We start from the raw sequence: 273615 nt of genomic DNA, 5'->3' as shown, positions 1-273615 counted from the left end.
CACCTACCTCATTATAATTTTATTTATTGCACATTTGCAGTCATGGTTTACATGTCTGCATTGTTTACATTCGAACTGTTTACTGGTTTACTTGTACATTGTCTACTGTTTGTTTGTATATTGTCTTGATGCACTGTCTGCACTTAGTGTTATACATTTTTTTAACAACTGAGAGACTTTCTGTAAGTAAGAATTTCATTGTACTAGTACATGTACCGGTTACATATTGCAATAATGTTCAAATTCAAGTGCGCTAGGGACCAGGCAGAGCAGTAGGCCCACTGGATGCTGGAACCGGTGTAGAGTACCTTGTGAGGAGAGGGGGATGCTCCTGGGTCTGGAGCTGAGCTGTAATCCAGAGTGCAGGTCAGGGCGGATTGGTCTGCACCTGGAGCATGACTGGACAGGACGCACATCGTCAGGGTGGCCAACTGGAAGTGCGTCGAGAGCTGGGCTGAGAGGAGCTTGCACCCTTCATTGGGGGGGTCTCCTCCCAAGACCGGGCCAAGACCACACTCAGGACAGGCTATAAAAGGCGTGCCCTGGACCAGGCCGAGCAATGCGCCCGCTGAGGCCCGGAGCCAGCACAGAGTCCCCAGCCACACTGCCACACTAGCAGGCTGCCTCAATCCTGGAAAACACAGCAACAGAGGGGGGTATCCAAGGCAGAATCCTGGCGTGTCGTGGAAGCAGGGACAGGCAGGAGCCGGCTGGGCAGTCCCAGGTAGTTTGGGATTGGAATAATGTTGGATCGCTGAGGAGAAACTGATAGGGGTTTAAATATCCTAGAGCACCTGATGCAGTGTGACCTCTCACTCTAGCCAGGTGATCTGCATATCCTGTCTGCTCAGCAGTCAGTGCAGGACAAGGGCATTGCCTGTGGCCAGTACAGCTGCACACACACACCGCAGCATCACAGCAGGGCTGATGTAACAATAAACATTCGCAAAACATCAGATTCTTGGATGTCATTATTCATTGTGAAATAATGTTGTACAAACAATTACAAAATACTGACCAATTTGTTCTGTGATTATAGAACATATGTTAAGTGTGTGGAGGCATAGTTCTTCCATGCCATGTCTCAGATACAAATTGGTCTCTTCTTTTTTTTCATGGGCCAAAGAGATGGCTCACATCTTTTTTGCTGGTACAGCTCTCATCGGGCACAAGACAGCATACAAATAAATATGCAAAGCCAAGACACCTGTGGCTTTTCTTTCTGTGTAAGCCCACAGTACCTGTAACAAAGCTAAGGCATCAGGGAAAGGCACATGCAGCTCCCTTCTATAAACACTGCACAATTGGGATAAGTGGCAGAGATCAAACACATGAACAATACTGTGTCCACTACTATGTTTCATCAGGTTGTCCTGTACTCCTGAGTCTTTGGGCTTTCTACCTTATGGCATGGAATGTCCTAAATGGCCTCTGAGTCCATTTGTTTTCATTTCAGTTTTCAAGTATTTTCCCATGGTCAGACTTGCATCAAGACCAAATGTCCCTTTAAGACTGTCCCAGAGCAGCTGTATAATAACTGTAATAATATTGTGTAAGTCACCAGTAATAACTGATAATTGATCTACTTACTTGTTTGCACTTTAAGTTCACTTATATCTTCACTCCCTCCCAAGTTACAGAACCACCCCTCTTCAAGAGTTTTCAACAACTTCAGCATATATAACTTTAACCATCCTCTACGTAACTTGCTGAATCTTATTTATAACTTGATTTCTTTATGATGCCCATTTTTGCCAATTGTTGTACAGTATGCAACACTTTCACAGTGAGCTTCTCTTTCCTTCTGCAGAGGTCTGGTTGTTTACATTTCAGGGTACACACATTAGCAAGGGTAGCTCTCAAACTCAGACATTAGTACAGAGTTGTTATTCCCATTTGACAGTTTAAGACCAGGAAGTACATTTAAATCAATGTCCCGCAGGAAAATTAAGCCAATTAGCCTGTAACTAAGAACTCAGCTGGAGCAGAAGACAAAGTATTCCTCCAGGACCAGAGCTGGAAAACAATGTGTTAAGATATCACTAATGCTCCTCTGTATTTCAATGCCAGTTAACTTCACACTTCACTTTGCTGTTTTAAGCTTACTTTTCAAAAATTTTTAAGTTCAGTGAAAAGAACCTGCGTTTTACTTCTTTCACATAATAATAGAAGGCCACAATAAAACTGGGCCTTTAATGCACTAAAGGTTTCTCAAGTCCTATAAGTGGAATTTGACTTTAAGTGATACAGTACTTGAAAGGTACAGTATGTTTTGCTCTATTTTCAACATGAAATTCATCATTCACATTTCTTTTTTAGTTTGTTCCTACTCAAAATGAAAGAAAACAACATCGGGTCAACATCAGACCTATGTCCTTTTTGATACACCAGTCTGTGATTATTGTCACTGTTTAATTTTTTGCTAATCGTTTTGTGCTTTATACTGTATTTCAAGTATTTCTATTTTTGATGGTGATGAAAATCAAAAAGAAACAGTGACTAAGCCGAGTCAAAAAAGCCCTATACCTCTAGGAGCATTTTTATTTTTATAATATTTCTAGAAGTTTAATTCACTTCAGCTCAAATATTCTTATGCTTTATAAAAGAAAGTAACTGAGCTGAAATCCATTAAGCACACATTGATTTTATCAGCATTCCATTTACCACACTGCTGCCCTGCGACTCACAGTGACATTTGGTCTTGGTGTAAATTTGGTACCCTGACCATGGGAATATACTTTGAAAATAACACAACAGGCTCTTATTTCAGAAACTTAGAAAAAAAAAATGAAATCCTTCTTTTCTATTTCTACGCCACTGCCTTCTCACGCTTCAGTCCCACTGTGAACCTCTCTTTTCCTTTTCTTTCATCTTCCTGATTTCTTGTCAATGCTGATTCCTTAAAAAATAAGCCCTAAAGCAAATTCCATGAAGACAGAAAAGCTAATGTCCCGAACAGAAAATCCAGAATGTTAATGAAGGGGGATCCCATTTCAAGACAGCCACAATGACCGATCCTTGTCGAGAGCAAGACTGTCCTGAGGGGGAATAGCACAATAGAGGGTGATCGGGAATTTTAATGATAAGGACCTTTAACTTTAGAGCAGACTGAAATCGCACTTATATGACCTTCTGCCCCAGTGAATTCACACGGGGAGAGCATCATTTGGTTTAAATGCAGAATTAATAAATAACTTCAAGATTATTATTTATTTCAAACTAAACTTCTGTTTCCAGGCAATGGTCAGGATAATTATGTGGGAACAGGATGCTGTTTAAATGAATTCTCTCTGGGACTGTGATTCTTACAATTGGGATCTTCATTTGTTCCCTACTATTTTAGAAATACAGTAGCACCTTCAGTTGGAAATGGTCAAATCTAGATATCCTGTGAAAATGAGTATACTTGAATAATCAGCTTTGTATTGCTTTAAAATTTACTACGTACAGTATGTGTATGTTTAATAACATGAAGAAACAGCTAAAATAATACTGTACATCAGCACTCTTCATCTTAATGTATTAAGTGAGAACTGGCTCATTGTACAAAACAATATACAGAATGATGAGTATGTTATCTTAAGTATTTTACTAGGTGGCCAAGACTAAAAAATGTTTCTAATGTTTCTATGAGATATAAGGCAAAAACCACGGCACTCTGAACCTACACCTGTTATTAGCTGAGTCATTCTGGAGCACTAGGAATGACACCTTCTTAATCAAATGTACTGTACAGTATACAATATATTGCAAACAGGTGACAAGGTAAAAAATTGAAGACATACATAGACATGTAAAATGGTTTCAAGTATTAAAACACTAAACATGAAGACTGACAATGATTGTAAATGTGAATATACTTTAAAATGTTAAAGTCTAACTGGTATGAATTATTATAAGATTGGTAACTTAAAAATCCGTAGTCCAGTTGATCAGTAACTTCAAAGTCCGTAGAATTGTTAAATTTTGTGCTATAATACTAATCTGATTACACTTTCTTTCATGAAATATGCAGCTCTAACACACGCTGTACTACTGTATATGTGTTGTATATCCATATAAATGGACGACGAATTGTTCAGCAATTTTCTGGATGAGGCGCTTGCTTATTAAAAAAATCTGGATAAAGCGCATTTTATAACTTCATTAATCTATGCAGTCATGTTTTTTTCCTTCATTGAGAATTTAGTGAAGAATTCTAAAAAACAGTTTAACTCTGATTTTCTATATCAATATATCATACGAATATAATTCTTACTTAGGCAGTGCAGTGGCACAGTGGTTAGCATTGCTGCCTCACAGTGCTGGGGCCCTGGGTGTAATTCCGGATCTGGGTGCTATCTGCGTGGAGTTTGTATGATCCCATGTTCGAGTGGGTTTTTTCAGGTGCTCTCTGTGCCTCCTGTCCAGGGTGTATCCTGCCTTGTGCCCATTGCTTGCTAGGATAGGCTCTATTGGATAAATCAGTTATAAATCAGAAACTGGACAGATGACTTGAATACTTGCAGGCACAGAACTAAAACTAGTTGTAGGTCTGAACTTTTTTACTATCTTCTCAGTCTCCCGGAGTTTTTTTTTTAGATATCTAATACATATACCATATTTTCAGCTACAGTTATATAGAGGATTTCCATTCCTTCTCTCGGAGGAGAAATTTAATACATCTGAGAGACTAAAAATAAAATCCTGATACGTTTTCCCAATATAACTCAAAGTAGAAGATATGATTGGTTTTCCTGCACTTCCTGGTTTTATTGCTGAAACCCTCTCCAGTGTCCTACACAGAGGAAATGCAGGTCATGGAAGGAATACAATGCACAGTCTTGAAAGGGCCCTAAATTTTATTGATCCCAGACACATTACAGAGATTTATCTTACATTTGTGAATCCAAGAGGGCTATTACATTTCTCCACATACCTAGTATGTCCTTGTGAGCCACCAATTTCATCTGAGTTTTCAATGAAGGATTAAGGTACAGAAATCTCCTTACACTATTCCTTTTTCATAAAAGCTGAGGTAAAATTGATACATAAACCCTTCATTTTCGCATAAAATGAAGGGTGTAGGTGTGATATGGAATTAGAGGTAGCTTTGAGTATAGCCATCCAATAATTTCCTAACTCCTTCTTTCCACTCAGGGTTGCCTGGGAAGACAAGCAATGAGCACAAAGCAGGACACATACTAGAGGGGATGTCAGTCCATCACAGGGCAGACAGATACAAACACAGTCACATCAGGGCCAGTTTACCTACCAGTATGTTTGTTAGACTGTTGGAGGAACCCAGAGCACTGAGGTAACCCACGCACACATGGGGAGAACATACGAACTCCACACAGACAGCACCCCAGGTCTGGAATTGTACCCAAGCCCCCAGTGCTGTGAGGCAGCAATGCTAACTATTGCGCCACCACACTGCCCGTTTTGAATATATTCACTTTCTAAAGCAACATTACTGTCACGGTCGTCATCCCTCCCCTAGAGGGCGCTCCTACCTTTTTTGTATTATGTTTAGTTTAAGTACCTTCACCTGCGTATTGTCCCCCTTTGTGTTATTTAAGCCCAGCGTCTCCGCAGTTCCGGGCTCAGCTTTGGAAGACGAGCAGCCCGAGAGTAAGGCCTTATCCCCAGACATCCTAACCTCTGAGTCAGGGGCTCGGAGTGTCCAGTTCTGTTATGTTTTTATCTACTGTGCTCCTGTTTTTAACTGTCTTTGTCTCGGAAGGACCTCCCAGCATTGGACATTGGACTGCGCCCGAACTACCCCGTTGGACCTCCATTGGATTTGTTACCTGCTCCCTTTCCCCGTGCACCAGATCACCACTGTCACTGCCCCCTGTCTGTCGACCTTCCCTGATGTGCTTCTCCAGACGCACAGGGTCTTTTACAACCCACTTCATGGGAGTCAGAACCGGCTCCCGTGACAATAGCTAGAGGTTTGAATAAAAATATTTTATAAATGTTTAATTCTGTTGCTTGCTTGACTACACTGTAATGATCAAATAGCTGATCAAGTTATTCATATAAGCTTTGGGGCTATTATTGGTCATAAGATCACATTATTGGTCTATATAAGCATATGCATCTGAGTATATTATCCTAATCCAATACTTAACACTATCCCAACCCCCAAAACTGTCATTAGAGATTTGCCTCAAATATACCTGGGCGCATACCCGTTGCTCCAGGGTTAAAAATGCTATAGTAGCTTTCTTCTGCCTTATTACACAGGGAGTATGTATCACTCCATTGCCTATGCTATTAACAAGAGTTACTCCTCACACTGTGTGTTGTGACCCAGTTGACCCTAGGAGTGCACACAAGTGCAACAGAATTCGTGGATTGCGCATGAAGCAAACTGCCTGAGCTTGATTATCCGAACAAAAAGCAGTTGATTTAAAATGGAGACAAAATTTCAGATCCTAATTCATAGAATGTATAAAGCACTCTCCTCCCATGTGTGTGTGGTGCCAATGTCACAAACTGTGTCATCAGCTCTCCATATACTATATACTGCATATATAAATGATACTATATATATATTGTGAGGCCAAAGATGGCACAGTGGTGCAGTGGGTAGAACTGCTGCCTCGCAGAGCTGGGGCCCATTGTCCAATTCCAGACCTGAGGTGCTGTCTGCATGGAGTTTGTATGTTCTCCCCGTGTTCACACTGGTTTCCTCCCATAGTCCATAGGTTAATTGGATTCTGGGAAAACTGTCCCTGGTGTGTATTTTTGTCTTTGTGTGCACTGTGATGGACTGGCATCCCCTCCAGAGTGTGGATGTTCTGTCTTGTGGCCATTGTTTGCTGGGATAGTCACTGGTTTCTCTTCAATCCTGTATTGGATAAACCTAGACAATAGATGGATGGATACTGTGGCCTTTCATGGGGCCCTCTGTTTCTCAGTAACTTGACTCTTTGTTGTTCTGTGCCAATTCTTTCTCTGCGTGGGTCATTTTGTGGTCATGGGAAAGGAAAGAAGCGATTTCATGGCTGCATCTCATCAAACAAACAACAATAAACTCTACCTGATATTCAAACAATGGATGTATAAGTCCACAGTAGTTCTTTTGAACCCACTCGATATGTCAGGTCTGCACTCTTGTGTAAGTTGTAATTGTATCAATGTGTTGCAGAAGCTAGAATTATCCTTTACTGTGAACACGACAGTATTTTGACAATGACAATAAGACAATGAAATAGAAAGTCTGTGATTTGTAAACAAATAAAAAGTAAAATGTCTCAAAATGCTGACTTGATTCATGAACTTCTGGACTCTGGACTTAAAGATGTACTTTTAGATTAACTGATAAATTTTAAGCTATTGTCTATGTGTATTGCCTAGGGATTGGAAAGGGCTATAGAAAAAAAAAGGTAAAAGAGTAAATACTGTTAATAATGTTAATAAAAATGTAATATATAAATTAAGAAAAGGTTCTAAAAATAATGGTAATTGTATGGATGTATTATATAGTATAAAAATGTATTATACTGTATCTCAGTCCCATGAAATGTCTCAAAAACCCTTAATATTTTGTTTTTGATGCACTGTTATCACAATACTGTACATTTACTGGCAATGAGTTCACGAAGGCTCCATGGCATTTGGAAGCCAAAGAGCATCCATAGTTGCTTGCCTTATTTATTTAGGAAGTGTTTAATGTTTGGATCTGTTCACTATTCTAGAAGAAAAATGATTCAAGGAATGGGAAAACAAAAGAAAACTTTTTGTTTTTATAAACATCTTGATTTTAAGCTGAGAAAAATGAATGCTTACTTTGTGTCAGAAGATATTATAGTGTGAAACAACCATAGTTAAGAAAAAGAAAATGAAGACAAAAAGTGCCCAGCCTGCGTCTTTTTTACTGTTATCATTTGTTGTCTCAAACTTCTGTTAAGGACATGATTAATTCAGGTGCACACAAGGACTGCCCTGTTTAAAATTGAACCCACCTTGTGCAGAAAGAGCGCTGGTGTCAACAAGCATGTGTGTGTGCAGATGTCTATAAAGGTAAAGATTCCATAGTGTGAAACATTGTTCACACAAACAGATACATTTGTTGTGCTTTATTATAATCTATCTTTGAAAAAACCTCAGGTGTCTGTTGGTGGTCATTCGGTTTCCCTGCTCAATATTCAGTGCGCCTTCTGTTATGCTAGCAGGCTGACGGTACACATTCTATAAATAACCTCACTCCTGAAGCCATCAGATTCTCTTCAGTGTACTAGCCCTGGTGAGTTTAAAGCCAATTTATTTGAGGTGCACTGGAGAATATGATTATCAGCACAATAACCATTAATGACTGTGCTGTACATGAGCTGAGCTGAAGTATGCTTCCCTGATGTTGAGGATTACAAGACGTTAAACAAAGAGAAATTCATCCGACAGTGAAAGGCTTTCAGGTTCACAGTGCCTTTATGTTATAGCCCATTCAGTGTACTATACGGACACTGTTAGCTGACCAAGCTATTACAATGCTTTACACATTTTCAGCCTTTAAGAACTAAAATATAAAGAGGAAGTCGTAGCTACTGAACTGTTATACACATAATATGCAGCTATCAGGTTAGCAAACAGTTACATGTAAGGAATCATAGTTTTGCTAATTGCAGTGCATTTGAAATATTTTTGCCTGATCAAAGGATAAAAGCTTTTCAGCAATGATATAATCATTCTGGAGGAGTTCATGATTTGTGTTTTTTACAAAAGGCAGCTCTCTCCCCCAATGGAGACACAGAAACAGCGTCGGTTCTGCAAATGAGGAGAATGCGAAGCACTGCAGTGAGTTGTTTTAATCACAGGAAGGTGAGGAAGATGCCAGGCTGCTTCAGCCTTATTTCAAACATGGTTTGTATCCTGTTCACCACTTAAGGAAAATGCAATACAAAAAGGCTTAGGCAGAAGTACATTTGCATCTTTAGCAATGCTTTCAGCTTTTTTTCAGCCAGTGAAAGTTTTAAGTTCAAAAGTACCCTGACAGCCATTGGGTCTCAGTCCTGTGAGTTCAATTAGGAAATTCCATGCTCTAAACCTTATAGCAATGGAAACAATGTGCCTTTTCAACCACAGTACAAATGTATCCTGAACCTCAGCTTAGTACCTGAAGAGCCTGTCATACAATTCAACTGAATTCAGTAGAATTCAGAAGAGCCTGTCATACAATTCCTGACTTAACACAAAGCATCATTCTTCACCGTCATATTATTGGAATAAAATGCCCTGTACTGCCTGTGCGTCAAACTGTAGGCTGATAACACGTCTGTACCTCAGATGAGGACAAGTCTTATACAAAGTGATGTACGAGAAAATCCCCAGCTCAGTATAATTACAGTATATATATGCTGTACTTTTGCGGTCAAGAATCTACAAGTGGTTTTAATCAGTTTCAGAAATCCAACTTTGATCACAAAAACTGTTTTTCCTGGTAAGACTCACAGAAATCCAGAATTTATCCTGGAATCACAGAGCACATGATGGGACATGGAATTCTGTCACTCTCATGTCCCCAAACTTCATAAGTAGTAACAAGAAGAAGATGAATTGATTAAAATTGATTAACATTGTGTCACGGCCTCCACTCATCAGACACAGGCCCCTGCTTCTTCCCACAGACGCCGACGCACATCCTAATTATCCAACCACGTCCCCAGTCCTGCATCACACCTCCCCACCGCCCACTACTTAAGGGCTCTTCACCTGCACCTCTTTGCTCAGTATTAAGTTCGTACTTATAGAGCTCCCCTTCGTTAAAACCTCTTTGTCTAAGAAAACCACCGTCTTGAGAAAACCCGGCTTCTAGACCTACACATCCTCCTGACCATGACTTTTGGCAATGCGACTCGGCTAAGTAAACCGGGCTTCCGCTCTCCACTAAATTTCCCTGTCTATCATCTTTAGCTAAGCACCGCATAGGGTCCAATCTCCTTGCTTTATCCTCTGGCACCTTACACATTGTTACTCATCCTCCAGCAGTGGTATTTAGTCATTTAATGTTTTTTATATTAAAACTATTCTTAACCATAATATCTACTCCAATTTTATTGACCATGCATTCCTCCTAACAAGCAGGAGTCAATATTAACTCATGCAAGAATTACTGCATAAGAAAATACTTACTGCATCTCCATAGGCTTAGATCATTTATCATTTACAATTTAGATAATTTATTAGCAACATATTGTGGTTTGGGCTGCCTTGCAGTGCTGGGGCCCAGGCCCTACTCCTGGGGTGCTACCTGTGTGGGGTTTGTATGTTCTCCCCATATTTGTGTGAGTTTCCTCCAGGTGCTCTGGTTTCATCCCACGGTCCAAAAACATACTGGTGGGTTAATTGGCTTCTAAAAAAGTTGGTCTTGGTGTGAATATGTGAGCCTTACAATGCACTGGTATCATTCTAAATTATGCCTGTTGCTTGCCAAGATAGGCTCAGGCTCCTCCGTGACCCTGTATTGAATAAAGCAGTTAGAAGATGGATGGATATTGCATTTCCCAATGATTACCTCATGAGAAAAGATGAATGTGGATGATGCTGCTGACTGGGATACTTTTAAAAGTGGTGAAAGTATTACAACTATATAACAATAAATTGTTCAAAAAACGTTTTAAATGAAAGCTATAATGCTTTAATCATCTGAGTATTTTAGTTAAAGTAGGAGCATATGACTAATTTAAACAGATCCCCATTTAAGATCTTCTTAAGCTCATTTTAAGACTTTTACATGTAACTGGATGAGTACGGTCTACTGCTAAATATGTTCACGAGGAATGACAACGCCCCAAAATCGAAGCGAGGGCCGACCTCCTGGCCATAGGACGAGGAGGCCAGGACCCCCCCACAATGTAACCAAGGGGCAGCTGTAGAGGTGGAGTTGGGGTGGAGGTGGGATGCAAAAGTCGCACACGAGGGAGAGAGAGATATCGCATTTGGTATTTATAGTGTTCGGTGGAGGAAGGATGAAGGTAGTGATTGCTAATCACTGATGGCTGGGAATGATTGAGCGTGGTTGTTGTCATCCCTCCCGAACTTTAGTTAAATAAACTCCATTAATCTTAATTTGGGTTCTGATTTCTAATCCACACATTTCTTAACAATCTGAATGTGAGACTTCTTTTTACAGTTTCTCTGTCACTAGGCATTTTAATAGCAGTAGAATGTACCATCATCACTACTGTTTTAATTATATACTGTAATGTGCAAAATAACCTGCCACTGTTTATTCCATGTTGCTTTTTCCAACATTCCAACAGTTGCTTTTTGGTATCTAACTGGTTTGAGTTTGACTTCTACATTGATTTTCTGTTTTATGGTTTGATATGTTTGCAGTAATTGTGATTGTATCTTTTTTCAGTGTTTTGGGATGTTTGTTTTAACAACTTGTTTAATTTAAATGTATCATTATTATTTTTTTGGTGCACATTTTGTCTGTTTAGGAATAAATAACAGAAAAGACGCATGTCAGATCTGTGAAGAATAAAGATCTGTGCCCATCTGAAATTAACAGCACAGTCCCATCCTCACATTAATGCTAAATCAAATTCCTTAAAAAAAATGCATTTTCGAAAAGACAAAAAACACACTTTTAGGAGTAGGTGCAGGCTTTTAAATCCAGTTTGAGTGAAATTGTTATGAATATAGGGCAGCATGGCAGCACAGGGGTTAGCATTTCTGTCTCACTGGGGCTTTGGATTCAGTTGTGTGTCACGGATGTCGGAAGGGACGAACCGTGGAGAGGCAGGAGAGCGGAAAAAGACCCATATGCGTAGCGGCGGAACGGGGGATTAGCCTGGGCTCAGCAGTTCAGGAGTCGTATAGAAGCCAATGCCCTCAGGCAGCGGACGTGGGGCGACCTGGATGCTAGGCGAGTCTCAGGACATCCAAAAGTCAATGCTGAGCGAAGGTGAATGAGAGACCCGGAAATACATAGCCCCAGAGGGAGAGACACCGGAAGGACAGCAAAGCATAGGAAACTAGGGACAGGAAAGAGTAGGAGCACCCTCTTCACATTGTGAAGCTTTGGTGCTACAGTATCTGTATGGAGTTTGTATGTTCTCCCCATGTTTGCATGGGTTTCCTCCCACAGTCCAAAGGCATACTGGTAGGCTAATTTGCCTCGAGGGAAAATTGGCCCTGGTGTGAATACATGCTTGCTTGTGTCTGTGCGTGTCCTGCAGTGGACAAACATTTCTGCATTGCACCTACTGCTTGCTGAGAAAGGCTCTTGTTCTCCCCACAACCCTGTATCAGCTATTTCTGGTTAGAAAATTGCTTAATTTCGATGTATACTGCACAGTATATAGTCATTTTTTCAATGTATTGAAAAACATTTAGAACTATATCCAAACAATAAAAATTATGAAGCAATATCAGCCATTTAACAATGGTTTTAGAAAATAAATGTAGATATGGAAACTTTGTACGCCTTGTAAGCGTGTAGTGCTTAAACAGGTTATTGGCGTTATAAGGCAAAAAATATTTGGTTTTTCAATTCTTGATTTTGTTAGATGTGAGAAGCTAAGTTTGGTAGCAACGGGATGTGAGACATATTGGGAAAATTAAGTTGTTGAGGGAAGTGGTGTGTTGGGCCAGTCGGAGTCACTCATCCAGTGCTGAAAAGGGTGATATCATCCAGATAATATGATTAAACTCCAGGATTTAAACTCTGCAAGCTACAGACATGAAAGGTCTTAGTGTACTTTTCTCAAATGCTGGGGTATAAATCTCAGTGTCGTAGCTAAAATTCAAATACTAGTGTTTTGTTAATGTTGCAAAACACTGATGTTTTAATTACAGAGACAACTAGGTTAAAAACAAAACAGGACTCAAGTCCCTCAAGACTTTGCACTGTAGAGCATTTTTCATAGGAAAATAATACATGCATACAACAAAAATGTTGTTCTGCAGATTGTGGATGTTTTCAGATATCATTAAAAATTGGTTATCATGATTTATCATACAAACAATACTATTCTTTTTTCTTCTACCAGAAAAGCTACAAAGTAATAAACTGTCTGCAGTAGTGTGCCTTTTTTCTTTTATTTGCAATATATATATCAAGTATAATAATGTACAGGACATGTAAGTAACTAGTCATGCTGTCGAATCACCCCCTGTATTCCTTCATCAAATGGCTAACACCATGATTGAAAATCAGGCATATTAGCCAGACCTTATGTTTGTAAAATTGAAAAGCATTTATTTTTCGATTATTGTGTAAAAGTGAGACTTCATAGAAATGATGTGCACAATACTTTTGAGGCAGGAAGTCTAATCTCTGTCCAAAAGGAGGCAACTATCAGTCCTTACTACTCTAATACTGTACAGCTGCACACTTGTCTGTTTAAAAGCATGCTCCGTCTTCACAGGTGTGGGAGGTAGCCACAGACAGGCAGGATATGCTGCACAGCAGAGCTCTGAGGCTGTGGCCCAGGCTGAAGATAGAGAAGGAACAAACCAATGGTCTGAGACAGCCGAGGGGCTGAGATCGAGAGACCAGAGTTAACAACGAGACCCAGAGCCGCTAAGAGACAGCCCTGGAAGCTGATAAGTGGTTAATATATTTCATTAAACACTCTGAACAATTTTTAGATCTGATCTTTCCATCCATTTTCTAATCACTTTATCTAGCCTAGGGTCAAGGGGGAGCCGGAGTCTATCCAGTCAAGCAATGGGTGCAAACCGGGATACAGCCTGGATGGTACGCCAATCCATTGCAGGTTTTGAACTGATTTACTTTATTAATAGAATAAAGGGTCTTAAAACTATGACAATCCCCGTCTCATGGTCCGTTCATTGTCCAGCCTGCAACAGCTGTCTTCCAGACTTCCTCTTGTGTTCATTCACTAGATATTTATCTCTTTAACCAGTTTTTCAGTTCCCAGATCTTGGGGTGCATAGTTGGTAGAGCCCTATCCCAACAGACTCACAGCTGGAATTCCTGTCAAAACAAGTCACTTGGTAGAACCAGAGTATTAATTCACATCTGTGAAGATTTATCCAACTCTGACATTTCATTTTCTTCCATTAAAAGTGTAGAGTATGAGGTGTAGGTAAAAGAAAAACGTTACTCATTTAAGTGCATGAATCTCAGGCACTGATACAACAAAGTGTACACAAAGTTCAAGGGGGTGTACGCTTTCTGTAGACACTTTATTTCCTCTTTTTCCATACTTTAAGAAAAGATTTGGGAATTCTGTGGGACACTGGAAGTATTTTTACATGAGCCTTTTTATGCACCTTTTAAGCCATTGAAACCTAGTTCCCTTGTTACAAGGTCTAATATTTCAGTAGGTGTGGTCTCCTTATTTGTGTGAATGCTAAAATTAGGGAATTAGTTGTAGGGAATACCACTTTAGCACTTCTTAGAAAAGACAATCTCAAATGAACCTCATTATAGAAAAACATCTTGTTGAAAAATTTCTACAGAGAAAAAAAATCCATCAAGTCCTTCAAAAATGTTTGGTTTGAGACATTCTCTGTTGTTCCCTTTCACACTCAATTGAGCCATGTCTTGTCAAAGTAATCAAACATTTCACTTAAACATAGACACACACATTCACTATAGCAGTGGAACTATTAACACAAACCCATACTCTTTGAGATTCAATGCATTTCTCCTGGTGTTTTTTTTCCCCATCAGTCATTTGATCATATTCTTGTTCTCTTCTCAGGAGTCTCTGGTTCCTTTGGTGATTTCTGTTGTACACACATGGTATCACACACTTGAGTGTGAAACCACCATTTCTTCTTCTCCTGAAATAAAGATTAACATTCACAAAACTCAGAAGCACTCATCTTGAAAAGGCATATTATAAGAAAGCAGATTCAATTAAATCTTCTCAATGTGGAATGGCTGTTGATTCATATGCCTTTAAGTCTTTTTTAACACACATGTGTGAAACCTGGGATGGTAACCTGTATTGTAGCCAGTGTAGGGAAAAGTATTTTGAAAGAGTTATGCACAGTATTAGTGGCTTCTACTGTACGTCAGTAATCGATGCAATCTGTATTTTTTTAATAGTGTTAGTAATGTTATTCTCATAATAGTATACAGGTATGAGTAAAACAATATATTGCCTGTTGTAAAAGAATTTCCCCAACATTCTCATTCATTTAAAAAATGTCATCTCTACTGAGTACTCGATTAAAACAATACAAAACACTGATCATTGACATTCTGCTGACATTATGATTTATCTACAGGCTAAGTATAATATAGGAGCAGAGAAATCTGCAGTGGCAGTTTAACTGTGCTCAACATGACCTACAGTATGAAGAGCTGAAAAAGTGGTGCTCTGATATTTCTTTCTGTATTTGTGGAAGATCTTTTCTAATGACTCTTTTAAAACGCTTCATGATGTGCACAACTCCTTCATGTTTTGTTTGCTTGTCTTTGACAGACGAACACAACAATGCAAGAATAACCATGCTCTCTGTTCTTTACTCAGTTCTACAGTACCTACCTGTTTGACCACTTTGTCTCCTTCAGTCAGGACAGGGTCCTGGGGCTCACTCTAAGCAATCTGAGAAGAGCTCTCTGTGATCTTCTCTCCTACATTGGCTACATTGTACTCTGTTTGAAATCCAGGGAGCACCTCCAGTGAGTTCCTCGGTCCTTTTTGCGACTTGAATGGGTCCCAGAATTGAATATGTTTCACTTTTGAAAGTAAAATATCATGAAATGCTTATTTGGGTCTTTGCATCAGGGTCCATGTGATATACTTTGAAGGCATTCTTTGACACTTTTAAGCACTTTCATTAATTATTATTATCATTATTATTATTATTATTATTATTATTATAATTCAATTCGTTTTTACAAGTCCAGCATTCTCTACATTGAGTCATTCCACATATTCGGAATGTGGGAAAACAGTTTTTTTAAGGAAAGAATCGATGAAGGAAATGCCATTGAATATAGCTGCAGTCTACAAAGATGAATTTGCTAATTATTCCGTCAGTGACACAACTTATACTACAGTAGTCTTAGATCATTTAATGATGATTATTATATACTGTACTTCTAACTGGAAGAAGGCCCCATATCATGTTCATTGCCCCTTTATCAGTCATGTGGATTGATTTATACCGGTCAGGGAACTGGCAGGTAGTTCTCCGGGGATCCTGTGCGTAACCGTGAATTCTGCGGAATGCAGAGGCAAACAATCCAAAATCGTAATCCAGAAGCAAGGTCGGTAGGAGAAGCTAGAGATCAGTTAACCAGAACGAGCCGAGACCAACTGAGAAGACAATCCAAAAGGCGAAATCCAAGAGACAAGATCGAAAAGGGAAAAGTTAAATCAGAAAATCCAGGAAATCCAACAAGACAAAAACACAAACTAGAGAACTCTAAGGGAGGCTTCTCAATAGTGAGCATGGTTTGGTGCGTGAGGGAACTTTGAATACTGAAGGGAGAGGGACATGGTTGGATAATTGGTCCAGGAGTGAGAATCTGGTGCCTGTGAGAATGTGATGGGTTCAGTTAGGAATGAGATTGTGAAACAGTGGGTTTGGGAATGTAATGGCGTTTGCGAAGGAGAGTGCGGGGCGTGACAATACCTGAAGTAGCTAATTCTCACCTTGACATATCACAGAAACTCTTAACCTCTACCAAGGGTGAACGTGTCCTTCGTCTTAATGTCTAAAAAAAAAGGTTAAAAATTATTTAAGCAAAATGCAGCAACCCAAATGCTGAGGAGGTCTTTTCCACAGTTATTTTATATGACAGTGCTTGGAGTGAAACTACATGACCATGGTGAAGAAGTAAAAACACATTACCTTGTTCCTCCTGACTGATGTCCGTGTGCTTGTTTTGCACAGTTGCGCGTCTTGTGTCTTCTCATCTGTGTACACAACAGCCCTCTTCCCTGGGATAGAACTAAATGATATACAGACACATGTTAATTTTACTTCTCCATTGCTCACATTGACATGGATACGTAGTGCTGTTATTATTGCACTTTAATGTTTGTTACACTTTTGCTTAGGAAAAAGATTGTAGTAGAGGTGGCTTCTTTTACCTCTAAACAATTGGACTACCTTCAGAATACACTGACAATGACCTGTGTAACACTTCCAAGGAAAATTATGTTATTTCCCTGAATAATGCGCAGTTGAACTCTCAGCTGCTATGCATTTCATTTAAACATCTCTTTTCTATCTGTAATTGCAAAAGGTTTGTCTGCTGAGAACAACATTTCTAGTACTATACGTTCTTATACACACCTAAACTATTTGCTGAGAAAATTCTCACATTTACTTTACTTAACTGGTTCTTTTCTTTATCCCTTTGCTCCTACTGTATTTAGTACCACCATCTACAGTACTGTCTCCTATAACTGTGTATTGTCACCATGCATATGTTGTGTATTATTTATTGTTGTTGTCATTCTGTAAAGTTCAGCTGGGTAGCTGCGTCAGCATGCGTAGGCTGCAACGGAACAATAGGTTTATTCCATGCTGAAAACAGAAGAAAGAAAACACAACGTTTCAGCCGTGGAGCCTTCTTCAGGTGTTCTTCACCTTTAAAGGCGCTATATAAAATAAAGTTTATTATTATTATTTACATTTTTAAGTTGTCTTTCTCAACAAACAGTGACAATGTCCTTAAAAGGTTCTGCAAAACTTTAGCTGTGTCTTTAAAGCCATCCTCATCTTTATCAGGCACAAAGTAAATAAGGTAGGCTGGGTTCTGTTTGAAATGTTCTATACTACATACAGTAGCTGAAATTGAAGCAGTGAAGCTGCAATAATATTTTCAAACTAATACAATATCACTTCATCGTTAAATCTGGCGAAGATTCTTAAGGGAACATCAAAGAACACATTGCTCTTACCTTGCCATTCCAAGAAATGCCCTCAACTCGGATTGCAGAGATTCACCTGTCTCAGATTCTGAGAAACAAAGACACTATTGAATAATTACCATTTATTAAGATTCACATGACATCGGCAGTCAACATTTGCCACTTTGCATCAATAGAAACCATCAGCTACAATGAAATTTCCAATTTTTCTTTCAAGGTAAATTACCAACCTTGCCAGAAAAGTTATACTGTGGTAGATAAATATTACAGATGTCAGACACACACTGAGGTGTTTGGATTGCTATGAGCAGATTGGCAAAATATATTTTTGTTCATTCTATTTCTGGGAATGACAGAGCTAAACACAAAAACGCTAACTTTAATCTCTGCAGACAGGATCGCAAGGGATTCCATTATACTGGGTTCCTATATAAAAGATGATGCATTATTTGGCAGCATGATTGTTTATAAATACATTTAGCTTTAATTTTCTAAACCCCAAGTTGAAATATTTTGTGCCTTTCTCTTAACTTTTTTGCATTTCAATTCAGTTTTCTGTAAGCTCATTTTAAGGCTGCTAGATTCATTAAGTTCCTGAACTGTGTCGTGTTTATTTTGGGTTTGGTGCGAATCGTATTTTAATGGTTAGGGAAAAAAGAGTAAGCAGTAATAATGAGGTATAACATAAATAATATATTCACATAATGGAGTTTATAACAAATGTTCGGGAGGGATGACAATAACCAACTTCAATCAAACTCAGCTGTCAGTAATTAGCAATCGCTCCTGACATCCATTCCTCTCCCAAAATGTTATAAATAACTACGAGATCGTTCTCTCTCTCTCTTGCGTGCGCCCTTGTTGTATAGACACTACTACGACTGCAACTATGCCCAGTTGATCTCAGCCAGGACCCGCGAATTTCCTCGTTTTCCGCGTATCAGCTACCCATCGATCTGACTCTTCGTCGCTTATCAACATCTGCCAGCTTCATCTGCAGGTCATGCCTTTCCCAAGACCGAGACCCGCCGTTGTCAACCCGTCCTTTCGAAACACCTAGCGTTCGACTTTTTGTTTTTTTTTAATGGACTGCTCTCGGGGAAACGCACATTCGCCGTCACGTTCGCAAATCTCCCATTCGAAACCTTTCCTCCCGTTATCACCTGGACAGCAGCACAACGTCACTAAACAACATTTAAACAGCTTTTGCTCAGGACATACATCCAGGAATATTACTTCTTTTCCTATCAAAGATATACTTAACTTGTCCTGCGCTCCTAGTGAACTTCCGCATCTCCCGACGACGTCATCAGCAACGTTACACTCCTGTCCGGTGCAAACGTTGAGCTGCTTGACCCTACCCTCGCGTCCATCGATCTGGATTGAAAAAAAATACTGCTTATTTCGCATTCGCCACCCGCACTAGTGACGTTAGTCGCATTCATTCTCTCTGCATTGACCACGCTTCCAGCCATGAGCAGCGAAGAGAAAAGTGCAACAAACATGCATTTCCCCCAGCTTCCCACAAACCTGTTTAAACAAAACAAAAAAAAAAGCTTTGAACTTCGGAGAGCTTCAGCAGGCTTCTGCAATCTCCCTGCGTTTCTTCATTCAGCGGTCTGTATTTGTTTTCCTTATCGCGTCTGAACTCACCCCTCTGAATCTCAAGCTCTATCTGTTCTTCCTCCATGTCCTTTTTATCTCACTTTTCTCCTGCGCATTTAAGTGCACCTTTTGTCCTTTACCACGGCGTTCAATTCAGTCCTGGGTTCATTCCTCCTGTCTCCGCTGCTACTGAGGCCGTCTCTTTTCTGGCGTCCTACTGTACCTCCGGCCCAGACAGCAGTTGTCCTGTGTCTCATGTCCCTGTCTCATTCGCGTTTCTGTCCAATTCAGCCCTTATGTCTCGTGGCCTCGTCTTGTTGTGTCTTGTTCCCTGGTGTCCAGTTTGGCCTCAGGTCCATCCCTCTTGTTCTCTGCTGCTACCAAAGCTTGATATTTGTACAGGTAAGTCCTACTTGTGTCCCTGACTCATTCGTGTCTCTATCCCCAGCGTCCAATTTGGCCCTGGGTTTTCACTTTATCCAGCCTAGGGTCAAGGGGGAGCTGGAGTCTATCCAGGCAAGCAATGGGTACAAGCCTGGATACAGCCTGGATGGTACACGAATCCATTGCAGTTCTTGAACTGATTTACTTTAGTAGAATAAAGGGTGTTAAAACTATGACAACCCCTGTCTCATGGTCCATTCATTGTCCAGGCTGCAACAGCTGTCTTCCAGACTTCCTCTTGTATTCCTTCATTAGGTATCTCTTTAACCAGTTTTTCAGTTCCCAGATCTTGGGGTGCATAGTTGGTAGAGCCCTATCCCAACAGACTCACAGGTGGAATTGCTGTCAAAACTGGTTTTACCAAGTCACCTGAGTATTAACCCACGTGTGTGAAGATTTATCCAACTCTGATATTTCATTTTTTCCCCCCCATTAAACGTGTAGAGTATGAGGTGAACCAAAGAAATGCCTTCAGCTCTGATTGCAGAGATTCACCTCTCTGTCTCAAATTCTGAGAAACAAAGACACTATTGGGGAAAAAATACCACTTATTAAGGTTCACATAACATCAACATTCAACACTTTACATCAATAAAAAACCATTGGCTACAATGACATTTCCAATCATTTTTCTTTCAAGGTACAATACCAATCACCTTGCAAGAAAAGTTATACTGCGGAAGATAAATATTACAATAATAGACCAGGTTGATAACCTGTATTGTAGCCAGTGTAGGGGAAAGTATGTTGAAATAATTATTTATTAGTGTCTTCTTCGTCAGCAATCTTTGTACTTTTAACTGTCAGTATTATTATTCTCATAATATTATTCTTGTATTCTTGTAATAGTATACACTGTATGACTTTCATTGCTATTATTTCTTTCCTGAGTAGAAAATCTGTGTGCTTACTTTGTTACTTCTCTGATCAATAACGTTTGAAAAACAAAATTGTAATTCAAACCCTATGCTTATTACATCCATTATAGTATTGTATTGAGCTGGAAGCTGGAAGGGGATGAATAGAGATAGCAATGTACTGAGTGATGCGCATTATCATTGAACTGCCCTGCCTCTGTGTGGAGGTCATCACAAAGTGGGAAGGAGCATCTTCTCCTGGACAACAAGTGCTGCTGTGCTTACAACACATCCATCAGGGAGAAAAAGGCTCATTTGTTTTGGTGAGGGAGGCTGAGTAATGAATAGAATCCACCACCACGAAGCCTCTCGTACCCCTTCACATATCACCGAGAGTGGTGACAAATACCTTTGTCTGTGGCGTGACATGTCTCATGTCTCTGCCAATACCCAGTCCTGACACAATGCAGTACTTTGAGAATGAGTAAAATCCTCTACCCTGGATACAGCATGATTAAGGGGTTCACCCTTTTTCTACATTCACACCTCTGCACTCCAGATTGAGGAATCTGCCTTGGGTCATGTTTGAGAAGAGTTCTGTGGTCTCATCATTAGCAGTTTGTGTCCAGTATATAGGAAAGCCATGGATAAAAGCAGAATACTATTCAGTATGTTTATTCATTCCAATGTAGTTCATCTGGGCTTAGCATGAAATGACAAGAGAGGGAGATAACAGACTATACAGTATACATGACATACAAGGAACACATAGCTTTTGTCATGTGGACTTGAAAGGTATTTTAAGACTAGAGGGTTAGGTTTAAGGGTTATCCACCTTCCAAAGGCACTTGGAATACTTAAACCGTGATCTTCCAGTTACTTCCATCTTCCGGTTACTGTAACAAACTTTCTTGATCTTTTATTTTCCCACTGCCTGGATGGATCCTGGTGCTCAGATCTGATGCTGGGCATCCATGTCCTCATGGCCTGTGACATCAGAATCTGGAGAGCCAGGCCCAGCATTCAATATAGCTGGAAAACTGAGGAAAGCTTGACTTATTACAACTTATAACAACCTATTTCCCTTGGATAACCATAATAACAGACCCATCAAGATTATCAGCCCTGATTTTTGCAGACAATGCTTATGATCCGTTATAATTGACATAACTCAAACCTTGGGGAGGGCCAACTGTTGGGTCTAGAACCCCAAAGTTTTCTCCCACTGGGAGATTTTTTTCCCTTTCCTTCGTGCCCAGTGGTCAGCTGTTCTTACATTGTTAACTGCTATAGAAATCTATGAAGTGCTCGCCGACAAGTGTTGTGAAGGGCGCTAGAGCAAATAAATGATTGATTGATTACAATACAGATGGCTCATAAAGAGTCTATACTCAAAGGCTAACACCTGTCTAAACTGATCAGAGCCAGGCTCACATACAGTATAAAGAGCCTTGACAATGTCATGTAAATAAGTATATATGAATTACATGGTTCAGTCATTAAAAGAGAGAGATACGTAGAAGAGGCAGAAGTGTCAATATTACAACTCAGTATATCGCTATCCACTGAGCGGAATGGATACAGTTCTGTCAGTCTGAGGTTTAAAGATTAGAAAAAAAAGATAAAAAATAAGGTTGATGCAAAAAAATGAATTGCAAAAAAGAAAGAAAACAAGTTCAGCTGCAGAACCGTGTTCAGATGTGTTTTTCAATAGGTTCTGAGCCTACACAAAAAGACTGTCTGAAAATGGAATTCTCTTCACTGACCAAAGGCAGAAGGTATAGAACTGTTCTATTTGCAGTGTATTGGATATTTTTCATTAGGTGCTGTAAAGAATGGCATGATTTCACGAAAAAATTAGTGAAGAAAATATGCACCAGAGTTATTTATTACTAATTCTTGGCTATCTGTATGTTGAGTGTAAAATATTTGGAATTGTTCTGACTTACAATGTGACTTACAGTATTTGAAATCCTACTAAGGAGGGAAAATAACAGAAACCTTTAAATTAAGGTGGGTAGCTGCGTCAGCATGCGTAGGCTGCAAAGGAACAAGTAATAGGTTTATTCCATGCTGAAAAAAAGAAGAAAGAGAACACAACGTTTCAGCCGTGGAGCCTTCTTCAGGTGTGAGAGAGACAGGGCAGTAGGCAAAGGTAAAGTAGCGGGAGAACAAAGGTTGGGAGGGAGGAGGAGTGAGAGGCGGGAGAAGGGGACAGACAGAGAGGCCAATCAAGAGGTGTGAAGTCAGAATGGGTGCAGAGAGGTGTGAAATGAAACTTCCAATGAATGGAGAAAATTTAAAAGAACAGTAGTCTGTCGTTAAGGGAAGGGAGAAGGTGTGATCCTAGCTGCAGAATTATTTTAGTTTAGTAGACTGTCCACTTCAGTTTATTACAAACCCACGGATTCACACAGCTACCTCCTGTACAGCTCATTTCACCCCAACCACACTAAAAACTCTCTTCCTTTTTCACAGTTCCTTAGGTTACGACGATTATGCAGCGACGACATCGACTTCGAGAACCAAGCCCTCGAAATGTACTCATTTTTCATCAACAGAGGATACCCCAGCAGTGTGATTGACAGGGCCCTTGCCCGAGCCAAAAACACCCCCCGGACCATCAACCCGATCAGGAACTCCCGCCGTAACAACCGCATTCCTTTGGTGCTTCCTTACCACCCTAACACACTTCCTATCCCCAGGACCATTAACCACAACTTTTCCATCCTACAGGATGATCCCTCTATTGGGGCCCTCTTTTCTGATCGCCCTATCATCTCATATCGCCGACCACCTAATCTGCGTAACCAGCTTGTTCACAGCTCCCTTGACCGCCCTCAACAACCATCCACACCAGGCACTTTCCCTTGCAACAGAGCTCGCTGTATCACCTGCAAATACACAGCCACCACCACACTCATTCAAGGCCCCTCAGGACAATTCCGGATCACCCAGACAGCATCTTGTACCTCCAGCAACCTTATTTACTGTATCTCTTGCAGTAAATGCCCAGCCATCTACATTGGAGAAACAGGAAGGAGATTCGGAGACCGTTTCAGAGAACACGTCAGGGCTGTAAAGATTAAAGATCTCTCCAAGCCCATTGTTTCTCATTTCACCTCTGACGGCCACGACCACTCTAATCTCTCCGTCTGTGTTCTCAAAGACGGTTTTCCGAACTCATACATCAGAAAGACCACCGTAACTAAAATAATTCTGCAGCTAGGATCACACCTTCTCCCTTCCCTTAACGACAGACTACTGTTCTTTTAAATTTTCTCCATTCATTGGAAGTTTCATTTCACACCTCTCTGCACCCATTCTGACTTCACACCTCTTGATTGGCCTCTCTGTCTGTCCCCTTCTCCCGCCTCTCACTCCTCCTCCCTCCCAACCTTTGTTCTCCCGCTACTTTACCTTTGCCTACTGCCCTGTCTCTCTCACATCTGAAGAAGGCTCCATGGCCGAAACGTTGTGTTCTCTTTCTTCTTTTTTTCAGCATGGAATAAACCTATTACTTGTTCCTTTAAATTAAGGCTCTGCTTGGCTTTGCACCTCAGTACCTGTCTGACTTACTACCATCCTACTCCCACCTCGTAACCTTCATTTGTCTAATTCTGGTCTCCTGTGTGTCCCCCAGACCTGTTTACATACTGTACTGTGGGTGACAGGGCCTTCTCCTGCTTTGTCCCAGAGCTCCTGAATTTCTATCCCTAAGGATATCAGTTAGTCACCTATGGTACCTTGAGCACTTTCAAATCAAGACTCAAAATCTTCTTCCTTAGAAGGGCTTTTATTTAACTGCTTCTGTGTTTGCCCCTTTGCTTTCCTCCTATTCTACAAACCCTTAACATAACTGTGTAATTCGCCGTCTCCTCTCATTGTGTGCTTTTTTTCACTGTAAAGCGCTTTGAAAAGCCACTTTTAAATGTGCTATATATAATAAAGTTTATGTATTATTTATATTTATGCAATAAACATTTATAAAAAAGCTGTTCAACTAGGCAATCGGCTGCTGGATCTTTTAAAAAGAAAGCCTGGAAGAGTACAGAGTGAGGGAGTGATAAGGGGAGTAAGATCAAGCGTTTACATAATGACCTGTAACAGGAGGATTAAAATGTCAGAGTTTTGTAACATGAAGTGCTGCCATCACTTACTGTACAGAAAAAATGGTAACTATATACAGAAAGCTTGTTGAGGAAGAATTCCTAATTGCACTTAATTACTCAGAAGCCATGGTATTAAAAAAAAAACTGAATCCCCTTTGTGCTCTACCAAACCTCTACACGTGTTTTGCATGAATTCCTGGGCTGCACTTGTGCAGTGCATTCTTCCGTTTTCAATTACCGATGATGCACATGAAACACATGATGAGGGCGTTGGAGCTAATGGTGGTGCCTCGCTTGCGTCAGCTGGGATCTCCGGAGAATACGAGGCTTTGACCCTGATCTAAACTCCCAGAGAAAGTTAACAATGTAGAATAATTGGGCATCTGGGTCAGGCCAACACATAGGAGAGTTTTTCACACCTAATGCTGTTTATCCTTTAACAGTAATCCAATCTGGAGATAAACACTTGCAGTAAAGAGGGTTATTTTGACTCCAACGGCAAAGACAGATCCACCCTTGTAATCCCAACAGTACGCTCTAAAATGTGTTCTGCTGAATTTAGACAAATTCTCGACGCACACTTCCCATATTAAAAAAAACAAACATTCTCTTTTAATTGCTTTCACAATTCAGAGTCAGTTTTGTTGACATCGTACTATGCCCTAGCATATGGGAATGCCGCATTGCAGTTCCTTGCTATATAATAAATCTAAACATATAAGAATGAAAAAGTTGAATATCATCTGAAACTTGTCAAAAGAACCCTTTTATGGTGTATCATGATAAAAGCATGGTAAAGGGTAGAGAGGAATAGTGAAGCATGATAAGCACAGGAAATTATGGTGAAAGGAAAGTGAAACCCTGGTATAAACACTGAGGAGGAAAATGAATATGCCTTCCAAATCTACCATAGGAAGCTTTCATAAGGAGATATTAAGCATTAGTGCTAGAAAGCACATTTTAATACAAAGGCTTGCTATAGAAATGGTAGGTAGGAATGACCAGCCCATACTGACAGCTGATAGATCTTTAAAAACCTCGCATGACACCAGATATTATTGATAGGTTATTATTTATTATTGATTTAAAAATGGAGTTTTCTGTGCTAAAAACACAGAAGCTTTTAGCATCCTGTTATGCTTCTTACTCCATTTTGAAATCCAGTTTAGTACCTGTCCAATTAAGGTTTTCTAGGAATAATTTAACAAGCATATTTTTAGTGCTTCCAATTTCATACGCAAGTGTAGCAAATGTTGGATGTTTAATGTGTACAGTTTGGTTATTACACAGCTCGTGTACTATATACTGTATATTCTTTAAACTATCTTCTGTTTTGAAATTTCACTTCTATTTTCTGTTTTGAAAGGTCCAAAACAGTATAATAAAAAATGTTGGATGCAACCTTTTGGATTAGTGTTGTATCTCAGACTATATTGTAGGGCAAAGTCCCCATTGTACATAAAGCTATGAATAGATTTTGCTGCCGGGCTCTAGGCATTAAGTGTGCAGTGTTTTTTTTTTAAACAAAGCTACAGTATTTTACAGATTTCAAGGATTAACAGGATTAAGGATTAAGCAAAGTAAGAACATGCTAATTTAATTAGAAGCCAAGATGAATTACTGCATTTATGAGGTGTTTTATCAGATAAGGATCAAAAACAGAACTCAACTCCTAAATTTGTAATGACTTTTGGATTCAATGCCCTGATAAATATTTTAGTTTGACAGTACATAAATTCCAGATACTCTAAATAATCTAAATCTATAAATAATAAGCTTAGTCATCAAGTGGGACATAATGCATTACATTCTGTTTTACCTGTATAGTATAGTATCCATTAGGAAGCATTAAAACAGTCCTTCCGCCAAAAAGCAATTATACTTTTAAACGGAAGTGAAAAGTTAGCAATTTCTTTAAAGAAGAAGATAAGTGCAAAGGAACAAGTAATAGGTTTATTCCATGCTGAAAAAAAGAAGAAAGAAAACACAATGTTTCGGCCGTGGAGCCTTTTTCAGGTGTGGTGGTATCAGAGTCAAAAGAAAAGGTATTAAATTTCAGGCTAAATCCTTTAGGGATGATATTATGTTGACAACATCTGTAAAGGAAAGCCTGGTCTTGGAACAGATAGCTGTGAAGAGACGGAATGCTGGTTTGGTGAGATAAACGGGCAAGTGGCCCAGAGAGGAAGAAAAGGTATGACGAAGAGATCTAGAAAAAGATTTGGAGGAAGGCATAGTGGGTCGCAGCAGGTGTAGGCTGTACTTTTTGTTCAGGTGGGTAGATGCGCCAGCATGCGTAGGCTGCAAAGGAACAAGTAATAGGTTTATTCCATGCTGAAAAAAAGAAGAAAGAAAACACGTTTCGGCTGTGGAGCCTTCTTCAGTATATGTGCTGCAAGGAAAAAAAAAAGATTCAATCCAACACTGCATGTTCACATCAAATCCAATGCAAGATCTAATCAATTCTTGAAGAAACCCAAATTATTAGATTCAAGCAGCTGTTCTTGTATCAGCCCAGATACTCTAAATTTTGATTATGGCACTGCTTTAAGTTGAATGATCTTAAATAATCCCTTTGGGCAAACACTGTGTGTTCCTTGTAAAATACTGAAGACTACAATTCTGTCAGCTGAGGTTTAAAAGGTTGAGATTGTTCAATACTCTTACACAGACCTTCCAAAAGGCATGTACAGTATAAGCTATCTGATGGTGTACACTTCAAGAGATGCAGCACTACAAATGAAGCAATTATAACAATGGATTACCCTGCTAACGTCTCCCTCCCTGAATCAAACAGCCATCACAAAATAGGCCAATTCACAGGTGATTAAAGGCTTTCCTTACAGTTTGTTATCCAAAAAAATGACTAAAAGCTGACAATTAAAGCACAGGGGTTGAAGTGTATGTTGGCAAAAGCTCAGAATTGCTCTTTTTTTCGTTTGCTTCATTTTTACAAACTGGTGATGTGATGAAGGAAGATTAACAGCGTCCTGCTCCATCAATGTCAGAAATGCAGCCCTTTTTATCATTCTCCTCCTCTGGTGCTCTCAGAGTGCTACAAGTGCTTTCTTCTCATGGCTACCCAGCTTCAAATTCTATTCCCATTTGGTTCTTCTACTAATTAAGCCCCCTGACAAATTAAATGATTAAGGATTTTCCTAGAAAAAGGCTTTGAGAAGGTAAAGTTCCAAGAAAAACAGGATTAACTGTAGGTCTTCCAGGAACCACTTTGGGAAACCTTTTACAAAGCAACTGCATGTGTTTGAGCAAAAAAAGCATTTTGATAACCTATTATTTTTCATCACAAAATACAAAATGAAGAATCCCCATGATTATGGGCTTTCAGGTTTCAGATTCTCTGTCTTTTTCCTTGGAAACCTGTATATGTTTTTTCAATTTTAGCATATTCCTGAAAAGTCCTGATCAAGTTCATTAAAAGCTTGTACGAGTTCAGCAAAGTGCATTGCACTATAATTACACGTGGTCAAAGGTAACACGCCTGTAGCTACTGTACTTTTTGCTGTTTTCTTCTGTTTTTATTGTTACAAGTCTACTGAGCAACAATACAAATAATTCTTTAAAGATGTTTTCAGTGCTCCTTGCAATGTTCTGCTTTTAACATTGAGTCATCCTTTAGGCACTACCACAAAATGAACACTGAGGACATTTCAACATGCTCAAGTGTGGTCTTGCCAAGATGATGGTTTATGAAAGAAGGTATGCAAATACTATCGTGACTGATGCTTATTAGTGTGTTTCTCATTGAAATCTGGCATTATCCCACAATGCTTTTTTTTACTGGAGCTGGATAAAAAAATGCCTATAGCCTAGTCTGCAATTCGTTGATAATTCAGAAGTAGAAACTTTACAGTCTGAAACATGGGGCACTAGCACCATCTAGCGACCAATCAGAAAGTTAATCTTACTCTGACATCATAAAGTAAAAAAAAAAAGATATGAGTAGCTGAATACCATATTGATGCACTAATCCTAAGGCAATTTGTTAAATATACTGGGTATAAAAAAGACAAGAACATATAAAAGGATGGAAGTGTGTGGAGCCCATCTAACACATTTGAAAGGTTGCTAACAGGTTATTGAGCGTTCCCAGTTTATTCTTGAAAAAGCCAGGATATTGCATTCGACAAGATGGCCACATGCAGGTGTTCCAGACACCCACGAGCCAGTGTGTAATAATACCTTGCATTTTACATTTTAAATGCTCTTGCCCCTTGTTTTTCACTTGTGTCATCTGGTTGGCGTTTCAATGTTCTTAAGTTAGTTGGGTTGATTTTGTGAATTGTGGATTTTTAATACTTGAATCATGTTCCCTTGTAGTTTTGTCTGCTCAAGAGAAAGCAAAAGAATTAAAGGGAACTACAACACTAGTTTTACATTTTGGGGTTGGAAAGAATCAGTATTTGTGAGTGCATTTCAAAGTCCATCGCAGGGCACACCGGACCAATTTTCCCAGCAGCCAATTAACTTATCAGTCTTTGAACTGTCAAAGGACACCCATGCAAACATGGAGAGAACATATGAACTGCACACAGGTATCACGGCAGGTTGGACCCAGTCAGCACCCCAAATCTGAAAATGAACCCAGGGATACAGCACTGCAAGGCAGCAATGCTAACCACTGTGCTACTGTGTTGCCCCAGTTTTACCAAAATTAAGTTCCCTGCTATGTGAATTCTGCACTTTTAACTACAGATCCTAATATTCTGTTTTCTAAAAACTGTACACAGCAAATCTAGAGCTACAGTGACAGTTCATTTTGCAATGATTCCAGTAGAGAAAAAAAAGCCAGCAATGAATATTAAAAAGTAGTATTTATAAATAGAACTTGATTTCATCATTTTAATTCAGGTGCAAGGATCAACTCTGGTAAAAAGGAGAAGAAAGACTTGGAGAATGATTTTCAAACTGCTTATACTCTGCCATCTGGGTGGAGATGTTGACAAAGCAATTTTATCTGGTGGTGAAACTAAGATCCTGTTGTCTTCCTCAGAAGCAGATGTTGATGTAGTTTAGACTGGTTCGGGTAAAAGCACCAGGTAAATGATAAAAGACAAGGTACTGTACTATTTAATGTCTGACCCTTCAACAGCTGAGTGTCCAGTGTCACTTGACCCACATCATAGGGTACAAAGGAAGACCGCTCCACATAAAAAGCCAAGTTTAGCATCAGAATTTGTTGGCCCCTATTTCACTCCGTTAAGAATTAAAACACAAAACCCAATGAGTATTGTAACATTTTTATCTATTTAAAAAAAAACTATACACAAAGCTGAAAGATACAAATAAAGCATACAACTGAAATGACATTTCATTATATACAGCCATATATAAATCTGCAAATATAAAATTAAGTGAAAGTTGTATGTAAGGCCTCTCCAAGCCTGCTACAAGTCGATGTCTTCTAACAAACGATACCGAGAAGAGGGTGGGCACACGATGGCACAATAGTGAGGTGTAATTGATAAGAGCAGAAAGTTTCAACCACTTTTGCAGATGTTGCTCCTTGTGAAAACAAGGGATTCATGTTATAGCACTAACACATGAGAACCATGTGCAAATAAATAGAAATGCTAAAGGAACAAAAAAATTCTCTACTCTGGTTTGCACTCTGTTCCTTCCTTATTTATTATTGCTTGAACTGGAATGCAGGAAAAACAAAGTCCTTCACTTTTACAGAAATCGGAGCACACACACATGCAATGGTCTTCATTTTTACATCACACAGGCACTCAAGGTGACCCTCCTCTTTGACAGCAAATAAAAAATAAAACAGGACATTTTCTTCAAATTCATACACATAACTTGTATCCCTGTTATTCTATGGCAAGTAGCTCCAAATAGGAAAATACTTGCCTACCAACAAAGTGTCATGAAAACAGCTTACACTGAACAGTGGTGATTTAACAAACCAGCATGACCTAACTGTTCTGTTGCACCAAAATCAGCAGGGAAAGCCATACAAAGACAACCTTAGAAGCTGGTGGTATAAAAAAAACAACAACACTCAAGCACAAGCAAGCAAAGAAACAATTATCAAAGGCACTCAAAGGTAACCCTGACACCATGAAAAAAGCAAACATTCTCAGATACAAAGCAAAGCATACCAAAGAACACCCATCTATCATCAGAAAATTGCTCATCCTTGCGAGTTTTATAGAACACTTCAGGCATTTTTCATGCTGTGTAAAGAAATTATCTAAAACACTGGGGAAAAAATGATAACACTAAAAAGCTGAAAAAATAATGTGCCAATTGGCAAGGATTACATAAGAAACTGTAATGAAGGTCTGTCCGAGCACACGTTTCCAACCTGTAGTGCACAAAACTACTACTGGGAGTATGCGGAAAAGTTAAATGTGGTGTGGAGTTGGATTTAAGGCCAAAACTTTACTCCATTACTCCAATCCAACATCCCACCTTTGAATACGGTGAAAAAGCACCAACCTTCTCATTTAGTTACTCAATACATGTTTAAAAACATATTTGTGAAGCAGAACATATTTGATGTAATTGTACAGTACAGTATATCCTGAATATTTATGGACTGTAAATCTCCATAGAGATCTATCTCTGTAGAATTGTTTTTATTACATCAAATTTCCATAGTTATTGGAGTGTAAAAAACAGCCAATAACATGTGGTGGTTGAAAACAGGTGTGGGAATTGAAAAGGAATTCAGCACTTGGAAAGGCTGGAAACCAACGTGTTAAAAAGAATAACAAGAACACCAAAAATTCCCAAACCATGAAGTTTCTTCTGGGAATTCCTTTTCTGTTGAATGGCAAAGGAAATCTCTATTGCAACATTACATATAAATGAAATAATGAACCATTAATTCCAACTCTTACACTTGTTTCTCTACAAGAAGCATTTTAAGGATTTTGTTTTACCCAAAGTTTATGAACAGAATTTACTGGCATTACAAAATAAAGTTTTAAGAGCCAAAGGATGCTCACAATTTGATTATTCACCCCAAAACAAATGCACACATAAAATAAGATGCATACCAACCCGTCTTCAGGATTGTAAAGCTTATTGCTCTCTCTTTCCATCTATTATTCAAATGATACATTGATTAAAATACTCCAATTCATTATTTCCATTGGGAAACACAGTAGGACACTCAAATGTCTTGATTTACTTTTTTTAAAAAGTATCATAGTTTGTTCATGTAATCCAAAATGTGTCTTTGCTTTCTGCTTTGTGTAACTCAATTTCCTTTTCAGATTTTCAGCTATACAAACAAGAACTACTTCAAAACTCCTCAGAAAGCATGTCTGCAGAAACAAAATACTGCCTACTGCAAAATAAAGGCTCCAAGGTGTGTCAGTACTGCCTATGTTAGACACGTTGGTATGAACTAAGTGATAACACAACATTAACATCTGATCTGATGTTTATTTTGCAATTGTGTCTTTTCCAAACACTGAACAGATCATTCATATGGCAGGTACAATAATGTTCATAAAAACAAAATCAAATCTAGACCAATTGCTACTGCAGTGTCATAAAAGAAGAACCCCGAACCTTTGTACTTAGTAAGGTTGATTTGAAAATGATGTAACATTAATACCTAATACATTAATATTAATACATCTGCAGACATGCTGAGAGACTTTTGGAGTGAGTTTAATTCGCACAGCTGTAAAATTCCATTTAGATCTAAATCTGACAGCTTGGATTGCAGATGCATGTAAGAGTGTAATAGATTATGTAAACAAACTATGAAAATATTATGTATGCAGTGACTGCTATCTATCCCTGGTCATCTGACCTTTGAAAATGTATAAGGTATGATGAAAGATATAAGTGGCTTATATTTATAAAGTTAATATTTAGAGCACCCCAGTAAATCTATTCTGAATTAATTCTCAAGTATGGAGGTTATTATACAACTATTTATACAGCTAACGATTCATTCTTTCAAGGCTGGTAGCAGAAATGCTTCGAGGTTACACAGACACTAACACCACCTTTTTAGCTACATGGTCAAAAATCGGGACCATGTTGTAGTCCCATTAAAAGAAAAAAAATGTCACAGTCATAATTTGGAATAGCAGCCATGTATTAAAACCTTTGAAACTTCACAGTGGTTTTTGGTAAATTCTGGAGTCTTATGCAAGACTGTATAAGTAAAAAACCCATAGAGGGAAAGATGATGAAACACAGAGTTTGTAAGATGGTTTAACCTAAGGCAGCTCACACTCTGAAATTAAGACCCTGTAATCAGAAGTGAATGGAACACAGCAGTTATTCTATATTTCCTTTTTGTACCAAATGTAGTCATGTAGATGCCAGCGTGATTCTTTACAATTTTAAATGACAAATTCTTAAGATTTTCCTTTCGTTTCAGCCATGATCAATAACACCAATTGGTATCAGCTTGCAGATGGTTATTTTGACTCCAAACACCGAGAATGAAAAACATTAGCTGGCTTTTTTACATCTGCTTAAAAGATAGAAAAGTTTCATAGCTGCGTTCTTGAATTCTTTCTGAAACCAAAATGCTACTTAAGAATGATGTTATAAAAAATCATGAGGAAAAATATCCCTTAACATAATTAATGCATGTGAGCTTAGGTTTAAAATTATGTTAGTTTTTTTTCTGGTGACGTTGAATTAATTAGGGTTTAAATAAAGAAATAGAAAGGGAACTCTAACATGAAAACAAGAAGTATTTGCAAACAGCACGGGTTTGGGATAATTACATTTCCCTTTTATATGTTGTAATGCAGCTACTGTAAACACAGCATCTAATTTTTCACTGAGGGAAGGTAAACATTAAAAATAACCCCTTAGGTTGAGGAAATAAAAGAACTGAAGAATCAATTTCTTGAGACAAGTAAGTCACATCAGTCATTTTTAACAATGACTTAACCATACAGTCGAAAGGAAAATTACTGGCATGTCCTTAATTTGAAAGTCTTATTTCATATTTCTTTTATCTTAATATATTTTGTTACACAATGCATATTTATCCTTGATATACTTACAGATATTACTTAATATCTGTACAAAGTTTAATCATTCATTCTAGCAGTAAATCTTGAGTCAATTTAAGTTCAGACAGGATTTCAAAAACTTAACACCAGCAACTTCATATGTGTTTATAACACTGTTATTAAATTTAAAAAATAACACTATCAAATGAAGAGTGCCAATAACTACATCTGCAACTGCAAATGACCAGAAATGGGCAAACAACCAGCACGTTTAGCTCAACAAATTACATTTAGCTGAACTGTCAGACAAACATAAAATCAATTTTTTATCAAAACATTTTTATAAAGAAAGACATTAATTCACAGTGCAATCAAACACATGGGCCTTTAAGAATTCACAGCCACTGTATGCTCAGACACAAAAATGGATACTTGCGGAACCTCTCATTGTGATCAGATGAAAAAGCAGGGTCACCAGCATTAAAGGCACCACAAAAATCTTAAGTCTTGAATCTCAGAATTCCACAATTTAAAGAGAGCAAAATGGAAAAAGTGAAATGGCCTTTGTATTTCCTGGCCCATTTGTCATGCTGTACCGTTCACATACATCTCCAATGATGATATACAGTTTTATGACCCTAAATTCAGCTCCCTGTGGCAATGCATGTACTCAGCACCAAAAATACTGAAAACAGTTTATAAAGAAGCAATTTGTAAGAAAACAAAAAATAATTTCCTTTTTAAAAGCTACAGATCACAGATGGTAAAAAAATACACTTCTTCAGCAGATACTGAAGATAAAATCATTTGTATCATCTGCTTTCCTTTTTGAAAATCAATGCCTTCTCATTGTATCTTAACACATAACTGCAACTCTCCACAACTTAAGGGACATAAATAAGACTTGCTTTGTGTAATAGGTAGATATATTAGGTTGTACAACCCACAGATTGCTTACAAGCTTCACTGAATTAGTAAAGCGAATTGTTTTTTTGAAATTCTAAATATGCCAATGGAAATGTATTCAAAATAAGGTAGCATGCTCAAAACATCAAGATGCTGGGTGTTTTCTTATTATATGAGACTCCATAGCTTGTAAGTCTTGAGGGAAATTCAACTGTTAAGCAATGGGAGCCCTATTTTCATCCTATTAAATGCAGTTTGTTAAAATCAAAACTTTTCATGATGCGTAAATTTCCACTGACAAGAACAGATCAGCATGGAGTACATTAAATCAGGTTTGTTTTTAAATCACTTTAAATAGTATCACTTTTGTTCGAGTGCCAAGTTACTTTCTCTTTGCCATGAAAAAGTTGGAAAGGCAAAAACTGAAGCAGAGCTAAAATTGAACAAAAAAAGCAAGAAGTGAGAAATGGTTTCATTCTTGGCAAGCAAATCCAAACTTCCTACCACCAAAACAAATGTTATTCATTACCCCTGAGACAAGCTGTTTAACATGGTTAGGCACCCTGTTATGGTAAAAACAATTAGATAAAAATAATTATCTGACTAGTTTTGCAGATGCAAAGAATCCTGCTTCATACTGTATTTTTCCCCAATGTTCTGAAACACCGTTGAGCAATGGGAAAACAATGGTCAAGGCAGTTTAAAAAGTTAACACATGAATGCGCTATATTCATTCACTCTTTAATCATATTTAAAATTATTCAAATATTGCATGTTCTAGTTCAAAGAAGAGTGTTTTAGAAAAAGCAAAACTATCTTAAAATGGTTCTGTCTGTGTGCACAGACTGCTGGGTAAAGGTGGTTTGATAAAACTTATTTTACACTCATAATTTTTCCAGTCATTTAAGACTTGGAAATGCTGAATAAGCTTAATATCATAATAACAATGTTATTTTATCAACCACTGATTGGTCTTGTGTAAAGTGTATTTTTCTTTTAAAACTATGGACAGGAGCCTTCTTTAAATGACATGCACCAACTAATGCTAATTCATGAAGAATGTTTTTAAAGATTAAATGTTAGGGTGGTGTCCTAGGTAGTGAAGAAAAAGGGTTGCTTTTATTAACTCTGAGATATCAAAGCAGTGAAAAAGTACTATTTGAAGTGTATTAAAAAAATACTGTGCAGGGTAATGTCGTAACTTGTCTCTGTTTTACAATGGATACCAGAATTTAGGTATAAGATACAGCGTTAAGTGTGATGACTTTAATGCTAACAATAACAGAAGACTAGAAATGTTAAGAAACTACACTACAGATTAACTGAATAAAGTATGATTAACATGATTAAAAAGTATGAGGGGTTCAGGCATGTCAAAAACCATAAGAGGAAAATATGACTTCAGTCTACATATAACACAAGAAGATAGAAATCTACAGTTTTGCTGCTACTTTTGTTTTCTACTACTACTATACATGGGCTCAGTCAGGGACATCTAGGTCATGATTTACTACATTTTTTGGAAGCTGTGTATACAGCTCATAGTGGAAAGCTTGCTCATCCATATAAAACTGTGGAAGCAGAAGCCACCTATCTGACCATTACAGGAGTAAACTGCAACAAGGAGTTACAGAAAAGAAGGCAGTGCAAAATGGTGGTACAATGAAGACCAAATGGTGTCCATACACAACATCCATATCCATCCATACCCATGACCCTCACCGCCCCCCACCCCAGCTCCCTTCCTCAGGAGGAGTCTTGGTCCATGCTGCAGCCCAGTGCCTCAATGTCATTGCTGATGTCTGATATCATGCGGTCCCACTCATCGCCTTCAGAGGGCACTAAATGGTCATCGGAGCCACCAGCTGCACCATTGCCATTGGTAGTGGAGTTGGAGGCTGTGCTCATTGTCCGTCGGTACCTCCCAAAACTGTCAGTGATGATGCCCCTGCCATCCTTCACCCCAATTGTCTCCAAGAAATTTTCAAAATGTTGGCTGTCCTTCTCTGGGATAAATGGCCTGAGTCCTGGGAATGGAATGTAAGGGAGAAAGCTTAGTAAAGAATTGCTTCAGGAAACCTTGTAAGTAGATCGCTAAAGAAACAACCATGATAAAACAATGTCAGTACTGTATTGCATATTGATTTAAATAGCCTAAACATTTTTTTAAATATGCATTTTGTAAAAAAAATTCAGACACTACTAAGTTATACAACAGATTATTACAGTGTATACGTTTACAAATGGAAATAAAGGAAGAAAAAAGAAGCCCGAAATTATGTCCCCCGCATAGTCCTACTCCCAGCATAGTCACCTAACAAGAGGAACTTCCTGCTGTCTCCATAAAGCTGGCGTAGGTTGATACAGAACTCATGGATGGAGGAGCCATTCCTGTACTCATGGAGCAGCATGGCAAACTGTTGGATCTCTTGGGATGACAGCTTTGTCCGCAGCTACAGGTGCCAGAAGGATAGCATTATACCACTTGACAAACATTTTTTTAATTTAAATCTTCAAAATGTGGAGTTCTTGTGTTCTGACAAATGAAAGTGTTCATTTGAAAAAGATAAAAATCATCTTTCTTAATATTCACAAAATCTACATGTATGTCCAGTTAACCATAGTTTCATTCCTATATTTTCTAAAGTGAGCTAAAGCAGTAAAACTCATTCACATGTAACACAAAACATAAAAATCAAAAAGAATGTAGAACAGGCCAGGTTATCAAGAAAGAAGAGAATGAATGAAATGCTTTAACAGTAAAGCATTTTTCTCCATTTAAACATTCAAGTCAATTTCTGTTGTAGGGCATGATAAAAAAATAAAATTCTTCTTTAGCTTGATGGCATTGGTGGGCTTTCCTACCCGTTTTCTGGAAGGTGAATGACTTAACAAAAAAGCAACTTGAGCTGAAAATGTCTCAGAGAAATGAACCGTCACTTGCTGAAAAAGTAAATGAAGCTCTGCAGAACCCCACATCACCCCTCTTATCTCATATTTCTAAAAGCCAGACAAAGAGAATTGGGAAAAACCAGGATGCTGCTCTATAAATCCCAAACTGACAAAGAAATACACAAAGAAGAGGGTAGTCTAAGAGGATACATCTTTCTATTGATTTTATGTGAACATTATGAACAATCTGTTCAAAGTAGAAAGAGATTGAGAGATAATGACTGTTCACTCCACTAGGGTGTCTTAAGTGGTTTCTATTGTACCTATATGAAAATGGCAAGCATTCCCTGTGCATCATTCATGCAATAATTTATGCTCCCTAACTGAGCAGGCCCAAGCCCCTCTTACCGTCATCATGTAGTCCTGCAGCAGCTCGGCGGCGGTGGTGCTCAGCTCACTCTCGCTAACTGTCTTTGGTTGGGGGGAGGCTGGGGTGGATGAGGATGAGGGTGAATTCCCCCCTGTATCTAGGGAGCCCTGGAAGGAGCTAAAGAAAGCAGGTTCAAACAATTTCATCTGCAAACCTTACTGCCCAGTATAGATTGTATACAAATTAATATCTTCAGAAGGCTGAGCTCATGGTTTAAAAGCTGACTGGCCACAACTAAATATTCAGGAGTGGACATACTTTACAGCAAATTCATAACTCAGAACAAATCAGCTGTAATAGAATAGCCAACTTACTGCTTTTTGTTTGACTTTATTGCACAAGATTACACAAGTCAAGGAGGATTAAAATGTAATTTTTTTCTGAAGTTACAACAAAGCATATATATATAAAGGATACTTGACAATTTATAAATGGCTAAAACACCTCCTGAAAGGAAAAAAGAAACCCTTATTTATGTCAGAAAAAAATGTTTATGTATCTAGCTGCACCTCACAAATCTGAAATTGAATAAAAGTGAGATGGAAAGGAAATCTACATCCATCCCAGGGTCACTTTGGATGAATAATTTGGTACAATTACAACGGAGGTTTCTAAAGGATATTCTGATAAGGCGATAAAAATACTTACAATGTACTTGCTTCTGTTTCAAAGGCCTCTTTAACATCGACTTTACTAGAGGAATCATCTACAAAATTCAAAGTAAAAAACCATCAACCATTGTAATTTGACAAACAAAATGAAAGGAACACTGCTCAGCATTACAAAAGGCTTATTAATTCACAGTAAACCCATAGATTGAAAAGCTGTTTTCTTTGTGGTAGTATGGAAACCATGTTTGAAGTTCAACTCAAGGTCTTATTACCAAAACTGAAATGAGCTGATACATTTGTTCAAAAACAAAGACTTTCTTTCCCACACTAGACCCCAAAATGCAGCTGTAACAGATATTCACTAGAACAGCAACATGCAAGACATAGTTAAATGGAAATGTGGTTTCACTGAAAGAGGCCACATTCAACACTGTTAAGAAGCAGCACGTACTCACCACTGTACAAAGAGAGATGTCTTGTAGGCGTAGAAGCCCCGTCGAATATTGCTCTGTCTAAAAAGTCTATAGTTGATTCTGTGTAAACAATCTGGAAGACTTGGCTGAGAAGTAAACAGAGTTCCTCAGCTGCTGCCTAGAATAAATGTAATTGGAATCAGTTGTAATCACTATACTGTGCATAAGACATCAGCATACTCACCAAGGACATATCCCAGTCCCAGGAACAAGGGGACATTTACCTTATTCTCTGCAGCCAGGACAAGCAGACAGCAGACTTCAACCAGCACAGCACCACTCTCTGACAAGGATCCCAGCGTTTGAGATTTGGAAACCTCAGGACATGTACTGGAACAGGGTGAGCTTCCGGGTTCCTGAGCTAGTCAAAACAGAGTATAGGCCTTCAGACAGGGAATGGACTACAAAAATAACACAGAGCAATGCATTAAGGCTTCATTAGCTTGACCACCATTATTAATCATTAAGTTTGATGCACAAGATAAACCAGTACTATTTCAAACACACTGAACGATCTAATCTGAACGTGTGCTACGTAAAGTAGCACTATACCTATAACAGATATTAATATAGTTTTAGTAATGGCAGCAATATCTTGCAGTTAACAAACTAAGCCTAATAAATAGGAACTATTTAAGTTCAATATTATACTGCTTTTTCTTCCAAATTGACCTTTTGCTGTCCCTTAAATTCCACAGTTTAATGCATTTTTCTCATATCCTTGGGTTATAATATATAGGCTATAACCTGCATTAAAAATTAAATCAATCTGGAAAAAATATTATCAAGAGAAACAGTACATTTTCCATTTATGTTTGATTCTACAATTATTACTTTTAAAATATTTACAGTACTTCGTTATGCATTTGCCTGGAGCTTGTATAGCAAAAATTCTTCTGATAAGTGTTCTCACAACACCACAAAAACACACTTTCCATGTCTTTTGCAGTATTTTTCATTGTTAGCATACAAGCATATTAACTTGTGGTAATGCTCTGAATAGCGGTGTCATAACCAGCTAGTAGAATTACCTGTCTTTAGCACTACCAGATGCAGGGAGTCGTCTCTGATATAGGACACAGCAGCGATGTCGTGGATGGGAACCCTGAGTATGATATCTTCGCCATCCCGCCATACCAGTTTAACATTGTATGCAGACAGGCTGACCACAGCGTCCTGCTCTGCTGTGAGCTGGCCAGGGAGCTGGTGAGCTTTCTAAACAAAACATACTGTTTCAGCTTCCTTTTCAGACGGAAAACCCATGCAGCCACTAAGCTTAGCTATCCAGGGGAAAAATAAGAGTTGTGCCCAAAATCAAATAATTATCCCAACAGAAAGGTCGTTATACAATGTGGAAACTCTGGTAAAATGTACATCACACAAGTCAAGAAAAATGTATTTTATGAACAAGTCAGTAATATATGCATTTACTTGAAATGTAAATGCTCTATTGCTTCATGTTTAATTGCTAATTTCTTTCAGTTTGTTCTAAAAGTACCAGTAATATTTTACACATTCATCTGGTAAGCGCAAGTAAGACTGCTAATGTAATAAAAAACAGTGAACATGAATATTCCACATACTATGATGTACAAGAGTTTGCTAAAGTAATCAACAGAGGGAAGAGACATTTTGGTTTCTCTTGTTAGAAAGATGATAAACATAAAAAAAAGTGTTAAACAATGAGAAGAGAGACAGATAAAGACAGTAGAATAACAAAAAAATGTGCCTGTATTAACTCATTTTGCTTGCCTGTATACAACTACTCTTCATTTTAACATGGTTTAAGTTTTGTATAACAAATCTTTGCCTGACAAAGCTGAGAGATATTAATCCAGTTTCTCACCCTTGCATTATCAATTAAATGCAATACTTCAGTCCGACTGGATGGATTCAGGTATCCTGGTACTGATGTGAGCTGCCCCAAATACTGTAAAAAAGGGGTAAATTATCATAACTCAATCATCTCTGTAATCGGTGATCCTGCTGAATCATGATGTGTTTTTTGGGGGAAAAAAGGACAGGATTCATATCCTTCGTGATCACATATCACAACAGGCAGGCACAATCTACCGATGCTGGACAGTATGCCCCTGTGTGTCAACTACCAAATGATTTTAATTTAAATTAAGATTTGTGTTACTTAAATGGTGCCATTAATTGTACTGAATTATAAAAACAACTGAATTACATAAAAAGATTTCACTATGGTGAGCTGTTCCAAGTATATAAAATTCTCAAAGGTACTCACAGTCAAGCAAAAGACAACTTGATGGAATCTTTGGATCAGTTAGCTACTAACTACCATATGGGCTAGAGATGGGCTGAAAGTCCTCGTTTATAACTGTTCTTATGTTTTTATACAGTACTTTACTCCAACATTCCAATATTTGTCAAAGCTTAACTGTTATCTGGGCCAGTAAATACTTCAGAGTCAGTGTAGAAAGTATTTTTCGTATGTTCAGCAAAAATAATACAGTATATTTGCATAAAACTTGTAACCCTTGGGTGCAATATGAAGTTTAGAGACAGATTTCTCAGTTCTGTATTAGTTTTAACATCAGAGAGCAGACTGTACTGTGGAAGGTTTGTTTCTAGAAATTAGCATTATCTTGCTGCTAATTTGCAGTAAAGTTTGGTCAAATTTGATAAGTAGTTCAGCCTGGACTCGGGAAACCACAAATTATTTTGTTGTGTGCTCGATTGTAATCGTCTTCAATACTTACTTAAGTAAAGAAACATGAACTTTTTAGCTTTTAAATTTTTGCCTTCATGTTACACTACCATCTCATAATTCCATAGAAACATGTGACACATTTGCTCAGTTTTCATTCATGACTCTAATGGCTTTATCGTATATTTTAATCTGGTACAAGATTTAATTTAACACCCTCCATAACGCACAAATATTATCCAACATAAAGCTGACATTTCCTGTTTTTGCTCTCGGTTTCATATTTAAAAGAAGTTGTAGAGTTTTGCGGTTTTTGACAGGGTAGTAAAGTTAGCACTAATGCCTACACCTAGGTTGTGCAATCGATTCCAGCTTTCGAATTTATGCAGTTTGCAAGCTGTCCTGAATTTTTCCCCCAGAATTCCAGTTTCTGAAGGAGACATGCTACCTAGATTTGATTGGGTATTGAAAATTGTTCACTTCTTCATGGCCTTGCGAATGGTCACTGCGTCTTGCTCACGATGACAGCTGCCATGTGGTTTCAGTTCTGCCCTGCTACCCGTGTCTAGGGAACTGACACTTTCTTTGCCACAGCCTTCACCAGGATAAGCTGCTTACTGATAGTGAATGGATGGAAGGGTTTTAGACATGTCTAAAGCGTCTGGCACTCCCTCTTTATTTCTGAGTGATAACATGAAAGTTTCTAAGGAATTAGAAATACTTTTTTACTGTAAAGCTTTGTTTTCTAATTTAGTATTTAGAGATGCAATTTGTTGTGTATATTTATAAAAAATAATAAAAAGCTGGTATATATATACACTATAAATAAATACTATAAAAACTATAAATAAAACTTCAATAAAATATAATTAGCCCTGAATGTTTTCTCTTTTCTTTTAACACTTATATCCCTCTACAACATGAAAACAAAAAAGAGAACAATTTGAAGTCGGCTTCAACAAAATGGCTGTGTAGCCATACACCGATAATTTTTTGGGTAAAGAAGTGTTGACTGTTCTTGGTTTTAAAACAACTTTCACATAGTCTCCACTTGTGTCATCTGGTTTGTGTTTCACTCTTTATTTATTCCTCTGGAATAACATTGTCTATGCCTTTGAGGATTTAAAATACTTATACCAAGTCCCATAGCAGTCTTCTTTGTTCAGGACTAAAAAGGTCCAGTTCTTTTAGTCTGTCAGTATAGGACATTCCTTTAAAGTCCTGGAATAGATCTGATTACTATTCCCAACAATGTTCTTAAAACAGCAATATTTTTGGGATATTATGACCAAAAGTGTGCACAACACTCTAAATAAGGACTTACTAAAGCACTGTGGAATTTTAACATCTCTTGATTTGAATTCTACACGTAACTACATAGACTGACAGTTTATCTGTAAGTGTAAGTGGCGACAATTTAACATCCAAGACTTTGTTACAAGTAGCCTCTTGTAGCTCGGTGTTTCTCATTTTATATTTATGGTTTACTACCTGGATGTTACACCCTAACTTGTCTGTTAAATACCATCAGCCAAGTGTCTGCCCAGTATTGAGATTTAACGAAATCTTTTTGGAATTTATTTTTTCCTTCTATAGTATTACCTAAAACTCCTCATTTGATAGCTTATGCAAATCTGACTAGTATACTAACTGTACCAGAATCTAGATCTTTGATTTACATTAGGGTGGAACAGTGGTCCCAGTACATATACCTGTGACAGTCCACTATTTACATAAAGCCGTACAAGAATACTGTTTATTTAAACATGAAGTAAAAACCTGCTGTGGTATTTTAAAATGTAGGTGTACAGTACCTCTAGTAGTGGAGAAGAAACACTTTAGTGGAGCTAAATGCAACATTTTAAATCAGAAAAGTCTGATACAATAAAATGAGAAAATTAAACTAAATAAGAGGAGGCTAAGGCAACAAACAACTCTCTTTCTCTTGCGTAACGGTAAAAGAATGCGGACCTTGACCTCCTTCTCAATGTAGTCGTTGAGCAGTATGTCGGGGTCGACGCGGTGGTCTGGGAGGGACAGCGGGACGGTGTGCAGGGCCCTGCGCTCTGTCACTTTCTCCTGGGCCTTCTTGTCCCTCCCCTTTTCTCCCTTCAGGAAGACGCGCTTGAACGGCGACACGATACCAGGCTGCAGGAGAAAGCAGTAAGCAGGAGTGTTATGCACACACACAAAAAAAACAACGCTCAGTGAATAACAAGCAAAGGAAGCAAGTGTGGTAATAGTCTGCAAAAAAAAGGAGACAATGCTACATAAATAACTTCAATCTGCTCCTCTTCTAAACATCTTATTTCAATTCAAGTCTAGTCATTTGGTCTTACATTATATCAAATTCAAAAATTACTCTGCAAATTGATTATGAGGAAGGCACCATTCCAATTTTTTCCTTGTTTAAACTTTCAAGAGCAGCAAATATAAATCACATTTTTAAAAAAAGTAAATGAAATGTTTAGTACATAATTTTCTGTTGTTGGGTTAATAACAAAGAAGGTTTTCTTATAATTAAATTGGTACTAGACCAAAAAAAGTTTGTACAGCACTTTCAATGGCTGGTGAGATTCTGTAAAGACCATTTAAAACATTTTATTTAAATAACACGAGGGACCAATATTTCATTATACTGCCGTCATTTACAGATTATGGGTTAAAGTGCAGCAAAAAGAACTTCATTAAATAGATACCATCAAAAAACTAATCATGTATGCAGTTTCTCCTAAAGAAGAACACAAATGTTGAATTATTAACAATTTAACTCACAAATGCAAAGTGAAACAACAAAGCAAACATTAAAAATACAAAAGGCTGGATACTAAACCGTTATGGAGATATAAAAGATGAGACAAACAAGCACTTTATTGACTTTTTTTACCTTTAGATACTTTGTTACTGCGGCAAGCTCAGAGCATTTTCAAGTCAAGCCATCTGGCAATAAATCCGACATTTCTGGGATAGAATAAATAAGTTTTTCCTTCGTCTTTACCATACAGGCAAATTCTGTGCCCGAGAATGCACAAAGTACAGTAAACCTTCCTTAACAGAATCAATAACCATTCCACATGAATACTCTGTTTATGTTATAGCCAAGAAATAACTTTTTTGCTTCCCCCAGCAACTGTACCAAATGTACTGGTGTAGCACATCCTACCTCATTCTCCATGAAACTTCATATGTCGCTGGACACGTTCAGGAGACAACAGATCTACCACACCTGCATCTTATCACCATACCACTGTACGGTAAGTAGCATTCCCCCAAACTGAAGAAAATCAGGGCTTCTTCCCCCCCCACATTAGGAAAGCACCTGATAGTTGTTGATCAGCCCCATGGCAGATAAGCCGGAAACAAGAGCAACCGCCACTTCCTGCAATGACATTCGTGGTTCACTTCCGCCCGCCATCCTACTGCAAAGGAACTTATTATGTAAACCCCTTCAAAACACATCTGAAAACCCAGTAACGGGATTCACGGAACAATAACAGAAACGTGCTCCACCTTAATGGTATCATACATCGAGCAGACATCACAAATTAGTCATGCAAATAACTACCCAACCATAATGCATTACAATTGCTTTGTCCAGAAAAGGTACTTCTGTCCTCCAAAACCCATTCATTAAATATAATGCAAGAAGGCAAAAGTTTTTAAAAAAATATCAGGCATTTCAAAAAAAGAAAGCAGAGGGTGAAGTGAGCTAGCAGAGCATCAGATGCCTTACTGTTATAGCACACTGGGCTTTGAATCACTATAAAAGTATGCATTTGCTTGTGCTCTAATGACAAAATCTCAAACTCTTATGTCGCAAAACTCCTGACAATCTGAATCATACTGGTTACCTGGGATTTCAGGGACCATCTGTTTCCATGAAAGCAGTAATTCTACTTTGAAGTGCAGAGTCTCAGAGCTCCCAAGTCTGCTCAATGACACACAGTTCTCTTAATTACACAAGCACAATACAGCACAATAGCACCACCATGTGGCTCTATAACATAAGAAAAGCTGTGCAATCAGTTTTGGATATCAGGCACTGCAGGATGTGAGGAGCTAAATCCAGGTGCTGGAAATGTCAAATATATTATTTGGAGTTAATCTGTATATTAGTCATGAAATCAAAATACTACTGTAAAACTCTTCTGAAAATATATACATTTCCACTATATATAAGATAATTAATTGCAATATGTACACATATAATCCTTCAGTAATTTCTTGTACAATCTAAACTAATCAGTGGTCATATTAATGGCCACTATACTATTTCCGTCTAAAATATTAATTTTCTATACTACAAAAATGTTACTTGAGCCTACTAACATAACTGTGTTGTGTATCCTATTCAGAAAAAAAAACCTTTAAAGGACACAGCCATGGCAAAAACAATGTAATTGTCTCTCAGTCAAAACATGGCATAATTTTGCATAATGAAGGCTCAAATGGTCAACTTGAGAAAGCAGGTGTATGTAGCCCTATCACACAAAATGTCAGATGTAGGCAAGACTAGTCATGTAGCATCTCAAATATCTTCTTCTGCTGGTAAGCTACTGAGCTGAATTGTCTCAGTTTACCTCAGATAAGTTAAAACAGAACCATTCTTGAAGTTCTGCTTAGAAAAAGGCTTTCAATGTCACTCATCTATTCTCACACAATTCAGTAAAACATTTTAAATTATTCAAGATATAAGCACTTTAAAATGCTAAACTGAATCGAAATAAATCTGTTCTCATTACTATATAACCTACTAGCTAACAGCTAATAACTAGTTACAGCTGTGCAGATCAAATTATAAGACTAAATTGTCATATAATCTGTTTATAGTCATACCACGCCAAAAACTTTATCAGTCCAGGTCTCAGCTTTTTAGATCAATCATTACACTACTGTAGGCCAGCAAGAGTGAAACAATCAAATTAGTAGTATCATGTTTACAAATGAAATCAAAGCAGTACAAAACCACAGACATAAATATTCTGAATGGGAGCAGTTTTTGTGACTAGTTCTTTAATGCCAAATTAAACTAGCCAAGTCCTTTTTTTTAAACTATAAAATCAAATCTGTAATATCACTTCATTTTCACTCTGAACAGTTTTGAAGGAAGAGCTTTGTGCTTAAAACATGTTGCCATTTGCTTTTTTCTGTATGCATTAAGCCATCGTGTTCTTTTTCCTACAGAGGCACTGTTTATTATTTTGCGCTCATTGAGGTAATAAGCCTTTTCCCACTTTGAAAATTAAGTGGCAAGCTACAAGTATTTGTCTGTGACCCATTGATTCAGCTGTGAGGAAATCCAGCGGGGTTTTTATCTACGTCAATTACTAACATATCTCTCAAAGGTCCAACACCCTAATGTGTGAAATTTTCTATTCAAAACTGCAAGTGCCTACCAGCCAGCAGCTATATCACCCTGCAACTCACCACCCACTAAAGCTAAGCAGGTGTGAGCCCGGTCAGTACCTGGACGGGAGACATCGTGGGAAAACTAAGGTTGCTGCTGCAAGAGGTATTAGTGGGATCAGTAAGGAGCGCTCACCCTGCGGTTTGCGTGTGTCCTAATGGCAGTATGGGACACTATACTGTAGAAAAATGGTACCGTTCTTCAGATGAGACGTAATACCTGCAGGGCCTGTATACAACTACAGAACCATGCCTACAATGTCCCACAATACTACACCCTCACCTAGTTTTTCGTTTGGGAAATTTGCTGTTTCAGTATTGTAGGACTATCTACCCAAAAGGCACATGAAAATATAAAATTAGGCAACAGAAATATTTTAATAAGCTAATGCACATTTAATCATCAAGATTTCTACAGAAATATCTTAGAAAAGGCCTTATTAACATTGCATTATGTAAATGTAAATCATTATTTTTATTTATTCTAAAGTAGCTAATTGAACGCCACTAGCTGATTGTGCCATTTGCATTAGATTGTGGCATTTCCAGAATCTGGTGCATCATATAACTATATACTCTAACATTCAATTTGCCATTTTTTTGCATCTTGACTGTCTAGAACAGGGGTTTCTGGCCTTTTTTGGCAGCTGAACCCCTTTAACCTAGATTATTTGCCTCAAGTACCCCCTTGACATTTTAACTAAATCAAACCTTTCAATAAATGTAAGGCTAATTCTATCAGCCAATTCTGTCGTTGGTTTTTGCATATAAAGTCACGGTAAAGTGTTACATTTGATTGTTTTAATGTAATATATATTACTTTCAAAATATATATATATTTTTTTAAATTGAATTTAATTTGACAGACATTTCCATCAATCACAAACCCCTAGGGGTTCATGAACCCCCAGTTGGGAACACCTGCTCTAAAAGATGAAAGTGTCAACAACTAAGTCTTTGCTTAGTTTCTTTGAGCTCAGTGTCTCTCCTTGTATTCATAGATGATGTTTTTGCTACCAGAATGTAACACACTGCACTTGTCTGCATTTGTTGCATAACCCTCAATTCAAAAAGTATTCAAATTCATGATCTTAATGCTATGTTAACATTCTGCCCCCTAAAATATTTATTTGACAGATAAACCTGCTTCTTTACCAAAGCTGAAAGATTTTGGTAAAACTTGTGCCTTCATTTTCATCTTCTACCCAATATGAAAAAAGCAACAACCGTGTTAACAATTGACGATTAAGAACTGTGATGAAACTAAACAAAATATGATAAAGCACTGTCAAGCAAATCTGCTGGGCTCCACTACACAGTCTTAACAACATATAGGGGCGAAAGTATAATGCGTTGACATGTTAGAAAGTCTCAGTTCCCGAATACAAACTGCCCTGAAATATAATTTCATGAAATGTACAAGAAATCCAAGGACAGAAAATATAAAAAAATAAGTGCTGCCTGTTCCTTCTGCAGCTTGTATGCTGATGCAGCTTTACACTCTAGTGTCTTATTATACTATATAACGTAATAAGTAATTGAAAATCGTTACGTAACATTACAAAAAACAAACCACAAAAAGACAAATTGTTTTAGAAAACTAACAAATACTAAGACAAGTTGTGAGCTTACATTATTTAAAATATTTATTCCAATACTGTTCAATGTAAAATGTATTTTGACAAGGAACCATCTGAGCCTTAAGTATCTTGTATAATGTATAAAATGCTTTTGGATTTCTGAGTATAAATGCAGAACAATTATAGTATAGTCTGGAGACCACAAAATAGCACTAATACAGTTTTTCTATAGTATACTGTAGTCTTACTATGTTGAATGAACAAGCATACATTTCATTGTGAGAGATAATTTCTCTAGCTGGAAACCTTTGGGACTGACTGATCAAACATTGCTGCTCAGATTTAATTCTCATCTGAAAATGTAGGTAAGGGTAAATTGCCTTGCACATCAAATTTGCTCTGTGAGACGGGTGAACTGCCTGAGCCCTCGTTCACTTCTTGCATTTGCCTTATTTCACACTGTTTAGTTGGGCCGCTGGCAAAGTGACGCACCTTCACTTTGGCTGTCTGCAGCAGGCCTCCTACTGGAGAGTTTTGCTCGTCTGTTTATTACAAAACTGCTGGGCTGCATCGGATCCCTGTTTTTTTGTTTGAAATTGTTTATTTTCTGCTTGCCCTGAACTCGTTTTTGGTTTTCCTCTCTATCTGCTGCAATGCACTCTTGCTTTGATAGCTGTTCGCTAACAAACCTGCTCTCAAGAACTACTGTTGCTGCTTTGTGCTTCTGTTGTGGATGGTGTTGATGGCCTTTCAGTCTGACCATGTCTGTGATCCAAGCTGCCAGTTTGGGAGCTGTGGATATGGCATGTTCTCCAGACTTGCTGTGAATGTTAAGATTATTGGTGGTGTATTACAGACTTCAGCTGTAATTTGTTTTGTCTTACTCGGTATCAAGGTCACTGAGCTTTCAAAACCTCAAGTCTTTTGTTTCTGGGAATTTTGCACACATGCCCATATAAACAGGATAGCTCCGGTTTCATAATGGACCTAAAATAACTTTAATTACAACATTAGTGTTATTTGGTCACATTGGCATTACTATTCACCACAGGGCAGTGGCATTGATTATGACTGAGCAATCTTCTCAAAATTTCAGCATGTACCATTTCTAAATATAAACTTCCTTTAGTAATTATCTAAGATTTGAACTCTTAAACACCCAATCATTAACTTAGTAATAAGGCTGCAATTCTCAAGAGTTTATAATTGATCAAAAGGTAGATTTTTTTCAATGAAATACCTACCTACATAATGATTTTTTGCTAAAAAGACTACTCTCTTTGCTAGAGAAGCTACTCTCCATGGATACAACTATGCTAAAGAAAACTGTGGTCAGGGTTGTGGTATAGCAAGACATTCATTATATATCTATATATATCTGGTTCTTGTGCTAAATGTTACATCTTTTGAATATATACAGTTTTTAATATGAATTTACCTTGACTTCTGTTACTAGTTCAAGTTTACCATAGCCTTAAACCTAATACAATGTTTCTACACTATTAACACTGACATGTCCAATCTCAATCAATTTTAAATGGTTTTAATTCAAATCGATTTCAATGTATAGTACATTTGGATTTTATTTGACTGTGCATCTACTGCCAATTTCTTAGCTACTTCATATTCTTTCAGTTCTATTCTGAATGTCAACTGTAGTCACAGCCATGCATTAGTTAATTTTCGTGTAGTGGACATTTCAAAATTGCCACTTGAAATGGACACTTCTGTCCAAAGTCTGATACTAGAAATGCTGGTATCTCCAGCTAGTCTGATATATAGATCCACCGTTTAGCTCAATCTGCTTTTCTTGAGGATTCTGTTGCTTTTTAGAATGAGACTAACAAACTACTTATTGTCTAGCTCCTACTAAATCTCATTTCCTTAGCTTGGTCTTCATCCTGGTACATAAATGACCTGTGTAGAGGAAGATCAATCAATCAATCACAGTTTATTGATCAAATAAAAGATATGAGTGACTGTTTATATACGGGCTTAGGAAGAGCTTTTACGTTTGCCAGATTGTACTTCTATTTGAACCTTATTGAGAAGGGTCCAACAGTAATCCTACAGTGTTATTTGTTCCTCATAATAAAATGCTTGAACCAGTTAATAAGTCTAACCTCACCACCACCCCTCTATTGAACAGAGTAATACATTCATACTGTTCTTTTAATAATGAAATGTACATTATTAATGATCAGCTGCTGCTGGTTTGAGTTTATTTCATTTTATTGTTCAGGATTAAATCCTGTACACGCTGGGATTTACTGCTCAGGATCCTGTCCTGGACAAAACTTGTAGTTGTTCCATGGTCTTAAATTCACCCCTGAATCCTGTTACTAACAGTAGGAAGAAACACACTGAACAACTAGTTTTCAAATGCAACATTTAAAGGCTGAGATGCAACAATATTAGAATGCATTTCAGGTACAGAAAAAAATCCTGAGTCCCACACATACTGTAGCAAATGTTAAAAAAATATTTTTGCTAAACTAGATTCAAATATAGCAACAGACCATCTATATTCCAGACTACATCTGGAAAGAAAATCACACCTTACTGAGATGTAGAACTCACTCATGTTGAACAGAAAGCCCTTCGAACCCTTCAAATACACAGATAGCAGCACAAAGTCATAACTGTAACATTTCAGTCTCAAAACGGTAGAACAGAAGTCAGAGCTGTTTCCTTTGAGTTGAAACATATCTGTCACACCTGGTAACAGCAATGTTTCCTGTAAACACTGACAACAAGGAGAAAATATTTGGAGGCCACAATAAAATACCCGGAGAAAACTGAAACCAAGAACTCCGCATTAGAAAAAGAATAACTCTATAAATCATTGCTGTAGTAAAACATCCCTGCATATTTTGCATATACTGGTACAATAAAATTGTACTTGCCATTACATCAGGTCAACAAATTGCAGAAAAGCTGGAATTAGAAACCACCTACAAAACAATCTTAATACAGAATGTACTGTAGGTATAAGCTCCCCACTTACAGTATTGGGAGGGAGACTATAAACAGAATACAATTAAACAGAGCGACGAGACAGATTGCTACTGTGGCAATACCCTTGCTCATTTTCTCCAATGGAAGAGTTCACCATATGAAACTAACAAAGAATCTGCACTGAAAGTCATGTAGGCTAAAATAGAAGGGTGTTGCATCCTGCTCAACATTTGTTTGCCCCGCCCTGCATTCTTCAGTTTTGATTAAGCTGGAAAAAACATTTAAGAGCAAGAAAAGGTCTCCTCTGAGATAAAAGCGATAAAAAGACTAAACAAATTAAATTGAAAATGTTTGAGATGTGATATTTTAAATCTTAAATCTTGACACAATCCGATAGTAGAATATTATTTCCAAATTAGGTCATACATAATATTAAGAGAACTGCTGATAAATTTCTAAATATAACCTACAAACATGCATACATATATGCTGTATTTTATTTTTAATCACAGGACCATGGATGTACAGTATGCCAAAAAATGAATTACATTTATACAGTACACCGTAGTTGGTGATTTTACCACTAATCCATAGTAAGGACAGTTATATGCTAGGGTCCAGAAATTTTTAACACAGCCATAAAGGCAACCATTTTATTGTGGAAGTTGTTTCCATATACAAGATACAATAATAGTTTTTCAGGAATAAACCTGTACTTGCAATCAGACAACTTGATTATTTTATACAGCACAGTAGCATCCCAAACGGCTCTACAGATCCACATCACTGTGGCGCAATGGTCAGCATTGGGACCCATATTTACATGGGTTTCCTCTGGGTGCTCCGGTTTCCTGCCACAGTCCAAAGACATGCGGGGAAGTTAATTGGCTTCTGTAAGAATAGGCCCTGGTATGAGTGTGTGCATGTCTGTGTCTGTGTGTGCCCTGTGCTTCCAGGGCCACAGTGACACTGAATTTGATAAGCCCTGATTAGAAGTGATGTCATTACAATGCAGGTTAGCGAAAAAATACAAAAATATATTTTTCTCAAAAATGTGTAGGGTAATGAAAGCACACTAGACTACAAAACCATAAACACCCCAAAACAATAAGAGAATAAGTCAGGTAGAAAATCAGATATATATTTACAAGCAAGGTAGCAGAAAGGAAAAGTAATTGAGAAGTGATAGCTTTTAATATTGGAACAAGGAACTTTTATCATTAATACAGAGTTCCAGAGGTTTGGTGCAATATATTTTAAATGCAATTCAAAGTACAGCATATGTTCAGGCCTAAACCAAATAATTCATAAATATTTAAATAACTTCTACAGGAGCCATGAAGTAGCCAACAGATCACACCCTCCATGTGTGGTTATGGAGAAGCTGCCACAAAGGATTTTTATGGTCACAAACAGGAATGAGGGGGTCAGAAGGTCAGAGTTTTAACAAGGCAGAAAGGATGGAATACCAAGTGACAGCGCCACATGTTTTCCAGGCATGACTTTACTAGCTTTCTTAAAAGACAAAGCTTTTCCTCTTTGAGAGATAATTAAACTGAACTGTCACCACAGAAATCTGAGTGAAGTGTAAGTAGTAAAGTGTAGAGATTGTAGGAAAAAGCTGGAAAAAAACTATTTTAATAGAAGACAAGTTGCTTTAAAAACAACCTAACAAGAATGCTCTTTATAATTTACAAAATTCCCTGTAAAATTCCCAAAAAGATGTCACAATGAGCAACTAAAAGAAGATAAGCCCATGGTGGTGCAAAGTTTTATTTTTTAAATCCGTTCTGGTAATAATCCAAAAGGCCTCACTGTGTGTACATAATCTTGTAAACTGAAGGCTTATTCAAAAACATCTGACTTCCATGTATAAGATTTTGGCTATACTTTGTTTCATAAAACAGCTCTTAGAAATCAATAAAATATTTGGGAATTTTTTTTAATTATTACAATCACCCAACTTAAAAGCTGCATTACATCAAAATTAAGCTAAGACCCAAGTTATTCAAACATGTAAAACCTGGTTTGCTCTACTGCTCCAATTTAGCTTTGCCTGTCGTTTATCCTGTTTCTTGATGTAGTGGCAACTATAACATTGCCTATTTACTGCATGTCTGTCTTCAACCAAGCTCATCACTTCCTGTATATGACCTTTACTTTACCTTCTGTTATTACAGGCAATGTTTGTTTGCAGGTCTGAAAAGTTATCAAATGTATTTGACAGCGTTCACAAATCACGCACATACTATAAGCCACAAGAATATGGTTTTCACACAGAAAAATGTTTTTTAGAAAATAAATGGCATATATTTTGGATTATGTATTTTATACTGAATGTTGAATTAAGGCAAAATGTCATCCTTTCCGGTAACCTTGCTATATAACCACTAAGCCCTAATTGAACATACAGTAATTGATCAGGTGATATAACCCATTGTGACCTGCTGAAAATTCAAAAAGCAGCAAACATGGCAGTGCTTACCAGGAGAAAATACTTGCAGAAGGGGTTAGGGCTTTCTAAGCTTTCTAAGATTTGATGAAGACTGCTCCGATGGAGGCATGGAGCAGACATTACGTGAGAATCCTTGTGTACGACAGATCAATCTGGGAATCTGGAGGTCCGAGCGTGACGGTCCACGCTTAGTCGCTTCAGAACTGCACTTGAAGTGATGGCAACCTGACTAGACAGCACTACACTGCTCATGTTGTCAGATCTTAGCTTTATGTGATTGCATTACAGCAGGACCTATGCAAATATTAGGGATGCCATATACTACAGATTTCAGCCTTTTGAACAGCTGTGGGATGAGCCAAGAAAATGTGGCATCTAGGGCTGTATGAAAGGAATCCTGCCGATCACCCATGTTGATGAAGTTAATAAGTACAAATCTGTCAAGTCTGTTAAACGAAACACCTGTGTACTTGCCAGAAGGAGATTGTATCATCTTCCTGCAGTTGGAGGCAACATCCTTCTTTTTATGTTCTGCAAATATCGCCGATAAATCACTATATAAAAATGTCACACACAAGGGTATTCCATGCATAACACTTCCTCCAAGTAGTGACTAGGTGCTCTGGCACAAATGCTACTGTTACAAGACGTCTTGAGAGATGTCTTGTATCGTGCCTTATGTGTCGTATACAGCAGTGCAGATCGTGTATTGGTCTTAATCCATCACCTTCACATGATTCACGGGAGGCAATCATCCCTGACCTTAAGAAACAGAGTTGCTTACTTTTTGTACTTCAGTCTCACATTAAGACACGCATTCATGTACTGCCTCCCTTCCCGATGTTACAGTGTGGAGCGGGAGGCGCCGTGGCGGGCACTGGTAAAACGTCAAGGCCCCAGTTCTGGGGGCGGTAGCACCAGTGGGAGGTTAGCAGGGATCAAAAATAATCTAAAAAGAGTGAAAAATAAAACAAAAAGCCAAAAGAAAGTGTACCACTTTTCTATTGATTTTTCTGAGACAGATATGTTATCTTCAGTGTTAGTGTTACAATCTGTTCTGAAGCACTTACTTGCAACTCTACTGTAAACAAATCCTCTTTAGTTGTTGCAAGTCTTCCTTTTAGTAATTTTGTTTTTTTACATTTATCAGATGTCACATTTTTGGGCTTACAATATAAAAAACCTTTTCTTGTCATGCGCTGATAGAAACCATTCTTGTTTTCTTTACCCTTTATGTGCATCTTCTTCTCCTGGAAGGAAAAGGCATATATCACTTGTAACCACAACTACATGAAATACCTGCTCAATCATATCTGAACAGAACATGCCTATAAACATAAATCCAGGCATTTTATCATTTGAAGTTTGTCAGTTACTCAGAGGCTTTCTACTAAACTGGTCATGGAAAGTAGAACCGAACCCCCCCAGCGTAGAGTAAACAATAGTGAATTGGAGTATCCTGACCTGTAGCTGTCATTATCAATGAAACATCCTTCATTAGAGTAACAAACAGAAAACCTGATCTCCTCAGGACGCTCCTAGCATCCTAAAGCAAAGCTTAGACTTAGATCACAGTTCCTAAAAATCACTAAACCAGTCCTCTAAACAAGCTTTGAGTTAAATCCAGTATTACTTAAAAAATAAGAACACAAACTTTGAAAGTCTCTTGCTATCACAAATTAATATCCTGAGCTTTTAAAGTAACTCACCAGTAAATGCATCATTGTATGTTTATAAATAGCCTCAGGTGGGGGTGGTGTATAAATGTTGATGGGAGGAAGTAATGGGAAGTCTTTATTACCCATTATTACTCTTCAAATGTATTTTTCCCTCTAAGGAAGATGAGCATTGTGCATGCAACAGCCTCTTATTGTTTGCTAATAATATCCAAAAATATTGACATTTTCAATGAATACTAAAAAGGAATCGTGACTTACATTTCAGAACTGTGGTTTATACAATCAGCATAATTCAAGTTATTCATTCTGCTTGCTGATACTGCCCCCCACTGGTGGTAGTGGATAGTACAGACAGAATACAGTATACGTTCAAATGGTACTTAGCATTCATCTTTCTGTGTTGTCTACTGGAATGATCTGGAGGATATATTTTCGTTATATATCTAAGCAGCATGCAAGGTTGGATCACGAACAGCAGCAATGTGCCTTCCAGATATATACTGCTTAATCACGTCTGCTGTATTACAGACTGACACCAGTAGGATGTTTAACAATCAACAGAACATCTTAAGCTCCCAGTGCATAGCAGGACTCTGTGATGATGAAACAGAGACAGACTCAGATTTTGCAAGAACTAATTTTCAAAACAATGAAGATATAGCCCCATGTGGCGATCCATTTAATTAACATGGTTCACACAAAGTTTTATTTTAATGTATTTCTGGGGATTCTTAGCTGAAACAGTACTTCCTAAGCGTGTACAAAACCGATGTGTGTTCAACATATTTGTACCTATTAAAACAAGGAGAGAATAATCACTCTTGTTTTTTCCACATGTCCTTTGAATCCTCATCAGTAGGTCCATCAAATGGCAGTTTGTTAACTATTGTCCCAGAAACGGTTTCAGACATTTGAAGATTATGAAGATTGAAGATTATTATTTTCAAAATCTTCATCCTAAAGTCTTTTTATGGGGTAACTAAATCAGATGTAGCAGAGCAGCATATAGAAAGTCAGATAAATTATGAGCTCACCTGCACACCAGAAATTTGAGTGTTTTCTCTTACTTCACAAAGCACAAAAAACCTTATATATCCATGTAACTAGTTACTTTTTTCCTAGTTATTTCATCAACTGAAAAGAAAATTAAATTAAATTAGTAGGCTAGTGATTATTTTTATTATTACTGGAAGAAATTATTCCTTTTGATATATCCCTAATAATAACTGCACAATTGGGATTAAAAGAGCTCTTAGGATCCTTACAGAATATTGCAAAAGTTAACATTTGGTGTATTTATTTGGAAAAAGCCTGAAGACTAATTAGCCAATTTCAGTAATTAATAAGTGAAAATGTTCTATTTTAAGGCTCCCAGCTACATAAAATATAAAGTGGTCATATCTTGCATTCATTCTAGAGATCTACCTGGCTATCTGTACAGAAGCATTCAAAGAATAGTAATATATAATTTTATATAATAGTTATATATAATTTTAAATAATCAAAACCACTCCAAAATGAGTCATTGTTAAGTCTGCCCCCCTTCTTAACGCCCTTGTTAATACTTGACATCTATCTTCCACCAAACTGTACTTGAAAATGCTACAAATATTTTGTTGAAAAGAAGCTCTCACACAGGATGTTCTGTACTTGGCATTGCAACCAAGACAACATACAATTAATGCATCAACACATGCTGGTCTGGGAAGGTGAACTGGTGCTTAAAAAGCAAAAGAGCATCAAATGCTGAAAAGTACGGTGTACATGAGCATTTAGAAATGATGAGAATAAGCAGGTTAAAAAAGCAGTAAATGTAATATAGGTTCCAAGGTTACTGTTTGAGTCTCTCCAGTCAATTAACATACTACAGGGAGGCATTTGAAAAATGAAATTGAATTCCTAGTATTATAATACAGTGAATTTCACATTACATAAAGCTACAGCTCTTGGATCTGTTCAGTCACAGGGTGGTCTGGAATTAAATTTTACATTTTGGAGACAAACTACAAAATGAAAGGCTTTATCTTGAGTTCTCAAACAGCTTTCTAAAGACAGTATAATTATCATTCCTGTGTCCTACCTCTTACAAAACAATATAAGTGTTCCCTTTGTGGCTATTTACCCTTCCTCCATTTTTTAGAGGAGTTATCTCCATACTGCTTAACACCAAAACAAAGGAATTTCCATACGGAATTGCATGCAACCTTTTGTCTGGGAATGCAACAAGATGTCTGGGAATGCAGATTTTTCCCCAGTGAGAACAGTCACTAGCACAATTTAAGAGCAAACTGACTATAGTACAGGGCACATATCATATTAAAACTAGCTCCACAGAATAAGATGGAATTTGTGAGCATTACTGTGATTTCACAGGATCTTGATTGCCAAAAGGATGTTTTGCATGCTGTTCCAACAATTTACAAAGGAAGTAAATTCTTTAAAGGGAATTTCCCTGATTAATCAAAAAATCTGATGGAATTAATAAATCATTTTAAAATAAATTTACACAGTTGTAGTTCACGACATCACAAGATATTTTTCCCCGATTCATACAGATTACATTTTTTAGGAATTTGGGGGGGGGGGGAGTGTTTAAACTTATAAAACCTATCTGAATGTTCCCTTTAGTAAGATAGAATTTCTAAGTCTAAGTCCACGTCAATACAAATTCACAGAGCAAAATAAAATGTGTTTATTGAGCCAAATAAAATTTTGATGTGGAGAAATACATTACTAATAGAGAAAGCTGTGATTAAACTTGAGTTTGAAAAACAGAACACTACAAAATAATGTTTTTCGCATAGTCTAAATGATAGTTTAATGATTTTTTTCATACTTTAGAACCTCTAGGAATAAACATTCATAACAACAGCCACAGAATTTTCAAAAAACCACAAAGTGTTTTCAGCAAAGGGAACATTTTCTTAACAGCTGTAACCAGGCCTTTGTCTGAAAAATCCTGTAGCAAATGACTTTCTAATCATGGGTGCTTCACACAATCTTACTTTTGCTATCTCTCCCTTTCTATATAAGGGCTTCTCTAAGGATGTCCATCCCAGTCCCACATGAATGTTTCTAAGCCTGCTCTGCCTCACACAAATAGGACTTTGACATTCATCCAGAAATAAATCTTTGATTGTCTCAACTAAGGACTTTGTACAGTACAGGATGGTGTGGGAGTCATGGTTTCAAAATGCTGTGGTTCAAAGACACTGATCCCAAAAACGTGTATAAGCTGCCACTCAAAATATTTCTAGCCCGTACAGTTTATAAACTCTGAAGGTACAAAAAATGTGTGTATTTAGCATTGTTCAAACTGTGCAAAAAAAAAACTACCAGACTTCAGCCAAGATTATTGCTTCATGCTCATCTCCTATTAGTTGCAATTACAAAATAGCATTGCAAAATACAAAATATAGTGAAGATTATATGACTATAAACCTCTACAGGCAGAAAATGTGATCAAATACACATTGAGCATAGTTTTTTTTTCTCTTGTTATACAATAGAGGTATATCAAACACACATTGCCAAGACATCAGAAGTTAGAGAAGGTATTTTAATTCTGGCTAGTGTTCTGACTGAATGCAAAGCTTATTACATTTTCTTCTAATGGTAATAATCATAACCAATAATTCAATACTAAAAATCAACAAAAGATTAAGTACAATCCCCAACAACAGCACAGAGCTGCACTGTGTGAAAGAAAAACACCTTCCTACAGGAGAAATATACATGATCCGAGTGTGGCACAGAAGGTTCTGAAAAATGAAACATCAGACTTAACAGAACATATTAACAGAGGGCTACACTTTTTTCCAGTTTGGTTTAAAGGGATATCTCACACATATTTGTGCCTTTAAAGCACAATCTGGGTAATAATATAAAGGAGACAGAACCATCTCACAGATTCTAATTTCTCCTTTATATGTTAATAAAGTCTAGGTTAACAGTCACAAATGGACTTTCACAAACTTTAACTTCATACAGTATATGCATTAAGCTATGCAGAATTATATGTAGTAAAAAACATAAGGGTAATAAACATTCATATCTATTCATACCTTTTATTCCTTGCAATAGGAATGGGTGACACCCATTTTCACCTACTTCAGCAAAAATGTTCAATGAAATTGTGTTTTTCTACTTCTATACGTAATATTTTTAGCATTTAGGCAGACTATTTTGGGGGTTATGTGGGCGACTACACATAACAATCTTTGGTGAGTAACAAAGCAAGTTAGCAGCTACACAGGGTGAATAAAAGCCAAACATGCATATAAAGATTTGATAAAAAAAAGTTGAAAACAATACACTATTTAAATTTCTTAAGTACAAAATTATAGAACACGTTTGAAAACAGGCTAAAACAAGACTGGCGTGGCTAGAAGTGTCCAGTATTTAGCCATAATGTCTAAGGAACATATTTGGCTAAAGGAAGTACAATATTAACTTGAACTGGACAGAATCGAGCATAGAGAATAGAGCACAAATCTTAAACGGGTCAATTTCTTTAACCAGATGCTGTTCCTTCTAAATTGTTGTACAAAATGCTTTCTTTCCTCTTATATTTTCCTAATAAGTTTATTAAACCATTAGAACCACTGCTCTGCTCCCTTTAATTCACTCCTGGGATGAATATATTCTACATATCTTGCCTAACTGCTGCCATCTATTTTCTCCAATTCTATCTTATTCCATTGTACTGCCGTCTCATTTGCTCATTGTATGCCTTCCTGAAATTATAGACCTTTGTTCTGGACTCTGCCTATTATTATATTACACATTAAGTTACAACGTCTCATAAAAATAAATGGATCTTCAAACTGGAACTAATTAGTCAATGGACAATCTTAACAGACATATGGCAATGCGAGGGGGCAATAGAAGTACATACAATCCATGAAAGAAAAGGCATATAACCTATTAATACTTCCAAAAGTAGTTACATAGTTTCCCCCATGTTCATGCGGGCTTCATCCCACAGTCCTAAACCATACAGGTAGCTTAACTGGCTTTTAGGCCAGTTCAAACACAAAAGTCAGTTTTAAGCAGGAAATTTAAGTACTAGCAACTGCTCTGAGATACCAGAGATATTGTCCATGTGGAAACATATCCTCGCAAGTCTGAATCCTTCCTAAAGATCACCTTACAATCATAAGATCCATCAAATCTGTAACATTTTTTAACTTAACTTTGCAAGCTTTGAACTCAAACGAGTTAAAACCCTTCAAGACACACCTGCGTCCTTGGAAGGATCAAATGCTAAAGAGAAACATTGCACCCCAGTGGATAAAAACCTAAGGTTTTGATATCGCCTGAATTTACAAAGCATTTGTATTAAGAACTCTACAAATTGTGGGCATAAAACTGGGTTTACGAGAGCTAAATCATTTAATTTCTTACTGAAATGAATAACTGACTGAGCACAAATTACCTAGACTCCAAAAAATAAAATGTTTTGGGTGCCATTATTTTTCTCAGGTGGCACAGCTGGAGCCCTGGGTATAGTTCCTGGGGTGCCATCTGTGTGGAGCTTGCATGTTCTCGCCATGTTCACACAGGTTTCCTCAAGCTGCCCGAAAACACGGTGGTAACGTAACTGGTCTTCTATAAAAAATGGAGCCGATGTGACACTGTGCGCGTCTGAGTGTGCCCTGCGATGGACTGGCGTCCAATGCTTACCGGGATAAACCTCCGGATCACCTTGACCCTGAACTGGATAAGCGCTTAACGGAACTGATGCTATGCTTGATTCAATTATATTCGCTAAAATCCTGAAACACAAAATACAGAAGTGATTACTTACGGCCCAGGCTTATCTATACTTAACTACGAAACCTTTACTGTCGAAACTTTAGTGACATGTATTTATATGAACAGAGGTCATTTTGCAACAGCGAGCTATGCGACCACCTTGTGCTGTTTCTTTGGAGCACAACGGTAAGGTTCATCGACCAAAATCCACTTGGGGGAGTAACACGGCTCACCAACAGCAGTTACACCGACCCAACGATCCGCAGGCACGCAAAGGAAATAGAGAAGACCTTTAATGCAAGTTTACAATAACGTTCGCCAAAGATAAAACTAGATAAAATAAAAATAGCCAGTTACTTTGCAGAGACTATCCTTCTAATTAGAAAGTCAAACAAGCGGATGGGAACCTGGAGATTCTAGTTACTGTCACAGCCCAGTTTAAACTGCTAGAGCGTGATGTAAACACTGAAGAATTCCTCAAATAGTGGTCTATGTGACCAATATTTCAAAATAACGCACACATATAAATTTATAAATGGCGCACTAAACGCAGACCCTGCAGGAAGAATATTAGCATTTTTTCTAAGACAGAAAAGCGATATCAGTGCATTACCGGCTGCGTTCAAATCGCGTATCAAAAGTCTTGTGAACTTGTGTGCTGTTTAGAACAAAGTTACCTTTTTTGCTTTCTTTCCATCTTCCTCCATTTCTATCTGCAGATCATTGTATTCATTATTGCCGTAGTGGAAGAGTTCTTGGAGACCCTAATGACATCACTGCTGCCACAACAACATTTACCATCCAGCAGCGGCACTTTTCCCCCAATGCACAAAAACACTTAGAAACAGGACCCCCCTGGTCGCAAGCAGGGCGCTACTTAACAGGCATCTGTCATCGTCTCCCGTTGTCTCATCCTCCTTTCCCGAGAGTACTTCCCTTCAACAACCAGTGCGGTCCCTAACGGAGGTCAGAAAACCAACATATCCAGAAATACAGTGCTTGAAAACCAGAGCAAAAACACCGTCAACTTTTCAATCCTGCCGCCATCTTGGGCGTAGAAAGGATTCCCAGCATGCCCCTCGATGCAGGCTTATCGGCGGCTCCTCCAGCATTAGGCAGCCAAAAATTCACAGTTGACAGTGGACGGGCAGTTGGTTTAATTCCTGTTCTCCGGTTGCAAGGCTTTAAAACTTGGGAAATGGGTGTGTTGGCATGTTAACACGTCCACATGAAGAGTTTTGAAAGTCAAGACAGTTCGCTTTTAAAAGCCAATTGTATGCTAATGTTTTTGATAAAGAAATAAATGGGACAGAGCTGAGTTAGAACTGATTAAGTAAACGAATCGTTTCCTCCAACGTTAAGGAATCGACATTTAGAAGTCACAAAAAAAACAAAGTTTTACCTTCTCTCTCCCTAAATAATTTCTGTTTATTATGAAAATATAGAACTACCGTTACAGTATAATCCTTTCCCCGTGTTCATACTTTTTAATAACAGTTCCTTAGTTTGCTGAGAAACAAGATTAAAGTGTCCGGGAGTACACTTAATCTTCCATGTCGACAGGATATATCTTCGATACATTTTCCCGTCATGTTGTAGTTATTTCAGGAAATTAATGGTATGTTTTCACCTTACAGAAGATGTCATTTGAAAGTAGTCTTCTTTTTGATAACGTTTGAGTAGTTTGTAAACTTAGCTGTAACCTAAAGTATAAAACAATGGTAAAATGTTTTCGGTTGTTGTCAACAGAAATGAACTTCTCAATACTTTTAAAATAGTCCAAAGACATTATAGATATTAAACACATTTCCACAAAACAGTGTCCTCAGGAACAGGCAAGAGTCAGGAATCTTATAAACAAGGAAGGGTTCAATGTAAATAAATAAGTAAATTTTTTGTTTAATATCATAATAATCATAACATTTTCTAATAGCTGTAATCATAATGTATCAATTAATGTTTCTAAATAAATTATTTTTTCCAAAAATATCGTACTGAATATATTGTGTCACAAAGAAGCTTTTTTTTGCTTAGAGCAACTGTGGGTGTTGGGGTATTTTTCTTGCTTGTTTTTGTCCAGGAAGAAAACGGCACAAGACGACAGGACTACACCCTGGACAGGACACCAGGCAATTTCAGAGCACACAGGGATGATTAAGACACACAACTAAAATAGCCACTATATTTTGGAATGTAGCTGAAAACCACACTATGCTGAGAACACAGCAAAACCCCACGCAACCTTGGAGAAAAAAATGCAAACTGTGGACACAACCCAAGCACGATGAGGAGGAAAAACAAACTACCTAGACTTCAGTAAAATAAAACATTTTGTCTGACATGATTTTTCTAGTGCACAATGGTGGCGCAGTGGATTAGCATTTCTGTCTTGCAGTGAAGGGGCTCTGGGTTCAAGTTTTGGGGTGCTATCTGTGTGTAGTTGGCATGTTCTCCCTGTGTTCATTTGTGTTTCTTTCAGGTGCTCCCGTTTCCTCCCACTGTCCAAAGTCATGCTGGTAGGGTAATTGGTTTCTGTAAAAATTGGCCATGGTGTGAGTGTATCTGTGTGTGGGCCACCTTGTGCCCAATGCTTCCCAGCACAGGTTCTGGGCCACTGTGACCCTGATTTGGATAAAGCAGTTATTGAAAGTGATGTGATGTGTTAATTATTTTTCTACTCTTAAAACCTTTTACAGTAACTTTTTATGTTTGAAAAAAGATCATTGTTGTCAAAAATAACAAAATAAATCCCAAACTACAAAATGTATGAATGTTGTATGAGTATTCACCCCCATGAGTCAACACTTGTTGGCGGCAAGCTGCGTGTCTTTTCGGTTACATCTGTACCAACCCTGCACACCAGAATGGTGTAAGTTTTGCTCATTCATCTATGAAAACTTTATCAAGATCTGTCAGGGTGGTTGGGTGGGGTTTGTTGATGGACAGCAATTTTTGAGTCCTGCCACAAATTTCAGTGCTGTGATGTGTGTTTTTGTTTCCTCTACATACAGTACAGGCAGGTTTTGTGGAAGGACTTTTGGACACTTTCTCCTTTCTCAGCCATTGAACTCTGTGACTCTTTCAAAGTCACCATTGGCCTCACAGTGCCATCCCTAACCAATTCGCTCCTTGTTTCACAGTTTGGATTGATAGCCAGATCTGGGTGATACAGTACAGCTTCCACCTCTTAATGGTCAACTTTCCTGTGCTCATAGTGATAATCATCCATCATCCATCATCCAAGGACCCAAAGATCCAGTGTATCTATATCTTTCCTTCCAACTAACCATTGAAGATTCCCCCCCCCCCACCCCAAAAAGAAGAAATTGCTTGGCCTCCTGAGTGGCTCAACCTGTAAAGGCACTTACCCAAGTGCTGACAATGACTGTGTTTTTCCAAGTAGTGGATCACAGTGTCTGCTGATAGGCAGGGTGAGATAAGTAGGCCAGAGCTCTCTTGGCTTTCATTGAAACAGTGACCTTTGACCTGCCATGTACTTGCATGCATGAAGTGTCTTGAGGAATATGCCTCTTGTCCAGACAATGCTGGACCTCTGGTATGGGACTGTATTGCCTGTGATGTATTAAAAGGCAAGTGGCTCAGAGGTACCAGTTCCCCGATTCACTTAGGTTGAGGAAGTTTGCTCCTTCTCATTCTCCTCTCTTGCAGAGATTATGACTGAGAGGCAAAATGTGAAAAAAGAAACCAAAACAAACAGTTGGCATTGTGAATTAGGTGTATAAAAGAAAATAACTGGAGGTTGTAAATTTGCATTACAAATACATTTTTAGATTGATTGCTAGGAGGTTTGCAGAGTAAATATCTATAAAGAAAAATGCTTATGCTTTATGGGCCTTAGTTCAAGTTCAAACATTATCAGTTTTAAGCTGCATTGTACTTCCTTAAGAAAGCTACAGTATATGAGATTGACATATCCATCCATTTTGTATCCGGTTTGTCCAGTACAGGGCTGCAGGGGGCAGGCTGGAGCCCATCCCAGCAACAACAGGCTGAAAGCAGTATGGAACACAGTGAGCTTGGTATATGTCTCTACAAAAGGGCGTGATTCATTAATAGGTTCAGTGGTCATATTGTTGGAAAAAAAAGAAAATGTTCTTATGCAGTGGAGCCCAATCCTGGTCTTGGACGGCTGCCATGTATGCAAGTCTCTAGGTCTCTATAAATGACCACTACCTGAACAGCTGGAAGAGATTGTTAAATTGGCAAAGGAAAGACTTTTCAACAAAAGCAAAGGAAAAGGCAAACTTGTCAGACACGGAAATTATTTACTAGGACAACATTTATCATCATTTTGATATATATATATATTTATATTTTTAATTTCTTTCTTACCCATATTCCCCTTAGTACGTATCATTACTACCCTGATTCTTAAAAGGACATAGTCTTTGTATCCTAAGTCATTTCTCATTCACTGTTTACAGCTTTATTGTTCACAAGAAAGCAGATTTTTATGTCCATTAAAAACAAATCAATATTTCCCTACATAAAGGAAAGTAGATGCTTGATCATGTCTGTTTCTGTGTGTGCCAGGAGATGAACTAGTGTCCTGTCCAGCGTGTATCACTTTGTGCCTGTTGCTTGCTGGGATAGGCTCCGGCTCCCCAGCAACCCTGACTTGGTTGAAATGGTTAGAAAATGGATAAGTGGATGGATAGATGGATTGACCATATTACATGAGTCAATATTTCCCTAGGACCGCAGTCACAAGAATTGTGAATGTGTTCAAGAATTGTGAAAAAACATATATATATTGTAGGTTGGTATATTGCAGACATAATTTAATAAATAGATTTTAAACATTTACAGTAAATCACAGTATAAGAGTTTTGTGTGTATGGAATGCTATTCATTATCTGATATCAAGTATCCTCTCCAAAGGGTATTCCCTCCAAAGCGATAGGCTCCTGTCTTCTAAGGCCCAGCTACAGGAACCATTTCAGATGATGATGTTCGCACTGTAGAATGTAAAGCCAGGATTAATTAAATAAAGACACCACACAGACTTCTTATAATAAAATGAACTGTTTATATATATTTTTTTTCATTTCAGTCACAACATTATAATGTATTAAAATGGAAAGATACAAAATTGAAATAAATACTTTCTGGTTCATGTATAAATCGTATCTCTTTTATCCAGATGATCTGAGTCTGTACATGTTTTTATTATTTTCATATATTTTTGTATAATAAAACCTCTGACATGGCAATATAATCATCATTTAAAATGGATCTTGCAGAAATAAAGATTAGATAACAAAAATAAAATAAAAGTACTACCAATAATAATGAAACAGTTTTGGCATGATAATCTTGTCAAGTTCCCCCCAAACCATATGACCTGGCAACTATAAAATATAAATTCTGTACTTAAACTTCTCTATATTTGTAAATAAAGAAAAAAATCACAAAAGGTACAGTTTAATAGTTTTATATTCCAATCAGCCATTCCATTTGTTATCTTGTGCATTAGTTACATTCATAATTGTCCCAAGGGAAGACAGCCTCAGATGGTTGTAGATACTGGTAGAAACTCTCTGAAGGAATAGTCTGGAGTAAACAGAAGCAGTGTGTGGCTGACAACAAGTTCGACAGGCAAACAGAATTAAAAAGAACAGAGAATAGAATATTGGAGTTAGGGGGAGAGTGAGAGGGGGGGTCTTCAGATGACTTTAAGAAATTCTTAGTCATTTTGTTGTCTTTTCCATAAGCCCAGAAGTGAAACATGTCTGTGTTTTAAAGCCTAAGCAAAAAAGCACGGCCTGGAAACATGAATTGAAATACTACAATTGAACTCTAACATATTTTGGGTCTTACTTAAGTCTTGCCTTGTGGAATTATTGTTTTTTAAAATCTTGCTTGGGATCACTTTTGTGGCCATGCTCGAGAAAAGAGGTGTTAAATGTTTAGAAATATTGACAAGAATTTTACACACATTATTCCAAGCATTATTTTTAAGTACTGTATATTTATTTCCTGTCACAGATTTCCCCAAGCAGTTTCAAGACTCTTAAATATTTTTTGTGACGCAGGTAACCCTATGTATAAAAGAAGACAGACAATTTTGGGGGTTTTAGGTTTGGGTCATTATTGGCCAAAACTTGTTATTACAAAGACGTGTATGATGTCCTACAAGAAGTGATATTCAGCTCACTGGAATTACATATCTTTTCATAAGATATCAAGATATCACTGCACTTTCAATGGAAATGTTGCCTTGGAATTTTTAAAAATCAATGGCATCACTGTTTAAGGGAATTTCAAGGCTGTGTATTGAAACTGAAACTGCCATTTATAAAATTGAAAAGTTAAGCACTTTTATTTATAATTGTCATTTTAAAAAATCTATTTATAAAATTGCTTTTGGGGAGGAATGTAATTCCATTTTCATTAAATGGATCAACTTAGGTCTTTAGAGTTCTTTAATTATTATGAATGTCGGTAATCTTGAATGAAGGTGACCAAAACCCAATCATGAATAAATAATTCTATGTTATAAAAAATAATATTACATAATCGAATAATGGGTTGATATGGGATGTTGCCATTTCACAAGTTGGGTGGAGGGCATTTTGCTATGCCTTGTTTTCACATCCCATAATGCCCGTATCATGTACGGGTGCTGTGTTTTTGAATTGAATCACTACAGAAAAGTCAAGTCCTTTACTTCAGCCTATTCTGCTACAGAATGTAGAGCTGGGCTTCTGGATAGCTCTAATCCAGAAGGTTTTATAGACTGCCACTACATCACACATTTTTGAAGACTTGAAATATTTTAATTGTGATCAATGAAGCAGGTGATTCGTTAAATTCAGAAATATTGAAATAACTTCAGGCCATAATCTCAGCACCCTTCTGTCCTCAAGGGTTCTCTTAATTGAACTCTATTACTTGCTTAAGTGATCAGTAATTTACAAGGTGATCCTGACCTTTAGAAACAGGTTCTTCACTAAGAATAACTGGGCTCTCTGGAACCAGAGTTGGATACCTGTATACTGTAGATAAAAAACATTGTCCCAAGGCAAAATGAGGTATCATCAGTTCTCCCTTGCTCTCGTGTGGTTGAAAACAGTAGGACTAAGTCCCAATTCAGCCTTCCCTATTGGTACTGAAAGAACATTGCTTCCACACTAGAGGATGGCACTGCAGAACATAATAAAAGCTGTGGTCTGAGTCATTATTCATATACCTCCACAGTACTTTCAAATCAAATTTTTATTCTCATTGTTATAAAAATATAAGTATTAAGATTTTAATCACCAGCGTAGGTGCAATCCAAGTTTGCATAACCAGGCCTTGGGTGATATTTAGTTCTCTGTGTCCACCTACAGTACTGTAAAACCAATTATAAAATCCTAAACTCTCATATTCTTTATTCTCTTCACCTATTTGTGTTTTGCAGATTAATGTTTCCTCTTTTCTACACGTCAGTTTCAAAATCTTTATAAATGTGTAAGAATAGATGTCTAGTTTGATAATGGTTAACCTATCAAACATTTTTTTTTTCTCAAAGGATCACTTTGCTGGGGCAAACAGTAGGCTAACTACTGTAAACCAGGAGCTGGAATTTAGCCAGGACAGATGTCTTATCCCTAGTCTTTTAAAAAGCACCATGGGATATTAAGTGACCACAGGAAGTACACAGATGGAACCTTTGACAACAATGTTTTCTCTGTCTCAATATTTGGTTTCACTAAACAGTGTGTCCAGTCCATACTAATGTATTAAACTCTGGCACACTTCCAAACACAGTGTATGGACTGTATTATGTGAATAAGAATATGAATTAGCTCTTACTATTTCACAATGCTGAAATTCTAAACCATCTAAACAGCTAATTCTGCATTGCACACAGTATATAAAGTCAAATTTACCAGAAGGTTCTAGTTTTCAGTAATGAAGATGTTGGTTGAAAGACACATGTTGTATGTATTGATGGAATAGTTATATACTGTAGTGTGGTAAACTAAAATCTAGGCAGAAGCAGCAAATGAAGTTGGCTTTAAAATGAATGGAGATGAGCTAGAAAAAACTAAAGATAAAATGGCATTTAAATAATGTTTTTTTCAATCTTTTAGCCAATGACTACACTTAACAAATCATTAAAATTTCCAATGGCATTTCAAAGTCACAGCTGTCTTCAGTCAAATGAAGCCAATATTTATGTATATTACGTGCCTTTACACCTTAACAGAAAAGTCTCAAATGACAATAGAAAACATTAGTCAGATATATTTCATTTTTTAAAGACTGAGAGAAGTTTAATACATTTGTGTTTGTTTTCTGCCTTAATTCTGAATTTCATAAAACATTAGTCCAGTTGAATGTAAATTAATGTGCCAGGTTTGAAGAGAAATTCACTTGTTTTTCAAATGTTTGTTTCTGCATAAAACTGAGTTTGGCAAAGTGCTTATCATAAATAATGTTTATTAAAATAAACCCACTACCACATACTATCACAGATGTAACCTACCTCTTGACATCTTCTCTTTAGATCTTAGATTTAAACTATAGCCAGTAAATACTGTACATACACGGGCACAACATTAAAGTAGATAATTCTTATATTTGCAACAAGATAAAGTGTTTTTACCCTGAATTATTAACTTTGTTCAGGTTTTGTCATAGCTTTGGGCAATGTTTATCTATTTTAGAATCATATTTATGGGAATGATTTGTATTAATTCAGCATACAGATGTAGGCAAACGAAAAGCTAATTAGTTTATGTAATAATAATAGTGATTGGAGTTTCTTATTCTTATTTGCTGTATTTTATGACTATCATTGGTCCCTTAGGGCTTTCTAATTAGGAATAATTTAAGGGAGCAATTTACCTGTTGTGCTTCAAAACAGTAATGCAAAATTATGTATTGTACATACTGTACTTTGTATTGTTAGATATTGCCTCATATACTGTATGTGACTGTATGTGAATGTATGTGTACTGTATGTGACTGTCAAAAAAGCTAAAATGGCAGAAAATTAAGTTTGTTACAGCAGTATAAGACTGATCATCTCACATCCCTCTTAAGAAAGGTTAGTGATATTATTATTAAGTTTATTAATTAAATTACCCAATCTAGTTAAAAACAATGTCTTCTTTTTGCTCCTTTTTACATGCTGTCTTTGATGTCTCCTAAACCAGCCTAATTGGTCACTGAGGAATTTGATCTAATTAAGTGGGTTTTTTTTTCATGTTAGTCCCTTAAGTTTCACAACAGAATCACGGTTCAGACAGAGTGGGAACATGAGGGAATGCCATTTCCCTTGCTGAAAGAAACACTAAGCATTTCCTTGTTCCAAGATGCGGTCTAGATTATAGATGGACGTCTGTATTACCTTCTTAAAATGTGTGCTAAGATTTTTTTATCTTTAGGGTAGACAATGATAATCTTCTGTCACTAGACAAAGAATAACTTCAATGCCTACACCCTCTCCATACTCTCATTGAACCAGATTACATTTGCCTTTTTGTGGCAACTCCTAACAGAACAATTTAGTCATTACTGTGGAGATATAGTTGATTATCACACACCGCCACCTTAGAAGCTAGGTATCTCAAGCCAGATATATCCAAGATTTGTTAAATATACTTGTAAGATAAACATTTAAATTGAATAATTCATCCTCTGATTTTATGATCTTTAGATCTTTAGATATTACACCTGTAGGGACATTTATTTGAAAATTGTTGCCCAATATTTGCTCATAGCACAAAAAGGACCCTCCAAGAAAAACATGAAATGAAAAAAGGATTTACATTGCTTGTTATTAAAATTATTTTTCCCTTATGGAATTATATTAACAATAGCTTGTTAATGTTATTACTATTAGTAGTAGTAGTAAGCATTACTACAGTATAGTACTAAGCATTTTTTGTCATGACAAACTAATGGTTTCTGATATATAATTTTTTAAGAGATATATATATATAAATGTTGTACAAATTATAGTTTTCCACACATTTAGAATACAGAGATGTTCCATTTCTGGGCTTTTAACTTAGCAAAGGGTATTGATGACACTGATGTATCAATGAATATTGATAAATATAGCACTGGGTGTGGTAGTGACGTCTCAAACTTTTCTTTTGATTTTGTGAGATATTAAGGAACAACGTTCCCCACATAATATGAAGCAAAATATCCATTAGCAAATAACAAAATTGAAAAGAATGATGGTTTGAATGTCAGGTAACCTACTAAAAAGGGGGACATATTGTGGTCAACATAACTGACCTGTTTAATTTAAGGAAGGAAGAAAAGAACAAAATGAAACATCCCTTTCACTGAAGACCTCAACAACATTTCTCAATGCACTAAGTACATCTTTACCATGCAAGATTACACAAACATCTTAACTAGAATTTTTTTTAGTTTTTTAAAAGATTTTTTAACTTTTAAAACACTGACATTATGCATTTTTGTTACTTACTGTATATCAGATAAAGACACAGCCATCTTTTGACTGTCAGATATCAGATACATCATATACATTTCTTTTGTTTTATACAGGATCTGGACAACACAACATTACACAATCCTAGAAAACAGTTTATTGTTATTTTTTCATTTTTCTTCATTTTGCATTTGAAATACTAAATCAATAAAAGTAAAATAAAAAATAAAATAATATTACTACGACCCAAAACTCAAAATTTACAACAAAAGATTTCCAATCACAGTACTCATCATTTATAAAATGGCCCCAACTTAGCTTCACATTTAAACTCTAGTATTTTTTTTTAAAGCTGGAGAACATCAAGACAACAAACACAGTAGGGTATAAATGTATTATAAAAACACCAACAAAAACTCTGTTACATCATAATTTCTACTTTCTCTTGTGTATTCTGATGGTTAATAATATTAGTTTAGGGAACATTTTAATAACTTGAATGACATGATGCTTTGCTTCCTGACTAAATATTGCCTGAGAGAAAGCGAACAAGAATACAAAGTTTTGCTCAAATGTAAAGAGGACATTTGAATTTCTTTTTAGAACTTAAAGTAAAAATCTTTACAGCTACATTACTCCTCACTGTAAAAATTGTTAGCTTTGCTTACTGTTGTCTTTGTCTGTTTCACCATTTCATGAAAAGCATTACTGATTTAATTTTCGCAAGTTTTCATAAAGAACATGGTGCCTTTTTTAATTGTGCAGAGAAAAAAAACTTGATATACCCTCTGGAAAATAAGGAAACTTTACTTAAACAGTATTTTAAAACTGTGGAGGGGTGTGGGGGGGGGGGGGGTATTTGGCCTGAGTGATATTTTGCTTTAGAAGCTTTATCAGTGAAATCAAGTTTATAATTCTGAGCAAAACTCCCATTGCAGCCTTTTAGTATTCATTAAATAAAACTCCTAAAACTCCTTCACTGAGCACAAATTGGTATTTATATAACATAAATACATTGAAAATAATAGTATCTCTCAACTTCAAAACCTGTAATTATTTACAGCAATTTACAGCAATTACTTAAGTATAGCAGGTCTTGTTTACTAATTTCAAAATAAAATGGTTTGTTGTGAGTACTGAGCACAAAGCACGATGAATAAAGGGCTGCAATTTTTTTTAGTTCGATAATATAATTTAAGGAATTAACTCTAGCCTGTATCACTTTCAAAAACTGGACACTTCAAGGCAAACCAGTTTACGTTAAGCACAATGTATTCACAAATGCAAAAAACTCTCACATGCAATACATTTTGGGGAAATACAAACAACATGGTGTTTAATAAACAATGATGATCACAAAAACAGTGTAAAAGATTCAGACATTACAATCATTGTGCTGGATTTCACGTTAACAGTAAATGATAGTGAACTGAGGTCCATGACTGTGAAGTGCTACACCAGATTAGAATGACAAATCCAGCAAAAAGGGGGGATAAAGTTGATTATCAATATGATTTTGGTGTGGTTTGGTATTATTTTGTGTCAAAGCAGAGACAGATATTAAAATTGAGACAAAGTTTCTAACAAAGCTTGAATGCAGAACTAGACCTAAATGCAGTTTTTGCAATTTGGGATTATTACTTTGTTGTGCCTCTGAATCTGTGTTTTAACTAGCAAAGAGTATACCTGTCAAACCAGACATAACTAATAAAAGTTAACCTTGAAGATAATTAATGTGTTACAGTTCCAGCATCCCACCACCAGAGGGCATCTCAACCTCTGGTGCCTACCTCTTCCATTTAGAACAGGCGTAGATCCAACAGACATCATTAGCCAGTGCCAGTTTGCCTAGTGTCATTACATCACCACACTCCCCAAGCCTACTTAAACCCTGCTCTGGCTCCAAACCTTGCTCAGTATTGTTCTCAACATTTCGAGCTCTTCACTTCATCCTTCGCTGTACTTACCCTGGGCTTCTTGCTGGATTTCTGGATTTCTGCGGAAATTTCGTTATTGTCTGCGGGGTCCATGAAGATGGCTCAGTATTCCGTTAGGCTGGTCACCAGGCTAGTAAGCATGAAATGGACCCTATGTGGGAATCAAGATAAAAAAAAAATCCCAAACCAGTAAAATTAGGGAAATCCAGTCTTTTAGGCAAGCGAAAGTCCAAGAATCCAGGAGATAGATAAAGCATCAAAAACACAATCCAAAAATCAAGGTCAAGAGACAGGCCAATATCCAGAAATCCAGCAAGACGTTTAGGGCGAGTACAGCGAAGAATAAAGTGAAGAGCTCGAGATGTTGAGAACAAAACTGAGCAAGGTTTGGAGCCAGAGCAGGGTTTAAGTAGGCTTGGGAAGTGTGGTGATGTAATGACACTAGGCAAACTGGCACTGGCTAATGATGTCTGTTGGATCTATGCCTGTTCTAAATGGAAGAGGTAGGCACCAGAGGTTGAGATGCCCTCTGGTGGTGGGATGCTGGAACTGTCACATAATGAATATGTTTACCCGTATCTTCTCTTATTAATATTTATAATCTTTTATCATATCTTTTGAAATGAATTCCAATTTATTCAGGGACATTGGTAGTTAGTACACAAATCCGTATCTTAATTACAATGCTAATGAAGACCTAGAAAGCTTTAAAACTGTAGTATATTGGTACAGCATGTATAACCCACACTGTAGCATTCCTGGATCGTAGTCTTTATTACATTTGTACAATTGCTTGGTAACGTTGCTACACATGATGTTTTATCCTTGAGTAAGTCTCTTAATAATTGACTTTTACTACACTTTCAAGAAGAGAGAGACAATACACCAACACATTTTAGAAAGCTTATTTTTACCCATAGTGATAAATCAAACAGCCAATTGTTGCTGATAAACCTATTTGAGCATGAAATGTTATTAGAGGCTGAGATACACTTTCTTGAAATTTGAGAGTTCATTCTCTTTTCACACTCCTCATTACCTATCCAGCGCCACCTGACAAAAGTGTGAAAATCCATGTAGTAATGCCACAGCTTGGTAAAAGAGCATAGATATTCTATGGTAAGACTACTGGCAGGACCACTGTTATTTTAAAATTGCTTGTGCACTCCTCTTCATACACAATTACTCATGAACTGCATTGCATGAAACAACAGGATCATTAGATTCAGCTGAGAAATTGTTTCTGCACAGTGACAAACTTGTGTCCTAGGAGAAACAGCCATCCATTTTCAGAAAGGGTCTTATCCTGCAGAGGGCCATGGCTAGGCAGGGTCTATTCTGGAAGCACAGTGTGAAAGTTAAGAGTGAAAGAAACCACTCCTGTCCTCCTGGGCGATATACAGTACTAATCCATAGCAGGGCCGCAGAGAAAACCACAATTTAGAAGACAAACACAGTCTGCATGTCTTGGGTTGATGGGAGGAAACTTTACATATTAAGTCCTATGTTAACTGGGGAAGCACACGAAAACTCCACATACAGTAGACAAAATGGTCTCCTTAGAATCCCCATCTATGAATTGGCTTCATCACTCTGTTCTCCTCCCCACTGATAGCTGGTGTGTGGTGAGCATACTGGCACACTATGGCTGCCATCGCATCATCCAGGTGGGTAAGGAATTATTATTATTATTAAAATATCTGAAGTTTGGATCAATTTGTGCAGACCAATGGAGGAAATTAGAAAAAAGTGGCCTTCTTTTATCTTACAATTTGTCTTACAAATCTTACAATTTATTCCTTTTTGTTTAAAGGAACAACATGATTTTTGGTAGTGAAGGAGTAGCATAATGGTGTAGGGGTCCATTATTTCTAACTTAAGAAGTAGTTTCATTTTTTGGTGTTAAGCGTACTGCGTAGCATTAAGTTGCACACATTAAGAAGAATTACTCCACCTTTTGTTACAACAATCCCAATGAAATTTCATCATCTTCAATGGATAATTGTTTAGCTCTACAGTATATGGAAATGGTCACTCAAAACCTTTTACTGTATATTAATCTGGGATCTACTCCATGTATTGACCCTCTTCATTTTTTATTTTTTAACCTATTTCAGGATTTGGAAATCAACATCAATCAGTTGCTGATTAGGTATTTGTTTTAAAGATTACATTGAGGTATATCACTGTCCACATCATATCACTAGCAGTGCATACAGTGATGTTTGCACTGTTTTCTTCCAAGCTAATCCTTGACATTGTGTACATATAGTAGGTGTACTTGAATTGAATCCAACCTATATCACACATGACTACCAAAAGTTCTTGACAAAAGGTTTTTAACATATGGAATAATATTACAACCAAAACCAACAAATGAACCCTAACCTGATACTTGCTAATATGAATCTTGAAATATACAAATTTTTCATTTAAATTTTATTTAATCGGATATAATGCATCATTAATAAATGTATAAAGGTTGAAATGCTGAGATCACATTTCCATGGTTATTTTAACATATACAGTATCTTGCAATAAGGAAAACATGGCCAGAGTATGCAGTAGCATTTGTTTTACTTAACTTTCCGAAATCTGTGCAAAATTAAAGCATAGATTTAGCTGTAGCTGGGTGAAAATGTGAAAATGAATGTAACTCTTCAGAATTCAATTCTGGAAATGTAAATGTAATTTTTATATAAATTACAATGATCTTTCTCAATTGAATTCTCAAACTCATCACTTTAACTACTGTACCTTTTTATTCCTGATGGTCTTTTCCTTTAGTCTTATGGAAGAAAAGTGAAGGGAGAGAGGAATGATGAGGGAACAGAGAGACGAAGTGTCTATGCAGACCTCTGGACAGGAAGTGCCTTTTTCTGACCACTATTATGTAGTGGTATTTCAATGATTTATTCAATGTTAATTAAATTATTTAGCTACATTATTTAAACCCGTCAAAGAAATTAAAAGAATTGCGAATCCCAGGGAACAAGATATAAAATTGCAGGGAACAGTTATGGTAGGTAGCACATTTTGACATTTTAAAATTGTTTAGGGTCTTCAATAGCCTGTTGAGAGCTCATTAAAAAGCTGCTGAAATTGATAGATTTAAAAATATTATATTTATAATTTAAAATTTCTTAAAATGTTCCAGTTATTCTATTGAATTACCCATTGCCATGGCCATATTTACCATCTCTATGTGAAATTCAGTAATAGAAGCACAAGCTTAAATTTCCAGCTAATTCCACCAGTTGTCAACAAGCAACCACCTCACTCCTTCTTGACTTCAAAACTCACTCTAAGGAACCCATGACGAAGAGACAGCCCTTTCCACTGTCTCTCATTTAGTGAAGAGACACTGAATGGAGGGAGGCAGACATTCTGAGCCTGAGGACACTTCCTGACAGAGTGGGTGTATTATTAATTAATCTCCATAGCAAGCTATGGCTTCATTTGGTAAGATTTATCACAACCTTTATTGAGTTATCAATACTATACAGTATGTGCCAATGGATCAAATGTCCTTCTCCTCATTCTGCCTTCGTATTCATATCCTTCATATCCCCTTCCTGCCTTCAATTAAATTCATATGGTGTTATGAATTTAATAATCTTCCAACAGCTAGCGACATAGAAATATATGGAATCTCATTTAAACATGATTCACATGTATGGTCATGTGAGAGGGTTACACATCTTTTCTAAAATTTCTTTTATTATTTAATTTAAAAATATTTGATAAAATATGTTATATGCTGTATATCATACATACTGTACATAAATATACACGCAGCTAGCTAACTACAGAGAATAACTACAGAGAATTATAGAGTGAATTGCTATTTTCTCCTTTTATCTGCTGTAGTACTTGAAGTAATGCATTCCTTATAGATATTATACAGTACTTAAAAAATACAAATGAGAGAAGACCATTTGGATCATTGAAACTGGAATATTACTAAGCAATTTAGTTGGGATGCACAATAGTTTTATTCCTGAGCAGGATATTTTTATCTGGTGAGTGGAAAAACAAAGGAAAGGACTCAGTGCACAACAAAGTGGCATGTATAGCTACCATTTGAAATGAAATAAAAGAAATAGCACCACTTGAACCCCCATCATTAGCTGGATGTCTTTTCAATCAGTCTGGTGTCTGCTCAGCTCAATGTGCCATTAAAAGTACATCGTTCTGAGCTCAGTAAAATATATTGACCAAATCCACTGAAAAGCACAAGATATGAAGGTCACATAGAAAGAGCATGGGAACACTTATGAAACCACAAAAAATAACTTAATTACATTACCTGGGATCATGTTAAATGACCTAGCAATCACTAATACTTTCACAAAAAATGTATTATTGTTTAAACTCCAGTCTTAATACTATACAATTGAAATATGACACCATTAGCACTTTCACTACTGCAACTAGCAATTTATTTTTGTTTAGGGACTGCGTGATTGCAGTGTAAAAATGGGTTTCAAATTCTACTCTGTACAACAAAAAAACAGCAATGGATTTTACAAGCAAATTTTAAAAAACCTGAATTATTTTCTGTGATAGTAGGATCATCTGAGAATTGTGTAGGAGAAGGAAGGAGGTTCAGAAATAGCATCAGATGATTTCTTTATCTCAGATTATATATTAATAGAATCATATTAAATTTGTTTTCTTAATAGTTGGACTTTCCTGATAGGGTCTTAATTGTAAGGACTGTTTACAGATTCCAATGACATCTTCTCAGATTTTAGTAGACCAGTAAATTATGTAAAAAGTCTGTCATTCCTCCAAGGGTTAGACATGAAAACATAAGACTAATTATGACCTTGAGAGTGACAGGACTAGGGTTCAAATATTAAAGTATGGACCATTTTCTAGTTTCCTCTTCATTATCTGGAGACTTACACAATACACGACTGTAAAAACATCGTATTGGTACTGGAATAGGTTTAGAATTTTCAGATCGGTGCTGTGCTATGCGATTTATTCAGGAAAATTTTATGTGCTTTTCAGGGCCAATGAAACATCCATGCTGTGATAGATGTAACAGGGACATACTGTAAGCATGGCAAGAGTATATAGAGGACAGTACAAAGGCAGTACCTAGGGTATAATAGTAGATAAAATCATGAATATTATTGTTGTCAGAGGATCTCTTCCCATTATGATGGAGGTAATATGCTCAATTATTGTGCCGAGAACTACTGTAGGTACTACTTAAGGACTGCTACCTGGCCTGGTAATTCCTGGATATTTTGAGACTAAACAGATTATTAAATTCAACTCCAAATTAAAATATAATATCTAAAGCAAGCATTGAATCTACAAAATGCATAATGTTCCTTAATTATTGAGAGGCAGGTCTTCTGTGCAATTTTAAAAAATAATCATGATGATTATATTGCATATTACTGATCTATAAAGCTGTAAATCTTTGAATCTTTTATAGATTATAAATCTATAAGCACCGGGGCTTAATGGAATCTCCTACATAAAAATACTTAAATCACTTAACTAACAAAAACCAAATGGGCTGAAAGCCCCCTGCTTGTTAGCTGAGTTTTAACAAAACAAATATCATATTTAAATGTGTGTAACATATAGACATTATAGAACTGATTATAAAACAATTAACCTTTTCAGTGTCCTCACGCATAAACTAACATTCAGAACATTCAGCGGCTTCAAACTGTTTTTTAATGACAGAATTGACAATTCTGTTAATTCTGTCTTCAGAATGCTTTTCCATATTTCACAGTCTCCTAATTACACTCATCCTTTTGCATCTTTTTTATGTTCTCATGTTCTTAGAAGTGATGCCTTTCCCTGAACCGAGTTCAGTATTGTCCAGTTACATCTCATTCATCAAAGTTTAGCTCCAGAGGACTTAATGATTTAACGTGTTTTGTCTTTCAGTCAAGTAACACCATGTTGAAATACATGGTTTGGCACTGCTTTTGTCTCATGTGAAACACAAGGAAAGCGTCCAAACCTACCATTCTAAAAAATGAAAGCACTATTACAGAATAACTGGAAATAAATGGCTTAATGCAGTGTAAACTTTCAATTTATACAGTATTAAAACCAGTTTTGCCTGTGCTTAGTGATTGCTGGCAAAAGAAAATGCTGAATGAACTTCATGGGCAAGATTATCAAGGATCTCGTACCTCAATATTTTAAACTGATTTTTCTTGAAGCATAATCCAGTTGTCTCTGAGTGGTATGCAATATCTGTTCAATATCAATAGCATTCAAATACTGTACTGCAATGAGGGCTTTGCATTAACATTGTAGTTCATAACCTTAAGAGTAAACTCTCAAAGTATCCTTTTCAATTAACAATGCATATCCTTAAGGAACATTCTTTTGGAATAAACATGTTCTAGACAGGATTTTAAAATGTCATATTGAAGGACAATTGTAATACAACATCTCTCTCAGAGTACTCTGTAGTCATTTAGGAATAGTAGACATTTCTTTGATGTTAAGACCTTGATAATCTATCCTTGTGCATTTCAGTTACAGTTCACCTATTAATATAAACACGCTTTATACTTTATATCACATCAATGTTGAAAACAAGATAAAGAACAAACCTAGTGGCTATTTGTGTCAGACTAACTCACTTTTCATTTAGCAAGCAGTTGACACTAACATTACATTCTTCATAAGGGTCATAGCTATGAATCTGTAGGGCATTCAAAGGTACTTGGATAATTCAGCAAACACAAAAAATATAAAAAATAGCCCATTTCACATGTAACAGCATAAAACAGCATTTACAAGTAATCTTAGATATTACATATTTGAACACAAAACTTTAATAGGACAAGAAGACCATATGGAAGTGGGATGAGGTAGGACCACATTGACTGGGGCAGGAGAAGGTAAAGCCCATTGGCTGACCTAACCCAAGCATGGCTTCCCATCTAGGGAAAGTATTCAGGTATTAGAGCAAAAGCAAATTTTCTGAAAGGAGTCACAAAAGTTTTGAAAATTAGAACTTAATGGAAACAAAACAGCAATTTATATTGTGTTCATCACTGTGCAATGCCATTACCTGTTTTTTTCTCAGGAGAAAATTTGCATTTGCCCTTCCTTACACGATAAATAGAAAAGTCCATCCATCTCTTGTTGGAGACATCTGCTTACACTCGACTGGAAGGAAACTGCTGACTTTGCAAAGGAATGTGTCAAATGTACATGCATAAGAGTTGGTCAAGAAGTCTTCGTTGCTGTACTGTACATGTATTTCCCAATATTGCAAACTTTTAGAATACCTTCACAAAAACGTTCAAATCTATCATGCAATTTATCCTTTATTAAGTCTGATTAAACTAAAAGTTAAAGAATAAACAGGATTAGGGTAGGTGTCATGATCTCCATGGCAACTGTGGAAGCAGACAGCAAAGGCCTTGAATCCTTGAATTCTAAGCAAACCTCAATGTCCTCAGTATGACTTCTTCTGATGGAGCAATGGTAGATTTGAGCAGAGAAGTGACCTTGTAATGACAGCCATGGACTGTTGTACACTTCCTAAGGTATCCTTTCATTTTCAGACACATTGTGCTACCTTATATGTCGTATATTCTGAGTTCTTTTTCAAATGAGGAAACGCATTTGGCTTTCTTCTTTCATCGATAAGCCTTCAATCTCCTTTAGTGAAGGTATTGTGAAAAGGAAAATGTTTTACTCTTTTGTTATGAAGATTCTTAAAGACCAAAATGATGAGCTAGAGGGAGCCCTGTTAGCAGTTCTTTTCTGTGATGATGGCGGTGGTAGAGTACAGTCATTTTTGTTGGAGGTTTGATCACTTCGGGAGAAGAGCAAGGTAAGAAAGAGCTGATGAGGAAGCATTAAAAAGTTAATGTCAAGAAGGATCAGAGGAAATCATTTGAACAGTTCTAAAGTTCTGGAGTTGTGCACTGGTTGGATTGGTCGGCCAACAAAAGTCACAAATGCTTCCTCATGAACTGCAGTAGGTTTTCAGACCAGACTTCATTTCATTCCTCTCAGTTGGGTATTATATCAAAAGTATGAAGTTTCCCACTCCATGTATTGGAAACTGCTGTACTACAGGATAACTTTACAAACAACAGATTAAACCAGGAGTTACATTACAGGGACTCCTCTTACATCATACAATGAGTGTCCTTTTGGGAAAATTTTTCTTTCATCAAAAGTCAACCATGAACGATCAGTACAGCTGAAAGTTGTCAACACTAGGGAACCCAGAGCTGTTTCCAGTATTAGGCTTAACCAGTTTGGGATGGGATTTTTTATTCCTGTATTTCCATCGCCTCAGCAGCTATGATGCATATAATAGTAATAATGGGAATTACAATTGACAAGATAGACAGGATAACAATAAAAATAATGTTTTACTTCTGATGGCAATACACATAAAGGGCTTTTTCTTGTCAATTTATACCACAGATTTCGACCTGTTTAGAGATATGAAGCTGTTTTGAAAAAAAAGTCTTTGTACCATTAATAGAAAAGAGAAGTTCTGAAAGACCAATTTTTCAGATGAAAGCAATCATGAAACTATTTATGACTGAAAAGCAATTAGGACATTCTCTGACTCTGTCTTGAAGGCAGACAGTAATCATTTCACATGCAAAGTCAGGAACTCTAAACAGATGACAGGCAGCCTCAAGGATATAAAGATATTTAGATGGTTGGTCCCCAAAGACTGACCTCCGCCATTTTAATTTATCTTCTAAAAATGTTTATATGTGTTCGCAGACATATACTGACTTTTGCTTTGGGAAGGCATATTTTACAAGGCTGAATATCACAGTGCAATTTTATTCTCAAGGACAATACAAGGCTGTCATTAGCATCTATTATATGAACTGTAAAATTCTACCATACATTACTAGAATTTCATTTAAACTGTGATTGTTGTTCATATGGTGGAAGTAATATTTGGCAAAGCAAAGCTGCCTATTTGGTGAATCATCTGTCTTTAACATTCCTGCACCAGTAATATCTTAATAAACTGGATGTCTGCTTTGTTAAAATGTGATCATTTGTTTTACAAAGACCTTTTTTTCAAAGTTTTTCCCCCCATTAAGATTTGAAAGAAGTTTAAACAAAATATCAATATATTACTTTCCAACAAGGAAAAAGAATACTCACTAAAGCACACATGTAAAGGACATTGTATCTTTAACAAAGATTGACAGAAAAATAACAATAAAAAACACATTAAGTTGCCACTTTGAAATTAAATATATTTGTGTATAGTAAAAGTTCAAGGAAAGTCTTCTGTTACCATTTTATTGTTTGTTTTTGTCTTTTTGTACTTATCATTTTGTTTGAGCTGTTTAAGCACTCTCACCTTGAACCAGATATCTGAAACAAGTTAACTTATAAAATCTTTTTTCTTTTTTGGAATATGGAAAAAAGTTCTCAAATCTGGTGATCTGAGAACAACAGATAGACTGGAAGATTGCATAGCTTTGAGTTGTGGCTTTGCATCAAGGTGAAAAAGTGCAATTTGCTTCCTTTTAAAATGATCTATTTTGATGCTTAAAATTTATTTTCAATGTTAGTTTCAGTTGTCAGCTGTAAAACCTTAAAGAAGGTAGCTATATATACAGTACACACGCACATGCTAACATTAAACTCCCCATTTTAACAGCCATTTTAACTGAGAATCCAACCATAGGTTTCATGCACTTTTATAACAACATTTTTCCCCATTTTATTTCAGATTTATTTGTGTTTCTCTATTTCCTCCAGAAGACAAATGGGGTGAAAGCACCTAGCAGTAACTGACTCTTAGACCAGCTACTGCTATACAATAATTTGTATGTTTTCAAAATTAACATATTTCCATTTGTTTATTTTTTTTCTCAGAGTGTTCGGCTATTTTTTGAGGTAAGAGAAGTTTACTAATATGCCCCAAAAAGGCAGCAAGAATTAAAAATAGTTAAAAGTCAAGCTTAAAATCACAAGCAATATACAGCCTGCAATAGCTGTCAAAAGTTTTCTCCTTATTGTTGTTGTTTCCAAGATAAAGCAAAAAAAAAAACTAATTTCTAATTGTTGTTTTTTTTTTGTTTCAAACCAATAGATAGTTCCAGTATAAAAGACTTACTTGACAGAAAGTCTTTTACAACTGCTGGGTCTGCTGAAAAATAAATGCTATTGCAAGCATCAGTGTTAACAAATAACTTGTTAATTAGGGAATATCACCAATTACAATGATGTATGTACTGTATACACATACTGTACACACACTCACACACGCATATATATATATAAGTTATATATATCATATACATATAACATATATATATAGCTGTAACTGAAAGTAGTTTTTTAATTCAATTAAGGTCTCATTAATCTTATACTTGGGATTTAAACTTTCTGGTTTAAAAAAAAAAACTACTCTGAGTTAGACCAATTCTTATAAGAAGAACCTACAACCTCACGAATTACATTAGTATGTATGTTTGTATATAATATATACGCATACAGTATTTTTCATTTTTGCTGTCTCCCATAGGCAAAAAACAGACATACTATTGAATGTATACATTAATATAGGAAACTGTCATTATTTTCACACACTATGTACATTTTCTCTGTGATTTTTTTCTATCTTGTTTTTTTGGGATGAACAGTCTGATATATCAATCTGCAGTAAGGCTTCACAGGAAGTTCTCTGTGTAATATTTCTGTTTAAATCTAAAAACCAAAGTATATAAAATGAGGTTCGACTTAGCACCTTGTGTTATTAATATTGTTCCCAGAAATAAGAGGGGAGGGCAATACTGGACATCTTTATATACAATAAAGGAGGAGTATTAACTGTGACATTTTATATGAATTTTTTAACAATACAATAGAACAATCACTTAATCTCATTTAAATGAATCTATTGTAATACTCTAGAGTGCAGACAAAATGGTCACTCTGCATTTTGCAGTTTAAATCATAGAAACACTAGGTTCAGCATTTAGAAAGGATTATCAATAAGTGATTTTACAGTTTTTCAAATTTTCATGTAATAAAATAACAAATCCAGCTCAATAAAATGAGATTAATCAATTCACAGAAGACATATCTGTAACTTAAAAATGAACTTGCAGGATTAAAAAAGGTCTTGCTTTTTTCCAAAAAAGATCATCAGCTGCAACGAAGACAACTGTAACGATTACCAATAGCAATAATTATTTAAAACAGATTCTGAAAAGCCTTTTTAGATAAACTTCCTTTCCATTGATAACTGAAATCAAATAAGAGGACCAAGCAGTGTACAGTAAACATACAACAAAAGGAAAAATAACCAGGTAAATAACATTATCATGACTATCATCAATACAGCAGTATTTAATGATCTAAAATAAAGTTATTTTTTAAATTAAAAGAGATTAAAATCCAAAAAATGAACAGATATACACACCCATGTGATTATCTCTGTAGAACCACAGGCACAAAGAGGTGCACTGCTGTAAACGTAGTTGGAAAAGATATACAGTTTGAGGTGCATGTTCTTCAGGGGCTTAACAATTCTGCAGGTTCCTGTGGCAGGCCCTTCTGAGATGGTATGTCAAAATGTGAACAGTCACAATGAGCTCATGCTGTTCACATTGTTGTAGCACCTTCGAGTGTGTAGGTCAGCACCAAAGATCAGAAAAGTAAAACACACATTCTCGAGGAATATGGTTTAAATTTAAAATGGGACAACATGAGATGGTACAGTATGCCTCACTGTCTCTTTAAACAAGACAATTTGACATTCCTAAATGCATTTGAAAAACACAGGACATCAAAAAGGGGAGGCCTATTGAAAAACAAAAATCTGAAACCTGAAATCTCATGCTGAAGATTAACTAGATGTTGCTCTCTAGTATCATTCTAAATGACAACAGGCAGCAGGATGACCTGCTTGTTGTGACAAAACAAAAACAAGTTTGAGAACTGCATGCCTTAGGTGTCTTTCCTAATTAAAGCAGGAGAAAGAAATTCCTGAAATTCTTTTTCCTACATGCAAGCCAGAGGTTTCATCCCAGGTTCTTGAGAGCCACAGCCCTGTAGATTTTATTGGGAGCTCAAGCTCTGCCTAAAGTAGAATGAGTAGAAGCAGAAAGCTCAAGTAGAATGAAACCCAGACGTTCCATGACTAGCTGTAAGGAACACTGTTACAGGCTGCTGTTGGATCCTTTCTGTTTTGTACCTCATTTCTAAATTTACTTAAAGTGTTATTTATTTTGTACATTTAGCCAAGATTACTGTCTATTATTAAAACAAATCAAACCTCTGTGAAGCTGTTATTTTCGGCAATTTTGTAATATTAGCACTAAACATTAAATATTTTTTCAAGACTGAAGAAGCATTAATGTTCCAATCAGTAGGTCGGATTAAACCTTATTATTTCACGGAACCTAGTTATTACCCTGCAGCAGTTTTCTTTCAATGGAAAGTCTAAAAACAGCATTATCTTCCATGCTGATTGTTTTTTTAAAAATTTGCAAGCGCTTGAATTTACCACAATGTGGCATTTCTATTTTTATAAAAACCCTTTTAACATCAGGTGTATATAACTCTTGAAACATGACCATCAATCAGCTACGTGTTTCTCCCAAACCTAAGGGAGGAAACACAAGCACTCAGTAGCATTGTGCATTTCACCTTTGTTGTGCACAAACCTTCTTGAAAAGGATCATCAGGAAAGACAGAAACCAAAATTGTCCCACAGATGTCCAGTATTGCCTTGATTTTACAAAAGAGCTGTCTGTCACATTGAGAACAGTACTGTATGTAGGGTCCTGCAGAGGAACGGTCTATTCCCTGTGCAGTTACATCAGAACCTCACATCTATTAGAATATTATAACTATAATAAGAACAACATTAGAATATATATAATATATATGTACATTAAACTCTGTTACTGCACTGGCACATAATACAGAAAAAAGATACTGGCATTGTTGTTTGCTGATAGTGGCTGCCTTGACAGGGTTTGTAAGCACCAAAGTAAAGGCACCACAAGGTGTGAGAAGCAGAAATTTGTTTTATTGTTTTTGCTGCGTTTGTCTAGGAAGGAAATGGTCAAATAAGAAACCTGAATACACTTAGTGACTTTCAGTGTTAAAGATGTTATTCCCCAAAGAAAGCTTTTCTATCCATATCATGACAGTGGCTTGAGTATGAAACAAGCCAAACAGAAAATTAGAACAAACCAAACAAATACTTTTCTGGATTTTCATTCTATTATTCTGAAAAGATTTTACAATTTAATGGTCGGTAAGATCATACCCATGTAACCATATTATAAATATTGCCTAAAGCTCTGAGATGTGACATTTGTATGGAAAGTTCTGATCCTTTAACTAAACTTTAACTCGTCATATAATACTCGTCAGTAATTTGAAAGCATTTTATTTTCTTAAGGAAGGCCTTTTTTAATATTAGTCTACACCCAATTTTAAAAACATGAAACACACTCTCTAGAGAATCTAATCATTGTTAAGTAAATTTGAGTCAGTACCCCTTTGTACAGAAATTTAGGACTGACTGTGTGCCTGTTATGATTTTTTGACATATTAATGTGATGGTGTGCAAAAAGAAAGATGTCAAAATCGATTGTTTGCTGTTTATATAAATATCAAAATCAACACTAATGTCTGTGTGCCTGAGGAAACCATGTTTCTGACTGGTACCTTGAAGGTTTCAGTGCTCTTTTATTTGTGCATATTTGGATATCCAATTTGATTGAGGACACATCTTAATTATACCACCACCTTCTTGTTTCCTGTTTTTATTATTGTGGCTCTCCGGAAAAGAAGAGAAATCCAGAATTTACTTTGCAGTTACACTAAAGTTATTCTTTTGATGACCAGTTTCCTAGTTTATTTTTATTTTTCACAATTTAAGAGAGCCTTGTTGATTTAAAAATCCTCTAAAACTGGGGTGTAAATCTTGATTATTTAAACGATTGTTTACACCTCGTGTAAGACATTTGTGCAGATGAGTGAAAGTGACAGGGATTTAACTTATTCTCCAACACTGAAAGTCCTTGGTTGTAAAAGGATATTAAATTAATTGAGAAGGATGCCACTGTGGAGGTCCTTTATGGCCACAGCATTTTGATTGCTGCAGCTTACAGTAATATTTCATGTATTGTTTTGTCATTGTGCATTGATAAAGCTAATGAAAATATGCCTTGGTGGCGTGTACAGTGAAGATTAAATAAAAACTCTAGTCAATGGAAATCTCATTTTTGAACGGTTCACTTAATTTAGCAGTAAAGGTTTTTGTCTTAAAAAATAATGTGCTTATCATATAATGCCTTTTTTTCGAAGATTCAAAGGCTTGGAAAAGCTGAGAAATTCCCAGGCTGCAAATTGCCAAAATAAGCGCATGTTTAACTTGTTAAGTTCAGATAATGATACCTTTCAACAAAATGCACCAGTAATGTCCACCTCCTTCTTAAGAATCACAAGTATGAAAATAAAATGAAAAAAGGAGCAGTCTATCAATTAATTTGAAATGATCTAGATGCACTGGATGCACTTTAAGAACTCAAAGAGGTGGGTAAGGTTAAAGGAAAGATTTTCTATATTAAGAACGTACTATATTTGTAACAAAAGTGTGGAATTTGTAAACAACCATTTCCTAGGCTAAAAAGGCATAATATAATAACCAATCAGCCACAAGACAAAAGACCCTCTGGTTACTAAGACTATAGTATCTGCATATTAGGCAAGTGCACTGAGAACAGTTATTGTGGTAACATATGGAGTGAGCAACCTCACTTATTACAAAGCACACTTGATGCGGTGAAGGAAAATAATCACAGTGTTTTAGCACCCAGAGGAATCCTCTCTCTCCCTCTCTTTGAATATACATTATATATGAATGAAGATGCACCATGTAGATTTGTCTGCACAAGATAGTCCAGGAACTTATAAGCGCAAACACTTCTTTGTTCAAATAAATAGAATGATGTCGTCTCAAATGCAAACACTAAAGATTGAAGATTCCCCAGCAAACAACAGTGTACCAGAAAGTCTAAAGTAAAACAGAAATCCCTGAAGAATGCAGACAAGCACTTCAACATGCCCATTTGAGACTGCCTGCTTCTGTCTTTCAGAAATCAGCTGGTGGACGACTGGGGACATCCAGAAATGTATAGTCACACATATGAACCTGCTTTAAAATGTCCTACAATTATTTTGCCATCGTTTCACTTCAGAATGCGTTGCATGTAATTCAGAGAGGGGCTTCTTGGAGAGTTGATTCTAACTCCAAAGCAGACCCCGCATTTCACATAATTACTTTTCCCCCTCCATCAATAACAACGTGACAAAAGAATGAAATGCTTACAAAGCTTAGGAACGGTCAAAGTAGTTTTTAAGCAGACTTTGAAAGGGAGAAACTTGCGGGAAATTCACAAGTGTACACTGACACCAGAACAAGAAGGGCACCGGGTGCAGTAATTGATATCCAGGGCCTTTCAATGTAGAGCGATGCAACGGGTCTCCAAGATGCCTTTCCCCTGAGCTAAGAAGTGCTTGTTCAACGTTCCTATGAAGGATTTCCAGTAGTTCCACTTTAAATCCCTAAAGTGGGAATCTCTGCACCAGAATACACCTGATCCCCACACTGATTGGGGAAAGAGGGAAAAGCAGCAACCAAGGATGGAGCTGAACCAGGCCTACAGGCACCACCCAGTGAAAGGCATGACCTACTGATGCCATCTTACAGGACACCCAGGAAAGAAAGAAAACACAGAACATACAGGCATGTCTGGGTAATGGCTGTGCTAGAGGCAAATAAACGAATAGCTGCACTGACTGACTATCCAAATGATTCCACTGTAGAATGGAGCTGATTAGGACAAAATGTTAATACTGGAGAAAAATGTCTTGTATTTCTGTTTTTCCCTTTTGTGGGAAATAGTAAACCAACCCTAATCACCATGTCATTACCAGGCTTTTTCAATGCCAAACCAATTTTCAATACTTTTTACAATGTTTCTATTATTCATATATTAATTTACATGTGTCCATCTCATAGGAAAGCAAATATACTGTACCTCCTGATCACATTAATGCTCATGTTCATATATTGGTAATAGTTTTTACCGCATACTGTACTTAATTGAAATGAAATTTATACCTTTTCCCTTTCATTGAACAAGAACAGAAACACGTGTGCACTTCAGAAAACGCAAGACAAAACTGAAGCACTGTCTCTGTAGCTGAAAGGCCATATTCCCCTAAATCAAAGCCATTCTGAGCCTTGTCAGAAAGTACCGATCTAATGCATCTTATACTGTGAAAAGGAGAGGCAAACACAAAGCAAAATAGAAGTTTACATCAGTGTAACATTATGATGGCATCAGGGGTGCCTAACATCTGAACTTCTCACATTATTAATAGGTTCTCATCCATCCCTGGCAAGACCCCTTTACCCCATGATCTCACCCACACAACAGCTGCTTGCAAAGATCTAAGCAGGCACAAAAGGGTTATAGAAAGCAGTGTCTTCCTTTTCATGGTGCACCTATGCAGCTCCTTAAGCAGTTTTGGACTGTAATGTTTGCATGTGTACATGTACATACAGGTCATTTCGCTATGTTCATCTACAATTCTCATCTAAAACAGGCATTCACACAGTTATAGGTAACCTGGAAACTCCTTTCAATAATATTGTGCGGGAAATTGTTCCGTTTCATGAAAACAGTCTCTTACAAGTTCAAAATGGAGTTTTATTTAAAGGCTCTGGGGCTGTTTAAATACCTTTTAATCTGAAACCATAAGCAGTTCTTTTACGGTGAAGAAATCAGGTGCAAGCAGAGAGTAATAATCTTATTAAAACCCGACATACATTTCTACTAATGTTTTGTGTCCTTTATCGTTCTTACCTGTCAAATAAGGTTGGGGTAATTATATGGATTTCAGAAAAAATACAAGTGTAGCATAAGATCCTGTTTAGAAGCAGCTAAAATAGAGAACCAAAACAGTTCTCGTTTATAAGTCTTAATTTTTAAAGAGACAATTTCAAATGACTCAAGGCGATCTACTTTTGAAGATGGACATATTTCTATTTCAGTGAAAAACTCAGGGGGCAGAAGTAACTTCTTTGCAAAGCTCACAATTTTTTTATTTCAAAGAATTCAATGCTTTCCCACCATAATTCTTATATTATAGATTATTAAGTTCTTATCTGAACTGATTTTTATGTGCTTGAACCAAATATTGAGATTAATTTAAGGAGCTTTAATTAGACTTCCAATTGAAGATACCTATTAAAGCTTATTTATTAAGGTTCTGCAGGGCCAGCATTAGGAAAACAGCCTAATAAGGTTTTAATGTAGCTGAAATAGCTCACTACCCACATTAACGTACACTACACATTATCCATTTCTGCTTTGTTGTTTTGTGATTACCAAATTATACAATTTAGTGACATTTGATATAGAGGTGTATTAAATAATCCATCTCTGCAAGGAGTGACCAGGGTGAGATGGATATAAAAAAGCTTGCTTCTGTTAAGCTAGTCATTAGTTCTCCTGGTGTTTCCATGCTTTGGTGATCCAAAAAATGATAAGCAAGGCTTTTCTGTTAAATGTGATAAGTTATCAATAGCTCTTATTAAAATAATTTAATAACTAAATTTCCAGTCAGTGACTGCCTTAGCCTTAACTCAGATTTTTCTTTTTCATTATACTGGCACACTGCATGCCATGAACCTTTGATTCATTCTCACACCGCAGTTTGTGTTTCCTATGTGCAGGAAACATTACTTTAGTGCACTGATGATGATTACATCATAATTTTAAACTCTATTCTCTGTCACCAAATGATCCTAATTCATTGCTCAATAAAAAGTAATGGTGGTGATTTCAAAACTATACAATTCCTGATTAAAAGGTTAATAAACACAAATAAAATTAAGCTCTCGTGCTTTTAAATCTGCTGATTTATCATCTCAGGAAGCTGTGTTGTTCTTTCTGCTCTCCTGAATCCTACTGTGTTAGGTTTTCACTTGTGGTCTTCACTGAACAGTAGGATACAACTCTCTAAAAGTTACCTTCCTGGGAGAGTTACCTTTCCTCAGAATGCTAATTCACAACTGAGTTACTATGCTAAACTAAAACGAAGCACACATATGGCTGCTACACTTAGAAATTAACTTATATGCCTTTTGAACACAAAGACCAGAAACCTCAGTAAGGTCTCACGTGAAATTAGAAAGCAAAGTCGAGGAGTGGTTTAGTCTTTGGACTCAAAAGTGGAAAGGTTCAAATCCTGTGTAGGTGAGTATTGTTGGAAGTTGGAGAATGGTGCTTCACTTTACTTTCTTTTTTTTGGGTATCAGTGTCAGAAAAATCATTTTCTACAGTGTTCACTAAGGTCACATGTATTACAATGTACCTTACAGTACTGCTATTGTACAGTACTGTACGTAGTTGAAGTTGCAAAGTGTTTCAAAGAAAACGGCTTCATCCCGTTTTTTCCCGGGAAATGTATGTAGAATGTAGAAGGCTATGAATTCCAGCAGTAAGAAAGTCTTTATTTGCATACTAATTAAAAGTCATAAAACTGTAATCATTGCTCTAGATTTCTAGAAAATTCTATTACTACTTTAAATAAGATACCCAATTAATCACTATCTGCACATACACATATGCAATATATGCATATAAAATGCATATGTGATAAAACGCTTTTATTCAGAAGTTGGAATTTAATATCACTTTGGTGTTTGCATTTATTTCTTAGGAATGGATGGTGCTTGAAGTGAAACAATTTAATGCAGGGAAGTAGTTATATATGTTGTACTGTATATAACCAGTTATAAATAAATCAAATCTGGCATTCTGTTCATAAATATAATCATACAGTATCTATGTATTGTAAATATGTTACATATTAGTAATAGGATGAAATAATAAATAGAAATAGAAATACTAATGAGATGACGAATCCCTGGTTTGTCTGCAAAAGCCCAGAGTATGTTATTTTCTTTTTTATAATTTAAAGGGGATATGGTATAAATATACACGACAGCTTGTTTAAAACTTGCTTAACTAGATTCTATTTAACTTGATCCTGTTCGGTGTAGCTTTTAGACCCTGTCACACAGACAAACACAACCTTCTAGGTACATGCAAACATGGCTTTCCACACACAGTCAACTTAACTGCAGGAGTCTAGGTGCACCTGAACCAGGGACAGAATTACAGTAAAAGGTGAGATTTGGCTTTAATTATCACTGTATGGCAGAAGCCACTAGCAGTAAGCCCTGTTTGCCGAGGGAGAGGAGCCTCTTATTAACATTTTTATGTGTATAAAAGTATTCTGTGGTAACACTGCAACGTGTTGTTAAATTGTGTAAAAATTCAGGTATATTCAGGCAAAGATAACATCTAGTTTCATCACCTTTAAAATCTAATATTTTTTTTCTTGTTGTATCTAAGAAGTTAAAAAATAAAATAACAAAAAATGAAAAGATTAAGAATACAAATAAAAATAGATATGCATGTAGTAATTCGTTCTGGAATCACCCACATGCACTTGCACCCTCTAAGTTTATTACTTGAATATAATTTGTTTAAAAAAACAGACGCAGAAGAAGACAGACAAAAGACAGTGAAGAAAGAAGGAGAAGAAGAATGAAAAGAAGAGGAAGAGGAACTAGCACAAAGAATGAAAACCACTTTTTGCCAAGCAGGGAATGATGAAGGTTGAAAAGAGCCTCCAGACTCTGCCTTAGTTTAATGTATATTTTGCTTTGGGATTACAGACATTTCACTTTTTCCCGTTTTTTTTTTGTTTTGTTTTCAGATCTGTGAAGTTGTTGCCTCAGGGCTGTGACTGTGCAGAGATCTTCTGGGAATATTGTAATTATTAGGCAAGTGAACAATCTAACTCATCTCAACTGACTCCTTCTTGGTTTGTGCCTTTGTGTTGCGAATACCTGTCATGTTACAAAACGTTGTGCTCTCATCTGAACCCACGTAAATCTTTACAAAAATACATTTTTCTAGTAAAAGTAAGGAATGCATATACAGTATCTTGATATTATTTTCAGTAAAACTGTTTCCTTTTAGATTTTTAAGCCCACGTCTGCTGTACAATCATGGTTTGGACTTTCAGCCCTCATGTGATCAGTCAGCAATTAACAAGCAATATTTCACATTTAAATCTGGGTGGCTTATTAAGTGTTACAGTACATTAAACAGTCACAACTAAGACATATTGGTTTGCTCTTGTATTGGTAATGTGTTGATCCCTGTATCTTCCATCCTATAAACTGGGCATTTATTTCACAAGTAAAAAGTAAGACAAATCAAAAAGGAAAGAAAACATTTTAAAGGGCTAGTCATACCCATGTTCATTCACTGTGATGTGTATGAATTCAGAGCGGAATGGCAAATGCTGTTGAACCCATACACTGAAAGTAAATTCACTAGTATGTAGAATGAATTTGTCAACTAGGACAGAATCACAGCACCATTGTGTCTAATTTAAGTTTTTGGTTTCTAATCAAACTTTTGTGTTATAGTAACTACATTACAACCCAAAGAAAAAAAAATAATCCTGCTCTGAGTTAAAAAACCTGACATATTAAGTTACGGTGGAGAACAAGAGAAGCTTATAGCAGCCTCATAATTCTTATTTAGGACAATACCCATATGCAGATTTTGTCCTCTCCATGGGCTCCTGCTCTTTTGAGGGTATTAATGGTGTTTTTTATTAAAAAAAAACAAGCCGGTTTAGATGTTACTGTGAATCCCCCCACTTTAACAGACATGGTAAAGTACATCCCTGTGTTTTCTGTGGGCTACGAAACATCATGAATAAATGTGATAGCCCTTTCAGGAGCATTTTAGCTTTCATAACCTCTAGATTATATTCAATATTTCAATCTGTATTATTAGCATTTGCAACTGAAGCAGTCATTCGATTTTAATAAACAAAACTGTTGGAACGTTTCAGAAATATAAAAACTGAAATGGCCCTGCGACTCAGCCAGCTATACCTCTACAGGTCTCTTCAGGGATTCTTTTTTTTTTAATCAGCAGGTTTGGTAAGTTTTAAAAGTAAGCTTTGCCTTTTCATTTCATATACAGTACTTACTGTTTTAAAAAAAACTATTTTACTACTTCTATTCATAATAAACAATCCTCATTATTCCTGTACAAAAGTGTCCACTCAGGCACAATGGAGATTACTGAAAGGCGCCTGAGGCCAACCAGCTTGATGTGTTTGCCGAAGCCTCCATATTGGTAAAGGAAAGAGCACCAGTGATATGTATTGCTTTCATTGCCATGCTGAAACAATACAAAATTTGATTTTCTTTTTCTTCTGTATAAGTGCAGTAAATAGCCGGTGAGCAAAGGCAAATTTCTGTTTCTCAAAAGACTATCAAATTGTGCTGTACTCACAAGTTTGTATCTCTAGAGATGCGAGTAGCTTATTTATTTTTTCCATGAGGCTTAAATATTTATTTGTTGACTTAATTTCATGTTAACTGCATAACATGAAATAAAAATTAATATATGTATGTTTTATAAAATATATTTTATTTTATACAGTGTTTTTTATTCAATATACTGTATATTATTTATAAAATGTCATTTGGCATCTGTAGACTAATGTTTGAGTGACTACTTCATGTATTTTATTTATATTTTTGAACATACAGTACTGTTGCAGTACAGTTGTACAGCATCTTATGTTCGACATATTGTGGTACTGTTGTAAAGGTCATATATAAATATGAATAAATAAACATAAAAGCATTTTTATGTTCTGGGTAACACAAGATTCGGGGCTATTTTCTATATAACAGCTTGTTCAAAAGCTGACTGCAGTAGGTGTTTATAATCAAATGGCATATAGCAAAATATATAGCAAAATTACCACTGAATGACACTACTCACGACAGAAAGTGTAAATGAAAAATACAATTTAACATCGTGTCGGGAAAGAGTTCTTACCTTTAAAAACAAATATTTCTGTAAGCATTGCCTTTATATGTTTTAGTTGTAACATTTCTGTGTAGCTTGTGCGATAAATGATGTACAGGCATGTGTTAATCCCTTGAATTAATCACTGCAAATATCATAATATTAATATCACTGCAAATTTAATTTTCCTTGAATTGCAAATGACTTTGAAAAAATCTTTTAAGTGTTCTTAATGGATTTATTTATATTACCAACCAAACAACCAACCAATCAATCATGCAATCACTCATTCAATCTTAGATTTAGAAAACATTTTCATAGAAATCAATGAAAAGAGCACTTCCAATTCTAAAGACTCTTTCAGAACAATGTGAACTAGAAGGGATGGTTTTTAGTGATTTTTATGGCAACCCTTGAAATGTCAAGGTACTACTGAACCCAATTGTGACAGTTTGTTAATGGCAAGAGACTTTATTTAAGGCAATAAGAAACATGTTTGACATTTAATGCCATTATAATGCTGTTAGCACCAATCTTGTTAGCTTTGGTGATTCTTTCGATGAATTACTACCTACTGTGACATCAGTAGGAAATCTAGGTAATCAAAAGTGAAGCTAAAATTTCAGACAGGAGAAAGAGAAAGAGCAGTGGGTTTCCTCTACATGAAGGACTGCAGAAAAATGGGCTTAATAAATATCGTCAGGTTAAGGCTTCAGACAAATATTTCATGTGCAGGACTTTTCTCTTGTTCCCTTTTGGAACTTGGAACAAGAGTTTGTAACCACCTGCTATGACAGAATATAAACAATGCGCCATATAAAAAACTAAAGTGTAAACCTGTGCTTCCTTAACGCTCAGAGTGGATCAGCTTGCCAACAAATCTGCTTCACTGTCAGTTTTGGCAGGATTTTGTAAATCCTGTTTTTTAAAACAGGTAAAACAATGTGTAATGTGCATTTTAAAAAAATAAGAGGGGGAGGGGGTAAAAACTGCCTGTTACTGAGGTGTAGAACAAGGCTGCTGTTTTTCAGTCTTCATCATTCCCAAGATGCTTTGTGGCTGCTACGTTAGTAGATAAAATATCAGGGTGTGCAGAAACCGCTCTGCAACATATGGTGATGCTTTAAAATACCTCCTGTATAGAAATGTATTTTTTTTCCTGTACATACAAAATATCTATAGAGTAGCCAGAAAAAAGAAAGCTTGTCTGCAATTTTTTTAAAATTGGTTGGGATGTTTTCACAGTTACGTTTTTGTATGCTTTTTGTAGTGCATCATTTTTGTATTCCCGGTTGCCATGTGAGACTTTTGAGGAACTCTTTCTTCTGTATTAAGAACTAGGGGGAAAACAAACAACTATGCAAAACAAACAAACAAAAAATCCCATAGAAATTACAAACCCAAGAGATAGACGATGAGAGACGGAAAGAGAGAATAGGACAGAAATAAAGAGAGAGAAGAAGAGAGCCTTCAAAGGGAAGACTCATACTGTAGAAGCTCATAGAGCAAGGGCCCGTCCCTGTACCTGATCCCTACTGCTGTGGGGGTAATGTACTGCAGGATGTTGATAGTCCTCCTCAGTCGGCGGTCCACAAAGTGGGCATCCCAGGCTGGATAGCGCTTCCTTGGCATATCGATCTTGATGAGAGGACCTTCGGGGTGATAAGGTCTTCCCATGGGGGTGGTTGGCACTGTCGGTCTCACCTGGAAAACGGGCAGGCAAGTGTCGGCAGTCAGGTCCTCTTGCTCCTGCTGTTGGTCTCCAGTGGAGCCCCGGGTAGGGGTGGCCTGAGATCCTCTGGGCCCTGGGGTGGGGGCCATGGGCTCAGCTTCAGGAGGCAGAGGCAGCCCCCACAGCAGCTCAGCGCAGCAGGAGCTCGCTAGGATCCGGACCCGGGGACCCATGGGGTGCAGCACACCGTAGTAGAGGAAGATACACACCACCCCTGAGGCGAAGCTGAGGAACACTCCGCAGAGAGCGGGGACGGCATAGGAGTCAGTGGTGGCGGGGTCCCTGTAGAAATACCACAGGATCGTCAAGAGGGCGTTCTCGGTAAGCACCACCGCGTAGTAAGCCACCATGCGGTATCGGGTCCTGCCTTCCTTGACGTTGAACCAGCAGAAGATGTAGACAATGCCCACCACCATGTTGAAAAGCACCTCTTCCCACTTGGACATGCAGAAGTCGGTTCCCCCGTGGATGATCCAAAAGGCCATGGCACACCAGTGGACCACCACGAAGATACCGAAGTAGAGCTGGAAGATGGAGGCAAAAAGGGCAAAGGAGAGCACCCGGGAAGAGATGGTGAAGAGCCGCCAGAAAATGTGAATCAGCGCACCCCGGTAGCTCATGCTTTTCTTGTCGTCTCTTGAGTCTCTCAAGAGTTTGTGGTAAGACGCCAGCACCCAGGCCAGGGAAAGAAGAGAGGCCACAGACGAGACACCTGGAGCAGAAGAGGAAAACACACAGAGAGAGACACCTAATTTACATGCAGAAGGATGAAACAAACTGGATACATCAAGAATGCCAACACATTAGACTGGGCTGTAAAGGCATGCAAAACATTTCCTATAATGTATTCTGAAATACACATTTGAAATTGTAATAGAAAGAACAAAAAAAGAAGATTCATGTATCAAAAGGAAAAAGAAAAGACTGATTGTTTTACCATCAAGGCTTATCTTACTACTAGATGTAACTACACAAAGAAGATAGGATATTGAAAATGACTAAAATGTGAAAATATATTCTACCAATGTTGTTACGGACTTCAAGTTTTGCAATAACCAGTATGGGCAATGGACACGGTAGACATCTAACAAAGTGCTCCTTCAGAATTACTCTTCTGTTCTTTCAGAATTCATACTCTAGAATTTCTACTAAAAATCAAGACTGCCATGTCATCCACAACATTAGTCAAAATTAATTCTGTAATCTGAGTTGTGTTCATGAATGGTAACTCAGATCCTCTGAATGGGGTTTTGTCTATAACCCCAGTTGCTAAACAACCTCATTCTTAACTTATTTTATTGTCTCTTGACAAAACATTCCTACTAATTTCTGACAGCTATGTTAATTAACCATTTGCACCACCTGTACCAGAACCTCAGCACGTCTGTCATGCCTTCTCCTATACGCCTATACATTGCCGTCACCTAATGTTATACAACACAAAACTGTAATTGGAAAAAAAAAGAACACATTACTCAACACATGTTTTGTCACTGTTTTTGCCTTTTCATAAATGTGAGGTAACAAAGAGCCACACAAAACACTTGAACTTTACTTTTTTCCTGAGCAGATTACAATTTCTCATAGTGTTGTATTCAATTCTGCTAATATGTTACAATATTTTTGCTGAGTGATAATTACTGGTAGTTGTGATAATGCACATTGTGTTTCAAAATTATTTATGGTAATGGGTATGAGAAAGGCTACTATTATTAAGATTGCTAGTAGAATGCATTAGTCTTCAGTTTACACTCACTCAAGGGAGAGGGAACTGTTCCATAGAGAAAATGGAAATTTTCTGCAGGATCTGATGCTAAGTCAGTTTAGTTGCCAGGAAAAGAAAGAATATATACTGATAAACAATACAACACTGAGGCATGTGATTTTTTGGCATTTCAGTTGGATTTTTTTTTACCACTACATGAGAGACCGTGTTGATTCCTGTCCAATGATTGCTGCTTAAACAGGAATCACATAAGTATAAGGGTTAAAAATGTATTTTGTGGTGAATAGTGAAGCATAAGAATAATTTATGGTGTTTAATTAATTAATGTTTTGCTAATGTTAAACTATTCTAAAAGCTATTCACTTTTTTCAGGGGCACCATCTTCTTCCTCACCCTTCATCCTCCATCCTCAGTCTAGTTCCACCTGTTGTTCTCTCCTCTTTCATGTCTTTCTCCAACTCAAACCTCTTCTCCCTGATCCAACGACATAAAACTACCTCTTGTGCTCAGGGCCATCTCCCTACTCAACTCTTCCAGGCATTTCCAAGCTTCCACATCACCTCTTGCACCTCTCTTAAAAACCACCCTTTGTTCCTTCATCCCTTCAAAGGTTTCATCTTGTCATCCTTCTTCCTACTGTACATTAAAACCCTTAAACGCGCAGTACAAGGCCTGCTCTCCACTCTCTTTCCTGCAGTACTATCTGTGTGACCTTCTCTGGCCTGGCTTTTGTTCAGCACACTCAAGTGCTCCGAACTGAAACTGAACCTGTTACTAATTCTCTTCTCAGCTTGTGCGGCCACACTTTTCTCTGCCTTAATTCTTCTCGATTCCTCTGCTGCCTTTGGCAATGTGGATCGCTCCATTCCGTTGTCGGCAGTCACTGACAAGGGAGTTTCTTGAGCACCGTGAAGTTGGCCCCCATACAAACAGCACAAACAATGAATTCATGGAGCTGATTTCTCTTTCCACTGCTCATTCATGGATTTTCTCCAAACTTCCTGATCACATTTATCAAAGTTCTGTTCTGGGTCACCTACTGTCCTCTCTCTATTCTCCTATCATCTTACCCCATGGCTTTTGGTATCAATTTTGTTCTGTTGTTCCAAACTTCTCAACCCTACCCGATGCTCATGTCTGTTCTCGTATCATCTTGTATCAAGACATCTTTTTAAACTTTGTGTCTCAAAGTTTGACCTCCTTTTTTCCCTTAATATTTTTTCACCTACCTGGATCTCTCTATCTCCTTTCCTCTCTTGTTTCTGTTTGTATCAGACTCAAAATGCTACTTTTCACGTACCGTTGTCTTAACTATTCTTCTCCTACGTGCCTATCTTTAATCTCTTGTCTCTCTCTACCTCCCTTCTTGCCTTCTCCACTCCTTCTCGTCCATGACGTTTTCTGTATCCCCTCCCCACTGTCCCACCTCCTCAACCCATTCACTCTACACCCTCAGTACTCAGTGATGGAATGAACTACTCACAGAAATCGTAACTGCACAGTCATTGATCACCTTTAAGCCACAGCTGAAAACTATTTAGACTGCTACACTGTATTGCAATAATGTTTTTTAAGAATGGAGTCTCTACATTACTGTACTGTCTGAATACCTTGCTGTGGTTCTGCTTCTCACATCTGAATTGGTGTTGAGCAACATTTTCATGGGACTTCCATTTCTATGCCCGACTTACTTTAGTTTTATTTTTATCCTACTTGCAAGTTAATATACTGTATCTATACCTCCCTTTTGTACTGAGAAATTTAATTTAGAACTTTGTACACATTGTAAGTTAGCCTGACTAAGGGACTCTATATATGGATTAGTGTGAGGCTGTTGTCTGTACTCAGCACCAGTGACATCACAGTTTGGGTAAAATTTGTTGAGGCTAGAATAGTCTTTGAACAATAAATTCAGTCTTCATCAAAGATTTATACCACATTTAATCAAAGTCATAGTCTAGTATAATAGATTTACTATCCTTTTAAATATGCAGACATGTTTATTAAACTGTATTATGTATTCATTGTACTGTGTTGCTTTGCTTATTAAGTATTCAGTACAAATTTTCCATCAATGTATGTTAAACAAAAGCTATTACGGTTTTAAACATCATGCTAATTAGACTTAGATTTTAAATACTTGATGCTACAAAAATGTTAACCACTATGAAGCAAAAGATAGCTAATGTGCCTGTTCAGTAGACAATAAAGCAACATAATGTGCGTTTAGTTAATGCAGTGATTACGTTAAGAATTGAGATTCACAGATTGAAAACCAATGAAGAAGAAAGAGACATTTAGGTCATAATGATAGTACAAATTTCATTTGAATTAGTTTAAAGTCAGCATGCAAGGAAAACATGTCAAATATTGCCTTTCAAAGACAAAAATATTTTCTTTCTTTTATAAACAGAATAAGAGTTATGGAGACCATCTGTTGGAAAGCCTGTTTCTGTAGAATATGTATTTACCTCATGTAGATCATTTGCTCCTCATATTATGCCTAGTTTATGCTGTAGGGTGAATATATTTTGTTTTGATTATACTGTATAAGATGATGATAAGACATTAAAGTAGCAAACTTTAAGGTTAATTGTCATAGTTCAGCAAGTATATTTCGAGTACTTACAATTTTTCAGTAGAATTGTGAATGTGCTTATATTTTTAAATTTATAATAGATCTACATCCTATTATACTTAACATGCTTGAACTGTATAAAATCAGGTAAGCATTCTGAAACACAAATCCATTTAGTAACAGATGAAAGTAGCAGTCTCTACAACTATTATTGAGCCACTCATAAGTTTTTTAGTAATTTAGTCACCTTTGGTATATAAATAAATCTGTACCGTATAAATGCTTGAAGGCCATTTTAATGACCAATGTGTCTAACAAAAAATTGTTAGAAAGAAGATCTTCAGCAATACATTCAACAAACCAAGTTTACTATTATGAGCAATCTGAAGCTTTTCTTTCAGAATAATTAATTTAAGAAAAAAATAGGCAGCTGGATCCAAAAGTGCTTAGTAACAACAAGGAATTTAAAGAGGAATACTTGCAGGTATATTACACAATATACAATATACACAAGCGATTACACAAGAATGAAATATAGGAATAAAAATAGCAACTGTTTTAGCTCCAGGATGTTTTGTTGAGAGTCATGACACATAAAAATAACATTTTATCTGTCACAAAATCTATAAACTGCCTTCATTACTCTGCTTTCCTGTGTGGTGATGCATACTGGCGCACTTTGGCACATCATCCAGGTGGGGGCTACACATTGGTAGTGGTAGAGGGGAGTCCCCATTATCTAGAACGTGTCCAGAAAAGCGTTATATTGTACAGTATAAGTGTAAGGAATGATTTTTATATTGAAAAAGGAATCTCTAGTGTCAAGTAGCAGTACCGCTACTAGAGACTAAAACTTTTTAGGTAGGGCCCAGAAATAAGCCCACAGCTCCTACAGTATGTCTGCCTCTTGTTGAAGTATTTTATTTGGTACGGTATTGGGTAAATATTTAGTGTTTTACAGTAACAGACCAAAAATAACTGATACTGAAGAAAAGATAGACATGAAATAATGTATTTTGTGCTGCTTATAATTTTTTAATGTGATATTAAAATGGTGGAACAGTGGTTAGCACTGCTGCATCACAGAACTGGGGCCCTGGGTTCAATTCCAGACCTAGATGTTATCTGTGTGGAGTTTGTATGTTTTCCCTGTGTTTGTATGGCTTTCCTTTGGGTGCTACGATTTCCTCTCACAGTCCAAAACACACTGTTGGGTTAATTGGATTCAGGGGAAATTGGCCTGTGATGAACTGTCTTCTCATCCAGGGTGTACCTTGCTTTGCGCCTGTTATTTGCCGATTGAAGTGTTTAGAAAATGGATGGATATCTAATTGTTCAATGATACTGAGTAAAAAGTAATTTGAAAATATGAAATATCAGAAATTTGACATATTCATAGAACATACTGTATACAGTAGCTTGGAACCTGTCCACTATGAAGCAATGGCATTTGACACACATACTGTACAGAGAGAACCATCTGATCCAAACAGAATCCAAGATGGTATATATTCCTGGATTGACGTGGTACAAGCATGAAGCCATTCTGTGTCCAGTGCTGTCGTCCAAATAAAGGTGCCATTTTTATGTGGACCAAACCTAACTGCTCCATGATGATCATAGTATAGTTATTTGAGTAACAATACTCATTTTATAAGTTCCTGAATAAATCATTGAATGCTCTGTAACATAAGTCTTATTCCTATGTTTCGAAATGGCAGTGGAACAATAATGAATGGATGATTGGCAGACACAACAATTCGTAGTCTCTTGGTAATAATCACATTTGAACAATAACATACAGACATTTTCAATACTGTGATGGTGATAGTGGTGGTGATCTTTCTTGCAGCGTGACAGTGTAGACAGCTGCATTTTAATTAGAAAATAAAAAGTATGAGCATATTATTTGCTATTCACAACAGTTTTCATCTGTTATTATTATCATAATAATGCATATATTAATATAGATAATATTTATTATGATATGATTCCTTTTTTATAATACCTAAATGTTATTGAAAAAACATCCTTTTCTAGACATGCAGTAACAGAAAGGTGCATACTGTATAGTTTAATAAAGTACGTAACAACCTTTCCCTCTCATGAGAAAATCATCTACTTTGTTTAGAAGACCATGCATCATCTAAAAACAGCAACAGCTCTGGGCTTATGGACAGACAAAAAGAAATATGAATAAATACCCGATATCCTTTGCTGCTCATTTATGAATTGTAAGCATAATTTGTTGTCTCCTGTTACAGTAAAAAAGTAAAACAACAGAATTCTGTTTCTTCTAAGCCATGAAAGCCATGATCATGACTGAATGAAATTCAATATTTCTAATCCCCCTGGATCATTCAAACTCTAAATAGTGTATTAGAAAAGACTAAAACAGAAGTCTGGGTAGATTTATAGAGCACATGTGCTACTGTGCTTCAGTTTAAGTATTATTACTCTTCTGATTTCTGTCCTTTTCCTGCATTAAATGTGCTCTGCTGTACTACAATATATTGGACTACAATACTATCCTTACCATCTATCAGACTGATTGCTATTTGTTAAAGCATTCTTATGTGAATGTTAATAAAGATTAACTGATAATATTGTATCAGGAATTGACACCTTTTCATTTGTATAAGATAACCTGAGCTAAATGAGAGAATGAGATCAAGTCACAGGCAGGTAATTTACAATTTACAATTGTGTCAATACTGATGTACAATGAAGACACAGCCATCTTCAATTTTACATCAATAGCTCATTGGCCCTGATTGGCATCCCACAGTAGGCTATACAGATACTGTATAGGAGAATATATACTGTAGGAGGATATATATAGGATATACATAGGAGAAGACCAACTTTGTCCATCGCTGAAGTGCCAGCACCCACCTGGGTGATGCACAACAGCCATTATGTGCCAGCAGCTCATATCTAGATCTGTAGATTTGATCTGTAGAATTCTAGATAGATGGATAAGTGAGAATCCACTTCACAAATTAAATTTAAGGGGAAATAAATGTACTGTAGGCCAGATTGTGTAAACCCAGATTTAATGAAAATCTCTAGTTTTCCATGTTGTGCTACAGCTCATGTCCTGGGAAGCAATTAAACCAGACGCTGAAGTAAGTGTTTCTGTACTCTCTAATTGACATAAAATCCTGGATGATTCCAAATTTCCTTAATGTAAACTATGACAAGACTGAAGTCAGGCTTCTCACCACCTCGAATCAACTGTCTAAAGCCAGTGCAGTAACCTTATCTGTGTATGACACGGTACTTGAATTTCAATCAAAATTGAAAGAATTTGGCAATGATATTTGTTCCGGGCTTGATCTTTGACCCATATGTGCAAAATATGGTAAAAACATACTGTAATTCTTCCATTATGTTTTTCCAAGGAAAAAAAATGACAATATTTCTGTAAATACATAGAAATATTGTCATTCTATGTTGCCTTTGTCATCCTATGTGGTCTCAGAATGTAGTAAAAAAGGTGGTTAACACATTATTCGTATTTTCCAGAATTGATTACTGCAATGCCCTACACATTGGGGTATCTAAATACACACTAAACAAACTTCAGTATGTCCAAACTTTAGCAGCAATAATACTGACCAGGTTGCTTGCAACTGATCATAATTGCACACAATATTCAAAATGAGAACTTACATTTATTATTTATATTCTATGATTTTAACATCCGTCTATTTAATTTACACTTTTATCTGTTCGTCCTAATATTCTGACATTCTGGATGCCTTTTTATTGCTTAGATATTTTCTTTGCCTCATACAAATGAACAAGAATGGTGAGTCCTACAGTAAGTACATATTTCAGTTGAAAAGCTGACATAAAAAGATTTTTTCTTTTCTACAGCGCAGCATGAAACATTCTTAGTTCCACAGTTGCAACATCCTTAATAAATCAGACCTTTTAATTCTGCTTTGTTCATTTTCAAAGCTCATTAACTCTTAGATTATGTTCATCTTGGTGTTTGATCTAATAGAGGGCAAAAGACTTTTAGATCTCTGTGACAGGCCATCAGCTAGTGTCCAGTTAGGAAGTTGAAGCTGTAGATAATTGATGGCTTTATGAGCTAAAATTGTATGCAGTGCAATTTATATGGCCTGTGTTACAGCACCTCTCTAGAGAGACTGCATGGACTCTCTCACAATGCTGTGAGTGAGAATGAAACCTGATCCTGTTAAAAATGCCTGGTGGTAGAAAACTCTTCTGACCTCATGGTGTGTACTGTAGGTGTTTGTATTTGATGCAACCTGGCATGGAGAGACACCAGTAGCTGTGTTCACCACAGCTGGAATTGCCTGAGATGCAATATTTTAATGCAGAGCCCTTTGCTGAGTGTTGCCAAGTGTGTTTGTGAAAGCGAACACAGAGGGAACACAGCCAGTGAGGAAGACTGACCAGTCTTCCACACAAAGACAAGATGTTGTGAGATCTAGAAGCCTGTAGGGGTTCCACAGAAAAGGGCTTTAAGAGTGCAGCAGGGTTTATCTTCTGTCTGTTCATATTTGAGAAAGAGTGAATTAAAATGTACTGTAGATTAAAGTGTGTGAGAAAAGGGTAATGTTTTTTGAAAGACAAAACAGTGATTGCTCAGCTACAAGGACCACCTAAGGGGATAATAGTGAATGTGTAGTTGTGAGGCCATAGAGAAGGAGATTCAGCTATATTTCCCCAACCCTGATGGAAGCAAAATTGGAGGGCTTAATATGGGAGGGATTATTAGTTGCTGGCTCTGGTAATGTACATTGGTGTAAAGACCATAGAGCATGAAGTGTAGCTGGAGTGACTCTGTGGAAGAAGAGTGATAGGGTTTGTCTGTCCAGAACGTGGCTCTCTAGCAGGACATTTGCAGGGGTGAGTACATGCCAGACTGAGACTCGTGTTGTGTGAAAAAATAACATAGTGTTTTCATAAGTGTATTCCAGGGCTGTGTAGTATGAAAAGAAAGAAAAAAATAAACAGTAGAACTGGTTTGTCAGGAAGAACATCATGTAAAGACATATCTGCAACAGACTCACCTAGTAAGATGGGGCCTGTGCAGTACAATCACTTTGTACATGTTGCACAAAAACAGGCACATAAAAATGTCTGAATCACATCCTTGCTGCATCCTTTCCAAGACAATGACAGTTTCCTTAAAGTACCCTTCAAGTACTAAAACAAAAACCTCCATATTTCTCCACAACAACTGTTCTCTAAATGTAGCCATTATACTCAATTCCTGCCACCCCCTGCCCTGCGCTTCTTCTACCCTGGGTGTGGAGCCCAGCAGCTCCCCTTACACTGTAGTGTCTCGGCCCGGTTCTTTTGGATCATTATGCAGAGCTGTAGCACCAGTTGGGGTGCGCTCTCAAGGAAGGTCTCCAGGAGGCGCAGCATGTTGACGTCTGCATATTCATACATCATGGCCCAGTAGAAGCGTCGCTGGTGCTCTTTCTGCCTTCGGCTCTGAATGCCCAGATACATGGTACGGATATACCTGCAAACCCAAACACAAACAGAGGAGCAGAAAGCTCTGTCAGACAGAACCATGTTGCCTAAGACATCAGAAGTGTAATAATGTTACAACAGAATTAAACCAAAGCCATAACATTTTATTTTTAACAGAAAAAACTACAAATAAATTCAAAAGCACTTTCGTGTGTATATAAGAGTATACTCACCCCTCCCCTATAAAAAAACAAAATAGCAATCCTAACAATAAACGATCAAATATAAGGCCATGTATATACTGCACCATCTCCAACAGGTTTTACATCATACGCTTTCATTATATTGTTTTTGACTTACACAATGAACAGTATGTTAATAAATATATAGCATGTATATATTTACAGTATATATACTGTATAATATTGCTATTGAGCTTATAACAGGAACAGAACATTTTCTGAAATCAATCTTCAATCAGCTGAGATTGTTTAAGCTTTGAGGTTAACTTTTGCTATTTGATTAAAGGTACAGTATGTACAGTAACATATACAAGTCATATACAGGTAATGCTTTAACATGTCAATGCATGGCACCAAAGAGTTACAAATTTATTAGATCAATACATTATTTGTCAGTTGTTTCTAGACTTCAGGAACATTCTCTGGTCATTTAAACAGCAGCTTTAGCAACTTGTATCCTAGAATCTGAAAAGTTAAGGAAGGCTGGGTCTGGTCAGTAATGGAATGGGAAACCTCTTAGGAAAAAGAAGACTGCTCGTGATGCAAATGGCGTTGACAGACCAGCATGGTTTCTTCTCACCTAAACTAAGCTGTATTAAAAACACTGCAGGCTTTGCGTAATTCACTGATGTTCCTAAAATTGACATTTTTAACTCCTGATTGTGAATAAGATGTTTAAGACTTTTGTATACCAGTGTATATCAAAATAAAAAGAGAGGTAAACTTATCTTTAGAAGAAGGGAGAGTTGTTCTGCTCTAATTTCTGAAGCAAGAAGTTCTTTTATGAACCACCACAAGGCTCAATAAACTGTACAGACCATAAAAAGATGACATATTTGGATACTAGTGTATGGAGAGATCAAGGAGTCTTTTGAGGATTTTCAGGTGTTACAGTATATTTATTTAAATAGCTAATGGAACTAATGCTCTATGACTCAAATGACATATGGCCTTGTATAAGATAATTGGGACAAAGATTATAGTGAGTTAAACAAATAAAGGGCTTTGAACAGCAGTAGCTGGAAGAGCAATGATTATCTGATTGTACAATATTTCTAAAGTTTTTAACATATTTTTATTATCAACTGAGACCAGCCAGATGGCAATGTAGTGACTCAGGCTATGCCTTGGACACAGGAAGGAAATTCAAACCCTTTACAAAAATGTTTTTTACTGGAAAGAATTGTAAGATATATACAGAGCAGCTCTGAGAGCCACTTCAGTCAGTCTCTACACAGATGTGGAACAGTTCATTAGTGGATTTATAATTACCAACTACTTCCATTTCCAAATGACAATAATGCATGATTAAACCATAATTAGCCAAGATCATTCACATATGCCAAATGGTGTCCTCTTCCAGTTCTTACTTTAGATTCCCCCAAGTGCTGGAAAGCAGTTAGCCAAATTTATCAGAAAAGATCTACAATGTGAACAGCACTATTAATACATGTGTAATTAGAAACACTTGACTGAGCGAAGTGCAATAATACATTTATAGCTAAAGAAACAAATATCTTTTGCTTACATTTGCTTTTTTCACAAAGATCCTGGGATTTTTTCACCTATGTACTACACTTAGCAATACATGATTAAAAGTATTTTCCATCTTAATTCTTAAGAGAATATTTAAAGTCCCATCAAAATTCAAAAATGTAAAATGAAATACCAGACTTACTGCTGACAAAAAGTGTTCCGTGAGTTACAGAACAGATTCCTTGAATTTACTGAATTATGTGCACCTGACTTACAGTACATACAGTAACATGCCAGACTTGATCCATAGTTTCCTATTTAACTGTTAAGGGTGTCAAAAGGAAACCTTTTCTAAGGGGTGGATATCTGGATGTGAAAGCTCAAAGTGATAATGGAATCATTATATTTGTCTGATGCACAGGTACAGGGTATTGGAGTATTGGATACAAAACCTTGCTTTAATGCAAAGAAGATGTGCCTTAAAGGTCACACTGTTGTGTAGTTTCAACATATTATTACAGCAGGGATAAAATCTGGCAACAAACTACTGCTGTTTCACCGGTAAGTGAGCAAGATGTTTCCTTAAACCTCTTAAGAAATGATATTGTTGGCTGAGGCAAGGGAAAAACTAGTGATGTTGAAGTTTTTTTCCTTTGACAAATGTACTGTTCAGAACAGGGAGTGAAAGGAAGCAGACAGAAAGCAAACTGTAAAGTACTTTATGTGTATATCATTCAAGTTTTGAAAAACGTCATGTAAAACATTCAATGTTTAATATTCTTAATGTAATAATGAATTAATGAAACTGTACCACTAGCTGCTGTAGGTTTAACTTATTAAGAAATTTATCTGACAACTGATATAATTTGGCACCAACAATTTGGCATGTTTGTAAGACAACATTAAACTGACATTTGTAGAGCTTAACCTTAAATGGTAATACTCTTTAAAAGAGAGCAAGCAAAGAGTGTATCAGTGAAAACAATTCTGATAAAAGATCCATTCAGTGTGAGGGCAAAATAACCATTTAAGATAATATAATTTCAGATTTAATTTAGTTGCAGGATGAATTAAATTACAGTGAAAATTCAAAGGGTAAATACAGTCTGACATGAGAACCTTTCCCCAAAAGAGTATTTCATTTCCAAACAAAGAAATCCAGCAATTCCACCATGCATAGACACATAAAACACTGAACCTGGAATACCCATTGTGTATTACAACACAAAACTATCTCACGGAAAGGTGAGATACAAATTAGTCTGCAGTTTCTTGTTTTATTTTTTCTATTTTTTAGCAAACTCCCTTATTTATGTAATTATACTGTATACAGTATATACAACAAGCTGATGAAATGACAAACAATAATTGTAATCAGTGGCACTGTCAAGACATTAGTTTCAATAACCATGGTTTTATTTTCACCACTGGTTTGGCTATTTATACATTAAATGAGGCTTAAAGCCTGTCTGCCCGACTGCTGTGCCTCACAGAGCAAATGCGATTAAACAAATCTTAACTACACACCCTGTTGTGCTAGTAGACACTATTTAATGCCTTCAAATGTGAGAAAAAAATGTAACAGCAATTGATATGAGATCAGTTTTATGTACGGTACATGACCACAACCCGTGCTTGAATGTATGGGATTCCATAGATGCCAGTACACACAGGGTTAAATGCCATGCATGTGTATATACTGTATATCATAGTCAATAGTGTTGCCGCCTAACCTGATCTTATCAGATCTCAGAAACTAAGCAAAGCAGGGCCTTGCTGCAGTGGTGACTGTGGACACTATAGGAGGTGCTATCCCTTAGATGAAAAGTTCAGCTCAGCTCCTGAGTACTTGGCCGTTTAAGACCTCATGGCACAGTTGCCCTGAATTCAGTTGAAACAATTTTTCACTTCTCCACTGGATCCGCTGTACAGTGGAGTGGCTGTGGCACATAATAGCAAGTGTGCATCACCCAGGCGGGTATTTCAATGGTGGATAAAGTGGGCCACTAGTGTACAAACAATAATATTTGCGAAGCTGCGTTACTTTTTCCTTTTTTCTTCTTGACGTGCCTAGTTCTGTCCTCAGATGACTTTTCCTTGACTAGCCCCACCTGACTCCTCTGCTGCAGCAGAATCAGCTGGGGCTTGTTGACTGTGCGGCAGCACAGACCGACTCTTGCTTGAGTGTGCAAAACATCAAAGGCTGAGCTTGTATTGAACTGTGAAAAGGCTGTGATAACAAGACCACATTCAAGAGTTAAGGTTTAGAGACAGGGACATCACCACTATTCATAATATTGTTAAGTAGAAAGATGATACAGTACATACAGTATATGTATACTGCATATTAGGCTTGAGCCTAGAAAATGAATACATGTATATATTCGACAAGAATGAAAGTTAGAAAGATAGAGAGAATAATTCAGATTGGTATTAGTGATACCTGGGTAATTGATTGGTTAGGTTTAGGAATAGTGCTAAGCAAGAATAGGTTAAGAATTGTAGTAACAGATAAAACTGGCTTTTAAAAATGAGAGAGGTTTAGGGTTGGTATTAATTTTAGTTCTGATGAATGTAAGAGTAAGTTTTTAGTCTACAGCTGAAATTAATCTTAGGTTTAGCATTATATTTAAGGAGAGGGTAAGCCTGAGATCAGAATCTGATTAGACAGAAGGATTAAGTTCAGAGTTAAGGTCTGTCTTATGGTGATGGTTAGAATTAATAATGTTAGTTATAATTGGTTACTATAAAATACAGTAATCTACATGCAATAGTTAATGGAAATTGTTAAATTACTATACCACTTGGTGTTATACACTGGTTTTATGGATTTAGCACTAAAGCAAGGGAGGGATTCTTTACCCTGGAATCAATCCATATCAATATTTATAGTGCAGAGATTTATTGTATAATGAGGATGTTCAAGTGGAGAGCTTTGTTGTGAACTAGCTGCAAAGAAACAAGTACAGATTAATTCCATGATGAAAAATAGAAAGAAGAGACACAACATTTAATCTTTAGTTCCATCTGAAAACATCTGAAGAAGTCTCTAAAGCTGAAATCTTGTGTTTCTCCTGTTTTTCAGTATGGAATTTCTCTTCCCTTGATTATGTAACATTTCAAATTGCGATAATAATGATACAAAAGGATTGCACCCACATATATCCAAAGCAGAGACTACAGAGATTAGCAGGCAGACTACAATATGTACCAACATCTATTGCAGAGTCACTTATGATAGGACCTTTAGTTTACAATCTGTTTAAAACATGTGGTAGAGATAGGCAATACAGTAAGTAACTTGGACAGGATAACATTCATTTGGAGAGTTATACAATATAAAAACAATGATTAATTACCCAAATGCTAAATAATTTCTTCATTTAAAAGACACTGGTGAAGTGCAATTGATAAAAATAGATGCATGCTGTTTTAAATTGTTTCAAAACATAGTAAATTGCAGAAGGTGGCCACAGGCGCCTTGCAGTAACAGATAACACTGCTAGGTACTCCCTCGCTAAATTGTATACATGAAGTGTAGTGTCACATGGCGTGAGTGGTTATTGAAATGTCAGTGGCCATCAAATTGCTGTAAATATCTGGACTGTAAAATCAATGCAGTTAAGGTTTGATAAGTTTTGTCCTTAGTAAGAGATGTATACTGTATGGGTTTATATTTCACTAAAATATTAAACAGCTTAAAGGATTTGTCAGATTATGCCTTCTTGTTATATTTTTTATTTCTTCATAAGAAGCATTATATACTCTAAGCATTTTATGAATATGTGAACTGCCAAGAGTGTGAGAAATGAATACTTTGAAAGTTTAAGCTTAGATCCAACTTGGATATTTAGTTAAATTAGTTATGAATGTATATTAGTTTTACAGTATACTCATACAGTATGTGTACATATCAACAAATTCTTCCCTTAATGAAGTATTGGAAAAATCAGCTTTTTGAGTATGATACTGTATGTCACACTTCATTGTCTGTGAATTGCTGAGGATGCTTATGTTTCCAACACAACTGAACTTGTTTTTTGTTCTCCCTGTAGTGTTTAAAACATTCAAGTGCTTCTCTGAGCATAAGAATGCCTACAAATGAGAAGAGGCCCTATGCTTCATCTTGCCCATCTGGCAAAGCAGGTTAAGCACAAGTTGAAGGAAAAGTGTGTCCCTCACCAACAGCAAGTACGTGAGATGCAGCAAGTGTCACTATGTCAATGTGATGGGATATTGGAATGCTTTAGTTGACAAATACCAGTCCTTCCTACAGTTCCTCAGTTTAGAAAAGGACAACTCACCCAGGACTGCTGAAGCATGTAGTCAAACCCTGCTTGAGTAAGCACCTTTATTAATCGACCACTCAGGAACACAGTCACTGAACAACTTTGCCATTAAGCCTGACACACACTGCATGCCTTTGAAATGAAACTGGATACTTCATTCGGTATTACCCGTTGTCACAGAGTTTTAACAAGTACAGCTACAGACATTCACTGGGAGCATATAGACAGAATTCCAGCTCTACAAATTGTAAATTTGATTTGAAGTTTGAAGCAAACCTCTGTAGTGTTGGGGATTTGAAGGGATGTAAGTTGAGAGGACATAGTTTAGAGTTTCTGTTACATGTGATTTAAGTGATTTGTAAAAGTTTTTAATTAAACAAAAACACTTGAAATTATAATTATTTAATGAAACATTTTAAAATAAAAATAGCTACACAGTGTAATACACAATGCTACACAGTGTAATATTCATATATTATATACTGTATATCATACAGTATAATGCTTATGTTTAATACAATCACTGTACTTACAGCATATACTGTAGTTTCAGTTCTGATGCTGAGTTCATTAGATCTGGTGTTCCTCAGGGCTCAATACTGGCCCGTCTGCTTATTCAGAATTTACATGTTCCCACTTGGTCAGTTATTAAAATCACATGGTCCGAATTACTGCTTCTATGCCAATGATACTCAACATCTATATTAAACCTGACACTAAAGCAGTGTAGTGTCAGTAGTGTTTCTGCTCTACTTGCATCTCTGACATAAAATCCTGATGACTCAAAATTTCCTTCTTTTAAACTGTGACAAGACTGATGTCATGCTTCTCAGCACCTCCCATCATCTAATGCCAATGCAGTAACCTTATCTGAGTATGGCACTGTACTTTTAACTGTAACTGTAGAATCTGGGGGTAATATTTTGATCCATCTTTGACCCACATGTGCAAAATATTTTAAAAACATCATTCTTCCACCTAGCTATTCTTGCCAGACTACTATGTTGTCTCTTGTTGTAGCAGAAAAGCTAGTCAACACATTTGCTTTTTCCACAATTGATTACTGCAATGCCTTTCTCTCTGGGTTGTCTAAATCTAGACTAACCAAACTTCAGAATGTCCAGAATTCTGCAGCTTGAATCCTGACCAAGTCATGTGTCAGTAATCCCATCAAATCCTGGAGTCCTTGCACTGGCTTCCTATCAGGTTTTGTGTTGACTTAAAAAGGACTTCATGCTCACATTTAAGGCTTCCCATGGCTTGTCACCTCACTAGCTATCTAATTTAATATCTTCTTGCTCCCCACTTCATAAACTTCATAGTCTTATTCTGGTCTCCTGTTTGTCCTGCAAGCTCGCATACACTTTATGGGTGACAGGAGTTTCTCTTGTGATGCCCCAGTGCTCCTGAATTGTATTATTATAATGTTTATATACTGTGACAATCAATAATGCAAAGCCTATATTACAATTTACAAGTGCAACACATAAAGGTATTTTCTCAAAACCACTGATGTGATTTTGAGGTGATCTCAAATGAACACAAACCACTGTTGACCAACATGTTCATTTACATTAATCGTTTGGCAGACACTTTTATCCAAATTTACAATCACATCCAGCCAATTTGCAACTGGTTCAATATTATTAAATACACACTAAACCACACAAATGCATCATTAGTTTAGGTGTTAGGATGTTACACAGTGCTAAGAGATTCAGTGCAACTTGGCAGAAAGGAAGTAGGAACATAAGAGCATAGTCAGGAAGTGAGAGTTAGTCATGGGCATCTAGGGTTAGATATGTCCCAAAGAAACTGTCAGGAAGGCATTCTTTCCGGACCCTATGCAGACGACACAACCAGGGGTAGAGTGAGGAAACACGGGGAAAACAGCATGCGGGAGTCGAGAATAAAGACAGGGAGGTGTGTCCATGGTGTGCTGGTGGTCAGGGGAGGTGTGGCAGAGACAAACAGTCTGGAGCTGAGTCCAAAAGGGGAATCCAAAAACGGGGCAAAAGTCCAAAGCCAGGCGATCCATCCAAGACAGACAAGAACCAAAAACAAGAACCGGGTTGGAACCGGCACGGGAACGGGAACAGGAACAAATACAGGAACTAAAACCTTAATGGGACCAGGCGCTGCCAGGTCCTGGACTCGCCTGGGATGAAAACCAATGCAGAGCCTGGAATAGCGTCAGCATCTGGCTTTTTTGGAACAGGGAGCAGGTGCTGGAGATGAGTAAAAAACAAGGAAGGGCTGGAGCGCTCTTAAGAGGAGGGGTTTACGACTGTGACAGAAACATCCAGAACATGTCAAGTGAATCTGTATTTCTGACTGTAACTGGGGGACCAGCATAGAATAGGTGATCAGGAATGGGCAGATTTTCTAGATCTTGTACAGGAAGAACTTGCAGGTGGGAGTTATAGATGAGATGCAGTGTGCAAATATGAGTTTGTTGTCAATAACAATGCCAGAGTTCCTGACAGTCCAGATGGAGGACACTTTAACTGTGCTTTATCTCTCTTATAGAGACTGAGCTGGAGATGGTGGTCAGTCATCCAGGGAAAGATGTCTGATAGACATGCTGTGTGCTAGAGGGTAGAAAAGGCAGATCAAGCTGAGTTTCATCAATGTACCAATGACATGAGAAGCCATGTGAGGCTGGTATGCAGAGAGATAAAGTGAGGGCCCAGCAGAGAACCCAGTGGGACACCTGTTGACAAGCTCTGTGATGCGAAACCGTACCTCTCCATGACACTTGCTGGAACCTTACCAAGATGAAAGATATGCACCAACTGAGGGCAGTGCCAAGGGCGGCAAGAGTGTTAAGGAGGACCACAGTGTCAAAAGCCACTGAGAGATTGAGAATAATCACAAGGGAGGAGAGAAGAACAGATTTAACAGATTGTAAAGCTTCTGTTTAGAATAAGTATAAGTAATTACATTAGAACAGCTTGTATGCTGTGAGCTTGTTAAGCTGGTCAGTATAAATTATATTAGTATTAAGATGCTTATAAGTTACTAATATGATATGCCAAGTAATAGTTGATTTTGCTTTTATCCTTAACAGGGTGATGCAATATATTTATATATAACAAGATAAAGAAATATATTTAAGGTGATAATACCAAAATAAGAAAAAATAGTTTTTTTTTTATAAAAATGTAATTTTTCTGAAACATTTTTGTTTTCAACAGACAAGGTCGCTTCTTTTTGCAAGGTTTATAACTAGTGAATTTAAAGATGCTGTTCATTAATATACACCAACGTGAATATTTTGATTCTGATCTCAGTTAACATAATTGGAGAAGGTCTTTCTCTTGAAGGTCACATTACTACTCAATGGGAGTCATACTTGCATGTCACTTTTCCATGTTGCCTTTATCTCCCTTTTGGTGTTTGCAAAATATTGTTAATATCTTGAAGGCTTGTACAAGATTCCAAATGCATCCATCCTGAGAGTTATTATATGATTACTTAGGGACATCTGCAGGGTATTATGTTTCTTCTACTGCTGCCTGCACTTTCTGACGGACTTTTTGGACATTTTGCAGTAACCCATCGTTTGACCCGAGCAGAGTTATAAAGTCTCCCATGTGTGATTTTAGTTCTTAAAATAGGTGTTTTTACATATTTATATATACATCTTATTTTAGGAAAATGGTACCTATTTTGCGAAAGCAGTGAAGTATATGAAACTGCACTTAAAAGCAGACATGTAAGGAAAAACTGAAATACAAATGTTGTCCATAGTGTGGTCAACTGACCTTTAACTTCATCATGTCCATGATAAAAATGAAAATATTACAGATATTTAATCTAAATTCAAATTCTAAATTCAAACAAAATAAAAATGTATTAAGAATTAGCCCTAAACATCCTTTCAAATTTCAGATTCAAATCATCAAAGAAAAGCATGTTTGCCATGATATTAATATATGTTTATAAAATAAAGTACTGTCAATAAGAGTAATAAATGAATATTGTTTATTATAGCCTTATTATTCATGTCATTGTATTATAGTGTACCTGTGTTTTTCCTGGCATTGAAATGTGAAAATGAACAACATGAGTATAATTGTAATTCATTTTGAATGGATTAGTAAACTTTTGATACCTTTTAAAATAATGAACTCCAAAGGAGTTTTGGGACTGATCCACTTTGCTTCTAACTGTTCTTGAGAAGAATATTTGACTGTTGTACCAGGGCTTCATTTTCAGTTATAGGGATCCAACAGTGAAAATATAAAAATAACCATAATCACGCTTCTCCTCAATAATTAACACAAACAATTCCATGGCATAAGAATAATACAAATTTACAAGAACAAATAATAAGTTAATAAAAATCAATACTCCTGTTTATATACATACAAAATATATATATATATATTATGTAGGAAAATATTAAGGAAACCTTAAAGACAAGATTTCAATGTAATAGTATATTCTGGTCATGGTTCCCAACCTGACATCTGTTAGTAAATCCCAGGAGTTCCTTATTATTAGATTACTAGAGAAAACCATTTGAATATCCATTTTCTCACACCCATATTCTTCTTTTCATTTCATTTGTTCACCAAAAAAAAACCCTCCGGATTTACAATGTATTTTTGTAATTCTTTGTTTCAAAAAGCGTAAGTGATATAAGTGAAACATTACCAGGTGTCTTTCAATGCCTGTAGCAAGGAAAAAAAACCCAAAGATTACCAGTTTTGGTTTTCAATCCTTGCCAGTTTTACCAGGATATTAGGAAGTACAACGGTATCAGTGTTTCAGGTAACAGCACCAGAACTAAAGAATAGGACATAGAATTTTGTTCTAGTGCAACATTTATTCTGCTATTCTCAATAATTTCACAGTAAAATATCACACTAATTCAATAAAACAAAACTTATCCGACTTTAATTTTGTAATTTGTGTCACTTTCTTCAAAGCTATGTCCTCTTGTCATGTTGGAAAATGGTTGTGCTTTAAAGAAACTATGGAGCAAATCTTTCTCTGGAGCACGTGGCCGTGACACAAATCACCCAAAAAGTATTCCTTGAACTATTGTACTATTGTATTCCTTTTTTTGAATCCCCGTGTGTCCTCTGCTTTTGAGAAAAGGTTGGGAACCAGTTAAAGAGAAACATGATACAAAGTGACAGATCAGGAACGCTGACGTTCTCTTGAAGTAATACAAAACACGGAATGCTTTAAGGATTCCTCTGAATTAAGCAAGTGTTCATTTTAAAGCAGATACTGTATGCTTAATGAAGGAACCCTTACCTTCACTACAGAAATCGTACTCATTACTTTACAATTCTCTGGCATTTCCTTCAGCATTTGCTCCACTAGGAGACCTGTAAGAGTTAAGATTAAGAAACACTCAGCAGGTCTGTAATGTTGTAGGTATTGCATCATTAATTATATTAATATCACTGTCATTGTTATTATAAGTATTATAGATTTATGTGAGCCTACATCTTTTGCTTAAAAATCATAATTAAATAAATACCTGTAGCACAAGAAATAATTAAAAAGGAATTAATTTTATAGTAAATAAAAAAAACATAATATAAAGTGAGCCACTAGGTGGCACCCTTCACTACACTCGTTGCAGACTGCACTTCTCATGGAAACAAATTATAGTACACAAAAACATTTACAATTAAGCGCCCCATAAATTATTATAGTGTAGCTACCTCTGTTGTCGTTGCACTCTAGACTTCCTGTATATAAAGCATTGTGCAAATTATTTGACTGAAGTATGCCACAGACTATCACTGTTTTCAAAATAATTAAATTACATTTATAAAGCATTTAATGACCAAACTACAAGGCTGGATTCACTTGATAGCAAACACTCTATGACAGAGGAATTTAATCTTCAGTAGAAATATTGGTTCAATTTAAAAATTATAATTACCCTTTAGATAACGGACCTGTGGTAAAACATTTACTGTGTGAATTCTCTCTCAAAATCAAAAACATTTGTGCATATTTAAATCAACAGGATTGGTATTAGTTTATAGTATTAGTAATAGCAGCAAAAATATGTTACATATTGATGTTTCTGTAATTAATGGAATTCCCTTTAGTTTTAAAGATCAAGAGCTTAATGATGTTAGCTTTAATTCCAATCCTGCAGATTTTCTACAAATGTTTTTTCTTATTAAATAAATCATTATATAAATAATTTCTTATTCCATTAAATGTTTAACAACAATATAGAGAAGCTTCCCATAATGATCCCAAGGTAGGGCGGATTTGGAAGAAATTAAATGGCTTTACTAAATTTGTGAAAAGAAAACCAAAATTCTGCTCTACTGAAAAATCTATATTTAATTCCGCGATAATAGGCATTCATATTTTCCTTCTAAATCCAGCATTTTCCTTCTATGAACACTTATGAAAAACTGACCTCTAGAAAACCTAAAGTTGGCAATTGGCTTTTTTTTAAAATCAGATTTGCTCATGAATTCTGATACAATACAAATTACATATGTGTGCAGCCTACATAATTATCTCAAAGTGCTTTAATAAATCGATTTATACATAAAGCAGTCAATTTAAATGTGAGTGAAAATTAATTTTGTGCTTTTGAATGATATTCTCTACCTTCTGTAGGTGGTACAGAAACATCATTTGTGACAAAAGAAAACATGCTTAATTCAAAACTTCCCAGATCCAAACCATTATATAGAGTTAAAATTCCAAAGCAGCCATTTTATGCATTCTTCCGTGTAGAGTGATCTATTTTAACAACAGTAGCATGTAAATATAATACCAACCCTTATATTCACTAAGTATTTGTAATATATACATCGTTGTGTTCCACTGCTACTTTCTGTGCAATTGTATAGTATTTAAGGTACCTTTTACAGAAATTAAAATTAAAAATATTTTGTCTGCATCACTATCTAATTTGTAATACCCAGTATTACAGGGATAGCTGGACCTTTTCATTATGTTTGAGTAATGCAAACCATCAAAAGATCAGCCGTTGAAATACAAAGCAAGTACACTCCTTACATAAAAAGCCCCAAAAAAGATTCATAAAGGTATATGAATTAAGGGCAAAATGTCACACAGGATATGCAGAAAACAAACAGAATATTTCTAGGCACAGTGGTACTGTATAAGCCAAGAATGGCTTTAAAACATATCCATGTGACTCATTAGTAGCACAGGGTACCAGTGTCTGCATAACTGAAAATTGACTAACTACCATGAAACAATATTGGATATGCTCTTCAAAAGCAATATGTCTCCGCTTGCAAGAGAAAATTCAATGAAATAGTGATGCGTGGTTATTCCAGTTTGTCCACAGAGACAAGATAGTATATATCAGCTGTGTGAACAACAAAAAAGCCTACTGTAAATGGCATTATAAACATATCAAAGCAGATACCTGTCCACTCCCAGTAGGCAGAAAAGATCTATACGCTCCGTTTTCCCATTTACTATTAAAAAAGAAAAATCTCTTCTGAGAAAAAAAAAAACCTTCTGAGATTAATCATCTTATTTTTAAGGGTGTCCTTGGGGAATGCACAATGCAGAAACTTGAACTATACCTTCACTTGATACAGTAATAGACCACTGCTTTCTATGGTTAGTGACAGGTTCTAATGTAGTGTAAAACCCAGGTACTGTATATACTGTACAAGTACATCCTTCATAAACTACAAAACAATGGTCTAAATACTATGCAGTGAAAGCAGCTGCTCGTGAATTTCTTTCTTAAGCCCTTTATCCTCTTAGGAATTGAAAGAGTAATTTATATTATAACCACTAAGATATTGAATTGCAGCACTGGGGACCTGGGCCCACTTCCTGGGGTGCTATCTGCATGTACTGTAGTCCTTCTTGTGTTTGTGTGTGTTTTCTCTGGGTGCTTCAGTTTCCTCCCACATTCCAAAGACATACTGGTAGGAAAAATTGGCTTCTGGGAAGATAGGCCCTGGTGTGACTGTGTGTGTGTGTCTGTGTCACTGTGTGCCCTGCAATGGATCGGTGTCCCATCCAGAGTGCATCCTGCCTTGTGCTATTTGCTTGCCAGTACAGATTCCAGCGCCCCCATGGCCCTGTATTGAATAAAGGGGTTAGAAAGTGGATGGATGGAAAATGTTGTATTATAAATATGACAAAACCCAACAAACTACAATTTTGTGAATGAAATTAGCTCACTCAAAGAGACATGAAAGGAAACAACAAAAAAAAAAACATTGGTTTATTCTGTCAGTTGCTTCCAGGTTCAGAGTGTTCACAGGACACCAGGGTAACACCCCTGCTCTTTTCAAGAAACACCTTTTAATGAACACAGAAAATCAGGGCCCCAGTTGTATGTCTCATCCAAAGGACGGGACCTTTTTACAATATTGTGTCCCCCATCACTATACTGAGGCATTAGGACCCACACTGGCTGCACTGTGAGCTCCCCCTGCTGGCCTAGTAACACCTCTTCCACCAGCAACCTCAGCTTTCCCCAGGAGGTCTCCTATCGAGGTATTGGCCTGGCTCATACCTGCTTAGCTTCGGTGGATTGCCAGTTGTAAGCTGTAGGGTGATATGACTGCTAGCTACTGTGTCTTTCCTGATAGCTTTTTTTTTATAATATGGTGACCAACAATTAGAGAAAAGATTGATGTTCTAGAACCACTTCATAGAAGAGCAACCAGATATATTCCAGGGCTTAAAGGAATGCCCTATACTGACAGGTTGAAGGAACTAGACCTTTTTAGTGTTGAATAGAGAAGACTAGTGAATTCCCAAATCCCTTTTACTGTGTAGATTCCAACAACTTCATATCTATTTCAACTATTTCTGTTTATAACTCCCCCAATTTGAAAAAAATACTAATTCACAAACTATATCGGAATCTACATTGTCATTATAAATCAGAAAGAGCAGGAGGCTTCTTACATGTTATAATCCTTAAGACTATGTTGTTTCTTGTTTGTTAACTACTTTTCAGTCTGTGTTGGATCTGTGATTTTGTTTCATGGGAGACCCCCCCCCTGAAATCAATTTTTCAAAGTTTCAAAACAAATCAAAATAGCACACCTGTATTTATCTTCTGTGTTCCTGTTTTTAACCGTCTTTGTCTCGGATGGACTTCCCAGCATTGGACATTGGACTGCGCCCGAACTACACCATTGGACCTCCATTGGATTTGTTACCTGCTCCCTTTCCCCGTGCACCGGATCACCACTGTCACTGCCACCTGTCTGTCGACCTTTCCTGATGTGCTTCTCCAGACACTTCCGGATTATACCGTCACGCACAGGGTCTTTTACAACACTTCACGGGAGTCAGAACCGGCTCCCGTGACAGTTGGTTTAATACCGTATGTACAATTTTCTTTGTTCAATTAGATTTTATGGTCTCTTCATTGAAACAAAATGTGATAACAACTATACTGTAGCTACTGTTTTCATTAAAAAAAACATCCAAGCACCTGTTTGCTAAGAAACAGCATAATTAGACTACTGGGTTTAGGCTTTTTCTCTGTGTGAAGATCAAAAGGCATATCCCATGCACACAAAGGGAGACATTGGCATATTTATTCATTCATAGCTTGGATTCTGCTTTCTGTGATGTAACTTGACATGCACCTGAAGAGCTTTGATTAAACATGTGAAGCTTCCTGTATGACAAGGGCTGGGATTGACAGATAGTTTACCATATGATATACTGCAAACAGCCAGGACAGGAGCATGATTGCTTAGCATTGGAAATGAAGCAGCCAAATGAGTGCATAGTGTGATAGCATGAGCAATGCATTCTAAGGTACATCATTGAGCTCTAGACCTACACAGGCCTAACTAATGTCAAGCTTCCTAGACCAAGACACCAGTCATTTGACAAACTAAGCACCACAGAGAACCCAAGGATGCCAGCTGTTCATATCCTGTGATACCCACTTCACTTCTCACCTCTGTAACAGCTTAAGCATCAGATCTCTTGATCCGATTCCTGGTTCTACAATGGTTAATACAATCAAGCCTTGAATATGACCACATCTCAGAAACACTTCAGACAATCTGAGCCACACAGTCACACAAATGAAGATCAACTACTTGGCCAAATGAACAGCCATTTCTATAGTATCTCTTCACTACTGAGAACCCAGGGGAATTATGTCAGGCTCACAAGGCCAGAACATGCATTCATCGACCAGAGAGCAAACACCATACAAGAGTGACAGAGATTAGAGGTTCAAAATTGGTGATTTTTTTGTGGTTTTAGTAAACCACAATAGTGAAACTGTTCAGATTTAAGAATAGAAAGGTAAATTCCAAAACAAATGAGTCATGTCAAATATAAAATGACACCAGCATTGCCTTTCTATGACCAAAAGTCACAACTTTTGTGCTTGGAAAATCGGTGTTTTTATTTTTTCATTTAAGTTCTGCAAATAATGCATATCTGACATTATTTAAGCAGATACTGTATGAAAATCCTCTGTCCATGCTATCAATTGGACATATAGCAGATGAATGAAATTGATCTAGTCATTCCTGCTCAGCTCTTATTTGACTTCACTCTTGGGTTGAGTGTGAAAGGGATATGGGGAAATACATCTGTATATGTATAAACACAACATTATGCTAAGAACACAAAACAGCTGGGAGGGATTCTTTCATCACCAGCTGAATGTAAGCAATAGTGGTATTAGAGATGTGAGGAAGTGGTGGGTTAAATGAAGAGTGGCATATCTCAATTTATTGGGAAGTTTAGGATGGAGAAAGTCACACAGTCTTAAAACTCATGCACACACAGCTGTCCCAAAGAGCTGTCAGCTCAATCACATCCTTCCTATTCCTCCTCTTGCACCATAGAGAATTCAAACCATCTGTCCTACTGTGTCGCTCCTTTCAGCTCAGTATCACAGGGACATGGTTTCCCATGAATTATTTGTGTCAAAAATCATAGGAATAGTTTATGCATCATTAAACAGCATGAATGTGTCAGGATTGTGTCGTTGCTACACACCACCTGGGCACAACTGGAAACAGCCCAGGCTTTGCCTAGTTCAGCCAAAGTCAGCTCTTTGAAACAGCAGAAAAGAATTTGTCTTTGCCACTCAGAATTATTTTTGTCACACAGCAAAAGAAATAGTATGCTGTACGTCATGAACTGCAGAAGACTGCATGATAACTGTTGTGCTCAGCAACAACAAAAGAAAAGCTATCTGGTTGCTATTTTGTATGAGTCAGGATATTGTTAATGTTCCTCATCACTACAAAAGAGTTTGTAAACTTGCATTCACAGATTGCTTGATCTTTTTCACTGGATCATCAATCCCTAGTAGCAGTGTCAGAGAAATAACTTGTGATTGCTTCTATTTTTTATACAGAAATATAGAGTTATTATACAGTTTGATAAAATAGGAATCCATCAGTTGTCTGCTCATTCCCAAAATAAAGTCTTCCTTCTCCCATGTTCTCTCCAATAGGAGTTTTATTTATGATAAGTGTGAAAATTAGCAGAGGTATTTTTTTCCTGTGGAATGACAAATTAAAACATGTTGTTTTCCTCTAATGTAATCTGATCAAGTGATCCAAACGACATTACATTGTGGGTTTCAGTACTCCAGCCTGAGTGGACATTAGGTTAGTACCTTCTTGCTTCCTAAACTCCAAAATGTGTGAGATGGGGGGTTCTGATCCGTACAAATCCCTTAGTTTTTTCACAATAGGGAACTTCGTTCCTCATCCTCCTTTACTCGTACAATCAAAGGTCAGTGCAAATGAACAATGTTTGTTTTTCATTTTCAAGACATCTTTGTAGTTTCTGTAAAAATTTGGATACAAGTAATCAATTAAAATATGACTTAATTTCTTAATTATGCTTTTATTTTAAATCCAATAAATGCTTGAAATTTCTCTTAGAAAATGTGTTCCTTTGAACGTACTACAAATGGGTCTGCAATCATTTACTCTGTGTGCATATACTGTAGCCTCCTGTATTTTATATGAATGTAAGGAAAGCCTTTCACAGCTAGGGAGCATCCAAGTGCCAGTACTGTATATTCCTCTACTGGAAATCCAAAGCACCAGGTGACGTCAAAAAATGCTGGTTTCTCCTAGTCACGCAGGACTGCTCCTCATGAAAATTATACCTTCCTGACACATGTTTCAGCCCAATCGAAGCACTGTTTTAAGGTGCCCTTGACAGCTGATGAATAGGTTCTTTACTGATTAAAAATATGTTGAAAAGAAAACAAAATATGGGAAGAAAACAAAAATATTTAGAGTGGGGTTTGACAAAACTGAACAACAGGACAACTCAAAATGAGTAAGCAGTTGTTGACCTAAACAGCAACATTATTCATGAGAAATTAGCTCAACCAGGTACTTCTGAAAACAGGGACCGGGTTTAGACTGGTTTAAGCCACCTGTCATGTATTGATTGTTGTGCTTTAGTAGGTGAAGGACTTTTATAGACGGTGTTGGTTATACAAGCTATATGTGCAACATCTATGAGGTCTGTTCCATTGAAAACAGAAAAAAGGTTTGCCAAAAGATAGATTCTGAACAAGAAACAACATTTTAGAAAGTGCAATGGGTTTGAGCTAAATCCTTTCATTAGTGGACCTGGTGCTGTATGGCATGAAATACTGGCTGGTCAATGAAGTCCAAAATGTAATTTTTCCATCACATACATTGAAATAAATAGATGATGTTTATGATTTTCCTTCATGTAGTCTTAAAATTCAGTGGAAGTTTTCATTGCCAGCACAGGGTCTCCACATATTTCTTGTGCTCTTAATTAGGAAAACAGAAGGAGATATTAATAAACTGCTCATAAAATGCTTACATCCACTGGATTTAGATCTAAATCCATTTAGTCAAAATGGATTAAGAAAAGGTAAGATCTTGCTTAAATAACAGGTCTGAGCACTTTGAATAACCAACATCAGTAATGGATAGAATATGATATGGTATATTTAGATTTACAAAGACCTTCCATGAAATTGCACATGAAAAATTAATGCTTAAATATACAAGCTTAGGAATGCATTGTAATGTATGTTGTTCGATTGAGAATTGCTTAATGGATAGAACACAGAGTACAGATAAGGAGCGAGGTAATTAGTGGAGAACTACAGGGATCTGTATTATCACCATTGCTCTTCCTCATTATAAAATGATCTAGATCAGAGGTTTTCAACTCTGGTTCTCTTGGTCATGAATCCAACAGGTTTTCTGTGGCTTCTTAAGTTTTAAATGGTTCCTCACATGGGAACAGTGTTAAATTGATCCAATTAAGATTTAACTTGAGCAATTTATCCATTCTAAACAGCTTTAAGATATTAAAGATTTAAAGAGACACAGAAAACCTCATGGATTTCTCCGGCATTTTGGAAGTCTTGATTTAGAAATGATGTATTATAGATTCTGGTCTGTAATATAAAAAGCTAATCAAATTTTCTTAGATGTAACCAAAAAAGGAGGATTATTAAATACTGTAGAAGACTGGGCAAACACCTGAAAAATGACATTTAATGTAGAGATGTTCAGAGAGTTATGTGCAGGTAAGAGAAACATAGATATAGATGGGGAAAAATCTTAAAGAAGCTGCCTGTGGAAAATACAGGTGTTTTGTTGGTATATTTTTCCATTTTATAAACAATCTAAAGGAACAATAAGATACAAACGGAATGTTAGGATGTATAGCTAGCATTGTCTTTCTTTTTAAATCAAAAGGGTGTTATACAAAAAATGTACAACGTACAGTATTAGTAAGACCTCATTTGGATTATTGTGCACAATTTTGTTGCTACATTACAAAAAAGATATTGCTGATCTAGACTCAGTCTAGAGGAGATTGATCAGATACATTCCCCTAGCACAGATAAATTAATAATGTATTCTGGGTATATATATTAAGTAACTCGACATCTAATCATGATGTTAGGGGAGAAGGAACACCTTTACCATTTCACCTTCTGTCTGTAAAAAGATGAAATGAGAAGTGCAAGACAGTTTTGTGTCCTGTAATGTTGTGATTGCAGAAAGATCAAATTAATATTCATTCCATAATTCATTGCAACTGCTGCTTGCAACTCCCATCCTAACCTGCAAGGGTGCTCATTCTGATAGGCAGATAATCCAAGAACCTAAAATAACTTATCACTGAAAAATGACATGTATGATTGTACTTTTAATAAAATCATAATTCAACCTCAGGCTGTTCAGCTGGGTGTCTTCAATAATGAAAGAGACACTGCTAAGAGTGCAAAACATGGATAACAAAATAAGGAATTAATAACCACTGAATTTAAAAAAGACACTATCTGAGCTTCAACATTCTTTATCCATTAAAAATACAACTTCTCTCTGTGTTTTGTCTAAAGTGGACTGTGAAACCAGTTCTCAGAAGTACATGACTCAATAATGTCACTTTTTGTTATTACATTGTGTACTTTTTAATAGTAGATTAGTGTATGAATGTGGTTAAAAATATGCAAGCTTTGAATAGGACTACATGTGTTCAATAATTTATTCATGAGCTATTACACATCAGTTAGTCACTATTTAGCTATTACACATAAAGCTCTCAGTACTTAATGTTCTAGTTAGAAATGAAAAGGCTGTATGTACACCCAGGTTTGTTTTGGGACTGGCCAATCGGGAAATTGTGTTTGAAAAGCAGAGCATGTGTGGAGCAGAGCAAAGTCGTCTCATTCTCATGACTCATCTTCAGAATAACAAGGAGAAATCTGAAGGCAGGAATGACACGCATGGGACTCTTACACAGAGCTTTGCAGCTTGAAGGTTACTGCTCCACTTCACTGTGATTATTATTCACATTAAGAATAATATTATTAACAATAATCATGAAAATTGACTTGATTATTCAAATAGAAATAGTTAAAGGAAGCTTCAGTTCATAATACCTTTTCATGTGAGCCAGTGGTAGACACACTACACTACACACACAAGACAGGAGCTCAAATGTATTTGTTTTATTAGCTGAGCACAGGCTTGCAAAAGAGGGCAGAAGGCAGTTTGACCTTCTGTGGGTTGTGTCCTGGCTTACTTAATTGCCCAGACTGATCAGCACCTACACAGAAACATGCTATACTGTTGTTCTTTCCCACACCCGATGGATGAAACTCTCTTTCTCTCATAGCCCACTCCTGATCTCTCCTCCTGTGCTGCCTCCAATCTTGTGATTACTCAGTTCAATAAAGCAAGAGCTAGGGGAGGCTGTGGGTTGTAATGGTTACGACTCTGGACTCCTAACTGGGTTGTGAGTTCCAGTTCCATCTAGGGACTCTTTAACTATCTATGAACACTATCAAAACACTATATCACAAAGGCCCAAAACCAGGTGAAGAGTCATTACAGTCCTACAGTAACAAATCAAGCTTTTTTAAAGAATTCTGTCTCTATTCATTTGTCATTTTCATCTGTCAACACATTGATAAGAATTGATCTTGTCATCTTTATAAGTCCAAAATAGTACTTTATTTTGTCTGACACCATAGACTTGAAAAAAACAGGGAGGATATATGCTAAATAATGGTATGACTCCTAAATGACAACTACAGTAATAAAAAAGAGAAAAATGAATGTAGCGAATTGAGATTGTGATCCTTCCAAGCAATGACGCTTCGCTGGCCTCGAATATCTATACATTCCTGATTTAAAAAACCAGTAACACATGCATGTTTCTAATGCTGCTTAAGTAAAAAAAAAAGTGTACTTTCCAAATCTTCACTCCATCCAAAAGATTTGTGACAACTGCTTTTACCTTAAAACATTGCAATCTACCTCATTCAATTATCAAGACCTCTCTCTCATGGACTGTGTTTTCATGACACTATGCACCTATGTTGTTCCTCTTGACCTTTTCCAGAAATCTAGTGAAAAAAGTATTCTAACTTTCAGGTACACAATGACATCCTTGGTCTACCTTTGCAGTACTAACTACTGTATACACTATATACAGTTCATACAGTATATGGGCACATGAGACTATTAAACAGTCTTGTTGAAGTCTTTCTTCTTGAGCAGGGTCACAACAGAGTGTTATGAGAAAACAGTGCAGGAGAAAAGATACCCTGCAGTTTGAGTCAGATAACCTTTAACTACTTCAAGAAGAAAAAATAAATTATCAATAAGTTTTGGAAGGAAAAATCCAGGTTGGTTATCTAAACAAAACTGGAAAATGCTGCACTATATTTTGTGGAACCTGGATTTTCGCTGTTTTAGTTTCTGTGATTCAGAATTTTTTTGTCTCAGTTTTCACTGTTCATATCCATGTGGTGCATCTCCAACAATCCACAATTTTAATGCCACATATAATTCAGATGGAAAATGCCTACAGGTGACAAAATCAGCCATTTCACAGATTCGGCCATCAATCGGTGTCCATTATTCCATTTCAGTTCAGTTGAATTTGTTGACTTGTCCTTCATGCAATAGATGTACTAGAATATAGTAAATGTACTACAATATAGTAAATATTATACATTCAAATATACTTATTTTTCAATGATATATCTCTGCTAAGGCTGAATTCTCATTAATCCTAACAAGTAACCTTGGTCATCCAATTTTCTGTACTGGTTTATCAATAGACCTTTAGCCTAACGTACTGTATCACAGCACAGGACTTTACCCCCACACACTTTTCACACACAGCCTCATTCCCCCCTGGGGGAACTGCTTGAATTCAATTTCCACTGTCAGAGAAACCTCCCTGGGATTTTTACATATTAATATATGTAAAACGGAGGAGAGATAAAGGAGAGGTGTAATTACAGAAAATGGAGAATTAAGCAGCTGTGGATGATCAACACCAGCGAGCTGTGCTCCTCTTCTCCATCACAGTCAAGATTCTCATTATTCTAAGCAGTAGGTCTCTCATTGGGAACAACAGGGCCTTTTCACTTTCCACAGCAGGAATGCCTCTAGACAAGGGAATGGGATGGTTCCCCAATGCTCTCTCGAGCTGTGCATGTGAGCCGTACAGTTTATAAAAATAATAAGGTAGGACATCTCTGCCTGGCGCACTGTTGTATGCCCTCAAACTGCTGTGCAGCCATTGGTCCTTCTTCACCAGGACGGACTGCTGGAATGGGTTTGACATCTTCCTCTTTTTTTACGATCAACAATTTATTCTCTTTTGATAAGCCACAAAGGTGACCAGGCACTCTAGAAACTATAAAGAAAGAATTAATTCACACAGTGAATTAATAAAGTAGAAATAAAACTGCTGTTAACTAATAACTCACTACAACAGCCATTTGACGAGGAAAGCAAAGGCCACATCCCATATCTCTAAAGTACATGAATCTGCACTATTCAATTTGGCAGCTGATCGCTTGCAATTAACATAACCCTAAACATAATTAGCCAGTAATGTGGGTTCAGTGCAATTTTAAGAATAATTTCATTAGAACTGTTCAGTGCATCTTCATTAAATAGAAATAGACAGGGACTGGGTTACAGCTCACACTATAATAAATCAGATAGTACATTAGGTAATTATTCCCAAAATGTTGCAAAATGATACAACATATATTGAGGAAAAGTACCAGGCACATCTATATTACAGATAATACAAGAAAGGTGTAGATGGTAAAATCTTTTTAAGCATTAAAATTTGATGTAGGAAGCTCTAAAAATAAATAACTGCTAAAGATACATTTAAACATCCCCAGGTCTAGAGTATCACATGATTAGAAAGGTGGACGAAACCTGTGTCTCATTTGAACATGCTATGAACTTCATATATATTTATAAACCCGCTCCTCAAAAGAAGAGGCAAAGCTATGGAAGCAAAGTCGTTTATATGACTATGAAATCTGTTGTTAAGTGGACTGTAAAAGAACGAATGAAAGGGGGCAAACAGAGGAAGCCAGGTCATTTAAACTACTTCAACTCTGAATATCTGATGCAGCTATAATGCTATTACAAATTCAGTAATTATTCACCCCCCCTAAAATATTGTTGCCTGGCATTTTTAGTGTATCAAAATGTCCCCCAACTTGATTCACACAAATTAAATTAACCAAAATATTCTTTTGTGTAACCAAAATGTATGAAAACTGAAAAAAAATTCAATATAATTTTCATTGAAGTACTTTCCCCCTAAGTCAATACTTTGTAGAAGCACCCTTTGCAGGAATTACAGTTTTGAGTCTTTACGGGTCTATATCAGGTTATCACATGGATTTGGATTTTTGCTCTTTGGAGCATTTGGAGATTTCATCTTCCTTAGAAATTTGCTTAAACTCTTTCAAGATAGATGGAAATCATCACTGAAGTCAAGGCTTTGGCGGGTCCCCTCAAGAGCATTTACCTTCTTGTTCTGAAGTCAACCACTGTCTATTTGGCTGTATGCATGGAACATGAATCTTTGCACCAGTCTAAGATTTTTTGCTGACTGAACCTACAGTAGTAGACAAATTTGTCTGTATTGGGCTCCATACATTGTGGCCTTTATTGTGACAAGTGACCCAGTACCTGCTGCTTAAAAGCATCCCCATAAGATGATGTTGCTACCATCATACTTCATGGTAGGGATAGTGTTAAATACAGTAGGTGATGAGCAGTGTTCACTTTGTGTTGGGCATAGTGCTTTGCATTCAGGCAAAAGAGTACAATTTTTGCTTCATCAGAACAGAGAATCTTTTGCCACATGGTGTCAAGGTCTGCCACCTGCCTTCTCGCAAACTCCTGGTGTGCTATTAGATTCTGTCTAGCCACTCTCCTATAGAAGTTAAATCTGTGGAATGCTGCAGCGATTGTTGTCCTTAGAAAAGTTTTCTGATCTCAGCCTTGGAACTCTATAGATCTGTCAGGGTTGTCAGTGGGTTCTTAGTCACTTCCCTGACCAAAGTCTTTCTTTCCGGATACTCAAGGAGGATGATCTGCTCTAGGAACAGTCTGGTAGTTTGTGTATTCTTTCCATTTCCTAATGATAGACTTACAGTAAGTGTGCTCCTAGTAACTTGAGCTGTATGGACAGCTCCTTAATCTTCATGGTAGAATTTCTGCCATGTACTAACAACTGAGGGATCTTATATAGCTGGCTGTATTTCTTGTGAAACTGCTTACTTTGCCAACAACTACTGTATATGGCCCTGCAACTCACAACTGGGAACCCACTGAAGCAAAGCTGGTGTGAGCGTGGGCAGTACCTGGATGGGAGACCTCCAAGGAAATACTAAGGTTGCTGCTAGAAGAGGTGTTAGTGGGGCCAGCAGGGGGCGCTCACCCTGCGGTCTATGTGGTTTCTAATGCTCCAGTATACTGAAGGGGACACTATACTGTAAAAAGGTGCCATCCTTCTGATGAGATGTAAAACTGAGGTCCTGACTCTCTATCATCGTTAAAAATCCCAGGGTGTTTCTTGAAAAGAGTAGGGGTGTAACCCAGGCGCCCTGGCCAAATTTCCCATTGGCCCTTACCAATCATGGCTTCCTAATAATCCCCATCTATGAATTGGCTTCATTACTTTGCTCTCTGATATGTGGTAAGCATTCTGGTGCACTATGGCTGCTGTTGCATCACCCAGGTGGATGCTGCACAATTGGTGGTGGTGGAGGGGAGTCCCCATTACCTGTAAAGCACTTTGAGTGGAGTGTCCAGAAAAGCTCTATATAAGTGTAAGCAATTATCATTTTTAACTTTCTTTGCACTTTGGCATTATAGACTAATTTATGTAGATAAGTGACAAAAAGTTCTATATCAATGCATTTCTATTTAAGTTTACAACACAGCTAATTGTGAAAACCAATGGGTTGAATACTATCTGGTGGCACTCCACATTGAATTTAATTGCTTTAATCATTTATCAATCCCAAGCTATTGAAAATATCAATATACATATTTTTCATAAGCAATTCGTTTTTCATATGTCACAGGTGTGGAGTTTCAAAAGGACGTGATCGTTAAAGGTATGCAATAATGTATTCATTTCTTGTCATTGTAAACCCACTTGAGGTGCACAAACATTTTGAAGAACAATGCAATTAGCCACACTTAATCAAAGACTTACTGCAATTAGCAAAGACCAAAACATCCAATTAATTTGGAGAAAATCCAGCTAGTGGACAGGAGGTGAGCAACAGACAGTGTGACTAGTGAATCTGTTCCTTCAAGCAACCTGTTCTAACAGCTGTAAAACTCCTGTTCATTGAGAAGACTGGATTTGTGTTGAAGACTTCACTCACGGGGATAAATTATTTCCATCTCTTTCATGCACAGTAAACACCGCCAACCAGCACCAGATTGAGAAACGCATTGCAAAGCAACCTCTCACTTACAATCATCAGAGCTTAATTAGTTTCACTTCTGCTCATATCTGACAAGTCTGCTGTTGTCTGTTTTTCAAAGGAAAGCTGTATTTACGGAAATTGTGTAATATCCAATGTTCTACAGTATCTTCCAAAGCAAAAAAAAAAACATATATCTTTCTCACTTTTATATTTAGTTTTTATTTGACCTGACTTAAGTTTATTCCTGACATGACCTGTGTGCATTCTAAACTTACTCTTTGCAGAGGGAGGAAGACATCTGTTGCATGTGACATTTCAGGAATAACCTAAAGGAATTGGAGAACCTTATTAGAAATAGCCATTGTGCTATGTGTAGAAATATTTTGTATAAGCTCTAATGCATTTGCACATCCAAATACCGATTCATGGTAGTAATAAGAAGTGATTGGAGCTGTATTCAGACTATAAAACCTTCCCAAAAAGTAGTAGGATTCAGAGCTTTTTTAGGATTTTTACCACTGGGGATACATGGTGCTGTGAATGTGTACAGTATGTCTTTGGGTATTCTCTGAAAAACGTCTTTTGTTGTAACATATTGTTACAAATGATGGGTTACGAAAATGGTGAAAATCAGGAATTGTCCAAGCGGTTTAGTCAATAAGTAAAATAATTATTCATAACCCACAACTTGTAAGTGATTTCTTCAGAATATACCGGAGCAGCTGGTATAATTAAAAGCATGTGAATTCTTTATTCTCTGGCACAGCTTTGTTGAGAGGAGTAATAATCCATGCACACTTGATTAAACAAATATTTATTACAATTACAAGACCCAACTACACTACTCACAACAAAACATTCAACACACAAGTTACTCTATATACAGTATTTACAAATAAAACTGTTTCAGAGACCTAACATTCTGGTCATCCAGGAAACCCCAGACTGCGACTAAGCATTAAATTCTTAATGCCTACAGAGGCCACATACAAGATAAGCTGCCTTCTTACTAAACGCAATACAGCCTGCAGTTAAATCTCTCTCTGCACTCTCTCTCTCTGCATGTCACAAAATAAATGGGAGCCTATCTCCCTATTCTAGAAATGCACCCACAAGCAGGAAAGATATTTCTAACTGAGGTATCTTTTGCCCAGGAATCCCAAGTTCCCTAAAAACACAGAATAGCACGCTCGGGTTTTTGTTTGAATGATCATGAAGGAGGAGCTCTCGCCTGGCGCAAGCTTCAAGTTTCTTCTTTTTTCTCTGTGCTCTTAATGTGATTTTATGATATTATATGTGTATTGTGTGTTTCTGTACTGCTCGTCGACAAACATTAACCCACAGCTTATCTAGGTATATCAAGGTAAACAATTGTTTTTGCTTAAGGGACCCCCCCAGACCTCAGCAAACATCCTCTTAGCTTTGAAGCTAGAAGTGTTTACTCCTCTAAGTGTCACAAAATTCATCTAAAATCTAAGAGGCACTTCTCAGTCACCTCAAGCTGTAACAATATTAAAGCTCATTACAAACTTAGCTGAACTGCACTGTGAATTCTACAAATTGTACTGTGAGAGGGTTAGGGTCTATATGCTAAATAAAGGGAGAACATACAAACACCACACAGATAGCACCCCAGGTGTAGAATTGAACCAAGGGCCAAAGAAGAGAGAAACAGAAATGGTAACTACCAAATTACTGTGCCACCGAAATAAAATTTCTACAGCCTTAATTTAACTCCGGTTTAGTAGTAAAAGACAAATACCAATTAAGGTTCCTTGAAAGGCTAAGTATTGATAAGATAACAACAACATTTGAGGGTTAGCTACCTGTCCTAGGATTAAGGGCGAAATAACTGAATGAGCCCTACACACCATTATGCAGAATGCAAAGCTTACACAGTAATTAGGGTTTTGTTGCTTAGGTAGCAGTCTCACACTTTATTTAATTCCCTTTTTTTTTGTTTTATACCAACATGGTCACCTAATTTAGAATCGCTATAGAAATGTAAACAATTTTGATTGAGTTGTAAAAAAACAACAACAGAGTTATTGTTGTTTCTCTACTGTGCTGCTGTACAGTATTTTTTTTTAAAAAAGGTTTTTCTCTGGAATCTTTATATGCCTTTCTCCTTCCCTGAAAACCAGAAACAATTGATGAAAGTGGAAAAGTATATTCTCAATTATTAGAAATGTACACTTACAAAAGACCTGCATATTATTATTGTTATTAAAGAGGAGATGTGCAAATGCAATAAATTAAAGCTGCTTTTGTCTCTCTTGATTAGCAAGTGGAATATATTACATACTGTACTGTACACATCCAGCTAATGGGCAGTATCGAACAAATATGTACTAAACAGCAAAGTTAATTGATTAATCATCTAGACAGGCTGTTTAATCAATTAAAAGAAAATGTTATGATTAGAAGCCTTACCAATAGCACACAAGATAACAGAATTGAATAAATAAAAATAATTTGAAGTGGAGAGGTGACTATTGATTTTAAAAGGCATCCTGAATAAAAGTCCTTCAGAAGTGCACTATGCATAATTAAGTCTATTAATTCACAATAATCAAAGTGTTAAGGCATATGTGAACACATTCAACACATTTTCATAATATTGCTCCTTGGTGGTTAAACAGATTTTAAACCAATGTTCACCAAAGAGGGTTAAGGCCTTGCAGGATACAACACATAAAAAAAACCCACTACATTTAAAGAATACATGAACATTTTAGTTCTATAATATGTCAGAATTTAAATCTTAATAAATCATTTGTGGAGTAGGGTTAAGTGTGCACCCAGCTGACTTTGCAAGGTCTAGGGTAATTACCAATCCAGTGGTGTTAATAACAATCATGATATGAGACTCTAAGATACGGCATAGCATAGCATTGTGGGTAAGTCTTTAGATTAAGGATGCCTGTTCAAACACTGCTGTTGTTCCCTTGAACAAGGTACTTTAGTCTGGTTTTTCCAGTCTTCTTAGCTGTATAAATGGGCTCCAGCATTGCTAGAGAGAGGTGGGATGATGATCTCTGCAATGGTATGCCATCCAGTGGGGAATTAATGTAATTTCTAGTCTGATTAACAATATGGAAACCACAATAAGCTCTAGCACAATAAGCTGATGATGCTCTGTTGTGGGCTTTACCTTTTTACTTCTCCTATGACTCCGAGCCAAGGCAACAAAATTAAATCACAAACGTGGAGGGTGATGGCTCTGCCTTTCAACTGGACAATGAGCTCCCCTTTTAATTTGCTGGAGAATAAGATCTACATTTATACATCCATTTGTCATCTCATTAATGATTCATTATGGTTTGAACAAAAACATTTAACATTTAAAACAATACTGAAAAAACAAACCAGTTCATTTTCATTCATTTGGGATTAATGACCAAAAACACAACTAAATAAGGTGGCTCACAGAGTCTGAGCTTGTTAAAAACTCACAACCACTAGAAGCATGATGAAAGAGTCTGTAATATACTGTAGCAAACACTATACTTGTTCAAACAAAGACTTTAGTATTGCAAAACCACCACCAATACCACCATAAAGTCCTTTATGGTAACTCTCTACCTTTCATCAATTATCCAGTAATTGCCTAATAATTACTAAATTCTACAATTAGTCTATTTACAAGTACAGTACAAATCCAAACCAGCCTTTAGCGGCAGGTCAGCTGAAATATCAGTCTTTTCCTGACATTGGCCTGCCACACATATTGAAACTCAAGAATTCACTTACTTTGGAAAAATTAGCATCAAGATTTAAATTGACACACTGCTTTCCAATATTCCTTGGCCTTAATGCAATTGAAATTAACTTCTTAAGAGAATGAAAAAGAAGACTGTAATCATCCTAAATATCACCTGTGAGATGATCTAGACAAAATGGACAAATGGACAAAAATGGCAAGACACCACTCAAAGCCTAACGCAGCATGCCTTTACTTTATGCAGCTGTTGTTTTCATCAAGGTGAGATATTTTATAATAATAAATAAACAAGTTTCAGTAAAACTCCAGCGTGTCATATCATCTCCTCTGTTTTTTTGTGACATTAATACAATTTTACTACCATCAATAGTTTATCCATACTTTTATTTCAATAGGATTTTCATGATCATCCTGTGTCTACTTACCTCAGATACCTAGAGTGAATTTTGCTACACTACTTTTCTTTACACCTCATATTATCAAACAGGAAATGCATTCTGGAACCTAAACCCTTTTAAATAAGTTTATGACTTTCTGCGCATACTGTACACAAGCAGAAATGTTTAACAAATGAAATACTTATGGGATATCGTTACTGTCACTTGCACTTCGCTTATTTAATGTAGAATGTTCACCATTAGATGAGTCAGGCAGTGAGTCATTTAGCCTCACTGCAGACACAGTCAAGGTGAGAGAAAACTCTTTCTGCATACGACTATATACAAGACAGGTCCGCCAAACTGAATTATTTTGGATTCCATTTACCTTGAATAATACTCCAGGTTCTATTGTGTTAAAACGTTTCTCATTCTACTTAGTTCCTTCTGTTTTGTCTGAAAACAAAGTCAAAGGGAAAGCTTCATTATTTGTGCTCAGGATTATAGTCAAGACGCAGTGAATTTGGCAAAAAAAGTAGAAATTGCATTTGTTCTTATACTGCATTCTTTGCTTATTCTGAAGTTATTTATTTGTGAAACTGTACTGAAACAAATAAGAAAAAGCTTCTTGGTTCTCTAAATACTCAACACAAGCCAACACAACAGAAGCCAAAACTCCACTGCTGCTGGCTCTAGTTATATTTGTCTCACACTCTAAATGAGGATCTGTTTCACTATGTACAGCTAACTGCAACCTGATAATGAGCTACAGACAGTAATGTTGTGTTAGCGAAAGACAATGGATTGTGCTACCATTGCACACTGAGACTGTCAACATATTTGCAGAAGGTGTGGACTGTAGGTGCCTAATTCACTTCGCCCACTGTGATGTTACTACGTCTTCTGCACATTAGCTAGGAACTTCTTGTTTCCTGAAAACATTTCCTTACGTACTGTAATTCCCTGACCAGATTCCTCAGCCTGATTATTGCCTGGTATACTTCTCCATGGATGTTCTAACTGTACAATTCCTAATTCATAAAAAAACACTTTTCAGTGTTTCCTCCTTTTTTCAAGATTTCTGGTTTCTTTTCTGAATTTATGAAAGCATCGCAGTTACACTTTAGAAAAGTACAAAACTGTTAAAAGCTGCAGATGAATTGTTTTGAAAATATTGCCAAGGTTTACTTTTTATGCAGGAAATACGTAATAAATAAAGGTATAATTAAGACAAATATTTATATGGGTGTTCTGTTTCCACCAAGATTCAATATTGGACAAACACTTGCAACTCCAGTTGCAGAGGCACACGGCACCACTTCCCAGACAATGAAGGCTTTCTGCAGAACTAAAAGGGTGGGCCTCCCCTCCAAAGAGAATTTAACGCTGTCCAAGTTGCAAAGGACTGACATCTTCTGCAATACTGATACTTAATACATTTCCCTCTCTAACCTCCTTCTCTTCTCAATAATGGGCAAATGCAACTCTTCCCTGACTGGGATTCAGTTATAGCTACACAGTTCCACACATGCCAGCGTAGAATTTTGCTTATTCGGTAGACTGGCTCTAGGAGTTCTTCTGCATGTAATTGACATACATGTTTAATGCGTTTGTGCACAGAAATCACAATAAATTGTACCCAGTTGTGACTTTTGTTTTTCCATTAATCAATTAAATGTTGCACTCTTAATGAAAAGGTCTAGTTAGGATGATTTTCATGACTAATTATTATGGAGCTCAAAAATCAAGTTCAACCTCAAAAACTAAGCTCATACCTGTATTTTTGAGTTGTAATTGAAGTGTCCTCAACCGAAAGAAATCAGATTCTTAATAGAAATTGCAAAAAGCTGCATAACTAAATGAAAATGATGTACAAAACACAATAAACCCTCAGTACCAATAATGTGCATCAGAGTTGACAATGCCAAAAGCCAACCCTACCAACATCTGTGGACTGACACTTTATTACCAGTATGTAGGCTAATTCTTGATGGGCAGCACCACTAAGAAGTCAATAGAAATCTCTGTATTGGACTACTGTAGGTTCCCCATAAACTGTGTCTGTGAAATACCTACTGTATAGCTTAAGTGTAATTTATTATTGTACAGTTCAGTGGCTAAAATGTTACCCTTTTTGCTCATTTCTATCATTTAAACTATAATTATTAAACTGTTTAACATGAACTTGCTTATTTTGACAATTAAGTCTCTTATACTGACTTCTTAGAACATAAGAATGCTTACAAATGATAGAAGGTCATTTGGTCCATCTAACCTATCAAGAAGTTAGAGGTTTGTTGATCCAAGGATCGTGTCCAGCTTCCAGTCCAGTTCAACAACATGGCTGGATAGCTTGTTACATTCTCCCATTACACTGTGTAAAGTAGTGATCCTGAACGCATTGTTAAATTCCACTTCTTGGAATGCTTCTGGTTGCTCTTCTCTGGATTGATTCAATTCCACTTTGGACAAGGAACCAAAATTGTACACAATATTCTAAATAGGGTTTTACTAACTCAGTACACAATTTGTATCATAACTAGGTTGGTTTTTAATTCTACACCGTGTAATTTATATCCTTATATTTTGTTTGCTATTTTTATTACTTCCCCATATTGTCTTTGAAGATGGAAAAAAGTGTCAACATAAACACTAAGTGTTTTTCACAAGTAGTCTCTCCTGTCTCAGTGTTTCCCTTTTTGCTACAGCATATATAGCTAATGTTTTTTATTACCTGATGCAAAACCCTGCACTTACCTACATTAAACATCTTCCAGGTGTTTGACCAGTCTTATATTTGATCTAAATGTTTTTGGATTTCATTTGTACACTGTTATACTGTAAGTTAGTGGTTCCTGTACATATTGTTGTGTTACTTTAATTATACCACTTCAATTTAATCATTAGCCCCTTATCTGTCCTCTCTGTTTTTCTATTGATTAGTCAATTTTCAATTGCCTAATACCCATAATTTGATAATTAATCTTTTATTAAGAACTTTATCAAAAGCCTTATGAAAATATAAATATACCATATTATCTGCTCTGCGCATATCCATTACTGTTGTCACTCGTTCAAAGAATCTGAAACGTTGGTCAGGCAAGACGTACCTTTTATAAATTCACGTTGACTATTCCGTAAGTTATTATTTTAGTGTAGGTGATCCTCTAAATTAGTTCTAATAACCGTTTTCATAACTTTACAAGTAATAGAAGTCAGAGTTATTGCTCTATAATGGGTTTGGTTTTGTCAGCCTTCTTGTAGATGGGTATTACATCAACAGTTTTCCAGTTGCATTCAGGTGTCTTGAGTCACTTTTGGAAGAGTTGCATCAATGGCCTCTGAATAACATCTCTTGTTTCCTTACAAGAGGTACAATTGCTAAGATACCATCAGGCCCAGTGGAGTTATTAAACTTGAGTGCTACTAGTAGCCAAAACACTTCTGCCTCACCTAACAAGAAATATTTTTTAATAAAGAACTCTGTTCTTCCACTGCCTAAGGCATGTTGTTGACTTCTCTTTTAGTGAACACCTGAGAGAAACACTCATATAGTTTGTCAGCCATTTCCCTTTCATTGTCTGGAATTTTCCATTCATTTTTTTTTGCTGTTGTAGTACTGAAAGAGCTTTTTTAATATTATTTTAATCTTTTTTATCTCTCTCTTGACCTGTCTGATATACTTTTTTTTCATTCTACTCCTTTTCTTGACCTGGATCCTGTTGCTTGGAAATCATTTTGTAAAGTATTTTTTTTCTCTTATGTTTTTCCTAATTGAGTTGTTGAAGTGGAAGGTGCAATGGCATACAGTAGTAGTTAGCTTTGCTGCCTCACAGTGCTGGGCCGCGAGATTCAGTTCCTGCGGTGCTGTCTGCATGAAGTTTGTATGTTCGCCCATGGAGTTTGTATGTTCTCCAGTTTTCTTTTCTTTTATTCTGGTGCCCGTTGCTTGCTCCTGCTCCCCTGTGGCCTTGTTTTTGAATAAAATGGTTAGAAAATGGATGGATTTGTTGAACCATATGTGGTTGACAAGAGATTGTATTCGGGACCTGTTACATTATTTGATGAACAGGTGTATACATTTTTGTGTAGGTTTATATTTTCAAGCATACTAGACATTTCTGTAATTATTGTTACAGTTAAACTGAAGAGCATTAGAGCCTATCCTTCTTTTGAGTTTAGATACATTTTAACAGCCTTCAAGGTTATTATTGCTTTTTACTTTTAATATTTTCATCTTTCTGTATTATGATAAATGTACAGATATGACATGTAGTGTGATGGTTAAAAATAGTGAAAATTTGAGTCTGTGGAATGGACTTTGGAAAATAACCTCCTTGTAGTGATGATTTTATTTATTAAACAGAGTTACAGAAAATAAATTGCTAGTGGTTTAATATAATAAGAAACTCTAATTCAGAAATTTACGATACCTTTCTAGTTTATACCATAGATTCCAACAAAACATCACTCACTGAACCAGTCAACAGATCCAAGAAAATTGAGTATAAAGCCTGCTGCCCAGCAGGGGCATGCTGGAAATACCAGAAATGGGAGTTTGCAATTTGTCACTAAGTAAGTAATTAGTGCCCACAACCAAATGGTTGTATAGTTTTGAATATGCTTTTCAGAGTTGACTTAAGTCTTTAGTTGTTTCATCTTAGTTATGTAATAGTGACACTTATTGTATGGATGCATTGTATATCGATTGATGGAGGATGAATAGGAATAGCTGTCCATGATGCATTTCTTGCAATCTTGCATTATAGTTATTATTTTCTAGGTCTTGTGAATTCCTCTAGGCTCCTGCACAAGCAGATATGTTGAGATGGAAAGAAACAGGAGATATGAGCTCAAAGATGCTGATGGTAAAGGAAGTAGATATCTCAATAAAGGTCTTAAAGTGTTATTACATGCATTAAATATGTTTGTGTGTAACTCCTCAGCAAACATACTGAACCTGTTCTGCGCCACTATTCCCAGAAACCTCTCAGAAAATGAGCTGTGGCTCTCAATTACCTGACCAGTTGCTGGAAGGCAATCGGCAAGGAGAATGAAGAAATCAGAGATTTTATGGGTTGGTCAGTTGGCGAGTCTGCTATTTGGAAGCCAGACGGCAGATACTCTGTACGCTACTTGCTAGAGGAAGAAGGACTGACCATGGACCTGAAGACCTTGTGACCTTTGTGGATTAAGTCTTTATGATTTTTGAAAGTTTTGAGAAGAGTCTCAGGAGAGACTGTGGTTTAAAAAAAAGAGTCTTGATGAGAAACTGAATTGTTTGGAAGTAGGTATGCAGTTTAGCTGTCTGCATTGATAGACAGGAACTTCGAGAAGGAATTTAGTCAAGAGCTCAAAAAGGAGCTAGGCTTTTGTTTGGGTTTTGTTTTGGTATCTGGTCGCTGTTGCATTTTTTCCTTACTGTTTTTTTACATTATAGCTGTGTTTGGTGTGTCTTCCTCTGGACCTGACTATTTAAAAGACTCTGTTATGAAGCACCCATTCTTGTGTCACAGGGTCTATGGACCACCATTTATGGAGATGCGTTGACTTGGGACATACTGTAGATTTGTACTGAACTTTGGAAAGGCTGGTCAAAAATTCAACTTGCCATGTAATAGACAAGTATCAGTATCAGAGCCAGAGCAAAACATAATCTCAATAAATGATAAGGCGTCCAGAAGCTTGCAATAGACAGGAAAGATAATATCACCAACACAACAACTTTTGTTTCTGAACATTGCAGAAAATTGTGCATTTATACATACTTACAAGTGTGCATGACACATACTGTAGGTAAAGCTTGTAAAACTTCTCACCCACCTGTGAAATATAGGTGTTAGTGGCACCTAAAATTGGAGCAGCAGTCTCATAAGCAGAACACCAAAGCAGAAAACCAAAATTTGATATAACAATGTGTTTTCCACAGAGCGTAGTGGATGTTCTAGAAGCTTCTTTAGCCACAAGACACACACTCCCAGGAATGAGAAAACTACTACACACTCTAGCTTTGAAAGGAAGAAAATTGTAATGCAATTCCATCTTTGCAAGAAAAGAAGACTCAGTGTACTTAAGTTCCAGGTCTCTTGTAAGAGCATTACAGTATGTACTTTAAACAAAAGAGGTACTATGCACTTTGCCAGTGGTGGTAATATGTCAAACCTTATCACCTGTATGTGAGAAAAAATGGAGGTTGTTATGACCTTCATTTCTGAGAAATGGCATTGAAATAAATTAAAGTTTTGGATTGAAACACACTGATGTTACTTTACAACCATAAAGTACTGAGGTCTTAGAAATATCTTTGGATAAACTGACAGTGAACTATGAGAGTAAACAGTTACAGTTAGTGTTACTTATACTACAGGAAAGGAACAAAGACTGTGGGAAGTAGAAACAGGATTACCAAGACTGGGCTACATTAACCAGACATTAATTAAATTTGATGTCTGATGCCTATTTACAGTCTGTAACAGAGATGTGGGACAATCTTTGATGAAAAAACAAGGTTGTGTTAATTAAATAAATCTAAAACTGATTGTAAAGGGAAAGTTTTGCAAGAGTAAACTAGTAGCTCCTGTATCATTTTCAGAATGGGTAGTGCCTATATGTGTGCCAAAAATTACTGCAGTGTGAGACTTTGTAGAGATTAAAAGGTAACCATTAAGGTTAAGTTAACCAGCTGAGTGACTGGGAATTCCTGTACTCAATCTCCAGAGTTCAGAATTTGTTTGTCAAATTAGCAAATGGGAAAAAATTCCTGAAACTGGATTTGGCACACCCATACCAGCAAATAGAACTGAATGAAGAAAGTAAAGCATACTGGACTATTAACAAACAGAAGGGCTTGAATATTAGTGATAGGAAAAGAGGACAGAGGCAGAGCTTGAAAGACTGGATGAGTATGGGATTTTAATATAAACATAGACAAGTGGCAGGATAATTTCTTTCAATAGAATGTCATTTATATGGGTGAAGTCATTTGTGCTGAATAAGCTGATCCCATGAAAGGAAAAACAGACACTATGGAGAAAGCTTTGGTTCTCTCTAATGTTACAGAGTTGGATACTTTGATGGCTTACGCTTTTAAACTACTGTGGCAATTTTATTCTAACCTCTATACTGGACCTTCATCAAACCTATGCTGGGGTTACTCTGTAAAGGTACCACCAACAAAAGCCAAAAGCATGAATCTTCTGACACGACTAGGGCACAGCTATGGTACACCTGGGTCATAATGCATTTCAGTCCTTTGTTGCAATTAACACTGGCATGTGATGCTACTGTCTGGCTGTCAGGGGTATAAGCAGCCATTTCACACATCTAGTTGATGGAAGTGAGTGACCAATCACCTATGTACCTCAAATACATACTGAAGGTGACAAAACTAAGTTTAAATTAAAAGGTAGCCTTAGGAATTACAGTATGTCTGGCTTAATGACGTTTGGTGGCTACTTGTTTGGGAGAAAATTGAAACTGCTGAGAGATTACAAACCCATAGTAAAAACTTTGATGTGTCGTCTAGGTTGCAACCTGATGAAAGGAACTTGTAAATAATTTTGCTTTTAGAGTGTAATTTCTTGATGTGTTTCCTGTATCGGCAGCAGAGCATGCTCAGAAAAAAAGAAACAGATTCATTGTTGAGCAAAGTTAAACATTATTTACAAAATGAGTGGTCAGGGCATGTGTTCAGTGACCATTTGAAATGTTATGTGATTTTGGTTGTACTGAAGATGATGGTGTCATATGGGGTCTGAGAGAGTTAACCCCTCAAGAGCTACCACCTAGAATACTTACTTAATTAACAAAGTATTACTTAAGTGTTGTAAGGTCTGCATAAGGAAATTGAAGTAGTTCTCAGTACTCATGTGATCAGAAAAGATGGAATCTGGTGGAGAAATCCCTTTCCTTCCCTGGAGGTGGACTAAAAGGCTATGACATTTGTTCACTTTGATTTATGTGAAAAAAGGAAGATATGTTCATAGTGGTGCTTAATGCTTACTCATGTTGGGCAGATGTAATTAAAAGTGGGAGTTAAGGAACATGTTCACCTCTTATGGGCTGCTGGAGGACCTTGTATGAGGACTTTAGTCATCATATCAGCTTGGGGAAATTTTTTAACCTACGTAAATGCTGTTAAACACTAAAGGAGCTGAAGAATGCTGCAGAAGACTGATAAACTTTTAAAATCGTTGTGAAAAGTATAAGGTTTGTAATGTATTCTAGCTAGCTTGTATTCCAGCTTGGTTGTTTTATGTTTGTATATCACTGCTTCTGAAACTTGTTCACAAAGAAAATGCTGGCTAATTTTTTTTATATATATATACAGATGAGCACTAAATGCTCCTTGTTACGGCAAGATGTCTTGTGCAAAATTAGAGAAAACCAAATTTCTAACATGATGTGTTACACAGCAGATTTGGAATGTAATGTCAACCATGTTGGAGAAAATAAGCAATACACAAGCAAGTAAATGTAAATGGGTTAAAAATTAAAAAGACAGTAATTTTTTAAACAAAAGGAGATTTTACTAGGAAGGAATGTGGTATCAAGATCCCTCAATGGATAAAAAATGCTCTAATTGAAGTTTTATCCTTTTTTGATAAAAGAGCACCAAATATTAAAGATGAAATCACTCTGCATCATAGGGGAAAAAGCAATAGGCGATATAGTTCTGTACTGTTATTCTAAGGTTTGGTGTAAGTACCAAGCGAAAAAAAAAATGGTTCTTTAAAAGGACCTGCTCTGCAAAATTTACAGTATAACTTTTTTGTGACTCAGCTTCCAGTTAACCAGGATTCACAATAAGGCTGGAGTTTTAAAATACCTTAAAATATAATTATTCCATATATTTATTCCATATTATTCCATATATCAAGGCACTGTAGAAGCTCATAAAGAACTATTTTATTGGTGTATGCTTAAATAGATTCTATGACTCCAGAGAAAAACAACTGTGTGTTTCTATCTTTTATTGTACTTTTAAATAACATCACACTTACACCAATGGAAAAGTGCTGTGCTGAGAAATCAGGAAGAATCTGCTCCAGAGTTAAAGAGGAGACAGGAATGTGCTAAACATTTTGCTGCTGCCTTTGAGGCACCTGTCCTTTCCAAGAGATCTCTACCATAACAAAATAGACTGGTCTAATTTCATTAGGGCAATTAAGAGACGTCCCTGGGGTTACATTAAATGGCAATACGTGTACTCCTCTCATGGCTGATAACCTTCATTTAGCACAAATTAATAAAACATTTATTCGGGCTCTTGTTCTACTATATTAAATGTGAAGAGGTCACCACAGGATCACACAGTTCAATGTACATCTCCTGCCACTCAGGTTTCAAGTGTGGAAAAAGAGAACAAAGGGGATGAGATGAATTACCCACAGATGGAGAAGAATGCCCCTTTTCATGTTCTTTACTTTTTCTCGTGAAGACATGACAAATTATAAGACAGTAAGAGAGTCTTGAGCACAATGGGCTCAGTTATTAATTAGATGTTAAAGAAGATAGATAGCATCTAGAATTTTTAAAAATGATACACAGAGTCAAGAAAATATATTTTCACTGATAAAAAATCACCTCCCGCTCTTGGGTTTAAATAGTCTTTATTATCTTCTTTTGAGCTTGCCATGATTCTGTTGATAATATTGGAAGCTGTACTGTCCACCTGCATTGCCTTTTTTAAAAAAGATCTTCACTGTTTCTTACTAATGGTGTCCTATGACTGTTTGACAGAAGTTTCTTGTGAGTGTGACCAAGTTCCAAAATAAAGAATGACTTCATGAACAAATGCAGAGACATAAAATGAAAAAGGAAAAAGGAATAAAAGAAACATATTGTCACGATCGCTAACCCCTCCTCTTAAGGGCGCTCCAGCCCTTCCTTGTTTTCTCCCATTGTCTGCACCTGTTCCCTGTTCCCGCTCCCCCTTAAAAGCCAGACGCAGACTTCACTTCGCGTTCCTCATTGAACTCTGCTTCGTGAGAGCCCGGGGTCCTGCTGCATCTGGCTCCGTTATGGTTTTAACCTTCTGTTCCTGATTCCCTGCCCCTTGGATGGATCTCCTGGCCTTGGACTCTACTCTTCCATTTGGATTCCCAGTTTGGACTTTGGCTTTGTTTGTTCGCCCGGACTCATTTCCCAAGGACACCTGTTCACCTCGGACACGCCCCTCTGTATCCAGACCCTTTCCTGCATGACTTTCTCCCCAGTGTATCTTCACAATTCCAGATTGTGTCGTCTGCATAGGGCCCGGAAAGAACTGTTTCGTGACACATATTTGCTAGAGTGCCAGTGCTATACATAGCTAGAAGAATATTAAAAATTGCTGAATGGGGGAGATGATTTTCTATTTAAAATAGGACACATAATGTTTGCTTTCTTAGATATGAATATAAAACATACCATCTTGGTTGTGGAGTTTGCTTATCGAGCTCAATTAAGCACCAGCTACTGAGCTACTGAAATATCTTCAGATCTGTGCTTCCATACTACAGTATTTTAACTTTATGGTGTGGTAAAAAAAAGAATTTAGGAGAAAATATTTTCTTTATCAGGGAGCTTGTTGCATGCATGGCGAATTCCTTTCTAACTTCTATTGCAGGGGTATCATTTAATCTGTTTTTATGTATTTACATTAAATGTATTTGGAACTGGTAAGTGTCTGGCATTCATATTAAATGATCCTATCCTCTGAGTGGAAAACGTGTTTTTGTGAAAGGAGATACACACATTACAAATCAATGTTCAGTGGTTTTCCTCTATGAAATTATGCAGAGTTCACTGATTCACAACTGCTGACATTAGACTGACAAAATTATACCAGTGGTGTAAGATCAGTTGAAAGCATCAGTGGAAAGGTCACATTTTTGTCAGTGTTGACATCATCAAAAGACATTCATTCCATCACTGAAGAGAAGGCTTTTTCTGCTCCTTTTCCTTCAGAAAACAATCAATGAAGGCTGATTTTAAAATACTTTAAAAACAAAGATTTTCAGAGCAATTGGTATTCATTACAGCTGACAAAGACAACCAGAACATTCATGAAACATGTATCTCATGCCATGATATAAAAAAGTAATGTTAACAGAAAACAACACATTTGAAGAAAAATAATCATAGATGGACGAGGTTCATATTTAATCATATTTAAACGAGGAATCGTGAAAAAACAAAATTCTGCCCTAAAGAATTAAATTTGAGTTACAGAACCTGTTATCAATAGCTTCTTATCCCCTTAAAGTTGTATTATTTCATTCAGTTAAAAGATAATCCACCCATCCCTCCATTTCTAATTGCTTGGTCCAATACAGGGTTGTGGAGAAGCTAGAACCTATCCCATCAAGCAACAGGCACAAAGCAGGTTACATCGTAGGACACCAGTCCATTGCAGGGCACACACAGATAAACATGTACACACACACCAAACCAGCTTTCCCAGAAACCAATAAACTACCACAATGCCTGTAGAAAGAAACCAGAGCACCAATGTAAAAAATGGTTAATACTGTATGCAAACTCCACACAGATGTGCTATCTGCTATCCAGAAATTGAACCCAGGACACTCTCACTGAGAGGCAGTTGTGCTTTAAAAGACAATATGTTTTCAAATTAAGAAGTAATAAAAGGTAGAATTGATCTTTTTGTTATTTTTAAACGTGAGAATAAGGGAGGCATTTCATGCCACATTATTTCATCTATGATATACAGCAGTATCTCATAAATATAATGACACATGGTATTTCCTCTTATTTGTGTCCTGTTGCTGGTTAATACATGCTGAAAATGTAAAAAAATCTTGAATTCATGTGAAAGTTATCTAAGATTTTCACATACTGGCAAAATTTCAGTTTGCATTCTTTCAAGGAATGTATTATTAAATGAACAATATGAAAAGGATATTACTAGCTACATTTATACACAGGACTGGCTTTGGTGCCCTTCTTCTTTTTTGAGTCCCTTTGTTTTTCTGTTGATTGAAATTACACCTCAGTGCTAAAGCTCAGACATTTGCAAAGAGCTCTGAAAAATAAAGAGTGCCCCGTCGAGTGACTTGATCAGTCTTCTTTTAACCTGATTAAACAGCAATTTAACTGTAATATATGGACCAAAAAAGGTCTCTGGCATTTTGATTTATTTTACTCATCTCTTCCCCCTCCTGAAGTGTAGCATGCCATGAGTGGCAGACAGAAATTATTTTTCACAGGCTGCTGACTAAGGAACAGATGAAGTGTGGATATCAGTTAATTATTCAGCCAATTAAAACAGAGGAGAACATTGTTGTAGGCCACACTGAATCCCAAAACAGAACTGTGATGACATGCGGGTAAAATGTCTGTCGAACAGACTGATGAATCCAAGAGAAGAGCCCAGCGAAGACTGTTGAGGACTAAAGGGCATTCCTGAAGCAGGGCTGGGAGCTACAGTATGACTGACAGAGACTGCTGGGGCAAAAGTGGCTGTAGACAGGACTGAGCAGAGAAAGATGGAAAAAGCAGCTTCAGGGCTAATCATGTAGAGTCGTGCCACTAGTCCACTTGGTGAAAGGAAGAGGCTGCAGACAGTCAGAACAGGCTCAGCACAGACGGGGAATCTTTCGGGCAGGATTCGGGCTGAGTATCCTTCAGAGGCACTGGTTAGTAATGCTGAGGGTAGTACTTGGTGTGGAAGGAACTCAGTGACAGAGCACCAGATCAGTGGCAGATCAGGATTTATATACCATGGACTTGATGGAATTAGCACCCGTTATTTGGAGGAAAGTGGTTGGGACAATCAGACAGAGCAGTCTGAATAGCCCCAGGAGGCATTCAACTCTTCGTGTAAATGCGCTAAGTTTCTGAGGAGATTGAGGGCTATGAGCTTTGGCACACCCAGGCATCTTTAAAACAGCACTGTAAGATCTTTAATAACCACAAGGGCTGCCTACAGCCCTTTTACCTCTTTTGACAGTCTGGAGCGTTGCCTTCTGTTCCATCTATATCTAAACTCCAGTATAAGTCCTGATCAGGCCCAGCCTTGCTTAGCTTCGCATATCTAAGTCCAGTTTTGAAAGTGACGTAGCTGCTGGTTTGAAGGATGTCTTGTACTCCACAGAACCTTATCAGGCACCTGTTTAGGTCAGGGCATCTTGGTACAAGATTCCCAGCCACGGGAGCCCTTTTGAGGAAACACTTCATAAGAAGACCACCTTAATTAAACAGACACTCAAATAGAGGTCTGTAGTTAATATATACCATGTATTTATACTGTACCATGTTACCAACAAACTCTAAGTGGAAGTGGTATACAGGTCTTCTGTAAGAGAGCAGATTTGGTTTTGGGATGATGGAACCAACCATGTTAGTGAACACAATCCTCTGGTTTCTTTCAAGAATCAGACCCTTTGGTGAGTTAGCTAAACTTGTTTCTTATTTTCTGCAGGAGAATGTGAGTTTTACACACACTACTAGACTACAGTTAAAAAGTTTTCTGTTGTTTCTGCAGACTCCTTGACCAATGCCTGCAAATTCCTGCCTCCCTCCTATACTGAAACAAACTACCACCACTTATTTTCCTCCCACGTGCCTACAGTAGCATCAGCTATAATCAACACAGATGACAAGATCAATTTCAAAAGGAACAGCTACATCTAGAAAATAAAAAATACATTTGTGAGGGAAACTTCATCAACACATGTGAGAAGAGACAATGATAGTACAGTAGGTTAAGAATAACGATATCTGAACACCTGAATTGCAACTTTTAGCACTTATTTGGAACACAAAGATTTTGAAACTTCTTTTCTTTTAAAATTTTTCAAATTATACCTATAGTACAATAACTCCTAACCTCTTATCTCCTCTTATCTATTTATGTAATAGAGTATATCTTAAAGTATTTTTAAGTTGTCACAGGAATAAAAATATATGAAATATCCTATTGATCTTAAAATGGCATGGTTGATGCAGATACGTGCATTGCTCTTTATGCTTGAGAAGCAACTGCCCTTTAAATTCTGATACACTCTAAGGAATAGAGTGAAAGCAAGCCCAACACATAGTGTTGTTCTTTAGTGAAGACATGCAGAAGAAAAATGTTTTGAAAGGCAAGATAAAAAGTTGAATTAATTATGCAATGAATAGAATAATCACATTAGCTTGCTGTCCAAACATGGAACAAGAAACCATGCAGAGCACTCAAACATTCCTCAAAAGCTTTTATCATAAACAGCTACCTCTTCAACGAGTAGGAACTCCGAGGTAGGCCAATGAGATTAACAGAGGTAAAGGAGGCTATTTGTGGGGAAATGCAATTAATTTCACCAGAAAGGGTTTGTAAAGAGCTGCTGGGATGGCACAGGGGCCTTTTTAACTTTATTATATGGAGGCTGAAAGGGAATCGAACCTGGATCATGAAGTCCCAAGGCAAACAGGCTGTCTGCACTGCTAAATGAGCCTGCTCTATGTTACACTACCAATAGACATGCTAATGGTATTACTGGACTGCCAAGACATTTATTCACTACATTCTCACCTCCACAAGAGAATATAGGCTTAGGCTTAGCCTTAGTGTCTTCTGCATTAGACAAACTATTGCAGCTACTGTCTATCTGCCAGCTCAGTGATGGCTCAGTCCAGTCCTTGAGGGCTGCAGTCTGCAGTCAGAATTTATAAGAATCATTTTCAGCTTCTAGACAATCTGGGAAAGTGATAAAATGCAATCATAATGGTAGAATAGAGTTACTCTTAAAAGTGTTGATATTAAATCAAGTCAAATGTTAAGGTTGTATGATGCACTTGTAAGTCCTTATTTAAAAATACCGTTTACAATTTTGGGCACCACATCACAAAAAAGATATTGTTACTCCAGAGTCAGTCTAGGGAAGAGCAACAAGATAGTTTCAAAGATAAAAATGTTCTGCACTGACAGACTAAAATAACTAAATCATGAGGGGACATGGTTAAGGGCATCAACAAAGTCAATTTCAAACTCAACACAAATTTAAACTGAAGGGAAGTACACTTAAAACTGAGAGTAGGTGGCACAATTTTCAGATTTCCAGTTTTCCAAGGGTTGAGGAAATCTGGAAAAAGTTACCTATTAATGCTGTCAAAGATGATGTGTCTTTCAAGCAGAAGCCTGCTGAGATTCTCAGTTCATTTAGCTACTCACAGTCAAATGATTAAGGGTCAAATGGGCTCCAACTACTCTTCGTTCTTATTCATCCATTTATTATGATAAAGTTGCTGACATCCTTGAGCCTAGGCCACAATCAGAGGGTATAAGGCAGGACTACACTCAGTCCACACACACAGATTGACAATTTTGAGGCAGCAGAATACAAAAACTATTTGGAAGCGGCTGTGCTGGTTCTTATGTTTTTATGCCAGTTTATGAGTCCTCCAAAACTTGCACTCTTTGAACATCCACTTTTCTATATAGTCAACCCTCACAGTGCCCACAGCAGAGGTGATGATGGAAGGATGCTGCCCTCACTGATAACACTGTAAGCTGAGAAGCACCATATGGTTGCTGTTGCTAGGGAAGGTTTGGCCACCTGTGTGTACCAGCCCTCTGGGAATCCACATGATAGTTGGCTGATAAGATACCCCAGTTTCCCACAAATAAATGATGGGCCGTAAAGTACATCCAGTACTGTGAATAGGCCCCAAGTCTCCTACAATTATCATCTTCTTAAGACCTGGGAGAATTCTTAAACTGGTGTAATTAAGCAAGTAATTGGTTCTATTAGGTAATTAAGAGCCCAGAAAAAAAAACAGAAGATCCCATGTCCCTCAAGGACACCTTCTTCCTCCACTACCTCCACTATCCTAGGTTGCAGTGACAGCAATGGGAGGCTCATGTATCACTTGGCAAAACACATCATACAGTTCACCATCTGCAAAATGTGGAGGCACACAGAACAACTTGTGTAGCATTCTTTAATCAGCTAGAAGATAAGATTCCTAAGAAAAGGCTTTGCAAAACGAAGCTGTTGGGAAGGCTCATCAGAATCCTTATCTTTATATTGCATCAAAGTAATTAGAAGACACCTGAGTATCTCTATCAAGAAGATGCTTTTACTCAGAGTTCAGACTCAGCTCTATGATCCAGAGATCACTGGGTTGATCCTGGAGGTCACTGTCGACTGTGTTTTGCTAGTGCACAACTAGCTGAACACCTCAGGGGTAGGACAGGGGTAAGTTGGCCAGAGTCCTCTTGGCTTTTGATGAAAAAAAGGCTTTTGTGACTATCTGGGTTCCTGCAGGCTTGCAGTGAGTGTGCCTGACACCCTCCAACCAGCATTTACTGTCATGTAAGGCAATCTGGAGCTTATATTATGTCAGAAGATGAATAACTCTGAATGAAGGGTGTGTTAAAGGAGTTTTTGCCAGGCAGCCCAGGTCTTAAACAACTGGCAATCCTATTGGGTAGGTATATAATTAAAATTTATTTAGTCATTCAAAATGATTACAAACATCAAACAAGCATTGAGAATCATTTTGTATCTTGTTACTCTTTATAAATATGATCATTATTACTAATATAAAAAAACCCTAAGGTTTATATCCTCATTAAAATGCTACCACCCTTCACAAGACACAAAGAATTTTTTTAAAGAGCTGAATCAATCCAAATTGAAAGTAGGTACTACTGCTCTACCCTTTAACCAAAAAGTGAAATAATAAATGAAAATGATCAGACATTTCAAAAACGTTGCTCTGTGAGTTTGAAAGTATGAGCAAAAAATAAGTGATCCAATAATGAGTCAATTGTAGCTATGTGTTACATCCCACTGATGAATGTCAGAGGCTCACTTAGAGTATAAGAAGCATAAGGACCCTTAAATTCAGACTAGGCTTGCAGTCAGAGCACTGATCGTGTGATCATGAACAGTCCCCAACCTCCAGCATCATCATGTCACTATTACAGCAAGACAAGTGAATAATATCAGACTGCAGAAAACAATCGCATGCTGACAATAGAAAGGGAGAGAGAGAAGTGTTTTACTGGTCAGAGAGTCAGTCTCTTCCTGTGAAGAGAGGGGCACCATACGACTTATCTAGAAAGACTGCAATGCTGAGAAAGTAACACCACATATTATCATTACTGTAAGTAAATGTTTAATAAAGTGGTTTAAAATATGTTCTCAGATAATGGGTCACGGTGAATTTTCCATTGAGCACGTTGAGGTATTTAAGTACTTGAACATTACCTTGACTCTTAGTGACTTTTTACTGTTTCAGAAAGAGCAAGGCATACAAACACAAAAGTGCTGTATCTTGAAGGACACCTACAAAGAAATTGCCCAGGAAATATTGCTGTAAATAGGGGATTATAGGTCTCATGTGTACCACATATCGTAATATACAATGTCAAAGATATGGTAACGTAAGGTAAAATATGTCACATTGTTCTATTGTAAATTCATCATCCATATAATTATAACTAGTACAGTCAATTAAGCTGGTCATCTTTGAATGGGCACAGACTTCTTTTAAGAACATTTCATTTATAAGAATTTAAACACATTTTAAATTCTGACTTTTCTTTAACGTCTAAGTGTTTTATCAAACAATGAGGTGCACTGAGATTTATAAACTGTGTCAACTTGGAAACTTGTGCAGTTCAGCCTGCATGGGGAAAATATTTTTTCTATACACTTGGAGCTTGGTTACATGCTCCACTATGAGTTTTTTAATCAAGTGGTTTGAAAAGTGATTTTCAAATAAAATTTGAAAGCTGGTCTTTAACTAAAGTTTTCCTTACAAATCAAGTCATTTTAAAACATTGTATTTTGCTTTTGATTATGTCCATTTAAATATTTAAATCTGTTAATAATATACATTATAAGTACATATACTTATATATTTATGTCTTCTTGTAACATTTTATCCTGCAATGAATACAGAAGTTGCATAATAGGGTTATATTACTTAATAGCTCATTGAATGAATGAAACAGCTATCTGTTCTGGAATGCAATAACACTGGTGTTCTGGTGAAGGAGAATGAATAACTTTGTTCTTTCTCTCTTTCTAAAACACTCTAATGTTTCTCTCTCTCTCCATCATGTTTCAAACCATTTAATGTATTTTGTTAAAATTCTTTTAGTTTCCACTCTTTTAAATGAACAGGATATTGCATGGTAAAGAAATCACTTTGCCCTACATATACAGTACTATACTTTGTATAGTCTAGTCATTAGAGAAACCAACAAATATTCTCTTCCAGACAAAAGATTACATATAAAGAATACATTAAAAGTGGCACCTAGCCATGGCACTCTACTGCAAGAGAATCTATAGAGTCCACAAAGACATTAGAGGAGGAATTGTGTCCCAGCCATGAAAAGATAATGCAAACTCAATGAGACAAATGGTCCTGAATGCTGATATACAACATTGAAATTAATTACAGAATTGGTCTGTGTCTGTGTCGATCATGTAGATAGATTTCATTCTGCTGCTAATAAAACTTAATATACGAGTAGGAAAGAACTCCTATAACCCCCGTCTACAAGCTTGTGGTATATAACAATTGCCCACACAGAGCACAGCCCCTACACATGAGACAATGAGCACAGACTTGTTGATATTGCTGCAGAGGTATAAGAAGGTCTGTTTCTGATTCTTCAAGCAGCTCTGGACTGAATTTTCAGAGGATGACTTCACTTTCTTGCAGAACAGCAACACATGGGTAATACAAGGTTTCTATAGCTTTTTTGGCCAGGTGACCTTCCAAGAAGTCAGCCTTAATAAAGGCTCTCACTTACGTTGTATTTAGACGCATAATTGTAAAAACATTACTATTACTTCTAAATAAGTAGAAAGCAAAACATGTGGCCAGATCCATCTGAAGCATTTTAAGAGCAGGTTCACTTTGTAAGAATGGTGATTCTACCCACAACTAGACTGGATGAAATGTTGCCTTTTTTTTCTAGAGAATCCCCTGCCTCAGAGAACAAACTTCTATATTGAATGCTTAAAGGGAATGAGGTAATATCACTTCTCTTCACAAAAGATGCTGTCACATATTTGTTGTGTAATTTGAAACCTATTACAAGGTTAAAGCTGCTTATGCTAAGTCTGAGTAGCAACTATTGGGCTAAAACTATTATCTTCTGGCTGAGTAGTTCAGGACCCTGTGCAGACGGTATAATCTGGAAGTAAGTGGAGAAGGACAACAGGGAGCATCAGGGCAGGCTGACAAACAGGGGGCATGAAGACGGTGAACTGGTGCTCGGGGGGTGTGGCCAAGGCAGACAAGTCCAAGGAGTCCAGGGGGAAATCCGGGGCAAGTCCAAGGTCCAGAACCAGGTGATCCATCCGAGACGGAACAAAATAAGATTAACACCCGGAACGAGATCCGGGACAGTGAATAAAAACAGGATGACGAGGCCAGGCACTCCGAGCCCCGGACTCAGATGGTCAGGACGCCGCGATGAAGCCTATGCTGTCAAGCTGCAGACGTAGGGCGACTTGATCAAGAGCGCCAGGCTTAAATAAAGAGGGGCAGGACTGAGGGCAGGTGCATGTAATCAGGTAAAATACGAAAGAGCCGGAGCGCCCTTAAGAGGAGGGATTACGATCGTGACAAGTAGCCAAAAAATTTAATTATTCTAATATATATCTTCAATATACTGAATATATGTGTAAATACTTATTTTATGTGTTCACACAGTGTTGTAAATAGAGGCTTTGGCTAGAAGATAGTGAGGTTTAACAAAATTTTACATTTTTGGCCAATTGTCCAAACACATGACCTCATACAATCTACTCAGCAAATATAATTACATATGCCCAGAATCAATTTTTACATCGACACCTCGGCAATCTGCAAAGAGAACATTTCATCACGGGCTGTCTTTAGATCACAGACAACAGACTGTGGAAACTCATGAAAGGAATGACATTTTCCAAAACACCCTTTAGTGTGCTTAAGTCAGTTGAGGTGTGCGTGCAAATATTCCTTCTGTGAGGACAACGTTTTTGGTGATAGTAGCTGGGACCAAGATGGAAAAGAAATAGTACAAATCAAGACACTGCAGGGGAAAACAGAGAGGGATGGTTCTATTTTTGCTTTGAAGTCTGAACATGACAATCTTACTGCCTTCTTACTTCGGAAACTGCCAACAAGGCCCCCAAAATATAGACTGCTAGAATGAGAAGAGTTAACACAGAAAAAAAACAAGACCCAGGAGGTAAACTAATCACAAGCCACACAATGCAATTTTCTGGCTCTCTGCCCCTGTTTCTTTTTCTTCCTAGTCAGTGTGCAGTTCAGGGTTTTTTACTATTCCACTCACACCTTCCATCTCTTACTGATCTATCTATCTTAATCAGAATCTACCATTCCACCACTTTCCCTTCTGGCTGAGACCATAAAAGCACATTCCAGAAGGGGAGGAAGAAGGCTGTAACCCTTACAGCAATATAGGAGTACAAAAGCTCTGTGTTCAGCAAAACCGGAGAGGCAAAAATTGGTGTGGCACATCACTGCTCCACTTAGATCAGGCTCAGTGATGTATTTTTCAAACATCAGATTAGAAAGATATGCCCTGTAATGTTTAGCTGTGAAAAGCTACATACATAAACCTATAAAAAGGCTTCTGCATTTCACCAATGCACCACGGGCTGCCAGAATTCATACCATTAACTAAGTTTCATAATATAAACGATGGTTATTATATCAAGTTATTAAGTTATATTAAGTTATACTTGTGTTTAGTGACAGTGTCAATCATACAGTGGTAAATCAATAAATGAGGTTTTATTGCCACCATTAAAAGCATATGTAGAATACAGCTGAGTCTTGTATCTCCAGAATCAGCAGCTCATTTGCTGACTACCTAGGACTCAACTTCCTCATGTGTAGTCATATTGTAAAGATGACTACTACACCACTTGATTTCACCAAAACAGTCAATTTAAAACATGCTTTGCACCAGGTTGCAGATACTGTCATGAAGCCTGGACAACAATGAGGATGTACACTGTCCTGTTGGAATAACGTAGGATGAACCCAGAGGAAAGGCAGCAAGTGAAGAATTGATCAAGGCAGCACCATGCAGTGAGGTTGATATCAATCATTAAAGGTGTACCTCTGGCAATTACAAGACACTTCCACCTGGTCCATCATACTTTGAGCTTCCTGTAAACTAATCAGTTGTTCTGAACAATTAGTGTATCATTCTGCTTGTCTGCGCCACACTCGCTGACATGCATCAGGGTGGTCTACACAAAGCATTGATTCAACATTGAAGAAGACTTGGCTGTAATATAGTTGAGTCCACCTGGGAAAACTTAGCCTAACCTCAAACATACCAATAGAACAAAGGTATTATGCTCTTGATAATCAGGACTTATCAACTCCTTTCTGTGTGTTATTCTTGATTTTCACATGACTTGACATTCAATGGGTTAAATGAAGTCGTTCATAAAATCTGTGCCAAATCAACTTTTCCACTAGTGATTTCATTCTTTAAATTTGAATGATGAATTGATCAAAATTATTAAAAAAATAATCAATCAGTACCTAAAATATACAGTTCTTTATATTCCTAAACACATTCATGCAAAAATAAAGTATTATGATTCTTCTGATGCAGTATGTACCAGTGTATAATTAATGTATAACAGAGCATCCATCTAGCATATCATACAAGTACTGAGAAATACATAATAAAACACATTCATTATGATATGCATTTGTACTTGTGAGTATATGAAATACAAGTTTTACTCAACAATGCTTAAATTTTCTTTAAACATGAATATTTTAAAAGGCTTTTTTAGTATTCTTTGGTATTCGGATACTATGTAGTTAATTTCCCTCCATCATAATCCATACCCAGGGAAAAGATTCTGCATACCCTTAATCCCAGTCTCTGTACCCCAGTGCTTTCCTCCCACAGCGTCATTGTCAAGTGCAATACCTGCCACTTACCCAGCCCACTCACTTGGGTTTCTCACACAGGGATAACGATGGAAATAGATTCCAGCCCCCACATTATTATTCCATTATGTACCAACACCACAGGTGCATGGATATGCATCGACAACCTCACAAAAATGCGCACGTAATTGCTTTTTTTTTTACATGTGAGGGGCTGCCATAGAAACCTATGTGAATTTAAGATCCCTAATATATTTTCTTACAGTAAACGAAAGCCAGGCAGTGCACGATTTATTACATTTAAATTGGCACCATTAAGAAAGAGGATGCTTTATGGAGGAAAGCAATCGAGTTTCTGACTGAGACGTACAGTATAATATGATTAAGAAACAGAAAAAAAGGAGCAGATTTTCTCTGTGGACACCGGTTGGACCCATAATATCACATACAACTAATTTCACTCAAGACCTGATTCTAATTTAAAAGCATTCAGAGGTGAAAAGCTTGAAAAGTAAGTGAATTAACCCTCTCTGTAGGCTAGAGTCAGTATCTTCAATGAAACCAGCAGGATCTTTAATCTACAGTAAGTGTACAACTTCATCCTTTTCAATTATCTACGAGTTTACCAAATACACTCCAAAAAGCTGCAATACCAACCTAACATATACATAATTACAAAACAAAATATTAACTTGACATCTCACAATTAAAGGCTCTTAAATCCTTAGTGCGCCGTTTCACACTTTATTAAACAGAAACTGCTACAAATAGCTCAGGTAAACAGGGAAGAGCTGGATCTGCAGTAATTGATGCAGAGTCCACTTTTACAATGATCAGAAAATGTTTGGCAATAAATACTTTTTTCTGCAAATTGAAAACAATAATAAAAGCATTACCAAACTTGTGCACCCGTATAAAATCTGCATACCAATGTTGAAGTTCCGTTTTCTCCAACAGACTTATTCCCTTCTGCTTGTCCATGTGTACCCCAACACAAGACACAAGACTAGATCTTTTGGAGTCTAAAATGCTAACCAGTTTTGCTGAGATCTGGTTGTGCTCATGTCTTTTTATGTGACACTGTCAAGCATTTGACATCAATTTACCATTATCTGCGATTAAAACTTTTCAGATCTGTGGGTTGTTAGAACTGCTGATGCATAATTTTGCTTTACCCAGTGATGCATTTCAGTGATGGATTGAGTGTTTACCTTCCAACGTTTAAAGCACTATGTAATCCTCTGGTATGAAAACAATACAGAGATGCAATGAGATATTTTACCATTATAGAAGTTAGCATTGCTGCCTCGCAGCAAAGGGGTGTTGGGTTCAAATCCTGGAGTGCTCACTGAGTGAAGTTTGTATGTTCTTGTGTTCTTGTACATTTCCTCTGAGTGCTCCTGGTTCCTCCCACAGTCCAAAGAAATGCTGTAAGATTAATTGGCTACTGGGACAAAACGGCCCCGGTATGAGTGTGAGTCTGTTTGAGTCTCGAGCCCTGTGATGCACTTGTGTCCTTTCCTGCTTTGCTCTCAATGCTTCCTGGTATAGGCTCCAGGCCGGCATGATCTTGAATTGGATAAGTGTTTATTGTAAGTGATGGGATTAAAATAATGATTAATGATAAGAAGAAGAAATTCAAAAGACATATCTTAGACGAGTCTGTTAATCAATACGAGCTCTTTTCATCTGATTAACAGCTTCAATCAACTATCACAAACCTATAGCCCATGGTTTAAAGATGGTTACACTCTTCTAGAACACTTGCTGCTCCATGTTAATCTTCAAGTCTGACAGAAAGAGACAGAAAGTCCTCATGTCTCGATGCTTACAAACATGCCAGTTCAGGGTGCCGCCCAGTCATGTGGAATCATAGCAATCCTCACTCATTCAGAAGCTCTCTGAGCTGAGCTGTCCTATTCTTTCGGGGCCAGGTTAAGTTTATAAGAGGTCGATGTCTGCCCACATCTAGCAGGGGAAAATACTTGCAGCAGGTTCATTAAATTTTTATGAACTTAGTAGCTTGGTTACAGTCTATCAGATGAGTGAGTGTGAACAGAGAATGAAAGACCAGAGCCACCCAACAAAATTCACACATGACAAATAAAATACAACTTAATAATTCTTACTTACATTAAATTGTAGACTGTGTATTTGTTTATAAATGAAAAACAATATTGTTGATTCCTAAGTCCTTTTTACTTTTCTAAAACAGAAATTTAAAGCTCACTCAAAAAAGTACAGAACACCAGACACAACATAAAGCATTTTTTTTAGGTTCCAGCCACTAACATTCAAGTTCAGAGGGCAGTATTAAACATTTTTTTTGTGACTCATTAGTCACAGTCAACTGATACTAAGGCCCAAACTACAACAGATCGTCATGCTTCTTGTGGACAACAATTAATCATTAAACTGCAACTTTGCCTCTGTTACTGATAGTTTTGCAGCAACGTGGGAGTCTTTTCCTTTGTGAATTTGACTTCATATCATAATTTTCTTCATCAGTATCAGACAAGATGATAAATGCCATATTACTGTAATAACAACCATTTAACATTTTTTCATATTCATTTTAGTGACCAGGTGTTTTCCTGAAACAGAAAGAAAAATCAGTGGGCCCAGTGGGAAAAGGAAAAGTCTTCCTTTGTTCTCCACCGCCACCTCTACAGGAAACTTGCAGATTATTGACTCCACAATCCACCTGCTCACAGTTAAAGTGTGATCAATAGCCTTACTGAGAATCAGCAACTAATCCATACAAGGAATGCATCACATTTCTAGCATTAAAATATTCATCGGAGTAATAACTGTTATGTCAATTATCCTCTTTCCCACTGCCATCAGGTCATTAGAACAACAAATAGGAACAAGCTGAAACTCTCATAAAGTAGCAGACATTCACTTCCACATTTCTGAGACAGCAAATTCTGGATCCATCCTCAATGTCTCATTCACAGCTTCCTGTTCAGTAGATTAAAAACATCATACTCCATACACTTCATTAGTATATTTAAGTATTTCTTATACACACTCCTTTTCATTGCTAAAAATTAAACATTCTTAATGTTTTTAATTAATAGATGTCAATCTTTGTGCATACAGCATTCCGTTGTGGTCTGTAAATGTTACCTTTGTCTATTGCATTCATTAACTGATGCGTATTGATTAACTGATTAACTTAACCAAGCAGTTAAAGGGTCTGGGATAGCTGAGTTCTCTTTCAGCAGACTTTTAATGCTGTTATCCTTAAAAACAGCAGACATTCAAGTACAAGTACTTTTTTATGAGCTGAGATAAAATGACATTTCACAAAACCCATGTGCTGTTGTGTTTGTTGCACGCCTGCTTCCAACTCATAAACAATACTGGCAAAATCTTATGTACACTGAAACATATTTTAAGACTTCATTATGTATAATTAATTCAGATTGGCAACAACTGTAACAAAGGATTTATTTGATTATTTCCCTAAAGAGGATTTTTTGTTTCATTTTTTTGCCTCTAAGTATGTGTGACACACATACAGTACATAAATGCATGATTGTTGACCTCTCCAAACATTATGGCTCAGAGATTGATGAGTATTTATTTTGATTAAACCAAAGTGACTTAAATTTCCACTCATTTATACAGCTGGGAATCGTACAGATACAAGATGAGGGAAGCACAATGTTTAAAGGTACAACAGTACTAACCCACCCAGGATTTTTATTACCACAATATTCCAGTTAGAAGACCAGAGCCCTAAACACCACTACACTGATTTAACTTCCTGGGAAAGACCAGAAAGTCATTTCAGACCTCTCTGATGATGCCTTTTGTAGTTATATATATACATACTGTACATAAGACAGAGTAATTATACATTGGCAAAAATAAGAAATAACACAATGTCATTCTAAAATATATTGTCACAACATTAAGGCTAGGAAATAACTGCTGGCACCATCTGTAATTAAAATAGGAGGATGTGGAAATCATAACATAAGGAGATCATTAAATCAGTAATAAGAATCAGATCCTGACACCAACTTACTATGCAAGAAAATTATAAAGATGAACAATTCCAGTCAGAAGAACATGTGTCTATTCTCCAGCACAGTCTGGTAATAGAGTAACAATCAGGCTCAAACTTAGACAGGACAAACACATATTTATAAATTACAAATAACACTAACACAACAGTCACATTATAAACATGTATGTACACAATACATACTGTATGACACAAATTTGCTATCCTTAATAAAGGCATCACTAAACCAGATTATCCCTGGATGATACATTAAAGAATTTCTAAATAAATAATACAGCAAGGTCATTTATATCATACATTTCACAGTCAAATACTGTTTCAGTGTTCAGAGTACAGAATCTGGATTCAAATCAGATTGGAAAAAGGCATTCTCTCACATACTAAGCTCCTTGTGATAAAAATAAGGAATAATTATGATGTACTTTTCCCTGTGTGTTTTTTTCTCTCTGTATGTCTGTTCCTGTATTTCTGCTGTGGTCCATTCCTATGGAGGCTGTTTTAAAGACCTGACTAGGTACAGTATGGTCTTGTTAAGATCATGATTATCCACTTCTTCAGCCAAAGAAACAATACTTATTGTTTCAAACCTTCTCACCTTAGGTCAATCAAGATGGAATCTGCAAACAAACTAGTTCCAGCTGAAATCATATAACAATATACTGTATAATACATATATTGCATCACATAATCATTTGATTAATAATTCTAATATTGAATATTTTAATAAATTAAGCTAGAATTTATTCATTCAGTCTTTCAAATGGGTTTAACAGAATAAAAGGCTTTGTTAGTCATGTCGAGATGAAATGGTTGAAAGGTGTCAGGAGAAATAGAGGACAGAGATAATCTTTAGAAAACATTAAGAGGCCGTAATCAGATCAGCAAGTGACTCATCTCTTGACCCGGAAAAAGCTTGTGATTTCATTGATAAAAAAACGAAACCAATGGGTGTAGTGGAACTAAGCCAAAGCTTTAATTTCATTCACAAAACCCAGAGCCTCCCTCCCTTTCTCTTTGCCCTGCTTACCTCCCAGCTCAACTGTATAGCTTCTCCCCCTCAAGCTCAACCAGGCACAAGGCCAGGCTCAGACATTGGATCTGGGCATCAAATATTCATCAACAGCCAGGAAAAGAGAAGACCCTGAATTTCCATTGATCCACATTCAGCTTGGAACTCAAGCTCCAAGACATTGTCAAAAAAAGAGATAGACAGAAGACTGAAAAGGAGAGAGAGAGAGCGAAAGAGGGACAGATAGCAGATCAAATACAGACAGCACTGACGATATTTCCTGGTTGAAAGATAGAACAAGCTTCTTTCATTGGTGTCAGATTCCATATATTGTGAAGATCTCTACAGCAAAGTCTGAGAGTCATGACACCCCACTATAAAATGTAAACAGTCATGCTGGTCTCTTCTAATGCATTTATTAACCTCAACAAATTATCAAGTGTTTAGGAAATTATAACCAAACAAGCAATCAGGGGAACATGCAGGCATACCCGACTCTATGTTAAAATTCTTGCTATTATTGTTTTCAAGGATTGTAAGGCATGGGGATTTATCCCTAAATGAAAAAATGGATGAATATCAATAATGGGGAGGTTAAAAACTCATTCCTTATCAACAGTGTTGTTTGTCATACCACTGTTGCTTCATATTAATTCCTTTATCTCAGAAAGCATGAATAAATACAGTATAAGAACAGCTCCTTAACAAAGATCTGCATGTACGCTATTCAGTAATGAAATACTCCAAAATGCAGCATGATTTTCGGAATCACATGATCAACTATAGCTATATTACAACAGCTATACAATATTACCGGGTCGTTTTCAGCTAAGAAAAAAACAGCAACAGCACAGAACCATCTTATTTACCACTTACTAGGAAAAGTGAGTGGCCAATAAACAGAGCATGCATCAGTTACGGATAATTACAGCCGAAGAAACAAAATTTATTACAGTTAATGAAGCAATGAATATGTTTGTTTTAAGATACATTTATGTTTAAAAAATCTTTAAAGACATTTTTTCTGAAGAAATATAACACTTTTTTACCATGCTTAGTCTTAGTCTGCCCCTCTATTGGATACACACTGGATTGATAGGGATCTTTAACTATAAAACTATTTTGTTATAATGTTTTGTGAGTACGGCAGCAGGATGGCACAGTGGTTAGTATTTCTGTCTCAAGTTCAATTCTTGGGTTGGTGTCTACATGGGATTTGAATTTTCTCCCTGTGTTTGCATGGTTTTCTCTAGGTGCTCTGGCTTCCACAGTCCACAAACATACTGGTAGGTTCTTTGTTCTGGGAAAATCAGCCCTGGTGTGAGTGTGTGCTTGTTTGTGTCTGTGTGTCTGCGATGGACTGGTGTCCCACAGAGGGTGTATCCTGCCTTGCTCCAGTCGCTTGCCTGGGAAAGCTCAGGCTCCTCCGTGACCCTGTGTTGGATAAAGCATTTAGAAAATGGATGGATGGATTTTTTGGGGATGGTGATATATTTCTTCAGGATCCTCTTTTACTGTGATATAATATTTTTAAAATATGAATTCTGATCAGTCAATGTATATGAATCAGCACTTTTGTTAAGTTCAACAAGATGTTTTGTCAGACCATTCAAGAAGCATTTCAACAGTGCACATTTACCTACTTAAGGCCAGTTCTGCACAGCTATCACTATTTATTGTCATTTTCTGAACAAGTCCTACCATAAGTAAACTGAAGTCAAATTCTGCTGAACTGTATCTGCAATACATGGAATGAACATTCCATGAACAAATGTAATTTCGCTTTGATGAAGATCACAGTAAACCACTATTATGTGAGCCCTACCTGTGTTTAACAGTGGTCGCTGAGCATGCCCCCAGATGAAGGGCAGACAGTCAATCACGGCTAGAGGACAGACTGAGCAGCTGACAGCAAATCAGCTCCAACAGTTTATCAGTTTACTCACATTTCTATCAGAAAACATTCTTAGCTGTTTGTGGGCACTGTATGAGAAAGCCCGTTAATAATCTATATCAGGACCAGAGATGACATACTACTGTACATGATGAACCAGTGAAAAATGAAATAGAAAAGTAAGACTGAATTTACAGTCAAAACACGTTTTTGAATCTGATATCTCCTTGTTCCAGTCTTAAAACTGCTTATGTATCCTGTCTTAACCAATATTATGGTTAAACTGACAATCTCAACAATAATTGATCTTAATTATAATACTGGCAAGGTTAATGATCCTAGAGGAGAGCCAACATGGATTTAGAACACAGAATGCACATCTTAACCAAGTGCTCCTCCTACATGTGCAGGTGAGGCCAATTACACATTAAATCTGAAGCAAGAGGAGGTCTGTAATGCCAACAACACACAAGACTCAAGCACACTTCTCAACAGGATCTTAGAGGTAAGACAAAGCATGACAACTACATAATTTACAACGGAGGATGATTATGTTAATGTACAAATGGATGTTTCAGTTTTCATTATCTGTGACTACAGTCTGTTGCTAATTGTATCCCCCTCCTTTATCCATATGCTTCATCTACTGGCAATGAACTATACAACGGTGATGTGGGATTTGGGATTCAGGCGGATAACTTTCTGTGTATCTGTCTTGTCTTATTTGTATGGTGTCTTTGGCTCTGATGTCACATTAGAGTTCTTTGAACAAGAAATAACAGTAATGGGCACACACATAGCTTTTGATATGGTGTATGAATATTTTCATAAGCCTTCTGATAAATGCTTAATTTAAAAGATTAATCCTCAAATTACAGGCAGTAGGCATTTCAGTGTGCGTAGATGTGGAACTGGTTAATGGATAGAAACAGGGTACAGAAAATAGGATGTAATTCCAGAACAGCAATATCTCTTTTGAATTATAGTGATCAAAATAGTGCATAATATTCTAAATGAGGCTTCACTAGTGCATCATACATTTTTAATATGGAATCACTTGATTTTAATTCTAGACTATTGACTATATATCCTAACATTTACTTTGCCTTTTTATTGCTTCCCAATATTGTGTAGAAGATGTAAATGATGTGTCAACATAAACACTTAAGTCTTTTTTTATAAGTAGTCTCTTTTGTTTCTCTCTGTCTCTGTGTTTTCCTTTTGTATGTAAAGAGCATATTTTTATTACCTGGTACATAACTCTGCAGTTTGCCTAGAATATGTAAAAGATATGTCAACATAAACACCCACATGTATTTCACAAATAGCCTCTTCAACCTCAGCTTTTCCAATTTTGTATTTTATAGTTCATGTTTTTACTACATGAATGTAAAAGTTCACACTAATCTACATTAAACATCATCTGCTAGATGTCAATCTTGAATTCTATCTAAATCTTTTGAATTTCATTTGCTGCTTCTATAGTTTTTGCCAGCTTACTAACCATATTGGAATCATAGATAAAAATTGTGAAGAGCAGTACACTAACTACACTACATCCCACCAAATTGAGCATTCACTGCTCATCTGTACTCAATCCAAATGAATTTGTATAATCATTTACCTGAATACTCACTGGCTGTAACTTGAGAATTAATATTTTATATGGAACTTTATCAGAAGCCTTCTGAAATTCTAAATACAACATATCATATACTCTATATACATTACTACTGTTGTTTGATCAAGGAATATAGCAGGGTGGGCAGGCAAAACTTATCTTTTATAAATCCAAGGATATTATTCCCTTAACGGGTGATCCTCTGCCAGCAGCCATATCACCCTGCAACTCACAACTGCCAACCCACTAAAGCTAAGCAGGTGTGAGCCTGGTCAGTACCTGGATGGGAGACCGGTTGGAGTATTTCTCGGTCGCAGTTAATGGCAGCGTCAGCTCAAAGATTTGGTTCAAACCACCAAATGGAGACTGGTGTGCCAACAAGCGGACCCTGCTGATGTGGAATTAATACTAGGAAAGAGAGAACGGGTGATCCTCTAGTTTTTCTCTGATAACTATTTCCATAATCTTATGGGCCAGTTTTATCACCCTCCTTTTAGATGGGTATTATATTGACAAGTCACTACTTGAGCGTAGGTGGTGTCTTTCTTGCCTAAATGTACATTATCAGGCTTGGAGAGATTACTTGTCTGAATATAAGGTTACTATAGAGTCTGATAGATCCACCTACTTCTCTCACATCATTGAAAATCACCAAAACAACCCCAGATATCTTTCCTCCACCATCAACAGACTGCTCAAGCCAAACTGCCCCACCTCATTGCCTGCCTGATCACAACTTTGCAACACATTCTTAGATTTCTTTAGTTCTAAGATCAACAATATCCGGCATCACATTCTCTCCACTACGCATATCATTTCCATACCTCCTCCCTCCTCATCCAACTTTTCTGGTTCCCTTCTCTCCAGCTTCTCTCTTCTTGACTCAGAATTCCTCAATAAACTAGTTACACATATGAAACCCACCACTTCTATTTTAGATCCCATTCCCACCACTTTATTTCAGTCCTGTTTCTCTTCTCTCTGTCCCATTGTCCTCAATATTATACATGAATCCTTGAGCACCGGCATTGTACCAACGGTCCTCAAAACTGCTGCTATTACCCCCGTGCCAAAATAGCCTAACATGGCTCTCGACAACCTTAACAACTTTCACCCCATCTCCAACTTACCCTTTCTCTCTAAAATTCTAGAACGTGCTGTCACATTTCAGTTACATAACCACCTCATGACAAACAACCTTTTCGACCCCCTCCAATCTGGCTTTCGTCAACTTCACAGCACAGAAACTGCCCTGATCAAAGTCACTAACGATCTTCTAATAGCTTCTGATTCTGGTTCTCTTTCTATACTCATCCTTCTTGATCTCAATGCTGCTTTTGACACTGTTGACCATAACATCTTACTTTCTCATCTTGAGACTGTGTTTGGAGTTTCTGACACTGCTCTCAAATGGTTCAAATCTTATCTCACTGATCGCTGTCACTTTGTCTCTCTTAATGGGTCTAGGTCTGAAATTGGACTTGTTAAGTCTGGTATTCCTCAGGGTCAATACTGGGTCCCTTGCTCTTCAGCATTTACAGGTTTCCACTTGGTCAGCTTTTAAGATCACATGGCCTCAGCTCAGCTATCATTTCTATGCTGACGATGCTCAAATATACATCCATACCAAACCTGACACTGATGTTGCTGTCTCTATTCTATCTAATTGCATCTCTGACATAAAAATTTGGATGACTCAAAATTTCCTTCATCTTAACTGCGACAAGACTGATGTCATGCTTATTGGCACCCCCCATCAACTTCGTAAAGCCAATCCTGTAACCCTATCTGTAGATGGTTCTGTACCTGAGCTTCACTCTAAATTGAAAAACCTTGGGGTTATAGTTGATTCTGGCTTAACATTCGACCCACATGTGCAGCATATTGTCAAAACATCTTTTTTTCACCTCAGGAATATCGCCAGAATACAACTTCTCTAAACTCCTTCAAATCCAGACTCAAAACCTTCTTCTTTAGAAAAGCCTTTTCTTAGTACCACCATCCACGGTCTCCTCTGTAAATTGTAATTGTATTTTATCTTGTGTATTCTTTTTATTTATTGTTGTTGTCATTCTGTAAAGTGCATTGAGAAGCCACCTTTAAAGATGCTATATAAAATAAAGTTTATTATTATATTATTAAGTCCCTGGGTAATACCCATGCCTTGAGCAACTGTTGGGAGATTTGCATCAATGTCTTCTAAATTACAGTTCTGATTTCCTTCAGCACAACTTGTAAGATACTGTCGGTCCCTGGAGATTTGTTCATTTTAAATGCTTCTAGTATCCAAAACACTTCTGCCTTTTCTTATACTACTATTTTACTGAAATAATCCAAAATTTAAACCATTTCCCTTTGAAAAAAAAAATAAATGGCTTCCTCTCATTTCTTGCTGTCTTGCAGTATGTATTGTTTTTACTGCTTTCTGTTCTGACACCATCATCATGTTTTTATGTTTCCCTGTTCATTTTCATAATCACTATCATTACTTTTAGTTTCTATTTCTAGGAAGGACTATCATTACAACTTTATTTATGGGTGCGGGCCTGAATACCTCAACTCTCATTAGGCTCAACTTGTTACAAAGCATCTTTCAGGACCCTATGTAAACAGCACAATCTGGAAGGAAATGAACAGATACGAGGAGGAGACGAGAAACTGGGCTGGTAGACGAACAGAGGGCGTGACGAAGATGCTTGGAGGGCATGGTCTAGGCAAACAGTCCAAAGAGAGTCCGAAGGGAAATCCAGTACAGGCAAAAGTCCCGAGTTGGGTGACGAACAAAACAAAGTTAAAAACCGGAGCGTGATCCGGTGAAGGGTTGGGGTGAAAAGGGGGGAATGGGACCAGACGCTCCAAATCCCGGACTCAGCTGGTTCGGAACGTCGATAGGAGGCCAATGCCCCCGAGCCACAGACGTAGGGCGACTTGTTGGTAGGCGGGCCTCCAGGCGTCCGTGTTCCAATGCAGAGCTCGGAACAGAGTGAGCGTCTGGCTTTTGTAGGGAGGCTGGAACAGGGAGCAGGTGCAAAAAATCAACTAAAATGTGAACGAGCTGGAGTGCCCTTAAGGGGGAGAGATTACAATTGTGACACAACTATTAACACAATCCTTATATAACGCAATATGGTCAATTTCTGGTTTCACTTCTACCTCTTACCGGCTTTCATGATATTATAAATGATGAACTGAATCCTGAACTTTTGGGGAAAACCAGAGCACCAGTGGGAAACACAGCTGAACACGAGGAGAACATTCATATTTCATATGCAGATAGGACCTGGCCCAGAATAGCGAGACAGCAAAAACAACTGCCTTGTTACAGTGTCACCTTGATTTTGAAAGCGAAAGGAGAAACAGTACATCGCAGTTGGAGTTCAAGGGTTTGCTGAGTTCTGGGAGAAATTTGTTTTCCAAATTGAACTGGAGTCCTGTGGCTTACCACATTGAAGGGGATGCTGGGGTTGGAGTTCCCTCAAGCTGGTAGAAGAAGAGAGAAAGCCAGTTGCAAAGAGTTGCACAGTAAGATCCAACTCTAGGAAACTAGAATCAGCTCTGGATTGACATTTTAAATTTCACTCAACTGTCAAAAAGGGCACCATTTTGGAAATGATCTACAACAAACTAGATTAATAAACTATTTTGCTTCTACAGAATCATATGAGTTTGCAACTTCAAATTCACTCGAGTCATCTCCTTCACTCCCCTCTATCATTCTTTTTGCTAGATTTTTCTGAAAATATTCCAATAACCTGCGATTTTCAGTAATGTCCTTCTCCTATTTTAATTAATCGATCCATCCATCATATTCTAACCACTTCTTCTAATTCAGTATCACAGGGGAGCCAGAGCCTATCCAAGCAAGCAACGGACGGAAGGCAGGGTCCACCCTTTACAGGATGCCAGTCCACTGCAGGGTACACAAATGTACAGTACATTAACACCTAGGGCCAATTTTACCAGAAGCCAGTTAACCTACGTTCATATACAGTCCTTACTATTTTGAGACTTTTGGGGAAAACCAGAGCACCAGGAGGAAACCCAGCTGAACACGAGGAGAACATTCATATTTCATATGCAGACAGGACCTTGGCCCAGAATAGTGAGACAGCAAAAACAACCACCTTGTTACAGTGTCGCCTTGATTTTGAAAGCAAGAGGTGGGATTAGAACCTCTGGAAGCATATGGCCATAAAAAGACAGCATTTTAGCTGACTGAGCAATTTTGGCTCTGTTTGGAACATTATACTTAAAATTACAAACACTATCAACGCGTTTATATTGTAAAAATGGTATAAAATTGTCTTTAAAAAAAACATTCCTCTTCAAAAACAAAATATTTGAGAAACATCAAAAATCTGCAGCAAACTTTTGACAATTTTACATAAGCACTCCTCCAAATAAACTTGATGAAATTAAACATTTTTAATGAATAAAGAAATTTTTAATTTTAAATTCTCACATACCTTATTTATTTTTTTAACCCAGAATTACTGGTGACAACTGACAACTGTGCCCTTATTTGTTAGTATGTCATCACTAAGAATTTGTTCTGCAAATTACACCATCTTACAGTACATGTGAAACACAACTATATCCTTCATAGCTATTTCTATCAGTTAGTAGCATTCAATTTCAAGCCTTCAGAAAAAAAAATTCCTGCATTTACATTTCACTAGATTGGCAAAAAATGAAGCCAAGCTCTAGAAGAGAAGCAGAACTGATGCAGACATCTGCTGTATTCCAGATATTTTTGTAACTCCCTAATTTACCTGTAAGGTGAAGTAAAGGCATGAGCTGTACAAGTTTGATATTTTGGCCAATTAGAATGACAACTGGTCTATAATGAAGAATCTGTTGGAACCACCAATAAGAAAAGAGAGATACCATAACATTGAAACAGAAATCTTGTGAGGGCTAAAAATATAAATAATTATACAGCTACCAGATCTAACAAATAAACGAATATAAAAGGCCCAATGGAAGCCTTAGGAAAATTTCAAGTAAACCAGTGAGAGTGAAGAGCTCAGGACATGATACTCTGAAGAAAATTATTTTAGAAGAGGGTGAAGCAGTAGTTATTGAAATATCTGAAATACAGCAGAAGTCTGTATCAGTCCTTCTTCACTTCCAGGGCTTGGCTTCATGTAGGGCTCCCCAAAACATGCTGCAAATGTGGAATCTATGAGGACAATTGGAAACCTGACACAAAACCCATGTGTTGCAAACCCTTTTTCCAATGGCTGGTATCTGGAACACTGGGTCCACAGGTGAAGAAGATTGAGAAGGGAGGAAGGGATGAAATGGGGACATACTGTACACTAGCGCGAAAGGGAGGAAAGAACTTACTGCCAACCATTGTCTGGCAACCAGAGTACTCGAAGAAGCAGAAGTGGAGTGTGAGCACTGTTTGTGAAAGATGAGCGGAGTGATACAGAAAATGCAGAGTGAGGTGCACTTTCAAGTGGAAATGAGTGGCAATCAAGCATCTGGCTCTTGAGGGATGGCTTAAAGAGATGAATAGGTGACGAAATGGCCTCATCTGGTTGTGCACGATGCCTGCCAATTTTGCAGAAAAAGAACAAAAGAGGAAGATAGACTAGACCCGACATAGCACTGAAAGAGAAATGATGAGTATAGAGGATGGGACAGAGGGCATCCCTGGGACATGGTTACTCGCGAGTTCTGACATTATTAAGATGGGTTGGGAAAGAAGGGAGGGCTGCAGAACAGCTAATCCGAGGAGGTCCAGAGATTGTTCTCCATAGCATGTGGAAAAGAAAAGGGCAGGCCGACGATGGATTCAGCTTCTATGACAGGGACAGTGATGGTCGGCAGGGAGACTTGTGTAAATTTGGTTAGGAGAAACAGTAGATCGCAGTTGGAGTTCAAGGGTTTGTTGAGTTCTGGGAGAAATTTGTTTTCCAAATTGAACTGGAGTCCTGTGGCTTACCACATTGAAGGGGATGCTGGGGTTGGAGTTCCTTCAAGCTGGTAGAAGAAGAGAGAAAGCCAGTTGCAAAGAGTTGCACAGTAAGATCCAACTCTAGGAAACTAGAATCAGCTCTGGATTGACATTTCTAATCTTACTCATGTAATACCAAACAACATCTTTCACATAGTTTTTCAACATATAATCAATTTTTCTAGTGCACCCACCAGCACAATTACAGGACTCTCATTTGTATAATAAGAAAAATAAACTGATCAAATAACACTAGGGACATAACATTGCCCCAGTATGCTTAATTCCACAGTTTAAAATGTCAGAATATGTAAATGAAACTAACATTAAAGAATGGAGTTACTATTTATTTTCACACTCACCAAAAAAAAAAGTTCTTGGTTGAAAACACAAGAATTTATTTATCAGAAAGGAAAATTATAGTGAACACTGTAGAATTAAAATGCAAATCAAATGTCCCACAGCTTAATAATCATGTTTTAGCTAAGATGATAGATTCTCCCTGTATAACAATTCATTTCAACAACTGGTAATAAACAAGAAATAAAATTGTGTTGAACTGAGGGATTCTGAAAGTGTCTAGGAAGTGGTCTTTTTGAAAAGACAATCTGATATTTAAAACAAAAGAAAATCTAGCTCTCATGAAAGATTGTTGTGTATAGTTCACAAATACCTATATTCTAGACTTTTAACACTAAAGTGATTAAAAGCATGTTATTACAGGCTAGTTTCTTACAAACCTTCAATAGAAATTGTACATTTAATGCTGATTTGCTGCATAACACTCACCCTGACCCTAAAAACTGTAACGAACAGTTCTTTCCGGACCCTATGCGGACGACACAATCCGACGAAGTGGGGAAACACTGGGGAAACGTCATGCAGGAAAAAGGTCTGGAGACGGGGCTGAAGACAGGGGGGGCGTGTCCAAGGTGCGCTGGTGCACGGGGGAGGTGCGGCCGAGGCGAACAATCCAAAAGAGTAGTCCTTAGAGAGTATCCAAAACAGATAGGTAAGTCCAAAACCAGGAGATCCATCAAAAACGCCGAATTAAAACACGAAGGCCGGGCCGGAACCGGCGGACAGGGAACAGGAACGGGAACCGAGGTTAAAACCTTAACGGGACCAGGCGCTTCCAGGTCCCGGACTCGCACGATACGGAAATCAGATGCGGAGCCCGGATGAGCGTCAGCGCCTGGCTTTTAAGGTGGGCTGGGAATAGGAAACAGGTGCACAGAATAAAGTCTTAAGTGAAAGGGCTGGAGCACCCTTAAGGAGGGGGAACTATAATCGTGACAAAAACAAAGTAAGGTGGCTATCAAATATTTTATGGCTTTATATACTGTATGTCATACATACTGTATGTACTACTGTGATAATTTTATTTAAACACTAGATTTGGCTGAATGAGCTAATCTGTCAGTTAATATTATTAGAGATAAAATAAAGCATCTATTGGAGATTAATGCAATCCTGAAAAACTTGAAATGTTGTACGTATCAGAAAATTGTCTGAACAGTGCAGTGTTCTCACACCCAACTAATACATTGAGTTTAACTTTATTCTGATTCCTGCAATCATGAGTGTGCATAATGTGCTGTTTTCATTATAAGGTTAAGTGTCACCACCACTAAATAGCCACTAAAAAGTGTAGGGCATTGATTTAAATATAATAGGCAAACTAAAATGATTAAATAGTCTATTTTGTGTTTGTAATGATGAGTAGCATAATGTGTTTCACAGACCTAGTGATCTGCTTTTAACATTTATACTGTATTTTATTTCCATAACAAGTTGAAGGCATATTAGCACTGATTCATCAGGGACAAGTTAGTAATAGGAACACATTACTGAATGGATATGAAAAGAAATATGATGCATCATTAACACAATCATAACATTGTGATTTTTTTTGTCCCATGTGTATTTTCATTATGTTAAGTTCACTTTATTACCCTTTTTTCCATTAACAGTTTTAACCAAAGAGATCTTGCAAATAACAGGACTGAATATTACCATTTTTAAAGAAGCCTTTTCAGGTAAACAGAGAAAGAGGCTGTACTAATATCATGTGTACTTATTCCTCTTGAATTATTGAAGAGTCATATGCATAAAACAGTTTCAGTTCCTTTGGCTATGAAGGCAGCCCTATATTTTTCCCAATTTATTCAAATCTCTTTGAATTGCAAACATCTAAACAAATGTGTACCACAAAGAAAGCACTGAGTCACCAAATTCCAGTAGTCTGTGATACTCCACAGCCAAGTAGGAGGAAAGGAAATGCACTGTTATAAACTAAATGTGAGGCACACTGCAGACTCCAACTTGATAAAACTCCTATCCAACTTTTATCCGACTGCTTTTTCCTGGCACAGACCATGGCAACCTAGATCCTATCGTAGATGCACAGGGCAGGGTTAAATTCAATACAGGATGCCAAATCATTACACGGCACACACAATCAAACTGAGACAATTTTATAGATACCAATTGTTCTAGTTAATATGTCATTGGGAAGTCTGATCACCTAATGAAAGCAAGAAAAAACACAAACATATTATGGGAATTTAAGTTTAAACTATTACAGTTTTCGTACGTTAGAATAGCATTACCCCACATAATTTTAGAGATATTCATGTTTGGTATTGACAAAGGCAATCTCTGGCCTTCATACAAGAGGAAGCTGTACATTTAGGTTTTCTACAAACATTATGATGGATATAAATCCTTATAAATCTTGAATGTTTTTGATTGCAATAAACTAAAAGGATTATAGAAAGGCTAAGAAGCTCCAGTCCTAGCACAAAAAGCAGCCTTTTATCTTTATTGATGTGTATAAAGAAACAAATGATGTTAATGATGAGGAACAATGAGTCAATTAATTGACACATCTGATTGAGCAACTTAAAGCTCATGTGTATTTTATCTTAATTGCGATCAAGTTTTAGAAGATTCTGTGCAATGTGAGTTTAAGATTGCTAAATGGCAGACATGTTTTAACTTTCCTTAAACTAAGGTGTATTAACTGTCAAAGCTGTTATAAGAGTGCAAAACACTCAATGAAGGCTGCCTGTAATTTCATGATACTTACAATAAATTACAATATGTTGGAAATCTTTATTGTGTTAAATATGTTATTCTTGCAAAAACAAATGTATTTTTGGCTTAATTGAGTTACTTTAACTTTTACTCAGTCCTTGTACATATAGGCTATGAATTGGGCCATTGACACCACCACAATTCCCAAAATAATAACTTAGTGTTTTTGGACAATTGCTTTGAGTTTGAATTAAAGAGACCTAACTCAAAGAAGATTTAATCAGTTTTATAATATACTGTAAGCATTTTCAAATCTGGATATGATCTGTCTTTAGCCAGCTTACCGTACGTCAGTACCTCTACCTCCGCTGCAAGCACACCCTGTGAATAACGTTTGAACATACCTGTATAGCACATGAAATCTGGGTTATTCAATCTATTGCTTCCATTTCCAGTTGTAATCAAGCTGATCTGTATGCTTTCACCTTTTCTTTCTGCGCCCTCAGACTGTTTCAATTGGCACTCACTTGCTTTAAGCCTGCCTGCAAGTGCGTGCTTAGGGAAAATGTAGCAGGGAGCACTTCTCTTTCAAAATGCATTTTTCTTGTAAAAAAAAAAAGAGCCTCTTAATATGATTGGTATAATGACTCATAGTTTACTGTGTGTAACATGAGTCAGACAATGCTGCGCATTTATTCAAGGCCAAGGTTACTGATCAGCTATATCACAAGTTCAATGTCAGTTGCAACAGTGTTGACTCCTGACAGTGAAAACTGGCAGTACTTCCTTACTCTGTACTTACTCTGTGGCTAAAGCAGGCTCACCGGCTGGACGTCTGAGTCACTGCACCATAGGGGAGGTCGGGGGTGGGGCTGCCTGCTTGCTGAAGCTTGATGAAATTGCCTTTGCAATAAATTATCGCACTGGTGAGTGAGCTGGAGGGCAACTTTGTTAAATCTGCATGTGATGAATTCCCTGGCAGCTGAGTTAAATATACACATCTAAACCCTGCCCTCAATTTAGAACTAAGGCCAATGATGTCAACGCATTCCTTAAGACCTCCCCACTGAGGTAATTCCCTTACTGTACCTGTGTGTGGTGCATGCGAGTGGGTGTGCATGTTGGTTGCAGTGATAAATGAGAGACGGAGCAAGAAGACAGGGAGAAGTACTCCAGGTTTATGGATGAGGGCTGCAGAGGGTGCGAGAGACGGATGGAGCAGGAGGAATAGAGTGGAGCCTCTGTCGCCTGGATTGTCAGCCCGGCTCCACAAAGACAAAAAAGGAGGAGGCTGGCAGGAAGTGAGTCCGATCTGCGACACCTCCAATGACAAATAGGCGCGAAGGCAGCAGGAGAGTGGCTTGTAGCACTGTTTAGAAGAGAATAACACGGAACAGAAGAAAAATCATCTTCATTTTGCATTGTCTAAGAAGGGTATGTGGAAACAGAACAGAGAGGGAATGAAGTAGGACAGCAATGTGTGTGTGTGCTTCAGTCAGTCGGGACGCCATTATTAATAATGAATGAACGTTTGCTATTACACCACTTCCCTGAGGGGAGGACGGCCTGGACAGCCAGTGCTGCGTCTCACAGCTTTGCTTTCCCTCCTCTCTTCCCGTGTGCCGGCTGCACTGAGCCACAGGAGGGTCAACGCATTACACAGGGGCAAGGAGGGGGGATTTCTGCAGAGGCGTCAAGACTTGACTGCAATGTATCAGGGAGCAGTACTATAGCACTGGATTAAGAAGAACCCCCTTTGGTGTGTTTTGATTATAAGGTTATTTTTGTTGTAGTCAACCATTAACAAGAAACGTGTTAAGTCTCTCACCATCACAGATGACTTTCCACTCATCTTTAAATGCATTCTCAGACAATGACCACCTAAACATAGTATGAGTCCAAAATATAGACACCACCACTAACTTTGGTAAAAAAAAAATATATAAAAAAATGAAATGAAAATGAAAAAAAAAACCTCCCCTCCCTCCTCCAAGGTCTAAAGACAATACAGTACAGTTTTTGGTAAAACAATAAAACACCATCTTTATAAGTGAACTAAATGTAGTAAAAGAGTAATGCAATGTGCCCTGTTTTCAAAAACAAATGAGAAAACTGAAAAGGAGACATCCCAAAATATCCCAGTATTACACAGGGCTTGGCCAGGTAAAGAACATGAAAAAAAAATCCATGATATTCACCACTCTAAACAAAATAGAAAATAAGATACTGTCGTTAATAGGATCAACTGTGGAAGTGCAGGCTGGTTATTTTCAGGTTTCTCATGTCTTGCTCCGTTTCTTTATTTTCTCAGACCATTAAGGGTGTTTTATTCATTTATCTTTTAGAATTTCCTTTCACTCAGGCTGTTTTTACTCAGGACTTTAAAAAACAAGTGAATGAAATGTGATTTACCAGCCCCCAAGATCCACTAGATTTCAAATCTCTGAAAATAACCTGTCCTTGAAATCAATGGCTTCTATAACCTGTCTTTTAAAACTACCAAGGAATCCCAGATACCACCTCTGTCAGTTTTCTATTTCTCTCCTATTCATAGAACTCTTGTTCCCGTCAGCCTGGTAGCCCTTCCTCCCTCCTCCTTTCCTATGCTTTCCTCATCTCTGTGCCAATATCTATAGTACACACCTGGCAGTTCATTTGAACACTGTATTATAAATGATAGCCTTGGAGCCTGATCACTCACTTCTGCCGCTTATGAGCAGCTGAAGATAAATTTTGTGGATCACATGTTTGCCCCCTATTCTGATTTCTCCACTTTCATAATATTTCTTTAAGACCAGCAACAAGCAGTGGATAGCCTGCTCTTCTCTTTATTTAAGGCAATTACCAAGGAAGCAAACTCATCTCAATTAACATGGACATTTTTGTTTTGACAAATTAAATATAAATCCTAGATTAGTGGGAGATCAATCCATTCATTTTCAAACCATATTATCCAATTTACTGTAGGGTCGTGGGCAGCCCAGAGCCTTTCCTTGCAAGGATCAGGAGCAAGCTGGGATACATCCTGGACAAGACCCCAGTCCATTGCAGGGGAGACACAGACATGCACACACTCACAGCAGGGCCAATTTTCCCAGAATATGATTAAACTAACAGCATATCTTTGGACTGTGGCAGAAAACTGAAGTACCCAGAGGAAACTCACACAAACATAAGAAGAACATACAAACTCCATACAGATAGCACCCAAGTTCCAGAGCTGAACCCCAGAACTATTATTTTAAGGTAAGGCATAATACTGGTAGATCAGTTGGCTTGTGGGAAAATACCCTTGGTGTGAGTGTCTGCATGTGTGTGCACTATGATGGACTGGCATCATGTTCAGGGTTTATCCCGCCTTGTGCCCATTGCTTGCTGGGATAGGCTCTGGTTCCCCCTTGACCTTGAACTGGAAGAAATGGTTAGAAAATGGATGTTTCCCTTTCAATTCAAATTTATGAATTACTAATTGCAACTTCATCTGATAACCCTTGGGAGGAAAAACTAGTGGAACTGTAAAACGTCACGTTACACCACATTCATTTTTATTATGAAAATGCAGCCTGTAAAACAGTTGGGAAGCTACATCCATTTGGTCGGGGCCGTCTCAGTTTCTATGAGTGTAACAGCTAATTATTCCAATAGGCAATTTTCCACCCTATGATACACTAATTAAAATGTTTGACCATTGGTATAGTTATACAGTATATAAAATCATATCTTATGGCATGGCATTCAGTGGAAGCAGGGCCAATGGGGTCAGACAATAGCCCTGATGTTTGGACATACAGTAGCAAAGTGGGGGGAACACCTGGAACTTAGTCAAAGAAATTGAATATAATGGCTTCATCATTCTAATGAATTCAAGTTCTAACCACATGTGATATAAGACAGAGATAATCCCACTCCAAATGTATGAATACATTCTCAGCTTCCAGAGAAAGAACTGCAGACACAGATGTCAGGATGAATAACATGCTGTTTACCCTCACCACGACTGCGAATATTTGGTGATACACTAAACAAGAAACTTTACAAATTTTTGGTCCTATGAAACCCGAACAGAATTTACACTAAAAAAGCACAATTTTTGCACTACAAGGCTTGTGCTCGTAATCACTCTTCCATGATTACGAGTAGTTGTGTGTACTGGTGTTTCCTAGTCTCTCCTCTGAATTATTTTCAGTGCAACTGTGTCATTCTTTGTGCTCACATGATCATCACTCAATTCTGTCTTTATTAAAAGCTAAATTTAAGAATCATCTAAATTATAAAATGTCTCATATACATTGTCATATGGCAAGAGAAGATTATTTAAACTGTCAACCTGTAACTCCTTTCACAAACCTGCTTTAATCTCAATCGGCATAGCCGGGCTTGTAATATACCATACAAATAAGATATACGTATATAGCACTGAGTGGTGGAGGGTATATTAGTTTTACCAATATAGTTTATGACATACAGTACAGTGGATATAAAAAGTCTACACACCCTTATTGAAATTGCAGGTTTTTGTGATGTAAAGCCAGAAATCAAGATAAATCATGTCAAACATTTTGCCATCTTTAATGTGACCTTGCAACCAACAAAATTCAAGAGAAAAACAAATAGATCATTATTAGGAAAAAACCTACAACACCCTGGTTGCATAAGTGTGCACACCCTTTTATAATGGGGGCTTTAGCTGTGTTCAGAGTCACATTCAAAATCATGTCCAAAGGTAAGTAGCATACACTTGCCATCAATGAAAGTGATTCTGATTAATCACCCCAACTAATACTTTTCGGAAGCACCTTTTGCATTTATTACAGCAGTACGTCTTTGTGAATACATCTCTATCAACTTTGCAATTTTATCCCACTCTTCCTTGCAAAAAAGTTTAAGCGCCTTTATATTGCCAGGGGATCTCCTGTGCACAGCCCTCTTCAGGTCATTCCACAGGTTTTCTATGGGACTGAGGGCTAGCCTATTACTGGGCCATTGCAAGACTTTGATCTTCCTTTTCTGCCATTCCTTGGTTGACTTGGATGTGTGCTTTGGGACTTTATCATGTTAGAAGGTGAAATTCCTCTTCATCTTCAGCTTTCTGACAGAGGCCAGCAGGTTTTGTGCCCACATAATAATAAATAATAATAATAATAATAATAATTGCTTACACTTATATACTGTAGCGCTTTTCTGGACACTCCACTCAAAGTGCTTTACAGATATTGGGGACTAGACCGCTAGTATTGCGCCAGATCGCTCACCACACATCAGCTATCAGTGGGGAGGAGAGCAGAGTGGTGAAACCAATTCATAGATGGGTATTATTAGAAGGCCTTGATTGGTAAGGGCCAATGGGAAATTTGGCCAGGACGCCGGGGTAACACCCCTACTCTTTTCAAGAAATGCTCTGTGATTTTTAATGACCAAAGAGAGTCAGGACCTCGGTTTTACATCTCATCCGAAGGACAGCACCTGTTTACAGTATAGTGTCCCCGTCACTATACTGGGGCATTAGGACCCACATGGACCTCAGGGTGAGCGCCCCCTACTGGCCCCACTAACACCTCTTCCAGCAGCAACCTTAGTTTTTCCCAGGAGGTCTTAGGTGTTTTAGGGTGATTGAATGTATTTTTTTGCAAAATTTAGATGGGTTTGGATGTTCTTTTTGTGAGAAATGGCTTCCGTCTTGCCACCCTACTCCATAGCCCAGATGTGTGCAGAATATAGGAGATTGTTGTCACATGCAAGGTGTTACCAATACCTACCAGAAATTCCTGCAGTTCCTTTAATGTTGCTGTAGGCCTCTTGGTAGCCTCCCTGATAGGTTTTCTCCTTGTCCTGTCATCAACTTTAGAGGGTTGTCCTGATCTTGTTCCTGTGGTGCCACATTTTCTCCACTTATTGATGATAGTCTTCACAGTGCTCCATGGTACATCCAATGCCTTTTTTACCCCTCTCCTGATTGGTATCTTTCAACAATAAGATCCCGTAGATTTTTGTCAGCTCCTTGCAGACCACAGCTATCCCAGTAGGTTGCAACCATGAAAGTTTCAAGGAAATTCTACAGGAACAGCTGATTTTTATTTGGGGTTAATCAGAATCACTTTCATTGATGGCAGGTGTATGCTACTTACCTTTGGACATGATTTTGAATGTGATTGGTTAACTCTGAACACAGACAAAGCCCCAATTATAAAAGGGTGTGCACACTTAACAACAACCAGGGTGTTGTAGGTTTTTTCATTTAAATTATTTTTCCTAATAATTATCTATTTGTTTTCTCTTGAATCTTGTTGGTTGCAAGGTCACATTAAAGATGGAAACATGTTTGACATGACATTTATTTATTTTTCTGGCTTTACATCACAAAAATCTGCAATTTCAATAAGGGTGTGTAGACTTTTTATATCCACTGTAGCCATTAAACATCCTATACCTGTTATCTTACAGACCAGTAACCAAGGTTAAACAATGAGGTATTGAGCAGCTCACCTGTTGATTGGGCACTACTGTATGTCTAAAGAATGGAAAACAGCAGGTCAGTCTGGGACTTGTTTAGTGTGTTCTCTGTAATATCCCACCAATATGAAGTTTTTCACTCAGGCAGAACTGGAACAGAGTCAGCTGTAGTATGGTGTTACGACCCCAAGTGTCTAGGGGAAAAGGGGTGTAATATTTAGGATAATTTTTGGATGCAGGTGGGTTCTGGTGAGGGACTAGGAAGCGTGTCAACAAGGGTTGGTGCAAAAGTGATTATTTTAGGGTGAATAAGTGACTGGTACGTAATAGGACACAATAACACACATGGTAAGGAACTAGAGTGGTGCCAAAGAAAAAGAAAACAATAAACAAAATGGAACTGGCTAAGAAAGTGAGGGAAGCTGACCTAACTACAAAAGAAAACCACGGTCTTCGGCATCTTCAAATGCCCTAGCTAACCTTCATTGACTACCCAAAACCATACAAGACAAACGGCACTCACCCGTACTAAACTAGTGTTACTAATACAAAAAAACAACTACGTGTGCAAAATGTACCCAAAGGCTAAACAAGGATAAACACAAACAAAAGAAAGTACAAGACGAACACAATCCAACAAACCAACAAAGCCGAAGCCGAAACTTTACGAATACACACGAAGCGAAGCGAAGCCACAGCAAAAACCCAAAGCGAAACAAAACGAAGCGAAACCAAAGCTGAGTGGGACCGAAGTCAAACGAAAGGCCCCTTCATTCTGAAAACCTCCAACTAATATACTGAATAATCTGCGTTCTGATTGGCCCAGAGTTAATTGAAGATTATGTCACACAGAAACAATGATGTAATGATGGACCAATGGGGGAGGGAGAACAATCAAAGTCAGAAGTGTGGAACATAGCAACAAAATACACATGGACCACACACTGGGATGTAACATATTGTATGAAAAGAAACTTGGGTTCTGACAATCACTGCAAACATAAACTGAAACCCCTTTCCTTGGAGTATGAGGTACAATTAGGCCTCAGTAAAAAATACCCAAATGAGACAACAGATTAGCAAGATGAGAGTTGAGTGGCCAGTCGAGCAAAACCACTTTCCTTAGTATATGAAATGAAAAGCTAGCCATATCCATCTTTCCAAGACAAAGAAGCAAAGTACCATGAGTAAGCTTCACCTTCCTGCAAACCTAAGAGTCAGCAAATCAGGCCTATTCTTTGAGGACTCAATCCTACAAGGTATTTCTGAATCCTGAAGAGACTACTATTGAAAAAATATCTGTGTTTTCTATATTTTAGCGAACATTTGTCTCCTTTTAGTACCCACCAGGGAGAACTTGTACCATCTGGTTTAGAGAAACAGTTCTACTATTTTAGCATTAGTTATTGAAAGTACTGTGCTGTGAAGGGTTATTATTGACTAGAAACCAGCTCCATTACCTCTCTATTCTACTACACATAGATTCAAAGTCAGTCAAATATTATAAATATTATAATTTGTTTATAATATTTGTAAATAACTGGATTATAATATTTGTTTCTAAGTACAGTATGTGTTAAGTGTTGTCAATAAGTATTCATTTGTCTTTTATATTTGTGCCTTCTCATTGCATTGTGCCAGGGAAATAAAGAAACAATGTGATACTTTTGTTCCAATTTTAATTCCAGTTATAGGGTCCAGTTCATCTTGAATTTTATTTTGCTTCGCAAGCACTTAAATAATAAAGAATGAAGAATCAGTGTGGAAAATGTGTATGGAATTGGCTTTTCCTGGCTGGTATTGATAGAGAATTATTAAAAGATGGATGTGTGCTTTCACAAATCATCACGAATCTACTTTAAAAGATTTTATCGGAATTGGTTAATTCAGCATAGTGTATAAAATAATAGTCTTACACATGCTCTGGTTATAAAAAAAGTGCCTTGAGAGCTACTATGATATGCCCACTGGAGGCAGTGTGATGATTATACCACAAAAAAGAACATCAATTTTTTGTATTCGTCAGACCTTAGCATGGGAAGGCTGCTCTATGAAATACAAAAGCTGAAGAAAAGCTTAAATCAGTCTGAATACTATGAAGAAAGCAAGGATGAATAGCCTCCAGAAGCACAGTACAACTAAAGGTAATGTTTTATCATTCAACTAAGAGCATTATATCAGAACTAAAAAGACCAGCACAAAACACACAGACAACAGAAATGTAGGAAAGACAAGCCTCAGACTGAAACATATAATCTTTATAGCTTTGGTAATGACTCCAGAAACTGTAATTTAAAAATCTGTTCCATCAGCTACAAATCAAAAAATTGTTGAGCCCTTGGAGGAAACAATATTGGACTACGAGTGACAATGGAACAGAATCAATATTAACTTCAAACATTTCAGGAATTTCCTATGTTGCAGCCTCTGAATGTAAGCAATAATCTTTCCAATCAAGGATCACGATTGGCCATCTCCTGAAACCGGTGAAGAAATCAGAGTTAGTCAAAGCCTTAAGCAACATAAAAAAGTACTTAATTTTGCTGAAGATATAATGTATGATAATATAGTATACTGTATATATATAAAAAAACAAAAATGTATTAGTAAAACCCCCAAAACGACACGGCAACAGCGACAGCAATCAAGTTCCTTAGGGATAAGTGCTCACATTGACAATGGCTGTTGATAATCAAGTCTCTCAAGACAGAATCTTCATAGTAACTTTGATGCCGGGTAGTTTTACTTGATTTGCTAATGACAACTTAGATTTTCCTGAATGCTCAACAGATGGCAAATCTATGCACAGCACCAGATGTAATAGTTCAAGTAGGTAGCTGCGTCAGCATGCATAGGCTGCCAAGCAACAAGTTAAAGGTTTATTCCATGCTGAAAAGAGAAGAAAGGAAACACAACATTATGGCTGTGGAGCACACACCCGAAGAAGGAATAAACCTTTAACCAAATGTAATATACAAGTATACATCAAAAGACAGAGATACTGTACAACATGTAGCTTACTTTGCTCTTATCCATGGTGAATGTCAAGATTCTTTGATCTTTTTGGACCATTTATCCTATAGCCACCTACCAAACTGGATGTACAGTAGTTAAACAGTAAGATCAACTGTGAATTCACCATTGTGATGACATCTGTGATGCTAGTGTAGAATTCATTTAGATTTTCTTTATGTTAAAAAAGCATTTAGATAAAGCAGGCAGCACACCTCTAGTTTGACTCTGGCAGTGTATAGTCCTTATTGAGCTACCTAGACAGAGTGTACAACATTCTTGGACAACTGGTCATTTGAATATGACCAGTGCTCCAAGAATGTTGCAATTGTACTTTTATATTCTGTGCTATGTGAGTCTTTGTCATAAAGTACATTTATTGTAACACAAGAGGTTGATCAGAGCTGTGCCTGGTTTATAAAATGCTATCGAAAGTGATCGTGTTTCACAGCATAGAAGGCAAAGATGGTCTGCTTTGCTCTTCTAGGGCTTTCATAAAATTTTCAAAAGTTTCAAAACTTCACTGACATGCACTGTGATATCTTGCATCCCCCACATGGTGTAGTGGTTAAGATGTTCAGACAACCCAGATAAACACCAATAAAGAAATTACACAAACAATCCTTATTAATTTTTTTACTTTATCCAATGCTAAAGTAATTATGGTAAGTACGAGATGTCTAAGGCATCTCAGAGGGTCTAAGCTTAAAAAAACAGAGGTCTGTAAATTGTACAGTCCTGAGAAAAGGTCTGTGAATCCGCTAGGTTGGTGAACATTTAATGGATTAAAATGTTCAATCCGTCCATCCATACATTTTCTAACCGCTTCATCCAATTCAGGCTCGCAAGGGGCTAAAAACTATCTCTGCAAGCAATAGGCACAAGGCAGGGGTACACCATGAAAGGGACACCAATCCAATGTAGGGAAGACACACAGACAAAGACACACACACTCACACCAGGGCCAGCAGACAACCTAAACAAACTAGCATGTCTTTGGACTGTAGGGAGAAACTGGAGCATCCAGAGGAAACCCACACAAACATGGAAAAGAACATACAAACTCCATATAATTGCTTGAAAAGTTTCTAGGAAGTCACAAAGGACCCCAGAGTAATGCCTTGGGATCTGCAGGCCTTTCTTGCTCTTGGGGAGATCTTGGCAAACCCACCAGCTCTAGGTAGAGTCACCATAAACATTTGTAGAATATCTGACAGTGGACTGATGGAGCCCCAAATGTTTAGAAGTGGTTTTGTAACCCCTTCCAGACTGATGAAGATCTAGATGCTTTATGAGGTCCTCTGAAATCTCTTTTGATCGTGGCGTGACTTGTTTCCACTAACCTATTTGGTAAAGACCAAGCTCACAAATGTTCTAACCTTTATATACTGTAGGGTAGATATCTATCCTAAACTTTGTCCTTGTTTACTTATTACTTATTATTATATAACCATCTGATTTTAATTACCCCCTTTAATGTACTATTTAAACTTAGGCTTTACTTATTATTTCACAATAAGTAAAGTGATTCTTAATTATTCATTTTTACTACTTCATATACTATCTCAAAAAATGTTAAATTGGTTAATATGAATCCTTTTATGTAAGAAAGGATTGATTTCAATTAAACAAGGACATCATGGTATGAAATTGTAATTTCCATAATTCAGTATATCGGGGGTTCACAAACTTTAACTCTGCACTGTAGCACAGAATAACATTGTCGGCCCTCTTTGGGCAATCCATTTATCAAACTGAAAGCCCAACCTAGAAATCATCAGTGCATTGTACCTTGACTGCCTTACCCCTAAAACCAATTTTGCACATTCAAGCCTGCTTAGCCAATGCAGCAATCACATTAGGAAGATTACTACTGTGAGAAATCTTATTGATATTATAGCTGAACTTTTTTAAGAAGCACTTTTCTGGTTTAAATAGAATTAAATGTTTGTTGTGCAATTATATAACTATTATGGTTAACTACAAAGCTGTGATTAGAGTCAATTAGTTCACAATATGAGCACTGCAAAGAATTGTAAAAAAGCAAAAAAAAAACTAAAATGATATAAAGCAGATAATTGTTTTCAAGGAGTCCTCCTTTTTCAAACTAAGGAAAAGCACTTTCTAGCATGTTTCTACTAACATACCCCAGTGAGCAATGTTTGCTGGACTGATTTGCTTTCCTGGTTCAAGCGCACGTGAAGGACAGTAAAGTAGCTCTCCTTAAATGACAAATGAAAACGCACTGTAACTCCCCCCTCGTCATGATGAATTACTGGGTGGCCTAATTTCCTTCCCTGGCCCCACCTACCCTGCATTAGCTCCTCTCCTCCTCCAGCTGGCCTCATTCTTCATCAGCTAGTTGACAAGGCGGTGCTGACTAAGTGGAGAGACAGCCATCTATCATGCTTGCTGTGTGAGAGAAGATCGCTTGTGCCAACTCAAAGCAAGAGACTGCAGAGCCTTACTGGATTATCACAAGACAATCACCCTTGTAAGAAAGTGTAGGAAAAAGAACACACAGCGTACTACTGAAGAGCCTGCTTTACCTCCAGCTGTGCTGCCCACTTTCATGATACTTGCCTGCCTATCACTTTGTCTTTCTTTAAAGCTAATAGGCTGCTGTTTTTTTAATGAGGACATCCCACTGCAGTGTGTAAGTTTCTCAGCATTACTGGAGTCTTATAGTTGACACTACAGATTAAAACATTTGTGCTTTATCATTTTCATACACATATGCAATTATAAAATCTATGGGGCTTTAAATAAATTTATTGAAATGTAGAGATGCCATTCGTGAGATAACATATAATGCTTAGTCAGGCAGGTAAAAGACTAAATTATCTTCTAAGACTGGAAAATGGAGGGTACAGCTTTGTAATATGGACCTCTTATTACACACCATATGTTAGATTTTATCTCCGTTTATTGCTTAATTTTATTGCAGTGAAGTTGGCAATATCTCAATATATTTTATTTAAACATATATAAAATGTATATTGCAAAGTAACCTTTAACAGAAACAATCATTAGTGGGCAGTAAAGGAAACTAAGCACAATTGTCGATATTACATTAATACATTTATCACGTAATGAGAGGTTTTGTGTAATACATTAACTTAGTTGATGAAAAAAACTTCTTGATGCACAAAGCAAAGTGAACATTTTCTAACAAACGCTAATGTTAGTTGATTTACTGCAAGGTTAAGAATACAAGACTTAAATTAGAATATTCTTAAGGCTACATTAGGTACTGTATAATATTTGTTTTTCCATGGTCTTGGCTTTCCAATGATGAAACTGACTTGATTAAACTGAAAACTACAGTATTTAAATTTGTTTCAGGAGATACTGCTATCAAAAAGGTTGTAAGACTTTGGTTTCAATCAAATTTAAATTCCCCTTTCATCGATTGTTTGTTTTTATTTTTGAAAACAGAAACCAAGTATCTCTGCATGACAATTAAGGTTACAAGGTTAAGGTGAGTGTATGTGTCAATATATTACTAAGACAAAATGTTTATGTAAAGATAAACAAATATTACTAATGCCATTTAGATATTTTAATGTACTAGTAAAATAAATCCCCTATTTTAACTGAATTAATACATCTACTAATGCTCCTATAGACATCATCAGTGATGTTTCTCGGTTCATCCAGTGTTTCGGGTCTTTCAGAATCATACACCCTCTTCCAGGTGACCCAGTTGATGCTGATCAGACCTCAGCTTTGTGTCTACACGGCACTAAAATAATCCCCATGGATCTCCTGTCTTAAGCCAGAGGCATCGTGAGGCTCTTTCTGCTGCTTCAGTTGTTTTGCAGATACCTCGTCTCCTCCTCTCCCCCACAATGCCCCGCGCACAGAGATTCCTAAACTGTGATCGAGCTGTAAAACCTTGGCATTTGACCTGGACCGCCATGCCCCTGCTGCGACAGTCACTGACTAGTCCCTTGTACTTGGCAAGCTTCCTTTCAAAGGCCTCCACCAGATGATCTTCCCATTGATCTTACCAAGTGAGCTCTAGCAAGTTAACTTATTTGGTGATCTCCAAGACCAGCACAATGTCTGGTCTCAAGGTGGTGGTTATAATATGTTAAAGAAATCTAAGCTGTTTCTCCACGTTTGGAACATATGAATTCTACACTACAAAGGACCCCTTTAGGTACAGTGAAAATATAAGTTTGCGTTTAAAGGAAGTAACGTAATGGATACATTACTTCTACACACAAGGTAAAGCCAACTTCATTTTGTCAGATTGTATATATACTGTTTATACTACTCTTTATTAAATATACAGTATTCTTATAATTATTCATAGTGATTTTGCAAAAGCACATCTACCAAGTGTACACTTAGTCTAGAGCAGAAAATGAAATTGTTGTGGAAATATAAGAAGAACAATATATAGTGTCAAACATTGCACATTGATGTAGAACCGTTCATGAAAAATGCTGGCAATGTGTGATGCTATGCCTATAAAAAAGAAGCAGTGAAAAATGTTGAGTTGTTTTACATATACCACTGATGATAAACCTATGAAAATGTTCACATATTTTACAATTCATAAAACTTTAACAGAAAATGTAACTCTTTGCAGTGTATGGAGAACATTACAGCAGATAGAATTTCTTGACCAGAGTAATAACTGGCTTCTGGTTGCAGAACGCACAAGAAGGATTCAGATTCAGATTGAAATTTGAATTTCAAGGAGGACAAGTAAGCCTCTCATTCAAACTCTGTGGACCAAGGATTTAAGCAATGTCCAGAATTATTTAAAATATAATGAAAGGACAGCAAAACAACCAATACATTTGAAAGAGATACAAAGGACCTAAGAAACAGACTACATATTTGGGGTGGCTCTGTGGCTAAGGATCTGCGTCTGTGGCTGGAAGATTGCCAGTTCATATCCCATGGCCGGCAGAGAAATCCTACTCCACTGGGCCCCTGAGCAAGGTCCTTAACCCCAACTGCTCCAGGGGTGCTGTATAAATGGCTGACACTACGCTCTGACCCCAAGCTTCTCTCCCTCTCTGTGAGTCTTGTGGAGAGCAAGTTGGGGTATGTTGGGGCCAATAAAGTGTGATCTTATAATGCTTAAAAACAGAGAGAGAACATATGAACAGTGCTCAGAGTATTAAAGAAGCTAGAATTGAAACTTAAGAATTGAAAATAGAAGGAATTTCTTCAGACAAAATTCTGTGGGTTGGTGAAGCCAATTCCCTGGGATTCTTCAAGAAACGATTGGATAAGATCCTCAGGTCGTTATTGATTGGTCAAGATGGATCATCGACTTCCTTTTGTTTATAATTGCTCTAATCTTATGTTTTGACCTTGTTGAAGGCTTTGTACTATAGCGTGTTGTGATGCATTAGCTGTTCCAGTATACAAATTCAAGCCTAGCCCTGTTCTTAATTTCCTATGCTTAGGATATGCCTAGGGCATACCCCATTGGAAATATTTTTCAACACTATGCTGGTTCATCAAAGAATTGCCAATGCCAGATATCATTATAGTCTCCTTAAGACCAATTGACTAATGCTTACAATCCAGGCTGAAACTGATTATTTACAGTCATCTACATGGGTGCCAAAAGTACTGATATTCATCTAGATTTCCAGGTCCTGAAATGGCAAAGAAGTAGTTATAATTGATTTTCAGCCTTCTGGATGTCCAAGTGTAAATGAAAGGCTTCTGTCATGATTAAAGTAATATTTCAGTGTATAATCAGGTCACAGCTTTGATCGTTTTGGTTTTTTTTTAGAAATGATTGGTTAAAAGACGAATTGCCTTCATAACACCATGCATATAATTGAAAAAAAAACTGTGAACTATCAACTAGTTTTATGTAGTTTTAACATAGTTTTTAAAAGGTGAGTCTTATATACTGTACACAGTGCAGCAGAACAACGTGCACAAACTTCACATGAACCCTAATTGTTTTTTAAAGATGAAAGCCTCAAGGATCTAACACTAGTAAGGATATTTTCCTTTAATACTGAAATGTGGTTTCTTCAGAATTTCCAGGTGTTAATTTTTGAACTAATATATTAAAAGAATAATATTCTTTCTGCCTTAGCCATTGAGTGTGCTCCTTGAGAACATGGGGAGAACTCCACACAGATAAAGTACCACCCCAGTAATTGAAACCAGGGCCTCAGTACTGCGAGGCAGCAATGCTAACTACTGCACCACCGTGTGGCAAATGATTTTTTATTTTGGTAGTTAGGAATTTAATGAATATATTACGAATATATGTGGAAGAAAAAAGTACTCCTATGTTTATATAAAGTGAAATGTGCTACTGCTCGTATAAATATGTGTGCTGTCTATAGTATAGTTAATAGTGTTAGTTTATGAAAGTCTGAAAAATATTGCTTTGAAATATTTAAGTTGAAACAAGAATTTGATTAGAATTGACATTTCTTTACCGAGGTGAAAATATAGTAATAGAAGGAAAACGGGAAAAAGAGGATTCATGTTGCTCAGGAAATGCTGAACACAGAGATGTGTTTCATGCTTGTGAGGAGTGACTGTGAAGGGAAACTCTCTGGCTTTTTAATTTTAGTTTTCTTAAACATAATAAGTGGTGTGCTTCCATTTTGTAACTTTATCGGTTAAAAGCATTCATCTTTTTATATGCAAATGCAAGGTTTGCTTAAAAGAGTTAATCTCCAGTTTTTGCAATGTGTTTTAAAGATGTAATTAGGGGGTAATTGATGAGCTGAGCTATTGGCTGCCAGCCATAATGGAAGGAACTTCTGGTGAAAAGGGTTCTATTTTTGTTCTGTCTCTGTGTTATGCTCATCTGTCAGTGAGTGATAAATCAGATACCAAATCCAAAAATGTGCATTAAATGGTCAACATATAGTAGATGGACTACAGAGTCCAATCATTTTTAAATGACTAATCTGGAAACCCACAATATTGTTGTGTGCAGAACCATTGCTGTGGGAAGCCTGAATTAATTTAAAGGATACAAAAATATTGAGGCCTCTGAAAAACCCTATGAGCATAGTCTACCCAGTCATCAACAAATTAAAGATTAATCATACCACCCAGACACTGCCTACATCATGCCATCTCTCCAAACTGAGCAGCCCCGCAAGAAGGAAACTGGTGAGGGGTGGCACTATGAGGCCAATGATAACTTTGAAAGAGCTACAGAGTTCAGTAGTAGAGATGGGATTAAATTTGCATCAGTCAATGATGTTCCAGTTGCTCCACAAAGCTGGTCTGTGGCAGAGTGGAAAAATCATCTCATATCTCACATGGAGTTTGCACAAAAGCACATGAGTGATCCTAAAAAAATGTGCGAAAAGGTTGTTGTGTTCAAATGACATCAAATAGAACTTTTGGTCTAAATGCTGAGTGTTTGGCACAGACCCAACCCATCACATTTCCAAATCAATACCACCCCTACAGTCAAGCATGATAGAAAGAGCATCATGCTATGGGGATGTTTCTTCTCAGAAGGGACTGGAAGGCTTGTAAGGAGTGAAGAGACAGAGCAAAGTACAGGCAAATAGTAGAGAAAACCCTGTTTCAGTAAGCTAAAGACTTAATACTGGGGTGAAAATTCACCTTTCGGCAGGACAAAGATTCATAACACTGGGTCAAAGCTAGACTGCAGAGGCTTTAGAATAAGAAATTAAATGGCCTTGAATGACCCAGTCAAAGTCCTGACTATTGAGAATCAGAACAGACATGAAAACTGTTGGTTATGATCGATCTTCCAAGCACCTTGTCTTTCAGGACGACAATGCCCACTCACAGAATGCATGTGTTCATGCAGTGGTTTGATGGGCAGGACATTAATGTTATCCATATAGAATAGCATGGCCTTCTCAGTCACCAGATCACAAACCCAATCTAGAATTTATGGGATATTCTGGAATGATATTGAACCTAAGAAAGCGTTTCCACCTCTGTTGAGCAAGCTTCTCAACCTTGGTACAACCAGTTATCTTGTGGAAGAATGGTAACATATCCCTCCTGCAGGATTCCAGACGCTTGAACGACTCTGTGCCAGTCTGCATTTAGACCTCCTGGCTACACATCGTGACTCAGCTCCTTATTAAATTATTTTAATTAGGTTTTTTTTCAGTTTTTTTACCACTATCTGGTTACAGTAGCACTTTTCATAAACTGACATTTCCAAACTGAAAGGAAGTATCCCATGATCACTTTTTATTTTAAAAAAAATGTAGGTAATGGCACATCCATCTTTGGATAGCCTTGTCAAAAAATATTAATAGCATATGCAAAAGAAATGGGTGGGGTGATTCACCAACTTTTTTCCTTGACTGAATGAAATTAAGAACAGAGCTAGGCTTGAATTTGTATACTGGAACAGCTAATGCATCACAACACACTATAGTACAAAGCCTTCAACAAGGTCAAAACATAAGATTAGAGCAATTATAAACAAAAGGAAATCGATGACCCATCTTGAGCAATCAATAAACACCTGAGGATCTTATCCAATCGTTTCTTGAAGAACCCCAGGGAATTGGTTTCACCAACCCACAGAATTTTGTCTGAAGAAATTCCTTCTATTTTCAATTCTAAAGTTTCAATTCTAGCTTCTTTAATACTCTGAGCACTGTTCATATGTTCTCTCTCTGTTTTTAATCATTATAAGATCACACTTTATTGGCCCCAACATACCCCAACTTGCTCTCCATGAGACTCACAGACAGGGAGAGAAGCTTGGGGTCAGAGCGCAGTGTTAGCCATTTATACAGCACCCCTGGAGCAGTTGGGGTAAAGGACCTTGCTCAGGGGCCCAATGGAGTCAGATTCCTCTGCCGACCGTGGGATATGAACTGGCAATCTTCCAGCCACAGGCGCAGATCCTTAGCCACAGAGCCACTGCACCGCCCATAGTACTGGAGTTGTGGGAGGTGGTGTGCATTGTTTTGCTATAGAAGGGAAATTATAAGTACCCTAAATAATATTAATGACTTAATGTGTTTTTGTGATCTCACTTGTATAATCTCACTCCTTGAGTTTTTTTAATTAGTGCAACTTACATTAGATATTTTATATAGCATATTTTCTCTGACTCTTGAAGTTATCTTTAATATTTGTAGCTAATCTGAATTTCCTCTCCTAGTGTATATGTTGTGTATACTGCCCAAACAAGTACGTTAGTTTCCTAGATTTTCACACAAAAAGAAAACAGATGATGCCTTCATAAAGGAGTTTCACTTTAAACCACATGATGTCCCTAGATTTGCTAACACAATATTATGTTGTTGTTATATTAGTAGTTCTATTTATTAACTAATGAAATACAGGGTATTTCAATTATATATCACTGATATTCTCTGCTTTCTCTTCTGCGTGTATGAGGTGTTGGAGAAGAGAGGATAGCATTTTTTTTATTTTGCATTTAAAAAGTTTAATGAGTAAAAACAGTGCTTTTATTTTCATATCATTCTCCATTGTTTTTCAATCCAGATTTCTTTACTTCAAAGAGCAAACTGTTGACAGAACACTGAATAGTTTATGTTGCACAACAGGGTAGCCACAGATCCGTTGCTATATACACAGATTTGCATCTGACCTAGGGCTAGTTGATACTTGGCAAGTATTTTATCCATCGTTTAAAGAGTTAGTGACTGCCAAACAAATCATTTTATAGGCCCGATTTAATTTTTATAGTTCAAATGTGGAAAATTCAATGAGTAGTTTTTTTAGATCACAACACATACAGTAATACTTATCACAAGTGCATTACTTGTTTTACCATATAAAGGCACACAATGATACTTCTGCACAACTTTAATACAGACTAAATTATTTCAGCTCCCACTTCAAACCAAACTTGATTAATTTCATCTTGCATTTTCCAGAATGCAGTGAAGGGTTTCAAAAGTTGTTTAATTTGTTTTATAAACTAGGCTATGCATAATTATTTTCATGATAGCAGATTGAGCCATCACCTCACGTTAGGATTCTGCAACAAATCAATCAGTTAATTAATCTTTTATTTGCTATAATTTCCTTTACAACAAAACTGTATATTGTAAGAAAGCAATGTCAGTGAACTTTCACTGTATTAAGAGCTTGAGAGATTATGCCACCCACACTGTAATGAATTCTAATGGAAAAATTTGCTGACATTCAAACACCTTCACAGATTCCTTCTTCTGTACCTAATAAAACTGGATCCTAACCCATATGCCAAACTACTCATATTGTATATAGACCTGAGAATTACATGGGTAAATTGATTCATTATGATCAAAAGATATTTTTTAGAGCCTTGCTGGCTACAGACAATTTGCTGTGTCTTTTGTATTATTCACAGCAATATTAATACCAGAACGTCGTGCACAATTTTTCTCTAGATAATAAAAAGGCCTTTGATTGTCTGGAATGGGACAATCGCTTGTCAGTATTAGAACATAAGGGTTTAGGAACTAAATTAGTTATATTTTTATAAACCCTTTGCCTCTCAGACACCCAGTGTTTTCCAAGTCTCTATTTCCAGGGGTTCTAATCAGGCTACACTGTGTGGTATTTTATTGGAGCCCCTATATGCTGATGACATTGCAACATTTCATGGGTATATTAGGGTTACCTTTGTACATCAGTATAAAACCACTTTCATATATTACTGGACCTGTGTAACAAACACTCTAATATGGTGACAATATCAACAGCCAGAGATAATAGACCGGAGACCCACTCAATATATTAAGTGGATACTTCATTTTTATCTAGTTTGTCTGGATGAAAAAAAAGCATCATATTGAGTGGGTACTGTGTTTTACTGACCAGAATTAGAGTGCTATGGGCATTCTCTCTGATATTTAGAAAACTATCTGGTATTTGACTATAGAAGAGACTGTAAATTTTCAGAAAAGGGACTATGTCTACGTTCCAAAAATATTTATTTCATTTTTTGTGGTACCTGTTACATAAAAAAAACATTTTTGGTGAATAATAGTAGGTAGAAATGTTCCATTTTCAAACTCTATTTAGAATAAGGATTGAGAGCAATTTTGTCCACCTTGGTAATATATTTTATTGTATACAAAATGGTTTTACCTTCCTTTAACTGTATGTATCTTGTTTGAACAGTGCCTGGGTTTGTTCATATTTGAGAAACTAGATTATTTATTTTTAGTTTTGTAAAATACTGGTCAGGTACTCACATTTCTGACAAAGGATTGACAAGATACCTTTTATTAATTTGTTTGCTAAGCAGGTTGGTGTCAGGATTGACCTTCTGGCTCTAATTCTTCCTAATGTTATTACTATATTTATGTACAAAATGGGTGACAAGGTGACAGTGGTTAACATAGCCTCCTTGCAATCCTGGGTTCAGCTCCTATATGTGTGAAGTTTGTGTGTTGTCCCTGTGCTCACATGGGTTTCCTCTGGGTGCTTTGGAGTACAAAGACATACTGGTAGGTTAATTGGCTTCTGGGAAAACTGGCCCTGGAGTGAGTTTGTGTTTTTATGGTCTCATCCAGGGTGTGTCCTGCCTTGCACCTGTTGTTGCCAAGATAGGCTCTAGCTCCCCCATGACTCTGTATTGGATAAAGTGGTCAGAAAACAGATGGATGGATATTTACACAATTCCCATGTTTACAACAATATTCTTTCCTTTTTCAGGATATTGCCCAACAACTCCTTCCTAGATCATTAGGTTATAGATCCTAGGTCATTTATTTGATAATTGATAATAATAATTAATAATTGCTTAAACTCATATAGTGCTTTTCTATTTACTCCACTCAAAGCACTTTACAGGTGCTCCACCACCACCAATGCGCAGCACCCACCTGGATGATGCGACGGCAGCCATAGTGCTTCAGTCTACTCACCATACATCAAATATCAGTGGGGAGGAGAGCAGAGTAATTAAGCCAATTCAGAGGTGGGGACTATTAGGAGGCCATGATTGGTAATGGCCAATAGGAAATTTGGCCAGGATGCCAGGGTAACACCCTTACTCTTTTTGAGAAACACCCTGTCCCCATCACTATGGAAATTGTAGCGCTTCAGACCGCAAGACCCTGCAACAAATTGTGGAAACAGCTGAAAAGATCATTGGAGCCTCCCTCCCTTCCATTTCCATCACCTACAGGTACTTGCACCTACTCCAATTCCAGAAACAGGGTTTAAATCCCCCCAGTGTGATGTGTATATTGTATTATGTATTTACCTTGTGATTTGCACTATCTGCACTTTGCACTATGTGTACTCTGTCTACAATGTCTATGTCAGTGTCCTGTCTGTCTTACCTGTATTTGCACCGTGGACAAGGAGGAACGATATTTCGTTCCACTGTATACTTGTATATGGCTGGAATGACAAATTAACGTGAACTTGAACTTGAACTATACTTGGGCATTACGACCCACACAGACCGCAGGGTAAGCACCCCCTAGTGGCCGTAATAACTCAATTTCCAGCAGCAACCTTAGTTTTTCCCAGAATGTCTCTCATCCAGGTACTGCCAGGTTCACACCTGCTTAGTTTTAGTGGGCTGCCAGAGCTGCAGGGTGATATAGCTTCTGGCTGAGAATTCGATCCATCTATCCATCCTGTTCTTGGCAGAACTAATAGTATCACCTTCAACAGCATAGCTGCATAGTATTTTCCAGGCTGCAACCTTCTGTGAAAAGTAGTGCTTCCTGATATATACTGTATATATACAGCTTTATGGACAAGAAATCCATAGTCATAGTCCACTTTGTCAATGACATTTGATTAAAGATTAAATAGATTTACTTTTTTTGGTCAGCCAGTGTTGGACATTACTATGAGCCAAGAAAGTATATGGTTGCTGCTCTCTGGTTGATTCCAGAGAAACAATGTCTTTTTTATGTGGTGACCTGTTGTACACAGCATTCTAAATGAAGTCTTACTAGTGTATTGTACAATTTTAATTTAACATGCCTTGATTTAAATAATATATACATGATAACATTGTTTAACTTTTTTATTGCTTTGGCACATTGTTTAGAAAATATAGAACTCACTGTACTGGAATCTAGATTATAGATATACAGTACAGTAAAACAGAAAGAGCAATGGTCTTATATATTTGCCCGTGGTAAATCTGATATTTAAAATACTTTTAGTTTCTAGTTTTTAACTTTCTGTTCATTAATCCGTTCTTAATCCATGCATGCATTTTCTTGAACACCTGACACCTGTATTTTGAGAAGCTTTTATGAGGAAGTTCCTCAAAACTTTTCTTAAAATCTATATATACAGTACCATATCATTTGCTCAGTTTGTATGCATTACTGCTGTTCACAAAGAGACCCCTTAAAAGTAAACAAGACCCACATTGTCTAAATCCATTCTGGACTCACCCTGTTAATCCTATTGCCATATAGATTATCCTGGATTCTACCTCTAATTATTGTTTCTACAATCTTATATAATTAAATGTAACAGAAGGTTTATTGGTCTCTAATTTTTCAATTCAGTTTTGTCACCATATGGAAGGTATATTAGCCCAGTCTTGTGTGTTTAAATAATTTTACTAATAGCCTATGAAGACCATATCTTCTTTCTTTCTGAACCATTGGTAGAATAATACCATCATGCCCTTGAAATTTATCTTATGTGGTTCTACGCCAATGTTACTTAGGCTTTGCTTTAACTTAACCTGAGCAAACTGTCAATTTTGTCTTTGTTGAACACCTAAACGAAAAGTAATTTAATACATTAGCCATTTCCTTTTTATCTTCATAAAATTTTCCCTTATGACCTCTGAGACTTTTTAACCACCTTTTTTTATCAGCTGTTATATTCTGAAAAACACCTTTCATTTCCGTATTCACTGCAATATTTAATCTCTTGAGCAAACCCTTTAAAACTTTAAAACTAGTTTCCTAAATGCCATTCCCTTAAAAAACATGGATCCTGTTTTTTAATCACCTTACTGTATGTAGTGTTTTGTTTCTCCTTGTATTTTTTTAATTGACATATTAAGCCATTTAGGCTGTTGCTTTCTGGCCTTTAATGTCCCTAATCTTGCGATGAACCTCTTCTGGGCTTTAAGTAGAATTTCTTCATATTCCTGCTATCCAATCTCTGCCAATTCATTATCTACCCTATGACATTTTTTAAAATTCACTTTTCTTCATAGTCTGCTTTCCTGAAATTGTAAACCTTTCAGACTTTCTGTACAATTCCAAAATATACTCCAAAACATACCATACTATAACCACAACTGTATCTCATCCTTTTAATGTATTCTAACTTGTTGAACACATTAAAATAAAGCGGACATATCCTCTGATATGTGCTCTGATTAAATGAGGAAAAAAGCAGCCATTAACATTGTCTACCATTTCAGTTTCATCTGCTTTAAGAGTTAAGAGTGTTAAGAGTTAAAATATCCCATGATAACCACTCCTATCTTTATCCATTCTTTGTTGATTTCATGAATTTCGTGTAGTATAGCACACTATGCCTTTTGGATGTTACTTTACCCTTGATCCTTTTAGGTTATGTTCCTGTGCCTGAAAGCTCTATACCTCTTCCATCCTTACCTCACTTGAATGTTGCACAATCAAAAATGCTGTATTTGTCAACATAACTCTCAGCGCTATTTTAGTGATTCTAAATCTATCACAATTACCCGTAACTCCTATTTTATTTTGATCCTAATATTCCAGGCATTTAATCACGTGATCATCTAACATTTTGTTTCCCTGGGAGTCTTTTTGTTTCCACTCGGTGTATCCGTTCTGAATATTTTCTTTGGATTATAACCTGTTCCATTTTAGTTTACATTTCCTGTAGATCTTTTTACTCAACAGGTGCCCATCTCATTTACAGCATCTTTACAGATAGTCACATATAGTTTTTGACATAGTAACGATTCCAATGGGTAACAATGCTGAAGCCTTCTTAAGAACACCATACATTCAGCCATATATTAACAGATTAGCAGAATAAGAGTTGCTCACCTCTGTAAGGTGAAGGCAGGGGTCCCCATGAAACCACTAATTTAGTCCTGCTCAGGCTCTTCAGTTTCAAATGTATTTAAATTGGTTATATATGTAGAGTGTGGCCTACACTATTGTTATATGCCCCTATATCATCATCAACAACTACAAAAACGAGAATGTTGCGAGTGCCTCAGCTCCAGGGATGCTGCATAATGTTGTTGAGTCTTCGATGTATAGCGAAGTTGTATTGTTCTGGAGAATGAAGTCGTTATGACTGGTGTCTGAACTTCAGTTTCAGCAAAGGTGTCATTTTGGCAGCTGCTGCTTTGAGCTTAAATGTCTTGGTTGTCTGTTTTCAGGTCCTGAAGTGGACAAAAGAATGTTATAATATAATAATGTAATAATAGTATGTAACAACGTAATGTTATGTGTTATGTTTTATCTCCTTCTTTCGCATTTCCCAACTTCTCTTGGTTGTTTAAAAAATGTGGGTGTGGGATTTACAAAGTCCTCCCTGTTGCATAAGTTAATTTGAAGGCAACTCAGATCCCCCATGTGAGCATACGTTCAATATGTCCAATTTAACAATCCTAACAACAGCATGGAATAGACAACTATCCTATTCCAAGTTCCAGGCAATATACTATTCGGGCAGTGCTAGTGCAAAGGTATTCATCTCCTTCCAATGATGCCCCCTTAGGACAGAACGATGGTGCAGTGGTCAGTATTGCTTCCTTGGAGTGCAGAGGCCTGAGGTTCAATTTCAGACCTAGGATGCACTGTGGATTTTGTATATTCTGAACATGTTTTACATGGGTTTCCTCCAGTTGCTCCAATTTCCTCTCATGTTCCAAAGACATTCTGATAGGTTAGGTGCTTCTGGAAAAACTGGCCCTAGGTGTCAGTGTGTGCACGCCTGTGTTTGTGTGTGTCTGCCCTGCGGTGGGCTGGTTTCCCGTCCAAGGTGTACCCTGCCTTGCGTGCATTGCTTGCCAAAATAGGCTCTGGCTTCCCCACGACCCTGAATTGGAAGAAATGGTTAGTAAATTGATGGATGATCCCACCTTACTCCAAAACAAGAGCTGCCACAGCCAAATGACATTTTTCAGGCTACACATCAAATGGTAGAATAATGTAGTTTGAAGTAGTTCAGGTGGATAGCTGCGTCAGCATGTGTAGGCTGCAAAAGAACAAGTAATAGGTTTATTCCATGCTGAAAAGAGAAGAAAGAAAACACGTTTCGGCCATGGAGCCTTCTTCAGGTAGTTTTCACTTATACCACTGCAAGTTCGTAATAACTGCCAAGACATGGGTATTCAGTTTTAACAGTGCTGTTGCTCATTCTGTTGTTCATTTGGAAGAATCCACCACATTAACTTTGTTAACACATTTAAATATTCTGTTCAAAGACCAAAAAGGTTCAGTTCCTTCAGCCTGTCAGTGTAGGACATTCCATTAAGTCCCAGAATGCATCTGGGTGCTCTTCTCTGGACTGATTCCAGAGCAGTAGTATTTTTTGTAATGTGGTGACCAAAACAGTATGCAATATTGTAAATGAGGCCTAAGTAGTGCATACTTCAATTTTAACATCCTTTGATTTGAATTTTACTCTTCTGACTGTTTTTTCACTTTGTAAGATGAAAATGATGTAAAAAAACACCCGAGTCTCTTTCATAAATTACCTTTTGTATATTGTTTCCCGTTTTGTATTTATAGTTTATGGATTTGCATGCAGATAGCAACTGCATTTATCCACAGTAAATGTCATTTGCTATGGATCTTCAATTTTATCTAAATCTTTCAATTTCAATTTCAGTTGCAGTTTCAACAGTGTTGGCTAATATTCTGGTATAATCTGCACTCTAGGTTACTAACTGTAACAGAATTTAGATAATTGTTACAAATTAGGAAGAGCAGTGGTCCTCATACAGATCCGCTTGGGACTATACTAGTAATTTAATTATCCCAACACATTTTCTTTAATGCAAATTACATTTATTATAACTCTGCAAAATGCACTTGTGCCTTTTTTTGAATTAATTCATGTCTTTGCATTCTAGGAGTTAATGACAGCTTTTAATTTAATATTTTCCTGCCTACTTCTTTCCTTTCTTTATTTGGAGACCACAGATCAATGATATTTAGCTCCTGCAGCTCAAGGCTTTATTCTGCTAGCAAGAATGTTAGTTTCACAAAAGGAACTGCATGGAAAATACATTGTATCAGTAATAGAATTTTACTCAATAAAGCACCAGGGACTGCAACAGGATAACTGATGACAAGCAGTCACACCACCAATTGACAAGAGATTAAAAGAGACAAAGATACTCTCATTTTGCATTTACAATCCATTGTATGTTTTATTCTTTAAATAAAAACTGCATTTAAACATGTGAAATGGGAGTCTCCAAAGATATAAATGCATACACAGGCCCTTTAAATGGAACATACGAGAATGCTTATGATTTTATGACTTTGTGTACCATTTCCATACACTTTTTACTTAAAATTGCTTCTTCTATAGTAAAGACTAGAGAAATGTGTGCCTTGTGTTTCTCCACACACAAAATACGGACTACAGAAAAGACAGTGGAACAGAGGGACTGATACACAAAGCAAACACACCTATTTTTTAACGATAACCTTTTCTTTGTGTATCATCTTACACAAATCATCTTAGATTAGACCTGTGGGACCTTCCTTTGTACAGTAGTTCCTAGCAGTGACAGCTTTGCACTGTAGCAAATATTAAAAACAAACAATTTAAAAGCCTGTGGGAACCAATGGATTTTCCATTAAAATTTTCCAGGAAAGGATTATCAAATGGGATATTCCTTCCTGTCTTTGAAATAAAAAAAAGAAACTGAACAAAATGAATTTCATTAAACAAAATAATGTTTATTTACAGATTACCAAGACTGCAAGAGAAGAAAAAAGAATAATCCATAGAGTAAAAGAGTTATGCAGTAAATAATTCAATGTATTACAGACCAATTCAATCATGGAATTCAAATTTAAATGTGGTTAATCTGAGCTCAGTTACAGAAATGCACAAGTGTTATGAAACACAGTTTTCTGAAAAAGCAGAAAATCTGCAGGGGGCTCATTGCATAGTTTTGAACAGGATGTTTTTAATGATGTGATTTCTTTAATATTCAAAAGTACATTCAAATAAGACTAAGTAATCACAATGTACATTTGTATTTTTAACAGTGAGCAATATGTGCTATTTGAAATGTCCTGTAAGTCTTACTCTAAACATATATGTGATATGAACATAGTGGTTTTTATGATCAGCTGAATGTGAAATAAAGAAAAAAGGAAAAAACAGTTATTATTAGCTGTGAGTTGGGAGATTCCATATAATTTTTCAAAAAATGATCTAATATTCCTTTCCACTCTGTTCCTACGCTTGCTTATATAGACAATATTCCAGTGATATCCAAGGTTGCACAAGAGTCTGCAATTTGAAAATAGCAGGATGGGTTTACTTCTATATGAACAAACAAGGGTGGAGCCAGGTATTCTTGAAACCTTAAAATAAAGAAAATAAAACTTAGATATGAGGCATGACCAAATCATAAGGTATCATAAGAGTATTTTCTACTTGTGAACAAATTATACAAGTAGTTGAGTGTTTTTTTCATGAAATGGATGCAATTTACAGAGAATGTACTGTGGATATTAAACATCTTTGTTTCAAAGGCTCCTATATACTGTACTGCAGTAATTTATTTGAAGAGTGTTTTAAGTGGTATCTAATGCAATGCAAAAACAATTATATTCTAACACATCTTCGCTGATCATCCTATCACCAGAATGCCAAAAGGTTCAGAGATTTATTCAGGGTAATGTACTTCCTGGTAGGGGAGTCTTTTCCTTTAGCACTGGACCTCTAGCTCCCATTTCCTAATCTGAAACATTTATTCCACATGAGTTCTTGAAAATGCAAGCACAGATGTTTATGCAGAAAGGAACAATTATGTACATCACAACTTGTGTATTTTTTATTGGATGTTAAGATATATCAGCTGAATAAGATTTCATGTTAGTCATAATTGCCCAAGATGTAGGAGAAAAAAGCTTTGTACTTCTTGCATCTTAAATTTGCCAGACAGGCACATAGGGTAAATCCACATTCCAGTTCCTTTTTTGGGAAACTTATCACTCATCTACTTTACCGAAATAAAATCTCTACATATAATAATGGTTTCACTGTCTGCAGGTCATTTTCTTTAAACTTAGCAGGGCTCAAGAACGAAATCTCTTACTAATGCCATGGTGTCATTGCTCCTAAGACACTCTCTGCAGAAGTTTATCTGAAAATAAATCCTGTGTATTTGTTTTGCTCTCTATAAAGAAAGAAATGAATAAATCCCTGTATTGGTCAATATCTCTACCACTGAAGTGTTATGTACATGTCTACTATACTAAAGATAAAGTGTAGTATTTCACTGACAGCAGGATGAGAAATCTTAGCCTAGATGCTGAAGGATTTGATAAAGTATTTTAAATGAAAAATAAGACCTGAAAGAACTTAATAAACATTTGGTGAAATCCACCATTTCATTTCATCTGATTTCAATAAAACAAAGCTTCAAAATGTTCACTTTAAACTTTAAACTTCATAATGCTATAAGTTAGACAGAATAACACATACATACAAAGAATGTCTGAAAATGTGTTACAATTTTCTCCATTTAGCTTACAAACAAAAATATTAACCAGTATCATACAGCTATGCACAGGCATAAATGTTATATTATTAGAACAACTCTGCATATTCACACTTACCGTGGTAAAAAATAAAATGTTATATTAAAAGACAAACATCTAGTTTACCCTGACCTCACTGAGAGCTAAAATACAACTCTTCACACAGGAAAAAATCCTGAGTGTACAATCGCATTGAAGGCACTGTTCCCAGACACTTACGAGCAGCTTGCCCATGTCCAGGGTGGCATAATGGTCTGGAACTTTCTCCATTAGGGCTCTTTTCATTGTGACACCTTTGCTCTCTCCCTAGATAATATACTTCACACTATGGAGGAGTCCGCCAGGCTCTGTGTGACAATCCTGCTGGGCCACTAAAGCAAACAAACAGAAAATAATGGATTTAAACAATGAAAACAGAAACTCAAAATAGTCCAAGCATTTAAACACAAATTAAATGTCAAATTAATACAGGGTGAATAAACATGCTACAAAAAACAAAATACAGTGTTTAAATAATGATGAAAACACAATTAAAAACCAATAGGATCCTGGTGTATAAGATTAAGAGATGCGATGTAGCAATTGCCAAAAAAATAATGTTCTGATTATTAACTCTCCTGCAATTTGGAACCTTGGACATTTGCAATTTTATGTCAGCCACTGGTCTGCTGTTTTCGACTGGGTTTCCTTTCCTGCTATATTCTATTCTTCACTGAGCAAAATGAAGAGATGGACAGCCTAGGTCATAGAAATAACAACCCTCATTTGAAACTAGTTCTTTTAGTTAAATAATTTCAATATTAACTATTTCATAGGACATGATAGTTATGTTTACTGAATACTAACACAGGCTAAGATATCCAACAGAAATGCAGATGTAAGCTTGCCACAGATTCTTCTTGAATCTTTATTTCCCTTTGCTGACAAGAATCAATGTTTAATGAGTTTTTTAAAATATATTACTAGTTTAATACTTTTAGTTTAAATATAATACTAGTTTAATAGTTTTAATACTTTAATTCATGTTTTCTTTAATTTTTTCAGTTAACTAAATGTTATATTTGTGAGTTTACAGTTATATTAGAAATGAATGACACTAAAGTACAATGCAGTATTAATTTTGTCAGCAGCTGTTTATTGTCTGAAATAGATTAAGATCTTCTACAATATATGAAGACAATGAAAAGACAAAAAATGGTCCTGGTTTGTTTGACCAGACAATAAACAATTCAGTTTAAAAAAAAATGTTTTTCTGTCATTCAAGACATGTCTTGAGATGGTTAGTCTAAGTACTGTAATGATAGAAGGTTTGTGATATTATGACAACATTAACAAGATTTTTAGTACCTTTTAAAGTATATTTACAGTATATTTTAGTTTGATAATACAATATAAACAACAGGCTCTCTGTTCAACACTGTACTCAAAGCGAGGAGTTTGTATTAGAGAAGAGCAGTTGGGATTTATAAGAATTTTAGATTAAACATCTTAATTTTATTGTGGATTAATGTGTGACACTTCAAGCATTGGAACACAAAGTGTATCATTGCAAGGGTTAAAATACTGAAATATCAGAGCTTACATACGGGGCATGCATTCAAAAGAAAAATGAATGAAAATGTTTCTAAGGACAAAGTCTTTATTTTGCAGTTACAGAAACCTGTGAGGGAATAGTACTTTGTACTCTAATAAACATCTGCCTGTTGCTCATCAGTCTTATGCACCTTCTCCACAGAACTATTCCATTCAAATGGATTTCAAGAAGAGCTTCAAGAAGAGAATCCAGAACCCACTGTTAAAATGTCTATCACAGATAAACATCCACAGGACTCCCCTATCTGTTCAACAGATTCAAGCTTAACACAAAACCAACCCAAAAAGATAACAAGTTCTAAGAACTAATGCTTTATTTCAATTAACATCAACACCACTATCAAAGAAAACCTGAAAACAAATAACCGAACAAATACATAATGTCTGAGAAGGTACTGTAAAATGATATTTTCAGAGAAAATAAAAAATGTGAAATTGCAAGGAAAGTTTGCAGAAAAAAGTATATTGCCCGTAAAAGCGCAGCACTGTGTACTCATGATTTTTTAAAAAGCAGCTTTCAAACATACTGTGCACTCTATTATACTCTGTAAAAGTCATTAAATGAAATCATTTGGTGTACAATCCACTGAACAGAACAAAGCCAAAGCACACACACTTTGAGAATTAGTACTGTATGTCACAAAAATATAAACAGATTTCACCCTTTAAAAGTAATCCTGAACCCATTTATAACAAATATAAGCTTGATTCCACAACTCTTACTTTAGAATTAGCTCTGACTTTCTGAAACAGATACAGTACCACTGCATGTATTTAAATAGCTTAATTTTTGTTTTTGAGGAAATGTATTATTTCTGCCACAAACCCTTGAACAAGCACAAACACCAACCAAAGGTGAATTTTATTTTATTTCAAATCAGCATTGAAAGAATGACATTTTCTTGTTTTTGGAATTGTACTTAAAGCAATGGCTTTTCAAATTCAAGTTACCCTGTCAATTTTGTGCTGTGCAAGCATTTTTATTTCCGCTATTCAGTATGTGTTACATGCTGGGGGGTACACTACTGACTATGAGGCAGGTTATAAAGGTGAGGTACAGCTACTAAGTAGTACTTGTTTAAGCGTATTCTGTAAATACCACTTAGTGGCAAGACTCTGGCCTGAAGGGAAGGGGGAGATAAGAAAACCTGAGGATGTTCGGGATTCTGCAGCAAGACAGGTCCACGCTAAGTAGATCCATTAGCTGCACCTTGCCGTGCCTCACTGAGGACATAGAAGGTTATACTACTAGTAAACCTTCTCAGGATTATGTAAAACATATGTTGCCACTGTTACTCACGCAGAAACAAATGAAACCAGCTGATTTTTTCTGCAGCACATCTCTGTAACAAGATCCCTGGTGTATTGACAGTGACACAGCCAACCTAACTGTGCGCGGCAAGCTTGGGCCATTAAAAATACATCAAGATACATGCATATATTATATTTACACAGAGCATGATATGCAGTTCGAGTTTAAGAGTGGAAATTGGTTGAGAAATGGGCAATTGGGAAATAACTGCATTTCCTATGAATCACAGGTAGGAACAGATAAAAAGAAAATCCCAATTTCTGGCAGTCTAGTACAGTGTTATGACAGTAGGAGCCTTTGCTACCGTGCCAAGCTGAAATAGGTATAAACAGTGGAACAGAGACATATGGTAACAGCATGGAAGGATGCTGATGGGTTAGAGTACAGACTGTATGTTCTTACAGATTTCAAATGGAGCTTTAGAGCGTTTCCCTACACACAAAACCACCAAATAACTGCAAGTTAATTATTGGCCTTAGGTTTTATTCTTACAGATTTCAAATGGAGCTTTAGAGCAGTTACCCTACACACAAAACCACCAAATTAATTATTGGCCTTAGGTTTTATGAACCATGCTAGTTATAAAGATATATTGCAGGGGAAAAAGAGACACTGCTGTCACATAACAGCACACATTTTGTTGCGTAATTGTTACCAATCTCTCATTATTCAAATAACAACCTTTTCTATAACATTAGCATAATGAATGGAAATGGACCACCAACCACATCAAATAAAACAAAGCATACCACTCACGGCTCAGTGACAGATGACGTATGTGTTATAATCTTTTTAGAATTTCATGGAACATTTGAACACCTGTCTGATGTAGCCATCTGGGATAACCCCAGAAAAGGAAACCCAATCCAATAGCCTCAGGCCTGCAAAATTTCTCTGTTCCCATTCCAATAGTATTTAAGTCACTGAACAATATAATCAGAACTGTCACAGCTACTGAAAGCATTTGAATTCATTGCCTCTCATTGCTTACTGCTTTTAGCACACAGTGGTTTTAATCCCTTATTAAATAACAACAACCAACACTTCCCCAGCCCTCTGCCATTGTTGGTACCCATTTCAGAGATCCTACTAAATGACCTCCAAACATTCTTAACAGAACTCTGTGGGTCAGTAAAAGCTGTAGAGAGCATTTCAGAGCACAGAATGCAAAACATGCAGAATCCTGTAACCCAGAAAACATTTGGTTCTTATGCCTTGCTCTGAGTTGGATGGTAAATTTTCAAATGCAACTTCAAGCAAAGATGTATAAAATGTATAAAATGCTTGAAAAAGGCAGATTTGTGTATAGACTTTGAAACTGATTTAATGCTGTCCTTAAAAGGCAAAAAATAAATGTTGGTGAGAGCATACTGTAGGCTAGTTCTGTAAACAGATGGGACAAAAATGTTTCTTGAATTTGGTTACCACAAAAATGAGAAATAGCACAGGTTTCCTTTCTTGGCCTTACACAAATTATTACAACAGAAGGTACTTAAAAACCTAAGTTCCACACTGGAATTCCATTCAGTGAGCTCATACAATTAAAGACATACCATGAAAAATATACAACATAAATAACAGAATGCATCCAGGCTCCCACAGTTCCTTCTGTTCAAAAAATGTCACTTGGTCTCACCCAAATTAATTTCTTACAGGTTCTACACATATCCCCTTGTCACATTTCAATGTTGGGTCTGAAGATGTCTAATGGATTGATTTGTCAATTCCTTTCAGGATTCTGAATACTTGGGGCTTTTTTTCTGCTCAGGTCAGAAAAGATTCAGTTTTGTCTTTTTTTTCCATACTAGGACAATCCTTTGAGCACAGCAGTGTATCTCTAAGCAGCCCAGAGAGAAAAAATAAGAGCAGCAATATAGTTTGTGTACTTACCAAAATTGTACACAACATTCTAAATGAGATCTTACACGTACATTGTACAATTTCAATATAACTGGATTTAAATGTTACATTTTTAAATATATATATCCTACCATTTTGGTTATCAGATGCTAATAGATTTGTCAACAGATTGTCAATAGATTTGGTCTTTGTGCTCAGCATTTCCCATCCAACATATATAGGTAGCAAAGGAACAAGTAATAGGTTTATTCCATGCTGAAAAAAAAGAAGAAAGAAAACACAACGTTTGTTTTCTTTCTTCTTTTTTTTTCAGCATGGAATAAACCTATTACTTTTTCCTTTGCAGCCTACGCATGCTGACATAGCTACCCACCTGAACTACTACAACATATGTAGTTATGCACATATCAACCATACAGATAGTCTAACACTATATGGGATGCACTGTTAACATTATATGTTAAGTATTTGTGTTAACTGCATGTAATTGTGTGTTACCTCTTAAATTAAACCATCACTTCCAATTAGGGAATATTACATTCCTATAAAAGATTTAGAAGCAGATAAAACAAATCTCCATCAATAACCTTTGTAATAGTTTAACCTCTTATATGGGTCTTGAACAAGACTTGATAAGAAGATTGATATACTGAAAATATGCTGTCGAAACTCACTTAAATTGGACCCTTAATGGACCCCTTAATACTATCCATTTTCTTTATAGAAAAAATGACTATTAATCTGAAGCATTGCTTTTTTCCTCTGACGCCTACACTACTCTATTTCCTCATCTGACACAAAGGGAATATCAGGTCAGCGACAAACTGAAAAACTGTAACACAAGCTGTAAAAAAACCCTCAAAGCTCTTTGTTCACAGTCTGTAGAAGACGAAGGGAAATCTTAAATAAAGAAACAAATACAATCTGTTATGAAGGTCTATTTTTTGTTCTTCCTTGGCATCAAGTACTCCCAACTGTGTTATTACTCACAGTGCGCGTTTGCCAAAGGCAATAAAAAAAAGAAAAAACAAACCCTGTGGTCCCTATTAACCGCACAAAACAGTCTGGAATGAATACACTATGTGTGGATGGATAGGACAGAGCTATAGTGTAGGAAAATAAAGAAAAGATAATAATTACTAAGCTAATAATGTCAAAAGGGCTGTGTGGAAGTGCCAGGGATCTGAAGTAGAAGCCTGAGGAAAATGACCTGCTGCAGGCAAAAAAGACTGTAACCCCAGAATGCTCTCCCCAGCACGAAGCACAAGTCTCCTGATTTCTGACGGAGTTTCTTTCTCTCTCTCCCTTTTCTCTTTCTTCTGCTTGGTCTCTGTGGAACCAAAAGAGCACAGCCTTGCAATCAACTGCTAATACAACTGTCATCGCTTCTGAGGACCTGCGAGCGACAAGTGAGGAGGAGAAGGAGAAACAGGAGAGCGCGAGAAATGGAGAGGAACGAGCAGGAGGAGGGGGGAATCCCTAAAGCAGCCTATGGAAATAAAATGATTATTCAAGAAAAAATACACAGAGAAGACGCTTCTTGCACCAAGGAAGGAAATACTAAACACAGGGGACACAAATTAAAAAATTCAACAGATGTCCAGATAAAATTACAGTTCATCGTTATGCAGTGCCTTGCAAAAGCATTCAGACTCTTACTATGGTGTCTCGTTGTGTAAAGTTACAAAATGCCTGGTCAGGACCTGGATGGGAGACCTCCTGGATGGGAGACCTCCTGGGTAAAACTAAGGTTGCTGCTGGAAGCGGTGTTAGAGGGGCCAGCAGGGGGTGCTCACCCCGCAGTCTGTGTGGGTCCTAATGCCCCAGTATAGTAACGGGGACACTATACTGTAAACAGGCGCCATTATTCGGATGAGACGTAAAACCGAGGTCCTGACTCTCTGTGGTCATTAAAAATCCCAAGGCATTTCCGAAAAGAGTAGGGTTGTAACCCTGGTATCCTGGCCAAATGTCACATTGGCCCTTACCAATCATGGCCTCCTAATAATCCCCATCTATAAATTGGCTTCATTACTCCGCTCTCTTCCCCACTGATAGCTGATGTGTGGTGAGTGTTCTGGCGCACTATGGCTGCCGTCACATCATCCAGGTGGATGCTGCACATTGGTGGTGGTGGAAGGGAGTCCCCATTACCTATAAAAGCGCTTTGAGTGGAGTGTCCAGAAAAGCGCTGTATAAGTGTAAGCAATTATTAATTATTATTATTATTCTAACCCCTAAGCTCAAACTAAAGACTTATGTATACGTTACAGTAAAATGTCAGAATGAAAAAAAAACCTGAAGTATGTCGATTGCATAAGTATTCAGACCTGTGAATTCACTATTTGGTAAAGCACTTTTAACAACAATTACAGCTGCAGCTCTTGGAGGAACACACCATCTTGGTGCAATTATTGCCCATTCTTCTTCATATTCAGTGAATAGCATCTTGTTGATAGTGATATGGTAATGATGCAGGGGAATATTAATGGTAGTTTTAGGGTTTATCTTCTGGTCAGTTATTATGTAGTGTTATTTTAACCATATTTTGAGATCTTATCTATATTTTGAACATCTCGTGTATATTACTAAAATAGCTTCAGTGTAATCATTTAACATGATTATGTTTATCCCCACATGGCAATAGATTTGCAATGATTTTCTGCTACAACCTGGGATTGAGTTCTCATGCTGGACAGTTGGATTATCAGACCTTAGTTTTATTACACACATGTGGGACAGGTTTGGAACACAATCAGAAGCAAATAACCTGCTAACAGATGGGATTGTAGAACATTTTTCTGATTTTCATGCAATTTCTATGCTAGTCTGTCCTATGCCATTTGTAAACTGATATAACGGTGGGTACACTAGGTATTGACCTCTTCCACACAGGTTTTATCACGATCCACACCTCAATATTTGAGCATCTTGTAAAATACTGCAACTATATCTTAATTGTCAATGTTTTAAAACTTAAAATTCAGTGTACTACAACAGCTACTGCTTACCAAATATAACCAATATAGCCATACGCAAATATAACACACACCTAAATATTTTAATTATCTTATGGACAGAAAAGTAAAAATAGTATTTAATTTTCAAAATAATTAAGCAAAATGTCTATAGTATGTTAGAAAACAAGATTTAGGTTTTTTTCAACTAAGTTTTCTGAGAATTGTGTACTGACCTTTACATCGTACTTTAGCTTAATTCTTTAAACGGCACACTGAACTGACAGAAAATGCATGAATTTGCAAGCTGTAAGGCAATTGTTCATATTGTTCAGTGAATAGCATGCTTCACTTATGATAAGAAAAGAGCTATAGTATTTTGCTTTAAGGCTACGTCTACATGTTCTTCTCCGGAACATCACTTTTTCAGTCCAACGCTGTAATACACAGAGAGGCAGAGAGGATTTGATAAATGTAGGCAGATTATGTTCTCATCTAATGAGCCCAGTCAGCAGATGATGCTGGAGTTCAAAGTTCAGCTCTGACTGCGGCTGCCTGTCCTCACGGGGTGCCCACTCAATTAGTCTCACCGTAGCAGTCAGGTGAATCAACCTCAGCCAATTTGCTCTGTTCTGACTTGCAGGGAGTCTGGACCAGCGTGATTTTCCCTATGGATACAAATACAAAAACTGGAAACTAGATTGCTGGGACTTGAGCAGGCAGTCTGAGTTTTTAGTTCACCTTCCTTATCCTGCAATGTGCTGGTTCAGCAAGGTGCATCACAGGGGACCCCAACTCAGCCTTGGCCTTTCCCCAGTCAGACAACTGCTGCACAGCCTGGTGTTTGCCTATGGAAACAAGCTTCTGCATAAAGACAGGACATCCTTTAGGACTCATACTGCCTAACATTGTGATTTCCTTCTCTTGCACATCTGATTATGAGAAAATTTTTACTGCCTCACTGAACTCGGTTTGGTGTGGGTCAGAGAGGAGGAATCCTGGCTACCAAATGAGAAAAAGAACACTTGAAAAACAACTGGAAGTCAGCAAGGAAATGCAAAATTTGTCCTGTACACGTAACACTTGTTTCTTCTAGTACTCCAACAAAAACTCTTTGAAAGATTCTGATGTTGGTCTCTTATTGTATGCACAAAACTAATGATATGACTAAGGATTAGGATGCTGTTTTTTCATATCTACAAAGTCTCAAAGGGATAAGCATGCAAATTGATAGTGGAGCATCCACTTGATAATCTTATAAAGATAAATCTACGGTATGCATATTTTGCAAAATACTGACATTAAATTATGTTAAACTGAACTGGCTAACGAATCAATGTCATCTTATGTAGTATAAAAGTCTCAGGTGTGACTGAAATCTCAGCTAAGCAACAGCATTTTAAAAATCGTGTTAGAGAAGAATGGAGACAGCCCTGGAAATGGCTTCAGATCTCAAGGGTATTACCACAGTCTATATTAGTGGGTACATAATCAGAGCTGATTGACACAGTTGAAAAAGACTAAAACCGAGAATAACTTCGAATGAGTATGAAATACAAACAAATACTGTATTTACCACACACTGAATTATGACAAATGTCTGTAGTCAGCTCAGCCTTGTAAGAAAAACTAAAAAAATTTAATAGATCTGACAGCCAAAGTCTAATTTCAAAACAGAGGCTGCTCTCCTTTAAGACAGGGTTCTGTAAGCAAAAATGAGCGACACACTCCAGACAGGCAATTAATCAGTGGAAAAGCATACAAAAGTGATCGGAACGAGGCAGTGATCCACAGTGGAGTAATAAAGCCACTTTACTGAGTAAAAGGAATCTGTCTGCTGAACTGGCTTCTCATCAGACTACAAAGCACCAGCAGCTGACACATGACAATACTTCTCAGCTGTTCTGCTAAGAAAGGTGTTGGTAGTGATGGGGAGGGTCATTACCTATCAATGCACACATGTAAGATTGATTAGATTAGATGTGTATGTATGTTTCCTTGTGAAAATTCAACCATTCCCATCTGAAAGAAAGTATGACTCTCTGCAGTTTGTAGATGAGCTTCCTAAAAATGTAAATCAAAAGGACTGAAGTCCTAACAGGAAATTAGAAAATAGATATAACAGTAACAATGTATAACAATGATGGCACAGCATAACATGGTATAGGAATGTACAGAGAACTAATTATTAACTGTGTTTGCAATCTAGAACAAAGCAGTGCTGGAAAGAATATTCATATAGGCATTTATACAGATATATTTGCGCTTTGAAAATATCTCTATATTCATAAAAAATTTACAGATGAAACAGATGTGAATTACTTATTATAATGACAACTTCGCCATCTTGACAGAGGGATGGATATATGAGGAAGAAAGGGCAAGATGTGCTCGAATGTTTAACACAAATCCCATACATATCTAGCACCCTGATTGAGAAGAGCTAGTGATTCCTTTTTTCTTAAATTTGCAATTCAAGGAAATGCCCATACACATTTCTTTATTGAACATCTCAATGTGAAAAGGGATTGTTATAGATCTACAACAAAGCATTTTTTAAATGATACAGAATAAAACATGGCATGTTTTTCCTTTGCATTTTTAATTAAATAATTCAATACTTTACAACACTAAAATTACAACTACTGAGTAACACAGTTAAATGTTAAAAAGGAAAAGCTGAATCCTTATAAGGCAAGGACAATCACAATGTTTTAAAACTGAAAGTGTTATTTTATTGATATAGGAACAAGTAATAGGTTTATTCCATGCTGAAAAAAAGAAGAAAGAGAACACAACGTTTCGGCCGTGGAGCCTTCTTCAGGTGTGAGAGAGACAGGGCAGTAACTACTTTATTTACAGTAACTACCCGCTACTTTACCTTTGCCTACTGCCCTGTCTCTCTTACACCTGAAGAAGGCTCTAGGGCAGAAACGTTGTGTTCTCTTTCTTCTTTTTTTCAGCATGGAATAAACCTATTACTTGTTCCTTTGCAGCCTACGCATGCTGACCCAGCTACCCACCTGAACTTTTATTGATATAGGCTAATGTACTGAAAACTGTATATTGTTTTTTGTGTATATGTGTAAAGATTGTATCCATGTTTTTTCTGAGCAAATAACTTCCCTGCTGACTTTGACTCATTGACCTACAATGAATGTGATCCAGAATAAATGCGTGTAAATAAACTAGAGTAAAGGAGTCAACAGCACATACTAGCAGATACTCTGCAATCCACGTGTGTAACTACTGTTCTCATTGTAACCTTTACAATTCTAATTCATTGATTTTTTTTGGAAAACCATACATTTGTTTGTGATTTGTTTTTACCCAAGTCTTAGTACTTTCCAAACTGAAAGCAACACCTAAGCAGTTGATTTCATGGTAAGCCTTTGAAAAATTACTTAATGATCTTTTTTACTTCACATTTATTAAACAATCATAAGAAATACATACAACAGAGAACAGAGTTCTTTTAGTTTGTAAGCAGAATTGATCCCAGTGCCAGGGCCTCTATTTCTCTACAAAGGAACCCCACAGAATGGTTCAAGTTGGGGATATTAGAGCAATGCCTTAAATGCCAGTGCCGGCAATGACCTAGTTTTCATGGAGAGCCCTTCAGAATGCAGTCTGGCAATCTGTACAGTAGTTTAGTGCCCTACTCCAGCACACAGTTTATTCCAGTGATGTGCTTTAATTGGTGCCAGCAGCCATCTCACTCCCCAACTTAAGCTAATCTGGACCCTAGCCCAGTGATGTCTTCCTCCTAATATGTAGTTTCACATCCTGAGCATCAGTTCTGTTACTTTTTGCATAAAGTATTGTTCTGGTCTATTACACATTTTACTTTGCAGGCTTCGTGCTTTATTAACACGAACCACCTCACACACATTACGGCACAAGGTCTGGATGCTTTTCTAATTCAACTGACGAATAAAATTGGTGCACACCCTACAAAACATAGAGTCAATCCGTTTCTTCCACCTAAGTTGTATTTCAAGTACAGAGTATGTGAATAAATAAGACTTAAGATCACTTTATTGGCCATATACAATTTGTTGTATTAGGAATTTGTCTTTTCGCATACCCCAACTTGCTCTCCATGAGACACATAGACAGGGAGAGAAGCTTGGGGTCAGAGCACGGGGTCAGCCATTTAAACGGCACCCTTGGAGCAGTTGGGGTTAAGGGCCTTGCTCAGGGGCCCAATGGATTAGGATTCCTCTGCTGACCACGGGAAACGAACCGGCAACCTTCAAGCCACAGGGGCAGATCCTTAACCACAGAGCTACCGCACCGCACAAAGCTTTGTCAGGTGGGGGATTCAAACCCACACCTCCGGGAAGACCGCCACCTGAACACAGCACCTTAGAGCACTCAGCCATTCTGACTAAAATACTAAAATACTGTACTACTGTATAACCACCCTTAAGAAACAACACTAAAGCTATCTTAATGTCATATTTTAAGCATAAGTACGTGGAGAAGCTAGTGTAAAATCTGAAAATGTTAAAAGTACAGTAAGGCACAGAATCCACAAGTAAAGTCTGAAGAGGAGTTTTCAAGGTGCAAGAAGAAATTCTGCAGCTACATCAAGGAAACCTGAATATTCAACATGTTGGCTGCTGATGACAATCACAAGCAATGAACGAGCATTCAGATGTCTCACGAAGAATCGGTACTTCCTTCAGCTTTTTTGAAAGAAGGTGATCTGAAGAACAGCCAGTGCAATATATGTGACTTAAAAGCAGAGAGAAAAGCAGTAAGTTTGTCTGTCAGTTCTTGCCATGGAAATGTTGGAACTGTACAGAATACTATATTCACAATAGGTAACAATCACCTATTTCACTAGTCTGCCATTAGTACCATTTTCCCCCGACTTCAAGCTGACACCCCTCTCTACTTCTCTAATGTAGTCCAGTCCCCTAACTAACGCTGACCTACATTGAAGCCTGAGCCACAGTCTAAAATCTAACCTCCAAGCTGAAAGAAGCCTGCCACCAATCTTTCTTCCTTCACCTTCTACAGTAAAATGAGGAACCAGGAATTTTTCCATAAGCCCTTCACTGCAGGCAAAGCTGGAAGGGCTGTGAGAAGAGTATCAACTGAGTGATACTGCCACTGGCACACAGACCTTAACTCACCTCACACAGTTCTTAAAACACGTTCAGTAGACCTGTGCATCTGTACATACTTCAACTCAATTCAATTCAGTTTTATTTGTATAGCACTTTTAATAATGGACATTGTCACAAAGCAGCTTTACAGATTTCCCGGCCTAAACCCCCAGTGAGCATGCCTAAGGCAACAGTGGCAAGGAAAAAGTCCCTAGACTAAAGTGGGAAGAGACCTTGAGAGGAATCAAGGCTCGAAAGGGGGGAGTCTATCCTCCTCTGGCCGGCACCAGGTTAAATTAGAATGAACACATATGAGAGTCGTCTGTATTCTATTACATGGTGGGAAAAGTACAATCATGTATGGTAATGTCCAACAGTGTCCGGAATGTTCAATTGGTTTCCTTCAGTTGAGATTTCTCTGGAAAGGGCTTTGTAGAGGATCGGCTGTTGATTTTACGCCCGGTAAACGGAGCTGGATTCTGGACCTGGGCCTCCAAACAGTCCACCTCAGAATGGATGGATAGAAAAGAGATAAAGTGTTAGTGAATGACAATGAAAACAGAAATTGGTAGTTTGCATGTCTTGTTATTCCTAAGTATTTACCTGAAAGCTTGACTAAACAAATATGTTTTTAGCCTAGATTTGAACATTGAGAGTGTCTGAATCCCACACATCTTTGGGGAGGCTTTTCCATAACTGGGGAGCTCTATAAGAAAATGCTTTGTTGCCCGCTGTGACTTTTTTAAATTCTAGGAACAACTAGGCAACCTCCTTGTGATCAAAGCGTACGAGAAGGATTATAAGGGACTAAAATATCACTCAAATATTGTGGGCCAAGACCATGCAGAATTTTCTAAGTGAGCAACGACAACATATAATCAATGCAGAATTTAACGGGAAGCCAAGGCAGAGATGACAGAACAGGAGTAATATGTTCATATTTTCTAGTTCTTGAGAGTACTCTAGCTGCCGCATTTTGAACTAACTGGAGTCTATTTAGGGACAATGAAGAGCAACCAGAGAGCACAGCATTACAGTAATCCAATCCTGAAGTAATAAATGCATGGACTAATTTTTCAGCGCCATGGAGAGATAGCAGCCTCCTAAGCTTGTCAATGTTTCTTAAGTGGAAGAAGGCTACTCTAGAAATATTTTTAATGTGAATATTAAATGAAAGATCAGAATCTACAGTAATACCTACTGTAGGTCTTTAATTACTATACTGGGAGCAACAGAGAAGCCATCAACAGTCAAGGTGCATTCAGCTAGCCTAGTTTTAGCAGCCTTAGGATCAAGCACCAGCACTTCTGTCGTGTCAAAATTAAGCAGAAGTTGCAAGCCACCCAGCATCTAATATCTTTCAGATAGTTTTCCATCTTGGAAAATTGAGATACTTCATCTGGTTCGACTGATATAGCTGTACAGCTGAGTTTCATCTGCATAACAGAGGAAGTTAATGTCATGCTTACGAATTATACGACCAAGGGGTACATATACAAGGAAACATACCATCCTTCAGACTACAGGCTGCTCTAACACTGCTGGGGCTCTGCTGATGATACAAAAAGACCTGCACACCAAAGTTAAGGCTAAAGCATGTGGAGGCTAACATGAAGTGAGGTTAAGAGCTAGCTGTGCCAAGCCAAGAGACCTGATGTTTCCGAGGAGTTTTTATTTTGTAACTCAGCTGCCTCCGCTCGCAGAAAATCTGCGCCCAGATGTTTTAAAATGTTCTAAACTGGTTAACGTGTCAAAGCAGTATACCAGCCCTGGTGTGCAATACATTTCTTTCTAATGTATTCTTTCTAAAGCTTTATTAGCTTTAGCACAATCATGAAATAAGGTGGCCTACTGCTGGAAACAGAAAAGCTTGCTTTCAATATATTGGGTGCAATATAGAAATACAACTGTGGAGACCCTTTAAATGCTCATATTGTAAAACAAAACTTCTTGTTAGATCATAGAAGCAACTCAAAGCTTGGTCTGGTATGTACACAGGAACTGTGTAGTAGTACCATGTTGCTGCTCAAAGTGGTACACAAGTACACTGATAGGAGCAGTGAGTTCCTGATCTGTAAAGCACTGAATGAAACTTTGAAATGAAATGTTCTGCATAAATGTAAGGCATAAGGGAGGGTTTTCCACAGGAATAAGCTCAGGCCAGGTGTTAATCTCCATTCTCCTATCCCCCACCTAGCTAACAAGCAACTAGATTACTTACCTAGCATGCAAACTAGCTATCCAATAAGGTCTTTCACCACAACAGCCCGTTTGATTATATAGGATTCATCAATGACATAGGCAAACCATGATGCTGCCCGAGTAAGAGCGTTATGCTTAAAACGCATTACTATTTGCTGTTTTCTCTGTCATCAAGCCATCATTATGTTCTTTTTGCTATTAAAGCACTGTTTACTATTTTGCACTCATTGACGTAATGTCTTTTTTCACATTAAAAATTAAACGGTAAGCAACAAAGGGACAGTATTTGTCTTTGTGACCCGATGATCCAGCTGAGAGGAAATCCTGCGTCTTACTAACATAGCTCTCAAAGGTCCGTGCTATTTGTATGGATGATTTCTTTTATTCACATATAAAAATCACATTCAGTAAAAGAATCACAAGTTTCTACAACAATTTCAAAATTTTCAAAATTCAAAACGTCACTTTTTTAAATCAACCTCGACTCAAAGATTTTGCGAGGATCTTACATTTTGCACCAAAAGTTTGATCCATTAGGTTTTAAGACCAATGTGTGAGGCTTGAGAGCTAGGAGATTATGTACATTTTGTCAGCATTCATGTACTTCTTTGGTCAGGCAGCCCATCTAGCCTGTATACAACTGCTGGAAACTGTATAAGGTCTATTATTAAATATCACATTGAATTTGTCGCTTTAGCTCAAGATATTCTTACTGATAAAACTGTCCAAATGTTTAAATAAGATTTAGTGCATACTTTTAAACTATGTTTCACTTTTTCTGCGCAAGAGGAGGTTATTACCCTAATCAGTCATGAGTGACCTTGAAAGAAAATGGGAGTCTATCTTTCTCTCATCCCATATCTCTATTGACGCTGTAACACTGATGGCATTACTAGTTAAATCCAAAGGACTAACGTCCACTTTCCACAGTTGTACGTTTAACTAAGCAGGGGGCTGTTCCTCTCTTATGAGATCGCACCGGATCGCAACGAAATTGTCATTTGAATAAGCTATACATTTTTCCTGCAAGACAAAAACAATCTCTACTTCTAAATCAGATGCACTGGCCTTCATGTCCAGAGTGTAGAGACGTCAGACTGATGTGAACACTTACCACAGAAACAATGTATTTGAAGCATCACTTTTTACTGAAACAAAATACAAGGTAGATAAAAAATCACTCTGCTACATAATGCATATCACGTTCATGCACCATTATATAAACAAAGCTCCAGTCAGTGTGTTGTTTGTCCTGGTTCATAGCAGCATGTAGAAAAATGCACGTTTGATTAGTGAGTACTCTAATCAGCTGCTACATCACATGGAGCACAGATCAGAGAATCCAGAGCACATATGACAATAGCTGGACTGGTAGCTATTACGGTGTGCCAATCACAAAGGCATGCCTGACTGGAGATAAGCTATAATTATCTAAGTGGAAGATGGAACTGGGAGTGATTGCAAGACATGAGCAGAGATACTAGAAGGAATAGTGCTTTCTGAAAGCATGTCTACATCTTATCATAGTTCAAATTGCTGCAAACTGTATTTGGAATCTACCACATGAGCAATACCCTGTATATTCACTGGACAGACAAACAAAGGGATATAATCTGGTCATAAACATAACTCTTCAAATAGGTTTAAATTAGTGCTGGGAATTTGGAAAAAAAATGGTTTTTATTTATTTCACTGATTTTTATATTTAAACAAAAAAGGTATTCTTGAAAATTATAATATTACTTAAATTGTACAGAAGTAACACCCATGTTATCATTTCTTTCATAATGTTTATTGATATAGCTGCTTAAATAAATAAAAAATACGACTTAGTTTTAGAATCTGAATATGGAATGACTAACCCAAGAGGTTAGAAATGATTTAACTTTATTAAAAATAAAATAGGAGTTGTGCATACTAATGTTAATTCCATGAAAAAGTACTACTGTTCCAAGTGAAAAGCCCAAGTTTTTGCTTCAGTGTCCCAATATTCTTGGTGTTTACAGCAATTCTAAGGAACTGTTATTAATTATAAATAGTTCCCTTGGGGCTGATTACATTAAATCTAGTCAAAGCAAAAAACAAGCACATTTTACATTCTTCAGCAAGAAACAGAACAAAAAGCAGCACTGGATCTTTTTTCAGCATATGACAAAGAAAGAAATATTTCTAGGATAAAACACTTTTTGCTCCTTTCTCAATGGTACTTTGGTTTACAGTAACGGGAGATTTTTCTTGTTCTTCCACATTTTCTGAACACATCTCTGATCACAACCTGTTCATGTATATTAATCGAAAGAACTGAACAGTTCGATCATGGCAATCAAGGATTGAACACATTCTGAACTTTGCTTTGAGTAAAACATATTTTCATGCATTAAAGTATGTAAAGGCTTATTGTCATTTGTGATCTCAACAATATTAATTTTTCTACAAAATCTTGTTTGTGGGAACAAGCAGAAAATGCTGCTTATACAGTATTCAGGGCTGAGAACTGAAAAATCTGAGTACACTGCCAAGCCACATTATGTGGATCCCAGTTCACAGTTCACAGTTTAAGTCAGCTTGACTTTGCAAAGGGGTTTAGCAGCAAATGCAAATGTAGCAGGTAGACCCCTATTGTTTGTTACATTTTCAGGTACGTATGATCTTGCATCTTCAAACTAGACAAAGATTACAAATAAGCTGTATGTATATCTACTGAAAAAGTAAAGAACACTTTTCATCTAGTAAAGCAACAGCTGAACAATTCCCTGTGTCTGATTCTGTAATGGCACAAGCTGTTTAACTGGAGTTTTTCCACATACTCTGTGAAAGCACATCCAAGAGAATACTATAAGGTTTATTTCTGTTTAAATTCCCAAGGCCATATGCCTTACTTGGAGAGGGTTTCCAGATGGTATTTTTTTGGCTCAAAGATAAATGTTAAGCTTGTCAAAGACCCTAGATTAAACATTGTACTAATCTTAGAATACTCTACAGAAAATTCCTATTACACGCTTTTTACATAGATCTTTTTCTATGAAAAAGGAAAAAAAAATCATGAGATATTAATGACTGAGAACATGAAAAACCGGGCACCTCATTAGACTTTTACTTTAGAATTATGCAAATTAGCCTGCAATTATTAAGTGTCAAGAACGAAATTTTCAGTAAAAGTTAGCAGGACCTGACGCACTGGGAAGACCAAGAATGACTGAGGAGTCAAACTTCCTTTTATTTGCAATTTACTGTGGACTGACATAAAACATGTTTATTTCAAAACTAATATTAAACATGGCAGCATCATATGCATATGTCAACTTAAACATCCATCCGACTTAGCTATTTTTTTTCTTTCCAGTCCTCCTTCAGTATTTTTAAAAGCAACAAGACACCAGGCATTCATTTCAGTATTCTATGCATTATTGTCCTCCCGGCTCAGTGTTAAGAACATCATTTGTATAATTCCCTAGAGAGTTCACTAAAACTGCTATGCTGTGCTGCCGTATACCACAGTAAAGTCTAATATTTTCTTCTTAAAAAGTTTTCTAATGATGCAGACACTTTGGTTTTATCGCCAAAATACTTCAGCTCTGGAATAGTGAGGCAATGCTGGACATACAGTACATACAAGAGATCAAAGGTGATTGAGCACTAGACATTAAGCTGACCTCAACTAAAGGGTGTGTATAAAACTGCTTCATGTCAAGGAATTTGCTTTTCAGGCTCTTAACAAAGAAGAATGCACTTTCAAGTTATGTCCATCTTGCAAATTATAAGTATTTTTTAAATCTACAACATACATATTAGGGCCACACGGTAAGCAGTATTGGGGCCCTGGGTTCAATTCCAGACCTGTGGTGCTATCTGTGTGGAGTTCATATGTTCTACCCATGTTCGTGTGGGATTTTTTGCTGGGTGCTCCGGTTTCCTCCCGCAGTCCAAAGACATAAAGGTAGGTAAATTGGCTTCTGGGAAAATTGGTCCTGATATCAGTGTGATTGTGTGTGTGTCTGTGTATGACCCTGCAATGGTTTAAGTGCAACTCACAACTGGCAGCCCCTGAAGCAGGTGTGAGCCTGGCCAGTACCTAGATGGGAGACCTCGTGGGAAAACTAAGTTTGCTGTTGGAAGAGGTGTTAGTGAGGCCAGCAGCCTGTGTGGGTCCTAATGCCCCAGTATAGTGACAGGGACACTATACTGTTAAAAGGCGCCGTCCTTTTAGATATAAAACCCAGGTCCTGACTCTCTGTGGTCAATAAAAATCCCAGGGTGTTTCTCAAAAATAGAAGGGGTGTTACCCTGGCTATCTGGCCAAATTTCCCATTGGCCCTTACCAATCATGGCCTCCGAATAATCCCCATCTCTGAACGGGCTTCATCACTCCGTTCTCCTCCCCACTGATAGCTGATGTGTGGTGAGCGTTCTGGCGCACTATGGCTGCCGTCGCATCATCCAGGTGGATGCTGCACATTGGTGGTGGTGGAGAGGAGTCCCCATTACTTGCCCAGAAAAATGTTATATAAGTGTAAAGAATTTTATTATTATCATCCCGCCTTACACCTGTTACTTGCCAGGAGGGGGTCTAACTCCCCCCCTTCACCCTGTATGGAATAAAGTAGTCAGAAAATGTATGGATGTGCATATAAATAAAGAAAATGTTAGTGCTTCCACAAAATGAAAGCTACATTCTCAATTTCTATTGTCAAAATGTCCTTTCGAGCTAGCAGTTTAGGTTTGTGTACAATAAGAAAGGACATTTGTGGACAGACACGAATGTAGTACATATACCAGACAGGTGTGTTTTTTGGTTCCATTCTCTGAAATGGTTCATTCTCTGCCTGCTGTCCCTCCTCGAAAAGAGGGTTGTACTCTAGTAAAGGTTTATTATTATTAAGCCTGCCAAAGGCAGCATATGTGCATATCTGAAGAGCTTAAGCAGGGCTGACAGGGAGCGTTTTTCCTCAATTGCCTGCCAGCACTGTAGGTGCTCACGTGCTGAACCTGCCAACACTACTTCATCACAGCAGGTACTTAATTGCCTCTATGCTCCCCCATATGCAGAGAAATCAAAGGCAAAGGAACAGAAAGATGCCCACCTACCCATCCCCTGCCCTGAGCTACTTCACACCTAGCACACCAGCCACTCAAGAATCACAGGGATCACACAATAGCGTGTCATATTCTGCATGAGAGGTACCTACAGTAGCCTTCCATTTTCTTGGGAAATAATCTACCACAACATAAAGGCCTGAGTGGAATTCTTTTCAATGAATTTTCATGTAAGAATGTGTTTCTGAAACAGATGGACCTATATCAAATCTGTTTTTATGATATAACCTTGGAACTCGTTAAATACCACAAACGAGGATAAATTTTGTAGCTTAAATTACTTCCCTGTCCAAAGAGGTAAAGAAAAAAAGAGAGGCTCCTGAGTGTCTGTCCTACCAGATAGATACCATTTAAGCCACTTTGCAGGTCCAATTGCAGGTTATATTATCAAAACCTACAACTGGAGTTCCCCCATGTGTACAACAAGTGCACAAATAGTAGATGTAAGTTAAATACAGTATTGTTCGAATGTCGTAGAACAGCTACCACTGGCACTAGCCAGTAACCTTGCACATGCGATTTGATTAGTCCCTTATTGACAATGTGGATCTACAATGTCAAAAAACAGATGCTAGGAATTATTAATAAACTTAAGAAAATACATAGTTAATTATTTTAGAGTTTAAAGATGATATATGACGTATATCATGAAGTTGTACTATTTGATTTGAAGGTTTATTCATTTGTACTTACAATATTATTGTAACCTGCTGCATTGAACAGAGGATTACCATAACCCTTGAGGTCATTTTAAGCACTTTTCCTAGAGGTGGGTAATATAGAAAGCATTCTTGACGTAATGTGGGATAATATAAGCTGCAGGTCTCTTTTAGAAATCAATCAAATCTGGTAAAGGCATTGACCTTGGCTGCGAGCTAGCATTGTGCTATAAAGATACAGATGCAGAGTTATAGATTGGAATAAACCATCCCAAAAGAAACACTGTGAGCACAGCATTATGAAGGGCATGAAATATTTGCTTCTATTTTAGGGTTCTAACCTCCAGATGAACATTTTATTTTATAAAAGCTGATATAATAAAAAAAGAAGAATGATCCAATATCACAGAGGTAATATCACTCCAAATAAATGTTTTTGTAACTCAATAGACATTGACACAATACAATTCAAAACACAAAATCCAAAGATCTTAAGAATTGCAATTAGTATTTCAAGATAATGCAAACTCCAATCTGGGTCTGGCTTAGAAATTTGTGAACCAATATAAAAAATGTGGTTTTAATAAAAACTAATGGATTGGATTATCGTTCTATAGATAAGGTATCATTTTTGAATAAAAAAACAAAGTAGAAATCTCAAAATGTTTACAGGGAATTAGCAATCAAAAATCTTGAGAAACGGTCTGCCTGCTGCTAACTTCACATTGTGAGTTTTATTACGAATGGTAGAATTATATAAATGATTAAATATTACATAATTACTGTGATTGGCCAACAGAGAGATGCAGAAATGACTGGTGCAAACAGAGAGCAGGTGATGTAACACGAAGGAGAAAGGCATCAAAGCAGTCTGGTGGATGAAAAGTGACTGAACTGACAGTGTGTCCGAGCACACCAACAATAGTTGCAGCTCGTGCCTCCTTATTTAAGCATTGTATTAAACGACTATACTAATACCTTCTATTAAAATCGGTTTCGTTTGTCAGAAAAATGAAACTGAACTACAGGAACCAATTCTAAAAGTAAGGAAAAATTCTCAAAAAATTCTCAAATTCTCAGAAAATGTATTTCGTCAAACGTCGCTCAACTAATGTTTATATTTTTCTTGCAGTTTCAGTGCCGGTTTAGCAAATGATTTGGCTAATGTTTTAAGAGGAAGAGCGACTTCGCACTGATAGCAGCAATAAATGCATAATTATTAATACATGTTTATAAAAATTATTTTTTGATAATGAGAAGAACAAAGAACTCCTGAACCACTATTCTTCAAGTTCACATATCTTTGAAACACTGGTTAAATGCAATAATTAATCAAAGTCAGTGATGCCAAGGCTTTAAAACTCCTTTGCCATTCATCCAGATAAATGTAATTCAAGTCCATTGCTGTGCAAATCAACACACATGGACTGAGGCCACAGCTTACTGTACAGAGCATGTATCTGAGCTTTGTGTGCTGTCCAAAGTTATGTAGCACCATCTGGTTCAAATTGAGAAATCAAACAAGAGCAAGGAAGCCTCTTGGCCTCCTTCAAAGAGGCCCCCCTGCAGCCCGTCATTACAAAAACTAATCAGCAAGACACACAATAACACAGCAGATGGATTCAAGAGGCGGTTTAAAATGTAGTAAACTCACACCCACTAAGACAGTGGACACAAAGGTGAGCTTCTACAACATGAGGTCACAGTGTTGTTTATTCAGATAATACCGTTTTTGAGTTCCTCTAAAGGTTCAGCCTCCCCTGAATCAAAGGTCAACGAAGGGAAGCAGGAATTGCTCCGGCTCCACGCTCCAGTCATTAACCTTTAGCAGCTCCTGAAACACGGAGCACTCGGTTTCTTACATTAATGTTTTCTTTCACTGAAAGAATGCCTGGCTCTCAAAGGGGGGGGTCTGGTCTGTCAAGTGATAATTTAATTGACTGACTGCCGCCACAGAGACAATTTGATCAAACTTAATTAGAACACTTTAAAACCAACCAAGCCTATGCAGAACATGTAAATAAAAGACAGGCAGCCTAACATACTTACAAATTAATTTAGATTTAGAATGAATAAATAAGACAACATCCAGACATGTAATGTACATGAATGGTACAATGTTATTTAATGATTGGAGCTTCTTTTTTTGTTGTTAAAATCAAGACAGTAGTATTCTTGTAACTATCCTGAATGTAGAATAATATATGAGCAGTCTGTGCTCATTATATTTGCTAGTATTATGCAATATGTATTTGTTTCATCAGTTTATGGGCCATCATAATTATAAGAATAAAGGCACATGAATTATGCTGCCCAGATTTAACAAATAAAAAAATACTGGAAACAAAATGGTTAAATTTGTTGTTTCATTATTAATTGCTGTTTCATCACAAATTCTAAACAGAAAACATATTGATACTCCAGCTCATTCACACTATAATATGTCATGTAATATTGTGCATGTTTGTTTTAGTCCTAAAACAAAGACTGGAACAAAAGTAATTACTCCATTTAATGTGTTATTACAGAAATTGCAACAAAAACAAACTATGACCATTCACATCACAAGTGTCAGATTCTTTTTGTTAACAGAAATATTTCTATGTAAATGGAATTATGTTTACACTAGTACAACAATTCTGGAGAGGACAAAAACATATTCCACTATACAATTGTAGTGTAACAATAATAACTGCTTACACTTATATTGTGCTTTTCTGGATACTCCACTCAAAGCGCTTTACAGGTAATGGGAATCCCCTCCACCACCACCAATCTGCAGCATCCACCTGGATGATGCGACGGCAGCCATAGTGCGCCAGAACGCTCACCACACACCAGCTATCAGTGGGGAGGAGAGCAGAAGTAATGAAGCCAGTTCATAGATGGGGATTATTAGGAGTGTCAACTATTAAATGTATTATGTGTATGTATCGTCTTCTCTCTTCCAAAGATAAGGTCATGGTTAGAACACTTACCCCCATACTGTACTGTAAATGCGATGGAACACCAAGGAACAAGTGGTGAAAATCCCCAGTAGCCACCTCCTGGCAAACAGCAAATCCACATTGCTGCCTACCAGTAGTTCATTCTAGTCTTTGCATTTGAAGAAAAAAGTTTAGACCTGAAGTTGTTCTGTCACAATTTTCAACTGCTGTTAATATTTGTGCAATACTGGTTACATTTGACGGAAACTAGTTTAACACGATCGGAATCGCTGGGGCAGATTTGCACACACTCAGAATGTCAGGTTGGCACACCCTACAAAAGAAATTCTGCAGGGGACTTAAAGCTCTCCTATAGAATTATAACTTGAAAGATACGTTTTTTACCTCCATTTAAACACTTATCATTAAAATAAGTGCGGCTATTTGTATGTGGTAATCTGCAATAATAAAGCTCTCAGAGAAAAAAATATTTTTTGGGCTGAAAGTGTGTGTGTGTGTGTGTGTGTGTGTGTGTGTGTGTGTGTGTGTGTGTGGTGCTGGCTGCGGCTATAAAAGCAATAAAATGTCAAGCATCCTAGATGAATAGCCAATGAACGAAATGTGCTAATATAATTGACCTTATGAAATTCACAGCATATCCAGGCTCTTTCAGCCCTCTTCCTCAGACAGAAAAAGCCGCAAGGCATCCTCTAGCGTTTGTGCATCACACAAGTGCAATCACAGCCTCGCATCCTTGCACAGCGAGAGAAGACACGCTTTTGAACGTGTACGTGTCCGCGTGCATATGAGAGCGAGCAAGAGTGTGCCCAAACACAGAACTGTCACAGTATTTTATTAGCTTCGGGGCCCAAAAGTCTGCAGTCTTGCGTGCAGTACAAGCGGATGCAGTAGCAATCATCAGCCATTAGCATGTAATTTACACTTGGCGGAGAGGAAAATAGCAAGGAGGGGTGGAAAGCACCTCTCGGGAATATAAGCCTGTTTACAGTATGCATAAACGAACGTGGTAGGGACGACTGGAGCCGGCATGCCTGGGGACTTGCATGCAGTGGCTAATGGATGCCGGCCTGCTGACTCGATGGTCCTTTCTTGCCCCCTTAGCCCCACAGCTTCAGACGCCTGCTGTGAACAAGGAGCTCGGCAGTAGAAAGCCTGACCACACAGCTGTAGCGCATCACAGAAACCTCAAACAATTTCTTTTTCATCTTTTGCGGGGGTGCATCCAAAAAAATAAAAGGACTTAATTGACTCCATACCTCTCCCTTAGAGGCAACATTAAATCTGCTAAGTTGTAAAAGCATCTGTACATTTCAAAGCCTCTTTCAAGATCTCTATATTAGAGCCTTTTGAATACCCTACAGTCATCCATTTATGCTATTAAAAACGATTTCTTGAATATCTGAAAATATTATCGTAAAAGGGCAAAATTCTAAGGGTGGCGAAGCCGGGTCTGACCCACCTGGTGCTCCCACCCAAGCTTATAGTAATCAAATCTGACTTCCAACATTTTTCAGAAACTAACAAAGTGGTTATTACAAAATATTGCACCGCTGTTTCTTGACATTTTGAGAGTTAAAAGGGAGCTTGATGATTTGATGATGTTTGCTACTCAAAATGATCAAACCTCAAAAATATGCCTTCACTGATATTCACTGATGAATATCAGACATATCAAACCTAGAGAGAAATAAGTTTGTTTTCTGCCTGATACTATTTTGTATGAGTTAAAAGTCTTTGTTACTTTTAAGACTTCATTTTTGTTGTTTGCATCTACCTTTTGCTCTTAAGTACAAAGAGATCAGTTACTGTACAGAAGCCTGCTCTTCTCCCATTTTTCACCCAGTAGTCACACCAGTAGAATAGCAGCACTGACCTTGAATAAGACTACTGTGTACCTCAGTCCCATCCCAACAGGTTCATTCCAGACAAAAATACATGATGAAAAGGATTTCTGGACCAGATTTTAGGGAATCTTGTGACATTTTTCCACTTTCCCAGTGGGGTAGGGAGCCAATGGAACTCTGTAAGGATCAAGCACATTAACTGCACTATACCTGATCATTAAATAACAATACATGAACACAAAATAACACTTCCAAATAATCAGTTTATTTCATTACGAACAACACAATGACATGTTCCTGTAAAATGATCAGTTTGCAGATGGTTCTTAATTTCCACAAAACTGCTACAGTTATTCAATCAAAAATCATTAATGATCACAAAATACTGTAATTCTTTGCTAAATGAATGGTGGAAACTGTAATGATATGGGCATGAGACTGAAATGCACACAAGTTTTAAAAAACTGTACTATACAAAACAAACATAGCTCAATTAAATTAACTAAATTTTGTGATTAAAATCATGCTGTGACAAAATAACCATGTTGATAACAGTAAAAATTATAATTTTAACAAATGTTTCAGACACACTGCGGCAACACATACACACCTGCCAAAAAAGCTGGAACATACTGTGAAAGAGAAGCTGTTAAAATGATTTTAGCATAAGTGAAATACTAGAAAAGCATCTGCCTGGAGAGAGAAAATGACCACAAACAACAGACTGGTTTTAATTTAATCGCAGAGTCTTCATTAGAGTGATCCTGAAAACAACTCTGCTACCAAATGCTTCATATTGGATACTGGGCTGTAAATGAACTGTTCCTTCAGGGCAGTGGTGGACAATATTTTTCAGGGGCATGACAACTGTTCAAGAAAAATAAAAGCTGCTGACAAGACCTGTCATCGACAAAGAGTAATGTAAGGCAATGTTTCGGTAAACTATGTTGACCTACTATAGACACAATAGCTATAACTATGTCTATGGTGCTGAGAAAAAGCGTGTAAATCCCTAATATATTTATGGGCAATATAATTTCTTACCACTGTTTAATTGAAATATTTTCTTGCATAACCAAACAGATTTATATTTACTGATTTAATGTACAGTATTTTGAGGTAAAATGGTCTATGAAGTGGGGAAAAGGGCAAATAATTAAAAATCAATGTACACTAAATAAGTGAACCCCTAGTTTACTTAACAAGATTAAGGGGTATTTACAATCAGTTATATATGAGGGAACAGATAAAAAAGGACTGAGTCTTGGGAGCTCTATCTTGCATTACGTGAGAGTTGTCTTTACCATAGAGGAAATCATGTCCAAAAGAGATTTCAAAGGAAAAAGAATATTGATGTTCATCATTCTGGAAAGGCTTATAAAACCATTTTTTAGATAGTTTTTATTTTGATTTCAATGAAGAACACTGGAGAAATAACACAATAACCAAGTAACACGTTTCTCTGTCCCTCTCTCCTTCCTCCCCATTCCTCCCCACACCCCACAACAATCAGACCCGTGCCAGTTTTTCATGTATTCTAGTCGCAGCTTCCTTCCATATCTCCAAGGTAGTATTATTAACCTTATTTATTCTGGAGGTGAAATGCTCAAGCACTACTATAACCCTGAAATATGACCACTATTGCTATATCTGCCAGTTATGAGGATGGAACCAGTACTGTGCTATCAGTTTCTTTGCTGCTGGCAAAAAACATTTCTAAACATTTGGACTCAATCCACTGCCAGATAGTCTACACATGTTCATGACCACAGTAACTCAACTAAGACCAAGACCATTCGTCCTGCCAGGATATCCCCAAGAGCAACACATAAAATCATCCAGGAAGTCACACAGAACAACGAGGAATCTGCGGGCTTTTCTTACTGTAGCTAGTGTCGGTGCTCACGCCTCAGCCATCAGGAAAAGACCGAATGAGATCAGTTTTAAAGGGTGGGCAGCCAGGAAAAAAACACTTCTATCTAAAACTATCAATGCTGTCTGTCTCATGTTCACCAAAGAGCACCTATATAACGCAGAATAAGTGATGAATGTTCTCTGAACAGACAAGTAAAAAGTTGAGCTTTCTGACCACAGTCAGATATGTTTTGTCTAATGAAAACCAAATACTGCCTTTCAAAGGAAGGACCTTATCCCAGCTGTGACAGTATAATGTATTGGGGCTGCTCTTTTACCTAAGGACCTGGAATACTTGCTGTCATTGATGGAACAATAAATATTTGTATCATCATATTTTGGAGCAGAATATCAGGCCATCTATTTGTCAGGTGAAGCTGAACACAACTGGGTAGCACAGCAAGACAGTGATCCTAAACATACAAGCTGATCTACAACAGAACGGCTGAAGTAAATTGATCCAAATATGTCATCTAGCTGTTTCTTGAAAGAAACCACTGTATCAGCTTCAAAAAATTGTTGGGATAACCTGTTCAATTCTCCCACAACAGTTTGGGTAAATAAGTACCTCCTGTTCTTGGGTCACATTTCAATGCTTGTTCTGCCCAAGGGGGAGCCTGAGTCGAAGGCTTTCAGGATTTTGGATATTTTTGTTAGGTCCTCTCACAATCTTCTCTGTTCGAATCTAATCAGGTTCAGTTTCCTCAGACTGCTGGTGCAGGACATTCCCTTAAACTGAAACGCTCTTCTCTGGCTTCATGAATATCTAATTGTGTTTTAGGACTAAAATATGCAAGAATACAGAGCAACCTAGAGGGGTTACACCACATACACAGATATAGTTATATATAACACCAAAAAGCAAACTATTCTATAATGCTGCTCTAGATGAACGCATGTTCATGGACGGTCAGTTGCCCTAAGATGCAGCACAGCAGTCAATCTACACACCATCAAATACTGGACAGGAAGGCAATGGGGGAAATCGCTTAATATGGAGACTCTAAAACCTTAGGTTAAGAATAAGAGTTGCATTTTTTTGTAGATACTACTTTCTTTCCTGCAAAAGACGTAACTTTATCCATCCTTCCATTTTCTAACTGCTTCATCCAATTCAGATTTGCAAGAGAGCTAGAGCCTTTACCAGAATGGGCGCAAGGCAGGGTACAGCCTGGGCGAGCACACACAGACACGCACACACTCACACCTGGACCCATTTTCTGAGAAGCTAATCAATCTACCAGAATGTCTTTGGTCTGTGGGAGGAAACTGGACCACTAAGAGGAAACCCACACAAACAGGGAGAGATACAAACACCACGCAGGCAGCACCCCAGATCCAGAACTGAACCCAGGGCCCAAGCACAGCAATGCTAACTACAGTGCCACCGAGATGCCCACATAACTTTGTATCTGGCAAAAAAAACATACAAGAAAAAGGTTTATGACCAAATGATGCTCTGGCATCTTTCTGATAAAGCCCAAACGCATGTGATTCTGTATAATAAAAGCTGCTTTAATTAAAGAGTAATGTAGTTACATGTGAGTGCTATACAATATGATCTGAGATCTGTTGATAGGGACAATGATGCACATTTTTGTGTTTCACTGAAAAACATGTTGAAGTGCCTTTGAGTTCTTAAATATCAAATCCTATGTCTCATTGTGGTAAGGTTTAAAAATAAAGATTACGGCTTAAAACCAGAAATCAAAACATTATAAAGTTTCTGCACAAAAATAATTTGCATTTTCCCAGGTTTCATTCTTGGATTTTGATTTCTAGGAACTGACCTTTAAAAAAGGAGGAAAAAAACAATACTAATTGAACTAGATGGTACTACAGTATTATAAAAGCCATATTATAATCTGCAAATTAACAGGTTCTTAAAACATCCTCTTTACCACTACACAAGTCTAATTCTTCCTTCAAAATATCACAAAGGACTGATGCTCAAAAATGTCACTGGGACTTTTATTGAATGCAGTATTTTGTTACGTATAGTTTCTACTTTAGTGCATTAACAGTGAATTAGACATTATTCTCAAAGAAGCAGTGTGGTATCAGGTATTAAAATACTGTGAAACTGACTCCTAACAGCACTCTTGAGCAGATCTCCACTTAGATTTCAAGATGTATCCTTTATCCTAGAGGATGGCAATTCAAATCCAGGCACTGCCACTCAATTATGGCCTTGATCTTCACAGAGGCCCATGGCTGATGCTGTGCTCTAACGGCGGGTGGCGTTCATGTGGACCTAACAGTTGTGCGACTAAATTTTGTGTGTGCTGTTTTTTTCTTTACAAAGTCTCCTCTACCGAGTCAAGAACACTATTGTGTTTTGGAAAACATATTACAGCAGTAAATCCAGCCAAAACCAATCACAGCAACTGTCTTTACTAGTACTGGGATCATTGTATTTGAATGTTCATTCATTACTTTGCAGCTCTGACTGTTATTCACTGCTCTGCCGTGACTGTTTTCTCACTTTCTCCCAAGTGCCCTCTTAAGTGTTCAAGTGCTTATTAATGTCACCTCTTCCAGGTATGGTGGTGGTGTATATTTAGGCAAGTGGTAATTAGTGTTATTTCTGATAAGGATATTATTTATTTTATACAAAACTTTTATTCTCCTGTTCAGACACAAGGAAAAACATTTTCAATGTAGCTATTCAAATAGTTTTTTCCAAGGCTAAATAAAGGCTCCACTCAGCTTTGAGTGGAGTGTCCAGAAAAGCGCTATATAAGTGTAAGCAATTATTAATTATTATTATTAATGTGTACTACAGATACAACATTCAGATGCAGAACATCACAGGATATTGGTGTTGATTTCAAGTTTATTTCTATGGACTAGATTGAAGCCAGTTTTTACTGAATGTCTGAAGGCAGAAGCTTAAGCAGAAAGTAAAGCTCGTTTAAAAGGTTGGAGAGCCTATAATAAGGTTTAGATTTTTCTTTCATTAGACTGCTTGAAAAAGACTAATAACAGTTTCTGTCAGAGGCAACAAAACTGACCCCTCTAATAGAAGGATATGCTTAAATCCCAGGAATAGATTTTACAACTATTTTGTAGCAGAACAAAATAAAACCAATGCCCAACTTCGTCTGCCAGAAATTCTTAAATTAGGTGTTTAAAAGTGCAAATATTTTTTAAAACTGTAAAATTTTTCTGTAAAAAAAACCTTAATGAACTGGACAGCAACAGTGAGCAAATCTGACGAACACAGAGAATTGGATCTTAAGGGTACCGAATGACAACATGTGGGTAAGAAAAAAGGCTTTTCTTATAGATAGCAATAATCAAAGACGGGATTTCATTCCAACTTTCTTTTATATTCGTCCATGGTATAATTTCCCTAAAACCATCGACTATCCAAGAAGCCTATGTAATCCATCAAGAGCTTCAAAACAAGCCAATGCACACTATTTATCTAATATGGACATGGAAGGGAAGCTCTCTCAGTTTTTTCAATGTTTGTACTAATCTGTATTGAGCTCATGATTGAGGAGAGAGGGATTCACTTGTAAAATAATGAACCAACCTAAGCAAAAGTCAAGACAAAGAAGCCATGCTTACCCATAATTACGAAAAAATTATATGAGCACCAAAATTAATCTAATCAAATGTGTAAAAATCTAATTTCTCATTAATTTCTACCAGCTTAGAATGAAACCTAAACTCACGCTCTGTAGCAGACATTAATGGGATCAATGCAGCAGAGCTCAGTGATAAAGTAGTAATAATTCTTCTTTATAAACCTGAGAAGAACGCAGACTATGTAGTGTTCAGGCAGGAGCGAGGCCTGTTAATGGTGTGCAGGTGTGAGTGTGGTGAAGCCAAGAGGGGACCAAGGGCCTGAAAACACTGGAAGAAAGCAGAGGCTAATTCCAGGACAGAGTGCTGTCATCACAACACACAGCAATGACTCTGAGAAGATTACTACTGACCACTGTTGGAAATCTTCACCCTCAATCGGCATCGGCAGTGATAACTGAGTCCTGGAGCTTGGACAGGAATTCTACAGCTCTTTGCTTCATTAAGTAGATAGGAAAAGCAGAGCTTTGTTCAGCCTTGGTAGCTGTTACAGATTACATTTTTAAAGCTATTTTTCTTCATATTCTTTTTTCGTTTCCATATAAAGCTCACATTAAACTGTGTGCCAGCTGGAGTCGTGTACAGCATGCTGTCTACATACTGTGTTCTTGGTTGCCTACAACCATTCAGAATGCTGGCCTAAAATTTGTCTGGCCTTTGTGGAGATCCCTTTCTGATCACATCAATGATATGCAACTGCGAATAATCATCTTTTAACAAACAAGCTGTTTAATCTTTCTGAAAAGATTTTTAAGCATGTTTTGTGATCAGGATATAGAAAATGAATACAACTTTTAAAGCAACGAAATTTTTCGCTAGTTAGGAAAGTGCTTCATGAGAACCAATTGTAAAGATAGATTAAGGCCAAAAACACACAGCAATAATGTTTTACACTGAACACAATTTTATATACTAAAGTACACTGCCCTGAAAAAGTATGATGCCCCATTTTAATAAATTATAAAATGATTTATGCATATTTTTAAAACTTAATATTTTATTCAAAACCTGAATCCTCAAACTGAAGACACCTAAGGGGAAAAAAGTTACAGTAAATACCAGCAAAAAATAAAGAGAAAAACTGTAATATGTTGAAAGTGTAAGTATTCAGACACAATAGTTCAATGTTTGGTGGATGCACCTTTGCCAGCAATTATGGTGGCAAGTCTTTCTGGGTAAGTCTAAATCAACTTTGCTCACTGGATCGGTGTAATTTTTGCCCATTCCTCTTGGCAGATCTGCTCAGACTATCTCAAGTGGCTTGGGAATCACTTATCACTTATAAGTTTTCTAGTCTTTTCACAGATTCTCAATAGGACATTCTATTTATTTTTAAGCCACTCCAGTGTAGTACTGACCCTGGGCTTTGGGTGATAGTCCTGCCGAAAGGTGAATTTTGTCTCCCTGTTCTGAAACAGGTTTTCCACTAGGACTTGCCTGCCAGTACTTTGCTTAATGAATGTTCCTATTAGCCTTGATAAGCTTCCCAACTGATGAGAAGCAGAATTATACATAACACTGCCATCAACATGCTAGACAGTAGGGATGGTGTTGGCAGAGTTAACAAGTAGTACTTTTCTGCAAAACAGAATCAAAAGCATTATTTCTATCGGATTAAAAGAGATGTATTCACAAGTCTGCTTGTTTAAAATGTAATAAGGCCCCAACTCGCTTCCAGGAGTTTTGTTGCCTCATTCCGAATCACACAACATGGTGCTGCGCATACCTGGAAATTGTCGATTTTGTGATTTAAATTGGAGGTTTTACAAGTTATTGTGTACATTTTACTTTTATTGTGGTTTGAAATGCACTCATCAATGCTGATTACGTCTAACCCCGAAATATAAAAACAGCATTGCAGTTCCCCTATAAATACTTTGTTGCAAACTCCATGTGGGATTTGAGATGGCTGCCACTCTGCACACTTCCTCACATTTCAGCAACTGAACTCTGTAGCTCTTTCGAAGTCACATACCATTTCTTACCTGACTGGCAGTTTGGAGGGCCAGTCTGGTAAATGAGGTATCGTGGTGCTTCTGCTTCTTAATGACTTGCTCAAACAGATACTAAGGGTCTTTGAAATTTTTATACACCCTTCTCCCGATCACTACCTTTATAGGGCCTTATTCCCAAGCTGTTTTTAAAGCTCACTGCTCTTCAGGGTTGAATACTGCCATTCACTGCCATAGTGAATATTGACATTCACGATCTTTCTCAGAGAGACAAATGTATTCATGTGAAATCAAGGAAACTATTATTCCAGACAGAAACCACCCAATAAACTGTGTGGCATTTTAGTGATTTTGTGTCCCAAAATAAATTAAAAAAGTTTTTTGTTTTTTGCTTTGAATGCATGGATTGGGTTTGTGTATAACAAATATTAATTGCTTAGTGTAATGACTGCAAGCTTTAAAGCAACACAATAAAAAACTGCAAAGCACTGCATGTGTCATTCATCATTTAAAAGTAAACAATGTCTTACTTTAAAAGGAGATACTGTTTACAGTATAATGATGCCTGTATTCTAGCATGTGACATACGTGGTACCCTGCAACATCTGAATTGTTAATTTATATACCATAGAATTTGCAAATGATATAAAGGCACCGCCTTGTGATCGTCCTTGTTAACACACCACTCACTTAGGAGGAATTTGGTCTATTCTGAGCTGCCACCACTGTGCATTACACATGCCTACACATCAACTTGCACGGCCGCTTCATTGCATCTGCAGGTAATGCTCACAGAAACAATTAAAGCTATCTGCTCACTGCTGCTTGCAGTGCTCAAGTGGGTTTGCTTGTGTGTTACAAGCCATTAGACCTTGGCTCAGAACATTTCAAGGATCTCTCCAGGGAAGAGGTGATATTAAATTCATAGAGCAACAATAAAGTTGAAAATGCACAGCAGCAGATTCAAAAGGAAGACACCTGCAGCAGCAAAACCACTTGAAGGTCCTGTGTGCTTTCGATACCAGGGAAGGGGGACTACCAATAAATTTATTTAATAGGGTCCGCTTCCTTTTAGTTTTTTTTGCAGGCAAAAGGTAAGAGTCACAGGAAAGCCATTTTTTATTCTTGTCCAAACAAAAAGACACCTGTGGTTTTGAGCTGAATGCTAAACTGTGAATCAGGACTCCAAGCAGAATCTGATACTAAATTCTGTCAGTGTTCCAGATCTTAGTTGTGCTATTTTCTGCCTGACAGCCTTTTGCATTTGGCCCCTTGGAGGAAAGTGGGAAAGAGTTGGCACCAAATACCTTATTTGTATTAAGGATCAGCCCAAGGATTCTTCAGGGAACTGAGCTGGCACTTTGTTGACTCCTGTGAATTTACAGCTGACTCCCTTTTACACTTCAAATACATCTGGGAGAACATGGCTGTCTTGGAGGGAAACACCGTGGATTTCCACATTTATGGGAGCATGTATGTACACATTAGAAATTCGACTGACATCATCAAAGTGAATTTGCAATTAGGCAATGTAAATCAATTACAGTGGGTGCGAGATCATTTAGAGGATGTGATTTTCCTGTGGAGAACATTTAAGTTTGTTACCACTTGAGAATACGAAAACAGGAAATATATATATATTTTCACAGTCACAGTGCCAGTCATAGTCACAATGTACATACACAGTACACATTCCTTCATGGAAATTGTTGGCTGTATCTTCTGCTTAAAGTTCTTGCAAGAAAGCTAAGTGAAGACAAAGGTGCCAAATACACTAGCCTATGGTCACCTCCAAATGCAGTAGAATGATGTCCCAGGTTATTAGTAGGAGGCAACTATATGTCAGGTATTTCTAGTGCCATTTAACCAACTGCTCTCAGAACCTGACTTTGTTTTGTATTGGTTACATAAAGTGGTCGATTAAAGGTATGGCAGGAGAATTGCTGCCCTGCCCTAACTTAGACATGGCTGAGTTGGAGCATGAGGCTCCTAGACTTAGCACCTGTCTAGCATGGGAATGCCACCACATTCCCTGGTTCTCTCTCCATGGTCAGCCTGCCTTGAAACCCACCTTCAACTGCCTCCATGTCTCTTAGAATTTGCCATTGTCTCTGGAGCCAATTCCCCATGCCTCTGTTTTTTATTTGTGAAGATGTTTTACTAAAGTATTTGACCTCATCTCATCTTACCAGGTGCCAACTAGGATTAAGCCTGTCAGAAAAGACTACAGAAGAATCACCCCACTAAACATTTGCATTTCTCACATGAACATTAGTTCACAACACTTGCTGATAAAGAACAATAAAAACATGACGGGGTTTACTGTAGCCCTAAGGAAATAAAAAATCGTTTCTGTGTCCCTAAAGACTGGAAATTGCTTTCTAACAGAACGTCTAGAGGAACATGGCCAATTAGATGCATACACCACTGACAGGAATTTTCACCTTTCCAGTGCAACACCACAGCCATCTCTTGAGAGCATCAGAGGCTGTAAACAAGGGCTTAGGAAAAGAAAAATCAATACTGTACGTCCACCCGACCTTGTCTGGCAAAGGTCTTTGACATATCTACATTAAAAAAACAATGGAGATCCTTATGTCACACTAGAAGAATGCTAGAAGGTCAAGATATACTGTAGGTAATATGGAAATTACTGCAAAGGTCTGTAATGATTAGCTTAAATTCTTTCACACAATTGGCACAATTCTAGCAATACAAGAATACTTTTGAAATTCAATAAAAGCAATAATTCCACAGAATAATTATTTTACTTTTCCTACATCTACATCTACAGATGCAGCCATTCAAAGTGTGCGTCACAGACACGTACCGCAGGTGACGTCGCTCAGTATGACGCAAGATGACGCGTGGCACCGCAGTAAGTGATTGGTTGACCGACAGGGGCACTCGTGGTCCGTTGGTCTGTCGTAGAAAGACTTACAGTAAAAACGTCTTTGCTGTGCCCGTTGTAGATATTGAATTTACCAATGAAGGGAAATCTTAGTAGCTGAGCATAAAAAGAATAGGAGCATACTGTAACGCGTGTGAAGGCCATAAACGATATTAATTTTGGAACATAAACATACAGTATATAGCTGGTCTTGGTACTTTAAAGAAAAAAATACACACCAGTATTCCATTTCTCCCTAAACATTTTAAGCTTTGAAGTATTTAACTAACGTGATACCGGAGTCAACAAGCATACTTTTAGAATTTGATTAAAAGGGAATATAATATGGAATTGCGTATCTAAGGAATTTAATAATGGTATTCGTGTGCTGCGACAGGGCTGTGTAGGGCTGTTTCGCCTGCCTGTTCATGCGAGCTGTGTTGTAGCCGACTGGTCTAGGTGCGTGCCTAGCAACTGGTAGGTTGTGTGTTCAAATCCAGCTGGTACCGGACTTTTCTTTTAACAAACATTTCTTCGAAAAAATAGAATAGCGATATTATGGACAATCAATTGACTTTTATATTTCAAAATATCGCAACATGATCGATATTTGCGATATTTTGAACATATCTTCCCTTCTGACAGCGGTTCCTCCTTCTATTGTGTGTGTGTGTGCAACAGAGTAAATTTTTATAGAGAAATGGAGGCTGGACAGTATGCGTTACAATATAAACATTTATATTGATTTAAATCGTGTTCTGATTTAAATCGCAAACGCGTGTTTAATTATGTGTTTTTTAATCATAATCAGGCTAATGCATTTCTACATTTTCTGTATGAACCAGCTTAGAGGTTCATACAGAAAGACAGCTTGTGTTTAAATTGAGTGTAAGGTAATTTATGCTTCTAAAGTCATGGTCAGCATTTATTATCGTACTGTGCTGTAAACTTTTTCTGTGCCTAGTCACATTATTTTATAGCGTTTTTATTGCGTTATTAAATCTGGTGGCGCTGTGTGTTACAGTAGTTTCGTGACTCCCATGTCACATGGTCTGTGATTGAATCCCATAGAACTATGACTTTATTTTTTAACAAACATTTCTTTGAAAAAAATGAAACGTTTCCCTTGGTCAGAGATTAAATAAAACCTCACTCGCACCAAACAAATTTATATTTCTAAATATCACAAAATACGTTCATTGTCTTCCAATCGAGTCGAGTTGACATTGGAAGCCTGCCACACCCGGACTCTTAAACCAACGCATTAGCACGTCAAAGCCCATCGAGGGTATTGAGCCAGTATTGGCTTTAGTATTCCCCCCCTCTCCCCTCAATTCAATTCAATTCAAGGTGTTTTATTTGCATGACAGATGGGTACAAGCAGTGTTGGGTATGTATATTGTAACGCTTACGGCAGACAGGCACTGTGTAAGAGCCGGCGCACCAGAGCAGCGCACCGAGGGAGCGTCTGCATTTCTAACTTAGTTTTTAAAATTAGTCAAGCAATATGAAGCATCCCCTTTTACTTTGTGCCTGAGCATAAAAAGAATAGGAGCGTACTGCAACGCGTGTGAAGTCCATAAACGATATTAATTTTGGAACTTAAACATACAGTATATGGCTGGTATCGGTACTTTAAAGAAAACATACACACCAGTATTCCATTTCTCCCTAAACATTTTAAGCATCGAAGTCTTTAACTACCGCGATACCGGAGTCAACAAGCATACTTTTAGAATTTGATTAAAAGGGAATATAATATGGAATCGCGTATCTCAAGAAATTAATAACGATATAATTATATTCATGTTGCAAAAGAACTGCAACGGACATAAAAACTCCCTTGCTTTTAATAGAGCGTTCCATAATTTCTAACTACGAAAATGGCAGGTGAAAGGATTTGTAAACATATTTTGTTAAAGCAAGTCAGTTTTTTCCGCAACACATAAAAGACATTTTTCCAAGAAAGTTTAGCCTTTGTCACTAATGAAATCACTAAATAAAGACATAAATATAGAAATCTTAAGATTTGTTTTATTTAATGTTGGTAGCAGGATGAACTGTCAGAGTGTATATTTTGTCGCAGAGTTGCTGCAAGATGTTAACAGTGAAAAAGGTATTTAGAAATGAGTTATTTCAAGATGAAAATTTTCAGAATAATTGCAAATCTAGCAGGATAGAGAAAGCACAGAAAACTGGCAGTTAGATTGATCAGATTAGTATGAAAAGTCATTTAGCAAAGGGAATTAGAAGAGTGACAAACTAGTATACTTTAGATCTTTTTTTTCTGAACCAGGGACAATCTGATCATGTTTCCCTATAACAATAATAAAAAACTTTATTTGATATATCACCATTAAAGGTGGCATCTCAAAGCAATACAGTAGATGTAAAAACAGATAAAAGGACCACAGATTACAAAGTAAATGCATATAAGAAAGACAAGCAGGTAGAGGTGCTACCAAAATTAGAAAATGAAGCAGATACAGACACTAAGTCTTCTGAAAAGAAAGGTTCTGAGGTTAGATTTAAACTGGCCCTGGTGTGTGTGTGTGTTTGTGTCTGTCCTGTGATGGACTGGCGCTATGTCCAGGGTGTATTCTGCCTTGTGTCCGTCGCTTCATTCATGTGCATCCAACACACAGTTCAACGCTAGCAACTACACAAAATCTAAAATATGAGCTCTACTTGCCACTTACAGTACCAACAGTACCAGCTAACTTTAGTAGTGACATTTTCATGGATCTTTTTAACAATAAAATTTACAACATCAGACTTCAGACACAATTAAACAGGCCTCAAAAAAGTCTGGTACAAACATTTTCAGCATGGAATAAACCGTTACTTTAATGGTATAAACCTTAAATGGATTCATATTCTCAATAAGATTTGGTGCTCAGTAACATGACTTAGAAAATGACAGAAGACATACGTATCATGCTTATCCTTCTATTTTTCATAATCGTAAACTCCTTAAGGCAGTTACATTTTCTCTGTTCTGACCTGGAGTTACAGAGAAATTTAAATTCTAATAAGAGATTTGTAATGAGGAAAGTCATACCAATCACTCATACAGTACCAGGATTTGCAATTACAATACAAATACTTTCTTTCTGTATGTGTTTATTTTGCAGTTTGAGTCTATGGCATTCCTTTGGGGGTCTATACTCCAAGGCATGACTTTTTTATGTATAAACATCAGTATTTACTGCTATTAATTACTGTACGATTTATAGTTGAAATCTGAGCCTAGATATAAAGTTAGATATAAAGTTAAAATCTCGACAAAGCAATGTAGGAAATACAGAGAAAATAAATCCTTTCTGACATCTAAAATCAGTTTCGATCAAGGTCTCTAAAACGAACAAGAAAAAGAAGATTTTCGGAGGGCAATTACGCTGTGTTTATATAGAATAGGTGATTTATGAGCAATCTAATTTCTTGTTCGTTTAAAACAGTGAAATGTCAGCTGTAAAAGATCGCACCAGAAACAGCACTCTCTCTGCCTGTCATAGACGTTCAGGAAAGGCTGAATGAAGTCATGTCAAGTACAATAATTCGGAGATCAATAATACCAGTTGTAGGACAGTATATAAGGAGGATAAGGATTTTGAAGTTGACTCGAAATCTGATAGGTAACCAGTGCAAGGACTTGAAAACAGGTGTAATGCATCCCTGATAGGATTCTTGCTGTCATATTCTGAACATATTGAAGATTGCTCAGTGTGGATTTAATTTCCCCAGTGAACAGGATGTGCATTTATTAATTCTAGAAAAAAAGCCTTTCTTGATTTCTCTAGTTCTTAGTTTCTCTAGTTCCCTTTAAAATAAACTATTATTCCACAATGCAGAGTATTACATGGCCAGTATTTACACATGATATTTGTGATTTAAAGAAATTAACACAAGCAGCTTTTGGAGATTTAAGTGTTGGCTGAGTTATTGCAGGATAAAAGACTAGAGATGTTGGCAAGAAGAAGATAGTTTGGGGAAAGCTGAGGAATACACTTATAACAAGAACACTTCCTAATGGGGTTAGGCATACTTTTGATGAAGATGATGAAGTTAACAGACTATATGTTTACATAGATACTGAAATAAGGATTGTATTTTAGATTATGTGTAGTTGCTGGCATTGAACTGTGTGTTGGATGCACATGAATTGAAGGAATGGGCAAACATAGCTGATGCGGATCCACAGAGCCAGCATATTAAGATGTTTATAATTAGAGGCAATTTGTTTAAATAACTAGGTATGGATACTGATGTGCAAGAGAGGTGGAAAGGCTGTTTCCTTAAGCCAGCAGTATAAAATATTTTATTCTCAGTGAGATGCTGCCATTTCATAGTGGGTTTCTAACACTGTGTATAGTTCCATCCACACAGTGCCTTTACTTCCATTTCTCATCTCTTTATCCAGTACAGAGGATTTGGAGCCTATCCCAGTAAGCAACGGACACAAGGCAGAATACACCCTGGACATAGTGCCAGTCCATCACAGGACAGACAGACACAAACACACACAGACCAGGGCCAGGTTTCCCATAAACTAATTAACTTACCAGTATGTTTTGGAGTGCGAGAGGGAGTCATATCACACATATGGAGAAAAACCATGTAACCCAGAGAGAACATGTAAACCCCACACACACAGGATGGCAGGAATTGAACCTAGGACCCCAGTGCTGCAAGATAGCAATGCTAACCACTTTGCCACCATTATAAATGGATGAATATCTTAGTTATCTTTCTAGTTCACAGGTTTGCATGCATAATTTAATTTTGAAAGCCACTGAGACATCAGGTACTACTGTTGTATTTATGAAAAAGAAACAAAACAAAAAACATACTAACAACTGTGCCATCCTACTCCTTAGCTAATACATTTTATTATTCATAAACAGTTAACATTGTTAGCAAAATATTTTGAATTATATTTAACCCTATTTTTTCTTTAGTTTTGTATTTAACTTATTATATGATAGTCAGACTTAATGTATATTTGAACAATGAAAATATATTTTTACAAGATTTTACATTAAGCACTTAAAATTAATATGGTTAATAATAGTAAACTGTAACATGCTGTAACAAGATCGGTTAAACAGCGAAGAAAATGCTTTCAGAGAAAATGTTTCAGGTGTGAAGAACATAGATCTCCAATGCAATTTCAACCAAACCTGTTCCCACACACCCTGCCCCCACTACCATTAGAATATACACAAAGCACTCAAATCTTTCGAGCTAATGATCAGGTGACCCGAGAGAGAGCGAGAGAAACACCAAGGGGTGCGGAACCAGGGAACTATTTACATGGAAAACGGGCGATCTCCCCAGACTGTCCGCCCGTTTCACTGTTACCTGGATACCTCTTTATTTAGAACTCACTAACACTGATTTTTAGTTTAGAAGGATTCAAGTAGGGTTTTAGATGAAAGGCAGCGACCTTAATCAAGCCCAAATCACAATTGAACCCATTCAGAGCTTACATTACATTTTAGCGTTTCATTCTGAGCAGAAGACCCTCACACCTGAAGAAGGGGGAGGTGTTTTTCGCTGGAAATCTCGCCTGCTTCTACTTTACAACCGGAGTGCTGGCTGTGACGAATTAAACCGGTATTACAGGTTTCAATCACAGACCATATGACATGGGAGTCAGGAAACTAACACCGCGCCACCGGATTTGATAACGCTATAAAAACGCTATAAAATAATGTGACTTGGCACAGAACAAGTTTACAGCACAGTACAAAAATGCTGACCATGACTTTAGAAGCATAAATTGCCTTACACTCAATTTAAACACAAGCTGTCTTTAGCCCTCTAAGCTGGTTCATACACAAATGTAGAGATCCAGGCTCAGAACACACAGCTTCATTAGCGAATACATATGCAGGACAACTAGAGAAGACGTTTTACAGAGGATGGATTTTTAGAAACATCCCATCAGTGACATCACTGAAGTCAACTCCTAGGTACTGTAACTGTCGTGTGGATAGTTTCACAAGAATCAGACAAAGGTTTAAGCATCGCTTGTTCTAGATAAAACTGCAAAAAAAAACCAACCACCCATAATGTACTTCTTTGCGGCTCTGTTTGCCCAAATCATATATTCACAACGTGAAATCTAGAACATAATATTACGTAACCAAAATCCGCAATATGGAAACAGAACCTGTGTAATTGTTGATAGATGATGTACTCGTAACATTTTTTCAAGACGAACTACAACATTTAAAAAATGACTTGTATGTACTTGATATCTCTAATCAATCCACGGGTCCCAGCACGAAACGAAACTAAAACGCATACCGTTTCGCGCTTCTTATTAGTTGCTCAAAAGTAATTTGACCGTATGAAATGCATAATATAAACCTAGAAACATATACGTGAGTAGTACTTAAGCACTGTAGTATCTGTGTTAAGACATCAGGATGTCTTCTATCTTCTTCAGGATGAATAAAGTGGGCCTATTTATCTATCAATCATATTTAAATAACTAGTGTTCTGTACCGTGGTACCCCTAAAAGTACCACACTTGTACCATACAACAGTAGTACCTGATGTCTCAGTGGCTTTCAAAATTAAATTATGCAATAAATAACCACATGTAAGACTCTGATGCTTAAAATGTTTAGGGAGAAAGTGGAATACTGGTGTGTATTTTTTCTTTAAACTACCAATACCAGCCATATACAGTCTGTAACGTAGGGATTTCTATACGTCTTTATTTAGTGTTTACATTAGTGACAAAGGCTAAACGTTTAGCTTCAGTAACGTGTACATATCTCCCCTTTTTATAAAACGACATGGTTGAAAACTGTTCCAGAGCCACTGTTGTTTCATCAGTGAAAAGTACATCATGAAATGCCTCTCCCTGTTCAATCCACTGGAAAAAAGAAAAGGAGCATAAAGCTTCTGATGGTCATAAACGATATTCATTTAGGAGCAGCATCAGAGGTATGTTTTTAACTGCACTGCATTGGAGAGAATACCATAGTGTGTTTTTTTTTACTCCCTGGCGGAAACTGGCTTCCAGAAGAATCAGTATGGCTCAGAGATTAAATAAAACTTCACTCGCACCAAACAAATGTATATTTCTAAATATCACAACATGATCGAATTTAAGTCATTTTAATAACAATGAATAGTCACCTATGCGTTACAATATAAACATTTATATTGATTTAAATCGCGTTTAAATCACCTTTATTTAAAACCCATAAATAAAGCTGATACTGTTTAGACTTCCAATTATTTAAAACTGTATTAAAGCAGCACGATACACAATGCAACGTAAATCGCTATCTTTGTCTTCTGTGTGATAATGTTCACCTCTCTGTCCAGCAAATTTACAGGTTAAAAACAATACTGTTAGGCTGGGAAAACGATTTTTCTCCCCCCCCCCTCAAAAACCCAGTAAGTACAGTACTTACTAGTTAAAGGCTAGGCTCCCGACTACGGCGAAAGGAACCCTTCTTTCATTAGAATACAATGAACATATTTTAGCCCTGAATGAATAAATAGCAAACATGGTTTACATAAAAGACATTTTTCCAAGAAAGTTTAGCCTTTGTCACTAATGAAACCACTAAATAAAGACATAAATATAAAAATCTTAAGATTTTTAAAATGCATGACTTTGCTAAAATTTATTTGAAAATAAAAACAATTACAACCGCCAGGGGAGAGAGAGAACAGGGGAGGGATGTTGGTTTTGCATAAGGGGCGGGGCTATGGAAATTAGGTCTGTTTGGGAATGTGTAGTTACATGTTCTGGCTGTTTGTGAATTATCGTTGTTGAGTATGGAGTGTTGAGGTATTGATTTTGTGTAATGCTTTATGTTGAAAATTGAGGTGGATTTTGTTTATGATAAACAGGATAAACTGGGATGGGAGGAAGGTTTGGTTTTGCATAAGGGGCGGGATTATGATAATTGGAGGACTTTGCGAGAGTAAAATGGTTTGATATATTTGATTTTGTATTGTGGTTGTTATCTATGTTTTTGGTTGGTATTATGTTTATATGGTTGTTTTTGTTGGTTGGTTGTTATTATGGTTATTAATAATACGATCTATAGTTGAAATCTGAGCCTAAATAAAAAGAAAAAGCAAGTGATTAGGTTTATGAGCAATCTAATTACTTATTCGTTTAAAACGCTATATAAAATAAAGTTTATTATTAATTTGCTGCACAGAGCGGTGAATATTATTATGCATAAGACAAAGATAACGATCCTGATCAGTTTAGAAATCTGTGTACGCTGTAAGGTTTTTACTTCTTAAACTTTTAAAATACACGTTTTGAATAGAAAGAAATCCTCTTCCTGTTACAGTATGTATAGCAAACTAGCACGTCTTTTTTCTCCAATCAGAGGGGTGTCAGATGGTGTCAGCCAATCACCATTCTGCGTTGGGTAGCAACGGGTGACTGTTCTCAGGCGGAAGATGTAAACAGCTTAATGTTCGTGTTAAATAATTTTTTAAAATTCAATTAAACGGGCACAGTTAAGACATTAAATATACATATACATACTGTATACAGTACAGTTTGCATACGGTAATATGTTACGCGATTAAAAAATAAATAAATAAAACTGGAAGGTTCAGCACCAGCTGGATTCGAGCACACAACCTGCCCGTTGGCAGGCACGCACCTAGACCAGTCGGCTACAGTCAGCTCGCATGAGCAGGCAGGCGAAACAGCCCTACACAGCCCTGCCGCAGTACACGGATATAATCATACCGTTATTAAATTCTTGAGATACGCGATTCCATATTATATTCCCTTTTAATCAAATTCTAAAAGTATGCTTGTTGACTCCGGTATCACGTTAGTTAAAGACTTCGAAGCTTACAATGTTTAGGGAGAAATGGAATACCGGTGTGTATTTTTCCTTGTGATATTTTAAGCTCTAGTTGAATGATAGGTGTCGCATTTTAAATCATTTTCGTAGTTAGAAATTATGAAACGCCCTGTTAAAAGCAAGGAAGTTTTTATGCCCGTTGAAGTAAAACAAAATGCCTGACAAAGTATGGTTTGGACAGATTCCAAGTGCTTGTACAAATGTGCTAAAGAAATTATACTTTGAGTATACAGCTTGTCCAAAGTCATCCATTATTAATACTATTAGTAATATCTTCGGTAAAGGCTTTGATGCATAAATATTTCTGATAAAGGTAGGTTGTGTACTTTTGTCCAACTGAGCAATCTTGCTTTCATAAAATATACCAACATTTTAATGACTGAAGATTAACATGCTGTAATACACTGTTCAAAATTAAAGGCTCAAATGCTGTACATGAGAGGTTAAGCTCCCCCTGGCGGTTTTACAAGGTGACGCCGGATAGTTTCCGGCAGAGCGTCAAATGACGCGCGATTAACCACGTCACACTGCGTGACACTGCGTGATGCCGCGACACGCCCACCGGGGTATGCCGCAAAATAACGCACGCATTTTGAATGGCTGCATCTGTAGTTTACGACCACATTTTAGATCTTACAAACTAAAGATCACACAAAACATTTATGGTCCTATTTTTGGGTTCATTTCAAAGCAAATTACTTCTAAAACTGCTTAATAATCTGCAGTAGTTCACTGTGTTGGCTACTATTATTTGGAACAGACTGCCCTCACACTTATGTGTGTGGTTTTGCAAGGGATTTGCTCCATAAACTGTATGTGTTGTAAAACTAAGATGACAAAATTAAGGTCCCTTTAATTAACTTAGTTGTGTTGCCTCACTGGCAATGACTGAATTGTAACTTTAACAAAGCCGAACTGGCAATTATTTCTGAGACACATTTCACTTTGTCAATTATAATTACATTTTCCTATGAAACGGCAGAGCCCCGAGTTCACAGGGCACAGAGTTTATGTTCTACCCGTCTTCTTGTCAGTTTCCTCCACGTGCTCTGGTTTTGTTCGAGTCCAAAGACATACTCCTAGGTTAATGACCTTCTGAGAAATCTGTCCCTGGTGTGTGTGCACTTTTGGGTCTTTGTGTGCCTTGCGATGGACTGGCATCCATGGTGTATCCTGCCTTGTGCCCACTGCTTGTCAGGATAAGCCCCGGCTCCCTTGCGATGCTGTATTGAATAAAGCCATTAGAAAATGGACAGATACAGTAGATGAAGCAAATCATCAGTATTTGAAATACTTGTAAAGACTAAGGGTAAATAATATAGCCCGATATCCCATAGCACAATTTATTTTAACAGGTTTCATTTGCAATTAATATAGCACCACCCAGCTGTAGTACTACATTGCACAGGATATGAAGTATGTAGATAATTTCACTGATGAGTAAAATTTAAAATTTACACAAATATTTGATAAGGGACTGCACAACCTTACCACGTGGTGTTGAGGTTGTGCAGTCCAAACTGCGTACTGTTTGTAATTTACACTACTGAAGATTTACTTTACTAGAACAGTTAGAAGTACAAGAAATATCCTAACAATTCTGTAAACCCTGCCAAATACAGTGTACCACTAAAAATCCAAGGTTCTTGAGAGCAAGTTTGAAAGGAAGAAATATTTTGTCCATTTCTACTGTACAGTACAAAAAATGGTTTTAGGGCTAAAATTCAGTCAACTCAAAACAGTTGTTTGGCTGATGGACAAAAAGAATAACAATCATAATAATAGCTTACATTTTTTATAATACTTTTCATGCCAAATGATCCTACAGGACTTCACATACAGCACACAGGATTGGACTAAGACCTATACTTAGTGTGTTCCTAGGGATTAGTGATAGCAATTCCTTCAATCACTTCATTAATGTCTACGACAGTAGCACACTACAGTTTGTGATGCAGGATCATCCACCCAAAAATAAATCCTGAGGAAATAAAGAAAAACTTCCAGCTGGCACTACTGTGTCGCATTATCACAGCTGCTGGGATGGTGGCCAATCTAATTACACAAGTTTTTCTTCATTACAGTTACATAAACCAAACTGTAATCTTCTAATCTTCTAATTGCCACGTAGTAATCTGGAGTGCAGATAAAAATATATGTTGTAATGCATATCGTAGAAATGCTTTACAGGAAAGGAAGAGGTCTTTATTTTTTCAGTTCTAGGGGTTTATTTTCAACCAGGACACACAACCTTACATTAATGTAACTTCCACCCACTTTGTAGCAGTTGGATCTATTTGCATGCTGGCATTTACAAAATACTGGCAAAGGTGAGAAGTGAATTGGTGAGAAGAACTTCTAACTTAACATACACAACTTGGCAGATTTACTCAAAACAAGACAACGCAGAAGAACCAAAAATGTCTCTAACTACTATGCAGTTGGAGTGATGCTAACATCTCGACTGTACTCTTGCACTCTTTCAGAGGATTACAGTGCCAGGTGGGATTTTATTTTTTTAGTAAGCTCACTGGGTTTTCTTAAGGAATCATTTTATCTTTTTTCTTAAAAATAGACATGATGCTCTTTCAACAGAGAACAAAGAAAGAAGATAAGCATGAATAATTTAAATAGTTTGCATAATTGCACTGAAAGAGATATATTTACCCAAGTTAGAAAACACTATGCTGTAGATCATTATCTTGCAACCAATATCCCATGAATGATTTTTCTTGCTCTGGAATGATAGCTCCCTGGAAGGTATATTTCAGGTGAAACTGTCGTTTTATTTTGTTGATGTATTACTGGCTAACACCTCAAATATAGCCAACCTTTAACTTTCTAAAGAATATACTCCAAAACTCCCCTCAGCGAGTTAACCATAAGAATGAAATGATCATGAGAAAAATTTCAGAATGGATTATTTTAAGGATTCACATATCACAGTTTTTTTGCTCCTCTTTTTCTTTTAAATGCATTGATTGAAAAGAGCACCATTGTATTGAGAGCTTGTGGCACAACTTTTCTAACCCATGATGTAAAATTCCTGTTCATTTTAGGCCGCTTGATTTAGCTTTGTGGAAGACCAAACTGTCTAGAAAGTTGGAAGAGACCGGTTTAACAAATATTTTCAAAATAATATGATTAAGTTACTTTATGATTGTTCACAGACCACACAGTGGTACAGTGGTTAGCTGCCTAGCAGGTTCAATTACTGGGGTGCTACTTGTGTGGAGCTTCTATGTTCTCCCCATGTTCATGTGGGTTTCTTCTAGGTGCTCCACTTTCCTCCCAAAACATACCAGTAGGTTAACTGGTTTCTGGGAAAACTGGATGTGAGTGTCTCTCTTTGAGATGGTCTGCCCTTTGATGGAGTGGCGTCCTGTCCAAGGTGTATCCTGCCTTGCACCTGTTGTTTACCTGGATAGGCTTCGGCTCCCCTATGACCCCGAACTGGAAGAAGCAGTTAGAAAACAGATGGGCGACTGTTCACCTTTCATTTCAACGTAAATATCAGTTGAGAATGAATTACTCTTAACTCTCAGTGAGTCCTAAAGAAAGTTTATGATACAAACACTGGAATATTAATCTCAGAAATAAAACCTCTAAATTAATTTTAAGGTTTACTGAAAGTTGTTTGATAAGTAAGGTAATATTACATGGTAAATTCCAAAAAAAAACAACTTTCCAAAAATAAATGCATAACTATCTGTTATATATTTGCAGGCATGTATGTATGTCACCCACGTGGATTGATGAAGTGGATACCCTCCTATCTGTAAAGCACTTTGGGATACTTTGGGATGAAAAGCACTACACATATGAAAGGAATTAGTATTAAAAGGTGTGTGACAGAGAAGACCACAAGTATCACAAGTGAAGTGCCGTGGAATTCACTGAGTAAAATTGAGGCAGGTAGAGGCTTAGTGAAAGCTTGAAAAATTCCCTTATCTGTCATTGCGAAACTGCAAAATAATGGGGAGGCAGGCAGATGTTCCCGTTTTCCTTGACAGAAATGGAGGTCAAGTGCAGCTTTATGTGAAGCTAACAGATGATAGCTTTAACTAGCACAGGGAGAAGGAGATGGGGTAGGGAACACTTCAATGTGAAATGAAAAGGCTCTTGAGATCCCTCAAGGAACAGAGGTAGAATTTACTGGGTATTATTTTTTTTGAATTGCATACTGTGGGAAGAAAAAAAACAGGCAGCCATGTTATGCAGCAATTACAGGATAAAAGGCTGGGCCTCTGGATATCAGGTTGGAGGACATGGAAATGGGCAATAGATGATGGGCAGTAGGGGGTAGAGCTCTTCCAGTGGAACGAATAGTCTGTGTTGTATCCTAATACTTCAGAAATCCATTGGCCCCAGGGCTGATTAAATGATGCTTTTCTCGCTCAGGAAAGCGCCTGGAGCATTTTAATTTGGGTGTTACTATTTTGTGTCACTTTCTCGTCATTGTTTTTGCATTTTAAAATCTGAATTCGATGGAGATTTGACAACAGGCTTTGGCTACAGTCGATGAACGCTGGTATCCCAGGAAACCAACACAGGCAAAAAAAAAAGCAGCGACAGTGGTTTAGGACATGTGGGGAAAAAAAGAAAAAGCCCTTGATTTGTTTTCTTCATATTTATTCGTATTTTTTAAACAAGTGTCTATTCAGCTGAATGCCATCATCTCTTTAAACATCACAGGCTTCTTTGTATGGTAATTGTTGGCTTTCTTGGAGTGACTGCCGAGAGGACTGGTGCTCCCCTTTATCAGTGTTAATGTGCAAATTAATACTATAATAAAGGAGAAGACTGGTTTTAGAAAACTCTTATTGAAAAACTTCTGTGAGAATGGGGAAACAAACATACCTCTTTTTCTCCTGCCAGTTTCATACACTCACACCTTGGATAGAGGAAGTAGGGAAAGATTACAGACAATATCTTACATAGCGTTGGTTCATGCAAACCAATCAATACAATAAACTGGTGATTCCATGGTACTGCAAGCACTTTGAGCTGCGGTTGAAAGAAACACGCTACTAAAGTATGATCAATGAATATGTGTAGCCAGAAGCTTTTATGTTTGATTAGTCTAGATAAAACATTGACTTGTTTAACAGAATCTGCTGTTTCTGAACAGTGGTATCCTACTTGTCTAAGTAAAACAGTTTTGAATTTGAAGGTGAAATAATGTCATTTCGATTGCAAAAAAAAAAAAGTGTTCTAGAAAGTGTTACTAGGACACAAATTTCAGGAATAAAAGCCCTAGTGGGAAAAAAAAATCACCACACAAAGAAGGCTTCGTCCTAATTTAAGAACATGTGTCCTTTCTTATTTTCAAAACTCTAGAAGGTGAAGACTTAAACCATTTATAATAGTGCATAAAAATAGACAAATCTTGTTCCTGGAATTCAAACGTTGGCCCCAAGGATGAGAGAAAGCTTCACAAGACTTTTCTTCTATGGTGACACTCTTTACACTGCTTACAAGTAAAGACTTTATCAAATAAAACATTCCTGCCCGATTCTGAGTTGAAGCTCTAGGAGAGAACTTTCTTGGCTGGAAAAGTCTTCAGCATATTTTTACCTTGGCACACAAAATCAATCTTATTCTGCCTTTGACACAGTTTACATTGTGTTCATGAGTTCAGTAACACCAAACAGATTGTAATATCAAGAAAAAACATATCCCCTCATGTCACAATGCTCTTAGCCTGCTTTATACTGGATTAAGACACAAGCCAGAGAACAGATTTAGAGGACTTATATATTACTTACAGAAGGTAACAGTCTTGCCATTGTAATTATGGTGTAGATTATTAGAAAATATTAAAAAGAACACTGCAATGATGGCAAATTGATTTATGTTTGCTGGTTTGTTTAATGGTCGTTTTTTAAAAGTATTAACAAAGTACAAAAACACCTGGCTGCCCCAAACAGCTGTTATCTTGTATTACCAGTCCACAAGTCTTTATCATGATTGCTTCTATTCTGCAAGACTGCTATCAATTCAACAGCTTACAAAAACAGTTTGTTCTACTATCACTGTTAATCAAAAATAAGTTCAATTTATGATATTGAGGTCTTCGGGTTGTCAATTTTTATAAGTACCAAGTAAAAGCCAAGTATGGTAACACTAGCAAACAAACTATAGGATTAACCTCTTCTGTGAGACAACGATCCTTCTTCATTTCACAGACTTTCAGAAAATTCTTATTTTTTTCTATTAAATCTATTTTGGTAATCCTTTAGTGGATTGTATGCTCACAGAACAGTGATTATATCCTGAAGAAATAATTAGACAAATATCAATTAAGAATGCCCTCCTAGCAGGTCATCAGCAAATAGCAATTCTACAACTGATATTCCCTGCTGGGAAGATTTACAGATACATGTTTATTATCACATTTTAGCAATAAAATTGTTGGAGGTGGGAAAAACACAGCAAGAGGTTTATTCACTCTGACCTTATTGTGCTAATACAGAGCTTCACCGTGTGCTGAAGCAAAAACAGATTCCAAGAACATGGTTAAACATTGCAAGAATCTGAAAAGGAATAGGAAAGAATAAAGTTATTAAATAATAATAATTGCTTACACTTATATATCGCTTTTCTGGACACTCCACTCAAAGCACTCCATATGTAATGGGGACTCTCCTCCACCATCACCAATGTGCAGCATCCACCTGGATGATGCAACGGCAGCTACAGTGCGCCAGAAAGCTCACCACACATCAGCTATTAGTGGGGAGGAGAGCAGAGTAATGAAGCCAATTCATAGATTGACTTTCATAAATTCATAAAATTCATAAATGTCTAGGATATGTGAAAAAACTTTAATGTATATACTGTACTACAGAATCTGAATGTTCCACATGCTATCCTCCCCCTTTAAAAATAAGTAATAATAATTAATACATTAATAAATTACTGTAAAATTTTGTTAGCAATTTCACCAGCACAGAAACTTTTTTTTATTTTGAGGCTTTGATGCTGCATTGACTAAGGGATTTTTAATACAGAAAATAAAATTCAGTGTGCCATTTTACGTAAAAAGAAATAACTGCTTTGAATTAATAGTCGTACTGTGGAAGAACATCAAAGCCAAACAAAATAGTTCATACACTTTTGTGCATAATAATAATCTTTAAATTAATGTACAGCTTCTCTGTCCCAATCCAGAACATTGCCTAAATGTCACACCCTGACATCTACCCTCATGTATCCTTATGATTTACCTTTCACTATTAACAGTTCACAGTATACCTGTCGCATTATTCTGGAAGAACACTGATTGGAGCAGGAAGCAGGATTGGAACACTGATTACCGAGGAAGGCTGGCTGATGCTAACTGGAGTTTTTCACTCCAGTGTTTGTATTTCTGCTTTGCCAGTGATATGCACTGTGCAATACAGTATACCATTACTGTACCCAGGATTTGTGTACATCTGTAAGTGTTCAATGATCACGAAAGACACACAAGCTCATTTACAATACAATGTTAAATATTTTCGTAAAAGTATGCAAATGCTTAAGTATGCTTTTAGCATTTCTTTTTCTATGCACAAAAATCATAAACACTATGACCTAAAACATCTATGCCACGTTTACTATTTTAAATACTGCTTAAATGTTTCGGGCATCATTTTGGCTGATTGATCATTCCAGACGGTGAAACACTTGCAGTGAGTTTGTCGCATAAGAACAATCGCCTTATTAGTGAGAAAGCTGATTGGGCGCAGGCAATGAGGTTAACCTGTTAAACATCCAGCCTGGTAAAAATCAATAACGAAAAACAAACAAAGGGCCCAATATGTTCCACATATTAAGACGACAATGCCGTTAATGTCATCAGAGTGCTTGAAGCTGGGCTTAATTACCACAAGCAGACTTGCCAGCAGTAGAATGAATCAAGTTTTTTTTTTTGTCTTGACACCCCCATGGACATCAGCGACTCCAGCACAGACATGCAGAATAATACATTAACTACTGCGTACAACAGATCATTCAGTGGGGAGATCCACATGTGATGAGTTGGCAGGTAGTGTCTAGTCACTACAGAGCTCCACTTCGATCGCAGGTAATCTCAAACCATGGCTACATTCTAGGACCTCTAAGGCTACGAGACCAATTTCCAGAGGAATGGGACAGAGTCCTACTAGACAGCACTAGCAACCTGGTGCAAACAATACGTTGGCAGATATAGAAATGTATTATTTGTAACACCAAATGATACTACCATCTGAGTTTCATAGCAGATTCCCTGGTGATGAATTCTGCTGATGCCAAAAGCTAATTTGTTTACGTAGGTCATGTCTATTCGATAAGTTATTCATGCACATGCTACAGATATACTGCCATTTCACTTATAACAACTTTGTAATCTGTTGAGTTACAAGTTATTTTTGACAGTCAACAGAGAAAGATGCTATGCTATTAAAAAATGTTTTCTTTTAGACTTACATTTGGGAGTATTCCCTCCAGAAGAAACAAGAGGACCTAACAGCACAATGAAGCAGTAACTGGAAGTCTTAGAAGGATTTAGACAATACTCAGTCTGCCAATCAGCACACTTTTCATTTCTCACTAATTCTAACAGCTTGGACAACCCTGATATCACAAGGAGGATTAAAAGCTCAAAACACTGTTTTTATACATTCTAGCGTGCCTTTCAAAATATGTGATTGTCATTATACAATCTGAAAGAAACTTAATATACATCAGTAATAAAAGCACAGATATAAAGCATGTTTCAATTTCATGTGACTGAAACTGAGATGGAGAGTGTCAGGATTCTAAAATCAGTTTTAAACACCAACTATAAGTAGATCTCTTGCTGCTGTCTTCCATCACATAGCCCTCAATCAGACAAGGAGGGACCTTTAATAATGACAATTTGCTTGAACGATCGAATTCCAAAAGCTTTTTTCACACTATGTTCCAGGTTCAACCCAGTCTCTTTCAGTGGCTTAATGAGCTCCTATCTCTTTATAATACCTTTCTTGGAAACAGTGTTTTCAAGGAATGAGCCTAGTCAACAAATATATCCTGTAATATCCGAGTCTGAGCTTTTGTATAAATGCAGTAGCAGGGAAGTCAGCACATTTACCTTTAGGTCAACACGCCAGTAGATCTAATCCCACACTAAAAAGTGTCCAAAAACAAATCCATCAGGAACTCCTAGATTGTCAACACTGCAAATCAAATTCTCAAAAGCATTCACAAATCATCCATTCATAACCTGGTTATGGACAATATGGACCATAATGCAATCTAACCATCCAGATTCCAAGGCTAATTTGGCTTTGAACACATCACAATTTCAAATTCGGTTTTTCATTTTTTTAACACTGGAAAAATAAGCTACATAATTCTATGCTTTTACAGTAATAATGCAAACACGTAGAGACACGGCAAAGTTCTGAACCTTAGCCTTCCAACAGGATCTCCCTTATAGCTGTGCTGGACTGCTGGATAACGGCAGTGTGCTGTTGAACACCAGCGGCGTCCTGTTTTATTAAAGCCAAACCAGAGCTCCGTACATGAAGAATCCGACAACTAGTATGCGGAGCTTGCAAGCTGTCTGGATAGCTTGGCACAGCGCAGGGTGACAAAAATAAACAAGTGTTTATCTGATGGCAGACATACGGTGGCATAAAGCCAGGACAGAAGAGGGAAAAAAAACATTTCAACCACAGGGAAAAAAGGACTGGATCTCTACGTTTAAACACTGAAACCTTTGCTCTAAGATACAGCGCTGTGATAAGCGTTTTATGAAAATGAATTAGGAGACTGAACCAAACGCACGAATAGGTAGGATGTTTTTCGGAAGGATCTTGAGCTCTAATTACACCCTTTAAATATCAACAGATGGGTTATTCTTGAAAGCTTTATTTAGGACTACTATGCTATATTTACTGGGATTTAGTACAGGAGCCCCAAAGAAGAAAAAAAAACATTTATATAGGTAGGCACAGATGTTGGAAGCAGAGATGCATTAAGAATCAAGGCTTCACGTACACAATGCAGCGGTTCAATCTCGGCTACGCACCGCAAAGCGATTAATATCAGGTCTTCAAACCGCAAGCTTTCACCTTTAAAAGGAAGTACCGCCACCTTGCTCCCCCTCGTCCCTGACGCACTACCACCAAAAAATATTTTAAAAAAATGCAAAGCCACTTTTATACCAAAAAAAAATGAAAGTCCAGGAAAAAATGACCAAACCTATTGATCACACGCACGGAACCCTAATCATAAGAGCCGGTTCTAGCGCTCCCGAAGAGCCCCCAGACAGAAGCTATGAAACCCTCTCGGAATGCAGACGCGCACGGAGAGGATTTCAGCACCAAAGGGCGATTAGATTGCACATTTCGCATCCGACTGGAAACGCGGGGCGCTCTACCGTCATAGTAGCGATGGGTCCGCATTTTGTCGGACCGCACTCGGCTACCGACTGCCACACCGGTGGGCACGAACGTTGCACCCAGCAGACACGTACTTTCCACGCTCGCATGTAAAAAAGCCGTGCAAGGGCAAAGAAAACGGGACAGCGGGTGCGAGTGAAGACCACAGCAGGCGCCCACGAATAACGCCCCTAACACCTTTTTTAACATTTGTGCTAATACCAGCCTCCTCACAGGATAACTGTCTAGTCCGGCTTGAGTAATGCCATGCAGAGAGAGGAGAGACTACACGCACTAGAGCATACCGAGCGCTCGGCTCGGCTGCGCGCTTCGCTACCCAGCACACACACACACGCATATCAAGTTTTTTTTTTACCTAAACAAGAGAAACTTTCCAACAACTTTATCGTGTGCAGAACTAAGCACAAACCCTCGACGGTAAAAAAAAAAGAGCAGCGCTGCAAAAAAAAAATAAAACCCCGAGCAGGTTCTCCAGCAGACTGAGAGACACCCCCCCCCCCCAGCTCACGTACCCGCTGCCGCGCTCAGACACCGGCGGTGCAGACACCCCAAAAAAAAGCAACCCCCTTCTCAAATGGAGGCAACAGCAGAAGAAAAGCCACAACGAAGGACAGCGGGGGTGGGGGGGGGAGAGAAGCGTTAACCGTGTTGAGCCACACACAGAAACGCAGCTGTGTCTGCTCCTGCGTTTTCAAGCAAGCACCCCGGGTTAACTCAGGTGACACACACACACAGAGACAAGAGGGGGAAAGGGGGGCGTGGAGGGGAAGGGAGGACTGGTCTGCGTTTTAGGTTCAAGCGAAACAAAAAAAAAACAATCCCAAAGCCACCCTTACCTCCATACTTGTCCCATCTGCAGGATGTGTATGACAGACTGCCAGATCCACACGGATATCCGACAGCACCTGTCCCTGCCATGGGCGCCAGCCGCAGCTCGCCGGCTACTGAGCCCCTCCACCGCCCCCAAACCTCCCCCGGTGTAATCCTGCACGAACCACCTGAAGCTCAGGATCTGGACCAGCACCGACGGGACGAGCACGAAGAAGAGGGTCAACCCGAACCAAAGGTAGTCCCGCTTGGAGTAGTAATCGACGGCTAGCCACAGGTCCGTGCCCACGTCCCAAAAGAAGACCAACAGCGCCAGGACGATCCACAGGCAGTCCAGCCACAGGCGCTCCTCCTGCGGCGGCGGCCGCCTGGCTTCTTTCCCCTTCCCCAGGAGAGAACGAAGGCAGGCGCTCCGGCAGCCCCAATAACACGACGAGGTGTTGCAGCAATGACAGATGTGAATGGAGCTGCTCTCTCCGGGTTCCCCTTCGCCGTTCCCCACCGTTTCGTCCAGGTTGTGCAGTTGGGCGAAACCGGTAACGACCCCCACGCCATCAGATTTCGCTGCCATCTTGCTCTCTGAAGCTCCCCCCTCCGGCTTCCGGCGTTAGTGACGTCACTTCCTGGATACCTGTTCACCGACTCTACCCTCAATATGGCTGCCATCTAGTGTCCAGATATTTTGGATAGGGGTTCTCTTACTTGTACCCAAAATTGATGCCCCCCGTTACTGCAGTCCAACATCTCCCAGCAAGGGAATCCATCAGCTTTGATTACAGCCCTATTGTGCAATGCATATTTTGGTCATATGTCAACTGATGAAAAGAGTACAAGTGATGAGTATTTTTGGATGCAGTTGAATTTCTCTCTGTGTAGCCTGTTTCAGTTGACTCTGCTGTGCACCAACGCAGCACAGTTTACAGCCGGTCTCTCTCACGAAACTGTGAAACTGCCAACACTTACACCCTTTACCTGCTTCCAAACGTCATTTCCTTTCCTATTTTTTGTTCATATGGGTTCCCTATGGTTGCCATCTAGTGTCAAGTTTTGTAAAAGCAGTTGTTTTGTGTATTTTATATTTTACAGTATGTATTATATAGATACATTCAGATCATATTTCTACCTATCTTTTTTTTGATCTGCCTATACATTGTTGTACTATTTTTCAATATTTAATATTTTATTGTTTTAAATTCAGAAGGAACTGGAATAATATTGATGCACCAGAAATAAATAAATCAATGTAACACTGGATCTGCAATGTTCTTTGAATGTTTTATCATTTGATATTTTAGGGAAACAAATCTGGGTATGTTAGGCTATAATACAAAAATAAGGATACAAGACAAGTCTCAGCTAAACATCTATCCACATCTAGCGTAGTCTTACAGGAGAAAAAATAGTTTCACTGATGCTAAAAGAACCCAATTTATGAAGCAATCATTTCAATTTATGGCTTTTTCATTCTGAAGAGAAGCTGATTGCATGTCAGATGATTAGTTTATATTTTATAAAAGGAATTTCAATTACTGAAAGTAAAAATAGGATTAAATTAGATCAACAGTGGGAATTAAATGACTATTGACTGAAAATTTAATTTTCATAGAACAGAATGGACTGATTGACTGTGAAGAGAAAAAGTAACAAATATTGACATTTTTAAACTATAAAAAATCCTACTACTAAATATGAAGTAAGCTTATTATAAACTTTAAGTGTCTGGTGGTTAACTCTGTGTTGTCAATTTACAGTAGTCAGTGTAAGATGCGTATCATGAATGGATGCTGCACATTGGTGATGATGGACATTACCTCTAAAGCACTTTAAGTGGAGTGTCCAGAAAAGCACTATATAAGTGTAAGCAATTATTATTATTAATTCATGTCTCACCCTTTTTCAATAATTACATTAAAAAACTGAAGGATAAAACTATAAAGGATGCACAGATAAATATAAAGTTCTTCAGAAGAAGAAACACTTTCCGGGCTTATTGTTTTTTTAAGAACAAGAAGAAGTTACACCAAATTATGGGAATGTGAATATTAATTATTAATTCATTGATTTGTGCTGAACATTTTACAATTTTAGAAAGCAGAACTGTCTAAAACGACTTCTACTTGAGATTTGCTTTAGAATACACACTTTACAATGTGTTTTACAATACAATTGAAAATGATTCAGTTAATTTCACCTTTTAAATTAATATAAGGAGTGTATTCTCTGTGAAGGTGAAAGGAAATCCCTTTAATGATCAAGTGGTGTATCAGTACTTGTGTGGGTGGATTATATTTTTTATGTTTTAGCCAAAAGAATTTGTGCATTCAAGTTGGGAATTTCATGTATGCTTCCCGGTGCTCCCCTTTGGCCCTCATGACTATTGAAGTCTGTTACTGTTACTTAATATAAGTAGCTATTGGCCAAATTGCACTGAATGCTGTCATGAGAGTTTCCTTCACTATTCATGAGCCACTTTATCAAAGCTGTACATGTGGAGTTGACCCTTTCTTTATTTTCATGTGTAAAAACAAGAATAAGTCCTAATTGTGGTGATAATACCTTAGATAAATGCCAATGTTTAATTGTTTTTGCTTCGTTACATTTATTCTCAGTATACAGACATTATTTCTCATTTCTCCTCACCACATTCTCTTTTCCACTTCCTAATGATTGTGCTCTTTATCTTTCTTTATTTAAAGATTCACTATCTTGTATGAAGCTGCAGCACATCTTGTTGCAAGCTCCCCAAGGTAGTTTTTTTTATTCTTTCTTTAGACTTATACATCACTTGAGAACAAATTCTCATTTACAATGACAACCTAGTCAATACCTATTCATTTGGCTGGGCATTTAGTGGTGTAATCTGAGTAAAGCACCTTACTCAAAAGTCAAAAGTACAATAGCAGCACCTCACCTGGGATTTGAACACACAACTCTCTTGTCCAGAGTCCTAACCACTAGTCAACACTGCTGCAGGTTTTCATTACACTTAAGACCACTCACCACAATAACATCACAGCTTAAAAAGGCAGAACAGAAAAGTGAACAGTGTCTTTCCATTTTGTAATTAGCTATTCCTTTATTTTTTTATTTGTCAAATTACAGTTTAAGACTAGCAGCTACTACACAGTGCCTCTCATGAGTAATTTGTACATCTATTATTCATATCATTTTATTTAAGCCTCTATATGATATCTTAATACAAAGGAAACATTTTCAAAAATTAGGTAAGGTAAAGTTAAGTATAAAATACACAATGGACATTTATGTATTTTGTGATGTGCAAATGAGGTTTGTAAGTCTAAGTAAGGAGTGTCCAAATCCTGGACTTGGAGGGGTGGTCCATCTACAGTACATGTTTTGTAGAAAGTCTGAAGAAGCAAGCTAGAAGAGCTGGGAAAAGCTTTTTGGACCAATCAAACCAGTAAGGAGCTGATTCGTCTCATTATAAGATCAGCTGCACTGAAAGCCTGCAGACACTCCAAAAGTCCAAGATCAGGATTGAATATCCTTACATTAAATCTTTAAAAAGAAAAAGATAACTCACCACTGAAGGGGGCTTCATTTACTAAAAGGGAGTTACAGTACATGTTTAATCATGTGGACATCTTGGACATTATCTACTGTATCAAAATTTGTGGCCTTGACCACAATATTTTGTAAAACCTAAGCTGATACATTAAGCTCACAGAAAAAGAAATTCAAATATTGAATTTTAGACTGTTAAGCCAGAGTAATCATTTGACCAAGTTTTGCGTAAGCAAGAAACTCAAAGCTAGTGACAAAAACAACATTCTGTTTACGAGCATCAGTGTGTAGGTTCAAAGTTACGTGCCCTGATGATGAGCAATACTAAATGGCATACTGCTTCAAAATCAGAAGACTGCATTGCAGCTAACCTCTATACCATTCACGGTTTTCAATGAATCAGTGAGATCTCCAGAGTTTTCACAAAATATATAAGCTACGTCTTAGTGCTGAAATCACTGCTAAACCTGCCCTGAAGTGTAGCAATCATCCCATGATAAGAGGGCAGAGTGCAAGAGATCTGGTCTGGTATTGGCAGGCCAGTAATTAATGACTGGGGTCAGTAGTACTATGCTGGAATTGTTCAGTAAATCCTGAATGATGTGATTTTCTGACTTTAAATCTTCACTCTAAACAGGTTAAGTACTGCTCTGTGGAGCAATGAGTGAAACAAAGGTTAAAGAGGTTTGGATGTTTTAGCAAAGGTAATATCAGAGGTCTTTTGTCTGAAGCTTGAAGCTTTGGGTGAAGATGACCATACTTTAGTGAATTATACAGCACTTTCTCCAATGTTGCTACAGCTTTGAAAGCACATACCTTTAACATTTTATTTTAATAGCCTAAATACAAATTTTCTCTCAATAAAAAATAAAGTAAATAAAGTGCATCATCTTTTCTGGTGCATTGTAGTTTTGGTACATGGAGACATTATGTACTGGCCTGGTGTTCCATTGCTTCTTTTTCAAACAAATGCTTTGAGAAATGTCCCATCTATTTATAATGATTATTACATCCCACATTTTAACTCTTTCTTTGTCAGAACTTGTTTCATGAAGAGCCACAATTAAAAATCACCTTGCAATTTGCAATTTAAGGCAGTATACTGTAAATGTCTAATTTAATAAGGACCAGTAAAATATGTCATTTTACTTTTAAGTAAAGAAAGATAAAATAATGTTGTTCCATCCATCCATTTTCTAACAGTTTCTTCCAATTCAAGGTCACAGGTGGAGCCGAAGCCTATCCTAGCAAGCAATAGATGCAAGGTATAGGGTACATCTTGGGTGGATGGGACACCTGTCCAAGTCATTTTTTCTTTTTTTGAAAAAAATAAATGAAAGCTTTATTCAAAACAATAAGTGACTGCATTTGAGCTAAAAAAATCAGACAATTTCAAATATAAAAGTTTTGAGTTGTTTCTTACTAAAGTAAGTACACCAAATAACATTTTGTTTTACAACATACTGGGGAAAATCAATGCAGCATGCTACTGGGAAATACTTCCAGAACACATGAAGCATCTGTTTTCCCTTCACAAAATCAGAAGCGTATTTCACAGATTCCACTGGGATTTGTTGAAGCTAAATAATAAATTCCTCAATTGAATACCACTAGGGCTTGTGCCTCCTGGATGTACATGGTGTTCACACTTGTAGTTTCTTTTAGTCTTGTACCTTTGGAAAAAGAAGAGCAACATGATCAAGACATAACACAAAAAAATTATAACACATTTTTCACTTGATAGAAGTTAAGAATAGGAGAAAAATAAAGTAGCTTAATTTAGCTTAACCAGTTATGTAAGATTTCTACTGGATCATACACAAATGTCTTTTAAATTAATCACAAAACATAGATAGCAGATGTTCAAAGTCATTAAGATGAACTCAACATGGATAGGGAACAATGTGCATGAATTTCAATCATTCACTCTACTGATGTACATTGTTCACCACCGCTGTTTTTGAAATTCATGATTAATTCAGAAGAATTCAGGTTTGCAGTAATTGTTTACTTACTTTTTCAGCACCTTGAAACCTTTTGTGATTAAGCTTTGTCTCTAAGGTTATTAGATATATCCAAAATAATATACAGTACTGTATGTACATATGTCTTTTTTAATGTGTATGATAATTTGTCTTCAATAATCTAACTTACCCCCTTGTCAATAAACAATACTTTAAGAAACAGGTTTTAAAATTACTAAATGTGACTAATGAATACAAGCTAACAGGTACTTCTATCATGATGTAGCTCTTGCCTCCTTTATTGCTCTTGAAGAGCTTGTGTACACCCCAATGGAAGGCAACACTTCAGTAGATGACAGTACATACAGTTTCCTGCTACGTATTCCCATCTCTTCTTTTTCCCCTTCCTTAGCACTGTAAATCCACAGCAGCTGCCGCTTCCTTTGGAAAGGAATTACCCAGATTAGTACAGCAAAAATACAACTGCCAGACAAATGTCACAAAAACCTACTGTACCATGTCTGGGAGAGTTCCCCGGGGTAGAAGCAGGGCTAAATCCTTACACAAGGCAGAAGCAGGAGTTCAGCTTCTGAAAGTGATACAGTGAACTTCACCACACCTGCTGCTAATTATCACTTCAGCACACAGACTGCGCGCAGTGGAGGGTGGCTCTGAAGAAGAGCTCAGATAATCTGGTGCTTCCCGTGAAAAATGTCCTCAATCAAGCCAGTGAATGTCTTATTTCCATTTTGCATGAAAAGGGTATTCAACCCAAATTGCTTTTTAATATACCCAGTTATCACCATTGCACAGCATATTATTTTTTCAATAAAAGACAAACAAAAGACAAAAAGACATACTGTATAGACAACTTTGGTGGGTCCAAAATGACACACAGACTGAATTTGTTTACCTGTACACTTTTAATGCTTATCAGTTACAGGCCCTCCTAAATGCATTCAAAGGTGATTTGTGACTGATGAGTCAAAACATTCTTAGTGGGTTTTATTTGAGTCACAGTAGAAGGCTGGTTCCTGAGTTAGTTGGATGAGAGTATTATCTGAAAGTGGTTAATAATAATAATATAATTATTATTATTTACACTTATATAGTGCTTTTCTGGACACTCTGCTCAAAGCACTTTAGATAGCTAGATAGATAGATACTTTATTGATCCCATGAGGGAAATATCAGAATTACTTTACAGGTAATGAGGACTCCCCTCCACATCCACCAATATGCAGCATCCACCTGGATGACATGATGGCAGCCATAGTGCACCAGTAAACTCACCACACACCAGCTATGACTAGGGAGAAGAACAGAGTGATGAAGCCAGTTCATAGATGGGGATTATAAGCCATGAGAAATTTGGCCATTAGAAAGGTCAATGGGAAATTTGGGGTAATACCCTTACTCTTTTTGAGAAATGCCATGGGATTTTTAATGACCACTGAGTCAGGACCTCATTTTTACATCTCAGTTAATGTAGACAACAGTATGTTATTAGAGCAGGCCAGTTTTATGTCAATAATTCAAAGGCAATAAACCATCTTTTCTATAAGTGGGGTCAAGAAAGGTCATTGGAGATTGCATGATGCTTCTTATTTATTCTATTTAAATACTTAATTGCAATGGTGTTAAATGCTTTTTCTTAAACTAAAGAATCAGTAGAAAGATTTAATGCTACAGTGAGAGACATCTCTTAACCATTCAAAGAACATATTCTAGGGCAGCAAAATGCTTTTTTTCCCATGGATGAAATTTTTATGAAAGCAAATACAGTACACGTATTCTCCTGGGGTAAAGGGTTAAACACAGAGAACATACAGTGTCTACTGAATAATGGAAGAGAGATAATTTGTGGCAGGTCTCCAGAGAAAGCCCTGTTGCTTTCATCTCAACATCCAGAACAAGCTCAGAGACTCGAGCGTTCAGGAGTTGTAGGCTGTGTTGAGCTGTAGTCTTGTGATTGGATGTGGCAGCACTACACATACTGTATCCCTATGCATCTACTGTACTGTATATATGTGCAGTCATGTTAAAATTTTGCAGCACAAGCAACTGGAACTGCTCAGTAACTGCATTTTCACATAATTAGATCCATTCTGTCATTTTTTCACTGTGACCCAGTGTGTTAACGCCAAACCACAAAACAATTGTCTCAATAGATATATTTTAGGCACCTTGATAGACTATAGAGTTTCATATTCCCTTATCTTATTTAATCTAGGAAAAAAATGATTAAATAACAAATCATTTCTGAATTCCGAATGACAAAATATCAAGTTTCAGGTTCAGGGTACAGACCACTGTCTGGTAAGACGCTGCATGGCTCAGAGCTAGGAGGTTCCTGGACAGGGGAAAGAAAGGTCACAGTCAAGTCCAGACAGACAGAGCTTCTCATGCCACAAAAAGAACATTAAGAAGACAATAAAAAATGGTTACTAACACAATGCAGTCATTTGGGTCATCTTAAGTATTTAATGGTATTTCCAATGCAGAAACCAAGAGATTTGAACTTGAAGTGTCCGTTCGTCAAGCCAAGCTTTATTGTATACATACAAGGAACCACAATAAGGACCATAATAGTTATAGTATCTATAGTAGTTCAAAGGGGATATTGCTCTACACAGCTTATATACTGTATACTTTTCTCTACACCCTCCCCCTTCTGTCTTTGAAACACCAGGACTCTCCAGAAAGCACTTAAAACATTCCTTTGTTATCAGGAGTTTAGTATAAACTTTCTTCACTAGGGAGTTTAGTACAGGGAGAGAGAAGCATCTGTGCTAAAGTAAGCGTGAAGGTTAAAGTTTAGCATGTGAATTCAGCACGAGTTCACCACTATATGGGTACAGAGTAACATACAGATTCTGCTAGCAGGCTCCATCATCAATTAGCTCTCTTTTTGAAATATCTTGTGGAATCAACTTTAACAACTCAGCTGCACAGTTTGTTCATGAAACCCATGACTCTCTGCGTATATAACTGGCTCCTGTTTTCAGCCGAGCCCCTGATTTTTAGTTGCCTAATGGAAAAAAATGAAAAATCTAAAAATTGACCTTGTGTCTTCACTGTCAGGCAAGATATTCTTGGTTTCACAGGAGATTGAAATGGCCTATCATGGCTGTAAAGCGGATTGTAGGATTGTGGAATAAAAAGGATGCTGACTCAAGTTTAAGAAATGCCATGTGATTGATCCACATCACTGTGTCTGGTTTCAAGCTATTATAAGGGAGGAAAAATCAGGTACAGGTAGGCATGATGAATCTGGTCATATACTGTATCATTGTCCAGTAATCTGGACAAGTAATCTGCAAAGGTTATAAAAGTTGACCTAAATTCTTCTCCATCTTAAAAGAAATCCTGCCCAATTTGCTGTTCAAACTGTCTAGTCTACTACGAAAATTGTTGGTGACTGTCCTTCACTGTACAATTCTCGCTTCATTTGTTAAATCATTGTGAAATACTTTGAGACATTCTCTTATAAGAAAGAGGGCTATGTCTGATTTATGCTTTGTCTGAAATTACTGACCCCTTCAAACCAGGCAGGCCACCTACAAACTCATTACTCTTCAGTAGCTTGGAAACCGATGAAATGAGCATCACCACTACTGTATGTGTGAATCCTTCAGTGTTCTACAACAATCCAACTGTCAAAGATGCAACCATTCTAGTTTGTTTGCTTATTTCAGGGAATGTGTAAAATTAAATAAATAAATTCATTGCACTGGAGCATTGCCTGGTGGTCTATTGAATAAAACATACATCATACAAATATTTGCTTTTAAGCAGTTTGCTGCATAAACATCTTTGTATACCAGACAGAAATGGCAGCTAAGCAATCTTCTTTCAGTTTGAAGGACAGGCTTTTACTATGTAACAAATCACCTAAATTTGCACAGATCAGTTATATCGCACCTTTATAAAAAGAAAAAAAGGTTTTAAATGAGAGGAGGCCATGCAATCCATCTAGGTTGTTAGGTACCTGTACTTAGGAGCTGGTTTAAACAAGGTTCACTTGAATCTGTTTCTTCAAAGTTAGCTTTCAGTTTGAGCTTTAACAACATGGATATGTAACTTGTTATATACTCCCACAACACTTTGAGTAAAGAGGTGTCTCCTGGTTTCAGTTTTAGATGCACTTTTACATTGCTTTTACTTGTGTCCAATGTTCCCTCTAAATTTTAATGGCCTGTGTTTGCAAACATTTCAAATTGTGTACATTATTTCCCCAGTGACAAAAGCTTGTGTGCACTAATTTGAGTGTATGTAAAATTGTAAACCTGAAATTGTATTACAGTATGTTAATATAGTGATTCTTATAGAAGCGTAGAGATCCAAAAGACTGGGACAGTGATTGAACCAGCCAAGTCATAGAGACTGAGTGTGGAGCGAGCATGAGCAGTGAGTTACAGCACGAGACTACAAGAGCATAGATATCGATTATCGAGTAGCAATAATAATGCACACAGCCAAGTTGGGCAGCCAGTCTCATGTGGTCAATTTAGCACTTTTCAATTGACGACTGTGTTTGTTTTATTATTATCATTTTTGTGCGCAGTTCAATTTCCTATGTGCGCTGATTTCATAACCTGTGTATGCGCGCATACGCACACAGCTTAGAGGGAACATTGCTTGTGTTCTGGGTTTACTGTTCTGAAGAAGTCCACTGTTTATCGTCTGAGAGCTACTGTCGCTAAATAGCATTTTGTTATACCATATACCTGTGTATGAGTATAATGACAATAAATTTGACATATTCTAACTTCTGTTCAATGGTAAACACTTTGTTTCCTGTAGTCTGTCAGTGTAGGACATTCCACTTAACCCAAGAAAGTATCTATTTGCTTTTCTCTGGACTGATTCCAGCAAAATCTAGTATTATCACATTGTGACCTGAATTGTACACAGTGTCTTAAATAAGGTCTTACTAGTACATTGCAAAAATTTTAACATCACCTGATTTAAATTCACAGCTTTTGACTACAGGGCCTTGCAAAACAATTCACCCTCTTTCAATAATGTCCTGTTTTTTGAATGACAATTGAAATTAAGATCACTTTATTGGCCATATACAATTTCTTGTATTAGGAATTTGTCTTTTGGCATACTCCAACTTGCTCTTCATGAGACACACAGAAAGGGAGAGAAGGAGAAGCTTGGGGTCAGAGCGCATAAATAGTCAACCAGTTATACGGCGCCCCTGGAGCAGTTGGAGTTAAGGGCCTTGCTCAGGGGCCCAACGGAGTAGGAGTCCTCTGCTGGCCGTGGGATACGAACTGGCAACCTTCCAGCCACAGATCCTTAGCCACAGAGCCACCGCACCACCACACAAGTTAAATTATCTTCTTTGAACTCTAACTACACTTCTTCAAATGTCCCCCTCTATAAACAACTGAGCAGGTAAGATGCTTACCAGCTCCCAAAAAAAAGTCACACTTCAAATGTTGCCACAGGCTTGCCAGTCCATCTGTTGCTTCCTTGTTTCCTTCTCCGCTTGGTAAAGTCCATAAAAGAGGCTCTGCTGTCTTCTCTGAAAGCAAAAGATGACTCTAAAGTAGCCCCTGCTGCCTGGTTTTTAATCATCACCCAACCAATTATCTTCTTCCAATTGGTCAAGTGCCTGAGGACTAGGGTTGCCAACACTCCCTTATTAGCTGGTACAGCCCATATTTCAGCCAATAATCATTTTCCCTTAAGGGATTACTATTTGTTCCATATTTTCCTGTGTTTTGAAAAACACTAACAGCCATACCAAGTT

At 37.2% G+C, this 273615-nt stretch overlaps 2 protein-coding genes and 1 long non-coding RNA gene across 5 annotated transcripts; all 3 read right to left on the bottom strand.

Annotated features, from left to right (window-relative positions):
- Positions 1-14129: 14129 nt before the first annotated feature.
- LOC148839451 (uncharacterized) lies at positions 14130-18033 on the bottom strand. Its single transcript, XR_016086006.1, has 5 exons — positions 17835-18033; positions 16777-17457; positions 16578-16639; positions 15462-16238; positions 14130-14751 (listed from the first exon to the last, which is right to left on the bottom strand). It is a non-coding gene; the product is annotated as an uncharacterized LOC148839451 (long non-coding RNA).
- A 12035-nt stretch (positions 18034-30068) lies between these two features.
- ccm2 (CCM2 scaffold protein) lies at positions 30069-62643 on the bottom strand. 3 transcript variants are annotated; one of them, XM_088907481.1, is made up of 10 exons: positions 62284-62643; positions 43743-43919; positions 40944-41027; positions 40129-40312; positions 39322-39458; positions 39080-39215; positions 38662-38719; positions 37992-38130; positions 37006-37144; positions 30069-36718 (listed from the first exon to the last, which is right to left on the bottom strand). In XM_088907481.1, the coding sequence occupies exons 1-10, from the start codon at positions 62311-62313 to the stop codon at positions 36438-36440; spliced, it is 1365 nt and encodes a 454-aa protein (XP_088763607.1). In that variant the 5' UTR covers positions 62314-62643; the 3' UTR covers positions 30069-36437. The 3 variants fall into 3 exon arrangements, with proteins under 3 accessions (XP_088763607.1, XP_088763614.1, XP_088763624.1); XM_088907488.1 differs by lacking the exon at positions 62284-62643 and adding an exon at positions 44935-45133; XM_088907498.1 differs by lacking the exon at positions 40944-41027.
- Positions 62644-97386: 34743 nt separating this feature from the next.
- Positions 97387-262930, bottom strand: xkr6a (XK related 6a). Its single transcript, XM_088907306.1, has 3 exons — positions 262368-262930; positions 107268-107464; positions 97387-98360 (listed from the first exon to the last, which is right to left on the bottom strand). Exons 1-3 carry the CDS (start codon positions 262928-262930, stop codon positions 97387-97389), a joined length of 1734 nt encoding a protein of 577 aa, XP_088763432.1.
- Positions 262931-273615: the final 10685 nt, after the last annotated feature.

The sequence above is a fragment of the Atractosteus spatula genome, chromosome 2 (genome assembly GCF_055471065.1).
Source record: "Atractosteus spatula isolate fAtrSpa1 chromosome 2, fAtrSpa1.hap1, whole genome shotgun sequence".
In the NCBI taxonomy this organism is placed as follows: Eukaryota; Metazoa; Chordata; class Actinopteri; order Semionotiformes; family Lepisosteidae; genus Atractosteus; species Atractosteus spatula.
Note: the sequence above shows the minus strand (reverse complement) of the source record. Positions and strands in the feature narration are given on the sequence as shown.

Excerpts from the sequence above, each read along its gene's own strand:
- ccm2 (XM_088907481.1), bottom strand. The coding sequence starts at position 62,313 with ATGGAGGAAGATGGAAAGAAAGCAAAAAAG. Across the intron at positions 39,459-40,128 it reads TCTGGTAGTGCTAAAGACAG|CTCAGGAACCCGGAAGCTCA; the intron begins GTAATTCTACTA and ends TGTTTTGACTAG. Across the intron at positions 39,216-39,321 it reads TCCTGGCTGCAGAGAATAAG|GCAGCAGCTGAGGAACTCTG; the intron begins GTAAATGTCCCC and ends CATTTATTCTAG.
- xkr6a (XM_088907306.1), bottom strand. The coding sequence starts at position 262,930 with ATGGCAGCGAAATCTGATGGCGTGGGGGTCGTTACCGGTTTCGCCCAA. Across the intron at positions 107,465-262,367 it reads CAGATGGGACAAGTATGGAG|GTATATCCGTACCATGTATC; the intron begins GTAAGGGTGGCT and ends TTGGGTTTGCAG. Across the intron at positions 98,361-107,267 it reads CCGGGCCGAGACACTACAGT|GTGTCTCGTCTGTGGCCTCT; the intron begins GTAAGGGGAGCT and ends CTTCTGCTCCAG.